This window comes from Vicugna pacos, chromosome 13 (assembly GCF_048564905.1).
Source record: "Vicugna pacos chromosome 13, VicPac4, whole genome shotgun sequence".
NCBI lineage: Eukaryota > Metazoa > Chordata > Mammalia > Artiodactyla > Camelidae > Vicugna > Vicugna pacos.
In genome coordinates, this window is record NC_132999.1 from 17,707,515 (window position 1) to 17,967,472 (window position 259,958).

Here is a 259,958-nt window from a genome sequence, read left to right on the forward strand (position 1 = left end):
AAAATCTTTTTTAATCATAATGCTTAGGAAATGGTGTTCTGGTTAAGGAGAACCCTTTATTTTTATTTTAACCCCTGGTATTGAAAATCTGAATATATACCAGCACATTTTGTTTTGTTTTAGGAATTGATAATGAACCTGACAATGTTTCTTTTATAACTGAGATTCTTGCGTTGTCTAGGATTATACTTCCTAACATGAACTCTTATTGTACAGTACTGTGGATACAAGTGTAACAGGAGATTATAAACTACAGGATTTAAAAAAAAGACACCAAAATCTAAATTCCTGATGTGAGTGTATTGTGTATTGTGTTATTATTTGACCTATTTTCTGAAAGGAGAAAGGATGTATTTGCTATTGAAGTTCTGGTTATTCAATGTTTAATAATTTTGAAATAATTGACTTTAATTCTGTTTCTTAAAGATCACTTATGGAATCACAGGATATCATCATAGTTTCAAGTTTAGTTCCTGGAAACATTTGAATAATGTTAGAGATTATTGTAATCTATGACTTAAATCACACTTTACAATATTAACAAAATTATTCTTTGAAAAGAAAAATCCTTGTGTTTAATTGCTAATTCACTCAAGAACTATATAAAATAAAATAAAATATAATGAGCAAGACATGAGAACCAGTAATATTTACACATTTTTAATATGTTCTGTGTTAGTATTCAATATTTTTTTTCAGGAACTGATTTCTTAAAAACACATTTTTATATGCATGTGCTGGATAAATCTCACCTTTCTACTATTTACTTTTCATTGGTTTCAGTGTTGAAATTTCCCCATGTTTCATGGGATTTAAAAATTGGCATTTTCTATTTTGGATTCAAAATCAAATTAATATCTTTACTTAAAATGAGTATATTAATTATTTGTCCAAAAAAACTTTAACACTAGACTGCTTAGGGAGCTAACCAAGAGTTTGTTTGGACAGTAAGAATTCTTCTAAGATAATACGGATCATTTCAAACATTCTCTTGATAGCAACCACTGAATGAGAAGTACAAACATTAGTTTAAAAAGTTCCACTATAAACAATTGCCAGTCACAACCTCATTTTAAAAGTAAGACTTACAAAATTTTAGTTTGATTCTAAAATTTAAAGGGGCTAAAAGTTTTTTGTCAAATATGAGGGAATGTGAAAATAAAATTTAGCAACTAATGATAAATGTAATGACTTAATAATTACAGTTATTTAATAGTGTAACTTAGGATAGAAATTGGTTTATGTTTAAAATACGTTCTAAGACTTAAAGGAAGATTCATGTTTTTAGATTGTAATGGAGAAAGATTTTACAACCGGGCCCCCTTAAGAAGTGCTTCTCCATTCTAAATTCCCATGTTATGAGGCCAGACTGAATAATCACAGTTTTTATTATACCTTGCAACAATGAAATCATAACATACATTTTTATCCACTCTTTTTTTGATTCCCCAAGAATGGCAAAGATTTATAGTTACAGACAATGAACCTTATCTGAAAGGAAATTTATTGCACAATACTGTGGTTAGAATTTCACTTAACAAAGCTTATTTTTTTCCTCCTTCCCCAATGATATAAATAATGCTGATTAAAATTCTCCATCTGGATTTAAATAGGGGACTAAATTTTTTGTTGTTGTTGAGATTTTGAGACTCAGTATTTTGATTCCTGTGGGTAAAGAGGCAGATGGGTGGTAGGTATCATTCTCCATGCTGGATGGGAGGGACCCTCTGTTTAGAGTTATTGTGCAAATGTTAACCAGTTCAACTCTGGAAAGTCTTGAAATTTTAAAATCACAATTTTGGTTTTAATCTGATGATTCAGTAATCTCCACATAAGCTAAACTGTGGAGAGATGGGGTACTCGAGTAGTTAAGACTTCAACATCTCTTTACTCTTGATTATAATTTCATATACTTAAACTTTAAATATGAATTGCTTTCCCTTTTTACACAAGTTATAAAAATAAGAGGCCCTGTTTACACAGTTTGCATTTTTATGAAATTTGCAGTTTGAAAAAAAAGCTTTTTAAAAAGTGGTAATTAATGCTTCTCTTTGAATATGCTGTAACCTTAGAATTTTTTTTCTGAAATAGTTTCTGAATTTAACCCACTAAATATTTGAAGATAGAATTTCTATTTAGCACTAGAGTAAAACATACTAAAGACTGAAGAAAAGGAACTTCTTTTCCTGGTTCCACTTAATTTTCTTTGTGTGTGGCACCCCCTTTATGACAGCTATCAATATTTATATTTAAATTTTATATATTGACAAAATGCAGTCTACCTCTGTAAGCATTGTGCCATTTGACAGTACTACTATTAAATTTACATACCACAGTTTAAATTACATCCATTTCAGGAATGGTAAAATGCTAAAACTCAAGTATCTAACTGCCTTACTGGAATGAGTACAATTTACAAATACAGTAATTACATTTTAAAACCATTAACAATATTACACCTAGAAGTAAATACTGTAGGACCAGTCATCATGGTATCGTGTGAGGGAAATCATTGCTGAAAGTCATTGACATTTCCAGCAGATATATCCCAAGTGCAGGTTTTGGTTTGTTTTCATCAAACCAAAATTAAATTCTGTTTCTCATACAACAGTTCTCCATTATATGAATCCTCCAGATTCTTGCATAAGATTTTGTTAATTATCTGCCAAGTATTTTCCTGCAAAATAAAACAGCATAGTAACAGGTTACCTGCTAGTTCCATAATGTGGTTATTAAGGGTAACATTTCTATTCTTCCCACCCTATTCCTAGGAGCCAAATACTGTAAACTTGAGGGGTGCAATACTAGCATAAAATATATAAAGTCTTTTAAGTTTTCTATTTTCTGGACCAGCTAGTTGCCTTTTCACATTTCCATATATGAACACTTTGCAGAAGTTTGGGTTTTGTCCAGAATAGGTTGGGAGGCTTGTTCCTGGATGTGACTCCAACTTGTTATAGAGCGATCATAGAATTACTTTCCACCTGGGTCATTTCTGAGAGTGAAAGGGGTATAATTAAAAATTACATCAGTACAGCAGACATGAAAACCAGGACGTATCCCAGCAAATCACTGGCAAGTATAATCACCTTCATACTGGGAAACCCCCACCAGCCAACTTTCATGTGTGCCACAAGCCTGTCAATGACTGTATTCAGCTCAAGGGCAACCAGTTCTGATGTCTGCCCTAGATTTTTTACGATTGCTATGATGCAGTGAAAGATGGATTCTCTCAGACCTCAGCTAAGCCTGCCAAGTCTAAACTTTATGAAGACTTGATGGAGAAAAAAAGTGTTCAGGTAAGAGATATATTCAAAGGTAAATGGCATTTATCTTGTCAATATCACAAAAGCAGGATTTGCTCCATTAATCTCACTGTACACACATGTATATAATGGAAATGATCTCGGTCAGTGCCACATGAGAAACAGCCAGAGCCACGATAAGTAGCCAGGGCCTTCCTAATTTCTGATTTGCAATCCACTGTCAGAGTTTTACTTCATCCAGCAATTGATTTGCTTTCTGACTGGGATGGGAAATGGGGGCTAGGAGTGGGGAGGAGGAGGAGGAGGAGGAGGAGGAGGAGGAGGAGGAAGAACATGAGAAAATCACAAAGTCTTTCCTCTTAAGGAGAAACAGCTAAGGCAATGTTATTTTTGCAAATGTGCTCACAAGATACCCACTCACCTGCAGCAAACCTTTTCTTGATGAGTGAAAATCTATACCCTGCTCCAACAAGTTCAATGTCACAGCCAGAAAGGGTGCTTCCTTCACTTGTGAATTGCACCACCAACGGAGAAGGTTTGCTTGGGCCTTCCGATAACTGAAATCTTGCCAGTAAAGAACCCACCCCTGTAAAAAGAGTATTATTACAAAATCACAGTCAATACAGCATTGTAGATGTGATTTTGGAAATTGTATTCAAAGTTAATATGCAAAATCAAACTTACTAAAAACTAGTATATTTTTCAGTGACAGAATGGTGATGAATAAAATTTACCATTAAATTATTCATGACTTTTTTTGCACACTGATAAAATTGTAATTCAGCCAAATAGTATTTCAAAATTTGGGAGCATGCTACTTGGAAGGCAATGCATTTTCCAGCTTATGATTAATATCAGAGGAAAGCGAAAAATATCTTAACTATCAGAGAGTGTGAGATCTGATACAGAATGGAAATATGCCTCACTAAAAGCTCTTCTCTGCTTAAAGTATGGCCTGTTTGATGTGGGGTCTTGGGTAGAAAAGAGGAAGCAGAGGATTCATTGAAGAATTATTTGCTTTTATTGGTTAAAATTTGTATGTATCAAAATAAAGTGAAATATTTTGCTTGCTTTTAATACTAAGTATATTTTGGTTAATAGTTTTCTAATATCCGAAAGTTATTTCAGCTTTATGTAGTAAATAAAATAAGCCTGTGATTACATTACCTCCATTTTCTGACTTCTGAGAAATGTCAGGAATCTTCCATAATATTCTTTGTTGTTCAGCATTCCTAAAAATAAAATAGATAAAAGATTTTTGCATATGCGAGGGTTTCTGTTTAATGGATATCATATATTTCCAGATAGTGTTCATTTGAAAAAAGGATCTTGAAATTTTTAGCAGCAATTTAAGTGTTATCTATCTATCTATCTATCTATCTATCATCATCATCTATCCATCCATCTCTTCCTCCTTCCCTCCTTCCATCTATCCATCCATCCACACATGAATCCTCTCCTTTTCCTTTCATCATTGTAACTAGTCACAACACTGTCAGAGACAAAAACATTTAAAGGACAATGGAGTTAAAAAAATTTTTTAACACATCTACTGAAAAAATAGATTGGAAGTGTTAGTTGACCAATTAATTCAGGTAATTTAAGTTGGAGCTGCATATGGTTGACAGTTTCTCTCTCTCTTTTTTTTTTTAATGTTCTACTTTTTGCTTCTGACAATCATATGGAAAAACTAGAGTATTTTTTCTAGGAGAATAAGCTCTTTTTAACAGTCACTATTGGTACACAGTTTTATTCTGTTTCTGTTCCCATAACTTCTCTAGTGTGCTTTTTTATAATCTAGAGGCTGCAAAATGAAACTTGGATTGCCCTGTAATTAGGGTCCTACATACGGATTAGGGTCCACCAATCACACACACTATCTGAGATTTGGAGAACAGAAGGGAGGCAGAGGGCATTCTCCTGCTGCTCTTTTGGCTCTTTTCTGTGGGCCAGCAGCCTAACTGATAGGTGCGGATCTTGTTAAACAGTGATCCAGTCCAGTCTCAGTTTGGTGGGTGCTGAGAAGCAGTTTAGGCTGTGCCAGTAGGAGCTTTCTTATCCTTGGATTCTCGTGGCTGTGGTGGGTTCCTGGTGGCTCCACTGACAGCTTTTTAACTTTTCTTTCTTTCTTGGTTGTGGCAGAGGTAGCAGCTCCACTGATGGGTCATTTCTGCAGTGTTCTGGGAAACATTCTTGCGGATCCAACCTAAAGCTTGTTCCTTTTCTGCCGTGTGAACATCTAAATCCCTGTTTTAAATTATTGTCTGAAATAGCTATAGCAGTTTCTGTTTCCCGTCCTGAACCCTGACAGCCAGGCCTGCTGTGATCTCTTCCTGTAGGAAACACAAATGCTAAGCAGTCTGTGATCCTTTGCCCAGAAGGAGCCCTTCGGTGGAGAGGAAGGAGACTAATGGCTCCTTACCAGACTGCCGGTGGGAGCACAGCCTGGAGCTTGGTTACCCCTCCGTCTATGGGGACCAGGAACTGCACATTGTTGAGGGCCACAGCCGTTGTCATTGCATCCGTGTTGTATTTGTAATCTATGCGCAGGTCAGTGCTTGCCAGCTCACATCGCCAGTTCACTGCCAGGTTCAGCGGCGTGGACTGAATGCCCTGGGCAGACACCTTGCCAAAGACAGGAAAGAGAAGGTTTAAGGCTTAACCATTAATCAGAAACAAAACCAGAAGCTGTGATTATCTCCCACTGGAATGTTCTTAGATATCAAAATGCCATGATGTTGTTTGTACTGCTCACAAATGCGTGCCCAGTGAAAAATCACTGTGAAGGGTGCCACACAGGGGAGAGCTGGGCGCTTCATGTAAACTGTTACAGATTAAAAACACAAAAAATCAGTTACTAAAATCTCTGTTGCACTTTAGAGTTTACAGTGCACTTAATGTCAGTTAGGGAGATGGTAGCACACTGTTTGGGAGTTGAGGTCAACAAGGCAGACAGCCCTGAGTGTGAATTTTTTTTTAAATAAGTATAGCTGATGTACAATATTTTATAAATTATAGGTGCACAATATAGTGATTCACAATTTTTAAAGGTTATGCTCCATTTATAGTTATTGTAAAGTATTGGCTATATTCCCCATCTTGTACAGTACATCCTTGTACTTTATTTTATATCTAATAGTTTGTACTTCTTAATCCCCTACCCCTATATTGCCCATTCCCTTCCCTCTCCCCACTGGTGACCACTAGTTTGCTTTCTCTATATTGAATCTGCTTCTTTTTTGTTATAGTTGTTGTTTAGATTCTACATATAAGTGATGCAATGCATATTTGTCTTTCTCCATCTGACTTATTTTGCTTGGCACAATGTGCTCCAAGTCCATCCATGTTGCTGAAAGTGGCAAAATTTCATTCTTTTTAATCGCTGAGTAATAGTCCATTGTGTGCGTGCGTGCGTGCGTGCGTGTGTGTGTATCACATCTTCTGTATCTATTCATCTGTTGATGGACACTTAGGTTGCTTCCATATCTTGGCAATTGTAAATAATGCTAACTATGAGCATTGGGTTTCATGTGTCTTTTCAAATTAGTGTTTTTGTGTTTTTTTTGGTTGGCTGGGTTGAGTTCTGATTGTAACTTACAAGCTGAGGGATCTTGGAACAGTCACTAAACTGCTCTGTGCCTCAGTTATTTCCTCATCTGCCAAATGGGAACTATAATAGTAACATTTATACCTACAGTTGTTAAGAAGACTGAAGGAGAAGTTTTATGTGATAGACTCAGGATAGTGCCTAGTATATGGTAAGGAATTAACATTTTAATATGTTATCTATTAATATTCTCATCATATTTGCTCCTCACAAACCAGTGAGTTAGAGCAAGCAAGTTATGATTATTCCTTTGGAATTTGCCAAAGTGAAGACTTGAACCCCAGTCTTCTAACAGGCAGTGCTGTATTCTACTGTCTACTGTCGATTCTAGTTAGAATCAACTGTGAATTTGACTAAAGAAAAGCCAGGTTTGAAGAATCAACATAAAGTTCGAAAGGTAATAATATCAACTTGAATCCTGGGTCTGTAGTGAAAAATTTGCAGTGTTGTCTAATTCTGGTTCCCTTTTATAAGTACACACGCACTGCAGGGGCCATGTGGGCGATGTCTGTGCCCCTGCAGTTTTATTCATAGAGTATGAGTTCTGCTGACTTTGAAGAATATAAACAGCTCTTTATTGGACCAGCAATGCCTGCGCACATAGACACCATGGGGAAGGATACTGAAGGCAGGATGAGCTTATAAAGCAAGAGTGGTTGCTACAGAAGGAAACCCAGAAATGGATTCTTTTATAAATGACAGACATAACATAATTTTATTTAGCTAACCATTATAATAAAAGCTTTAAAACTTCATAGTAAACTCTGTTATAAGCCTTATAATAAAGTTTAAAACTTTAAATATTTTTAGCAGCCCATTTCTCTGTAAATGAACTTTTACTTAGAAATCTGTTATTTAAGAAAGCTCAAAAGCCAGGCAGACTCGATCTCCCCACCCGTCTCCACACTCTGTCCTCAGCAGGAGTTCCTCTACCCCGTGAGGTGCTTTATGGCTATGTGACTGTCCCCAGTCACTGGGGGCGCTGCTGGGGGCCAGAAAGTAAACAGGCTGTGATGTGAGGATGATCCCACTGAATGCTACTTTATGCCTCCCAGCCAGTCCCTTGCATTGTTGAAAAACAGTAACAACATAACTAACCCACAAGAAAAGAGGTTCTGCAGAGCACCTTTAAAACAAAGTGGCGGGCCGAGGACTGCTGACATTTCAGGGCGTGCTTTGAAATATGTTTGGTTGTTAGCTCCTCACAACCTACAAAATACCTGGGCAGGAATCATTTGTACCCTTATTTGCAGATGAGGAAACTGAGGCGCAGGGAGATGAAGGGCCCAACCGAGGTCAGTGGACAGTAGGAAGCTGACTTCGTTCCAGAATTCAGTCTCTTGCCTATGTTTAAATACTTTACACCAAGATCTTTTTGAGATAGGTGAAATCTGTCTACTTTCTAGGTTTTGTTAGAATGTCCAAAGCTTAGACGATATTAGTCTTACTAGAAGAACATTATAGTCATTTGCATTTTTGTGAAATGTACCATCACATAGATACTTTACTTTCAATGATTTCCTTACAACAATATAAATACGTTGTTTCCAATCCATAGTGTGTATTATAACTTGGAGGACTTGTAAAATAATATCTATACCTTGGTCACATCCAGAACCAATGAAGTCAAAATTTCTGGAAGTGTCTGGGCCCAGCAAATATCTCTGTCTCTGTCTCTCTTCTCATCCCCATCCCCATCTCCATCTCTGTTCATCTATAAATAGATTTTAATGATAGGTGTCTATCCTCTATCTGTATCTATCTATAATTAACACCGATTCAGAAGCAGCATTTGTTGATAACTTCCCTGGAGATTGTAAAGTGCACTCATGTTTGAGATGCACTGATTTCTACTAAAGTACAACTTTCAAAAATAATAATTTTGTTTCCTTATCTTAGGAAAAATAGTTTGAGCATATTTAATCACAAAAATGACAATGCACTAAAAATAACCTAGGAGATCAAGTGGGAATCAGTGGGACACTCAGGCTCTAGAGAATCATGGTTTGAAATAGGCTTATTTATAAGATCAGTAGTACTTCGGGGTAAGGGCAAACCTCAGCACAAAAAGAAAGCCCTCATATCCTAGAATGTGTTGTACTAAACATTCTTTTCACATTAAATCATTTCTTAACATAAGTTTCATTAAAATTTATTTCATAGGACTATGACATTATGAAAAAACGTCAGACTACTTACACTGAATCATTTAAAATAAGAGATTTTAGCACAGCACTGCTCTTAACAAAATTACAGTGAAATTGTTTGTCAATATTTGTAATCTTAATTGATGTAATTTCTGCAAATTCATTTTTGTGGCATGTTTCTCTAAATTTTAATACAATGTTTTACTTACAAGTTTAAACTATTAAGAATATGTATGAATATTCCTGTCACTAAATAGCCTCCAAATAGTCTTTTAAGGTTTCCATTTTCTTATAAATTATAGCTTTTAAATCGTATTAAAAGAGATGTTACTTTATGGACTTTCATTTAATGTTAGATATGTTAGAACACACATTTGTAATGTGAAGGAGATGCCCTGCCCATATAAATAGGCTTACCTGATATTTGAGCATGTCCACATTATAGTATGTAGCCTGGGGTTTTTGTTCTGATACTTTCTTTAGGTGAGTCATCAAATTTGGCATGTTTACCCAGAATTCCTTGGTGTTGGCATCATTTTGGGTATTATCACTATTCAATCGGGAAGAAGGAATAATTGAGTAGCATCTTGTGACAAACATGAATCACACAGAAAAGCATCTTAGCAAATTATCATCTGATTTCTATATCCATCTTTGACAATTTGTAGAGATTCTATTATCGACAATAGTATAGTTCTAGTAAAATTGCAGCTCTGAATTGTATTATGTTAATAGATTAATACCCATGGGAGGCATTATTGTATTGCTATAAATCTTAGTGAGTACCTAGTAATATTAACCAATCGTGATGATAATTGCTTGCTTTCAAGAGTGAATTATTTATTAACCCAAATCTAATAGCTCTTTCTACATCACCACAGTTTCCCCTGAATTAGTCAATTAATGTAATCAAGGAGCTTAGTACATTGATTTTTCTTCTGAATTGTCTTGAGTATTTTCTCAGAAATTACAGAGTTAAATATTTGGCCAAATGTAAACATGGTCTTCATTTCCAACTGAGGAGAAAAAGGTGAGACTAAAATTACCTTGCTACCTTTTTAGCACCGATAGTTCATCTGAAAGCATCTAAGTCATAAAAAAAACCTCACTTACAAGATAATCCTGGAATTTAAATGATAATAATCATGGTAGTTAGACTAGAGAGTGCAGTCTTGACGAACTAAGGAGTTTTGTATTCCTATGAGAGCTGTCAGCTTTGCTCAGAGGCTTATCCACAGGCCACTCACCCAGTGAAATTATTTCTTGAAAATGACTCAATGACAAAAAAAAATCAAGCAAGATGTGGAAAGCACCCGCTCACTTCCCTCATGATAAGGAAACTGAGGGCTCAGTAACTTACTGACATTTCCCTCTCAGAATAGCCTATATAATACAATGATAGCAGCTATAATTTTTTGACCACTTGTTAGGTGCTAGGCGCTCCATTATTTCATATTTTATTAAAATCTACCCTGCAAAGGGAGAATTATCTTCCTTTCTAAAGTTGAGCAAAAGTTATAAAAAGAGAAAATTAGAGGTTAAGAAGACAGAAAGGCGTGATAAAGTAAAAGACAGGTCAAAAGTAAGTTGCTCTGATTTAGCCTCCAGAAGTCAAACAAACCAAGAGCTGAGTCAACAACGACAAAAAAAATCGGAGCCTTAAAACTGCTCCCGGTCTATTAGGAGGGAGTGGCTGTGGGGGCCTGTCTCAGCACAGCCCAGAGGGTTCTGTTGCTCCTGGTGTATGCTGTTGAGGACAAAGCAAAGCCCCATGACTGGGTGCGTAGGAAGCACAGGAAAAGACTCCTGACCCCTAGACTTTGCTCCTGGCCAGGCTAAACTAAGGATGCTGATAAGGGCTATCTAAAATGTTATCATGCAAAGCACTCAAGTTACCCAGAACTTCCAGAGCAGTAGGGACACAAAGAGGCAGGAGATAAGAGCAATGGGGTGCAGCAAAATTAAGTAATTTGTTTAAGGTTGGGTAGCTAATAAGTAACAGAGTCAGATTCCAGCCCAGGTCAGTCTTACTACAGGTCATACTCTCACGCAATACCAAAAGAGGTGCAGAATTAGTGCCCGGAAGCATGCCATTAATCTGTGCTAAGTAAATGTGAATAACAGAAAATCTCAATTATACGTTTAATCACAAAATAAGCTAAGTCCTAGGTCTATGATAATTCCTCAGAGAACTTGTTGTAATAAATACTCAAGAAAGCATTGCCAATCAAAACCTTACACAGGGATGTCATTCTTGAATGCTTTAGAGTTCTTGAGAATTCTTTAGACTCACGGTTGGTTTAACAACTGTTCCTGAACATCTTCTGTAAGCCAACCCCTTTCACAAGGGAAAAGTAGAAGTACATTTCAATTTGGTTCCTGTCACAGGGACTGCAAACCCAAGTGTCTTCAGAGGCCAAGCGGCTAACCTACATATCTTTCACTGAAGGTAACTGAGAGGAGTGTCTGGGGATAAGACGACAAATGAAAACAGGCTTGAACTGCATTTGAGAACAATGCTTGGTTCAACTGCCTTTTAAAAAGCTAGGTGTGGCGGTGGTGGCGGTGGAACAGCACTGCCTGACTAAACCCAACAGGCCCGATGACTCATGGGCCACCAGTCACAGCCCCGATGCAATCATCAAACATTTAGAGTTAATAAAGTCCAAGTTAATTAATAAGGATTTGTTTTTTGTTTAAAAAGAAATTTAAGGGTCTGTATAACATTTTGTCAAACAATAACATTCTCAGCCTGATATTTAATTCAATTCGTAAGACTGATAAATTGAAATAAGTATAAAACTCTTACACATGTCTAAGAACTTGGCAACACAATTGCTTAAAAATGCAACAGAAACTATAATTCTCCACCAGTGACATTTACAAACACACTGATAAGAGGGTGGCACATAAATCCTAATTCCAGATGGAGGAACTTAGAAAAATAAAATTAACTGGCTCAATGTGCACATCAGAAACATGGAGGGAAGCTGAAACAAGAAGTTGCCCATTTCCAATTTTGATCATTTTACATTTATTTTTCATTTAATGGGTGAGCATTTCTTTTACAATCTTAAGCTTGGAATCAAGTTTGTCGATTAAGGCACCACAAGGACCAAAGAGAAGGGGGTGATCTTGGTCATCACCTGAAAGACCTGTGACTGGTTTTTTCACCACTGGAACGAAACAGTCTCATTTAGTCAAGAAAGAAAGTGACTATATTGGTCCTCAAATTCCAGACACCAACAACCTTTAGTGAATTTTCCACAGATATCCTGCTTGACTAAGTTCTTTAAATTATAGTTGAATTGTTCATTCATATTCAACAAATACCACTCAGGTCCTTATTAGGCATAGTGGACGGTGCTGAGGCTGCGGTGGTGGACTAAGAGATGTGTCCTATTCCCTCATGGGTTTTACAGTCTAGTGGGGGAGATGGATGAATGAAGGACACAAATAGATATGTAATTACTAATTTTAGTAAGTGTGACAAACGGAAGAATAGAGAACCCTGAGAGAGAACAGCAGACAATATGATTTCATCTGGGAGTGGGGAGGAGAGTGGGATGGTCAAAGGAGGTAGAGCGGAGCTGAGATCTGACGGATGAGTAGGAGTCCAGTAAAGAAGGATGGAAGTCCTATTAGAGGCAGAGCCTTGATGTGGGAAAGCACTCAGCTTGTTCCTAAGACTGGCAGGTCTGGCTGGAGCTACAGGGATTCTGAGGAGGACAGTGGGAGATGAGGACAGAGAGTCAAGCAAGAGTGCATGACTCAGGGCTTCCAAGGCAACAGTAACAAGTTTGGATTCTGGTACAGATGCAACGTGAAGCCACCAGAGGACTAAGAGCAAGGACAGCCTGATTTATCTCAAAGAAAGGTCATTTGGCTGTTGTATGTAGTTGTGGAGCAACTGGATGCAGGGAGGGAAGGAGGAGAGCAGCTGCTGTGGTCCAGAGAAATGATAGTCAGCATTTGGATAGGAGAAGTCATGATAAAGGGAACAAGTGGCCGTTTAAGAGAGAGATTTTTTAGATGGAATATCAAGACTTGATGGTGGAAAAGGCTGTCAAGAATGATACCTGATGTCTCAGCCAGTGCCAATAATTAACTTGTATAGTGGATCATTTTTAATAGCATGTATGTGTGTATTTGTATGACTGCCATGTGCATAAATATGATAGAGACACAATCAGATTTAATAGGAAATGTGAAAAAGGATATTTATATACACAAATTCACATAAGTTTCTTTGACACAATATGTGTAAAGTTCTATCAATACAGTGGCCATTACAGTGCAATGAAATTATATGTTTCACAAAAGAGAGTTTAAGCTTATATGAAGAGTAGCTCACAGTTCAAATATCATTTGATTTTAAAAGATGCTAATACAACAAATGGATTTTATTCTTTTGATTGAGCTGACTTCTCATCATCCTCATCTATTGTTTACCAATGATAAGCAAAACAGACAATGAATAAATTGTCACTGATGCAGATTTTATTAATCTAAATGTCTCTTTAGCCACTTGAGATAGTTGGCCATTAAAATACATATATGCACGCACACACACATCACCCACCAAAAACTTTGACAGCTGGTAAAAGATCTTGGTTTGAATCTATAAACATATCCGAGTAGTGGTAATTTTTCCATGGTGCTTCTCTCTTGCTAAGGTCTACCCCTCATCTAAGCATAAAGTGCTAAGCCACACACATCTCTAAAAAAATCTGTGCAAAATATATTTACCAGCAGAGAAGTTGGGGATTTGGCAGGACGTGTTCTAACCTGCTGAAATTTATCACCCGAAAAGTCAGAGCAGCTGGCGACGGGTTGTTGGCAAAGTGTCTGGTGATGCCGGCAGGAAAGGACAACACCATTTCTCCAGTAATCTTCACGATACACCTGTCATGTCACAACATGTGAGAGGGAAGAGAGGAAACCCAGGTCAACAAGTTGTGAATCAAAGCAGCTGTGAAACGCAAGGATTTATGGAGCAATATGACACAGCAGAAGAGAGAAAAAGTTCTTAAAATTGACTCTCCACTACTGAATCATTTCTAAGACCCAAGGACTCAAAGGTTGGTTTTAACATTTATCCAAAAAAAAGTGGCTATTTTGTTGAAGATGTTTTTGGACAGTACGAAGAAAAGTGCAGCTTTCCTCTTTCTGGAGAGAAGTCTGTATGTTCACCTCACAAATAGAATCATCTGTTCTGGTGGTTCTCTCTCTTTGATTTCTGAATGGTTGGCAGCGTATTTGAAGATATGGAATTGCACGATGTTGTCACACTATTCACTGGAACTGATTCTAGTTCTCTGGGTACCGTGACTGATGCCTTGAGCATGTTCTTTTATATGCTCGTGAGGTAAACTTCTTGCTTCCCACTTTATTAGATCTTCATTCCATTAACTTGTCTATTTGGGTGAAATTGTAAAATCAGTCATGTACATAAGTTAACACAGTTCGATGATAATTTGGAAGGAATAACCCTTTCTTAAAAAAAAGGGCTTTGTCCCAATGTTCATATCAGCACTATTTACAATAGCCTAGACATGGAAGCAACCTAAATGTCCATCAACAGATGCCTGGATAAAGAAATTGTGGTGTATTTAGACAATAAAATAATACTCAGCCATAAAAAAGAATAAAATAATGCCATTTGCAGCAACATGGATGGACCTGGAGATCATCACTCTAAGTGAAGTAAGCCAGAAAGAAAGAAAAATGCCATATGATACCACTTATATGTGGAATCTAAAAAAAAAGAAGGACACTATGAACTCATCTACAAAACAGAAAACAGATTTGCAGATGTAGTAAACACCCTTATGGTTACCAGGGAGAGGGGGTGGGAAGGGATAAATTTGGGAGTTTGAAATTTACAAATGTTAGACACTATATATAAAAACAGATTTTAAAAAAGTTTCTTCTATATAGAACAGGGAACTATGTTCAATATCTTGTAATAATCTTTAATAAAAAATATATGAAAATGAATATATGTATGTATATGCATGACTGGGACATGTGCTGCACACCAGAAATTGTCTGTACAATGACTGTACTTCAATAAAATAAAAAGGAGGCTTTGTTGATGAAGAGTTGGTATATAATAACTGGCACTTACTTATAGTGTAAAAGTCCACAATTTTTGACCTGCTTTACACCTGTGAAACCATCACACAATCAAGATAATGAAGATATCCAACACCCCTAAAAGTTTCCTCCCGCATTTTTGTCATTCCTCTCACCTGCCCTTCTCCATCCTTTCTCTCTCCACTCTTCGGCAATTGCCAATATGTTTTCCGATACTCCACATTAGTTTGCACTTTCTAAAATTCCATATAAACAGAATCATAAGGTGTGTGTTTTTTTTTGGTCTAGTTTTTTCCACTCAGCATAATTATTTTGAGGTTCATCCATGTGGTGTGTGAATCAATAGTTCATGGGTAACATATGGATATGCCACTGGTTATTTTTTTAAAATTCATTCACTTGCTGAAGAATATTTGGATTCTTTCCATTTCTGCCAATTACAAACAAAGCTGTGATGGATATGTGTGCACATGCCCTTATTTGTCTTGGATAAATATATGCGTGAGATGGTTGGATCACACGGTATGTGTACCTTTCACTTTTGAAGAAACTGCCAAGCTGTTTTCTGAGGTGGAAAATCCAGCTGTGTATGAGAGTTTCAGTTCTTCCATATCCTCACCAACACTTGGTAGGATCTGTCTTTTAAACTTTAGTCATTCTAGTAGGTGAGCACTGGTCTCTGTTTCAATCTACATTTCCCTAACGGCTAATGATCTTAAGCATCTCTTCCTGTGCTTTTTTGTCAACAGTTATCTACTCTGGTGAAGTGCCTGCCCAGTTTTTCTGCCAAACATTTTTTTTAAACTGAGTTTTCTGTTCTCTTATTGAATTTTGAGTTTTTTTTTTTTTTGTACTTTCTGGATACAAATGATTTAAAGGATACATGTTTTGCAAAGATTTCCCCCCTCAATCTCTGACTTGTTTTTTTCTTTTTCCTAAGAGTAACTTTGAAGAACAGAAGTTTTAAATTCATCAATTTATTCTTTTATGGGTTGTAGCTAATCAATTTACTCTTTTGGAGTCTTATCCAAGTCTTTGTTAAATCCAAGGTCACAACAGTTTCACCTATACTTTATTCTAGACATTCTTTTTTTTTTAATTTTTAGCTTTACATTTAGCTTTGTGATCCATTTTTAGTTAATTTTTGTATATTTTCTGTGAGGTGTAGGTCCAAGTCCATTTTTTAGCGTGGATAGGCTATCTAGTTCTGTTAGTACTATGTGTTGATTTCTCCACTTGGCAATTTTGTTGAAATACAGTTATCCATTTATATGTGGGTCTATTTCTAAATTCTCCATTCTCTTGCACTGATTTGTTTTGTCTGTCTTTACACCAATACCTCACTGTCTTAATTACTGTAGCTTTAAAATAGTTCTGAAATCACATAGTGTTAGTCTACCACATTTGTCCTTTTTCAACGTTGTTTTGGCTATTGTGATTCCTCTGTATCTCCACATTAAATTTATGATCCCTGTGCCAATTTCTACAGAAAAATCAATGTAATTCAAATTCACCCTTTACTGCCTGCTCTGAGAGAATTAGTATTGGGCCCTTTAATATATTTTTTCTTTGTCAAAGGTACTATGTTACGCTTTGTCAGCAGAGGGCACTAGACAGTCATTGCAGGAAGGAGAGTTTTTTTTTTTTTTTTTTTTTCCTTCCTGGTTCCAGTGTGCTTGCTAGGCAGGCTCTTGCAGGACTCGGGGCTTGTTCAGGGCAAGGCCCTGGCAGTGCAGAGGCACGTGGCACTCCCAGTGTTTAGGTGCTGCAGTCTGTCTGCTTTGCTGGTGCCCGGTGACACTGGCAACTCCTGAGGTATGTGTGACTGAGCTGCCCCAGAGCCCAGCTCCTGCAGTGCAGACGGGGTCCCCAGCTCCAGGCTCTGGTCACATGCACACCTCCACAGCCAGGTTCTGCAGTGCACGGTGCTCAGCAGTGCCCTCCGGCCCTTCACGTCCTCTGGCACCTCCCTCTCTCCCCAGCCAGCCTCAGGGGAGAGCGCACCAGCGAGACACCTCCTGTGAGCAGCTGGGGGTCTGCCGGGCTCTCCCTGTGCCATGGCCTTGAGGCTCTCCAGGAGGTCAGCTGGGGATCCTCTGGCTCACCCCACCTCTCAGGGCTTCACTGGGTCCCGGGTCTTGCAAATCATTGTTTCATGTATTTTGTCTGTTTCTGAAGTGTTTTCAGGTAGAAGAGTAAATTGGTCCCTGTTACTCCACCTTGGCCAGAAGCAGAAATCTCAAAAGAATTATTCTTCTTTGGGAAATGGTAAATATTTAAAATGAATGAACATCTTTGTGACTTCCCTATACATTTGGACAACCAACTTGTACCATTTCTACAACTGTCTAAGTTCAGGAGTGCACTAGAAAGGGAAATTGAGTTCATAAATGAAAACTTTGCTCACACGTGAATACTGGAAATTCTGTTTGCCCCATAGTCACCTCGTAGACCGTGTAGCTGACTGCTGAGCCCAAGTGGCTCAGGTGAGCTGGTCCTTGGTCCACATTCAAAAGCCTTGTATGTATAAGACTGGTTTGGGGGAAAGGGCGGAGGGCAGGTGAACCTCCGAAATGTGCCATGTGCCCCCTCCTCCCTGCTCAGATACAGTCATCCTAACTCTGAACTGTTCTGAAGGAGAATTTTGGTTCCTGGAAGTTTTCCCCTCCATCCCTCCTGAGAGCACTGCGGATCTCCCTGTTTGGTGCCAACTCTGCTGGCTACCTTCTCTGTCTGTTAGCGCCATAAGCCCTGCTTGTTTTACTGTTGCTGAACTGATGCTAAGCCTAGACTTTGCATCAGGCTGAGTCTCCTCTTGATGTTTCATGTTTCAACATGAAACATATTATTTGACAACTCTAGAAGAAGCAATAATTAGTCAGAGCACTTGTTAAATTCGACTTCAGTACCTCCATCACTCAGTAGAGTGTTGTCAGCAGTGATGGCTCAAATGTGTTTTAATTGATGAGGAATCAGCGCGGTTTCTTTTCCAGAAAATGAGTGCTAAATGGTGTCTTGGTGGGGATAATGTTTATCTCTTTTTTTTTGGAAGGGGGGGTAATTAGGTTTATTTATTTATTCTTTTAATTAATTAATTAATTATTCTAGTGGAGGTACTGGGGATTGAACCCAGGACCTTGTGCATGCTAAGCACAGACTACCACTGAGCTACACCCTCTCCTGGTTTCTCTTTTAAAAGGAAGTCAGCAAGGGGAGGAGGTAGCATTTATTAAATCAATAAACACTTAATTGACTCCTAACTGTGTAATTTTTTTGTTTGTTCCTTTTTGAGTGCGGAGGCTGTTAAAAAATGAGCAAAACCAGTCACTGCCTCAAAGGACTTACAGAGCTCCGTGGAGGATGAGAGAAGTAGTCGATACAAACCAATGCAAGAAGCGCCCTGGTGCCTCACTTGCAATCACGTACACTTCTATGCTGCTTCTCAACTGTCAGCGTCAGACCTTAGATGATTTATTAATCCATCCAGTGTCTAAGCTGAACTGAAGTTCTCTATATAAAAATTAGTGTTTTCAACCTGTACTCACTAAAGGGAAGTCTTTTTTCAGCAGTAATGATTATTCCTATCAATATGTGGTATGGTTACATGTCATGCAAGTTTAAATTATGGGAATCTAAAATATTGCAACATGGAAATATTAACACATGTACTTTATGAAGTAAATTTGAAATCATATGAATCCTTCCCAATGAAGCATTTGCCTAGAATGGCAAAATTTCAACGTCATTTGGTCAAATGACTTATAAACTGGGTTTTCCCTGTTGCCAGAGGCAGTATCATGTTAGCTGGGTGACAGAAATGCCGGGCAATTACGGTCAGGAAACGTGTGGCTTTGATTTACGTGAAGTCATCAGAAATGCATTCCTCACACAAAGTGTGACTTCCACTGCTGTGATAACTAGGCCCACGGTCTTCTTTCCAAGGGGACGTACCTCTGTGCGTAGAATGCTTCCCTTCCTTTCCTTATCATCCCCTTTCATTGACTTGGGTAATGGGCAAAAACTCCTTTTCATATTTTAAGACTCAGTTCAAAGGCAGATCTTTCCAAAGCCTTCCATAATATCCTCTCCAGTCAGCCCTCCTTCATTTTTTTCTTTCTTTAGGTTCCTTGGACAAATGGACATACTGAAAAAAAAACTGTTTTGTAGTTTCTCGAACATACCTATTCACTACTGTGAAGGCAAGTCCTATGTCTTGGGTTACGACAAGGCAAAGGTGCAAAACACAGAACTCAGGGCAGAGCAGAAACTCAATGAGATGTTTTGAAAATAAATTCCTACATTTAACAAATTTGTATGGGCTGCCTAATCAATGTATCAGCCACCATGAAATGCGCAAGGACAGGCAGTGAGAAACAGGACAGATGTGGTCTTGCCCAAACTTCCAGTTTAAGCAAGGAGACAGACACTTGAATAAATAATTGAAATATGGTGATGAGGGAAGGATAAAATAGGAATGAGAAGCATAAGGTTCTCTTGGGAATTAGGGAGCTAATCCCTAGCACCACATTATTTAAATAGGAGCTAATTACAAGGAGATGTGTTTTCCCCAAGCAGCAAAGTCAAGTTTTCTGCCTATAAGCTACTGAGAAAGACTCAGATGTCAGAATACCTGTTACAGGTGTTCCTCAGGGAAAGAGTATAACTGTAATTGAATGGATGATATATCATAATATGTAATAAAGTAGTAGATTTCTATTTCCAGTGTATGGCCTGAAAACAAATGGGGAAGCCTTTGATGCAGGATGAGAGAGAACCACAAGCAAAAGCAGACCCACATGCCTTTTCTGCATCATTTCTCTATGTGGTGCTGTGTTTGGCTTTATCCTCCTCCCCACCTTGCACTATGATTGAACTTTCAAACTTGAGTTGTTTCCTTGAAAGTGAATAACAGAAGAACAGCAATTAAAATGATTCACTGCCTGGAGGTGAAATTAAATTTAGAAGAATATCACTTCATGATCTGTTCATAAATTTCAGACCTCATAATTTCAATGAAATATACTAAATCTCCCATCTACTAACATACAGTATATGCTACAATTACTTACAGCAATATAATTGGAAAAAGACCCAATATGTACCATCATCCACAAATCAAAGGCTCAGTTAATTTAGAAGGGCATAAGAAAAGCACTAATATTAATTTGGTTCTAGTGCCATGTCACTGGAATGCCAAGGTCATGGGTACCAGGTTCACTGGTACTGACCTCTGCAGACACTTGTCATGGTGTGCTGGGGAAACTGAAACAGAATGACAAACCCAGCCTGCATAGGGACAGGTCCACAAGGGACTGGTAGGCTGTTACACCACTGATTGGAATTTAAAAACATTATCATCAAGGGCTTCTTAAGTCCCATTGCTCCACATCTACACCTCTCTTCAGTGAACTTTACATTATATTTATGTACTTATTTTCCACATCAACTGTCTTCACCACTAATAAATATATCCCCTGTCTAGCACAATGGCAGCCACATAGTGTAAATTCTGTAAATGTTAGGTGAATAAGTAATTCAACTCAACTTGGTCAGCAAATATGCGCTGGGGACCCCATGTTTTAGGTACTGAGGATACAGCAATAAATAAAATACTCAAAGTCCCAGTTCTTAAGGAGCTTACATTCTAATGGGGAAGAGACAGACAGTGGGCACTGAAAAAATGGAACATGCTAAACATGTTAATTAATTAGAAAACATGTAGCACACTAACTATAGAAAAAGAGAAAAGTGAGGTAAGGAGAAAGGAAGTGTGGATAGTGGAGGGGGAAACAGCGTTGCTGTTTTACATAGGATGGCCAGGGAAAGTCTCTGATAAATTTGCTGAAGAATTATGAAGGAAGTGAGGGGGAATGTCACTCAGATGGCTGGGAGATTACACTAAGATGTAAGGAGCAACTAATGCAAAGACCTTAAGATGCAGCTGGGGTGGGGCTGATGAAAGAGAAACAGCCACAAAGCCAGCGTGGCTAGAAGGGTGTGAATAAGGACGAGAGGGATGGAGACAAGATCAGAGAGGTGGCAACTGGGATGGAGTAGGTGGTCGTGAAGGACAGATCACATAGTTTTATAGACCATCATAAAGCATTTGGTTTTGACTTTGAACAAGTTAGGAAGATTTTGAAATGAAGAGTGGCATATACATTGAGCATAGATTTTAGTGGGGAGCAAAAGTGGAAGTGCCCCTACTACCAATTAAAGCTCTCTGAATAAATGAATGGAATGAATGAATGAAAACCAATTAGTAAGTGGGCAAAAAAGAATTCTTTCTTGTGTGATTCCCAGTATTTTTCACTCCAGTTTAGACATCTCTCTACACTATTGAAAACCTTTTTTTTTAGGATGTGTTTCTACCTGCAATTCAGGTCAGCCTGAGCTTTCTAAGGTATAGGTCAGTCACTAATAGTCTTTAGAACTGGTTGATACAAAGCCATGCAAATTCTTTACTCAAAGAGTCTACAGAACATGTATGTATGTATGTAAAGTATACGTACAACCAACTCAAGATGCTTACTTGCCCCATCAGTTCAAACACATACTCTGTATGAGGAGCTTTTCATTTCTATGGTTGTGTTCAAATGACCTTCCTGCTTTGAAGATGAAGAAGACATGGGAGAAACCAGAGTGCTATAGACTGAATGTTTATGTTCTCCTCAATTTTTTATATTTAAACCTACTCTCTAACGTGATGGTATTTAGGGTGGGGCCGTTGGGTGGTGATTAGGTCACCAGGGTGGGGCCCTCATGAATGAGATTAGTGCTTTTATAAAAGAGACCCACAAAGCTCCTTAGTCCCATCCACCATGTAAGGTTCCTATGAACCAGGAAGCTGGCTCTCATCAGATGCCAAATCCTCCAGGGCCTTGACTTTGGACTTTCCAGCCTCCAGAACATTGAGAAATAAATTCCTGTTATTTATAAGCCACCCAGTATTTGATTTTCTGTTATAGCAGCCCAAGTGAACTTAGACGCCAGAATCCCCAGTGTTTGTTTCTCTATAAAACTCTGAACACAGAGTAAAGCCTAAATGTTATTTTAAAAGATACGACAAATGGCGTTATGTTGTCGGTTTTTATGGCTGAGTAGTATTCCACTGTATAAATATACCACATCTTCTTTATCCAATCATCCATTGATGGACATTTAGGCTGTTTCCATGTCTTGGTTATTGCAAATAGTGCTGCTCTGAACATTGGGGTGTGGGTGTCTTTTTGAAGTAGGGTTCCTTCTGTATAACTGAAAAACTGCTCTACACCGGAATTTGACACAACATTGTAAAATGACTACAACTCAATAAAAAAAGAAAAAAGAAAGAAAAAAAAAGGATATGACATTTAGGGAGGTTGATAGACCCCAGTGGCTAGGAAGAAGCAGAGTTACTAGTTGTATTAGTTTCCCAGATCAAATTGTTAGACTTAGACTTAAAAAAGCTAGTGTTTCTGAAGTGTAAAGAGGATTAACAATTAGTCACATAGGTTGTCACTTAAAATAGAAAGACCCATGTTCTAACCCCCCCGACTGTCGCTGCTTCAGAAATTTTTATTAAATAGTCTAGTGTTTTACATGCAAGTTTAATTTTTTCTCTCATTCTTATTTCCATGGATACTAAGGATTTCTAAGCCCTAGTCCTTGCAAGTAAAAAATAAAGAGCAATTCTGTCTTTATCTAGGTTTGTCCTTTGTCTATCCATCAAGTTCAGACTTGGAATTATATGTGACACGCTTGAAAACCAGTTTGACTTAGGTGTTTAGTTTTCAGTGTAGACCAAAAATCACTCAACTTGTTTTTTTTTTTTTGATATGAAGCCCTTTGTGAAATTGATGCTGCAGACCCTCTCCATGGACAAATGTGCATGTGCACACACACATTAGGCATGAAATGTAATTTCAGGGGATCCACAGACTTCCTGAACCCTATCCATGGAACTCCTTATAGAGAGGCAAAGTATTTAATCATATTACATGTGCATTCAGGTCAAATCCACTGTCAGGATGTACTGATACAAGTGAAATCAGGCTCATGTGAATAGAAAGTGGTATATTTTTATCCAAAGTTTTTGCTTTGCTGTGATTTTTCTGGCTAGTTTTCCCTTACTTAACAAGCGTAACGTATAACTTGGCCTTTTATTAATCTGTGTGTTACGGAAAGACGTTTTTACTCCAGGGTCTCATTCCACTGCATCATTATTTCAGTTTGTATGTGGGTGATTCCCATCCAGGAAAGACTAGCACAATAAACACACGATCTAGACATTTACTTTTGTGAGAGAATACATTTTCTCCTTGTTGACAGAGCTGGGTTAGTGTTTTCTGTAACTTGCAATGAAAACCGGATCAGAGATTTCTGGGTAGTAAGATATCAGACGATTGGACCTTTAGACACAATTTTTAAAAAAGCAGTGAATTAATAATATTCCTAATTAAATTAATTCTAGGTATGCCCCCTGTTATGGTTAACTGCATTTTGTTTGTTTGTTTTAGGATGAGGAATTAAATAGTAATATTAGGGTGTCTTTCACTGAACAGAATAGAATTTGGAGAACACAGTGGACCAAGCCCCAGGCTTACTTGCTTGGATCTGCTCCTTTGAAGTAGGCGTTGACCGTTTCCGTAAATGCTGCTGCAACAGGGAGGGTGTCCTGGGCTCCCATGGTGAGGGGGCTGGGTCCCCGGGAAGAACCTACATGAAATGAAAAACCTTCATTTAATGTGGGTTGGAGACATCTTAGTATACGTGGAACTAAAAGCTCATTCAAAAGTTAAAGTCTGAAACCTAATTACTGGGGGAATAAAGTAATATGCTAAGAACCATAACTCTGTATATTCAACATAGAGCTCAAGTATTTAAAAGGAAATATTTGGCTGGTTTACAGACAAACACACTTGAAAATAATCGATTACATGTTTTACTACAGAAAAAAAAATCCAAGCAGAAGTATAAAGTCATAAGGGTTTTCAGTGTTTTACCTGAAGCGTAAGGCAGTATTTGCATGACAGTTTGTACAGCAGGTAGTTAGTAAAGAAAATTATTAGCTTCCTGTTTGAACATTCACCTTATACAATTGTCTATACACTCAAAACTGCATTTCTTCATTTTAAACAGACAAACATTAACCCCCTCACGGGATACCATGTTACACATTGTCCTCTCCTGGATTGCTTCCATTTCAAAAAGTCCAATTACCCTCCGACAAAGGAGGCTCAAGTGTACATGTCCCCAAACATATACAACCCAAACGTACACCTTGACTTAGTACAAACACATAAATGCATCAATTCGCATAATTAAAAATAACTGCAGTATACCAGGGACTACACTGAATACCTTATAAGAGTTATAGCACCCCCCTCCATCAGCCCTGTGGGATAAGCATTATTATTTCTGTTTTATAGAAACAGAACTGACAATCAACGAGGTAAGTGACTTGCCCAAGATAACATAGTTAAGTGGCAAAACTAAAATTCAAACCTAGATTTGCCACCCTATAAAGCACGTGTTTTCCCCATGCTGTTTATACCACATTGTTTGTCTAAATGAAACATTTTCTTGTATGGTTTTGATATAGCAGGTTTCCAAAGGGAGCCAAGTTGAGGATGGTTGTCTTCGTTATCAATCTCTAGACATGGGACTGAAGAGTTGAGTTTCAGTAAGGACCAAGTAAGTATTCATTATGTCTCCCATTCACTGCTTCTCTTTCCCATCACACAAAACACATTTACTCCCCTGACCTTGTCACAGACTATGCCATAGACTTTTTATCTCTTACCTTCAGTAACTTCTAGCTTCTTCTCTGATTATGAAAAAAATTTACCCTTTGTATATTTCCCTCCTCAGTAAAGCTTTCCTTGATAATTCCACTTCATGCCAGGTTGTCTACTTTTTGTGTCTTCCCTTGGCTTTCAGCATCTTGGACGTGGTCATTGATCATTAACAAATATTTACTTATTATCAAACACAATGGCAGGTGCTAGGAATTCAAAGACAAATTAAACATAATCCTTGTCCTCAGAGACTTACAGTTCAATGTGCTAATATCATCATTAGCATCATCAACATTCACTACCAGACTTACTTCCTTAAGCATTATTTGTTGCATACTTACTGTGGGTTTTACCTTCACATTATCTATGAAATAGTATGAAGTAAGCATTATCTTCATTTGGTAGTGGTTGGAACCAAGGCTAAGAGTTTATACAACTTGCATAGTCTTGCACAGCTGGTATGCAGAATATTTAAAATTGGTACCCAGATACATATAAGTTCAAAGTTTAGGCTCTGAGGACTATATGAATTTGCTGCCTTTGTGGTCAGTTACAGTACCATCTGAGGGCAAGCAAACAATTACAGTAGCATCGAGTGAGTCTTAAGCTGGAGTACGCATGTCTAAGTCTTTGCCACCACAAGACTGTAAACTTTTAGAAGGAGGGAGCTGTGACATAAGCTTTTATGAACCATCCACGGTCCCTAAAACAGAGCCAGGTTTCCACTGATTATTCATTAAATCCATGTTGAATTATCCATTGTTGGACCCCAGAAAGGTAACATTTAGATACATCTATAAATAAAAAAGGCACTGAACAGGCGCCTCTATTATTCTGTAATAGAATTGCTCAGTTTGCTTTCTTATTTTTCAAATAGTTACTGAATAACTATTAGATCCTGGAGGAGAATGGCTTCTCTAACTGTTAGTTAAAACTGAGTGAGAATAGTGAGAGGGGTGGATACTCACCATTATTTCAGGGTTCCATGTGATTGGGACTTGGAATTTGGTGAGCATACGATAGATTTGCAATCAAATAATCAAAGTAATTTGATAAGTGTTCTAAGGATACTCCAAGCAAAGCTCTATGAAAGCACTTCATGTTGCTTAGATAGATCAGGGGAGGTGTCATTGAGAAAGTAACACTGGAGCTACAGTTTGGAAATGGATAAGATCTCACTATAAGGTGATGTTGTTAGGATGTGGGGCCTTTGGGAAGTCATCGGGTTACGGCAGCGGGGCTTCCATGAATAGGATTAGCGCCCTTTTAAGAGAGGCCCCAGCTAGCTTGTCACTCCCACCACATGAGGACGCAGTGAGTCTCTGGCGTCTGCAACGTGGAGGAGGGCATTCACCAGAACACGACCACGCTGGCACCCTGATCTTGGACTTACAGGCTCCAGAAATGTGAGAAATAAATTCTTGTAGTTTACGAGCCATGCAGGCTGTGATATTTGTTACAGCAGTCAGAACGGACTAAGCCATGCTGTTCAGGACAGCTCTGTCCTTCCTGACCCACTTCCTCCCTCTGCCTCCAACAACCCTGTACTCTACTGCGTTCACCTCTGGGCACTACCGTTCTTGTTGTAGGTTTGATCGATAATGCCAGAGAAGGAGAAAACGCCAAAATTTTACCAAGGACCCTTTTACCTTAAAGGATCCACAATTTACAATTCTAATTTCTTCACATCCTTACACATTGGAATAAATATGCCATTTTCTATTTTACTTTTTTCATTTATTACATAATTTTCCTTATTGCTATCTGGTCTATATAGCATTTTCAGGTTATATATTATTCTACAAATGTTCTCCAAATGTTGGGTCGTTTCTAGGCAGCAATTATTCTAAATCCATCTTGGTACAAACTGGATTTCTTTTCCTTTTTAATTATTTCCTTAAGATATAGTTTTAATAATACAAAGTGAGATGACCAAACCATAAGGTAGATAAATTTTTGATTACTAAGAATGCCAGATTATACTCAGTGAAAAATGCTATTAGGAATATATGAATGCTTTTGATCCCCTGCAGTAGCTCAGAGAGTCTTTTTAATATAATTATTGGAAAAATGGGCTAAAATCAGGAGAATGTCTAAGATGTTGAGAAATTCAAACCTCATGGCCTAAGATGCCTAAGAGGGGCCTGACAACTATTTTCAAATATCTGAAATATTTCTAGACAGTGACTCAAGGGACCAGAGTTCATGGCCATGAATCTGCAAGTTAATAGCTTTGTGATCTTGGGCAGGTCAACTAACGTTAGGTTTTCTCAACTATAAAATGAAGGCAAAAGACCACATCATCTCTATGTTTTAGGATTTTATGATTTTAAGTTGATTATAGGCATTTAAGAGTTTTCAAGCAATAGGAACAATATTCTTACACAGAAACAAGGTGCTTTGAAAACAGGATCCCCTCACTGGCAATTTGAGCGTCTCTGCCAAACATCTACTGAGCCTCCACTGTGTGTGACATAGTGGTGGGGACACAAATGTGTAAACTTTCAGGAAATAAGATATAAGCGTAGAGAAAACCTAGTACCAATCACACATGCAAACAAGAGCTGAAGGCAGAAAGTTCAAGTGACAGCTCCATGAGAGTATTTCACGGCAAGGTTAATTGCCAGACGAGCAGAACAGGAGATGCCACTCCATGACTTAACAAAAGGAAGCCTGGGCTCTGGAGTCATACAGCCTTGGATGTGAATCTCAGCTCCTCTACTTAAACGACCTGAATGACCAGGAGCAAGGTTTTTGATCAATCCGTGACTCAGTTTCCCCATCTTTAAAATAAGATAGATCATAATATCTATGGTAAAGGCTTGTGGTGGACATCACATGGGGTAACGTTTGTGAAATCCTTAACACTTTATGTACTCGGAAAACATCTTACTGTTGCTGTCATTTTGTCACAAGGAGCTTTTGAAGGTTGTTGAATTGGAGTCGGTTCTTTGAATCTGAGTATGTAGGTAGAAAATGAAGACAGATGCTAGCACAAATAGTGCTCTTCACTGAACACGGAGATAGACTAGAGTTTTCAGGTTCCTTCCATCCCTAAAATTCCCTTATCCTAAGAAAAATGAATTCTGTCACACGTTTAATTTTTTGTGTATGACATAGGTGGCTACCGTATCATTCAAGTTACCTGATATAATGGTTGGATTAATAGGAGATGAAAGTTGGTTGAATGCATCTTTGTCACTTGATTCATTTGAACGTGACTTCCTGAAATAATCAGGCATTGTGCTAGGTGCTGAGGGAGTCACAGAAATGTATGAGATGTGCCCCTCCCTTCTTGGAACATAACAGTAGGGGAGGGAGGGTATAAAATTAGATACAAATGAAAGATAAAGAACTACATGGAACTAGATAGTAGTTTAATATTATAATTTTTATATTACTGTTAATGATTGTTTTTAAACAATTCAAGGTAGAAATAGTATTTATTATGTCTATCCTATAATAAAATAAAATATCAAACACTAATGTGGCTTTGCGTTCTTCATACATTGAATGCATAAACAGATTTAGTGTAATTATCTCTGTTTCACTAGCCCAAGTTCACTCTGCTAGTAAGTGGTGAAGCTGAAATTCCATCCTAGTCCCTTAACTCTAACAAAGACACCAGTAACAATAACAAAAGCTTTGTAGCTTTTACCGCATACTAAGAACTACTCAAGGGGCTTTACTTACATTAACTCTTAATGCTGATAATACCCCCATTAGAGAACTACAATTATTAATTTTGTTTTCCAGATGAGAAAACTGAGGTTTCAAGTCACTCAGTAGCCTTACCCACAGTCACCCAGTGAGTAAGAAGGAAGAACAGAACTGGGATGCAAACCTAGGCCTTCCTGCCTCTGGATCCCACACTCTTAACCTCTCTGCTCCAGGAGCAAAAAGTCAGATCAAGGTCATGTTATGCATCTCATGGTGCATTTGTGGTACCTTCAGAAGGACAAGTTGCTTCTACTAGCTTGTCGAGTTCTGACAGAAGAGCTTTACACCATCGCCTTCGCTGACTTCATGGAATCCCATATCCTTTCTAAGACTGGCAATTTCACTTTGCAATATATGCACACTGTATTTGCATTGCATGTCCACTGCTTGTAATATCAGACATGTATGGAGAAACTGACCAAATCTGGGTATTATGTAATGAACAGGCATAGATGCTGTAGAAGCTAGTGTTAACTTGGTAAAATATTAGAATGGGGACTAAAGTTGTAAGGTTAATACCTTCATGTTGTGTTGATCTTTACCTTTTTACAAAATCCAGTAACTGCAAAGACACCAATAATGACACTTTGGTAAGAAATTTCATTAGTATATGTGAATCTGAGTTCCTGCACATAGTAAATACTGAACAAATTATAGCCATTATGATTACAGAGAAGGAAAATTTGCCTGGAAGACACAATATGTAATATAGTGTTCCAGGAGAGTTATATCTGTTACATGCTTTTCAGTTTGCAAGGCCTTCACCTTCATGAGAACGAGGAAGGCATATTTTAAAAGCCAGTTATCACAGAATAGAATTAATGATACTTAATTTCTGGATATGTAATTAGAATTAGTTATTTCCAGTCTTCCTCTTCATAAGCCCCTGCTTACCTGCCCTGGAGATACATATATATTCATGTGCATATATTTTTGCTTTTCAAATTCCACTCAGTCCAGAAACATATAATTGGCAGACATTTTTGTCATGTTTTATAGAGAATTTTCTTCAAACTGTCTTTGCTTACAGTTTCCAGGCCATCATCTAACATGGATTAATGCCCTAATTAATTAGCTTCCTAAAATAATATATTTGACTAAGAAAATGGGAAAATTGTGTTTCGTTTTTATCATCACAGCCACATCCAGCATATTCAACACAAGGACTGTTGTTAGAAATGATCATAAGGCAGGAGACAAAGCCATAATGAAATGTATTTGGTATGAAGACTCGCAGGACCAAACCCTAGCCAATTTCACACAGGCGGCATGGGCGTGTGACTAAGCACCTGAAGCTGGGCCAGCCACAGCACGGCACCGCGAAGGATGTGGGGAACCACGTGCGTGAGAGCTCATCTCTGCAGAGCACTGTATGGGCTGGCCGTTGTGCTGAATACTTTACATACATCATGTCTCCTAGTCTCCAAACATCTCCCTGGGGTACGCACCATTATTATGCACATGTTTCCATTAAGGAGATTGACGCTTAGTGAAATTAAATAATTTGCTCAAGGTAACTTGCTCAACAGTAAGTAGAAAGGTGTTGAGACTGAAAACCACACCTAACATGAACTGTGTTCTTAAATCCTGCTCTGAATTAGCAGTGGTGGGCCATTCACGTGAGTAAGCTTTGCTCCAAGATCCACAGCATGCGTTCTTAATAAGGCAGCATCACCCCAAAAGGGGTAGAAATTGGTTCTTGGGGGAAAGTGAAGGAAGCCTTTACTTTTTTGTGTATAAAGCACACAGGTATACCTACAGTACATAACCAGTACATCTGTGATATTAAAATTCTACTGGGGAGCAATTAAGAGGAAACAAAGGTCTAAAAAGACTGTGGGTAAGGGAAGGGGGATAACGAAAAAACAGTTTGAGAAACACTGGTTTACAGTTTTAAAAGGGCCTTTGGTTGTGAATGTCATTTATATCCCATCAACTCTCTTGGGAAAAACTTTATAAAGCACTGGTTTTGCTAAAGGATAATAATAGTTTATTCCTTTCTTCAAACTTACACTGAGTGAATAATAACTGTGGTGCCAGAAATTATGAGTGGGCTCCTCAAGATCCCTTGGGAAATACCCAGTAAGGACCCCACAAAGGAACAGAGCTCAGGAAAGGGAGGGCAAGAGCGTGGCTGAGCCGGGAGAGATGCTCTCCCATGAGCAGTGTGGGCAGCCCCTGAGCTGAGGCAGGAAAGAGGGGCACATCCTTCGTGGATCTGCTGCAAGCAGAGGAGCTGGGGAGAGCCTGCGTCAGGCTTCAAACCAAACAGGAGCAAGGTCAGACTACAAGGGTAGGGGACAGTGACACAGGCCCGAGAGCACCCAGAGAACGAGTGGAGCGTCTGCTAAGGAATGAGGAGAACTAGAGGACTTCCAAGCAGGTCGGGCTGGTGGAGTACGTTTTTCTGTGGAAAGTAAGTATTTCCAGAGACATGGTGGCTACTTAAAGGTATGGCCGTGGAGTTGACAACACCAGCATATTACTAGCCTGCTAGCGTCTTTCGCAAGTACAAGTGGGATACATGAATACTTTTAAAAAGGAAAGGAATATAGAAATATAATATTAATACAAGGAATTAATATAAGCAATAGTATAACAAGTAAAATATAAGGAATAAAATAGTCACTGAAGAACCATAAATGGTTGAAAGGTTTGAAAGCAAGTTCAGCCTCACTAGTAATCAAAGAAATATGACAGGAAGAGAGACGGAATGTTTCACCTTTTCAGATTAGAAAAGATCTGAAAAAAAATGCTTCATGCTTGTGAGCATATAATGAAAGAGGCACTATAATATAGTGTTGATGGAAGAACTGGTATAAACTTTCTAGAAAACTACTTGGCAATGTGAACCATGAACCTTTAAAAGTTTCCTAATTTTAACCCATAATTCCAATTTTAAGAATCTATTCTAAGAAAATGTCTGAAGGCCAAAGGATAATGTGTAAAGATGTTCATTGCACATAGGAGAACTTGAAGCAATTTAAATGCCTAATCATTGAATTGAAATAAATCACAGCTCATGACAGAATGAAATGTCACGCAGATACTAAAAAGTTTTCAGTAATTAAAAATGGAGCTAAAAACAATCACATATGACATTTTATCTATTAGACTGGAAAAGGTGAAAAATACTGACATCTTAATGTTGATAAGCAAATGCAAAAAATATTAATTACAATGTTGATATGAATTTTTGGATGGGCATTTGGTAGTTTGTAGTATTAGTTTAAATGTGCATACCGTTTAACACAGTAATTCCATTTTTAGCAATTTATCTTTTGGAGAAATTCACACAAGTACATGAGAATATAGGTTTAAGTCCACTCCTTGCACCATTTTACATAATAGCAAAAAAATACGGATATAAACCAACCTAAATATCTGTTAATAAAAGATAGGTACAGCCATATAGTATAATACTGTGGAACCATTAATATGATTATGTGTATATGTATGTATATGCACGCATATATATATATACCCACACACTCTGTATTCTGCATTTAAATGGCTACATTGACTGCAGGTTATAGAGCAGAATATATCTTCTATTTGCATAAAGCCGTACATATTTCCTTGACTGTAAGAAACATACTTTTGAAAACACAAAAATATTAAATTTCTGAAATTGAGATGCATTTTGTAATCAATGGCAAAAGAAAACGCAGCTGCTAGCAGCGAGCATCCCAGCGTTGTCTCTGCTTGCCCTGGTGGAAGCCTAAACAAAATGTAGACGTGATCAGCTCATCTCGCAGTTTCCTCAGCTGAGCTGAGTTAATTTGAATTGCTAGCTTCTCACGTATTTGAATTGCACCCTTATTTCCTCTTAAAAACTTTTTTCTTAAGGTTCCATCCGATGTACTAATGAAGTAAAAACTTATTTGTACACAGAAGATAAACTGTCACACACCAGGGTATGCAACTGCAGGCAGGAGAAACTGCCAGAATCTTTGAAATCTAAACCACGGAATTTTGAAAGATGGGACAAATAGGTTATGACTGAATTATGCATCATGAAAGGATATACAACTCAGGTGCTAAAACTGTATCTGTCAACAACTTCTGGCTGACTTTCAAGAAAGTTATTTACCTGTTGGCAGTTTATAAATAAACTCAGGAATACGAATGCAGATAAAAGCCTGGAATTTTTGATGTGCCCCCCAAAAGAAGCTATCAACATCAAAGAGAATAAAGAGGTCAAGATTATGAATGTGAGGTTTAAAAAGCATCAAGTCACTGTGATGTTAAACATTACTGCTGATGGCCAGAAGTGATTTAGATATATTTTTAATTCTGAAATTGGAATCAGTTTAGATTCAATTTCTGATGGTTATACTGAAGACAGTGGCTTGCACTTTGTTTGTTAGAAAAAAATATATATTTTTTTACATTTAAGGAAGCTTATTTTGCACCGGAAATGTTGTTGTTAAACCAATGGAACATATCCCAGTGGATGGCTTTTTGGAATCAAGTATATGCAACACACACACACAAACACATGTGATTTCCTGGCTGTATTTACTCCTTTTTTTTTTTTTTTCCAGTTCCAGGATCTTTTTTCTCCTTTAGCTTTATTGAGTTATAACTAAGAAATAAAATTGTAAGATATTTGATGTGTACATGGTGATGACTTGATATAACTACACATTGTGGGAGGATTCCTCCCATCAAGTTAATTCATATGCTGATCACACTTCCTTCCTTCCTTCCTTCCTTCCTCTCTCTTTCTTTCTTTCGTGAGGATATTTAAGTACTACTCCCTTAGCAGATTTCCATTGTGCAATACAGGACCATTAACTATAGTCACGATGTTATACACTAGATCCTCAGACCATACTCATCTTATAGCTGAAACTTTGTACCCTTTTACCAACCTCTCCCTGTGTCCCCTACCACCCAGCTGCTGGCAACCACTTTTCTACTCTGTTTCTACGAGTCTGACTTTTTTTCCCTAGATTCCACATATAAGTGATACCGTGCAGTATTTGTCTTTCTTTGTCTGGCTTACTTCACATAGCATAATGCCCTCAGGATGCATCCATGTTGTTGCAAACAGCAGGATTTCCTTCCTTCTCTGTGTTCACTCTTTTATCTATACTTTCCCATATTTTGAATTTTTAAAAGTAATGTGCTTACATCAATTTCATGATCAGAATAAAATAAATTATGAACTGCTTTCAAATATAGTTTAATGGCATGGGGGACATTATCATATGATACAATAAAAGAATGCATTATTATATAGTGCATGAAAATATAAACTACACACATACACACACACACACGGTCATGTACACATGAAAAATCTTAGAAATAAAATACACTAAAATGCTAACAATGGTTATCTATGGTTATTAGATTATAGATTATTTCATTTTCTTTATAGTTTTCTGTTTTTCTAAGTTTTCTGTAATGAGCATGTATGGTGATAGTGTGGCAAAAAATTATAAATAGAAATTGAGAGTTATACTGGGATCTTAAGTAATACTGAGGTTTCTATATTTCTCCTTTATTTGTTTCTTGAATGGTCCCTGTTCTTACAGTTAAGAAGTGGATGCTGGTAATTCTGAATGCCATTGAAAGTTATTCCCCTACGGGGCTGATATTTATGAATGGAGAGGCGTGACGAATGCTGTCGGACGTAGTCTGACTGCCTGAAAGCCTGCTGTTTGCGCTGCCAGTTTCATGGGGAGCGGGCTGTGAGCAGAGTCCAAAAAAAGGCCAAATCTAGGAAAGGCGTAATCAGCATTAAATAATTCATTCTTCCTCTTCCTGGACTCACCCTTTACAATGACAATTGCAACTCTTGAAAGTCACCAAAACATCCTTGAAAGATTAACCTCACCCTTGCTCCTTTGTGACACTTCTCCAGAATAGCCTTTTGTGTTTTCTCAAAGGCATGGCTGAGCTTCTCAATCAAATCTTAGGGGAAGCCATGTGGCAGTTACTCTGACTAGAAGGCCACGCAACACAATTGTTAGCGGCGCACACTGTCTGTGCACGCACGCCAGTGGGAAACGAGGCCCCAAGGCTACCTTTACTCACATCCTGGTGACTCAGTACAGCAGAGCCAGCAGAAGAGGAACAAGCCCATGAAAATTCCTGTCTGCTGGAAGTCCACGCTCTAGCAGCAATTGTTACCACATACATGTTGCAAAATAGCTTAAGACACAAAAGAGTTAAAATCTTAAGGGCCATGACTTCTCTTAATATCTCATCTCAAATGCTGTATCCTGATGACCCCAAATTAATCTTTGGTTTAATAAATAAGAAATGAATGTAAAATTCTTAGCACATACTAAGTATTCATTAATGTTCATTATTAAGAAATGATTACATTTGAATTGTACTTTGTAGTTTACAAAGTCCTTTCACAAGTAACTGACTAAAATCTGTTAGGGGGTATGTATGGTGCTGATGAAATATATTCATTCCACACACATAAAAGGGCTTAGAAATGGGAGATTCTCTTGAGTCTTGACATCACCTGTCTGAATCACTTTTTCGTTTACTGTGTCAGCTCTTCTCTCTGAAGGGGGTAGTCAGAGGGCCTCCTCTGTGTCTGGGGGAGTCAGGAGTACAATGCATGGGCTGCCTCCAGCTGTGGACAGCTCTTCTTAGAAGACACATAATAAAAAGTTATTATACAAACTATTATGTATAAAGTAAGCATCAAGGATATATTATACAAAACAGGGAATATAGCCAATATTTCATAATGACTATAAATGGAGTATAACTTTTAAAAATTGTGAATCATTATATCGTACACCTGTAACTTATATAAGATTGTACGTCAAATGTACATCAATGAAAAAAAATGCTAGTGTGCAATGAAGGCTCACAATCATGCCAAGGTAAACAGATCCCTCTCGTGATTCTCGGCTTCTCCATTCTTTTCTCAGAAAGCTTGAAATCACTTGTCAAATCTGCTGAAATGCCTTGATTTACAAATTCTTTAATAAAAGAGATGGTACCAGATTTTCTTCTAACATCTCCCATCAGCATTAACACGGTACATGGAGGAGTGTTATCACCAGGTAGATCATTAGTCTTAGCCAGTCAGGTTTAATGATAGGCTCTGATGGAGGCTGGTGGTGGCGGGGGAGTGTGTGTACAGCAGGGAGGAGGGCTTCTGCCTCCAAATCATTCTGCTCCATAAACAGTGGGGAAAAGATTGCTCGATGTCCCTGCTAACAAAGAGGAAGAAGACTACACTGCAGCCACCCAACCTTCTCCAAAGCAGGCAATGACTAAACAGAACAGTCCAGGGATGTGTGAAGTTGGACAATAGTGGTTAAGAGCTAACCGTTATTGAGCACTTTGCGTGCACTGATCTTGTACTCGACTATTTAATCTTGACGACAACCACTGCAACCGTGTGAAACAGGTTACTATTTCCTAGTCACACCATTGCTATTCCAATTTCCAGAGGAGGAAACTGAGGCTTACAGAGATTAGGTAGCTTACCTAAAGTCACATCATGCTGAGACTAATTTAGACCCAGAAGGCTAACTCCAGAGCCAATGCGCGAGCACACACACACTTTCTCTCTCTATATATACCTATTCCATATATTTTCTCTGCTTATATGTATATGTGTGTGCACATGCATGTGTGTACTGAGGGCAAACTAATAGAAGTTAATCAGGGGCTCTTTTTCTATTTCTAGTATCTAGGATAATAGCCAATAAACCTTTAGCTTAACATTTGCACATTACATGAGGCTTTTCATTAGAACTCTAACTTAGCAATATTTTATCTTTCTTCAAACAGACTGTGTGTAGACTTCAATGCCACCCCTCTCTCTTCCTCTGGAAGCGCTCCTGAACCTCCAGGTTTTTCTGCTGGGTGCCTCCAAAGCACCTCTCTCCTGAATTACAACGCTCTCCACATTATTGTAACAACTCGGTTAATGTTGTCTTCTGTGCTCCATGAAGGTAGAAGGACGACTTTCTTGTTCTCTACTGTGACCCCAATACCTTTCATGGTACTGTGCACATTGTAGGGACTCAAAAACGACTTGCTGATTGAATGAATACAGCCACAACAGTATCTGTCCCTATAGCAGTATTACTGTTAGGTAGTTAGATAAGTGGGGGCACCAGGCAGATAAGGTGGATGGTCTGGAAGTTGGTGTTATGCCCGCCTCCAACATAAAGGGCCTTTACTTCCTCTAAATGAGTTTCAGCAAGAAACCGGTTGGAACCCGACAGCTGCAACTGCGTGGTGGGAAGGACTGGACGTGACCCAGTGCACGTTGTAATATAATCAGCATTGCGGTTTAGGCCCCCAGGGGTTTTTCTGTGCATCATGGGTAAGGACATGTGCAAAGAGGACAAACATGACTAGGCGTTCCAGGGGCAAGAGCCATCGATCAATCGAAAGACCATCTCTAAGCACGAGTACAAGCGAGGGGGCAAAGCAAAGACTTTCCTCCTTTGAATCAGCTTGCCTCCCATTCTTGGAGGTGTACGTTCTCTTTGCTAAATAAAATTTTAAACATCTTTCAGTACACAATGTTCTTTCTCTCATCTGAGTTCTTATTTTGGGGTAAGACAAGAACTGGGGTCTTCTCCCTTCCCCTTTTGGGGTAACATTATCAAGGCCATATTCTACAAATTTGTTCATTGTTTTGTCTATCAGATACCTACCTAGTGCAGAATTAGTTAACATGGTAGATAAACCTCAGCATTTTGCTATGCATCCATTATAATAAAATTTGTGCACCCCCACAGAGACATGTGAAGACAGTCCTGACTCCTGATAAAGAACATTAACTATAAGTGTGTCTGGGCACATTGCAGCTACTACGAGGAGTATTTCAGAAACCCTGTAATATCATAATGAACAACTAATTCCTCCTTCCGGACATGACTTATATGATTATAAATTTACTAAGGGGGTAGGTAGGGAACTTTAAAATTGTTTGCAAGATCTGCTACTTCATGGAAAAAGAAAAATGAAATGCCCTATATAAACCAATTTTCTTTCTGCTCATAAGCAAACAAATACAAAATGTATTATTCAATTATTTCTAAGACTTTGAGTCATTGCATTTTTATTTGATGTGCACAACAAAAATTAAAAATCCCCTCCATCTCGTATGATGTTCAGTTTTGAGTGTTCATGTCGATGTGTCAAGAAGAAGAAAAAAGAGAAAGAGATCAAAGATTGCAAGACAGATGAGAAGGACAGACACACATGTGAGGACCAAAGGCGTGGGCAGGCGGCAGTCAGAGAAAAGAGGTCAGACGCCACCTCTGTGTTAACTTGTAACTGCAGTGGTGGTCTTCTAGAAGGCGGTATTCTCCTTCTAGGCTTGATGTCTGCAATTTTCCTGTCTGGTACGTAGGTTAACGATCATACTCAGAGTGCAACTGGGTCAGACAGTTAGGTGTTCCCCTGAGCATGAACAACAGATCAGCAAAAGATCTAGGCACCTAATATATTCCACAAAAAATATCCATGGAGTAGCGTGCATTCAGTATTCACCATTCATATTTGTGTGGCTTTTTAAAGAAAAGATACAACGGAGCAAATTCCAAGTTACAAGGCATTCCTTTTCCAATATGGCTTCTGAAGACAGACTTGCCCCCAGCCTAAACCTCCCTCCATGGATTCAGCCCTTATCTCTACGCAAATAACTCCCAAATTTCCACAGTCTCTGTACTCCTGGACTCATGCTACATGGATGGTGTGCAGGACCTCAAAGCTGAGCAGCTCATTCCTTCTGATCAAATCCAGTGCTCTTGGAATCGTCTTTCTTCTGATTTACAACAGCACCTTTCTCCCTTTGGCTCACAATGGAAGTTTTCACTCCCCACCCTCCACATTCTATTAGATGTCACATGTTTCCACCCCAATGGTGTTCTTCAAATCTCTGGATGAAAGTGGTGCAGTTCCTTACTACTTCTCCTGAACTGCTTCAGTAAATCCCCAAATTTCACTGCACCTCTAATCCTGAAAATCAAAGATGATCGTGCCACATCCTCTCTCAAAAAATTCTCAAAATTGCATCTGGTAATTCAAATTCCTTCACTCAATATTTCAAGCCTTTTAGAATATGATCTCTACTTATTTTTCAAGATCATTTCTTAAAACATCCCTCGTCACCCCCACTCCTGAATATGATGTGGATACCACTCACCCTAATGCCTTTGGTCAAGTCATTCTTCAAAGTGGAGCGGTCTTTGCTGTCTGAAATCCTCCTCGTCCCTAATGTCAGCCAGGTCAAAGCCCCTGTGCCTCTAAGAAGTTTCCCCAGATTCTTCCTAGTTAAAAATCTATCCATGATTCATACATTTCTAGCATGTTTTTATAATTCCATTATGACATTTACTGCAGGATGCTTTTTACAGGCAGTCCTAACTCTTCTATTGCTTATGAATTCCTGGAAGGCAGAAGCCATATCATTTTACCTCCATAACTCCTACACAAGGGCTGACAGCTAAGAGGAGCTCATGGAATGCTCGTTAAACACTGAAAAAAGAAATAACACGAGTGAATAGTCTTTAGCTTTTCTATTCTGTTTACTATTAACCCTAGTTCCCTTTTCCCAATCTAGGGAACTATTTAACTTATGCTTCAGGTTTTGAAATTGTCTACATATAACAATTCTTCTTTTGGGGGCTTAGGGCTTTGTGCTGTTCTGATTAGTTCTTCTCTTACTAACCCCTGTCAGATGAGAAACACTGTTACATCATCTACTTCGGCACTCAGGTGAGGGTGACTCAGACTCAGGGTTCATTTCCTTTGTTGGGGAGCAAAAGGCTTCAATCTTGAGCAAAGCAAAGGCTGTCCAATATTCATGTATTTTAAAGTAATTGAATCATGTTCATTTTCTTTTGCATGAGGGCCACATTCAGAGTAAACTGCCTATTTTGGACTCTTATGGCCATAAGAGAAGAAAACGTACCAGCAATGAGTCTGATGGAGATACAAGAAGATGCTCCAGGGCTTAGTCACGATCAGAGACCCACGAGGTCTCTTTAGAGACTAGGAAAATACCAGAAATAAGGAGCAAATGCATCATAGGTACAGAACATTCTCTGTCTCTTCGCTTAATTCTCCTCATTCAGTTTGCGTGCAAACTCAAAGCATGAATAATGAAAACATTTCAGAGCTACAGAGTCATAAAAAGACATGGAGGAATCTTAAATTCATATTATTGACTGAAAGAAGCCAATCTGAAAAAAGCTACATACTGTATGATTCCAACAATATGACATTATGGAAAAGGAAAACCCATGGAATTAGTAAAAAAGATCAGTGAGTTGCCAGGGGTTGAGGAATTGGGAAAAAATGAATAAGTAGAGCACACAGGATTTTTTGGGCAGTGAAAAGAGTGAGATAAGGACAATTAGTGAACACTTCCCACTTGAAGAATGTAGTGAAATTAGCAAAATGCTTGCTTCCAAGAAAACTGGCTATGCCTTTCAGTTTTTCTTTCTCCAGTGACTTTCAGATGAATGAATTAATATCCTTCTGATCACATGTGAAAAATCTGACCTGTCTGCTGCTTTACAGGATGCTATTACTATGTCAGGGTAAGGAAAGCTGAGTGGTCCATGACTATGATTACGTCTTACCAGTTACTAAGTAGGGATATTGAATAACCTACTGAAGGAAGTCAGAAATTAAAAATGTCTAAAGAGTTCATTTTTCCCACATAAACAACATAACTCTAAAGAGGAGAACGCAGCTCCCAACATATAGATGAAGTCCTTATAGAAAGATACTCTTCCTCCATGGTGGCGCATCTGGATAAAGAAGAAAACTTGAATGTAGGCTTGGCTAGTGGACTGAATGACAGTGGGATGGACATGACACCAGAGGTGTCAACAAGGTCAGAGACAAGGCATAGACAGGGGACTGGGGAGCTGGAAGGTTAGGAAAGTTGGGAAAACCCACCAGCACCACCTATGTCAAAGGGCTGAAGCAAAGACTGAACGAGATCACGTGTGCAGAGCGGAGCATCAGCCCAGGGCTCCAGCGAGGCAGCCTGGGTTTAAATCCCTGCTCTGCCTCTTCCTGGCTGAGTGGTCCTGCAAAAGTCACTTATGTCATCTGAATCTGAATGCCTTCATCAGTGAGTTGTGCGGGTGAAATGAGATACAGATAAAATGCACTATTTGTGTGGTAAGGGTTCAGATGCTAATTACCATTATTTATCATTTTTGTTACCTCAGGTCCTCCTGTTTATAACTGCCACCCTCAGTACGCGCCGTTCTCCTCTATTTTATTTTTTCTACGGAACTTTTACCATCTCCACACTATATATTTTACTTATTGTTATATCTTCTTATTTTTGAATCTCCACATTGAAATGTAAGCTCCATAGTGACAAGGGATTTTTTTCTGTTTTGGTCCCTACAGGGGAGTGCCTAGGACAGTGCTGGCACCCAGTAGTACTTAATAAATATATGTTGAATGAAAGAATCATTGCCTAATACAGTTCTTGGAGTACAGGAAGGGCGACAAATTATTAGTTCTGAAATAGCCAACATGGCATTTGCCAGTGGGAACCACTTCTGAGATGTGGCCAGAGGTGGGGGTTACCGAGTAGAGGAAAAGTCTGTTGAAATTGAAGAAGACAAGGAGGCCCTGCAGCCAGCGTGTTGGGTGGGTCTTCCACATCAAACCTCTGCTGCAAAATGAAGCTAGGGAGTCAGGTGGAGAATGGGATCAGAGGGGCTGCCAGCCTCTCCAAGCCTGCAGATAAATGCAGAGGAATACGCTATACATCAGTGGAATGAGCAGATGGCTGCTTTCCACAATGGGAGCAGGGGTTAGCAGGGTAACACCAGGGAGTTGGGAGAACTCAAACATTGCCTCGTAGTCCCATGACATATGGCTCCCAGAAGACTGAAGATCTTTCCGTGGAGAGTGCTGTGGGAGAAGAGATGGCCCTGGAGAGAGCTGGGATTCAGTTAAGGAAACAGATGTGCCAGTTCAGCAGAGAGCCTGCAAAGGTAGAGAAGGGTGTTGCTAAAGACGTGCCTTCCCGAAGGTGTGGCAGTAAGAGCAGCAGACAGGAGCATGGGGCAGTCTCGAGATGAGCGTGCACGTGGCTGTGTGCACAGAGGACAGGGATGCTATTTGGAACAAGGACACTCAAGAATGTGTGGTTGTAGGTTATTATTTTTTTTCATTACGAGATACAAGATGACTTTGTAATAAGCTAACCAAAGGAGAGGGACAGCACATTTCTAGAAACACCTCCAAATGCTCCAGGGAATTATTCAAATATCTAGCAGTCACATCATCTCCGTGTTATGGGAATAGCTTTCCCTTCCTTCAGTCTTCAATAGGATATACTCCTGGATGAATGAATTTTAAAAGTTACTACCTTTTGTAACCTTTACTTTTTTTAAAGTCCAACTTAAATAGGTTAAAATTTCAGTGAAATTGTATATAAAAGTAAAACATGAAGACAAGCTTTGGAACTCTTGTGAGTTGGAAGATTTTTCTCTCTCTCTTGCTATGCTAACTTTGGAGTTGGGAAGCATCTCATGGTATCTCCAAATAAATTCTTAAGGCAATGTTCACTAGTTAGTTGGTTGGTTGGTCAGTGGCTCAGATACCCATAGGGTAACCACAATGCCTAGAGGACTGTAAGAACAAAGCAGTGGATAAGACAGGCTAAGGTTTGGAACACTCTGAAAACATTATTTAGATGACAACAATTAATATTCTAAAGGCTATTTAGAACAGATGGATATTTTGATCTGGGAGTTTTTCTCCTTCTTCTGAATTCCTTGAATAAAGAATTAACAATAATCATAATATTATTAATAACAAATGTGGGTGAAGTCAGAGTGCCCTAGGAGAATATACCAGAAGTGCTGTTCAATAATACATGTTGAATGGCAGCCTCTAAGGGGTTTAGAATTTGGGTAGGAGCACTATTCCCAAGACATTTTAACGTGCACTGTTTCAGTGTCACTTTGTCATCACAGCAGAAAATTAAAAAATCATTCTGGGTTGCACCAGTGAAAAATTCCTGAAAGATTAATGTAAATAAATGATGAAAAGAAAACATTTTCTATTCTTAAAATACAGCCATTCTTGTGACATTTTTAATTTCAGGTGGTAAGGTGTTATTTTTAGTTTCTCCTAAGTCTTCCCTTGAAGTTCATTTTGATGTACTTTTATTTGCATGAGCATTTCCTGATGAAATAATAGGGACACACATTCATGACATGGCTGCGCCTATAATCCCTTGGGAAGCCTTGTCTGTACTTCCCAGACTTGAGCAAAGTCCAAGCTGAAGGTAACACAGAGACTAGAGATTCCAGTTAATTTCTAGTTAAACCTCTTTCCTGCATGACCTCTCATGGACCAAACTGAGATGCTTAATGGAATTTGGATCTTACTAAATAGAATGGCGATGTTACCAATTTTAGATATCCAGAAATCTACTAACAAACATTTTATTTTCCTAAAAAGAAAAAAGAATGTGGTTCACATCATTATTCCATACGTTTATTAATACTTATATTTGATCAATGATACATATTTTAAAAACAAACTAACAACCAACAGTTGTCTGTAGATTGGTACCTTCAAAAAGAAAAGTCTCTCTCCCTCTCTCTGTTTAAAGAAATCCAAACCAAAACACATGCAAACAAGCCAATAGACACTCTAAAGCCAAAACAAACCACAACAGCAAAAAAGTTACCAAAGATGTTTTTTGGACCCCCAGACATTACTTGAAGGCTGCTGGCAGCATATTGCTTACTTCCCTGGTTAACATGGTAGACCACAGCTGCTGCTACGGCCGGACGGAACCAGAGAAAGGGGCAGGTATTGGCTGTATGTCAAGATCACCAACCTATTCAGCCAGAACTTCTCCTCTGAGATGTGCTGATCAGTAAAAGATACCTGGCCACTTTTTAACTCCATCTGATTCAAACAGAAAGTTTAGATGTTCATAAGTTTGTAAATTTTGCACCTTGGTTATTACAAAATTTACGGCCCGAGGCAATGAAGATTTCCGACATCATGTGAAAAGTATGCATCCTCCTTTAAAAACTGCCTATCCACCCCTTCTGTGCCTGAGCCTGGACAACACATCGAGCGTTGGGGAAGTTTTAAATCAGACAATACTCTCTGCTGCTATCCACGCTACTCCATGCTAAGGACTTCTGTCTCTGGGACCACTTTGTAAGGAACGTTCACTGTTGAGAGAAAAAAAGCCATACTGCACAAACTACTTAAAAATCTGTATCGGTCATTCCTATTTTTAACATTGCGTTAAAACATACACTTAAATTACCAAAGTTCTCTTTGTTGTCATGAAATACAAGGGCAAGTTCAATATTTATATTCAGTTCTAGGTTATAGTATTTTCTGGCCAACTTTTGATCCCATTGTTTAAAATTGTAGAAAGTAGAGACTTAACTGAAACATTATGTGTAAGATAGCCCATTAATTAAGTTAAATTACTTCATTTTCCCTACACCATTAGTTTAAATGAGCCATTTCATCAAATGCCTGGCCTGTTAAAATGATTCGGAATTTAAATATGGAACAAAAGAATGCTAACACTTAATAAAGAATATAACAAATTATCCAACATCGAGGTTAGAAATCTGACATTATACTTATGCATATTTTTTTTAATCTTCTAAAATGGCAAGTCCAGTGGTGGTTGTCCAGTTTAAAGTCATTCCAGTAGCAATTTCAATTTCAGAAGATGTAAACAGAACTTACTAAAAATACTCTTTTCTCTTTTCCTTATTTTTCTGATCTCCCATGCAGCATTCCTTGTCGTAAGAATATATTTGTGTATTTATATTTCACAATAGTGGATGTTAAATCTGAAATATTAATTATCTACAGCAAAGTTACATGCCAATTCCAGCCAAAAATGTCCCTATATTTGTTGCATTGCATTTGCAAAAGAGTTAGGAAAGAGCCCTGGTTGACAGAGTTAAGTTCCTTGCCCAAAATAGTTTTTGTTTTTGTGTTTTTTTTTTTCAATTTAACACAGTTAATTAAGTAACCAATATTAACTGCATATTAGCTTTCATTTTTTTTAATATGAAAGATTGAAGATCTCATACAAACCAAATTCATGGAATATTTTCTTTAGTATTGAATATTTTCTAAGTAGCCATAGCATTTTTATATAGCAAACGAAACCAGGTCTTTTGATGAGAACTGGGATTTCGAAATGCGGATGGGGAGAAAGCAGGAGGGGAGGACAAATTAGAATCTGGTATGCTATGTACTACTTACCTTCAAAAGTCAAATAAAACTTTCCTCTGTCAAACCAAACGAGGGAAGGCTGTTCATTCTCTGTATGGCCAGGAGTTGAAGCGGGATGGGGAAGGTTAAGGAGAAGGAGAGAGAAGGACACAGTATGAGTTACAGAGCAGGTCATTAATCTCACTGTGGGGGAGGGCGGAGGCACTGCATGCCATTAGCGTGCAGGAAAAAAAAAGGGAAGGCTGGCAATCATCTTTTTTTTTTTTTTTTTTTTTTAGTTCAGGAAAAAGAAAGCAAAAGCAAAGCTATGGAAGCCTGAAGGGATGGGCACGTGTGGCTGGTAGCTTGGTACTTGGTGCTTGTGCGTATGGAGCAGAAGTCTTCCTGGCCATGCAGGGGCGTCAGCGTATTTTAACTGCACTAGTTTGGGCAAACTGTCATTCAGCAATTGCTGTATCCATTACATCTTCAATGTCATCCCCTTCTTTGTTTTCAAAAAAATAAACTCGAAGTTATGGGTTATATAAAACTTAGCTTAGGTTTTAAATGACAACAGCATTGCATATCAATTGAAAGTTCATGGAAGATGTCATATATCTTCCGTCCCCTCCCCTGAAATCACCTTAGGCATCCAGACACAAAACACCCTTTACCTACATACCAAAGAGAAAGCAAGGTTACTAATGGTGCTCTATTCTATTCTAAATTAAAAAGACATCACTGAACAGGTAATTCTGAGCAGTTAAATTATTCCTCCCTTTGTAAATTCACAAAGCAATAGCATCCCACCTTTTTCGACCCTTTTCACTGAGAAACTGTCATGCAACCTGCTGCTTTTTAATATAGTCACTTAAAAAACATTTCAGTGGCATGAGTTCCACAATGAACAGTAGATAGATAGTGCATCTGAGAGGCACTGGACACTCATGAGGTGAGTAGCATGTCCATGAAGTTTAGCGTTCAGATGGCATAATGGCTTGGATTTTTAAAGTCTAGATATCTAAAAATCACTCGGCTAGCACCATACCTGCAGGCGTTTCACAGCGCCTTTCAAACGAGGGCAGTTTGTCATAAAAAACATCATCTTCTGACACTACGAACCAAAGAAATATAAAAGAATGGAAAACAAAAACACAAATACAAATCTCAAATGAACTCAAGCAGCACACTTTACTGATCGAAACGCAGAAAAGATTTTGATGGAAAAAGGAAACAAAACCTAAGACACTGTGATTATGGACAGGGTATAAAAAGTGACGTGCTTATTTCATGATAAGTCTATGAGAAGAAACTGAAAATTTTAAAATGCCAGGTTTTAGCATCTGTGAATTCGCTGAAATCAGCTTCATGGAAGAAATCATGCTCCTGCCTTTTCAGGGAGTTGTTAAAGGCATTATCATTAATAATTGACTTGTGCAAATGTATTTCACTCAGACGCAATTCTCAAGTGGCCAGACATATGTCCATCAACAGAAACTCCTGATAGAGTGCTGACAGCTCGGTGGGATCACCCCGCATGCACCTTCCTCGCCATGGGGAAAGAGGAAGCTTTTAATGAGACCATAAAAATGCAACACTATAAATCTGAGGTCCCTGAGTGAAGTATCCCATTTCAGCTCCATCAATATCCAAATTTAGTTTGTCTTGCACCTGTCTTTGGTAGTTATGGATGGGTAATTTTGAACAGCATGATTGTAATTCCATAATTGGCTCTGGAAGCAAGCATCATCAAATGTCTTTGTAAATTGGTCACAACAGTTGCTCTGAACCCCAACCATTCCACATCTTTGCATGTGCTCTCCCTTCTCACCAACAAACAAATGCAGATAATTGAAGTTTTACTCTGTTTGATTTAGATCAATCAATGCCACAGGTCTGAAGGGTTATAACTTTAATAGAAAATTGAGTAAATTCTGTACAAAGAGCAATGAGGGAGATTCTTCCTTACAATGCAGAGAAGTAAGATAAAGAAATGGATAAGGGTAGTAAAATTACTTCATAAACAACGTTTCTTGGAAAATAGTCTACTAGCTTGCCTCCTAGACTTAGTAAGGCAGGGAAATTGCTTCTTTGCAATTCTTAGGGCTCTAGGATATCACCTGTCAATCAGTTTTTATTCATACATGTGGCTTCCTTGGTGGCTAGAACAAGTGAATGCAATTCCTTTAATATCTGTAGGAGAGGAGCAGGAGCCAGCACTAACACCGACGCTCCATATCTCCAGGAAATCGGAAGTGAAACAGGAACCTTGGCAGAAACTGAATGTAACAGTGCTTTTTCATACCTGCTGATGGGGAATGGTGGAGAATATTTCTTTCTTTTGAAAAACTAAATTTCTGTTTACAATCTCCTCAAAACGAGGAGCCTCCAATTCTGCCATTTGTCCTTTGAGCTGAAGTTACAAAAGAATAGTTCATAAGGGTTGAATAGCATGCTTAAAAAAATTTTTTTTTATCATGGTTGTGGACATTGAGGACTTAGAAGCAAATGTACTAAATCAATCAGGGAACTTAAAAAATGGGTCACTGGGTAACTCTGCTGGATTTAAACAAGGGTAGCACACAAATTAAGTACCGAACAAAATTGTCCTTAAGAAAGAACCATGGAAATTGCCTCAAATGGATCTGGGATGGGGACTGGCCAGACAGCTAGCACTGGAGACAGGCTTCCCCCATCCCAAAAAAAAAAGCAGAAAGAAGAAAAATACTAAAATTAAATGTGGGGATTTTAAATTGAGATTAAGAATACCCACCTCCAAAGGTCTTTCTTTTTGTGCAGAATAATTGATGTTAATCCAGATTTTTGTTTTTTTCAAAACAAGATTATCCAAGTCAGAATTGCCACCCAGCTTGGAAAGACAAAGGCTTGGAGGAAATATTTCAAGTTTTAGATGTTATGGTTAATATTCCAGTACTGAATACAAATCACTTTTGCTCAAAGCTCTACACCAAAGGAAGCATCAAAGTCCAGCTGATACTTCCTTTGGTGTCCATTGAATGTCCATTCATTACAGATTCCTGGGATGTTAAAGATGCAATTAAAAATGCATAATTAACAGTGAAGGAATATAATTAACAGTGAATTTAACAATAAAGAAAGATTGTTTTTATGGTGGTCTTTTTGTATTGGGGTACCAAAACAGGGTTTTGCAAACATTTTGAAAAATGACTATCACCATAGAAATAAAAAATAATAAATTGGGTGTTTACAACTAGAGATAATTCCCTGTTCATCTCTTAATGTCTAGGAGTTTGTTTCTTAGAATAACTTCAAGCATTTTCTCTATTTGCATATTAGTATTCGGATTTTTTTTTCCCAAAATCAAATAGTGAAGATCCTGTGAGCTTTTTTAGTATAAAAGGAGTTTACTGTATTTCATTGACTCTAATCTGTGCACTTTTTCACATTTTAACCTCTCTGAAATTGAGATGGGTCTTAAAATCAATATAAGAAAGTATTGCACCTTAACTCAGTTGGCAGCCCTCCCCTCCCTTTCTTAGTCACACATGAAATGATAGTGCATCTCCTATTGGAAAGTATCTTAAATTTAGTGAAGTACAGCTGCAAGGGAACACTTTATTTTTTGAATGTGACAGTGCACAGAAAGTCTTCTTTTCAGATGTGGCATCAGGTTTACTACGTTATAAATCATGGGTCTCGTGAAAGATTTCAGGCTCAAAGCCTTTCAGGGGCATATTCTTATACGACTCGTTGTGTAGGAAGAACAGGCTTGCTCTTAAAAAGTTAGTCCTCAAATTATATTAAACTCTGCAATAGGCAAGTCTAAATCATTAAGCGCAAACTTTCCACCACACTTGCCCAAATTTTGGCACAAGTGTCTTAGAAAATGCAAAAAAAAAAAAAAAAAAAAGAAAGTATTGTGATGGAAGGGACATGTTGAACCACCAATGTCAAGAATTTGCTGTTGAAATTCTCTGTCTCCCCCGAGCCATTTGACTACATTCAGTTGACATTCCAAGTCAGTCACGAACAAAGCATATCCTCTCCAAAAAGAGATCTACCAACACTGCACAAGGTCCTGCTCGGCTGTCATTGACAGTGTATGGACTTCAGAGAGAAGTGGCTGTCAGGCGACCCGCAGCAGCAGGAAATACAGAACAAGACAGTGAGGAAGATGGAAACCAAATAAAAATAACAGAACCAAACAGATTAAATCAGAATGCTCCTCAGCAATGAAGCAATGTGACTGTCCTCTCAGGTGACGTTTTTCTTTTTTCAGCCTCTCTGTGGTGAAAGAATGCAGCCTTAGCTGGGTTAAGTATCAAAGGCACTGGCCAGGATTTGAGATTTCTGCAGCAGAGAGCGTAAAAACACATTGCACAAAACACAGACACAGTTCCAATTCCCTGTGCGGTGTTCTCTTTGAATCTCAGTGAGTTGAAGGAAGATGTTAGATGGTCATCTGAGGTCACTTGAGGTCTGCGTTCTGAGTGACAGTTTATTATCCTAACTCTGAGCAACCAGCAAAATCACACGGAGTGAGTGGAACAAATGATCTTGAGGAAAAAGAGCAACAGAAAAACAACAGAGCGGGAGTGGGGGCAACGCTGTAGCCATGAGGAGTATTAAAGAGACTTCAAAACGAAGGTTGGGTGGTACAGAAACAAAACAAAACAAAACAACAACAAAAGCCAGAGAGAAATGAGCTAATAGGCACCTAAAAATAGGGAGCCCCAAATTGCCCCAACTGGTGATGCAGATAAAGAATAGACTTGGCTGTATGAATAATGTTAAATATCTATCTGTGATATTTGATGCATCATACAAAATTGGATAGCTGGCTCTATTTTCACCAAATCTGAAGAATTCTTTTGAGCTGGTCTGATTAAAAACATAGAGCACATGATATGATTGGATTTCTCTTTGGGGGCCTAAAAGGCACACCTTAACTTACTTCCCCGGGGTACTGGGGATTTCTTCCCCAGAAGGGCTTCAGGCTTTCATCAAATTACTTCTCACGTGGGCAACTCTGTAGCGTGCTCTCTTTGGCAAGTAGCAGCAGGAATCTATTTAGCTTTGGTTAATGATTCTCCCAAGCAATGCAGGATGGGCCAGCTGGTTTATAATACGGGAGACTTGGCAGAAGTTAGGACAAGAAAGGAAAACAACGGGGAAAATGAAATGGGAAAGCCCAGGTCGGAGACACCATGCAAATGTGAGAGGCAGCAGGAGCCAGGAAAGGTGGGGAAAGAGGTGTAGAGAGAGACCAGCCTTGGGAAGAGGGCAGATGCTCCAGGCAAAATGAGGCATTTAAACCTGGGAAAACCATCCAGCTGAGCAGCCAGTCTCAACTCTTCACTTTCATCACACCATAAGGAAAGAGGCACAAAAGGCATTTACTGAAAATGCCATCAGTGACTTATTTCTTGGGGAAAATTGACCACACATCACTGAAAAGCACTAGAAAAAATGTCAGAAGCTTTTCTCAAGTCCCACAATGCCCATGTTTACACCATCTGTCAACAGAAGGAGAACCGAAGTGATGAAGAAATGGAAGCTTCAAGAAAATAAAAGTTCTAAATTTTGTGATTTCTCATGTGTCACACCGTCAGAATTTAAATAAACGCTCTCCCCTCAAAGGAGACTATTTGCATTCTAAGAAATAATATCTAAATTACAGCATCTTACTTGACGATTTCTTCTTTATTTTTATGAATAGCTCTGTATGGAAACAGCCTAAGCGCATTCCTGCAAAACACAGGTGTTCGTATCCTTTTGTTTATTTGCTTAGTTAAAGCACTTTGCCTTCTTTGCTGAGAAGGTGCTTTTAAAAGAAGAGTCAGATGATAGTAGCAAAACACACAGCGAAACAATTTTGACCAGAAACATAAGATTCTAGGGTTTTCAGATCATTAAAAAAATAGCCAGTCAAAACCACAAATGGATTAAAAGAGAGAAGATAATTTTTACCAACTGTGGGAGTAGTGGCTGCACTCAAGGAATTGGTGGACGATATTGAAGAAGTGCTTTCAGCCCGGGCAAGGGGTGCTATCGGAGGAGGGCTGGAAGAATGTATGGGAGGGCTGAAAGGTCGGGGCTGCGGGGAGAAGAAGAGAAATGGAAAGTTAGAGTCACGGGTCTTCGTTCCATATTTTGAACATTTCCCAGCCCCAGATATGACAACTCGGGTTCTTAAGAGGACTGGCGGCACCATTTTTACCATGAAATTGGTTATATCTATATAGGAGCTTGTGGATGGTGCTAGAGGAAACTGAAACCACAATGCGCTACACTCAACAGGTACCTCACATTTAGAGAAGCTGAGGTCTGGGATGTGGTCAGTGATGTTTCAGGACGGCAGACTCACATGCCCTCAGGGACTAAGCAAGTAACATAATGTGAGAGTTCATACCCACTTAAAGATATCTGAGTACAAAATATTGTACTGTGCTATCTAAATCAAGTATCATGGATGTCACCAGTCTGTAAGTCCTATGTGTGGGTACCAAGGAAATTTACCTCTGCCGGAAGTCTTTTAATTGTTCACACAGAATGTTTTCCACCTCTCAGAATTAAAACACGTATAAGAATCTTCCAGAAAAAAAATCACTGGGCCACCATCCTCCTTTTTATTCAAGTAGTGTGCCTACCACCAATATCTCTGTAGTCTGGGGACAGAAATCAGGACTTTGCCTCCCTTGGAGTCTTCCAAAGTCAGATCCGTATGATGAAAAGAAACACCTCCTGTTCTTAAGGATTTAGCACAGCCAAGCATTACTATCTTAATTTGCATCAAATCCGCTATGGTGCTGTCCCACCATTTTAGACCTTGACTTGAAAGATGGCAGAGATCTGAGGATGACTGAAATGTACACTCTTACTGCAGTGACAATCTTTCAGATGCCACCCGGCAGGGCCATTTGGACAAGTACTGTAAGGCTTAGACCTGAAGTTATGATGACCCGTGTTAAGGCATTTTGGCTCCTGCTGGTAATTCCCACTGGATGTTTCTGAGCCAGCCAGGGCAGAAGGGAACATACCACATCGCCGACTCCAGGCTTCCCTGGAGGTAGCTTTGCCCGAGACGGAGGCCGAGGAGGAGGCGGAGGTGGGGTGGTGCTACTGCAAGGAACCAAGGGGGTGGCTGGCCGAGCAGGGGATGATGCACCTGAAAAACAAGCTGGCATTAAAAATGGCAAGAGACGTACGTGGCCAAAGTGCTGTCGTCATTTGGTCCCGCCCTCCCGGCTCCCACGGCACAACATCAATCACCACACTTCCTTCACTTCAGCAGTTCGTGAGGTCAACACTGGAGCACATGGGGTTTTGGGGCTTTTTTGGGGTTTTTTTTTTCAATAACGAAAAAAAATCACTCAGTTGAACTATGGTTGATGGCAGAAGCTGAAGCTCATTGCCTTTTGTTGTCATGTGACACCCAGGGAAAGGTAAATCCTTTTATTACTCTCTGTGAGGGAAAGTATATTCTTCAGACCCTTTTGGCTGGCTGGGTGGGTAGCTTTCATTTTCACCATGCACACAGCCAACTTAGGAAAAATTTTCTTGATTTTTACATATCCAGAATTTATGTCCAAGATGAAAATGGAAGTTCGAACTTGAAAAAAAAGAATGATCTTTCACATTTTATATACATATACATATATACATATATATATATATATATATATAAGTATATATAAACATGTAGAAGAGCATTATCCTTTTTACTGTACTTCGAAAACATGAGTGCTAACTTTGTAAATGTCAGCAAACACTGGATGGTAAGCAAAGGGACAAGCTGTAAGAATGGAAATCAGATGTTACGTGCATACTTTGTGTGTAGTGTCTTAACGGAAACACGTTGAATTTAGAGGATTTTATCTTTTGAAGGACGATGTGTGGGAATCTGTCTACGGAGAGGTTGCCCACGATGATTTCTGTGGTAATTTTTTAAAGAGCCTCTTGGATTTACTTTTCTGGCTGTCAATGACAAGCATGAGAAACACAGAGGACACACAGAGGCCGGCATGCACACTAATCAGCACACCAGGAGGGTCTCTGGCCTCGGGGGGCCGCCTATCTTCAGTCATAGTCTGGGATACGAGGGTCAGTTGCTCAGCAAACAATCTTAAGAAAGTCAAATCAATATTCCATATAGTTCTTATTCGTCAGAAACGTTCCAGCTACTCCTGAGGTTTTTTTCACTTTGGTTTGAAGCACAGGTATCAAATTATTCTAAGAAATTCTGCTCCAGGAAAGTGCCCGCCCCCTCCCCACCTCCCCGCCAACCCACTATAAATCTCTGCTGTTTGGAGAATCCTAGACCCACACCTCCATCTCCAGATTTTCACACTAAGGAGCTTTGAAGGTGAGCAGCGAAACCCAGCATCTCAGCATCTGCTTCCATCCTAGGAGAGTCCTTGGGGATGAACCTTGCTCCTTTGTTTAAACAATTTGAAATCTCGCGTGTGTTGTGTTTCTTTGTGCTGTTTATTTTAAGCATAATTGCATTAGTGTGAAACCCCACTAATTATTACCACCCATCCCTTCCGCTGCCTCCTCTCCATCACGACCACCCTTTCACTGTATTCTCACTTTTTATTTTATTGGGCCAACATCTCTACTAGGCCCATGAAATGCATTATCTATTTTATGTCCACAGTACGCATTGGAGGAAGGTACTTCTACTGTCTCAGTGCAAACTAAAGCTCAGAGATACTCAGTAACTTGCTCAAGGTCACAAAGCTCAAATAGTGTCTTAAACTCCAAGCCTGAGCTTTTAAATGCAGTGTCTTGTGGACTTTGGTGGTCTTCAGCCTCACATTTTGCACAAAGCCTGGTCTTATTTTGGCACGGGCAGATTGCATGAATTTCTCTCAAGATAAATATTCTTAGTTTTCAGCTAATCTTCCCTTGAATAAAGAATAGGGTACACTTTGACAGGTTCCATTACAAATAGATTTTCACCCAGAATATTTTCAGAAAACAGAAGTGATAGCAAAGAGATGGGAAATGAACCTTTACACAGTAACGTCTTTGTCAGGAAGTTCTATGGGGCTTTTTGGTGGGGGTTCTACTTCGCTGGGAACCCATGCTGCAGCTGGTTCAAAATGTCTACCCAAGGGTCTGTTTCCAAGAAACAGTCTTCTGAGTCAATTTCAGGAAAAGGTCAGCTGCTTATCCTTTTCCTACAAGTTCCAGAAGGGAAATTAAAAAAACCCAGTTTCAGTAATACTTGGGCAAGTAGTAAAGGGGTGCCATCCAAGCGTGTGGATTATTGAAAATACTGATGAGAAGTCAGAGGATCTGAGTTCTGGCTCCGCCGACTTCTTACCAGTTGTGGGACCTTCACCTTCCTGAGCCTCAGCTTCCGGTTTTAAGAAATGAGACCTGTTTCTACCTGGAAAGTAGTTGTAACAGTTGAAATGGAAAATGCTTATTAATGTATTCACTAAACTGTAAAATGCCATGATGTTGATGGTAAAGTTTGTGTTTTTTGTTGTAGATGCAACTGAAAACAAAGTAAAAAAGAGTTGGTTCACTCATTTCCTTTTCCTTTTTGGACAGCCTGCTCAATTCACTTTTTCTTCACTGAATTGATTAATTGATTTGTTGTGCAGTTCGAAGCCACCGAGGGAATGTTTAAGAAGCAAAACCTTGCTTGGCAGAGCTCACCAGTTCAGTGGAGGGTATTTCACAACTGAACTAAAGCTTCCCATGCTTCTGTGAGATTACACAATTATTGTGTATTGTACGGGTGGAGAGGGTTATTATATTTACATCTCTCTCCTCATTCTTTGATCTTCAGTTATCCTTTTATTTCCCCTTCAAGCAGTGTTTGTTCCCAAGAACGATGCTGGAAAATAACTGAACATCGTTTAACTTTAACATATACATTATTTGAGTTTTGTGAGTTCCAAAAAGTTGGCAACCTTTGACCTGCTCTCAATCCATCTGCTGCTCTCATCCTGAGGTTCCATCGTAGCTTTTTTGGTAAACCCTGAGAACCACATTTAACGACAGCTTCAACTTGCATCTGTGTGTGTGTGTGTGTGTGTGTGTGTGTGTGTGTGTGTGTGTGTGTGTGTGTGGTGGGGGTGGCGCAGGGATCGAGGGCAGCTGGGAAGTGGTAAATGGAACCCAACAGATCTGGGATCAGACAGATCCTGGCTTTGCTAGTTACTAGCTTTGTAACTGTGGCCAAGTTCTGTGTCTGAGCTTCCGTTTCCCTGCCTATAAAATGAGGCTGATACATCACAACGTTGTGAGGAGAATCAAATGAATTACAACATACACACTTCAAAATATGTAGACTCAAACACCCTTTCCCAAATTCTGTTTCTTAGAACACAGTTGCATCACTTTTTGGAGAAAGTTTTAAATATGTATGGGAATGGTTTCATACAAAGTTTCTTTTTTGGTGACCAGTTAGAAGCCCTAAAACAGTCCTGTCCAACAAAGCTTTCCACATGATGAAAATGTTCTAGATCAAGTGCTGTCCAATAAGATAGCCATTAACCACACGTGGCCACTGAGCACTGCACTGTGCTGACGGCATCTAAACAACTGATTTTAATTTTAATTTTAATTAATTACCATTAAGATTAAAATAGCCACAAGTGCCTGGTGGCTTCTACATTGGACACTGCCGTTCTAAAAAGACTTGTAGTTAGGAGATATATTTGTTTAATTCAACCCCTGGTAGCTCAAATTCATTTGTTTATGGGTATGTCTGTATGTATCTGGTGGGTTTAACAACTTTTAATATTGCTTTAGTTTCCCCAGTTGGAAACTGTTGCACTGAGCAATCTATCTTTATTAAATGCCTCTTTTTCCCTGGCCTCCAAATTTGCTGCGGGCCATTTCTCCACTCCACCCCTGGGCACACAGCCCACACAGGAGAAGTGATAGCCTTTGCCAAGAATCAGGGTCTGCATCCCAGGGAAGCAGTGTTTTGGCCAAACTATGTGTTTTTAACTTTTGCCGTAAGGAAATTAAAGTTCTTGTTGCAAACTCTTAAACTCCATCTTTTTCCACAGCAGGTAACTCTTCTGATTCCTGAGGCTGTGAGTACTGCCTGAACTCAGTCAGTGATTATCATCTCGCTGTGAACGAAACTTTAAAAGTAAGCATAATGGTATCCAGTTAAATATAGTCTGAGAAGTACAGGAAAAGTTCTTCTCATCAGGTTACGTGTTAGAAAAAGCAGGCAGTGACAAGCCTTAGTAATCGCTAACACATGAGACCACAGCCTATTGTTTTAATCCCAACTTTACATTTCTGCCCATCTGTGTGTATTTCATTAATAAAAGATTAAGGAGCAAATAAACTGGGACTTAATTAAGGAGATAATGATGCAAAGTTTTATTTATTCATGAGCTTCATTGGCCCAGTTCAGTCTTCCACTTAGAAATTCAGTCTTTTAATACCAGCAAAGTATAGTTTTTTTTTTTTCCAGCTTAATTATTAAGAATCAATAGTACTTACTGGTAACATTTTAAGGTAATTTTAAATAAAAGTCTGGAAGCTAAAACGTTAAAACAACAACAAAAATCCCAAGGATCCCAGAAAGCAACCTGTGCAGTATAGGTGGGTGTCAGTCTTAATTAAGTTTAAGATATTTTGTCACTAAACCTTACAAGCATGCCTGGGGGGCATAGCGGTTAAGAACACAGGTTTGGGATCAGACAGACCTGAGAATGAATCCCAAGTCTGTCACCTACAGCTGTATAAAGCTGGGCAAATTACTTAACACTCACCAGCCTCAGTTTTCCAATCTGCAAGATGGGGAAAATAAAAGTAATTACTATATGGGCTTGCTGTAAGGATGAAATGATGCACATAAAGCACCTGACATTGTGTCAGGACAAGAAACTGTGGCTGTTCTTACTGACAAAATGAAGGTTCCCCAAGGTCCTATGGTTAAGAAACCTGTTGATTTTTTTTAACACAATGTTTTCCAAACTTATTTGAGTACTGAATTACTTCTCCCTTTTTTTGGAGGAGGGGAACCCCTAATGATATAAAACACTGGTTTTCTGTGCAGTACAGGTGACTCCAGTCCTGTCCTTGACCAGCATGGACGCTCTCACTGCAAAGCATGGAGCAATTTGCAAACACAGAGTGAGCACCGAAGGATTCTGCATTGAAAGTGGAAGCAATGATGACTATTAGAATAGGGACAGATGCCTTTCCTTTCTGCCTCTTACTAGATCTAAATAACTTAAACTTGGCCGCCTCTTTCAAAACAAATAAAAACCAAATAGCCATTGACATCCCTGGGAACCCACAGGAACAGGAGGGAAGGCACTGGACGATCTTGGCAGACAAACACCGGCACCAGTGGAATAAACGATATGGAAGAAAATGCGTTAGAAAAACCTTGATATCTCTTTGGTATGCATGACAGTTCCCATCCTTTCATAATCAGAGAACAAAAAATAAAGCTTCAAATAAGGAAAATAAAAAAATCAGACTCAGTGTTAACATTTGCATTTAGAGTCCCAAAATGGACATTTCTGATCAACTGTCCCCTCACCTGTCACCATACTTAGAGTGGACCTCACAGGCTGATGAGCATGTTAAATGATGAAATCAGACAGCGGTTCATTTCAGTGGCAGCTCAATTAGGCTGGGGATGCAATAAAGCATCCTCTTTCTTGCTGTCCTCTAAAATCTCCTTTTCAAACCCTACTTCTTTTTCTCTGAAGTAGTTAGAGGGGTTGACACAGTTCTCCCTCAGTAAGGAAAAAGAAAAAAGAAGAAAAACAGAAGAAAACACATTGACCTACAAAAACTAGGGCTCCAAAAAAAAAATGCAAACAGATTTATGTAAGTTGAATAATGTCTGAGGATCTAATGTATAACTTGATGACTATAGGTGATAACACTGTATTGTGTGATTGAAATATCTTAAGAGAGTAGAGCTTAAATCTTCTCACCCCCCAAAAAGCACGTGAGGCGATGGACTGTATTAATTAACTTGGTGGGAGGAATCCTTTCCTAATGTATATGTACATCAAATCATCACATTGTGCATTTTAAATATCTTATAATTTTATTTGTCAATTATAACTCAACAAAGCAGAAAAAACAAAAAACAAAAAACAAACAAACAAACTAGGGTCCCCATGGAAGTATCTGACAAGGAAATCAGACATTTAACATGAAACTCCTTTGCTACGAAACTTGTCTTGCTAGAAGTTTCCTGAATTCTAAGCAATGACGTCACAGCTTTCTTTAAAAAAATATACACTTCTTAACTGCAGAGTGGAAAGCAGGGCACTCCTAGGGGCTGGGAGCGCAGGGCAGGACACATCCACAGACTTGCACTATGACTGCGAGCATTCGATGGACGGGACATGCCAAACCAAAGGAGGGATGGCTGAAGCTCTAAAGCCAACCGCCAGGCAGGAGGAGGGTGGTGCTCACACTGCAGCAGCCACGGCCATTCCCGGTCACACGAAGCACACGCAAACAGTAAGACGTACCACTGGCGGTCCCCGTACCACTGCCCGAGCCGGGTCCGGGGGACGAAACCACAGTCCTGTAGGTAGGTGGTGGGGGGGGAGGCGGAGTTGCTCTCTGTCCCAACCCAAAATCTTTAGGAGATGAGATTGTTTCTAAGTAATCATCTTTAATGAAGGTCTGCTCAGCGATTTTCTTCTGGACTTCTTCTAAATTGAGCGGCGATGGTACATTGCGAGGAGGACCTGGGGGTCCTGGGGGGCCTGGGGGCCCTGGTGCTGGGGAGTCAGCTGGGTTGTCTGATGCAGCTGGTGGAGACACCACCTTTTCCCTTGGAGTCAACTCTGGAGTGACACGTTCCGGGGATGTATCGGAAAAATGGACCCACTTTTCTTCTGTATTAACAGCAACAGACTTGGGGGACAACACTGGCCCAAAAATGCTGTCCAAGTCATTGATTGATGGTAGTTTTTCAATTTTGACCTCTGTGGCTGACTGGTCATTTCCTGTGGTTAAAGTAGTTGATTTTAAACTTTAATTGAGCTTGTTAAAATTATTGGTATGGGGAGTGGGAGGGATGAGGCAAAGCCTGGTAGCTTGCCTTGTGAGTTTTCTAGGTGGGCATATCTCACGATGAAAAAAATGTCTTGATATGGAGTTGAAGGGGAGGGGACGGTTCCCTGCCCCTACAAGGTCAGCATCTCCTTTCTTGCTACTATTTACCCTTAGTGTGGGGGTGACCGGCTTAGCTACTTCTGCCCTCCCTGAAAGTGCCGAGCATGCAGCTGCCCTCCGAGGCTGCCCACAAGCGTGCAGAGTGTGGTCATTTTGAGAAGGCAGTGTTAGGTTCACACAGAGGTACAGGCTCTGGAACCGCAAATTCCAAAAGGCAGGTCCCTTTTGAAAAATCTGACCTGCTGAAATACATAGGATCCAACAGAAAAAGAATTGATAGCTGAAAGTCACCTGCATGTTTAATAAAGATTGTCTAGCCTAGCTCACTGAATGAGAATGTTTGGTGAAACTAATTATATTATCTGTTAGTTGAAAAAAAAAAATCACATCATAATTAGCTGAATATCCTCCATCCTGAACACACCAGAAACACAGCACAAAGTTGACTTAAAGGGATCTCCCCACACATATACTTACAAACACACATGTATACCCCACACACCACACACCACACACAGAGGGATTGAGAAGACATTTACTACTCATTAGGACTGTTACATATATACCTGTTTAATAGGGAAGAAGATTATAAAAACATCTTTACAGTTTCTTTTTTCATCAAGTCTAACCTGTTAACATCACAAGCATAACTGGTATATATATCTGTAGCCATGAAACGGAAAAGTCTGTTTTGCTTAAGAATTAGCATCAGCTAAATCTTTTTAATTCTTATCAGTAATAAGAGAAAAAAATTAAAATTACCTTCTACAGTCAGCAGGAAATACTTGATAACAACTGAAATGTAAGGAAGTGTACTTTCTTTCAAATCGAGGTTATTCAAATGAGAAATTGCCACCTAAATAATTGCAAGGCATGAGCAGAAGCCACTTTACCTTTAAATAACCTTTTCGCTCTAAGAGCCAGCTTAGCATTTCCATATTCACATTTGAAGAGAGTTAACCTTCAAGGTTCCAAGGCTACGTACGGATAAATGAGATAGCCCACAAGGTTTACCGTTTTGTTGCTGGTAGATTTATTTATCTCTAACGTAATCATGGAAATACAAGGGGCCAACATGATTTGAACTTGCCAGCACCTTTACCTGTGACACTCTGGGTGACTGTGGGTTTGAGTCAATATAAGTCTCATAAACGACTCTGTCCTGTGTTTGCTCTTGTTGATAAATGCCCCACTGCAGCTCTCAGTGCCTAAATAGCTGAGGGTGACATGGCAGAGGTGATAAAGAACTATGTTCTGAGGACCCAGACACATAAAATAACTACTACCGCTTTTGATTTGCTAGTCCAGTACCACTAGGTAGATTATAAATTGTGGGAATATGTAGTATTGACTTTAATAGATGGTAGAGATGTGCCTTAGGAATTATCTGTCTGAAGGCATGCAGCAGTTCCTTGCCATAATTCATCCTCCTCACATCTCCCTTTGCCATGGGGTAATAAATACTCTAATGACTACTGGGAGAAAATCTCCCACCACCCAAGCGTACCTGTGCGTTGCACAGCCTGGGAACCATTTTATTATCATTGTGAACTATACGGTTTTAACTCTAGAAAAACATTTCTCAGTTCTGGGAAAAATGCACATTATGCCTTGAGAACTTTAAATTTGTAAATAATTCAAATGAGATCCAAGAAAAGGAGATGTCAATGAAACAATGGCTTTTGATACCGAGATTTATTTTTCTTTCATCTCACAAGTAAATGTGGCCTTCATTCAATGAAATTACCCAGAAGAAAAAAATCAGCTGAGAAAGTGAAACTTTTTGTGAAACCTGGGAGTGACACTTGAAAAGAAATCTGCGTAGTAAATTGTAATTGAAGTAAAGCTAAATGCAAACATTTTCATGCGTTGTCTAGCCCACAGCTTCTGACACAGCAAGGGCGTGTCGAGGTCCCGGGCCACTGCCGATTGCTACACCATCCCAGAACAGAAAAAAACAAAGCTTACCTGGGCCAATTGTTAAGGGGGAGCCTGTTCGGGGTGGGGTGGCTGGTACATTTTTTGGAGGCAGTGGTGGAGGTGCTGCCGAGAGATGAGAAGTTACAACCCTAAGTTACACACTATTCCTTACACGAGCAGGATTTGGGCTTTCATTCACAGCCCTGCTATTGAAAAAGGAACAGTCATTAATGGTCCAAATGTTTTTAAGCTCAAAGCTAAGGGACTGAAGCAGGACTCATTCAGATTCTTCTGCTTTATGATAAGAAATTGTCAAAAGAAAGTCATATGATAACAATAATCATATCATCCTTTCATTCATTCCTTTATTCAATAAACCTCAAGCACCGACTAAGTCACCTATCCTGTACTAGGAACTAAAGACATGGGGTTGAATACCAGGAGACTCTGCCCTCAAGGAATTTACAACTGAATGAATGAATATCGTGGTCACAGGTAATCACAGTCCAGAGTGTGAGCAGGGAAATGAAAACAGCTTGGGTAGGGGCTCCGGTGAGGGGCTTTAATGGAGTCAGAATATTCTCGCCTGGACTGTGTCTGGAAAGAGTCCTCAAAATTATATGTCTTCAATTTGGGTATATTTTTGAAAATCTGGGATCAAAATGACTTGAAGAGCGAACAGATGACTTAGGTAAAAATTACAGCTAAAAAAATCTCCCTGCGATAGAAAAAGTATCGTATTATGACCCCAACCCAGAAACTCATCCTTCTGAACTGGGCTTATTCCTTTGTGGGCAAAGTTCGGAATTACGATTTCAACAGGTACATTTATTTTTCTTATTCTTCCTTTAAATGTATGTTTTCTTGTCGCTGGCTACATTTGGCAGATTCCAAGAGTTCACTTTTCCTTTGGGACCTCTTTCCCCAGCCACCTGGAGTCGGGGTTGAGGGCACGCTGGAATAAGCAGGGTTGATGGCCTTGCTTTGAGATAAATTTGCCCTGATCTCCTGTCTCAGGGTCTGTCTCCCATATGGCATCATTTCTCTTGCTCTCCAATAATCCTTCTTTCCTCTCAATGTGTCCTTTCTATCCTCTGCAGCCTCTTTTGTTCTGTAGAACTAGAATAGACTGTATTTGAATTGGTCACCTCTGTATTGAGTGCTAGCCCATGCTTGGAGCACGGCAGATTCTCTAGCTGAGTTGCTTCTCACTCACATACAATGAATGAATAAATAAATGAATGAGCCTGTGGGCTGTCAGAAGAAGCTATGATTTAATGTTGATTATTTTACTTTGTTTATTATATTATTCCTGTCTCAACAAACTGTCCTAGGCCCCTTTAACTCTAAAACCTATTAAAATAACAACTCTTCTTAATAGTATACAGTCCAAATATGGCTTACGCAGACTTTCTAAGTGTTGCCTCAGTTCACTGTGCAGGCAGACAGTAAAATGAGTCACTTATTTTTCCAGACAGAGCAGACACGTAACTTACTTCCAGTGGGAAAAGGCCTTGTTAACTTTGGCGACTCCGTGCTTGGATTAATTGGTTGGCCTGGACCCCATATCTCAGGCTGATCTAAAAGAACTGGAAATATAAAAAGAAAATTTCCCAGGGTGAGTTCAGCAAAGAAACGCCCTGATTTTAGAACTTGAAATTTCAATTTAAAGTTGAGCTTCACAGAATTATTTCTGTCTTGCCTCGGTCCTAGCAAATTAATTCAGGGATGTGTTGGTCCTTATTCTTTTCAAGCAGAGAATAGACATAGGAGCATAATGTGTGTGTGTGTGCACGTAGAGCTAAATAAAAACTTGCAAAACAGAGCGTCTGCGTTCTCTTCCTGGTTGGTCACTTAAGGACCCTCTAAATGTCAATACAATCCATGTACTGACTCTGGCACCCACTTGAAAACCCAGGCATCACTCCTGTGGACATTTGTTTTAAGTTGGTTTCTTTAAAGTTTGCTATGAATATGCTTCAAAAATGAAAATGCCTCAATTCTGTACAGTGGTTCTCATCTTTAAAGGATTTTGCAGGGTCTTTAAACAAAATCTTTTACAGCATCATAAAGAAACACTGAATTATTCAAAAAAAAGTTTGATGAACATCTTAAGAGAACCAGAAAAATAAACAAGGGCATAGACATCTAAAGTAAATCAGGGCAATGAGGCATTAGGCTTAAGGACACTGAAGCTCATGTTTCTTCTATTTCTTTCATCTGTTCCTTCTGATTTTTTGTTGTTGCTATGGTAATAATGGAATGAACTAGCTCTTCTCAGCACCTATCATGTGCCAGGGTCTGTGTAAATACTGCTTGTCATTACGTTGTAAAACACAGGCTGGGAAGTTAGTTGGATGTGGATGTGAATCCAGCCTCCAAAATTACTGTAGGACCTGGGGCAGCTCATGTGACCTCTCGGCTTCCTTTCCATCCGTGTAGAGATAATAAGTTACTAAAAGGATTAAAAGAGGTAATATGTAGAAATATAATGTATATAAAATGCATATAAAACACTTATCACTAGGCCAATAGCTACTATGATACATTTTAGTTCTTACCACACTTCCACCTGGCTGATGTTAATACCATTTTCAGGAAAGGAAACCAAAGATCTCAGTGGTTAAACGCCTTGCCCTTCAAAATTCATGGTGGAAGTAGAGGCGCTAAGATCTGATCCCAGGCATGTATACTGAACCCCCAAAATGCATATTTCCCTCCCAGGTCTTGTAAACCAGTGATAGAAGACTCAACCAAAAAAGTAAGAGTGAGTAGGTAAGAAAGGTAGGTGTAGATACTAGAAGGTCTAGTATGCTTGGTGCAAATGTTGGTACTTTGCAGAACTTCAGGGGCTGAAACCACCTGAAGAATAATCAAGCCAGGCTCGCTGACAAGTCCAGGTGTGCATCCCCTCCTCCATCACAAACCTCCGGGATGGTCTTAGCTCCTTTTGGTTTCTAACAAGAAAGCAAACAGTCTCCAAAGATGTGAAGTGGCCTTTTGTTTTTTCATGGGTTCAGTGGGGGATATCACCTTGATTTTTAAGAACTATTTTCTATCTCGCATACCAGTTTCCATACTATTTGGAATTTTTAAAAGATCGGTAGATTCAAATGCAACATTTCAAATCCCACCTTCAGTCATTACACATATACATCATGATGGCGTTAAAAGCGAGACTGATCACAGATGAGTTAAAAAGACCACAGATAACTTCACCACAGGGTCACCTTCACTTCTGCATTTTAAGTTGTAGACATTTCAGTCACTGAAGGTATATTTGGAGATGTTCCTTATACATTTTCCTAACCGTATCATTAAAAAATATTCAGTTGTGGCTGACTGCCGGCTGTCTCCCAGGGTCCATGCTCCATTTCTTCTATAGTTCAAATTTTAGCTGGCCAAATGGCCCTAAATTCCTTCTGGCGGGCTCTGCTTGGAAGTGATGTGGTCCCTTCCAGATTTTGCTCTTGTAAGGACTGGTAGTGAGTCTTATTATCCTTAACACTGAAATTTAATTTCCTTCACAACTGGGTCCTGGAAAAATAACATTTTAGGCTGCACATGGCTGGGCACCCGGTCCAAGGCCTGAGGTGGCACTGGAGTCAGGAAGGCAGGAAGTTCAGAGCCCCCCACACCAGCCCGTTAAAAAGAAACCTTCTATTATACACCTACCATTGTGCTCTTAAATCAAATAACTTTTACACATTCCGTATTACCAAACCCAGCTGCTGTAGGTACATGCTTTAGACAAATACATTTCAGGAATAGATTAGATCCCTTTTTTAAAGAATTTCTTTTATGTCAGCAAAGTAAACATGACTTACAGCCATCCAAAAAACATTAATTTTTAAAAGTTAAATATTTAATCTAAGAACTTAAAATTCCTAGGGTAAAGCCAACAATAACAGCCGAAATGACATTTCTCCCCTAACATTTTATTTTTAAGTTGCTAAATGATTCAAGGGCATTCCTGGGTCCTGAGCCTGCAAACAGAGTCTTGTTGCGTGAGCAATCTCAGTGACACCTCCAGTGATGAGGTGGACAGGAGAGGAAGTGTGGTCAGGGAGGCCAGATCGCAGTGACAGTAACCGCGATGGGGAGTTTGAAGGTCTGGCTCCATGATGATGATCGTTTGGCTCCTGGAGCACTTACTCCCCGGCCAGTAAGCTGCATAGATTTGCTGTAATTCGTACAGACCTCTTTTGAAGAGTGAACTTGTTAGCGATTAGATACTTATGGAGGTAAAATTTCAAATCCTGAAACACTAGAGGTTTGCCAATAGCACCCCTAGATCAGAATTATTCTTTCATGTGCAGATCTGGTGACACGTTAAAAATACGCCTCAAAACACATACATTTACTCTAGGTAAGTGATGCTTCAATGAAAAGAAGATCCATAGATCTAATACAGAGTCTTTCCTACCTTCTGTCTTCTGTTCATCAAAAGCTGACTCTAATGGTGGGCCAAAGAGAGGAGCAAGCGCCGTGGTGTCATCTGGAGGTTTTTTGCTAAATCATACACATTAAAGGAAAATGTAGAGAAAAGACATATTAATGTTAAAAAGATGTACAAGCTTTCAAATGTTTTTCATGGTCAGGCAGGTGTACGTGTGTGCACTCGTGTGCATGTGTGTGTACTCAAGCTTCCAAGGGGCTAAAAAGTATATTTCAGAAGATGTCAACGTATGTGGACAAAAGGGTTGGTAACAGATAAGATGCCTGGTTCTCAAGGGGGGACCAAGGGGCTGCTCCAACAGTGACAGGATGAAGGCGAGAAACTCTTTTAAAGCATCCTGATTCTCTATACTTAGAAGAGGTAACAGTAGAGATAACAGTTTGTTGCAAAGCACCTTACTCTCTGTGATGTAGTTAATGCGGTTTATGATTAGTGAAAGTCAGGCATAGGGAGGGTGGGGAACAAGCCACCAGGCAGTTTGTGTTTGAATAAGAAACTAAGTCCACCAACTTCTAATTTTCCTCCCCGCCCCAATCCTCCAACATAGTAGCTTAGTTGTCACTTCCTAGTGCCTTAATACTGCACATCTCAGAAAGAGAAGAGTATTGAGAAATTGGGGGCAAAAGAAGGGTAATATGTTAAACTTGCATCCTTTCTACCAATTATTACTTACACTTATTAACAAAAAGCTGCATCATCTTCTCTATTTCTTACCCAGACCTGATTCCCCTCGTTGGTTCTAATGAGTTTGGGATGTGTGTGTGTGTGTAGAGTGGTAAGAGGTGAAGGGGAGAGGGAAGGGGTCAGAGAAGGAGGGACGATTAAAAGGATCCAGGCTTTAGATAGAAATAGAAGTCTTTTTTGGAAAAAAAGGTTTATTTGTGAAATACTTACTTATTCCAAGGAATACACAGTGTAAAATGTTTTGCCAAAAAAACAAAAACAAAATAGAAGAGTCCTTTGGTGTGAGGCAGACAGGATGTATCACAAAGTTGTATTCAACTAAACAGGCTACATACGATTTATAAGGCAACATAATCATATTTCAGATCAGCATTCCAGACACCAAATGACATCTTCATGTAGGCCTTTAACCTCTCATTAGTGAGGGGCTGCTCATTCTGATGGATGTTACTTTAGATGACTGCAGAGTATCTCCCTAAAGGTCTCCCTCAGGCAGCACTTAGGAGAAACGGTAGCATATTAGAACCTGCTGTGATGTACACAGAAGGGCAGGCCCTTTGTTATTAGAAGCTGAGAGTTTAGGCCAAAGGAGCTTTGTCTTATTGTTAAGCGTGCACGATGCTGGACATAAAACACAGCTAACGTTTTTCACACTCACCTTATGAGTTCTGGAGTTGGCGTGGAACGCCTGGGTCTCGCCACTTCTTCACCTGATGCACAGGACAAAGGAAGTTTTTAGGCTTCTTCTTCTTTTTTTTTTTTTTTTTTTTTTTTTACCATTTTTCTCTTTTCTGTCTTATGAGCTATGTTTGGAAACACTTAGAGATTTGAGTCCCATCAATAAGCAACTCTATGAAAACTCTGCAAAACGAATCTAGAAAACAAATTCTCTGCCCTGGCAATACAACAGCCATATATCAGGCATATGTAGTAGCATTTTCTTTGGCATTTGTATGACCTAATTAACCAAGGAATTACCATGATAAGCCATCAAATAGAAGATCTGTACCCTACAGAGCTCAGTGGAACAGCACATCTTTCTTTGAATGTCTGCTGCCTTGATCCATTCTGTTCCCAAATTACCATAAGAGAATACTAAGCCAGGCCATATGTACAGAGTACATGAATCCAGCATTCTCTGCCTGTTCTTTTCTTGAAATACCAAGAAAATGTTTTACCTCTAACTAGGAACCATTCATTTAAAATTTCCTAGAATGTGCTGGATACAGCAGAAGAAAATCATGCCACGTGTAGCTATAACCTATTTCGTATCACTTTAATTTATACTACTATAATTTTCGTATCAAATAACACAAGAATGGGTAAGCTGCTTCTGTCTTCAGTTCATGCTAGCATCCTCCTCTCCTATCCCAATCCATAAACACACGCTTGATTAAATTCATTTCTAAAATCAAATGATACATCGAGTTGACAAATATAGAAAGAAAATAGCAATGTTTATCCAAAAACATATTCACTTTCAAGATTTAAACATTAATCATTCTGAACCCACCGAGCCATTTTATCATAAGATTTCACTGCTGTAAAAGTAAGACATTTGAAAGCCTCCGAAATCAAGCCCAAGAGTGTGTAAGTCAATGCATATATGCTCCAAGATCCAAGGAACTGTTCCTTCTTTTAAATCAGACTCTATTTCTGGTAGCTAAGATATACTTACTGGATAAGTTCCTTTTAATTGCACCCTAGAATTAGAAATAGACACTATAAGGTTTAAGACCACATATATGTTATGTACAATATGTATATTTCTGTTATTGCAATTAAACTGAACTCAAAAAAATGCAGATGGGGAAAAATGATTCTTTTTCTCAGAATTGCATTCAAGTTGGAAATTGTAGACATATACATACAAATCAGTTTTTCATTTTACTCAAAGATTATAGAGGGGAAGAGAGGGTAAATAACAAATCTTCCAAACCAGAAAAAATCCCTTACCTGGGTAGATTTGATAAATTAAAACAACTATTAAATAGTCCATTAAAAAAAAAAGAGCCCTTGATATCTAGCAGACAAGAAATTAAATTCAAGTTTAACTCATGTTTGATGTTTAAAAATTATAGAATGTATTCTGGGTACTCTCTGCTCTTATCACATGGGGTCCATAAGTCGCTCATAGAAATAGTCATTAGTTTACTAATGCAAGTTTTAAAGATACGTGTGGCAAATGTCAAAGAGAAGGAAAATTTAAAGGCATTACCACTGAATGGGCTGTTATATTCAGAGAGCCAGAGAATTCCATTCTTTCCCACCCACCTCCCTACCCCAGTTTCCTTTACTTGCCTGCCCTGGGGGCCACCGATCTATCAATTGGGAGTCATTTCTTCAGCGCAAGGCATTGTGATCCTATTGGGATGCAAATTGCCTTGGCAGGAATAGTCTGAGAAGGTCATTTTCAGATTTATAATGCCCTAGTCTTTTTGATAAGAGAGGACTGATTAGACAGAAGTTTTTATTCAAAATCACCATGAAAGGTTCTTAGCATAGGCTGCTTCCAGAAAAGCAGAGCACTAGAAGGTGGCCTCACAAGGTGGGGCACGGGCTGGCAGGATCTCCTTAGGAGAATGTCAGGGACAGAACTCGGGGGTGGGGAAATGGAAGTGTAAGAAAGTTTTCCAGAAGGCATGACTCTGAGTTTGGTGGGTGATAACCAAATGTACAATTGTTTCTACTTTCTGACTTTGGTGAAGGCTCAAACTGTGGTTACTCATGTTTTCTTCTCTCAAATGATAACATTAACAAGTCAGGACAAGATCTAGCACCTCTGTAGCAGACTTATAAGAAGCCCTTTTCCCTCTTTCCTAAGAATTTATCAGAAGTTTTTCTCATTTTGAACTCATTTACGATAGAGGAGCAGTTTCAGTCTGAATAAAGATTCACTGGTTGCTTTTTAGCAGCTCTCTCAAACTATATTTTCTGGCAGTCTGCATGTGTGTGCCACATAGACACTTACTCCATTATTAGTAAAAACTTTTTAAATTCATAAATATTTATTTTAATAGATAAACATTTTAAATCAATATTTTAATTAATTTTACAAGTTTTGTTAAATTAACAAGTTTTGTTTTGTTTAATTAACAAGTTTTGTTAAATTAATTAACATTTTAAATAAATATCATTTAAATCAGCTACAGTCAGTATCAGAGCTTGGATACAGGTTGGCTTTTGGAAAATAAGAATCTATAGACAAAATAATAAGAGAACAAATTATTTAAATGGCATTAAAATGTTTTTCTAGGTTAAGGAGCCTTGGACAAAATTTTATTAATAGGGTCTGAAGGAAAAGATACAGGGGTTTTAGTTTGAAGAAGTCAATCACAAGGTTGACATTGAGGGAATAGGACTCACCTGGTATAGTGAGACCTGAAATCCAGGAGTTAGGGGACCCCAGAGGCTACATTGAAGACCTTTTGGTTTCTTTGTCTTACCCTTTTGTTTAAAATGTTACACTTGTGAAACTAAGAAAGATACAAAGCTTCTTTGGTATTCATTGCTTCCTGGTAGATCAACTCATTTGATAGATATTTATTATTGAGAAGCACTAGACAGGAAGCCCCTGTGACATTTTTATTCAATATTCCTTGTGAATGAAAAATCCCGTCAAGTGCAATCAGACATGGCAGAAATATGCAAGAAAACTCTGTTGTTTAGAAATGAGAAAGAATAATTTCAGGTCAATTTAGAAAGGAACAGATATTCACTCCATCAGCAGAAAGTCATTAGCAACAGAAAAGCAAGTCCTGTTGTCTCTGGATCTGGCATATAGACCTTCGATGGCCTTGATGTCACAACAGGACAAATCTAGAACAAGGTTAAGGTGATAACGACCACACAAACCACATTCAGGAAAACAGCCCATTGAATTCTAAAACCTTATCCTCCCCAAGTGACCACATTTCCCTCCTTGCAATGATTCTTTTTATAGGTAGATTGTGAATAGACTGCCTTCATTTTGATTTAGTCAATTCACTCTTTTTCCTTAAAAAAAAAAAAAAGAATCTAATGTGTCATAACCTGAGTGTTACCTAACCGTGGGGTTGGAATCATCCACCTAGTCTCCGAAGGTGCTATGATCATCAACTCTGTGGCTTAAATAGAGAACCACAGCTTGCCAGCTGGTGTAGAGCATTTGCCTCAAACAGTATTTGATTGATCAAATTGGCACAAGCCTAGGGATATTTCAGAAAGCACTGTTTCATTCCATTTCCTCTTGCAAGGCACTGACCAGGCAGGTGGGGATCATTTTAAACATAGCAAAGATCCTTCTTTTTGCTTCTTCAAATTCATTGCACTTTCAGCCTGAGGAAAATGATTGATATTTATTCTGAACAATGCAAACTGGTACTGATTTGCCTTCAGTGATGAAATATATATATGTGACAGCCTAGAAACACTGACTTGAAAGCAGGGCTCTTCCTCCGAAGATAGAAATTAGGATTATGTATTATTGTATCTTGGCCAATATAAGGTATGGTCCAGGGAATTATTTTAAATTCAGGCTTAAAAACAATGTGGCTTACAAATTGTTTCCTTACTTCCCTTTATAGGTAGATTGTTTTCTTATTCTTTATGATCACATTTTACAAATGTCTATGGTGCTTTCTGGACAACCTCCAGATCTCACATACACACACATACCACACACATTTTTCACATATAGCACTAGGAGTTGGGATACCTATGTATTAATTTAGTTTGTTATGGAAAGTGCTCTAATGATCTGAAAATATGCTCTTGACACACATAAGACCAGAAACTTTCAACTACTAAACCTAATTCATCTGCCTCATTCATACTGAGTTACAAATTTTACAAGAAGCCAACCTGGCCACCCTGCCTTGGCAACAATTTTCACTATACATTTTTAAGGTAAAAATGTTGAGGGTTCTTACCGGGCTGCGCCTCTGTGATCAGCAAAAAGGAAGAGAGAACAGACACCTAGTCAGAGAATGATGGATCAGTCAACAGGCTTGGGTAACAGAAGACTTCATCAACAGCTAACCAAACACACACTCTGAGTAATCGGGCCAAAGAAGGACAGGCGGTCATTGTGTTGGTGGCTTACTTAAGCCAAAAGGAGGTCTTGGAGAAACTTAAAGAGAATCCATCCACTGCACAGTATAGCTTTGCTAATGGGAATGTGCGAGTTTCAGTTCTACATACACAAAGACAAAGTAGAAACATACAAGAAAATTTCACTGGCAGCTCTTCATGCCTTGTCCTGAGATGTTTTTCCTCCATATCGTTTGGGAAGGGGCGTTTTAGGGAATAGGTAGTTCAGGGAACACTGTTTCCCCACACAACAGGGTATTAGTAAACATCACAGACATAATACATTTCCCACATAATCAGGGCTTTAATTAGAATCTCCAAAACTCGGAGGGAAGGATCAGAGAGACCTCTTCTTTGCCTGGCTTTTCCCTTTAGCACTCTGTGGAGTGAGTGCTGCTGAGGACATTTTTAAAGCACATGTTCTTGGTCTGGTGGTTTGGGCAGTCTCCAACAACGGGTAGGATGTGGTGAGGAGATGAGGAGCTCCTGGCAAGTGCAGGTGGGAATGAAGAAAACCATCTAGCAGACACGGAACACTGGTGGACCGGGTGATGCGTGGACAAACAGACATATGACTTCTTTCTTTAACTCCTCAATCCTGGCTGCTACCAGTTTACCCCAGTGCTCTCTAGTTGCTCTCCATCTTTAGGATGTTTCTGCAGTAACAAGAGTGACTATGATGTGAGTGGGGCAAGTGCTGTTGCTCGGAGCTTCCCTTTCAGGATATGAGCTTGCCCATGAATTCACCAGAGGCTGTACCGGGGACACAGTGCTGGCCAAATCCTAAAATCTGGGCAAGAAGCACAAACGCAAAAGTATCTGGAAGGTTGCATAAATGAAAAAGATGTCTCTATTCTCCAGAATACAGACAAGAAACAAAAAGCTATAGTCTTCTATACCTGGGAGGCCTCCATGGATATATAGTCCAGTTGCCTCTAAGATACAGAGAAGAAAAAGAGACTAGAAAAAGGGTAGAACCAGAGTCAGAATTGAGATCTCGGGTCTCTCATCCTCACATTCTTTCTCGGACACCAAGCCTGATGCTGTTGGAGGACTCCTAAAGCAGAGAGCCAGGAATGGTTACTTTTCAGACGAGTATCAGTCAGCAGCTAGGATTTTAGACATATTTACTCTGGTCAATTTTACTTGTAAAATTTTAGACTTTATTATTCACCATGTTTTCCCAGTTCTGTTCCATATCGATGCCACTTTCTTATGAATCTGTTTATCTTCATGGATGCAATTTAAATAAAGTCAGCTATGACTATGTATTTCTGGGCTTAAATTCTTTTACTGACAAATGTACCCTGTGTTTGGAGACAAATTCAAGCCCTCTTTTATATAAAGGTTTTGACTTTATAATTCTTTAATGACCAGGCTAAAGTTCTTCTCTAAAGAAGAAAAGATGGGGATTTATGATTTTTAGCTTCAATTTCATGGCAAACAATTCACACTTAAAAGCAGCATAAATTACAGCAAAGAGGGGATTCAAAGAGACACAGTTTTCCCCAAGATGATTAGGAGAAATAATGCAAAATAAAATGTACATTGCAACCATGTAGGCAGAACGTCAAATTCAAGAAGTTTTATTTAGGACTATAGAAAACAACACTTTTCAAAATACTTCTAATTATATTAAGTCACCCAAAATTAAGTTCAGTGAGTTAAAAACCTGTATATTTTAGTCAACAGTTCCTGTTTGTCTTCTTTCCTAGTAAAAGACAGCATGGTTAAAAAAGCATTTTGGGAACTCTACTGCCAAAACGCCTTCATCAAGGTCCAGCTGTTTAGAGTCATGCAGTCACAAGCTTGCTAACCAGAATCCAGAAGACCCAGCTAAAAGCTGTGGGAAGGTCAGAGCCAGAAAACCTCAGGTCCATCATTAAAAGCTATCTGAAACCTTAAAAAGCAAAGGATCCCAGAAGTCAGACTGAAGGGCTTTATATATGTTAATTGTCATCATCCAGGTTCAGAAAGCAGTTGTAGGCTCTGCTGAACAGGGACAGCAAGGCCATTACCAGCCAGGAGGGAAGGGTCTTTCCTGTGGGAAGTTTTATTTTACTCTTTCTCCTGTTATTTCCCAAGAACCTTGAAGCCTCGAGTGGTCTATCTTTGCTCTACCACTATATAGAACTGGCTTCGAAAAAAAAAAGAAAAAAAAAGAAAAAAAAAAAAAGAACTGGCTTCGAAGACGGAAGGAAACTCATTCAGGGTCTGGTCCTGATAGATTCTGTAAGCTGAACTCTTTCTGTGTTAAACTGCAAACTCGGTAGCGTGCAGGGCAAGGAGCAGGGGTGCCGTGTGTGAGGGCACACGTGCTTCACAAAGCTCTGGGGAGCTAACCTCCAGGTGGGCGCACCCATGTTTGCAGTGTAAAAATTTGGACCTAGGGCTGCCAGATCTTCAGAGTCATCAGAGAAGATGCGTATCTTGATTTTTTAAATTAATTTCAAAGATTCTGTTTTTCAAACGGTGCTGAGATTGTTTTTAACTACACAACCAAACAAAACATCCATTCTGTTGTTCAGAAGCTGCAGGTGGTCAATTTGTCTCTGATTGCAGACATTTGTATCACACATAATAAGCTCTCAGTACATTTGTTTGTCTACTGTTATTACTTCACTTGATTACTCAAACAGGGACTTTGCAATTGGTCTATTTGTTTTCTGCACAAACTTCCTGTGTTCCTGATTAAACATTAATTGTGCAATTCCTAGTCTTCTCTCGATCTTCTGATGCATCCTGGAGAAGGTATTGAAAAACATTTTATTTTCTCCTCTACTTCCATTTTTATGTTCAGCCTGGAGATAAGTCTTACTTTGTACTTTGACGCTATTTTCAAAGTGAGTATGCACTACTGATTTATGATTTGGTTGCTAGAATGAAGATCTTTGGTCAGAACATTTTGTATTTCTACAATATATATACTTTGCTGTATGAATATGCCCTCCTAAGAGAAGATACTTCTGGATCTGTCCTCGAAGTACCCACTGTGTCCTTACCCCACATCAGCTTTGTTTGGTTATTTTTTGCACAAAAGGATTAATTTAAATTCAGCTAACTTTAGTCCTAGCCAATGCGGGTGTTTTAAGATATATATAAAAAGAAGTAACCAAACACAATCTGGCTTGTCAAAATCACTAAATAACCAGCCTCAGGTCTTGAAGCTTTACAACATCCTCATTTGCTAAAAATTCAGTGCTGTAGGGAAACAGGAAAAGGCGTGAAAAGCCACAAAGCGCCAAACAAATATTATTTTTATACAGTCTAGTCACAGCAAACTCAGTGATTCAGTGAGAGAATTTTCTAGGAAAGAATTAGAATATATGATCATTGTGTTTATTATTATGATCCTAGCCAATATTCTTATTTGCTCTTAAATGTTTTAGGGTGAAAACAATCTATCAGGCAAGCACCTACGGGAAGACACCTCCCCCCTCCCAAAGGTATGCATTTGTCTATAGTTGAATTTGTTTCTGTGTCTGTTACAAGTCAGATGACAGTGAATGCCTATCACATCCAGCAGGGCTTGGAGAGATGATCTTCTGAAACTCCATTTGGGAAGAGAGACAAAGCGCCTGTAACTAACCAAGATACCACTAAAAGTTGAGTGGGCTGAGCATCAACAACGTGGACATTTCCAAGGAAGAATGAGGCAGGCGCATAGGAGAGGAATCATCCTTAAAGACACACAGCTAGTGAGGAAAAGAACACTTGTGGTTGACATTGCTGTCAGAGCAACACAGGAGGAGGAAAAATAATGAGGAACAAGACATTTTTAAAGCACCACTTTAGGTAACTTCAGGCCACTTAGTATTTCAATTGGCCAAATTTGGATAATTCAGAGATAAATTCAGGGTCAAGAAGAATAAATGAAATTGGCAAAATACAAAGAAAGGTTGTTGAAGGGCACCAATGATACGTATGTCACAGCATGTCACATAACATATAATTGACTCCCAATTACTCAGAAGTAGGTCATTTAGTTTAGTAATAATAATTATAATAGGTGCTGATTTTATTCTTGCAAACAAAAATCACTGGGTCCACATTTTGATAAATTGCAATGGTCTGACTCTTTTTTAGTTCTTCCTACATCTTCTTCTCTTCCTTCCTCCAATCACATGACCTGCTACCAGTGCATCTCCTGCGCGTGGTACAGGGACTGCCAGCTTTGGGTCAATGGCAGGATGGGAGGTTACAGCACTGATTGCAGCATCCACTTAGGTGAGTTAAATAGACAAGCAACCACTTTGTGGTGCGTGTTAACATGAAAACACAACATTTTCATATTTTCCAGTGGAGAGGTCACCTGTGTCAGCTGTGTGTCAGCATCCTGGGAACATCTTCCCAATAAACCAGGCAGCCGAGACAAGAACAATGCATTTTTTTTTTTATATAGATCTGTTTCATTGTTGCTTAAAAGAAGAAAAAGATGGAGGTACCTCGTATCCAATTTGTGCTACCAGTAAGAATTACCCTGGTAGTAAAATGAGCCACGTAAGAGATGATTCGCACTTTATAAAGATCTTCCTTCTCTGTCTCTGACAAATCCAGGAGGGGATAATTTTTCTGACTAACTGGGGAAAAAAAAGAAGAAAAGAGGACAACTTCCCTTTCCTAGGCCACCTTCACTAGCATTCACTCAGGAACATGCTATCATGTTGTACGTCCAAAGAAAATTAACTTAAAAAAATGTTTGCCTAACTCATGGTAAGTATATGTAGCTGGACTAAACCAAGTGGAAGCTGCAATAAATGAAACTTAATACTAAAATATTTAATTATATGCCTATGACTGAGGCAGAGGTGAATCTTTACAAAATTACCCCATGGCCCTTAATCACAGGCTTGTAAAATCACTTAGCAACCAACTTCCTTTTTTCCCCCCCATAGGGCATAATTAGCCCTTGCCCTGGTTCATAAAGGTTTGTTTTTAAAGTTCAGAATCGGTTTTAGGTGTTAAATACAGTCAGTCATCAGATATACAGAACATGCACAGAGTAAATAATGTTTGGCCAAGATATAGAAAGGACTTATTTCTTACCGGACTTTTCCTCTAAAAGTGCAGGCATGGGGAGGAAAAAATAAAGAGACAATGAAAGCGATGAAAGGTATATTCAAGAAGAGACAACTCAACGTTCAGAGCAACCTTCCTTAAAGCAGCTCTCCACGGCATTGCTCTTACAAATGCTTCCTGTGGGTGTCTGATCCGGCCATTTCCCGGCTGCTGGCTTTATACCACCCCCAAATATGCCACTTTGCCATATTGACTGTTTTGAGCTGTCGGCACATGAAAAGAGCAAACGCAAGGAGAGGCTTTCTCTGCACTCCCATAATCTGCCTACAGATACATCTTCCAAAAGGAACTCAGTATTCTGAAGAGTTTCATCAACCGAGCAGGACTGACTCATCAGAGGACAGGAGACCAGACGGTGACACCATGTTCAGAGAAACTTTATCACAGACTATCATACTTCTTATCTATGCTTCTAAGGGCCCATTCATGTTCCTTAAAAATCATTTACTCTCCCCGAAGAAGCCTCCATCTCTATGAAGATGGTGTTCAATCGTAAGTTCTGAAGCCACTTCTTTGAGTTACCCATTTTTCCAGAGTATTGGCCCGTTATACGTGAAACAGACATGTTAATAGACTTATGTTCATTTTTCTGTTATTAATCTTTTTGCTAAAAAGTCCCAGCTGGAAAGCTAAAATGCTTGAAGTAGTTTTGCATCCTCTACAAATTCAAGTTATAAAGGGCATAGGTGTGGCCTCCATTTGAGTACATTCTAAGCTTGCTTTTGAATGGTTGAATTTTATCAAGTAGATCTGTACTTTGAAAATAGAAGATTATGCTTTGTAATATTGAAAGGAATTGGAAAATTCCAGGAACGTGTTGCAGATTTTCCAAAATTTCCAATCTTATCAGGGAAAACTGGCATCTATTATCTTCTCCCAAGATACCCTGGCTCAAACTGTCAGTTCTCTCTTCTCATTTTTCACTTGCCCCCACTCCCCATGGGCAATTACAAATTATTTTCCTGGTGAGTGGCCCCTGGCCCCCTGGGAGTGCTCTTTTATTTCCTCAGCAACTGTCTGAATTTCATTTCATTTCTTGCTTACAGTAGTATGCACTCCTTCAGCCTCCTCCGTGTTTTGTATCCTAAATCCATCCTTTGTACTACCCGTAGAATTATTTTACAAAAATACTGAGGTGAATGTATTACTCTGCCCATTGAAAACCCACTATTCAGAAAACAGAATGCAAGCTTCATTCTGTCTTTTAATGCCTTCATGATAGGCTCTGGCTTCCCTCATCTTCCACTGTTGTCTGCATGAAACCTACACTCGGCTGCAGACCCTCCTTCATGTCTCCCGAAGGTGCAGTCCACTCACATGTGTCCCTGCCTTCTGCTCCGGCTGCTTCTTCAGCCTCCAGTGCTTCCCCCTCTCCCTTCACTACTATCTCACTTATTCTTCAAGGCCAGTAACATTTCCTCCATGAAGCCTTCTCCAAGCTTTCCAGTCAGAATAAATCATCCCCTGGCGTCTCTAGCCTCAGAGAAAACAAAGGCACACGTTGCTAGTATATTTTTTGCAGTTCTTATTTTGTTCTGTGTTATTTAGGTGTCTCTGTTTCATTATCCGTTCTCAGTAATGGTTATGCATGGATTCGCTGAGCCCCAGCCTAGTGCGAGGCACACAGTAGGCGCTCAGAGCATGTTTTTGAATTTTCTTTTCATGGTCATTAAAACATGATACAAATGTATGAAGCACAGTGTCTTTTAAAATATAGAAAGATGAACTGGTCTCTGAAATAAGGCTGAACTGTATACAGCCTGAGGGACGTGGCCCCAGTTGTGGTGGTTCCTTTACCAGCTCCTGTAAATGTATCACTGAGCACCTATTTGACTGTCGATCTCTCTGCCCGTTAGTGAACTCAGGCGCTAATAGATGATACAAAGGCTCCAAGGAAGTGGCACAGGTTTGCACAAACATTAGTGTAGAGCTATGTGATCAGGTCTCCAGGGTGGAATGTTCTCCTATAGCAAAAAAAATGACTACTTCAGAATAACTGAGGCTCAAGATAGGACCCACAGCCTTGGTGCTGCTTTCAGACTAGACCCTAACAAATAGCACAGAGAAATGAAAAATTTTAAGATCCAAGTCCTCAATTTACAAACAAAAGAATTTTGGGGTTAAATAGCTTCAAAGGAGTTGTCATGGAAGGAATTGCATGAGTTTTTACATATGCAAATTAGCTTAACCCCTTAATTTCTGGATGCTTTTGAGCAAGTTACACTGTTCCTCAATCCCATAGTTTGCAAAGCAGGGAAGACTGCTCCCTTGTAGAACTGTTGTGAAAATTAAAAGATGTGGATGGCAGTGACGGCTAACGTTTGCTGAGAATTTACTATTACTGTTTTACCTCGTGAGGTTGGTGTCATTATCTCCAGTTTACTAAGGAGGAAAAGGAGGCTTGGATGAGTTCCAAGGTCACCTGGTTACAAAGATTCAGAGCTGGGACTGGATCCCCGCTTGTCTAACTCCAGGGAGCCGGGTTGGGGTGGGCGCGTGGCAGAGCCCAATTCCCCTAAACAGACTGAATCCAGTTTCAAGCCCTTAGGAGCACTGGGATTTAGAAACGACAGAGCTAAAAGCTAACAGATCACAGAGCCTGAAAGATAATCTTGGATTTTTCCAAAGGAAGGAGTTTAATAGATCACGCCTGTCTATCATCGCAGGTCTCGGAATGAGCTTTTCAGCAAGTAAGCTTGTGTTTCTTGGCATGATTTCAGACCTTGTAATTAAACGCTGATTGTAAGGTAAATTTCTCAGCCTTTTTCTAGAATGAAATGCATTTGATTAAATTAGAATTAGAGGAATAAACATGAACACACAGATGATAAGGGCTCACCCCTCACTCCTACTCCAGGCTCTATGATGATTAAACCATCTTTACTCAACACGTTGTTTTAATTGTTAGCAGCTATCAACACCTAGGCGATGACCTCTTGGGAGTTTCTTCAGAATGTTGAACAAAGTGAAAAACATGACAAGACAATTCTCTTTTGGGGAAAGCAAAGATATTTCTTGATTGAAAAAGAGCTAATCGCATCAGAGTTATTTTGAATTATGGAAAAGATAATAAAAGGACAGAAAAAGAGCTTTATACCTCCAGGTACTCGTGTTCACAGAAACAATCTGGATTGAATTTACATACATGTAAAATATAACCAGTGAATTGTCTCTAAGTGCAGGGATGTTCCTGTCTGATGGTCTGAGCAACATAATTCTCTAATTTGCAAGCCTTGTTGAAAGGTAGCTCAGCCTTATGATCAACGGCTTTCCGAGGAGCCCAGAGACCCCTACCCTCCGCAAATGGAAAATCTCTCTCTGGCTGCATTATCCCAAATCGCTTTTTAATGCAAGCAGTCATTCAAGTTAGGTCTTGTCGAAGCCTTCCTTTCTGCATGAAGGGCTGGAGATCAGCAGCATTTAAGACTGAATTCTGTTTAAGACCCAGAGCTAAAGCTAACAGAAGTGAATAGAGAAAATATACACCACAGTTTCAATGATCCTTCCATGGAGATTTTGTGCTCTAAATATACCCCCGTCCTCTTAATGAGGAACTGAGTTGCCATGGGAATTTTTGGCATCAAGTTTTATAGAGTGGGATCAAGACACAAAAAGCCAGATCTAATTTACAAGCTTTTTAAGAGTCTACAATTGTTTAACCTTAAAAATAGGATGGCTATATTTTGAGTCTTTATATTTTAACAAATGAGATTTTCTTATTGATGTAACTCCTTCCTATCAGTTATGTCTGACTAGTCAGGTATTCACAAGGAGCAAAAGGATGATTTAGTCATTTATCAAACCATTAACGAGTATTCACTGGGCACCTAATTAGGACCAGACACTGTTCCCGGTACATTAGTGAGCAAAGCAATAGGAACAACAGACAAAGCTGCTCAATGAGCTTTTATGGGGAGAGGGAGGAGATAGATTATAAATAATAAATATATAAAAAAGCAAAGTATTTAGCATTTTAGAAGATGATATATGCAATTTTAAAAAGTAGAGCAAATACAGGGGGTTTGGGAATGCCAAGAAAGAGAGCTTTGTGACTTTAAATAAGATGGTTAGGGGAGAGCACATTGAGAAGGGGACTTGACGAAGCACCTGAGGTTGAGAGGGTGGTCGCAGTGCCACCCTGGGGGAAGAGGGAACACCCAGGAGCAGGAGGGAATGGAGTGAGAAGGAAGGGTGGCAGGTGTTAGTCTGGGGTTGGGGGTGTCCCCGCCACGAGGCTCTCAGAAGCTACTGTAGAGACCGGCTTCCCTCTGCTTCAGCGCGGCTCATGACTGTTACTTATCAGGAGTCCTCAGCGTGGACGTTTGGTCACTGTTGGTTGTTGAGAAGAGGCATTGATGAAACAGATGAAACAAGCCAGAAAATGCCTGGAGGGCACATATGTTGTTGTTTTTCATTACTCTTTGGAAGCTTATTTTGATTCCCCATGTACCATGTTAAAAATAAAATAATAAAATAAAATAAAGATGGGCTTCCAATGGGCTAGGAGGTAGAAAGGGAGTTTCGGCGGGGCAAAACAGAGTGAGAGCGGTCCATCTTGCCTTCCCTCTGTGCCGGCCACTTCAGGACAAGTAGCTCAGTGCGGCGTGCACAGCTCTGTACCACTGCTGTGCGGGTGGCTGATTTGAAGCAATAGTTCCTAAGGCCCATGGGCAGTTAGTGACTGTCCTTCAGACGATATAAGAGACAGAAGGAAATCTCACCTTCATTCTGTTTAGAAATGAAATCCCCCCTCCCACCACTCCACGTCTGAGGAAGCATTTTCTGACATAATTAATATGAGTGATTCACTCTCTAAGATTTTTTTCTAAAACAATTAAGAAGTACATTCATTGCTGTAGATTATTTCTAGCACTAAAAAAATTCTCCTTCAAAGAATAGGATAGATGTTTTTTCATACTGTTACAGTTATTTCTACACTATAATTTGTATATTTATAGAAACTCTTTAGTATAAAAATAAATGGTATAAAAAAGGTAATAAAGTATATATCCTTTATTCTCAAGGTCAGGGACCATGAAATGACTGAAATCTGAGACTTTAGATGAGAAAACAGGCACCTCATTAGAATGTATGGGGTTTGGGGAACAGAATTATGAGAGGAAATTAGCACCCACAGAAAATAAGAACACATTAATAAGCTTTAGAAAAGAACTTACAAATAACTCCTGTAAGAGAATAAACAAAGTTAGTGCTCATATTGTTCATCCATTCAATAATGGAGAAACACTTGGTTGAATTGAAGGAGAAAAGATAAAAAATTTGCTGTCTTTATAAAATAATGCGAGAGAGATAGGTTTCATTATATCACAGTGAAACACCAAGTTCTGTATAATTTCCCACAGTGACAAGCATCCATCTGTCCAGTCAATGAACAAGTATCTTCTAAGTACCTACTGCATGTTACTCAATGTCATAGGCTCTTGAGGAAAGGCCCCATTAAAGAAGGACTAAGAACCTATAACTTCTGGATGCAGGATTAATTGTTATAAACCCAATACATACTGAATTATTCACAAGTTCTGCTTCTGTTACAAACTTATTTTCCAAAATGATTGCTTCTTTACAGGGCCCATTCTACCCTGATTACACCATTAGCTAAGAAAAATGGTTTTAAATTCAACTCCATACCAGTAGGACTAACACAATCAAGACAGAAGAACTTGAAGATATAAAAGCTAGCTTTTTTGATTATAATTAGCATTGTAATTAAAAGCATATAATTCAAGAATTTGCTACCTCTAGTTGAGGACACCCAAACATTTTTATGCGTCAATATTGTGGGTATATTGTCTCATTCAATTAGATTTTAAGTGAATAACAGAAATTGAGGGTTTAAGATCTCTGACCCTGTTGTTCATGTTTCTGGAATGCTCAATCAGATCGGGTGGTCTGAGACAGTAGAACACAATAAAAGAATTTAGAGTCATGCAAGGAAATTCTCTTATACCTTACATAGGGAAGCAAAATACCCTGTATTCAGAGGGTACAACCAACGTTAATTGGAGAAATCATGACAAAGGTGATCCAGGTTGAACTCATTTTCTGCTCATTTTCAAGGAGATCAAAACATACCACAGCTCAGAGATTTCTTCTTACTACCATGGGTGGGGGCATAAGGGTTTGAAAAAAATGGTATTTTTATTTAAAGATCAGGAAATGGAAGCAACAGAGAATTCTCTAGGAAAAGTAATTAGTAATGAAAGAACAAACATTCAGATATGAAAGAAACTCTTCTGCAGATGGTCCATAGCTTATTATAATGTAAGAAAGAGAAGAATATATTTTGAGACAGTTAGATCCCACCCATTTCCCCATCTATTTTTCTCTCTAAGGCCTGGAGAAAAGGAGGTACATCTCACGTGCCACTCCTAGGTGGTTCTGGCCTGGCTGCTTGCAGCTGTGTCTGGAGGGGGCTTCTCAGACTGCATATGGGATGTGGGACCCAGTTGCAATGTCTACTGAAGGTCTGGATGGGGAGTGGCAGTTTCCGTGCTCCATGCTTGATATTCCTGGTCTAGACCCAACCCAAATTATGTTTGCCCTATGAAGTCTCCTTGATGGGTAGAACCCAGATTGAGCCTCTTCCTTCCAACTTGCTGCACAGGAGGTCTGAGCTGAACACTTAGCATCAGAATGCATGCCATCTTTAGCCTCCCCTTGCACCGTGCAGAGTTTCTACTGGGAGCAAATGCCAGCGTGTAGGAGACTGAAGCTCTCCTCCCCCACTGATGACTCTTTGTTTTTACTGAACTCAATGGGGTGCTGAACCTTCTGTCAAAGTGAAGACAGGAAAGGGGGTGGTGTTACCAAGCAGCAGCAAATTCAGGGATTTTGCTCTCTGGCAGGCTAATTTGGGGGTGGCAGGGTGGGTGGGCCACCTGGAATAGGCAAACAGCACCAGATCGTCCTCAGTGGAAAGCTATCTCCCCCTCCCCTTATTTTTTGATTAAATAACTCCACTATGGATAGCACATCTCCAGGAACAAGATTAAACTAATTGCCCCTTCATAACTCCATATCAAATTCTTTAACTCCTGGTATCACTGAATTTTGCAGGGGAAAGGGAGGCGGCATGAGTGCACATGCCAGGGTAGGTCAACTCCTACTCGCTCATTTCGCTCAGCCCTCTTCTCCTCGACTTTGCTCAAGTCCTCCCTCACTATTTTTATTTTCTTTCTGCCTCCCACAAGTCTCTGAACTTAGGGAAGAGGGAAGTGGAGCTCAAAAGGAACCGATGCTTGTCGAGCCCCTTCCTCAGTGACAGACACCGAAGCAGGCGTTTTGCAACATTATCTCCTGTCATCTTTACATCATTCCTGAGAAGGTAGAATCATTATCCCCATTTTACAGACTTGGGATCCGAGGCTCTGAGTTAAGGAGTTTGCACGTGGACACGCAGACAATAAGATACAGACTCAAAGGCCTGTGTTCTTCCTCCTTAACCAGAGTGCTTCAAGGAAGTGCTCTTTCTTGGTCTGCTCGCTGCACACTCAACCTGCCCCTAAAACAGAGAGCTTCCCACAGAGATTCTTGGGCCAGAATTCATAGCAGAGCATTAAAACTGAGAGGGATAGAAAGATAACTGAATCATAGACCCTGATTCAATGTAGGTGAGAAAATACACTGTGGTTTTAACTTCACAGAAAAGAGGCAGATGCTGGAGTTTGAGTCCAGGCCCCCGAACCTTCAGCTGCCTCTTGATCTTTCTGAGTTGATTCCTTCTGTAAAACAGGGCGATCACCACCTCCCTGTCTGCTTAGTGGTGTACCTGCTCATTTCATCTTTCCGGTTGTGACAGTGGTTAGAAAACATAAACCACTGTTATAATGAACTGTTGCCATAAAAAATCCTTGCTGACTGATTGATTGATTGATCAGAGGGAACTGAAATAGATGAGTCATAGAAAGACAAGTTGTCATTCCTTAACATCTAAAACAAAGGAGGCACAGCAGCAACGCAGCCTGACTGACCTGTCAGCTCAGCCTCACTCTCCCATCATGTGGAAGAAGGCATGGAGTAAGTAAGCACCACGGTGTGGTATGGAGACTGACACGGTCCTAGGCACCATCAAAGTGATGGTCTTCAAAGAGGCTGTGAGTACTCAGAAATTATTTGTAAAATGTTTGAGATGATTAGCGAGCTTTTAATGTAATTTTCTGGGAAGAGAACCAATAGCTGTTATCAAAAGTGGTATAGCATAGTGGTTCAGAGTTCTGAATTAGAAGCCAGAACTTCTGAGTTTAAATCTGAGCAACTTCACTGACTTAACTGTGACATCTTGGATTAGCTGATTAATTCTTTTATGCCTCAGTTTTCCTATCTGTAAAATGAGGGTAATAATCATACCTATTGGGTTGTTGTGAGGGTAAGTGAATTAATACATGTGAAGCATCTGACACACAGTCAGCACTCAGACTTTCACAACTGCCAACCACCAACACCATCACCATCATAAGTTCTCTAAGTGGTCCGTGACCTTGGAGGATGTTTACAAGGAGTCACCATGACACACACTCTATTGCTCTGACTAATAATTGCCATCACTCACCAAGCAACTCCTCTGGGCTTTACATACATAAATCTACTTACAAAGTACTGAGTACTTTATGTGCAGTACTTCCTTACTTCTTTCAAGGATCCTACGAGGTGGATAGTATTCTTAAAATGATCTTATATTTGATTAAGCCTGGACTGGGGCTTAAAGGTTTATGTAACTTACCCAGGGTCATATGGATAATGAGTGCAGAGCCAGAATGCAAACTTAGTTTTGACTTATTCCAGAGCAAAAATCTGTAATCAGTACAGAAATGAATGCTTATACTTAAAGACAATTGCTCAAGGTAAGTCAGCAGTGATTCTTGGTTCACCAAAGAACAAAAGGAAAGGAATCAGTGGCAGCTCACAAGAGGAAAAGATGATACTGCACTAAGAACTAAAATGTAGCATTTGTCTTCTAGATTCCATGCAAGCTGTGGGAGCCAGAGGCTTCAACGTACCTAGTAAGCAAAGCACATGGCTGAAAAGATGTGTGTCCATGTGGGTTTTGTACGAAATGAATGTCTCCCTCTCAGATCCTGTGAGGTGTGAGGAAGCAAGAGACTGAATTGGGAGCCACAGGGGAAGCTGACTGCAGAGGGTCCCTTCAGTCAGGAAACTGAATAGGAGACAGGCAGGCGTTTGGACCATGAGGGGAAGTTCAGCCTCTCTGTGCTGCTAGCGACATTAGTGCTACGTTGTTTTCTGATAAACATGTAGTTAGAATGTTAGCAAGAGGGTTGGACCAATCTGTCCTGTATTTCTGATATTAGCTCTCAGTGCCTGCTATGTAGAAGTTATTTGCCAAATATCTGGTGAATTCATTGGAAGAGGGGTGGGAAACGATGTCCTCTCTCCATGAAATAAATTTGGTGGAGATGCACAGTAGAGGATCCCACTGTGAATGTCAGCCTTCAGTGCGGTCTCTGGAAGAAGCATCTTACTCATTCAGGGGATTTTGATGTTAGAACAGTTTAGGAATGGAAAGAGTTCTGGAAAGAGCTTCAAGACCAGTCCACAGGAATCACAAAACAAGTTATTTTAAGTACACATTTTCCTAGTTTGCTACTCAAAACAGTTACTGGTCCTGGCCCTACGTGACTCTTGGCTGTTTGGGTTACCTGATTTATCGCCATTAATGAACTTCTTAAAAATGTACCCCAGGCTCTGCAGACAATTCTAACAACAACAATAAAACAATCTCTAAACGTAGTATCTATAATGAGTGCAAGCAAATAGTGGAACACGTCTCTGTTTCCATCGCCTCCTTTAAGGGAAAGAGCTTTACATTTTATTAGCAGAAAAAGGTGGACATCCCAACAACTATCATGTAAAGTAGGTGTTCATTATCCTCATTTTAGAGATGGAGAAACTGAGGCTCAGTATCTTAGGCTTAAGAAACTTGCCTAAGTGGTACCGTTAGCGAGAGGCTGAGTTCAGGACAATCGGATTCCAGTGTCCTCCCCACTATATGCCAGTTCCTTCAGGGGTAAGTATAAAGTTTCTATTTGTGTTTAAAGAAATGTCAATCACAAATGTCCATATAAAAAAAAAGTTTAAAAGTAGTTCCTCTAAAAGGTGGATCCGACTTGGTTCAAAATTAAAGTCTAAAAATAAGAAGTGGGAGGGTACAGCTCAAATGGTAGAGCGGAGGCTTAGCATGCATGGGGTCCTGGGTTCAATCCCCAGTACCTCCTCTAAATAAATAAATAAAGCCTAATTACCCACCCCACCAAAAATTTAAAAAATAAAAAATAAAGTCTATTAAAAAATACTGACTGTACTTCAATACATTTTTTAAACGATAAGCAAGAGATTACCCAAACCTCTTTAACTGAATGCAAGACTTGAAATGCAGATACATTATAAGCCACGACATGAAAAGACAGAATGCTTTTAGGGTAGGAGACTAGAAATGGAGACGCAAAGCCATGACTCTCAATAAAGGAGCAAAAGTTAGACTTAAAAATATATATATTTATATAAACATAGAAAAATACATACATACACACACACACAAGGACACACATACACACTATTGTGATGATTAGTTTAAGTGTCAACTTGAGGCTATCAGGTACCCAGATTAAACATTATTCTGGGTGGGTTGTGAGGGTGCTTCTGGATGAGATTAGCAGTTGAGTTGGTGGACTCAGTAGATTGCCTTTCCCTTACCCAGTCCACAGAGGGTCTGAATAGAAAAAAAGGCGGAGGGAGGAGGAATTCATCCCATTCTCCTGCCTCATTGTTTGAGCTGGGACATCTCATGTCATCTTCTCCTGCCCTCAGACTGGGATTTACACCATCAGCTTTTCTGATTCCAAGGCCTTGAGACTCAGATTGAATGATCTTTCCAGCTTTCCTGGGTCTCCAGTGTGCAGACAGCATATTGTGGGACTTCTCAGCCTCCATAATTATGTAAGCCAATTTCTTATAACAAATCTATTTATCGTCTGTCATCTCTCGCATCTGTTTATCTATACACATATATACCTACCTCCTGTCAGTTCTGTTTCTCTAAAGAACTCTGACTAATACAACTAGTAACAAAGAAATGAACAATCAGGAAGTACTAATATATGCACCAGGTATGTCACTAGACTCTTCATTCGCTCACTTACGGAATAACTCTCCAAGTGCCTAATGTGTGCCATGTACTGTGCTAAGCACAAGGGACAAAAGGTCCAAGAAGATTTGATCCTCCAACAATGGTCTGCATCAAAACTCCATAAAGACCATTATTATCCTCACTTTACAGAAAAGGAAAAACAGTCTTAGGACAAATCTGGGGACTTATCTAAGGTTACACAGGTAAACTGGCAGACCTGGGCCTGGTGTCCAGGCCTGTCTGAATCCAGGTGCTACACTCTTTCTATTAGTACATGGCTGCCTCCTATTGACCCAAAATTCTGGAAGAAATTATTTGAACAAATGGTCAGAAAGCACTTGGAAAAGAAGGTGGTAACTCTAGGTGCCAAAATATGCCATGTGGATTTGTCTTCAGAAGGGTTTCTTGCACCAGCTGTTAGAAGTGCTGTTGGCAGACAGCCTTCTACTGTCAACACTTGAGGATCCGACTCAGCTGCAGAGAGCCACCTTGGCCAAGGTCATGCCCTTTCTTAGCCTGCCCATACTGGGGTACAGTATAAAGGTTATCCATCTCAGCCCAACTCAGAACAACCCTGAAGGGTCATTCTAGCTCAAGAGTTCCCCATGTGGTTAGCTTAGGCTGTTGTTGGATGTGCAAAACAGCTTAACCTCTCCCTCTGCCCACCCCACCCTATGGGTGTCGAGCCCAAGATCACTCCTTAACAAACATCCTGCACACCAGATCTGGAGCTGGCATCAGTAAGCTTCATGCTTCATGGAAAACCTGCTAAGAATAGGAGGGACTTTGTCCTTTTATCATCCTTCAAAGAGCACAACTATAACATGAATGAAAGTTATAAAGAGACAGCATTTGGGTTTAATAAATTTCTTCCAACAATGAAACAGACTTTCTCCAAAAGCAGTGCACTTTGTAAGGCAGAGGGGGTCCTCTTACTGTTGGAGGGGTCTGTATCAACCAAGCAGGTTGGTATCTTACTTAAATGTGTTTCTTTTCACCTTGCTGCTGGCTAACACATAGCACAATGTCACTGGTATTTAGAAATTAGTGACTAGAAATCTTTAAAAGGAAACTTCCTAGTTTCAGTAGGTTCTGGGAATAATTTTAAGACAAATAGGGAAAAAAACCTCATTTCCCAATAATTACTCAAATTAATCTGATATTACTTAACTGGGACAGAAGTGGCACAGACTCTGCGTCAATGTCCATCAATATCCATTCACTCCTTTGTCTTTTAGTAACAGAACCCTGAATTTTAGCTGGTTATATGTGTATCCAGCCAAAGACTACATTTCCCAGATTCCCTTGCAACTAATGTGGCCATGTGACTAAGTTATGGCCATTGGGATCTGGGTGGTAGTGATGGGTACAATTTCTGACTTAAACCTTTAAAGGAAACTGCTTGCCTTTTATGTTCTCCTTCTTCCATCCCAAGGCTGGAACATGGAGGTGTTTCATGGTGATAAGGCAGCAGCACCCTCAAAAAGGTGGAGCAATAATACAGAAAGGCCCCCAGTTCTCGAATAACCCCTGGAGCAGGACCCTACTATGCATCTGGACTGTGTACTGGTTTTGACTCTTTTGCGTGATAGAAGTAAACCATCTATTTTGTTAAAGTCAAAACCATTTTGGTTTCTGTTAAAGTAGCTCTACCTATATTTTAACTCATATAGACCCCAAATCAATGACCAAAACTGGGGTGATTTTCCTTCTTTACCCTATCAGCGTGGTATCTCATTAGGAGACTACAACATGATAAGAGTAGAAGTGAACATCTTTTGCCTGTGAGTTAACTTCTGCATCTTCCCCTCTTCTTTTTCGGTGCTCTGCCTTGTCCTGGCCCATATTATACTTGATTTCTATATAAAAATCAAGGGCCAAGGTGAGGTCTGGACTGAAATTATGTTTATTTGTTTATACAGTAGGATTTTTGCCAGCAATGAAACTCTGATTTTCTATGTTGCTGAAGCTTTGTTTTGAGGAGGAGTAATTTTCAAATAGGTTTATTTATACTATACATACACATAGATATATATGATTCATTCATCCATCCATCCACCCATCCACTCATTTCATTCATTTATTGAGTCATTTGATCATGTAGCATATAGAGGAAAACTACCTAAATAAAATAAAAACCAATTCATGATAAATGGGTTACAATTCATTGATACATACTTGTAGATAAATGAAAAGAACAAGTGAAACACAACTTTTTCTTAAAATTCTTCAGAAGAAACAGAAATCAGAAATTCAACATAAAGGGAGGGTATAGCTCAGCGGTAGACTGAGTGCTTGGCATGTATGAGGTCCTGGGTTCAATTCCCAGTACCTCCATTAAGGATGAGTAAGTAAGAACCTAATTACCTCCCCCTCAAAAATAAAAAAACATTAATATTAAAATTAAAAAAAAGAAATTCGCCATAAGCCATTGTTATGAATAGCTTACCACTTGGAATTTCCTCTATTTCTGTTAGTGTAATGATTTTGTAGCATAAGAACCATAGCCTCAATGAAATATTCTGATATATCATTAACTGGTGTAGGTCCTATTTCTCTTTTTCTTTAGGAATTAAGTGTAGATGTATGAATGTCTGATTATTTGGCTGGAAACATCTAAAAAAGTTGTACAAAGCATTCCTCATTTTTATTATGGCACTAACTGGATTTTGAAAGGTTATTTCTATTTATCTGGACTTGGAGATAAGGTTTTATATCTGTCATTTGAGAAATATAGGTTCGCATGGGTTATCTAGAAGAGGGCAAGCATTCTAAAGCCAAGAATATTTTTTCAGTTACAATCTCTCTTTACCCTTATGTTTACCCAGAAATAGGCTTACCTTTCCCTAAAGTAGCAATAACTGCTCATTTTCTTACATTAAATGTCAAAATCACAAATATTTGGGAATCATAGTAATGGCAGAGCCAGGTTCTCACATTAGAGGGAGCCGGCTGGGAGTGCAGGGCAGTAGTGGTAGGGGGTCCCAGGCTCCCCTGGTTTGTGGTGCTCCTGGTCTGCAGAAACAGCCTAACTCTGTGATTACTTTCTCTGAGTGTCTCCATCTAGTTCTCACACGATTTCCCTAGAAGCTTTTTATCAGTCTTAACCACATTATATCAATCTATCACTTTAAAATAGGTGCTGGGCAGAGCTCAGAATAACAACCAGTCTTCTTGCTGCCCCCTCAGCAGCATCGTATCTGGTTGGAGAAATAACTGCCAGATGACTTGGGCACACATCTTTCTGATAGAAGGGATTTCTTTCGTAGATTCAACTAGCTTTCAGCAAATTTATACCGCATGTCTGAGATTGTTCTGGTAAGTTTTCTTTCATGTAACTTTATTCATTTAATGCCATGAACTGGCCTTCTTACACTTATCCACGTAGCTTCCAAATGCCCACTGAGTTTATTACATCCCATGAAGAAGTGGATATAAATTGGTTTCAGGCATTTAAATACATTTTCCCAATTAATAAAAAAAATTTTTAGTAAGTAAAAAAATGACTTGAAGGATATCAACTGAAAAATGAAAGTGTGTGCATTTAAAATGCCCCTACTGCTAGAAATCACCTGCATGACAGACCAATGTGTGAGTTTAAAATCTGCACTCTCCACTGCAGAAGGGAAAGAAAAGGCATGTATTTCATGTCTCCCTTCTCAACAATACATCTTAAGAAGGCAAGTGAGTATATGATTAAAAATTACCTGATATACTATTTGCTGTGGTCGATTATTATTAGCAGTCATGTTAGTTGACTCTTAACAGTAGTGGTAAAGGCCATTATAAGCACTAAGCACTAAAAAAGGCATCGTTATAGACTCGGTTCACACCAGGCAGGCAACGGTTATTCCCAAAGGACAGGTGATTCCAACTCCTTTAGAAAGGCTGGTTGAGATATTTCCAGAGCATCTCAAAAATGGTTCTGCACGTATTAACTACCTCGTCCATGGGAAATGTTGCAGGGAGATCACGTGTCTCTAAAGAAGATGCCAAGAAGCCAAGAACGCGTTAGCTGCTGGTAGGAGAGCCTTCATCTGCTCTTCACAGCTATTTTTAGAAAACAATTGCAGCATTTATCAAACTCTACAGAGAAAACACTGTAAATGTTGGAACTCAGAATTCCGCAACTGGAGGAATTTAGTAGATGAGAATTGGAGAAGGAAGTACTAATTGTAGAAAAATACCAATTTGTTTAATATAAATAAAGTATACCTGTATTTGAGGTGCCTAAATTATAAGAGTATTTAAGACAATTTGATAATAAAATATAATGAAGATTGTGAGTTTTTATAACTTTTTAGCCTATGATCCGTGATATTAGGTTAATATTTCTTTTTGAAGCATTAACAATGAGATTTTTTTCCTGAAAAACAGCAATTTCCTTTGTTTTCCTTCCATGAGTTTTCCTGTGTTCTTTCATAAAAGAGGATGATATATTGTTTTAATTTTTTGTTTTTGATTTTTTTATGTTTTAAAAAATCTCTATTAGTAAGTATGTAAACTTTATGTTGTTTCTAATTGTTTCAGAAGTACATCTGGATAATCTTTACGTTTTTTTTTTTCCTTCTTTGAAAAATGTTTGCAGGAGAATAAGTCAAAAAGAAATGTGGTCTCAGTCATTTTGACCATTTTCAAAAGTACAGGAGTTGCAATATAAAATGAGCATAGCCTTCCAGAGCTAGAATGAGCTGTTTCAGGTTTACAGAGTTCATAAAATGGTGACCACATGCAGCCTTCAGTTTAAGGAGTTTCTGATCTGCTGAACATGTATGGGCAGAACACAGCTGTCTGTCCAGCCTCACCAAAGCTTGACACAAAAAAAACCACTCACCACTGGCGATGGGGAAAGTGCAATGTTGCCTATTGATGCCTTCAGTTCATCCACCGTTGCAGCGTTCTTAAGAATGTCTTTAGATTGCAATGGCTTAATCTTGATGTTAAATTTCTTGTGTGATTCTTCTTCCTCTTCCGATTCGCTCGAAGAATAAAAGTGCTTTCCTTTGGTAGGTAGAACACAGTTAAAGATACATGACTCTTTTTTCTACTGGGAGGCAATGGTGAGTATAAGAAAGAGCGATCGTGCTGGGAGTCAGTGGAAGTATCTGTAGATAGCAGAAAATCAAAACAAAACAAACAAAAAATTGAAAGTAAAGCAGGAAAGGGTTAGAATTTATTCCCCTTTCCTTGGAACACGGCTAAGGGTGGTGAATTTCAAGGCCCACGTAAATGTCCTCTTCCCATGGAGAGAGCAGGGCCACTCTGAGGACAAACTGTGATGAGTTTTAAGTGCTTCAGGGTGTGACCTGCTCTCTGAGCAGAGAGAATCTGTGGGGAAAACATAAGTAAGGGCTGTTTTCCAGCCACCATAAGTGGCATTGCCACATCAGGTTTTAGCAGACAACCCAGTACCTACAATTTGTACAATTGTTTTTCAGCACAATTTTCTCCTCCTCCTCTCTCTTTTCTATGAATAGATCAAGGCAGAATGCCTGCTTGTTAGTGATCAGGCTGTTCTCTGTGCTGTTTATTCATCTCTAATACTAGGGCAGCTTGGGTTTCAGCACTTTTACAAAATCGATATCTGTCATAGTGCTTTCTGAGAGAAAGCCAAAATTCCAATTAAAAAAATAAAGAAAGGATATAGCCGGGTTCCTCAGGTCTGATGCTGTAGCCTTCTTCATCCAGCTCAGGTGAGTTCTATAAAATACAAGTGCACATTAAGCAATTATTATCTTGACAATGATAAAGGAATGATTCATTTTCCTTCAAGAGCCTTCTACTTAAGGATAGAGACATGCCTCCTTATTCTAGGAGGTGAGGATTTTAACTTTTGGAGGTGACTGCTGAGCAGTATGTGTTTAGATATTCACCCAGAGATATTTGGAAAGTCTTCCTACTGGGAAAAATCAACTAGGGATCAATTGTCAATGAAAGAAAACATTCAGAGAGAATTTATCACACATTTCCTGTAAACCAAGGACTAAGTTAAGCAACATGGCGTGTGTGTAGAGGGGGTACAAAGTGCAAATTATCTTTTGTCTGTATTTTGGTAGGAAAAGTTAAAAAATATGCAAACCACAAAACATCAGTGATAGAGGAGTTTGAAAGGAGAGGAAATTAGTGAGGTTTAGAAGAGTCAGGGAGTCTACATGTACCTCTTGGTCCAGATGGATCGGGCAGAGGGGAGTCAGAAGTAAGGAAGAGGTTGCACTAAGGCACCAAGGCAGGAATGGGCAGTATGGTTCGTGTGGGGAAAGGCAGAGGTAACAGTGAAGATGACATGCCTGGAAAGGAAGCTGTGTGGTGGGAGACCCTAGAAAATAAGACCGGTGGGCCAACATGCTGGGGGAAGAGCCTGGACAGGATACAGTTACTGCAGCTTCTCAACTAGGGGAGGCCATGCTGAAAGCAGAATCTGCAGGTGTTGGAAGTACACTTCAGGATGCATTGGGGACAGCAAAAGCTGTCCTTATAACAGAGCCTCCCCAGTGAGGTTGTAGCTGGAAGTTGCCTTCTATGAACCAGAAAGGGGGCACTCAACCAGACATTGAACCTGCTGGTACCATGATCTTGGACTTTCCAGACTCCAGAACTGTTAGAAATAAATGTTTGTTGTTTATAAGCCATTCAATTTTTGATATTTTGGTATGGCTGCCCAAATGGACTAAGACATTACAAAACCAAGGCCCAGACATTAATTGACTTGCTTCAATATTCAAAGCTGCTTAGAAGTATAGCCAGAACTGAAACATCTGAAGTTAACATTTAAAAAAGTGTTCTTTGAACGCATTACAGGGTAAGCAGGCTACTGAAATATTCTGCAGACAATTTGCTCATTGAATCCTTGCAACAATTCTATAAACTACTGGTTTCATTTTTGCTGGCTGACAAATAACTATCCCAAAGCCACACACAGCTGACCTGTGGAGGGGCGAGGTCTTGAACCCAGGTCTAACAGAATCTAGTGCTCTTAACCTCTATACCATGTTAATGGTGCCAGGCACTCCATAATGAGATGTTTCACTTATTCCCATGTCCTGTTTTAAATATAAGAATGCCTCAACTCATTTTCACATTCTGAAATATTTATAAAGACAAACAGTCTTCTGATACTTACGTATCTTTCCCAATCAATTTCCGCATAAAATCCATTTGGTGCCCCATTGCTTTTCTTCTGTAATAAATTTGAAAATACGTTTAGAGAAGAAACATCTGAGTGAAAAGAAAAGGAACAAAGACCACTTAACTCTTATCTGTATTTAGTGAGAGCTATCAAAATTCAGCACTGGGAGACAAATTAGACCAGCCTTCTAAGCAACCACACTGGTGTAACTGAATGGTAAACTGAGCTGCTGTGACACTGCATAAAAGAGCTTACATACTCATTTCATGAAAGATTATAGGATATCTAAGCATGGGGATATGAACAACTAGCTGTTCAACTTTTATTCAATTACTGAAGAATAGCAGCACCTACATTATAATTTAATCCTCTATAGCTTCAGAGGATGTAACCAGATGTATATACATGTTGAAATGGCAACATTTTGATTTCCATGTTGCTCTCATATACATTAGTTCCAACATAGCCAAAGAGTATTTATCCAAGTCATTAACTGATCTTTTAGTTTTTCTAACTCAACCTTTTAGTTTTTCTAACTCAACCTTTTAGTTTTTCTGACTCAACCTTTTCCTAACCATCCCCTTGATAGAATACAAAGGAAATCAGCTCTGAATTAGTTAACTCAGCATGTAGGTATTAAGAAGTGTTGGTATTCTTTCGAGTGGCTTTTCTTATCAAATTATTAAAATGGAATTTGAGGATTAATCATGAATTCCCATCATCCAGGCATCCTATGCCTTCATGAGCATACATCATCGCAAGATGGCTGCATATCAGCATCGCTCTCTCAGGATTATTTCTAAAGTTCTATTTTGGCCTCTAGTACAAACATGACTTGTGTGGCCATAAGCACTTGAGCAAGGATATGGCATCATCCAAATGGAAATTGCTGGGATTCTCTGCTTTTCATGAGCAAAGGACAAAAACGCAAATCAGGTTGGTAATGGAGAGTCCGTTCAACAACGTGCCTGTAGTTAGCACACAGAGCAATGGTATGTCACTGAGAACCGTCAGATCTCACAACAACACACATCAAATGGTGACGCACAAGGAGGCTTAAGGACAGGACACCTAATTTTGTAATCACAAATGAAGACCAGTTGAGCTACAGTGTGAACAGCTAAGACTTAATTTGACAAACAAGTAGGAGAAGAAAGCTTTTCATCTATGCACATAGGATCACCAGAAAACCAACTCAGAGGTAACCTAGGAAGCATTATCACTGATTAATACTTACTGAATGCTGCTGGGCATTCTAAGAACAAGCAGTAGTGTAGTGAGGGGGACTAGTGCGTAAGGGACAGACACTGGGCTCATTCTCGCTCTCTTCCCATACACTGCCACCGCACCAGAATTTATAGATGCATGAACTCTGCCCTGCTTCCACAGACTCGCATCCTGGAACGCAGAGGGCCTGCCCTTCTCTTCCTCTTTGTCAGAGAGTACATACTTTGTCAGATGACACCATTTTAACCTTCCCGTGGAATTGCCTTCATTGAATTAGTGCTTCAATGATACCCTTTCCTTTTTGAACAAAGGTTGTTTGAAATACCTGCCACATCAACTCTGTACCTGTATAAGTTATGAAGCTACTTTGGAGGACACAGTCCATTAAATAATGTGCCATCTCATAATAAAAAAATCTCTCCCATGGTGAATGGCATGGTTCCTATTTTTTTTCTGTCAAATTTGCTTTCTTTTTAAGTTTCTACCTTACCAATATGTTTGCATATATCGTCTTTGCAAAATTCTCCAAATCCTTCTTAGAAAGTGTACATAATAAATTCAAAATACAAATTTAATGTATAATAATGAGAAATCAAATCTCAAATTTGGTTCCAAAGAACTAAACTCATAAATTTTGTGATCAGTACATACTGCTATTAATAGAACTTCTAGTTTTTAAACAGTTCTTCAGTACAAAGAATTGTTATCTAAAACCCAAAGAGATTAAGAAAATTACTGAGTTCAAATTTTTTAAAGTTTTGCAGTGTTTGCTTCCATAATAATCTCACTTCCAAAACCAAAGCCCTTCAAAACCAAGATAGTTGATATGCTCAGCTGAACAACAAAATAGATGTATGTGTGTGTGTATATGTGTGTGTGTTTTTCCTGATAACATATATCCAACATTATGAATAAAAAAGTCCCTCAGTGTTTTCAACTTTCTAGATCTGGGCTGAGTGAAAAATTTCCCGGTTTCCATGGAAACCAATGGAAGATAAAGATAATGAGAAATCAAAGCCTATAAAAAGAAATTTTCTTTTAAAATAGAAACATTTTAAACATAAATACAAAAAACAAACAACAAATCATAACAGCACATTCTCTTGGGCTAATATTCAGACCACATGCACACACACACAGAACTTTATTAGAGGAACTGACAATTTGGCTTCATTCACATTAGTGAATTCTTACAAATATAATTGGTTTTGTAAGTAGATATTATCAAGTCAAAGATAAGCCAGAATCTGGTTGAAATTCTTCTGGTCAGACCTCAAGGAAGAAATAATTGTCCTCGTTTAACCTTTTAAGTGGTTATTACCATCATAGCGATGATGGTGGAGATAATGACTCTATTGAATTTCAATTGGAAAACATTGAAAAAGCAAGAAAGAATGTAAGTGGGGAAATACTATTTAAAAACTAGGCTTAACATATAAAGCAATGTTGGCTATTCCCTAACATATAAGCAGTGGTTTTTCTCTTGGAGCAGAAGTTATATATTCTTTTATTTCTTTCTTTTCTCTATTTTCTAAAATTCCACAATTAGTGTGAATAGCTTCTATAACTTAAATATATGATTGTTCTTTAAAGATAATTGAGGGTCACAGCAATGTTGATCATGTTTTAATAGCTATTGTACTTTGGTCAGCCATATCTGCTCTCAGATAACATGATGGATTAAGTCCACAAACACAGCAACAATTATGTTCAATTGTACATTCATCAAAGTTCTTAAGTTTCGCTGTGAATGCTCCTCTTTTCCAAGGTCAGCTCATGGTCTCATAGTGTTCTTTGGCAAGAAGTGCAAATGACACACAATATACTGCCTAAACATTATCTTTTTGCCATTGAGCTACACTTACTCACTTTGTAAATAATCCTATAGCATAGGACTGCCCAATAGAACTGTATGTGGAGACATAAACATTCTATATGTGTGCTGTCCAACATGGTAGCCACTAGTCCCAAGTAGCTAATGGAGAACTTGAAATATGGCAAATGCGACTGAGGAACTGAATTTTAAATAGCCTTATCTCGCTACCATATTGGATAACACAAGTAGAATTGTTGCATATTCTGCACCAGGATCAGCATCCCTGATTTGACATCCTTTGGTTAAGTGCATTGGTTCCCACAGGCCGAGGTCCTGCCAAATTCCTGATCTTACTGAAATCATGCTTATTCTAACAAATGACTACTCAATTTGTATTGAATTGTCTATGTTAAATAGTCAAAGCTTTCTTATAGATAACAGATTCTTTTTAAAGTTTGAATCCCTGTCCTTTGTCTAAGCCGAAGAAATCACATGTCTTTCCTGCCTGATCACTCTTTCAAAGTATATTCAGATGTCAATATATAGAGTCTCTATGATTGATTTAAGAATTGGCCCCGGGTAGTCAAGAAGTCATTGGGAAATACTACCCAAGAGAGAGTCTTCTTAAACGCTTTTTTTTTTTTTAATTTCAAATTGGAATTTTACTCACTGTTTCTAAAACCCCTTGGAAATTTTAAACTAAAATCTGTTTCCTTACCGAAACTTTTTTTCCTCCTTCACGCGCGCACTCTGCTTTGTTATTGTAGGGTGGTTCATGTGGGCTGGGCTGCTGGAATTGATTGTTTTCATGTAGAAAAAAGTTGTTAAAGGATCTGTTTGTTCTTCAAGACACATATAAAGAATCACATGGAGTCAGCAAACATACCAGAGAAGAAACAATTTCTAGGCCAAATTGTAGGGCCTACCAATCTTGGCAGGGTTCCTGAAGCAAAGAGCGGACTTTGGGGCCCATAATGAGGCTCTATTCAGCAGGCCGGTGTGGCTGGGTCAGGAGAAGAAGGGAGGAGGAGGAGGACACATCCCAGGCACCAGGGATGATGTGGACCTAGTCCTCATTCAGCCCGCACTTAATTTACAAGGTCGAGAACAGACACCAGGACACACCAAAGAGACTGAATAAAAACGGCTGTATTTTTATGTATTTTTAATACAAATCCAAGAAGTCTGGCACCACCATATATTCCCCTAGATTAAAGCCTTTCTGGGAGTCATCAATACACAGAGTACGCACAGCTGACAGTTCCAAATCTGGACCATTTCCTGCACACATGTTCAAGATGGGCAGAGATCTCGCGGTGACGGATGTAACCTCCATTGCCCCCAGTCTAGGGGCGGATGGAAACCTGAACCGCTTCGGAAAACGCTGAGTGTATGCTGCACAGATCGGAGTTTGTCTCTGGGTTAGAATGATATCATCACACACAGCTGCCTGAAGCCTCAGACACCGCGACAGACAGCTCGATGGGGCTGGGGTGGGGGCTTATTCAGCCCGTGGCGGGCAAGGCAAGCCCGCCTTCACACACGCAGCCCTGCCACAACACCTCTGCACACAGAACCTCAGAAGCGTTGTCACTGGAGATGGGGTTCGTTGGGTTTTGAGAAACAGAAGTTAAACAAGCATCAGTACGTTAAGCCTGCTGTGTAGCCCCTGCGCTGGCCAGGTGGTTTGTAAGCGTTAAGCGGGTGCACCAGCGCTTGCAGTTGGTAGAACCGCAGTAGTGAAGCCTTAAATTTAAACTTCAGATATTCAAAAGGCAATCATTTGAAAGCTAAATCAGCCACGTAAAAGTGGACTAGGTCCACAGACACAAGGTCTTCAAATTAGTCTGAGTTTGAAAGAAAATCAGGTTGAGATGTCTAGGGACTGAATGCAAACAGCAACTTGGACTCCCATGGCATTGGTTTGATACGGAGTTCGTAAAGTTTGGTGGCCATAGTACATGGAGAAGACTTGAGGAACATTTCCAAATGGTCAAATTAGCAGTTGGCTAATAATTTCCAATTACCTATGAAGCTGTACACCCTGTTTCTGAGAATATGCATTTATTTCGAATTTTTTCCAAACAGGTCTGCATTATTTCCTAAGAAATCGAAATTAAATAATTCCTTTTTCCTAAAATCATGACCAGTGACCCATTCACGGCATTTCCAATTGAGGAATGAAGAGAGCACATCTGCTGATAAATATCTTGATGTGACAGGGAATGGTGGCAGTGAAGGAGGACTCGGAGGACTCAGGTACAAAGCCTTGACTTAGGGTGGGTGAGTCCACAGAATCCCAGCTGGGCTCATTCATGCAGCACATACTCAGTCGCCTGCTGCATGCCAGTGCTGTGTTGGGCACTGGGACGCATGGTCTACTTGAGATTTAAACTGGTGGTCCCTAGAAACGCAGAGAAGCCTAAGGCAGCAGTGGGGCCTCGAGACAATAAACAGCGGGGTGGGAAGAGCTTTAGAGAAAGAAAAAAGGACAAGACTGAGGGTGCCAGAGGGAGAGAAGCAAGAAATAGCAAACCAGCCTGGGAGCAGCAGCGAGAGAAAGCGGAGACTAGCTATAACAGAGCCTTGCAAGGGGCAGAATGAAGGGGGCAAGAGAACTCAGGAAGGGGACTGAGACAGAAGCCAAGAGAAGACACAGAAGCGGAGAGTACCTGAGACAGAGTTAACGAGAGGGCTCTGAGCCAGAAGCAAGAGGTGAGGAGAAGCTGGGTCTTCTGGGTCTTTTTTTTCCCCTGCTGAATAGAGCCTTGATTATAGTGTTACCCAATGTCTGATAAATTTCAGTCTATTTTCTTAACATTTCATGATGAGAACTACATGAATGCAAAAGGCACCCCAAAGCTAAGAACCTTGAGTCAAATGTGGGAGAAAAGCTCCTACCATAGGTGCAGTTAACACCCCAATTTCGCTATAATATTATAAAGTGTGATATTTCCAAAAAAATATTTTTAGCCATCAGGTTTATTTTGGTTCCCACTCCAGCTCAGTGAGCCTAATGTGAGTCCTTTTTTTTTTTCCCCCTCCAGTAACAGCTGTTCTTTTGAACCTTCTGAATAGGCATCTGATTTAGATTTGAAGGAAGTCATTTTAGAAGCTGGTGCAGACTCCCAGAAGCACAACTCGGATAAATTCAAGCCATGCACCACAGGCTTCTTTAAAAAGCAAGAAATCTGGCAACCAGCAAGGAATCAGAGTTACTGTTAAATCTGAACCCAGTGGACACATTTTCCTCCTTCAGGCTGTAAATTCAGGCGTAAGTGGTTTCAAGACCATTCCCTACTTACGAATTTAATATAGAAAATGTATCTGCAGCTCAACTATGAAAAGGGAAAAGTTTCTTTCAATTTTATTGGATCTCAGCTCCATTATGACTTTGTGGACTCTGCTGGAGAAAAACATTCTCCCATAATGAGCTTTTATATCATTAAATTGGAAATGAAATAAGACTTGATGGTAGCAGCCTCTGCAGGAACTGTCTGGCTTTTGACCCACCATATTGATGACTGGTTTGCTTGCCCACTCTGGGGCAGGGTTTTAGGTGAATGCAATAAATAAGTTTAACTTGACCAAGACTGCATTTTTGTTTCATGCAATTACTACAGAAAATTACAACAGTGAGAGATCTGAAAAGTTATTTAAGCTATTTTCTTCCCTGCTGAAAAAAAAAAAAAGGAAACGGGGCTTAAGAAATTCAAACTAGCATAGATTGAAGTGTAAACCTACTGAAAATGGTCATTTAAATACTTACAATTCCATCTCTATCTGGTGAACCTCTGTAACAAAAAGAAATTGGTAGCTATTAGGAAAATGAATCATTCTTGCTACATAGACTCAAGAACAAGAAGAATCATTAACCACCTCTCTCCCCATCTTGCGAGCTCCCACTCTAGCAAACCTGGCTAATGAAAACTACATTCAAATAAATCGACTGAGTGATATTTGAGTGGGGGGGGGGTGTATGTGCATGTGGGAGGGAGATTCTCATTAAAAACTGAGATCCAAAAGGTACCAAGTTGACGGTGCAGTGTCTTGCCCACCTTTTTTTAATAAACATTTTAAAAATTGACGTATAGTTAGTTTACAACGTGGTGTTAGTTTCAGGTGTACAGCAAAGTGATTCCGTCACACATATATGTGTATATCTTTGCCCACTTTTGAGAGGAGAATTCATGAACCGTCTGTCCCACTCAGCTGGCTTCCATTTACAACTACCACAGGGAAAGCAGACCAATTTGTTCTCTCTCGTCTTCTCCCCTATCAGTGGTCTTGAATTTCCCCTTATAAGAAGGAACTTCTATGGTATTTTTCAACCTACTTTGAGAATCTATACTTTCTTCCATATTTCCATATTTACTACTCCTTTGATTACGGAGGAGCAGGAAATGGAGGGCAATTTTGCTAAGTGGCTCATGTTGATGACTAACGTCCAGGGTATTGGATCCATGGTGGCACAAGGCTGCCGTGCTGAAGAGTCTGGGCTTTAGAGCAGGATGAATCTACATGTCCAGACTCCACCTCTTATTAGTTCTCTGACCCTGAACACATGACTCAACCTCTCTAAGCCTTTTTAAATATAAGGAGTATACATAATTTATAATAGTTCCTGGCACATACTGAGTATTCAAACATGTTTGTTCGTTATGTTTTTTTCCCCTCTTCCATGACGTCTCTCCATTAGGAACACAAAACTGCCCACTTGCAACCCTGTTAGACTTTATAGCAATAGAGGAAAGTATTATTATTGTTGCTTTAGAAAACTGAATTGGAGGAACCAGAGAAAGGGAGAAGGAAGAGAGAAGTCACTGTAACTTTGTAATGTCTTATTTTAATTCATTTTGTAAGGAAGCTTGAAAAATGTTATTCTATTAACATGAAGAGCAGAATTCTGCTTAGATGGGGACTTGCATTGTTTGGAGGAAAACCTTAATAAGTACTTGGGGTAGACTATGAAATCTTGAAGTTTGGTGTGTTTGGAATTGTTCTTTAAGAGGTGGGACAGAGTCACAAAATTCTTTATTGCTCCATAGGATGGGGCAAAGGAGAGAGAAGAGGAGAGAAACAGAGAGAGAAAGAGAAATGCAGAGTTGGTGTGACATACTCTTGGCTCCAAGATGTGATTCTCAGCCAAAATTAGCAGAATATTCTACTTGGATTACAGAGGAGTGCATTATTTTTCATAATCAGTTCTGTGTTCATGTGGATGCAAGGCTGAATCAGTGATACAGGGACTAGAAGCAGGGAGGACCCCGATAGTGAAAGACCATGAGAGTTGACAGAAATGTTTGGATATTTGCCAACTATGGGAATTAGTTGGTTCAAAGGAATTCCATCTAAGAAAGTTAGGAAAAGTCTTAGCCAATAAGAGTTATAATTCACTGATCAAATACTGAGTGCTTACATTGGGTCAGGCACTAGGCTAGGATCAGGGGTTAAAAATAATGAAGGAGACATGGTCATCAGAGAGAGAAGGCGATGGGCAGGTAAAGCCAGTGGGTTCTTGTGGCCACCATAAGCCCAGGTTGGCTGGAAAGCACAGAAGACAGGTACCAACCCACACTCATCGAAACCAATTTTCCTTATCAGATTTATACATTGCAAGAAATAAGCATTTCTTACTAGGATTTCAGCCTTGGCTAAAGAAATTGAGAGAGAGGTGATTGTATCACCTTCGGGGTAGATAATCCAGAGGCGCTGATCCTAGCGGGGTTGTCTTTGGGGCAGGTAACGGATGTGGAGAAGGCAAGGCTCTGGAGATAGGCCTGGCTGTGATGTTGCCAACTATTGGCCCAGGTAGAAGGGCATATTTATAGGGGGTCTTAAATGGGAGGCCACTCGATCTCATGCATATTGCAGCTATAGGGATGGTGTTTAAAAACATTTAATCAGGAGAACTGTGATTGTACATAGCAGCATTGGTGATCCTTTGTCTTATCCATTGGGAATGGGGCTGCTGCATCCCAGTGTGGTGGCAGTAAGCATGGTCTTTAAGAGCACCAGCTGCAGTGCCAGACTCCCTCGGTTCAATCAACTTAGATTTCCCAGCTGCATGACCCTGGACAAGTACTTCATCCCTTTGTGTCTTAGTTACTTCATCTATATAATAGCTGTGATAACAGCATATACCCCATAGGCCTACTAAAGGATTCAATGAGTTAATATAAATGAAAAGCCTAGAATAGTGCCTAGGACATAGTAAATACTCATTCGATGGTATCTAGAATAAAGATACTGTATACGCTGGCCTAGGATGGGGAGTAGAGACAGATTTTAGCAGCCTCAGACACTTGGGCAAATGTTCTCAATTTATTTCCTAAACCCTCCTGTTAAGCTTTATATGCTTTTTTTTTCTTTTTAACAGCAAATCCATTATATTTACTGACTTCTATTTTCTAACTAATCACCTACCAGGGACCCTTGGCGTCTATTTTTAAAAGTGACAGTCACCTCTTGCAACTACTGCCTTTTCTCTTTTACTCTCCTAGTGGTCTTGATTATAATTTTTCCCATCTATTTCTTTTTTTTTTTTCCCTGAGTGATAAAGGAATAAGCACTGGATTTTAAACTAGAATGGCTCCATGCCTCATTTTCTGGAGAGCCTTCAGCAAGTTACTTAATTCTTTTTGGCACTGATTCCTCATCTCTAAAATTGAGACATTACTTCTAACCTTATTGAATTACTGTGAGGATTAAAAAGGATATCACTGTATACAAAATACCCTTCACAGAGCCTGCCACTTAGCACCAGCTCTCTGCTTTCCTCTTTCTACCAGCCATTGTAATGATGATGATCAAATCAGGAAGCTCTGGTTCAACTTCACTCTATCTAAGGAGGTTCAATCAGCGGACCTTAGAGCTGGCAGCTACCATAGCAGGTTGCTTGGCAACCGTCACGGAGTTGCAACAGCCCTGAAAACAGTTTGCACCAACAAGGTTTCAGTGATTGCAGACCAGCATAAGCATTACCTAAAGCAAAAGGGCTAGCAAATTGCCAGAACATTTCCCCAGCTTCTGCAAGAATGGTATGTGACCTAGTTAGAGAGCAGGGGTTTCTGAAAAGCAAAGGCTTACACCAAATGACTTATCCTTTGATCATTGCTGCAGGTGGGAACTGATAGCTAATTTGCTAAGTAAATTGGGGTGCTCGAATGATAAGAAGTGAAGAAGAGATGCCTGGGATTTTACTGGCAAATATCTCCTCAGAGTACTTCACAGAGATATTGGGCATCTACCCGAAGCCGTGAGGAGCAGCTTTCACATTTTCATGATTTTAGAATTGTTGATGGAAAAGCGTGGCTTTGGTCACATACAAATGAGCTCAGCCTGCCCTGGGGAGGTTATCTGACCTCTTTTCCCATTTGAGGGAGCTTCGTTTCCTTTTTAATTTTCTTCACACACCAGAGATTATATGCAGTCAGTTACAGACACTGTCTTCCAAGAAAAACGGATTTGGTCTCTGCTAATGATGTTCTCCCGAGACGTGTCTAACAGTATCCCACACAACACGTGGCATGTTGTAGGTGACAAGAGATGCTGCTGACAGACAGACTCGTGCAGTGTCTAGCCTTTTAGGAAAATTAGATTCCGTTTAGAGTAAACTGAGGCCCATTAGAGGAAAGTATATTCCAAGGCTGTTGGCAATGCTGGACTCAAAGCCCAGATCTTCTGACTCTGCTGAACGAACCATCACCTCTTCTGATTATGTTTTGAAAACAGCAATTCCTCAAAAATTAATGGAAATCATATAATATTTAGAAAAATTTTTTCTAATTTAATCATTTAGAAAACTTTGCAAGGCCAGAGGAAATATAGTTTCCATGAAATAATTAATTACCAAAAGAAAAAGCACAAAGAAAAAGTAAGAACAGAAGACTTCACGTTTGATAACTGGATGAAAAATAGCTTTTTTGCTCCCCAATCCTTTATAGTCTTTGGTTGAAAAGCCTTTGAGATTTCAAGGTTGCTCCCTGCCTAAGGAAGGAAGCCCAGACACCTCAGTCTGGCACGTACAGCCCTTTCTATCTGGCCCTGATCTCCTTTCCAGCCTTGCCTCCCATCAACACACGTATGCAGCGGACAGGCAGACAGACTGCCCTCTTTAGCTTGTCCTGAATACCTACTTGGCTGTCCCACATCTCTGCTTTGGCTGGCATTCCCTTTGCAGGAAATACATGTCCTCACTTCTCGAAGGCCAAACTCAAGGTTCCTCCTTCTCCAAAGCTTCACTGATCATCTGTTCAAATATGAGCTTTCCCGCCCTCAAATTCCCACGAAATTCCATTTTTAATTGCTCATAAGGAACTTGCCACGTATTAATTTGTCTAAGTAGTAATAAGCGTAGTGGCCTCTGCCATTCACTGAGCACTTACTAAGTACTAGGTACCATGCTAGTCATGTCAAATGTTAGCTCTTCTAGTTACATGAAAGATACTTCAATTTGTGTGACAGGTATTTTGTCCATGAATTATAAATTCTTGGAAGGCAAGAATGCAGGGCAATACTCGGCACCCTGTGATGAAATTTATGCATGATAAAAATGTGCAGAATGAAAAGCTACAGATGAGAAACAAACGTAGCTCTCTTCCTTTTCACCTATGCCTAAACAGCTATTGATTTTCCCATTTTCTAACCTCCTTTCAGGACTTCTAGCCAAATCAGGGGTTTAATGGGCTCATTATTCTGCCATACAGAGACCACAGCAGATCTGCATTTCTACACAGTCACAGCTGACACTGAGCGCTGATGCTCTCCTCAAGTACATACGTAGAATCAGTGTCCTTTTCTTTCTTCCGTATTCCAAAGGCCTTCCTTGTACGTTTTTTCAATCCTGTGGGAAAACAACAAAAGGTCAAAGAAGTTTATTTTCTATTTGAGTGTTCCTAGCAACATTCAAGTGAACATTATTTTTAACGCTGACACACATTCGTTAACTGTGAATGTTCGAGAAGCAACGGCAGTTTCTTCATTTGTATCCGTGTGTGTGTGTGTGTGTGCAGGCACGTATGATTCATTACGATATTTTTTAACAGATGTTTATCAAGGACGTGGCACCATAATCTCTTAGCACAATCAGCAGCATAAGAATATGAAAGAATGGGAAGGAGATCAGAGCCAGGTACAGACAAGACGACAAGCTTTTCTTAGACTATTGTTACTCATCACTCAAACTGGCAATCTGTCAAGAAACCAAATCACAGATTTGAAGGACAGCAATTTCCAGGTTAGACATATTCTTGAGACTGGAATAGTTCCAAGGCACAGATTATGTAAATCATACAAGAGGGCCACATTGACCTGACACATCTCTGTATTCCATATTCCCAATTCATCTTTTTCTACTTCCTCAATTTGGTGGCTATACCAGATTTTCTGAACATACCCCAACATCTGTAATTCAGTATTTCTTTTTTCGTTATTTGGTCCTTAGCTCTGGTTGAAATGTTTTTCCTATTTTGTTTATATTTAGAACTTCAATATGGGCCTTTAAAGCCCAGTCAAATGCCACCTCCTCTGTGAGGGCCTCTCAATTCTAGTGCTGTAAGAAACTGATTATTCTGTGCTCCCCACAAATGGTGCTCTCGTGTGTATTACAATATATCAAACTATTCCACTTACTAGTTCTTTTCTCAGTTTCTCTCACAGATGGTAAGACTTTCTAGGACAGAGGCCAAGGACATCCTCTGCATGTCCCCTTTACCAAGTACAGGTACCAGATAATATTTGTTGATTTAAGATGTCTTCCAAGAAACATCATTCACGCGTTTTGGGGAAAGAAGGTGTGTCTGATTCTGGACAAACCAAGCCAGTCTTACAACTTCCATTCTTATCCTGTCAAGGGTCTGTCTGGGAACCATCTCCTACATGTCCTGCAGTTACATATGTGGCTTGTGTTTCTTGTGTTAATGAGTGTTATTCAAATATACCAAATGCCTATATATTTGAAACCTTAGACCGGTGGTTGTTACCGGTGGTTTGGAATGTCTTCTTGACAAATTAGTGCGGGAAAAGTCACTGACTTTCAGGATTTGCTTGGCACTACCAGGTGGAACAAAGGGAAAAACACTGACAAAATCAGAGATTCCATGCATGACACCTTCTCCTAAAACATGTGAGTCAGTCCAAGCCGCTCAGATGATCTGAGTCATTCATTATCTGACTCAGGATACTACTTAAATATAATCTCCAAAATGCCTTTGTTAGTCTAATTTTGCATTTGAATAGTCATTCCATTTAAGATGTTTAGGTCTTTAAAATGTCAATGTTTGTTTTAAAAAAATCTCCTCCCACATTAAGCTATTCTCCTTTACCTTCCAAATGAGGAGTTTATAGAAACTTTATTGACATTTAAACATACCCACCCATAACATTTAGGAATACCTTCCCCCTGTTCATTTTTAATTTTGATGATGAAAAACTTCTTTCTTTTCACCTTAAACTGCCTTATCCCCTTATAGGGGCAAGATACCATAGTTAAAAATCATCATTTTCTTCCTATAATTTTCTTTCAGCTTCAAATCTCTTAATTGGCTTTTCCATGTTTCTAATTCAGCTTTGGGGAACAATAAATGCGATATTCCCCAATCACTACTCATTTTTATAGGATTATAAAACAAAAGCTATTATTATCTTATGTTTTCAAATGACTATTTTCTGTAACTTGACCGTGAGATGACAGACTGTGTGCCCTACCAAATAGATCCGAAAATACAGACAGATTCCAGTCATTCTTATATTAAATTAGTAACAGAGCGGGCGATAGTAGTTTTCCATGGACTCTGTCCTGTTTTTGACCACTAAATTTGGACAATAGCCAGTAGGAACTAGGTCATGAATGTCACATGTTGTCCATTTTCCAGTGAAAAGTGCTCTGGATCAGGCTTCAGGAAAGAGTCTGTTCCCAGCATTATTTGTGTAGATGAATACAAGTCACTTTCTTTTTGTATTTCATCCCCTCAGTCTACAACAAATCAGTCAGGAATAAGGGCTGAAAGAATTTGCACATGTTCACACAATGCAACGCTGCTCTGTAGTTTTAGAAGTCCACCAGAAGTCATATTTCCCATCCACAGAATACAGCCCCATACATGGAATGCATACAGGAATACACCAAAGATGTGACATCCCAGAAAACAAACCTAATCAAACTATTGAATAAGAAAAAACACTGAAAACTTTTCCCCCTTGAAAAGTGGAAAGATGTGAGAAGTTTAGAAAAGTATGAAGAAAACTCAGAAAGACTAAAACAAAGTTATGAAATGTAAAAGTTATTCATATCTTACTAGCTCTTTGAGAAGACCCAGGAAGAGACAGTCAGACCAACTGTGTGAAAAATGAGTGGAGAGGGGTGGCCAGTGCTTTTGAGAGTTAATTTTAAAATACTCAAAAAAATTCTTCAGAAGAGAGCAATGATACTCAAAGATCTTCTAGGAATAACAAGTTTAAGACACTATAATTGATCATCTGATCAGCTTAAAACACTCTCTCCAATGATTTTTCACTTCTGACTCCAGAACTTCATGAAAAACTTAAAGTCAGTTTCTACAGTGTAATTGTTTTTAGGCTGGGTTATGAATTTTTGTCAGCTATTCTTGACCAAAAATGGGAGGGAAAAAAAACAAGTGTTTTTGAGACGTGAAGTAACTAACTTTCCCCTTGCCAATATCACAACAAAGAAAGCTGAAGAGAAAGAATTTTAACATCTTGATGATCTGGGGCCAGAATGGCTCTCTTCTCAGCTGTGGAATCGGGAACACCTTCCCATGTGTAGGCAGAACGAGATCAGTCACCTGGAAGTCTGTGCTGTGCCTCCAGCATCTCTCCACCTAATTAAGACTCCTTTAGCTTCCTTTCGTATTATGGAAGAAGCTAGTCAGAGAAGGACAACAACAACAAAACTAAAGACAGACTGATTTTTTAAGAGGGTAGGAAAGCTTGTTTCAAAATCGGTAGTCCTGATATGATGTTACAAGTTAGTGAAATAAAGCAACAGATGCAGAAACTGACAATAGTGATAGCACAAATATATATAGCAACAATGACAGCCACCATTAGTGAGGTCCTACCTATAAGCCAGGTACCAGTGGCTTTGCATATGTTGACTCATTTAATTTTCTTACAAACTTTTTGAAAAGTAGGATGTGTTTTCTTTTCAAATGATGAGCCTGAGGGTTTACCTGAGTTGAGTTTTATTATCATCATCTCCACTGATCCCCAAAGTTCTGTCCTGGGCTCCTTTACACCTACTACCTGCGGCAATTTCATTCACTCCCATGCTTTCATGTTCCATCTGCATATAGATGAATCCTGAATCTATAGGTCAGACCCAGTGCTGTCTCATAAGCTTCTGGATTTATAATGCTTCTCATACTCAGGCTTCTACAAATAGACATCAGATTTCTTTGAAAGCCTTTAGGCACCACATTGTGTGTGTGTGTTTGTTTGTGTGTGTGTGTGTGTGTGTGTGTGTAGGTAATCAAACCTGCAAATGTATATCCAATCGTTTAGTTGACAATTACTTTCTGAATAAAATCTTCTTTACAATGAAATAGTTCTCTGTGAACTAATGAGTAGATAAACAAAAGGCAGTATACCCATACAGTGGAATATTATTCAGTCATGAAAAGGAATGGACTGACACAGGTTACAATAAAAATGAACCTTGAAAACATTATGCTAAATGAAAGAGGCAGATACAAAGAACCACTGATTATATGATTCCATTTATGTAAAATATACAGGGTAGGCAAATTCATTGGTACAGATAGCAGACTAGAGGTTGCCAGGGGCTGGATGCAGGCAGAATGAGGAGTGACTGTTTAATTGGTACAGAGTTTCCTCTTGGGATTATACAAAAGTCCTGGAACTAGATGGTAGTGATGGTTACACAATACTGAGAATGTAGTAAACACACTTTAACATTACAGGTTTTATGTCATGTGTATTTCACCGCAATAAAAAAAATGGAATAGTTCAAGTCAGATTATTCTGTGATCATGGGGGTAAAAGATGGGAGGGAGTGAAGAAGAAAGAGACAAGGCAGATTGGCTTAAAGTTTGGGTTGGTTTTGTTTTGTTTTGTTTGTTTTGTTTTGTTTTGTTTTGCTTAAGTTGTGAAACAGTTAGTAAAGAAATGAGGAGCTGTTTAGTCACAAATCTGTGTTCATGATGACCTCCCTGATCAAGAAAGTGATATTTCCATGAGAATTTACAACAACAACAAAACCTTCAGGTTTTTGCTTGCTTTGTTTCATATCTTCCATTGTTGTTGTTGTTGTTGTTGTTGTTGTTGTTTTACTTACAACTGAAATATTTTTTGCTAAAAATGAAGACTGGTTCTATAGATGGACAGGTTGAGGTAACAGTCCTGGAGCTGAGTCCAGAACAGGAGAAATCAAGGTGAGAGCATCCTATAGGTAGAGGCTGAGGACCTACCCCACAGAAGATGCTGCTGGCTTTCACCAGAGATGCTGTCCTGCCACATAAGACTGTAAGCTGGGGAGTCCTGCCAATACCTCTTCCTTTCTCTCCTTGTCCTAAATTCATACCATTCCACTGCTAGCTGGTAAGACGGCAAGAGGCCAAAGGTAGAATAGTCACCATCCTATCTGCATGCTGGCAACAAACTGGTATATCTCTCAGCTAACTTTAAGGGGCTGGGATGGGGAGAGATGTGGGGCAGGTACAAGAGAAGGGGAGAAGAGCCAAAGACAAAGCCAGGTTTTAACGCTGGGGGCGGTGGGGCTGGGGGGTGAGCCTGTGGCGGGGAGGCGGACATTCTGTGTATTTGACTGTTGGAGAAGACAGCTCCTTTGTAAGGACTAGTTTTTGATGACCTTCCTCACTCATCTCAGTCTTGCTTACACTTCGCTTTCACTAACAGCTCTTTGTCATGATGTTAAGACCCCCATATAAGCATGCTGCCTTTAAAACTGCTGAAAATGTACTACTTTTAGGGATCATGTTCCTGGGGCGTACTTAGTCCTTCTGCTTCCCATCCCTACATAAAAAGTGCTCTTGAGCAGAGCTTGGGCAAAATTAGGCCTGGGCACAAAGTCAGCTGTAAGAGTGACCAAGCGCTTTGGAAGAGGAGCCCCAGGAGGAGGAAAGGGGACAGTGACAGAGGTTTAGGGTCAGTATGCAAAACACAGTTCATGGAGGAGTAGAAACCATCTTCTCATGTATCCCCCCCAGAAGCATGAAGACGCCCCTCCCAGGAGCAGAGCAGGAGACATGGTGGCAGGGAGCAGAATGCGTGGCCTTCTTTAGACTCCAAAGATCTGGGATCAGATTGCAACTTGACCTTTTACTCGTTGTCACTTGCAACAAAATGTACAGAGAATCTGAGAGGCACTGTGTTACATGTTAGGATTCATGTTTTCACAGGAAGAGGGGTTTAGAGGAACAACCTCAGGTTTCCCATCTGTAATCACCAGGAGTAAGGGGAAGGCAGGGCTGGTTCACTGGGTCCCTCGGATGTGCCAGGCACCATGCTACACACTTTCACAAGCCATCTCTTTCAGCAAGCCCAGAAGGTACTACTAACCTCTATTTTAAGGATTAAAAAACAGTCTCAAAGTGATTAAGCTACTTTTCAAGATCACCAAACAAACAAGCTAGGTAAGACCAAGATGCTGAGCCAGGTCTACTTGTCTCCAAGCCAAGTAGCTTCTTCCACGTGGTCTGATGAGTCTCACGAGACCCAGGGCCCTCCCTGGTACACATCATACACAGCATCCATATATGTTTAACAGTTAAAAAAAAAAAGCTGCTCGATGTTTGTATAATTAAAACGAAAAACAAATGACTTTTCCTAATGTTTGCAATCTACATCCCACTGACGTTCAAGTTTGGGGATATTTATTTGTGTACATAGAGGTCTTCGGAAAGGAGGAGGAGCCCTAAACTGCAGGGTGGGGTGGGTCTATCTGAATTCGGCCAGGGAACAGAAACTCAGGGGAGGGCTGTGGTGCGACTTCACAATTTCAGGTGAAGAATGTGTACTACAATGGCACATTGGAAAGTTGAATTTAGCCCCAAACGCATATCATAAACAAAAACCAATAGATGTAATTTGTTTAAGTACTTACAATGTTTCAGAAATTGGTCAGGAACTTCCTTATTTTGATTCAACACGACCTTATGAGGTGGGAGTTATTACTGCATTGATTACACACCACAGGGCAAGAGGAATGTCCCCTCTGCCTGCCGCCAGAGTCCACCCCTTCATGTCTTTGGAATATCTTCCCGTTAGTCATCACAAGTCATTTTGCGCTCTTATCGAAAAACAAAAACAAAAAACAAAACCTTGACTTTTTTTTTTTTCAATGGGAAGACATTTTTAGAGAAGTTAGGCTGCACATTTCCTAGACACAAAGACTGGATTTTGCACTTTTAAATCTTTGTATGCTGCCCAGTGAACATAAGGAGATTCCATAAATGTTTGCTAAATGGATTATTTCTGTAATAAACGTAAATTTTCAGCTTGAGTCTTTGTCAGCTTGGAGGGTTACTCAAAGGTGAATCACATGTAATGGAATTACATATTTTCTGTAGGAACTCAGGCCAAACATTTAGTCTCAGTAATAAAAAAACCAGGCAAATATAATTGCCCTGGGCAGAATGCTGCATAGTGACGGCAACTCTCACTGGCAATATCTATTCATTACGGTGGCCACTGTTATTTCTGTCAAATGCCTTGAGTATTAGCTTTTCCTCTAAGTTTTAAATATAGGTACTATAATTCAATTCAGATTCTTTGTCCTAACAAGGTTTTACCAAAAAATGTAAGACCAGTTGAGATGGAGGCCAGTCCCATGGTTTTTTATGATATTTACAATTTTCAGTGCCTGGACTACTGCCTAAGATATGGGAAATGCTTAATGGAGGTGAGTACCAGGAAATATGAAAAGTCAAATTCAGTGTCGAGCAGTACCTGGCACATGGTAGTCACTTAACAAATAATTGTTGATTGTTCTACGTATTTGCAAATTTAATCCAAACTGCTCATAATTGGTTCGCTGGGTCCCTCGGATGGCCCTGCCGTCCCCTTACTCCTGGTGATTATAGATGGGAATGATGGCCATGTGCTCTTCGGTCTGAATGCTTTCCCTTCATTTTTATGTGACTCAGAGGAAATCCAGGTGCTCTTTGTACTTAGTCAGCACAGAGCCTGTTTACAATGTGGTGCCCCATCATTCTGAGCTGAGCCTATCGGGGGAAATACGCATCTTAATGACACACTCCATTAGTACTGGATGGACTGCAAAGGAGCCAGATATGCACAGCACCTTGAAGTTCAGATGTGAGATATGGGAGTTCATCTTAGTGCACTGAAATGGAGGTGGCCATCAGGCAACAAAGACATCAAGGGCTAAAATACTAAAAATAGTCATGACTTTTTAAAAAAAGAAATGCTTGACTTTTGGTGACATGAAGAAAATGTTGAAGAGAAAACGGTCATGGAACAGGTATGCCACAGAAGGACTTAGTGCTTGCTCCACCAAGGTCAATGTAATGAAGGAGCTGAGTGGAATTGGGAAGAATTTTAAGCAAGTGAACAATTTCTATTAAGCTTTAAATACAGTAGCAAGATCATGGGAAGAATATGTAGTTGTTTAAAAAAAAATGTAAGAGCTTATTTGAGCTCCAAATAACTTGGGTTCAAATTCCATTTTCAGTACCTCCCAGGGCAAGTTACATCACTTGTACTGTAGTCTCAGCTTTCTCAGCAATCTATCATAAAAGGTTTCTGTAAAGTTTACATGGGTGTAAAAGCTTTATATCAGACCTAAAATATATTGTGCAGATATATTGTATGCAGATCCCGCTTGCTATTCTTGCAGTTTTGATAGTTACAAAGCAACTAGAAATCAACTCTTTTAACTAATTATGTAAAAGTAACCAAACGCCTGATTTCAGCACTTCTAGCCCCTCCATAGCTCTAGCCCTTTAGAAATAAAAATACAACATCAAAACTTGAAAATAATCCAACTTTTCCAAATCTCCAGCTTTTCCAGGGCACATTAATCACCAAAACCAAGATTAAGAACTGTAATTTACTAACATCTATCGTAAAAGATCAGAGGGAGATAAAAAATCCACAGGAAGAAATACAACTATCTCCTGAAGCAGGAAAATCCATCACTGATGAAGCCTTCACTATGTGTAAGTCTATTGCGGACTTTCATCAGCATGATTTGAAAGTAGGCCAGTGTTCCTTTTACTTGGATTAGGGCATGCAGAATTTGCAGTTTCCTCCCCCCACCCAATGGGGAGACACATAGGCCCTGCTTAGAGACTAACACTTCAGACACTAGTGAAATTAATTTGACCTGTTCCCTGAGAACCTTGTTCTGTCAAGTGGTTTTCCTCTTCTTGCCTCTTTCTCTCCCGCATTCCGTCTCCCCACATTCATCGATTCTCTCCCCTCTGTCTCCAGTCCCTCCCCGGCCCGACATGACACCTCGACAGAACTGAAGTTAATGACCCAGCGCAGAAGGACTGGTTTTCAGGAATAAACAGAAAAATTCAATTGAATTGCAATTCACCAAATCTCATTTTCAAAATGCTCCGCTCTTAACAAGAAAATAAATGAAAGCAAACTGCACAGTAATGGAAATGCTTTTCGTGGGCTCCTGTCTTTTTACATTTCATCCAGAGAGGAAGGAGCAAGTCCTTTGGTAAAAATCTCTAAACTGTTACTTCATGTACCACTGAGTGAGGTGAATTAAAAGTCTTTAAAGGTGAATTTAAAAAAGAAAGCTGGAACATGTCTTACATAAAATCGTTTTGGTTTAATTCTAACCTATTATGTGGAGGCAGAGAGGTGAACAGGAAGGGAGATTTACATGGCACGGCCGACTCAATACACCACAGGCCACTAGCCAATTTTATTTAGTAAGAATCCATGAAGTCTACTTCTTCAAAGATCAGTTACTCAAACCTGAAAACACCCCCTTTTGATTACGTAGTTGTCACCCATTTTAGCTCCTCCTTACCTACACATTGATGGGACATATGCATAAATGAGTGGTATTTAAGATGAAGATTGACATGAGATAAGGCTGTCAGGAGCCAGATCATGTGAAGGTCAAGTTAAGGACTTTATTTTAAAAAAAACTGGGGGGGGATAGTTAGGTTAATTTATTTATTTTTCTTGATGGAGGGACCAGGGATTGAACCCAGGACCTCATGCATGCTAGGCACACACTTTACCACTGAGCTATACTCTCCCCCCAGGTTAAGGACTTTAGATTGTAAGTGCAACGGGTAGCCATTGAAAGCAAAAGGAAAGTGACATCATCTAAATAATCTTTTTTTTCCCACCAACAATGTCTATTATTAGTACCAGAAAGCCCCGATAGTAATTAATTGTATCATGGTCACTGTGACGTGCTAAACACATAACTTGTCTTTCCTAGACCATCAAAAGACAAAATCACATTGAGTATTGTTTTAATGTCAAAAGTATTATTCTGTACCAATTATTTGAAAACCAGCATATGAGTGGGCTCTAAAGTGAAATAATTTCCAGAATAACTGAATACCCAAATATTTCTTCCCACTTAAGAGTTTACTCTTTGTGACAGTATGTAATTATACCAATTTTGTCAATCCTAATTGAGATTCAAACTAATTAAGAACCATCAAACTAATTAAACTCCCATAACTCCTGAACTCAAACTCCTCACAGAGTTTTGTTGCATTTGCAGTCAGCCCCCAAATTGGATTCTAGCTTTACCACTAACCAGCTGTGTGATGCTGAAAAAAATCAGCTAATCTCTCAAGAACTCAGCTTCCTGAACTAGAAAATACCTGCATTACATGACGCTTGTTAGTGTTAAACGAGAAAATGGATTTGAATATGTAAATGAAATGCTACCCAGGGAAGAAGTAATATCATTATTTATTCGTATAACTATTAGTATCATTTTAATTGAAGGTTGAAAATAGTCAACTGTAAAAATAAAGTATCTAATTCAACATAAATACTAAGATCTCTCTCTTGTTAGTATGAAAAGGGGAGGAAAATCCATTTTCCCTAGAAGAGTGTATTTTCCAATGTCTTCCTCTGGATGGCATTAACTTTAAGATTCTTATAAAATCTTGCTTAGTTGCTTTTCAGCAATCTATCAAGATAAGACAAGTATTCACACGAAGCATGGATAATCTACACGGAACTTCCTCCTTAGCCAGTTCCTTTGCCAGGGGTTCCCTCACCAAGTAAAATAGTGCCATCGTCCCCCAGGACGCTCCATCTGGAAATCTAAGAAGAACCTTTGACTCCTTTCCCTCCCGCTCCACAACAGGTCCGTCAGTGAGTGCTGATAGCTCTCTTTCTTGTGTACATCCAATCTGTTTACCCAGGCTCCTTCCACCTCCTGAAGCTACCACCTTCAAGACATGCCCTCTAAAATTGCTGTGGAAGGGAGAGAAATCATGAGGGAGTCACTGTGGATGCTTTAGCATCGCAGCCAGGGAGAGACACAGTTCTGCTTCTATACCATTGACCAGAAGGGTTTTGGCTTATGTACCATATGACTTCACCTCGATGTCAGAGATGCTGGAAAACAAAGTCCCTGGCTGGGAAGCCACTCCCCTGCAACAGTTCTGCATGGTGGAAAGGGAGCTTGGCTCTCTAGAAGTCAGCTAGCTGTCTCCTCCAGTCCCTACATGGATAAGCCACCCCTCCCATTACCACTTCTCTGCAGCCCAGAGCTCTAGTCCCACATAATGAACTGGCTCTGACACTTGCTACTTGTGTTCCCATGGATAAATGTATGCTTCTCTTAACCTCAATATTCTCACCCATAAAATGGACCCTATCTCATAGGATTATTATGAAAACTAAGTAAATCACACGTGTAAGCTGCTCAGCAAAATCAATGGCTTGTCACAATCACTATTTTCTAGAAATCGAGTCTGAGTATAAAACTGACCCCAGAATAAATTCTTAAAATTGTTTGATTAAAAAAAAACCTATACTACGGTTCACTAAATTACCTTTCTCCTCTAAAAGTAATGGTTAAAGAAGATTTGGAGATGTTGGTTTCCTTTTCTCCCCCTAAAATCCCAATTTAAGCAAAAAACTGTTCTTGGGAGGGAGTTTTAAAAAGCTTCTATTAAAAGATGAAAAAGGGGAAACAACATGGCACAATTGATAGGCTGTTAAATCACAGAAGAGCAGGCTGGAGAGCAGCATCTGGTTTGGGAACAGAGTAGAACTGAAGCAGGGGGGTCAGAGCCACAGGTCCCCAGCCGTACAGAAAAGCAGAGCGAAGGCTGGAGTCAAACCTTCACCCCTTTACTTAGTTCAGTTCAGTTTACCATATTGCTTCATTATACTTGAGTGGGCATATGCATGTGTGAATACAAATAAATATATAATAATATGAAAAATAGAAATACAAATATGTGTACACACACAAACACACACACACACATACAGAAAGAGAGAGAGAGAACACATCAACTATCTATCTATCTCCTGTACTGCTCTAGAATACCATGCAGCTTTAGGTTTGAGTATGCGTTTTGTTTCGACTTCTAAATAGATCTCATTACTTTCTAAATGTCTAGAACAGTGTCATGAACCCCTCTTCGGCTGAATAGCATTACCCTGACAATCTGAATCACATGTCCAGTGACACAAATACCATTTTAAGCTGAAATTTGGCTTAGCATTTTGAGTAAATGTTCTGGTAAGTACTCTAAAAAGACAAGAAAGTGAAAGGTGACTTTAATGTGATACAAAAAATCAAAATAGAAAAAAAAGTCATTAGAAACAGGGTCTGTAGATATGACAAGATCCAAGTGCTGGGTCTGAATTTAGCTAATCGTGCGGTACTTTGCACAAATGCGTGTTGTTCGTCCTGAAACAGTCATGTTGACAAGAGAAGCTGTATGCAAAATTCAAAAGCTTGCTAGCATCCTAGTCAGGCTGCCCCAGATATTTCTCCCCTGAAATGCCTTTGAAAACTGCGAGTGGCCCTGGCTCCTTCTTTTTGAAAGCCACCTAAACATATGTACACACCTTGCTCCCCTCTGCCACGTGGTGTAAGCAGAGCCCCTCTCAGTGATTTCAGCAGAATTTTCAGTCTGTTCTGAAGTTACCAGAAGACAGAGCTCCTTGCTATGGTTGGCACTTAGGAGCTGGACTATCATTATTTCTCTAGTTTTACCTCTCACTGTTACTCTTCAAAATTCTGTTCTGCAACCAAATGAAAATTCTCCTCAGTCCCTTAGTAAGTGTGCCCATCTGTGGCCTGTGTGTTAGCCTCTGCTTTGAGGACTCTCTCTTTGGATCGCTTTCTCTTTAACTGATAACCATGGAAACCTACCATCCTCCTGCCGGTTCAGAAACACCCCGCCACACCTGCGGGAGGTTTTCCCTTCAGAACTGATTTTTTTCTCTTGGGTTCTTCCAAACTTAAGACTTCCCAATTGAAATGATCAAAGTTTGCCTCCTATGACAGTTTACATGGTCTTTGTTCTTCTGGATTTTAAGCACCTTGAAGACAGGACGCACTTCTCGCTCATCTTGTGCCCCATCAGTGAAGTGAATTCAGTGCCCTGCACTCGGCAGATAGTAAGTTAACGCTCACTGAGCTGAGAAAAGGGTTCCAGGCCAGGCCAAGGTGCAAGTGGTCAAAAATGACCTTCTCCATCCCTGCTGGGCACAAGCAACCAAATCAGGAGATTTCAGGTTAAGTCTTCTTCCATCATTGAGAAAAGAACCTCCACTAGATACTTGCTAATCTTCCCATGTACGAGCACATGTATCATAAATACAGCCAACATCCTATAAAGACAGCAAAGTAAATGAGAGGTAGAAGGGAAGGTAAAAGAACGTATCCAAGTGTGTCTACACAAGCAAGACGTACTAATATTTGTGTACACAACACAGAAGAGCTCCTTGGATTCCCTAAGTGCGTGTTCCCTCCTGTGTTAAGGACAGAGATAGCAACCTTATGAATCTCCTTTTACAGACTGGAAGGGCAGCAGCCAAAGAGAACGGGTCAAAATGGGAGACTAAACATAGGTGGTAACGGCAGCTGTCGGAGAGGAGACGACACATCGCATTCTTCAGAAAATGAGGGGGCTTTTATCTTCCGGCTACCAGCCCAGCAGTGCCTGACATTATTGCTGAATTATAGCATAGAGCATAAATGGTATTCTAAACGATTGTCAATACTCATAAAATTGTTTCAAATAGTTACCAAAATGTTACTTTTCACCACCAGAAATGTGTTAAATTATGTGTGATGATCTTTGCTTAAAACAAGCAATATCAGAATATTGATATATCAGAATATATATTACACACATTAAATATATAAATATATAATAAATATAACATATGTTAAAACTCCACTTTTGATAGTTCTAAAATGTAATATGTTACATTTTACATATATTATATGTAAAAAATATATATTATATGTAAAAATGTAATAATTTTCCCTCAAAAAATTAAAATCGGTGGCATAAGACTAGCTAGCCATAAGTAGCATTGATTAAACACCAGCCACTTGCATTATCTCATTAAAACTCCCAGCACTGCACTGTGATGTGGGCATAATCACCTCTGCTCTGCAGATAAGGAACAACTCTCTGAGAAGTTCCACAGCTTGCCAGTACAGCATGAACAGGAAGTGATGGGCCAGGGTCGCATCCAGACTTGTGGAACCCAAGGCCCTTGCTCCTGACCCACATGCACATGTCTGCTGGGTGGCTGAGGCGAGGGTTGGGGGGGGCGTGGTGCACACAGCGCCCAACATGCTCCCGAGGTCCGCTGGGGTTCTCTTCCTGCTTCCCCAGTCTCCTCCCAGCACTCCTGCTCCATTCTCTTGCTATCACTTTTGTAAAAACAGAAGTTGAAATTCAAGAAAATGAAGAGCAATGGTGAGAACTAAGTTGGCAATGTAGGAACGAAATATTTCCTTTGCCTCCAAGTCCTCATGTTTTGAGTAGGTTTTACCTCTGAAGAAATCAAAGAGGTTGATCAGGCGTCTCCGTGACAGAGTGTCCCCTGGTGGGGTCCGTCACTCCCCTGTCACAGAATAGATTCAGCCACACAGTCAGAAGGCAAGGGGGAAAGAACGTGCCGGTTCTATCTCTGAAGGGCCAGCTTTTATTTTAGAGATAGACACAGCAACTTCAGCTTCTTCACTTCAAACACTCTCAGCCGCCAGCTGCCAGCAACACTTATCCCACCACTGTGGTCACCCTCTGTCGCTCAGTTGTACCCAATGGTGGGCTGTGCTTGACACGGTCAGCTTGCTGTTTCACATCTGCTTAAGGATGCTCTCCGGTGTTCAGCAGGTCTTATCTCTAAGTAATACACAGTCAAAGATGCTAGGCTACCCGGCCACTGTGTGGAATGAAACTACAAGCCTTGGTCCCCCATCCTGAAGGAAATTGTCATTTGAGATAACCAAACAGTAAATATTTTGTTTTAGAAATATGAGAGAGTGATGAGGAAAGTTCATAGTTAAAGGAAGAGTATTAAAAACTCAGGCATGTTTCTTCAGCAATTAAAGCAGACTTTGGAATATCTATTTGAATTCCACTGAGAAACAAATGTAATAAAAACCCCATTACAAGACAGCACAGTTCACAGAAACGAAGGATGGCTCCAATCCTGTCTTCATCAGGGAGAATATTTTAGAGTTTCAGGAAAAACATACTCGTTAAAAATGGTCTCTCTAGCTATAAAAATTCTGGTCTTTTACTATGTAGCAGTGGGTTTTAACTTCCTTTTGGTCACAGACTCCACTGAGAATCTAATAAAAGCTTTGGATCCTCTTCCCATAAAATACTGGCCCACACACATGTCTATTAACCTGCATATTATTCCTACATTTGGGGACCAGCTAAATGTATCACGGATCTCAAGTTCAGACCCTTCCTCTTCAGGAACTAATTTTTTTCTTGCATTAATGTGTAATAATAGCACATAAGGGATCTTGGCCGAGACTACCCAGCCAAGCCGAGCAGTATGGTGAATCTTCGTCAGAAACTAAATGTTACCTAACATTTCAAAAGGAATCAGGGCCTGAGTCAGGCTCATAATCCACAGTTCCTGTCCCTGCACCCAGGATGATGAATGCTCTAAATTACAGTCAGTCAGCTGACTCCTTTGTCATGTCTCGCTCATAGAACCTCCCTATTTTTTTTCCTGGCTGGTCCAGTCATCCATCTGTTTCTATTATAAACAGCCACAGTGCTTTTGCTGGACCTGCAGATTTCAAAACTGAGTAGAAAGAGGAAAGAAAATCCCAGTTAGAACTAGAAACTAAAGACCTTGGTCATTAGCAATGATACTGGAAGGAAAAAATCAACATAGTTCCTGCCATGTGGCCCTCTCCCATATTTGATCTCATTTAAGCCGTAAGTCAGTGCTGCTAGGTAGGTCTCATCCATCTGCTTTCTACCTGTGGGTGGCCGGAGGTTCTCAGAGATTATGTGCCTTGTGTAAGGCCCCACAGTTAATAAACTGCACTAGTATTTAAATATATTTGTGTCTGACTCCAAGTCTAATATTTTTTTCTACTATATAATGCTTTTAAAAGCATTTATTTAAAAACATCTGAGATCTAACCCCATGCCTTCCAGGATCTTGAAATTATCTATGTCTGAGAGACTGCAACTCTTCCTCAGCTGAAAAGCTATGTATGGAGGGAAAAAGGTGACATACATCTCCTAGGATACTCAGGTGAATCCCAACACTGTAGTCCCACGGTCTTGGCTGAGACAAAGCAATCAAAAGCTTACTGGAGGGCTGGGCTTCCATCCAGGAGCATTCAGACGCATATTGTCTTTTCCCTCAAGACATGGCTAACTGAACCTCTGAGACAATCAGTGGTATCAGGCAGTCATGATGAAACTTCATATCCTCTTTCCACTCATCCCCAGACCCCAAATTAGCCTTCCCCCGTAATTCCTTGTAGATCAAAAGTCAAAGCCTTTATGGACTGTTGTGGCAAGAATATCAGCTTGTTTGGGGCCATAAAGGGGTCATGAGTCATTGTTTTGCTCTATCTGGGACACACCAGCTAACAGAGTCGTTTTGTGATATCTGGACTGACTGCCTCCCCCCACGTCCCATCAAAAGACAGTCTGGTACAATGACGGTGGCCCTACTCCTTAAAGTCATTCCAAGTATCTAGGTAGCAAATAAAACCACATTACAATTCTTGAGGGAGCTGTCTTATAGAGGTGCACCATCTCTTCACTTTCTTTGACAGCTTCCCATCTCTACATCTCCTTTCATTTCTCTACCTCTTGGACAAGGTAACTGAGATGAGGGAAGCAGACAGTTTGGGGGCCAATGTGTCTAGAAAACCCTGCTCCTGGAGTTCTACCTGGGAAACCACTACCAGAGAGCAACTGAATGGTCAGATAAGAAAGCCTCCAAGTCTTCCCTGATGATGTCTTTCAAAGTCACACTTAGAACTGACACCAGTTTCTCCTTTGACTCCTGTAACTCACCCGAAAACATTTAGCAAATGCTTATGAGCACTTCCTATATGCAGGAAGCTTTTAAAACACTTACATTCTCAGTTCTAGCTCCAGTGCTCAGAACTCTGGGGTTGAGACCCAGGAATTGATGCATGTTTCCCAGGTGATTCTGAGGCAGTGTGTCCATGGCTCAGTGTTTGGGAAGCTCAGGTCACATGAGCAAAGTCTAGGAGCTCTCAAACCCTACAGCAAGTTCCTACATCCTCAGCCTGCATCCCAGCTTCTTCACTGATAAGGAAAGATGAGAGCACTGAATTACCAAAACTGTCAACAGTAAGAGTCTCAGTGAATAAGCCTTCACATGCCTATAGTGTTTGCCATGCACTGTCGCAGGATGCTAGGTCCTGTGGAAGAGCTCTAGAAAGTCATCTGTCTTATATAATTCCTGCATCCAAAAAGGTGAAAAACATCAAGGAATTATCAGTGGCATCAAGAATTAATATGACAGTTCAGTTCAGGAAGCATGGAGTGAGGATCAGTCCCGGGTGCCTGGGCTAAGGAAAGCAAAGAGAGACAGAAGGAGATCTCGACACCTGCACATTGTACTGTACTTAGAGGTGTTAGAGACGTCCCTTCAGCATCTCCCCCAGTATCCAGCTGGGCTAGAGTGGTGGTGGTGGAAGCAATAAATTTAGTAGAAGTTAGTGAGGGAAAGAAGAACTGGGGAGGTGGCATGCCAGGCAGGGGACAGCACAACAAAGTCACGGAGGTGAGAAGTGCCATATGTGTGTAGAAGCCCAAAGGCAATTCAGAGCAACTGGAATGTCAAGAAAACCAGGAAAAACAAAGCTGCAAGAAATGGCCAAGGTCATGACAATTTTTGTATTATCTATTAAGTAGTTTGGACTTTATCCTGGAGGTGATGGAAAGCCACTTAAGGGTTTTAATCAGGGACTAAAATCATCAGTGCGTTGTTTGATAGAAAACGCTGGTGTACAACTACAGGAAGAAATTGAGAGAGGAGAAACTAGAGGCTTGAAGACCAAAGGAAGGGACTTTACAGAGATCCAGGTGAGAGCTGATGATGCCGAACCGGGGTGAAATGGGGACGTGGAAATTGGCAAGACCTTATGATTGAACGCAGGCAGAGCATGGACTTCCAGATTTCCATTTTAGCAACTAGAATGAAGAATGGTGCCATGTATTGTCCTGGTGAATAGTTAAGAAAAAACAAGAGAATAAGTTTAAGGGGGAGTTGAGTTCATAAATCTGTTAACTTTCAGATGCCAGAGGGGTATGCAGTTGGACCTGGGCATAGCACTCCAAAGCTCAGGGATAAGGATGTCAGAACATGCTTGGACCATCATGGTAGCTGAGAGCCAATCCTGTGATGGTTACCTGCTAGTCTTTACAACAACCATGTGAGATTGGCCATGTAACCCTTATTTAAAAAATGAAAAGTCTGAGGCCCAGAGAAGTTAAACAGCTTGCCCCAAAGTCCTACAGTAAGCAGCAGAGTAGAACTCCAATCCGAGTCTGACTTCCAATCCTAAACTCTTTCCACTCTGCTCTGGTGTCTCTTGAGGAGAAAGTTAGGGAAAGATCTGAACCCTGGGGGATATTGATACTTGAAAGGTTGATGTAAGAAGAGCGGTTTGCTCTATCACATTGAAAGACTGATCATGTTTCTGAAGCCCTACAGACGAGAATGCTGCAAAAAGAAAGTTGCAGATGTGACAATGGCTGCCTGGATTTCTTAATACAATATCTGAAACATCTTTTGCAGTAAAATATAAGACTGGAACTAACTCTTTTTGAGAAATGACTATACCTTAGACATTGTTCTCTATATAAGATTAAATAATCTCAGTTAATTCTTACCATTCTAAAATAGGATTAGTTTTTAACACCTTTTATAGATGAGAAAATCAAAGCTTAGGGAAGTTAAAAATCTCACCAAAAAAAAAAGGACGCAGATGGATGATATTCTCGCTCATGACTGCATAACCCTAAGCCCAGTCACTTTCCACCATACCTGGGGCCTGTCTTGGGGAGGCGTTAGTGAGAACACTAGACCAGTCGTGCGGAGACAGGGTGCTGATTCTAAACCAGACAAAGCCTTAAGCCAGTTCAGGTTGGGGGAGTTGGTCCATATTTTTAAAAATTACTTTTAATAACATTCCAATTCTTCTCGCTGATTTATTCTAAAACACAATTTCCAGTTAGGTCCTGGCAGAAATCCAGCCCGGTTGTCACTGTCTTGTTCAGTGACCATTGGTGTTCATCGACATCCCCCTAAAGGGCAGCAAGAGCCTGGAGGAGGTCTCCCTGTTTGGGGCTTCTGACCTATTCCGAGCTATTCTCGGCAGAGTGGTTTGTCAAATCTGCTTATCGGATCATGTCTTCCCCCAGCCTACAATCCGCCAGTTCTTTTCATCACAGATCCACACCCTTGCATGGTGTATAAGACCATTTGCAGTGACCATCACATCTCCTCACTGGCTTTCTCTCCTCCTGCCCTCCCTGGGCCACTCCACAGCCCAGCAATACTTCACTACTTCTGTCTTCCCTAGCAATGAGCCATGCATCCCCCAGCTTCTGATCACACTCTCCTTTCTGCTTTGAATCCCCTTTCTCAACATGTTCACGCAGCAAAACTCCTCCTCGAGCTTCAGGTTAAAACTTAATCATCGCCTCCTCTGTAAAGGTTGCCTTGGTGGCATCATCAAGCTGGAACCAGCTTTTCTTTCCCTGCGGCAACCATCAGAACTTGTGAGTGCCTTATTATTATTATTATTATTGCCTTATGATTAATGCCTTATTATTGCAACTACATTGTATGACTTTTCATTCTCATGACTTCCATTTACAGGAGGGGCCTCTGTGCTTGCTCTGCCTTTGCATCTCCAGTTTCTAGCAGAATGATTGGCAAATAATATATATTTGATAAGTATCCGAACAAATGAAAGCTATTCAAATCAAAGAAAGATTAAACTTGGATACAAATTTTTGTCTAGATGTGAGTCATAATCACACAGCTTTGTAATGAACCTTTTTTAGAAAATTAAATTTCTATAAGTTTACTGAAATGAGCCCAAAGGCACAAAGACTGACTGTTTAACATGCTGTTCATAAGGCTGCCAGTGAAATGCCATCAAACAAAAAAGCAAAGCAAAAGCTCACCGAAGCTCGGGGAAGCTGTGTTTCAAAACACCCATTACAGTAAGAGCCAATGTGTCAAATCTTGTAAAAGTTCTAGCATTTATTGGACCTGGGGTTTTAATATCGCCTGCCCCTCTGGGTTAAAAAGATGGTATCAGGGGTCGTTTCTGGGAGGGCTGATGGGAAAATCCAGACTCTCTTCAGTGTTAAATTGGAGCTCACCAGGTTGAAAACAGATCCCAAGTGTCCAATTCCCTGAAAGACAGGATCAGCCATTTAGCTACAGGAAACCCGAGGAGAGGACAGTGTCCTCTGTAAGACATCAGGGTCTCTTTGGTTACAGGAGCCAAAAGTTGTTTTAATATTGTTTTAGCGTTTATTCAGACCAAACCCAAATCCTCATGCCATAGTACCTTGCACATTTCCAAGTAGATTCAAAATCGAGAGAGGCAGCAATTGAACCAGTACAAATATTCCTGTAGTTAAATAAGATACAAAGAATGGAAGTCCACCTCTTTCTATTGTAAATTCAAACTTAGGAAGAAAAAGGCAAATGAGGATGTGGAGAGAAAGCATGGCTTTGTGAAAGGCGTCCTGGGAGGGGAATCAGGACAGAAGGATTTTGTTTCAGTTCTGTCTCTGATTCACTATGACTTTTCAGGAAAGTCACTTAGCCCCTGCTGCCTCCGTCACCTACCAGCCGTCTAGACGGGCAAGCCCCCAAACCTCTGTTAAGTCTCAATTTCTTTGGATGTAAAATTAGGCTGACCATACCTACCTTGTGGGATTTTATGAGAGACAAATGCAAGAATATGGATGAAATATGTTTCCTAATGTCCTAGAGTGGAGGCTCCCAAGCACATTTGATGCCTAAGCAGTATTTTCACAAAATAGAAATACTTAACAGCTCTATTTATTAAGTAGTTAGATACAAATAACATGATGAGTACTTTTTTGTCCTTAACAACTTAGTGATTGTATGGAAAAAAAAGATACACAAAAATTGAAAGAAAAAAAAATAACGATTTTACTGTACTGGTAAAGAACCACAGTGCTACCTGAAGTTGCATGGCCTAAGTTTGAAATTGTGAATTACCTTAAGCTCATTCAGCATCGGACAGATATTATTGTTTCCCTTGAAAACTTAAAAGTTCTCACGGCACCATGGTACCCTAGGGCACCTTGGCACAAGTTTTGGGAACTATGGCCCTAGCATATAATAGGTACTCAGGAGAAATGTGAACTGGACGAATTATCTCTTTGGTAAATAATTCTATGATTTCTTAGTTTTTTTAAACTGCGCTTCATATACTAGTTTGGATAGACTTCCATGCAAAGAAAATAAATTTATATCACCCATTTGCTCCTTTCTCCTGGATGGAAATGTACCTTTATCATCAAAATAAGTCACTGGTGTCAGTATATAAAAACTGATTATCTTTGACACTGAAGGTTGACAGTATGTATTAATTATTGCAAAAAGGGGCAAATATCTTTAAAAATATGCACATGCCCAAGAGAACTTACTTTCCACTACACTGGCCAGTTGTGAACTTTTTCTGCTTGAACTATAAAGGAATTAAATAAAATTTGTTCACAATTTACCAGCTGCATATGGCATTGCTTTTTAAGGAACGTTATATTTAAGTGCAAAAACACTCTTTTTGGGAAATATTTATTTATGAATGATAAAGGCATTTCAGGAAGTATGTGAATCATGCTTAAATGAGGTGAAACTGGGGGAGGAAACAAAATATTAAAACATCAAATCCTTTTTATTTGGCATGGACAGGAGATAAGAGTAGGCTACAAAAAAAATCTCATACTCTGGGAAGGAGAAATAGCCCATAAAATGCTGGCTCTGGGGCTCCATCTTGTGTTAATGGCAATTTACTGTTAATGTCTCTGAAATGTTATGTTAAGAAGGATTCTGAGGAAGAATTCAGGCTCCTCAAAAAATTAAGTGCCACAACCCACTAGTGATGTTTGTCAGAGACTCAGGAGCAGAGACTGGCAGCAAACATGCTGCATGTTTGCTGTTTCTGGCTGAAATATACAGAACTCCAGAACACTCTCCCTCTCACATTTTTAAGGGAAAAAAAGCTAGATCTCATTTTTTGCTTACTTATTTTATTTGTTTTATATTAAAAATAGAAAATAAAACAAATAACTATAAACCAACACCCTCTCACATTTTAAATAGAGTTCTCAGGTTGACAGATTGTTAGATCAATAGCTTTCTGCTTTCTGTCCATAACCCAGGTCAGATGAGGGGACAAATGTACCTTCGAGAAGAGTCCTCAAAGTCACAATATTATAATACTATAGAAATAATGGGAAATATTAAGAACACAACCACCTTAGGGTTGAAAACACCCGAGCATCATTCTCTGTTACTATTCTGAAGGAATTAATTCTCTTTGTTTGATACGTAATTGCTATTAAATACAGTTGCAATTCCTAAGATGCTGATCTCAGATCTTTTAAAAATCTTTTAAAAATCTTTTGAGATAACGGCAGACTCACATGCAATTGCCAGAAATGATAAAGAGAGAACCATGCACCCTTCACTCAGTTTCCCATTCCAGTGGTAAGTCTTGTATGACTATAGGACAATAGCCCAACCAGGAAATTGACATTAATATGATGTACTCAATTATTCAGATTTCACCAGACTTAAAACAAGCATTCATATGTATTGTGTGTGTGTTTGTGTATGGGTATTTTGCAATGAGATGTATTATTTTTATAGCAGGGAATCACAATAAATATTATTGAAAGTGGAGTTGAAAGTCCTGGGTTCACGTCCTGGATAGTCCGTTACTGTCTTCTGGCACTTTGTGTGTGTGTGTGTGTGTGTGTGTGTGGGTGAGTGTGTGTGTGTGTATGCATGCAGTTTTCTAACATATGTAGATTCTTACAACTGCCATTACAGTCAAGCTACAGAACAGTTCGATTAGAGGGACCCCCTTGAACTATTCTTTTGATTTATCTTCTCACAATTTTGAGGGCTAGAAGTCCAAGACTAAGGCTTAGGCAGGTTTGGTTTCTCCTGAAACTTTTCCCTTGTGCTGCTCTAACAGCCACAGCCCCCTCCTCTCTCCTCTCTCCCCTCTCCCTGGTAACTACTCATCTTTCCCCCCTCTCTATAAATTTGTCATTTCAAGAATATTATATAAATGGAATCCTACAATATGTAACCTTTTGAGATTAGCTTTTTCAACCCAGTTGGTTCCTCTGAGACCCTCCGGTCTGCTGTACGTGTCAGCGGTTCATGCTTCTTGTCACTGGGCACTGTTCTATAATGTGGATTCCACAGAACAGTTTCGCCATTCGCCCTTATCATAAAATTTATGAATAGGTTAAGAAAGCCAGTGAATGGAAATGCCAAAAGCCCAAACTCTTTTGCATGCATAATATCTGACAGAGAAACTCAGGAGTTCACCAGTAGAACTTTTATCTTTGCCCTCTCATAGTCTGAGGCTGTGGACGATACCTGCAGAGTCCCCCAAGACCCCTTAGCCAGGTGAAGAGCTGATGAATGGAAACAGCACCCTGTGATGAGAAACTGTGTGTTTTTAAGCTAAAAGCAGGGAGTGGTGACTCCATTGTGACCTGTCCCCAGGATGGCAAATACATCTCAATTCCAGTAAAAATTATGAGCTATTGGTAGCAGCTGCCTGGAGGGCAGTGATGAGAACTCAGAGGGCGAGTCCAGGCTCAGCAGGAACAGAGCCTGGATGGCTCCTGCTGTCTGCCCCAGGTGGAGATAGTGCCACATCCGTGCCAGTTGGTGGTCATGAGTTGGAATGAAAGAAAGTGCATCAACCGAAAGGTCAATGCCCAGCATGAAGAATATGAAACAATGTCTAAAACATCAAACCCGATACCCAGTGTGTCTCTAGGAGCCGTTCGGGAAAGGAGCTCCAGCAAGCAGGGTGTCACTGGAAAGTCGATCTCCGTAGTGGGAAAGGACGGCTCAAGCCAGGAGCTCCTTCATGACAATCTCCTGATTCCTTTTGATTCCCTCTCTGCGCACATCAATGAAATAGCTCATTCTGAGAGGGAAAGCACAGACCAAAACAGCCTGAAGTTTCCTCTTCCTCTAACACTTGAGTGTTTGGCGAGTGACAAGCAGGGTGCTGATGCATTTTATATACCTTATCATTAGCTCTCATAGCATCTTGTCAAGTTGGGTCCTATTATTACCGCCACTCACAGGGAAGGACTGAGGCGTAGAGAAGTTCGGTAACCCACCCAAGCCAGGAAAAGGAAGCCCTTGGTGTCTGTCTCCACTGTCTTTCCTGCCTCTTATTCTTTTCTTTTTCATTGTAAATTAATAAACTAGAGGTGTGTTTAATATACAAATCTTTGGTGAGTCTGGGCCACATGCCTGTTCCCATAATCCCAGAGCTTGCTCACCTCTGAGCACTGGCAAAATCAAGTGCCTGGATCCCCAGGATTAAGGACCAGACCTTGCAACTGGAGACTCAAGTGAGTTTCTTTTTTAATTCTTCAAAATAGCTTTATTGTGGCATAATTTTTGTACAGTAAGCTACATCTATTTCAGATGTACAATTTGATGAATTTTGACAGATGTGTATACCTATGAAACCAGCATCACAATCAAGATACCTAATACTAGCATCGCTCCCCAAGAGATGCAATTTTCGAATTCCCAATTTATCCCTTCCCACCCCCTTTACTCCCTGGTAACCATAAGTTTGTTCTCTGTCTGTGAGTCTGTTTCTGTTTTGTGGGTAAGTTCATTTGCGTCCTTTTTTAAGATTCCACATCTAAAGTGATATCATATGGCATTTTTTTTTTCTCTTTCTGGCTTACTTCACTTAGAATGACGATCTCCAGGTCCATCCAAGTCGCAGCAACTGGCATTATTTAATTCTTTTTTTTTTTTTAAAGCCACTTTGCTTAGTCCAGAGCCAGCCTTCCTAAGACACACCCTTCATTACTCTAGCAAACCACAACATAGGTCTTGTCACAAACGATAGAATTACTAGGGAAAAAATGCTGTGCTTTTTTTCTTTTTAGCAGCTACAGGGTGAGAAATTATGTTTATGTTAATAATAACAGGTCTAATAGATTGGGACAGTTTCCCAACAAGACTGACAACGGAGTAATAATTTTGAGGACTAAATAAGTGTTGGGAGCTTAATGGATACAAGCCTTGACATTCAAGACCCCCAAAAAATTGTTTCAATTTTTTTCTTTCATATATGTTGTTTATTCCCATTAGATCATCCCATGAATCCTACTCATTCTCACTTCTCGATTTGATAGACACAGAAGTATTTTTAAATTTCTAAATTTATACTCACATTGCTCTTTATTACTTTAAGTTGTGAAGAAGAAAAACACATTCTTGTTATTAGGTAACCATGCATAAGATTCTTTTATTCCACCTCTTACAACGTCATTCATTAAGAAACTGTAAAGTTTATCAGAATATTTGTTCTGTTCTTTAATAAGAATATTGTTAGATAAATATTCTTTAAAACATGTTGGCAGGTCTTAACCTTATTTAGAAGAATAGAAAACCAAAGTATATGAGAGACTAAAAAAATAACTTGGCAAGTTGCATAGCAAATGAGGAACAGAATTGGGTCTCACCTAAGTCTGTTTTTGACCTCAGATGAAATCCATTGTGCCTTGAGCTCCATTTTCTTAAGTGACTAGAAGATAGTCTTTTAAGGGAACCATGTGCTCAGTTAGCCACTCACAGTAGTAAGTGCTATGAGCCAAGTGATTCCACCAACCCCTGTGAGCAGAGCTGTGGGGCAGGAGAAACCCTCCTTCACTGCTGGTGGCCACGCAAATGGAACAGCCACTGAGAAGAGAGTTTAGCAGTTTCCTATAAAATCAAACCTGCTCTTACATACAATCTGGCAATTGAGCTCCTTGGTATTTTACTCAAAGGAGTTGAAAACTTATGTCCACTTGAGTTTTTTTTTTTTTAAAGCCACTTTGCTTAGTCCAGAGCCAGCCTGTACATGAATGTTGATAGTAATTTTATTCATAACTGCCCAAGCTTGAAAACAATCAAGATGTCCTTCAGTAGTTGAATGGATAAATAAACTGTGGTACCTCCAGATAAGGGAATATTATTCAGAGCTCAAATCAGATGAGCTATGAAGCTGTGAAGACATGAAGGAAACGTAAATGCATATTACTAAGTGGAAGAAGCCAATCCGATAATGCTACATACTGTATGATTCCAACTATATGACATTCTGGAAAAGGCAAAACTATGGAGACAGTAAAAAAGATTAGTGGTTGCCAGAGCTCATGGGGGAGAGAGGGGTGAACACAGAGGACTCTTAGGGCAGTGGAGTTTTCTGTATGATCCTACATCATTGAATCCATGTCATTATACATTTGTCCCAATTCATAGACTGCAAAACAATGCTAAGAGTGATCCGAAATGTACACTATGGACTTTGGGTGACAATGTGTGGGTTCTTCAATTATAACAAACGGACCGCTCTGTTGGGGGTTGTTGTCAGTGGGAGAGGATATACATGTGTGGGGGTAGGGAGGATATGGAAATTCTCTGTGCTTTCCACTCAATTTTGCTGTGAACCTAAAATGTCTCTAAAAAATAAAGTCTACTAAAGGGGAAAAAAGAAATGAACAAAACTGGCAAAGGAAGGGACTTTGTCAAAACGGAGATCAAGGAGAATGTGTCCATCACCTGGACATGATCATTCTCACAGGCTTATCTTGAGCCTAACCATCATATTCTTGGCCTAAATGAGGTAATATTGTCTGAGAAAATTTTATTTTTTAGCAATTGGGTCAAGATTCCTTGTAAGGAGGAATCTAGCATGGTCTAGGAAATGGCTTGAGAAGATACTTCAGACTTTGGTAGTAAATCCAGAGTGTGGAGTGAGGGCATAGGATAGAGAGAAGGGTCAGAGACCTCTCCCCCTTCCCTGAAGCAGGGTCATCAATGCTCCACTTTAGAGAAAACCAATGAACACAAAAGATTTCAAGTTTGCTGTAGGTGCATAATATTAAAATGTCTTCATCACCCCTAAAAATATTTAGCAAAATTTTTATTGCTCACTAATGCAGAAGCATTGCTGAGAGTAGACTTTCCTGTTGGGGCAGTTTGAGAAGGAGGACATCTAAGCTACAGAAATAGAATGTTTCCCTTATTTAAAAAAAAAAATCAGATATACAGAACACACACTTAAAGCCAATCATTCAGAAGAAAATGATTTTCTAATGTGTCCTCTAATTTTATAGAGATTTACTACAAGACTCTGTCAGTCAAACTAGCAAATGTTGACAGAATCCAATTATTCTTAGGAACACACAAGGTGGATAATATTTATTTCTAATCTTCAAACAGGTTAGATTGCCCGTTTGCTTAGGGCACCAAAAACAGGAAAAGAATTTTAAAGAATAACATTTTCCAAACAAATACAGAAAATTTTGCAGTTTGCTAAACTTTCTTATTCTTGTTTGACTATATAACATCATTTCTTATTTTGAATTAGATGTGTTAGTGGAGGGGATGCCAACATTTATTTCAGTACGTAGGGTTTCTCTTGAGATCTTAATCTAATCTCTGTCCCCAGGTAATTAAAAAACTCGATGGGGAGGTAAAATACACAGGAAGCAAAAGGAGAATACACAGCATTATACCATCACGTGGCAAACTATGTGCTTCTGTCTATAAACACAATAGAAATTTTAAGAGGCATCGGACAAGAGTTTTATAGACGAGCTAAGACTTAGACAAGGCCAGAAGGACTGGGTAGGACAGTCCTTGATATTCAGAAGGAGATCTGGGATTTTTATATCCAGAGAAAGTTTAAACAGCCCACCATTCCCAAGACTTCTAAAGATTATTCCATTAAAGAGGTCTTTACCTACCGACAATGTTTTAGGAATATGTTGTCAAACACCCTTGCTTGTTGAGTCTCCAGGCCTTAGGGCTACTAGACATAAGAAAAGCAGCATCAGGAGAGTGATTTTCGTGGGTGTTTGAATTGTCCCCACAGGGATCCCTCAGAAGCTTAATAGCGGGGAGGCGTAAGTTCCCATCACAAGCTCAAGAGCTCCTGCAAATACCCATCTTTGTAAAATTCATGGGATAAAAAGGCCAACAGTTTGAATTTGCTTTAAGGACTCATAGTCCAATGTTTAGGGAATTTGTTATGTTTTGCTTTGGAAAAAAAAAAAAAGAAGAGAAACTAGGGTTAACGACACAGGACATTTTTGTGCCCAAATGATTTAAGAAAACAAAGTCTAAAATAGTCATGTCTTTGCTTCTTCAGCAAGCACTAAATGAATTCATTCTGTTTCCTTCCAGTCATGGGAAACCCCTGAACCCTTCACCTTCTCTTTATCCTCAAGGTACCATGTAGGTACTAGGATTCTAATTGAAGAAAACTAATGAGGATATATTTAGATGCTAAATAATGCTAAATAGAACATGAGACAATTTCATATTAATTAAAGCAGGCCTGTGTTTTATTGCTGGGAAAAAAATTAAGAAGATAAGAGTTCTGCTTCTGTTTCTTGTGTTTAGTAGAATCATTTTTTCTTTTTTTTAAAATCATATTTCTACCAATTTTACTCTTTTAAGTGCCAGAACCTAGAAGGCAGTATAATTCCTTTATTTTACAAACTGAAAGAACATTTAATAGTAACAGTATCTTGGTTACTTCTGAGAAAATGTTCAGCTGCGAATCTATTGCTAATCGTCCTCAAAAAGTAAGACACAAATTAAACATAAAATCAAAAGGGAGGTAAGAATGAAGAATGAGGATGGGACATTGTGAAAGTTAACTGCACTTAGAACTTGCTAGATCACAGACCTAGACTGAAATGGAAAATACAGGAAGGAAGATCCATTGGAAACAGTGAAAAATTAACTCTCTTCAATTAATTCTTACTTCTTCTCTTTTATGGTAAAAATAAAATTATTACATTTTATCAGGCTGAATATATCTCTGCTCTGGATCACTCGGTCTCCTGCATATGAATAAATCTGTCCTGCATAGAACATGGAAACACCAATGCTCCACTTTCTCTTGAACAATGTAATGAAGTAGAGGAGGTTGTAACATTTTCATAGTTTGCAGGTGAAGACACTGAAGGAGAGAGAGGGCGAATGCCTTCAAAGTGAGTCAAGGGGAGCCCGGGGTATGAGCAACAGGACTTGAATATTATTTTACTATCCTACTAGAATGCTTCGAGGGACACACACGCACGCACGCACGCACGCACGCAGTGTTTCCATTTATCTTTAGTTGGTGATAATAAAAGATGATCTCCTAGCAATGATTTTCCTTCTCTCACGGGGATCACAGTGGTGCAGACAGGAGATAGCCATGTAAATAAACATTTGTAGGATCATGTGACAAAGGAATATGCAGAAGGAACACACCACTAATCTCTGCTTGGTGGGAAACAGGAGGCCTTAAGAAAGGATGTAAAACAAAACACAGCTGAGTTAGCATAAACTTTCCTCTTTAGTTCACCTAAAGAAAGGGTATTTGGGCTCAAAAAATGACGCTTATATGTATTTCATCACAAACTGAGAAACTTGGATTTTCATTTGTTAACATAAAAATTAGGATCATCAATTTCTGCAAAGGTGAAACATAGCCTGTAAACAAATAGTCCGAATGGCTGGCAAACTTGAAGGCGCGTCAGAACAAACGAAGGAGCTCATTCAGTGCAGTTACTGGGGCCCCACTCCCTGATACTCGGTCGAATGGGGTTAATCGGAATTTACAACAAGCACTTTAGGGACTTCAGTGCAAGCAGTCTGTGGACCACACGCGGAGAATACTTCCAGCTGTTCGACTGCTTTCTAGAGCTGACAGCTCATGTCCCGCACAGATCTACCGTCAGGTTTCATCCGAACCACCTAGACCTTTCTGGCATACACTATCGCTGGGTACTCTACTTGAGAAACCACATGTAATTTGAAATACTTACAGGCGTATCTGTCTCACCCTCTCCTTGATAAACATTTTTTAGGCAGGGTGGAAAACACCATGTGTAATTCAGATATGTATGAATCAGTTGATATCAAACACACCAGAGACTTGATACATTAAAGAATTTTATAAATATGTGTAAAATAAAATCACTCCCTCATCTATCTTTTTTCATAAATCTGAATTTAAGTAAGGTGCACCTATAGGTTAATAGTTTTTTTTTTTTCCTAGCACAGTACAAGTGGTGGTCACTCTGTTAAGGTAAACGAAGACCTGAGGGTTTAAGAAAGAGATGTGGGCACTAACTTATTTTTACACACTCTTCGATTCTTCAAGGGGGATCATCTCTTTAGCTTATTTTATGCAACAATAACTCTAATTCTTCCTGTGTCTTTGACTGGAAAGAGTTAACTGCTTTTCTACTGACATAAATTGGCAAAGCCCTTTATTTAAAAAAAAAAAACAAACTCATGTTCAGTCTCTGAAGTGTGTTTTCCCCTCATTTAATCAAAAACTTAGCAGTAAATGCCGTTCCCCAGACCTCCCGGAGAACAATGACCCTCCATTCATATTTGTAGGCCTGGGACCTGACCCGTTTTCATACAAAGTATCCCTGTAAGGGACGCTGGACAGTGAAGTCCTTCTGTCCTCACTTGCCAGCTCATCTGGCCACTTCCCCTGAGAAAAAATACCTCAGAGCAAAGCCATTCGTTTTCAAAGGCAACATTACACAAATGGTGTTTTATATTATCTGTCCTGTTTCTTCTAGTCCACTTACTCTCATTCAGAATTTATGAGCCCTTTTCAAGTCAAGATGACCTTTTCCCAGACTTCTAGATAATTCACAGCCTTCTTTACCTGTCCTAAGAGCACGGTGGAGAGGAAGGAATCTGGACTTGGGGAGACCTAGATTCCAGTCCGGCATCACCACTAACTAGGCGGTCCTTTCTCCCTTCTGGGAGGTGAGATTCAGAATCCATCATCTTCCTCTCTGAGCTATACTTCAGTGTTTCTCTCTTCCTTTTTGTATAATTCTTCTTATGGCAAAGTCGCTGGTGACCTGATCTCATTTCTAACTGATGCTGATTCATGAGGATGCTGCAGCCTTTCCAGATACACACTGGTTACCAGGTCACACGTCACCGGTGCAAAGCACTCCACGCACAGAATGAGAGGTGTCTCTCATCAGCTCACATGGTCCCTTAGGTGGTGTGTGGGTAGCGGATGCTTTGTGAGGCAAGTTGGATTACAGTTCAAAAGGATTAGCCAAATTATAATCCACTTGCTTGTCTCTAAATTAACGTCCTGTGTCTTTCTTCATCTGCTGAAGTAAAATTTGGTAAAAGTCTCTGGTCTTCCTTTTTTAATGCTAAGTGTTACCTATGTCAGGGCCAAACTTACACCTGATGCCGTGTTTTTACAAACAAGAGGATCAACCCTCAGACTTCAGGAGGGAACACAAAATGAAACACCACTAACTTGGAGTTTTCCAATAAAGAATGTGGAATAACTTGACTTGGGCTGAGCTGAGGATGTACCTGGGAAGGCATTTTAAACTTAAGAAAATGTCTGGACCCTAATATATGAACTACTTTTATAGAAATAAATGTTAATCATAAATAGTTTTTATGTATTCTTTGAGTCAAGACTGGCCGGACCTGCTAGGAAAGACCTTGTTGACATTTATTACGTGCCATTAAAAGTAATAAAAGCTATATTCTAGAATAATAACAATAACAATAGCTAAGAGTAAGACTTTCCTATTTACAAGGCATTATTTTAAGAGTTTTCTGGATTATAGGTCATTAAATCCTCTCATTAATGTGATGAAGTAACATATTATTATCTCCATTTGTATACAAAGAACAGAGATGATAAGTACATTTCCAAGATAAACAAATAGTTAAGTGTTCAAGCTAGAATTTTAAAATATGCAGCATGAATGAGGTCCTGGATTCAATACCCAAGACTTCCATTAAAAAATAAATAAATGAATGAATAAACTTAATTACCTGCTCCCTCCAAATAAATGTTTCAAAAAATTTAAAAAAATAAAGCTAAAAAATAAAATAAACAAACAATAAAAATACACAGCCTGACTCCAGAGTCTTGATCCTTAAACCACTATACTATCCAGCCTTAAATGAACTGATTGGCAGTTGAAACAGATTGGATTTTGTTAGCTGAAAGTAGTAAAGTTTTGTCATTTACTCGCATGTCTGAGAGTATTTAGTACAGTGAGAAGGTCTTGAGTTTTGGCCCATTAATAAAACAAGTAATTGCGTCAAGAAGAAAGTTACAAAAAATGTCTCCATTTTTTTCCCATACATTTTTTATTTTAAGCCCACGGTATGTGTGATGGCTTTTCTCCAGGTCATGGCTGGCAGATCAAAAGACATGTACCAAGCACCATACTGAGTGTTGAAGACATAGTAACAAAAGAAATTCTTGCTGTATATGGAAAAATAGATGATGAACAAATAAATAATATATCTTGTATCAGGTGGAGAGAAGTCCCTGTAAAAGAAAAAGCAGATGCAGGCGATGGGGAGTCTTGAGGTAGTGGCTGCTAGTTTATATGGTATGCCCAAGAGTGGCCTCTCTGGCTTGGTGCTATCTGAGCAAAGACCTCTAGGAAGTAAGCGAATATACCATGTGGTTATCAGGGATGAGGGTTCCAGGCAAAAGGAGAGCAAGTGCAAAGATCCTGAGGCAGGCACATGCTTGAAGATACAGGGAAGGACAAGGACCTAACGTGGTGGAGAAGAGGAAGTTGGAGAGACGGTGGGTGGGGCTCTAGGTTACATAGGGCCTTGTAGGCACTCTTGGAAGTCTGGCTCTTTTTCTGAGTGATGTGGAAGGACATTCAAGGGTATTAAAGAGTTGTGACATGATCCATTTTAAAATGATCACTCTCACTGTCATGTAGAGATTAGATAGAAATGGGGCTAGGATAAAAACTGAGAAGACAATTAGGAGGCTATTAAAATAAACCACCTGAAGGCACACTGTGGCTTAGACCAGGGTGAAAGCTTTGGAGATGGTGAGGAGTGACTGTATTTGGGAAATATTTTGACGGTAGAGATAATAGGATATTTGGTTGATTGGATGTGGTGTGTGTGAGAAACGAAGGATTCAGGGATCACTCACATTTTTTGGTGATAGCAACTATGAGAATAGGGTCAGAACCGACTAAGATGGGGAAGAGGAAGAATGCCCAGTTGTACTGGGATGAGAGAGTTGTCCAAAAAGGGCTTTGTAGGAAGAAATAACACTTGAACCGAGTTTTGAACAGGTATTTTAACGTTAGGGGAGGATTTCCTAGGAGCGTGAACAGATGATTTTTATCTTCATCAGAATGGGCTCTGTGAGCCAAGACAAAGGCAGATAAGAAAGTGAGAATGTGTGAGAACCACAAGGAGTCTGGTAGGACTGGACAAGAAGGTGTGAGAAGGGGGAGGTCAGCAGGGCCCAGTTAATGAAGAGCCTCTCATATGTGCACTTTATTCTACAGGTGCCTTGTGCCATGTACGAAATTTGAGAACCATGGTCTAGCAGCATCGCTTGAAAGTTCTCATAGGAAGTCTGCCTTCTTCCTTAATCCTATTTGAATCTGTTTCTAATCCTATATATCTGCTCTGATCACCATATAGATCTTTTTCTGTTCTGTGAACTGGCTGTCTATACCTATCGGTTCACAAAACCTTACAAAAGCCTCTGACATTGGGCAGCCCCATGTCCACTGTCTGATGCCTACTATCTTCTACCTTAAAGGGCGTCCCCAGGGACACTGACATAAAGGGCTGGGCTAGTGAAAATGGGTGAAGCTAAGCGCCAGCAGCCTTGAGAAAGAGCATCTTGGGTACTGACGTGGTGGGAAGACAGGGTAGTCATGGCCCCTCTTTAGTTTCTTAAACATGGAATGAAAATAAACAACGGTAACAATAAACTTGGTTAACTCTATCATTAAACATGTACATGATTTTAGGAACCCCAAAATAAACAAAAGGGAAACCACACACACTGACATACTTAAAGAGGAGGAGGAAAAAAGTTCTACTTTTTTTTCACTAGATTTTTATTTGAAAAACCCACATTGACTGATGTGTCTCTGGATCATCCGTGTTATTTCACCTGCAGACACACCCCACATTCTCTCTGCTTTCTGTGCTAGATTTTCCTTCACCATGAACACACTCCTTGGACCCGTGAGTCTGTTGAGTGAAGGTCATGGGATATGCAATGTTTAAACGTGCATGTGATCCAGATTTTGGGTTTCTTGGTAAGTCAGTTGATGTCTTGGTCTCAATAGCCATTAAAAAAATAGAATAAAAACAACTGCTTTACCAACCTTACGGAAAGACGGGGAGCACTTTACGAGATGCTTCACAAATGGTAAACTGCTTTAAACATGTAAATTCTCTATTTCGTAACATAAATAAAGTTTCTGAGTATTTTTCCTTATGTCCAGTCTTCCTGGGAAGCCCTATAAACTCTTAGTGGGCAGGACCCAATCTTTTTACCCCTGCGGTTATCATGTCCGTCGTTCATCAGCCCAATTTGGGAAGCTTTTTAAAGATACTTCTTCCCAGCACCTAACCATCCCAGATATCCTGACTCAGAATCTTCAGGGATGGGCTCAGGTCTAGAAGTTCTGTGTGACTCGGGCAACCAGCTGGATGGGGGAATCACTGTTACAGGACATTGGATATTCTCACCCTCACCCTCCCCAGAAATGCCCAACATTGGTACATAGCAGAAGCTTAAACCTGATCGTGGAGAAAGATTAAAATAAAATTATCTCTGCAAGACATAAGATCTTGAAAAATCATGCTCATTTAAAAACGACAGTGTGATATTTCGGTTAAAGTACTTCTGAATAGGAGAAGAATTCCTAGAAATCAATCTTGAAGCTAACATTGATCATCTGGTCTTGAATCCTGACTTCATATAGGAAAAGTAAGTGCAAAACAAAGAAAAGAAATTTCACAATGTCATCCAGGTTTGACCCTGCTGCCACTGTGTCTTCCTAGTCCTCCTTTCTGTCTTTTTCTCTCTCAGCATTCAACATACATTCACACACACACACACACACACACGGGAGAGAGAGAATTGGATTTGTATCATTTTTTCTAGACTGCTAAGGAAATTAGCTTATCAGATTCAAATTATTAATCACTTGAGCACCTGCTATGTCCAAAGGCTGATTTTATGTAGAAAAACAAGTTCCTGGAATCTCGCTTAGAGGAGAGAAATAAGATATGTACAACTGTCACTACAGCACAAATGAGTGAGGTTAACGCCCACCAGTCAGAATAACCTCACGACCTCTCTCCTTTATATACATCACTTGCGGCCAGCCTCCCACGAGCTCAGAAGCAGAGGCCAGGGGCCATAAAGTTAACAAGTTAAGCGTCAGGATTAGAGCAAATTCAAAGTAGAGAACAGTTATCAAACTAAGACACACGTAGATTGAAATAAATTGTTCAGGATCAGTCTATGAATGACAAGCATTCTTTAAGGGGCTCCTTTACATGAGGAAGCCCTGGGCTACTTCATCGGATCAGCCACGGTTACACACACATGCAAGCTTCTGCTATAAGCATGTGCTCTGAGCTGAGAAAGAAAGGGGGTCCAGAGGAGAGACCAGGAAAGGCCTCTGTGGAGGAATTGATATTCGAAATGGACTTTAAAGGATGAAAAAAAAAAAAAACCTTTAGTGAGCAGAGATGGGAGGGAGGTAGTCCCAGTGGCAGGTTGAGAGCTTTATCTGAGAGAAAACCTACCCTGCTAGTGGATAGCAGTTCAGGAGTTATTCAGGACACTCGAGTGTGTCCCAACACACTGGCAGTTGCCCTTCTCAAAAAATAAGACACAGCTTTTTCAACTCTAACTGCTGCAGCTGCACACCAAGCACCAGGCACGACCCTGCTGACGCTGCATCCCCGAGCCGGCAGCTGGTCTGCCTGGGGAGGAGGTGGGAGGGGAAACAAGACAGTCACTCCCCTTGTCTGTTTTGTAATCCCTAGAGGAGAATTCCCAGACCCCAAACCTCAGATGCCACATGGTTACTGTGAAGGCACACTTTCAAGAACAGTCTGGCACACGGCCACTACCCATTCCCACCAACTCTGAGAAGAAGGACGAGAAAAAAGGAGGAGAGGAGAGGAAGGGGAGAAGAAACGAAACAAAACCACTAATAGTTGCAGAAAATTTAGACAGATTTTTAGAGCAAAGCTTGTGAAGACAGAAGTTAGTCTCAGAGATCTTGGGATGTGTATTAAAAGTTGGTGTAGTACCCCAGTGTTCATGGCAGGACTACATACAATAGTCAAGACATGGAAACAACCTAAATGTCCATCGACAGATGACTGGATAAAGAAGCTGTGGTATGTTTACTCAATGGACTACTACTCAGCCATAAAAAAGAATGACATAATGCTATTTACAGCAACATGGGTTGACCTAGAGATCATCATCCTAAGTAAGCCAGAAAAAGAAAGAAAAATACCATGTGATATCACTCATATGTAGAATCTAAAAACAGAAAAAAAGAGGACAGTAATGAACTCATCCACAGAACAGAAACAGACTCTCAGACATAGTAAACAATCTTACAGTTACCAAGAGAAAGCAGGTGGGAAGGGATAAATTTGGGAGTTTGAGATTTGCAAATGTTAGCCACTATACATAAAAATAGATTTAAAGAAAAACAAGTTTCTTCTGTATACACAGGGAACTCTATTCAATATCTTGTAGTAACCTTTAATGAAAAAGAATATGAAAATGAATATATATATATATGTATATGACTGGGACATGGTGCTGCACACCAGAAATTGACACACTGTAACTGACTATATACTTCAATAAAAAATAAATAAAATAAAACAAAATAAAATAAAATCAATAAATACTCCAGGCAAAAAAACTGTAAAATAAATTAAAATATAATGAAAGAAATAAAATTTTCTGACATACTACTAAGAAATAACTATTTAAAAAGTTGGTGTAGAATAAAAATAGCTATCAATTCCTTGAGCGTTTACCATGTCCATTGAGTTAACTCTCTTTACATCCTTACCACAACCCTATACACTTATACTCCACTTTATAGATGAGAACACGCAAGATTGCAAAAGTAAGTATTTGCATCGACTCATAAAGCTTTTAAAAGTGGCTGAATTTCTTGGGGCAGAGTATAGCTCCGACATAGAGCGCGTGCTTAGCATGCATGAGGTTCTGGGTTTAAATAAATAAATTAAAATAAATTAAAAAAATAAAAATAAACCCAATTGCCTCCCCCTCAAAATAAAAATATAGTGGCTGGATTTCAAAGATGACCGAACCTAGTCTACTGACCCCAGAAACCCAGGCTCCTCACCTACATTATAATGGAAGTAACCATGTAGGTTCAACAGTGGGAAGCTACAATGGCTACAGTGATTTCAGTTTACCTAACAGAGAAACGTTTTCTCCTTCTTCCTCATCTCCAGTGATGCTGAATTGATACACACATACTCCACGAGCACCTCCTTTACAAAAAGAAAAATGCTAGTGCTACTACAGTATCTCCTCCCCTGTTAACAGCTTTAAGTCAATAATTACTTTTATGACTCCAGGAGGACCCGGTCCCAGGTCCCATCTCCATACTGTTTCTGTCAGTTTTCATTTTTTTATCTTTTGCTACAATCTATAAATCAACATTGGCCCTTTCTCATGTCTGCACCTTTACTTCCAGCTTCAGTGCTCACATAGTCTTAGGAAGAAAAAGTCCTGGAAATAAAATAAGTTGCACATTGCTCCTGGAATAAGGATAAAACTGCCACTGTCAGGGGAAGCCGGCTTCCATTCGGAGCATGCATAACAAACTCTGCCTCCAGTTGTCTTTCCAAGACCCCCAGATGACAGACAGGTAGTTTCCACTTCAGCTTTAAACACAACACATATTTTATTTACTTTGAAGTTTGTCAGAATCCAACCAAAGATAGAAAATAAAGCCTTTGATATGAGTTTTACCACAGAGTCCATAGGCACCAGAATAGTTCCATTTATACAGTGTTAGCAATGAAGAGACATTAGAAATCAGACTGGCCCACTTTTCCATTTTCTGTTAGTGAAAACTGAGGCCCAGAGGCCTGGTGCGACCTGCATGAGGACCCACACTATGCCACGTGCAGAATGTCAACACACATGGGTTTGAGATAAGAGGCGTTTACTTATGTGGCTACTTGGGTCCAATTTGGAGGGTTGGGACTGTCATTTTTAAGTGGCCCATCTCTACAACAACAGCAAGTAGAGAAAATCTGGGAGTGTGTCAGCAAGTAAATGTAAGGCCAACCTGACTTTGAGAATGAGAAAGTTGATCAAATGAAACAGGGTGTTTAAATGCATATTATGGACTTGAAGGGGTTCAGAATGTGCCACCCAAAATATGTGGCTTTGGCATTATTGAGTTTCTTGAGCTGAAGGCACTTGAGAAGTCTCTGATCTCTCCCTTTCTACCTAAAAGCAGGTCATAAAATTTTTCATGAGAAAGGTGCAGGGAAGAGAAAAACATTCTTAGCACCAGACACTGGGAGTTAACACCGAACTGGACCTGTACAAGCAAACCTACTAAAATAACCCTCATCTTACATTCGTTTCCCCCATCTGTTTCCTAGTCACTGTCCCACAATGTCCTGCCCTTAGCCCAAGTCCCTTTGTCACATCCCCACAATTTACTGTTATTTACGTAAAAAGGCTTATAAGCTTTGGGGCCTAACAGCTTTTTCGGGTCTTCATTTTCCTTCTGAAGACTCTTGTGTCCACGCAAAAATATTAAGTAAATGTATATACTTTTCTCCTGTTTATCTGCCTAATATCACATTAATGGTTAGGCCAGCCCCAGAACCTGAAGGAGTAGAAGGAAGTGTTCTGTCCTCTGCTGACTGTAGTTCAGTCCACAGCCTGTCCTTCCATCTCTGTCATTCTCATGGGAAATCCACACATGGCCAAGTAAAAGCCCTTTCACCGTCCTCACAACACTACCCAAATCCTGGAAGACCCTTCACTCCTCACCCCATGAACCATGTATAGACACAAGCCTTCCAAGTAGAAGGTCAAACGTACGTGTCACATGATCAGAACCAAGGAGAGGATGTAACGTCCACGTGTTCTGTGAGTGGCAACTCTATAAACTTTTCTCTCAAAAGACATCTTTTGAAAAAAGCCCTATGGGGCTCTTAAAGGACATGTTTGTCCACATTTTGACAAACTATAAGGTTAAATCTATTTTAAAATGGAAAGACATTTAAAAAGAAACAACTAGCACCAGTGGCTTCATACAAGAAAAAATTTTAATACCCCTAAGATTGGAAGGATGTAATCTCCAAAGAAATTTCTTGAACAAGGGCCTTTTGCAAACTTAAACACACACACACACACACACACACACACACACAAAACATTGTTTTATTTTTGATCGCTTCACTGAAGATTAGAAGCAGTCTATAGCCTGGTATTTGAAAACTATATCTGTAAGCAATGGGGAGCCACTGAATGTTCTAAGCAGGGGGTACCAAGAACAGATTTGTTAAAGAAAGATGTTGATGACAAAGACTATGAATTAAGGAAGGAAAGGACAGAGTGATAATTCCATGTGCTGCATATGAAGCAAACTGTACTCTCCTTCCACTTAAAGAATTAAAAACAATCTAATTGTTTTCATAGATGTATAGTATATGTGCTTATTTAAAGACCCAGAATGTATATAATACAGAATTGTATTAGGTGATGAGTAAAATATGGCAATAAGCACAAATAAATTGGGAAGGTGGGAAAAGGGACAGAGGGTGGAGAGAACTGGGAAGGGTGGGAACATGACAGCAGAGACAGCTAAGCCAGTTTCCTCTTGTTCTGGACTCAAGCTCAGGGAAATTTCCAAGAACCCCTTGCAGTTCGATGTACTATGTGACACAATGAAACCCGAGGAGAAGTGATACTGGGTCATCCCAAGCTGAGAGGGCAGAGAAATGCAAGTGCCTCTTTCCACTCCCTTTCCTCACCTGCCAGCTGCATACAGAGGACTCGGAGGACCTAGACACACAAGATGGAAAGAACCCAGGTCTCTGAATGGATGCATGGGAAACTCCTTGTCTAGCAGGAATAGGCTTTATGTGAATAAGGAGACAAATTTTTAGTGTAAAGCCACTGTAATATTTTAAGTTTGTCCCATCAGCTAGCATTACCCTAAAAATAATGTATCCAATTCCCATGTTCTAAAGAAAAAGCAACCACTTTGTTGAGGTATAATTTATATACAATAAGTTCACAATTCATTGATTTTTGGTATATTCCCAGGGTTGTGCAGTCATCACTGTCATCAAATTCCAGAGGATTTTAATCACTTCACAAAGAAACCCTATACCCATCAGCAGTCTTCCCCCATCTCCCCCTCCCTTCCAGCCCTAGACAACCACTCATCTTTTTCCTGTCTCTATAGATTTGCCTGCTCTAGACACTTCCTATACATGCAATCATACAATACATGGTCTTTACAACTCCAGCACAATGTTTTCATCCATGTAACGTGTATCAGTACTTCACTCCTTTTTATCACTGAATAACATTCCATTGTATGGCTTTACCATATTGTACTCTTCCATTCATTGGTTGATGATTCATAACCAAGCTTTTCTTATCTTTGCTTTAGGATCTTTAGAATAGTCTACCACCCAACTGAGGAGGGGATTCATTTATCTAGAGGATGCACACACACATTCAAATCTTGTAGGCTACAACTATCAATATTTTACCAAAAAATGACTTATCTGACTTAAAATCATTCAGAAAACTTGAAACTCCTGTTAGAGTGATAACATACAAAGTCCCCCAAAGTGAAAAAAACAAGAGGAAAGCACATGGTTTCATACCTTGTAAGCCAAGAACTGTAAGGAGAAAATAATGCATTGCAACCAAACCATCTGGCAGCAGTCTCCGTGAGGATACATCTTGGGGAGGAACCCAAAGAACAAAACCAAATGTCAACACAAAGCAATTAAGTAGAAATTAGGTATTGCTGGGTCAGGGAAAAAAAGTTCATTAAAGGAATCAAGTCTCCGTGTTTTTCTAAAGATAAATCCCAACTAGTCTAAAAATCATTAAATCTTAATGACAGAGTCCATTTGTTGGGGTGTTTACCAATGAAATATTAACATATTTCTGTAGCCTGGAAGTTTAGAATTGTGATTGCCTTTCCACGGTAGAGAAGTTAAATTTCTGGGAAGACTTACAAGACAGGAGAAAGATACTGCAATACAGAAAAATGCTGCTTCTGTATTCGCTCTCTTTAGGTCATCAGGAGGACATTCACAAAGAAAGAATTGACTCTGCAAGCATCGCATTCATTTGATAGACACTTATCAAGCACTCCTTGTTCCTGGGCACTATGGTGATGCTGGGAATACAGAGATATAGAGACAATGCCTTAGTAATTACAGCAGAATGTAGTAAGATCTGTAAGAGAGTCATGGATGGGAAACTTGGAGAGAATGACTAATTCTGACTGAAGTCCTTGTCTCAAAGGAAAACATTGTGGATGGGCTTAGGGATGAGTACATTTGCCATGTGAGAAGGAAAGCAAGGAGATTCTGGACAGTGGGAATGGGATCCCCAAAGATTCGGAGTCAAGAAAGGCCATGGTAGGTTTAGGAGAAAGGGGGTTATGCAAGGCAGAATTACAGGGAATGCAGAAGTAGGCTGAAAACTAGTTTGGGTTCAGTCTATAAAGGGACCTGCATGACAAGCTCATGAACTTAGATTTTGTTCTTTAGCCAGCAGAGAATTAGCAGGGTTTTGTTGTTGTTGTTGTTTAGTTTTGTTTTTGTTTTTTTTGTCTTACATGGTTGGATTATTTTTGGAATTTTACTGTGAAAACATAGACACACACAAAAGAATAATGTAAAAATTACCATATGCGTCTCAACTACTCAACAACTGTCAAGAGTTTTCCTCTTCTACTTTATTTTATTTAAACAAAGGATTTTAAAGCAAACTACCCACCTGGTTTCATTTCGTCCCTACATCTCTACGTATGGACATGCTCTTATTAAATCCCAATCCATTTTCACATCTAAATTAATAATATTGTTTTGGCATAATTTAATCATTTGTGGACTGAAATGTCTTTAATTATCTCATAAATATCTTTTTTACAGTAGGTTCGCTCAAATGAGGATCCCAATTAACTTCTCATGTTGCCCTAAGTTGCAATGGTTCTTAAAAATCTTGATTTCGAGCACTTCCTCTTCACCCCACCCTCTTTTACCCCCATACTATTGACTTACTGAAGAACCTGGTATAACGTTCTGGAGTATGTCCCATTTACCTGTTTGCTTTCTTGGTGTGTAATTTAATCTTTTCTGACACTTTTCCTGTTACCTATAACATAGTTTACTCCAAAAGGCTTAATTAGATTCAACCTCAATTTTTTTCCAAAGGCAAGAATACTTCGTAGGAGGTACTGTGTAATTTATATTGCATCCCACTCAGAGGCACTTAATACCTGGTTGTCCTGCTCACAGTGATTCTAACTAACAATGATGATCAGATTTGCTTCCAAGATAACTTTACTAGTACTACGTGGAAGACAGACACTGATGAAGCCACTTTGGTAGCAGGGAGAACACGCATTACAACATTATAGGAGCAATGGAGTGGATGTGAGGCAGAACAGTAGATAAAAAGAGAGAATGCCATATTCCAGAAATAACTCTGGAATAGAATCATTGGAAGACTGGAAATGTACTACAAATTTGCATGGGGGATTGAAATCAGGGCAGATGAGCAAGTGGTGAGGACAAAATTTGCTCCATGACAGCAAAGAACTGTGTGTATGCTCCCGCATGCTAAACCTTTAAGGCTTGGCGCTGTGCCTGGAACACAGCAGATATTTGATAAATATGTATTAAATCCATATATGAATGGACTGTTGGATGGATGGGTGGGTGAATAGCTGGATGGATGGAGCTCAGCTACTAAAATAAAAAACGAGTTGGTTGGTCACACTATTATTAGTAGCTGGGGAGACAATATGAAATGGCCTTCAAAATTAACTTGTGTTCAGAATTCTGTCTATTGATCACTAGTACCTGAAAGAATGCTTAACATAGTAAGGCATATTTCAAATTGTACAGCCTGGAGATGTAAAAAAAAGATCCAGATGAATCTAAATGCATTCCTTAGAATGCATACCTGGATTATAAAAATGTTGGAATGAAGCTTGTGACTTTTTTTGGCCCTACAGAAGTTTCAGGAAGTTTCAGGATATTCCTAGGATGATGATAATGTGAGAAATAGATATGCCCACCAGTTGGCATTTCACATGGTAAAGTCAAGAACATTACAAATAATAATAGATCAACAAAGCCATAATCTAGTTCCTTGAACAGATCAATAAAATCAATATGCCTCTAGCCAGACTAACCAAGAAAAAAAGAGATGACACAATTGCTAATGTTAAAAATAAAAGTGGGGACATTACTATAGATCCCACAGACATTAAAAGAATAATGAAGAAATATTATGCCTACAGATCTGATAACCTACATGCAATGTGCCAATTCCTTGAAAGGCACAATCTATCAAAACTCACACAAAATAAACAGAAAATCTCACAGACCTATATCTATTAAGGAATTTGAATCAATAAATTAATAGCCTTCCAAAAAACTGCAGGCTCAGATGGGTTCACTGGTGAATTCCACCAAATATTTAAGAAATAAATTGTATTAATCCTCTACAATTTCTTCCAGAAGAAAGAGACAGAGGGACTACTTCCTAACTCTCTCTCTGAGACCAGAATTACCCTAATAACAAAACCAGACAAAAACATTACATAAAAAGAAAGCTACAGACCAATATGTCTCATGGACATAGACGCAAAAATTATTAACAAAATATTAGCAGATTGAATCCCACAATATATATTAAGAATTTTATACCATGACCAAGTGAAATTTAGCCCAGGTATACAAGCCTGGTTCAACATTCAAAAATCAATTAATGGAATCACATCAACAGGCTAAAGAAGAAAAATCACATTATCCTATCAATAGACGCAGAAAAAAAATTTGACAAAAGCCAGCACCCATTCATGATAAAACCCTCAGCAAACTAAGAATATAGAGGAAATTCCTCAACTTGATAAAGAGCATCTACAAAATGCAGCAGCTGATATCAGACTTACTGGTAAGAAACTGGAAACTTTCTCACTAAGATCAGAACCAAGACAAGGATGTCCTCTGTCAACCCTGCTTTTCAATATTGTCCTGGAAATCTTAGCTAATACAATAAGGAGAGAAAAAGAAATAAAAGGTCACAGATTGTGAAGAAAGAAATAAAACTGCCTTTGTTCACAGATGATATGATCATCTTTGTAGAAAGTCTGAAAGAATCAACAAAAATGTCCTGGAACTAATAAGTGATTACAGCAAGTTTGCAGAACGTGAGATTAATATACAAATATCAATCAGTTTCTTATATGCTAGAAGTGAAAACCTGGAAATAAAACAGAGTATCATTTCCAAATGAAATACTTAGGTATAAATCTAACAAACTAAGTATAAGAACTATCTGAGGGGAATTATGAACTCTTGTAAAGATATCAAAGAATAACTAAATAGAAAGATATTCCATGTACATGAACAGGAAGACACAATATTGTCAAGATGTCAATTCTTCCCACCTTGATCTGTAGATTAAATGCAATCTCCCAATCAAATCCCAGCAGGTTATTTTGGGGATATCTACAAACTGATTCTAAAGTTTATATGGAGAGGCAAAAGACTTGGAATAGACAGAATATTCAAGGGCAAGAACAAAATTGGAGGACCGACACTACCATTCTTCAAGATTACTATAAAGTTACAATATTCAAGATAATATTGTATTGAAAAGAGATGGATAAGTAGAACAATGGAAGAGGATAGAGAGCCTGGAAATAAAACCATGTAAATGTAGTCAATTTTATAGCAGCAAAGGCAATACGATGGAGCAACAACTGTTTTTTCAACAAATGGTGTTGGAACTACTGGACATCCACATACCAAAAAATAAATCCAGACTTAGACCTTACACTCTTCAGTGAAAATGAATCATAGACTTAAATGTAAAACACAAAACAATAAAACTCCTAGAAGATAACATAGGAAAAAATCTAGGTGACTTTGGGTGTGGCAATGACTTTTTAAATGTAACACCACAGGCATGATCCATGAAAGAAATAGTTGATAAGCTGGAATTCATTAAAATTAAAAACCTCTGCCCTGCAAAAGACAATGTCAAAAGACTGAAAAGACAAGCCATAAATTATGATAAAACACTTGCAAAAGATACATCTGATAAAGGACTGCTATCCAAAATACACAAAAAAAACCCCTCATAAAACTCAACAATATGAAAATGAACAAGATGACTAAAAAATGGACCCAACATTTGAACAAACACCTCACCAAAGAAGATATATAGACAACAAACAGGCATATAAAAATATTTTTGATATCATATGTCATTAGGAAATTGCAAAGTAAAACAATAATGAGATACCACTATGCATGCATTAGAATAGCCAAAATCCAGAACGCTGACAATGCTAAATGCTGACAAGGATGAGGAGCAACAGGAACTCTCATTCACTGCTGGTGGGAATGCAAAATAGTGTAGTCACTTTGAAAGATAATTTGGCAGTTTCCTACAAAACTAAATATATTCACGGAATACTACTCAGCCATAAAAACCAACAACATAACGCCATTTGCAGCAACATGGATGCTCCTGGAGAATGTCATTGTAAGTGAAGTAAGCCAGAAAGAGAAAGAAAAATACCATATGAGATCGCTCATATGTGGAATCTAAAACAAACAAAGAAAGAATCAAACAAACAAAGCATAAATACAAAACAGAAACAGACTCATAGACATAGAATACAAACTTGTGGTTGCCAAGGGGGTGGAGGGTGGGAAGGGATAGACTGAGATTTCAAAATTGTAGAATAGATAAACAAGATCATACTATATAGCACAGGGAAATATACACAAAATCTTATGGTAGCTCACCGAGAAAAAAATGTGACAATGAATATATATATGTTCATGTATAACTGAAAAATTGTGCTCTACACTGGAATTTGACACAACATTGTAAAATGATTATAAATCAACAAAAAATGTTTTAAAAAAAACCTAAATATATTCTTACCACACTATCCAGCAAGCATACACGTTGATATTTAACCAAATGAAATGAAAGCTTATGTCCATACAAAAACCTGAACATGAATGCTGATAGCAGCTTTATTCATAATTGCCAAAACTTAGAAGCAATCAAGATGTCCTTCAGTAGACGAATGGATAAATAAATTGTGGTACATTCAGACACTGTAATATTACTCATTGCTAAAATGAAATGAACTGTCAAGCCATGAAAAGACATGGAGGAATTTAAATGTGTGTTACTAAATGGAAGAAGCCAATCTGAAAATAAAGTTTACTAAACTTCCAGTTATTAGACAAATAAATTTGGCAACCTAAAGTACAGCATGATGATTATAGTTAACAAAACTATATTTTATACATGAAAATTGCTAAGAGCATAGATCTTAAATGTTCTCATCACAAGAAGGAAGCTGTAATTATGTGATATTACAGAGGTGTTAACCAACCCTGCTGTTGTAGTCATTTCACAATATATTAGTATACCAAATCATCACGTTGTACACTTTCAACTTACTCAGTGTTGTGAGTCAACTATATGTCAAAAACACTGGAAAAAAATAAAATTAATTAATTAAAAATTAATAATATACAATGAAAACGACAAAAATAAAACTTGAGAGACTTAAAATAAGTCACCAAGGCAAAGCCTGGTCTTTAATGATGGTGGTAATTTCTCCTTTTCTTTCTTCAAACAACATCTTTTTCAGTCCCGTAGCTTACTGTTGGCTTTCCCTACCCTCAGGTTCCACGTTCCTGGATTAAGCAAACTGCAGAATCATGTAGGGCTGTATTTACATCCAGGATGGGGGGCCCATGGACATGGGAGGCCAACTATGAGACTTGAGTATCCACGGATTTTGGGATCTACAGGTCCTGGAATTAATTCCCCATAAACACCAAAGAACGACTGTATTATCTCTTCTGTTCTGAATGGTTAAAAATATCTGGTCGTATTCTTCTTAGTAAGATAAGAAAGTCTATATTATCATAATCCTTCCTTACTACTGAATTGATAGCATTCATTGCCATTAACAGCTACCCTTCAATGGTTTAATAAGCAAAAGGCTCATATACGTTTCACTAATGCTTATTTTTAAAATCTTCCCTCTTCTTTTTTTTGTTAATTATGAAATCTGATTCAAACTGCTTTAGTGCAAATTGGGGATGTATCAGCTCACCTAAGTGAAACTTCAAGAATGACATTGCCTTCAAACATAGCCTGTCCCAGGGGCTTAACCACACTATCAGGGCACCATGACCTTCAACAATCACTTCTCTTTCCTCTGAGGGGACTTCCTTCTCAAGCTCCACCTTTTAGAAACTGTAGCTACACAGGCTCGTATCCTCTCAGATTTAATTTCAAGAGGACAGAGCGAGAACCGCATTCCAGTAGCTCCCACATAATTCCCAGAATTCATTTCTGATTCAATCAATTTGGCTAGTTCGCCCATGCCTGAGCCAAATCACTGTGGTTATTTCATTTTTATAAGCATCCTCATTTTGTGTTCTGACTGGCTAAATTTGTGTGCCATATAGAGGAACTGTTAATTCCCAAAGGAAATTTTGGGTACCAGGAAAAGAGCAAATGTATTCTAGCAAGGCAAAAACCATAAAACATTGTCAACTTTGTGCTACGATCTCATAGTTTTCCTGTTGTCGATGATATCATCCCCACCTCAGAAACGAGAAACAGACCCACTGGGTGGGGTGGGTGGGACCACAACGCAGGTCTCCCCTCTCTTGGCCTGGTGTCCGTCCACTGGACTAGACTGTGCTGCGTACTAGGATAACTCTTCATTACTCCAAAAATGAATTTAAAAACTCTTCCCCCCAGAAAAAGTGCACGTTTTTCTTGCTGGATAGAATAAAAGATTTTGGAGGCGAATGTAAAAATTCCTTTTTCCAAATTATCAATTGTTACCCCAAATGTCTCTGAAATCAAAATGGTGGCTGGACTAAGAATTAGCTCCTGAGAAAGTTGCTGGCCCTAAGAGACAACAGTTGCTCATTATTCACATTGATCTTAAAAAGACCCCAGGATTCAAGCAGCAAAGTTGCAGGCAGGGAGTGCTGAGTGGGTTGCCTTATCACCACAGCAGTCATCCTGCTGCCTACCTAATGATACGATTTACATAGTGTCTCGTTTACGTTCCAGCCAACTTTAACTGAGCGATGGATTTTCCGCAATAAAAGGAAGACGTTGAAACGAATCCATCTTTCACTCAGTGTACTGACTGGTCTGAGTTGAACCTCACTGAGGCCATAACAACTTAGAATAATAATAATAATATAATAACAATAACAATAATAATACTAAAATATTTAATAAAATGGACTAGCAAATGGATGAAGACTTAGATTTCAGACTAGACTATTCTCCTGCTTCTTGCTTTCTCTCATAAGTACAACACAGTAGAACTAGAAACGTTTTTCCTGACAACCTAGACTGTAAATTCTACAAGGGCAAAGACCATGACTGTTGTACTCACCACCTGGCTCTGACACAGAGCCTAGCACAAGAGAGAGAAATACAGTGTGTTGAATAAATGAGTAAGCAAAAGATTTATTTAACTTTCTTAAAGGAGCAAGAGGACCTTTCCTGCTTTGGGGTTCCACTGCAACACACTTGTTTCTAGAACTTTAAACCCAAATTTTGGAAAACCCTTCTCATGGTCACCCCCTAATTTAGAAATCTCTCCCCTTCTTCAGAGCTCTCTTGTATTTTCCATCCATATCTCTCTGACTTGGGATTTATTTACTGTCTTGTCTTTTTTATATATCTATACATGTATGATATGTATGTTATTGTCCTCAATTTAACTATAAGTTTCTAGATTCCAGACGCCTAGGTTTATCCTTTTTATATCCCCTACAACCTAAAACTGCCTTCAAATACTCAAGTTTGAATTTCTACTTGTTTCTGATAACCTGACAGTTTTCAAAAAGACATAACCAAGAGAAATACAGTATGATGTTTAAAACAAAAAATAAATAAAAACCAAGCCACAGAAAATAAGAGTCCATGTAAATGGAAGGAATAAATTCTTACAGAGTTAATTAGATAATTACACTTGGCCAATAAATTTGGTTTCAAGTTTTCCAGCACAAAAACAGGAAGAGAGTCATCCAAATTATACATCAGATTACTATTCATTGGCGGAAACATTTCCCCCATGAAATTAAACCTAAGTAACAATTTATCAGGGATCTTTGCAGTAGAAAGTGAATGGGCAGTGGAGTGAGTGATCCTGGTTTTACATCCCATTTTCTGCCTCTTTCTTAACTGTGTGACCTTGGGCAAAGCATTTTTTTTCCATTTTTAAAGTTGAGATACAGTCAGTTTACAATATTGTGTCAAATTTCTGCTGTACAGCACAATTCTTCAGTCATACATGAATATACATACATTCATTTTCATATTGTTTTTCACTTCAAGCTACTACAAGATACTGAATATATTTTCCTGTGCTATACAGTGTAAACTTGTTTATCTGGGCAAAGCATTCAAACTCTCCAGAACTCAGTTTCTTCATTTGGAAAATGAGAACTTTGATAACAGTAAGTCCCACAGGGTTATTGCAAGGAGCGTTATTATTAAGCTAGTTACACAGCAGTAATAACAGTTAATACAACTGCACGCTTACTATACCAGGCACTATGCCGAGGACTCTAACCGTAGTATCTCATTTCCCTCTCATTCCCTCCTTGTGAAGGAAGCAACTGAAGTAGTGGAATGAAATAACTGACTGAAGGTCCCACAGGGAGCTGACTGTGTTACTCTTCGCATTCACACAGTTAATTTCCTTTTCCTTTCATGGTCTGGTAAATATCTCCCACCATCACCATTTTTACAAAAAGAGTGACTGGTGCAGCATGATTTCCTATGTGTTATCATTTCCGCAGGACTACGAGGCATCCTGGGGCCATATTTGGACAAATGTAAAGAGAATGTGGCAGATGACACAGAAATCTCAAGTCTCTTGAGAATTATACTAAATAAATTTCTGTGTGCCTTCTTTACATGTTTATGTGCATTAAGTTTAGATCAGTCAGGTCCAACCATAGCTTCCTCTGCCCCTACCTCACTGAATTTTCCCTGCTTATAGGACATAGTAACATATTGCCTATCCAGCCTCATTCCATCACTCTCTGCCTCCAAGGAGATCCTAGTTCCAGGTGAGGCAGAAGTCAAAAGAGCATTTACCACTTAAGTGAGTTCCAAGAGAGTCAATGGGCTGAGTTCAATTCCAGGCATGAAACTCATTAGCCATAGGACCTTGGGAAGATTACTCTGAAACTGAGTGTCTCTGTGGACAGAGTAAATAAGTTGGACACGCTTAGTACATTGTTACAGAATTGCTTCCTTAGGGACCTGTCTCAGGGACTGCTACTCCAGGGCCAGGAGGAGATTAAATTGTTCTCAACCCTTAACTTAAACCTGGGAAGCTCCAGTTTCTTGGTTTTTCTGTACTGGGCGTTGACTTAAGTTTGGTTTTTAGACAAGATCGAGCACGTTCAAGGTGATATGGCTATAGACTAGTTTGGTTTTTAAAAGGGCTTATGATCCATTGAACTAGATAACTGCTAACAGTCATAGTTTAACCATCTGGTTTAACAATCTCTGAACACACATCCATTCCTGGCTGTACCAACTGTTCTGGGTGGCACGTCTGTTTTACAATTTGCCACTAGTAGTAGGCACGGCAGGTTTCCTAAGAGAAGAGTTAGGAAGAGACCTTTTTCCTTTTTTTTTTTTTTTTTGCTAACTTCTAAAAAGAAGTAAACTATTTCAGATGATACTCCTTCTCTGAAACTAGCAAATAGATGGCCACAGGAAGATATCAGTTGCAAGTGAGACAAGATGAACTGGGAAGTTACTTACTGCCTTCAGCAAATTAGCTAGAGGGGAAAAAAAAAAAGGAACGCTGTCTCCCCCGTAGCACTGCGGAGAGGAAGTAAACAAAACATTCCACCCAATGTGATTCAGAATTTCCCAGATGCTAAGCCAGTCGGCCCACTGGAGAGTTCTAAATCGCTAGGACCTTCCCAAAGCATCCTCAAAGCACAGAAGCAGCACAAAGTCTCTTATGAAAGGGGCAGGCATGCAGGGGACTGCCACGGGCTCCCACTCAGGAGATCTGGTCCTCATTGTCTTTCCTCTGCCTCTCCTTGTCTGGAATTGGGCAAGTCACTTTCTTCTCTGGTCTCGGTTTCCAAGTCTGTTAAAGGAAGATTCTGGACTACATCTGTGTTACTGAAGTCCCTTCTTGCTACAACATAGTGTGTTCTTCCAAATAACCCAGGAGTCAGCCAAATGGACAGCCCTGCATCGCCTGGCCTATGTAACACTTCTCAACATTGAAGCAGAAATGCTTCAAGTCCCAACCCTGCAGATGAGGAGACACCCACTGACCTCTCCTCGGTGACTTCAAGGTTTCCTGGGTGGGTTATAGCCCTCTTAGGCATATCTTGTTCAGATGAGCTATTTACACTGAATTTTTGGTGTTGAGTTTTTCCTTTTAGAACTGATTTTTATCTTATTTGTACTTCATGCTGATATTTCAGGACAATGCCTCCCATCCCCCTCCAATTTCCTCTAAATATCACATATTTAAGAGTAGTGGGTAATAAACTTTAACAACAACAACAACAACAACAACAAATAGGGAACAACAAAGGAAGGTTACATTATAGTAAAGTAGGTTACTTCGAACTAAACTTTAAGTATTTCTGTTCTTAAAACTGCAGGTCATTGTTATCACACAGACCCTTCCTTCTGCCAAATTTCTCCATCACCCCTCAGCCCCTCGCTGTGTTGCAGATCATCCCGCACGCCTAGCTTTTCCAAGTCCTCTCCTGCCTAATTCCTGGATGTTTGACATTTTTTCCCACTTCATTTTTGTTTAATTTTTCACTGTATAGTGGATTTACAATGTTAGTTTCACATGTACAGCAGAGTGATTCAGTTAAATATATACATATATACATATATTTTATTTTCAGATTCTTTTCCATTATATGTTGTTTCAAAAAATTGAATATAGATCCCTGTGCTATATAGTAGGTCCTTGTTGTTTATCTGTTTATGTATAGTAATATGTGTCTGTTAATCCCCAACCCCTGATTTATTCCTCCCCACCCTTTCCCTCTTGGTAACCATAGTTTGTTTTCTATGTCCGTGAGTCTGGTTGTGGTTTGTAAATAGAACGTGTATCATGTTTTTTAGATTCCACATATAAGTGATATCATATGATGTTTGTCTTTCTGCGTCTGACTTACTTCACTTAATATGATAATCTCTGGGTCCAACTACATTTTATAAAACAGTTCAAGTCTCTCTTTTTCTAGCCATGCTCCTTGGCCATGCCCTGGGGCTAATGTTCCACATCTAAAAAGCACCAAAGTATTTTTTCTAATTGATTTCTCTGTGCAGTTTCCTATCTCAGTTTTCTCATCTGTAAAATGGGCGAAAATCATATTTCTTTCTGTGAGTTATTGTGAGGCTTCCGAGAGATGATACCTGCTTGGTGCCCCAAACAGCGCTTGGTACCCATGCAGAGTAGGTGTGCAATTAATGTTAGCTATTGTTAGCTGTTGCTATTTGCAATACTACATAATCTTCCAAGACTGTTTTGAGGCTTAGTGATAAAGTGTAACATCCAGCCTGCCTCATGGAAGGCATAGAAAAACATGTGAATGTGTGGATATTGACAGAGGGCTCAATCAAGGCCAAGACCTCTTCTATTTCTGCATATTTAATATTCACAATAACCAAGAGAGATGGGTTGCTATTCTTATCCTCACTTCACGGATAAGGAAATTGAAGCAGAACGAGGCTAAGTAACTTGCCTAAGGTCACACAGCTGGTTAGCGGCATAACTAAGATTTAAATTCAGGTACCTGGACTTCAGAGTTTGTGTTTACCCACCATGTTGCCCTAACTTTTCATTTTTTTTTCACATAGCATTCATAAATAAATGAGGACAGAAGGGTCATTTAATGTTTTCTCTAACTATAGTAATCTGTATCAAGGAACGAAGTCTTTTAAATTACTTTTACAAGTCGCTTTGGGCAGTTCACGAGACCTTCCAGGAATGTTGTCAAGTAGTCTGGTTGTTTTTTTTCATTGTTTACTGTAAAATGCATCTAGTGTCTCAACAGAAGAACCCTACAGCCCAGTGCTGGCAAAAGTCATGAGATTTCACCCACTGAACCGGAAAAGTGTTAGATTAAAGAGTGTCCTCTGTTTGTTTCGGTATATGAGCTGCAAAGATGACCTTATTCTTGAAACTCATGAGCCTGAAAAACATTTAATATTTCAATCAAATAAAGCCAACAACAATATCAATCTGGTACTTCTTTCACAGTCACCCAATTGTTTTTGTCCTGCATTGTAATTAAGCATCAATGATCAGCGGCCAGTTAAAATTATTTCCTAAAAATCAAACCAATGATTTTAGAGCTTAGCTTCAGGGATGGCTAATCCAGTGAAAGAAAAGACAGGGTTTGGGCTTCCAGGCCTCCTTGCTGCAGACCTGTGATGAGATGGTCTATTGCCCCTCTTGAAATGAAGGCCTTTTGTTGTGAAGCATGTGTGAGTAAAGACTTGATTGGTGGCCCAAGCCAGTACCCATCCTCTCTCTCCCCAGTCAAAACACATTTCCTCTTTCCAACATTACCTGGACTTTTTTCAGACATTCACTCCTCCACGTATCCATGTGTTTCAAGGGACTCTCACCGCCCCTTCTCTGGCTCCAGCAAGTGGACCCTGATCAGCCTGATTAAGCTAAGCTGATCACAGTCATCTCATTCCCCTGGCTAAATCATTGGGTTAGGAACAGACTCAGGGCATGAAACATGAGACGTTTGCTTGGGGCTTCTGAGAAATGTATCTGGGTTCTCAACAGAGAAAACCCCAGAGACGGCTCCCTCCTGCCTCTGGACATGTCTTTATCTGAGGGTAATGCCTGGGACAGTCAGAGCCGTTGCGCAGTGCTGAGTATGGCGGCACGGAGAGCAGAAAGTCTGGGCCTTTGATGGCACTGTGGAGTCATGGACTCTACTGCTCCGGGAGCCTGTTTTTCACTCTCTCCGCTCTTTCAGTTGTGTGAGATAATAAATCTCCTTGTGGAAGGCAGTCTGAGTCAGACTGTCCCCTTACTGACGCTCTAAGGATTCTAAGTCCCAGCATGCACGCATGCACTTGCGCAGGCTCTCGTCAGTGTAAGGATTAGGAAGGCAGGGGACACCAGACTGCTTTTAGGGGAAGATGGTGCCTCCACCATAAGCCAGGATGAAACAGAAATTCAGGATCAGCCCGAAACCAAAACACAGCAAGCCTGTCAGCTTGCTGCCCACCGTGTGGTCCACCGACTGGCAGCATCAGCCTCCCCTACGAGCTTTCTAGAAATGCAGAATGTCAGGCTTTGCCTACTCGGACCTGCTGCATCAGTAGGTGCATTTTAACAAGAGTGGTAGCTGTTTCTCGTACACAGTAAAGTTGGAGAAGCATTATCCTAGGACACGTAAGTCCTAGGCGAGAAGCAAAAGAAACGAGCCCCGCAGTACGCTTCCCTGGGGACCTCTTGAGGAACTTTCAGGCTCAGCTCCCTTCACCTTTCCCTTGTCTCCAGCTGGAGGGAAGGGAATAGAAATCATGCGCCCATTACCCCCTCCAGGTCCCCTTCCTCTAAAGATAGGTAGGTTTCTAGCTCTATTCCCCTGCAGCCAGGTAACAAGGACTGCCTCTCCCTGATGATGGCGGCTGTCAAGGCTCTCCTTACACAAAGGGAACCACACATTCACAAACCCAGCCATTACCGGCACATTCAACTTGGGGCGAGAAAAACCACTTTGGCAAGATAGGCTCTCCCACAGCTGCCCATCCAGCACACCGTGTACATCAGGCCCTCAGGCAGGATCTGGTGCATAGTTTGTGGGCTTGGTGCAACATGCAAGATTCCTTGCTCAAAAATCATTAAGAATTTTAAGAAAGCAACATCCGGGCACTAAGCCAAGTGCAGGGCCCTTCAAAGCCTTATGCAAAGGTACTGGTTGCACAGCCATGAAAGCAGCCCTGCTCTCAGGATGAAATGAGCAAGGGAGAAATGAATGCAGCGGTCTCCATTTTCAGAAAACTTTTTGCAATGAAGAGAAATTGTCATCGGAAGAGGTCTATGACTAGTTCATGGTGCAGAAGACTCCATGATAAAACCATTCCTACTAAATATCGTCTATTTATTTCTTCATTCAAACTCACCGCCTGCAAGGCACATTGCTATTTCTTGGATACAACTTTTTTTTAAGACGTCTTCCATTTCATGGGGCTCACACTCCAGTAGGCAAGCTAACATGAAAATAGGTCTCTACTCTGAGGCAGCAGGTTGTTATCATGAAAGAATCTAAAAATTATTAAGTATATGAAGTTGAATCACCAATCCATCAAATCTACGTGTATTCCATAAACTAGTAAAGTTCTCCTTCTAACGAAAGCTATCTTTATGTGGGGCAAACTTTTCAAATGAAGCCAAGAAGCAGGCTGTTTTAGGGGCCACGAGCTGAGTTTCTGTTTGAGGGTAGAGGCACATCATTTTGCTTACATGGAAATTTCCTCTAGCCTGTCCCTACTTACTTCTCACCTGCATGAATGAGCTCTGGCCCCTACACCTCCTTTCTTGGCCACCTCCTCCCAAGGCATCTATCCCAGTCCCATTGCCAGAGACAGACAGACCAAGTAAAGCGATCCGTTTTCCTAATGTTTTTGCAGAATGCTTGGCAAGGTCTAAGAGACACAAACTTGTGTGTAGGAGAAAATAGAAAAATCTGCATTTAAAGTCAGGTTTAAATTATAAGAGGTAAAGAAGAAGCAGCTGAGTTAGACCTTCCAAATCCCAGCAACAGTGAGCGATTTCCACATCTTCAAGCACCAAAGCCAGTTAACCTCTCGCGGAGGATTCTGACGCAAGGCTGCACCGGCCCCGGGCAGTGAAGAGACAAGCAGTGGCGGCCACGAATGTGGATTGGGAAAAACTCTTGGAAGTGTCATGTGGCAACCATTTGTACAAAAACCTAGTTATTTCATGGATTCAGATGAAGTGTTTACCCTTAACATCTGAAGGAAAATTCCCTCAATTATAGTTACTATACGACTCCGGGGACTAGCAGAGCATGTTGAGATGTGGGTGCTGGACACACAGCTAGGTATATTCTTAACTGACCCTCATCTAAGCCCCTGCATTCACTCCTTGGGTGATTCATATTTACATAGGACCTACAAATTACTCCTTGCTGTGAACCTAAAATGCATGATATAAATACTGGAAACCTGAATGCTGAACTTGTAAATACCAAGATACCACTACAGTTGTGGGGGAGGGTATAGCTCAGTGGTAGAGTGCATGCTTGGCATGCACGAGGCTCTGGGTTCAACCCCCCAGTACCTCCATTTTAAAAAAATTTAAAAAATAAATAGATCTAAGTACCCCCTCCCTACCAAAAAAAAAAGTACCAAACCGAACCAAACAATTGTTTATCAACATGGACTCGGAAACACACAGTTTAACCAGGCTGACATTGTCAAATAACTGAAATTCACATGATCAAGACTAGGCTTCTCTGAGGAAGAAGCCTTCAAGAAGAGCAAAAATATTAAGCTTGAAAATTCCAGGGGGATAGTTTGAGACATCTAGTGTTACAGATCATTCTAATCACGGTGGAGGCACTCACCCTTTAAAAAACACTTTCTGATCTGCACACTCGTTTGAACAGGGTCCAGTTGGCATCAGAAGTAGGGCATCTTGCACAAACCATCCCGTGACTTGTGGGTGGGGGAGGGGAAGTTCTGGAGCCTTGGTTTTAAAGGGTACCAGTGACACATATCCAATGCCACGCTTTGCAAGGAAGCTGGGCACACAGCCTGCCTTCCTCCATCTCCATTGCAAGCCTGGAAGCAAGCCTGTCTGTGCTTTTGTGAATGTGAACCTACATCAGGTTGAGCCAGCTCAATCAGTGGGGAAATACAAATGCCCACTTCATTTTTATTCAGCTGGTCAGAGGCTCGTGGTGCTGAGCTTCCTAGGACAGCACGCCAGAGAAACTCTAGGAAGTAGAGCTTCCTTAAAGAAGGCACATCCTGCCATTAGCCATGCGGCATTTTCAGAGGGCCAGAGAAGACCCTTAAAGGGGAAAAGAGGAACTCGAGCTGGGGCAAGGCTGTCATCATTTAACACCAAAACACAAGAACACATCCATTTATAAATAGCTAGGAGAGCATCTTTCTGGGGATTATGAATAAACAAGAGCTGAATCTAAAGGGCTGTCCATTCCTAATAAGATCATATTGTGCTTCGCTGATTGTAGAGCCTGCCTTAAGAGTATGTTTGTTTTTATTCCTGGGGTTAGTCTGATGGTATGTTCAATATTTTCCTATGTTTTGCGTTCGTGTGAGACACAGCACAGTCTAATGGCAACAGTTGCACACTCTGTAATCCCTGGGTTGGAATTCTGGCTTAACCATGTTCAAGGTTTCTTTTCTTAAGCAAGTTACTTAATTTCTCTGGACCTCAGTTTTCACACCAAAAAAGTGGGAATAACATAGCGCCAGCCTCACAATGTTGATGTAACAGTTCAGTGTAACGTGTTGCTGGGGCGCTCAGAACAGGGCCTGACACACAGGAAGAGCCTCCTCCTTCTCCGGCCTGACAGAGAAATGACTAGGGCGAGATTTTGGCCAATTTAAAAATCCTTCTTTGATTTCATTGATTTTATTCTTCCTTAAATGTATTTTTAAAAAAGCAAATCTAACACTGAGACCCTAGAGCTGTTAAATTGGCACCATAGGAGTATCCTGACATGAATGTAGGATAAAGTAGTCAAGGATACCTTGTGGAAGGGAGTCATGCATTAATTCAACAAGTACTCACTAAGTTCCCCTTATGTGCCTGGCATTGTGCCTGTGCTCGGGACACACCCTTCCTGATGAACAAGAGGGACAGGGCTCTTTTCTGTATTTTTCTGGACTCTTTTCTGTGGGCTAGGCCTTGAAGCACATGGAAGAATTCGATGAAGAAAGTTACAGAAAACAGCCATAGCAAAGATACAGAGATGAGATAAAGATGGTGGACATGGGAGAACAGAAAGCTTATTCTGGGCAGTTTCTGCTTATGGAAGCCTGGTGAATTCAATAATGCAAGTGATAGAGAAGGAACAACTGAGGTTTCCGACAAGAGTAGGAAGTAAGCAAGTATATGTGTGTAAGGAGGACACACGGAAGGACTGGAGCCAAACTGGGGAGAGCCTGGGCATAAGGGCAGCTTGCAATGTCATTTCAGGATTCCAGGAGTGACATAAGGTCCAGAATTTCAGTGGTGGGTGACCGAAATGGGAAAGAAGAATACAGAGAGAGAATTTTGAGGAGAGAACTGACAGTACTTGATGATTGAATCTATGAGATACAGGAGAAAAGAGTAAAAGGCGAGTCCATGTCCACCTCTTAACCAGTTGAGGTGATTAAAGCATTAACATGGCTCAAGATATAGAATCTCTTCAGATTACTTAGTTTAAAGATAATCAGTTTTATAGATTGATTTGATCGATGAAGAGTGTCTTAATCAAAGCAGCACATTAAAATTAGTAGCAGAGCTGGAATGAAATCTCCAATCTAGTCCCTCTTTCTACTACTACACCAAAAGAAAGGTACTGTAGAAAGACATCATATGAAAAATATAAGAAGACTCAAATTTGAATTCTCTGCACAAGCTCTGGGGCTTTATTCTGTCTCAGTCTTGGAGAAAGTACCCAATCTTGCAAGATTGTGAAAAACAAAGCAAAAAAGACTGAACTCAGTAGAAGTCAGTGGTTGTTGGGTTCTCTGTCTTCTATATCTTACTCCAACCTTGATTGGACTCTTTTCTTCTGAGCATCTTTTCTTCTGAAATTGTATAAACTTGTGGATCGAGGCAACACACATTCAGCAGCTACCAGAAGAGAATTCTTGAAGTTCTGTTGGATTCCTGAGAGGATTGGCTCAATGGTAATGGAACAGTGTGTGTGGTTGGTACAGGAAATACAGTAATGGGAGCTGTCATGTGATTCAGAGACAGAGTCACAGACACTTGCAGCGTCATCCAAGCAGCAATGAGCAAATGGGGCCTGTCCACATGCATCCAAATAGATGCCCAAGGGGGGACCACTGGCAGCAGTGCTGCTAAACTCAGATGCTGACTCAGAGTACCAAATATCAAAGCTGGAGGGAACCCCAAATCACTTTACAGATGAGGACACTGAAGCTAGGAGAGGGTAGTGTAGGAAGGAGCGTGTGCAGCAAAGTAAAGGGAGCAAGTCTGGGATGTGGTTAAGAGCCCAGATATTGGAATCATGTAGATCTTAGCCAAATTACTTATCATCTCTTGGCCTCGTTGTTGACAATCTTATTTTTTAAATGGAAAAAAAGCAATACCATCTGCAAGAGGTGGCTTCAAATAAAATGCTTTATGAAAAGTACCAGGCAGAGCTGGCTCTGAGGACCATTTTGAATTCTTTATACTGGCCCTTCCCCACCTGCACATGAGGTTATCATATGTGCTCTGATGCGTGACTGTTGTGGACAAGTGAACAGAAAGCTATTGTTTCCTAAGGTTTCTGCTCAACTTCCTAAGACCACAAGACCCAGATCAACCATGACCCAAATGTGGAGCTATTGCCAAGACCCCGCTGCACTGTGAATATGGGAGGCATATGATAAGACAGGAATTGCAAGAGTTAAGAGAAAAACAAAACTTGGCTGATGTATTGGTCTCCATGGCAGTCAGCCAACTCGCTTTGTGGCCAAGGGGAACTTGAAAATGAAGGAACGGGTAACACCTTAAAGGGAGAGCTTGTCTTGTTTTACCCCTGGAGAAAGGGTTTTCCTTGTAGTGGTTAAAGTCATTTCTCTCTCAATGAAATGATGAGATTTCCTGATGTGAATTACTCACCATTGCAAAAATGTATACAAAAATGTTTTATTAGGTGAGCAATTACTATGTGTCAGGCACTAAACTAAGCACTTTGTGTATATGTTAGCTCACTTATTCCTCATCATAACTCTATGAGAGAGGCATTATTTTGCTAATACTGATTTTAAAGCTGAGAAAACAGAAAACAGAGGCACAGAAGATTAGCTGAGATTGAACAGCTTCTAAGTGATGGGGTCAGGATTTGAAGTCCAACAGCTGAGATCAAAAGGCTGCTGTCTTATAAATGCTGTTCTACTGCTGCCCAGACCCAGCTGCATGAGGGGAGCAGGATGGGCAGAGACCGCAGACGGGACACAGCAGCAGCACACACAAGCCAGGTAGGAGAACACAGGAAGAAACGAGGGAAGACGAGAGAAGGGGGAGCTGTGGAACAGTACGAAATAGCACAAAACACAGAAAAGAAGGGCCAAGGGGAGAGCCGAGCATGGCACACCTCTGGAGCTTGCACTGCTGAATGAATTTGACCAAGTCAGTAAAGACTCATTAAAATACATAGCCAGAAAAACAGGCACTCTCCAGAGCTCAGATGGCGTGATGAGTGGTGGGAAGAGGTCCCAGGTGAAGTCTTTGACCTCTTTGACAATGCACTGGAGACTCACCCCAACCCAGCTCCCTCCGACCCGCCCACAACAAAGGCAGTCACTACACAGTGGCTCAGAGATTGCAGAACCTGGACTCGGCGGTCCCATCCTGCTTGGCAGTTTCCTACCTGTGCATGTGACCTCGGGCCTCATTTTCCTCATTTAGCAAATGTGATTAAGAGTAACCCTCAGTGAATTTAAATGGGTGCAGTCACCATGGAAAACAGTACAGAGGTTCCTTAAAAAATTAACAACAGACTTACCATGTGATCCAGCAATCCCAGTCCTGGGTATATATCCAAAAAAGATGAAAATTCTAAATCAAAAGGGTACATGCACCCCAGTGTGCATGGCAGCACTATTTACAATAGCCAAGGCATGGAAGCAACCCAAATGCCCATCAACAGATAAATGGAGAAAGAAGAAATAATATATATATAAATGGAATATTACTCAGCCATAACAAAGAAATATTGCCATTTGCAGCCAAATGGATGGACCTAGAGATTATCACACTATGCAAAGTAAATCAGACAAATACAAATATTATATGATATCACTTATATGTGGAATCTAAAAAATAATACAAATGAATTTATTTACAAAACAGAAGCAGACTCACAGACATAGAAAACAAATTTATGGTTACTGAAAGGGAGGAGAGGAGGGATAAATTAGGACTATGGGATTAACAGATACACGCTACTATGCATAAAATAGATAAGCAACTGTATTTACTGTATAGCATATGGAACTATATTCAATATCTTGTAATAACCTATAAAGCAACAATCTGAAACATATATATATAACTGAATCACTTTGCTGTATACCTGAAACTAACATAATACTGTAAATCAACTATACCTCAAAAAAAATTACTCTCATAGAGTTAAGGTGAGAAATAGGTGATCTGCCATTTATACAGCCACTCACTCAGAGCCCTGCACAGTGATAAATTATGCATAGTAATAATAATGGCTATCGTTACTACCAGCATCAGGTGACTGTGGCCAGTTTTTCCCTCGGAGAATCCACAGAGTCTTGGAGTTTTGCATGCTTTAGAGGTATGTGCCTGTTGTTTTTCCTGTTCTGACTAAAGAACTTGTGATGAGAACAAGCAACACAGAGCACAGGTCAAAAAAGGCAATACCTAAGGGCTGTATTTATATTTACTGCAGAATAAATAGCGTAAACGTTCCATTTCGGGGTTATAAATAAACTTGGAGAGGATCTGCGTATTTTTACACATTTCTAAAATACGCATTTTATTATAGTTATTGAAGACTGTGCATGTGTTACGAATATTAAAAACTAAATCAGTCTTAAGTCCTAACTACAGTGAAGCTATTAACATGGAATTGGGACCTATAACCTTTTCCAAACCTCACAGTCAGAATGACTTTATTTCTCATATTACACAGAAGTGAACTAGTGATTGAATTGCCTCTGAAATGCTATAAAATAAAAATTCTATTATGTGCCCAATAGATTGTTAAGCAAAAGAGGGAAATGTTATTTCTCATTCTAGCAAAGGAGAAGTGCTTTAAGTACTGAAGAAGGCACTGCAAATTTCTCTGGAACATCCAATGTAGTTTATTAAAGTTTGCTTTACCTATATTGTAAAATGTGAGAAACTACAAACCAATTTGATTAAAAATAACCAGAACAAAGGCAAAATGGATAATAATTTTGTTACCTCTATAAACATCTACTCATTTTTTATTAGCCAGAAAATTGTCTATAAGGTATTATAGATGTTTTATAATATGCACAGAAACTGGACAGGAACCTAAGATTCACCACTTATCTGGTGAGGAGAAATAGGTGAGCAGGCTGTAATTGTCACTATTCTCAGTTGTTGTGGTGATGGCATTGCTGTTTTTGTCTCATGTGGGAATATATTAAATATGGTTTCTCAAAGATGAAAAATTTGAGAGACAATATTCCTTAGAGGTGCCAATATAAGTTTGAGAGTCAGGTCAGTGTTCAAGTCCTAAATATTTAGGCAAGTCATAAACTCTCTCATCCTCAGTTTTCTCATCCATATAATGAGAATAATTATAGTATCAACCTCATAGAATTGTTGTGAAGATTAAATGAGATGAATGCTTATAAAGAATTTAAGAACAATTTATGGCCTATAGCAGGTGGTCAAGAAGTGGTAGCTATTTTTAGATGAATAAATCCAAGCTCTACCTGAACATTCCCTTCGTTTGGGGAGAGCAGTGGTTATAGCTGTACCCACTTGTTAAGAACAATTGCGGAACATTTCAGAGATAATGTTATTCTTGGTCTTTCTTATTATACAACATCTGGAGGTCTAGGGTTGTTCTGGGGCAGCTATCTTTTGATAAGGTCTAATTAGAGAATAGAACAAAAGGAAGGAATAACTGAAGTCAGTTATGAGCATCTTCAGTAGAAGAGGTGATTCCGAACTAATGGCTGTGAAAAGCTCTTCCTCTCACCCATCAGCTGGGAAAGTCAAGAGTTTACCCTGCATAGCTGTATGTATCACAGATGCACTGACAATATAAAAACTTAAGGACAGAGTTTCACAGGCTTTGGTATGAAGAAATGGAAAAGTCTGAGGATTCAGCGTATGGCCTAGGCTCTAGGACAATGATGAATAAGAGAGACTTGCTGGAAATCAGTGGGAAGAAAAATCCCTCAGGCTCATGATTCAGCCAGAACAGGTGCTCATGGTGCTGAGTGGGTGCAGCGATGGGCTCTCAAAGGGGCTTAAACAGAGAGGGAGGCACTCTTTCCCTTTTAGGAAAACCTCCTAAAAGATTCCTCTTTCCTTCTGGAACAGCATAGCACCAAGGCAGTCATCATGTTAGGGTGTGGTTGACGTTCATTTAGAGATAAATTGTTAAGATCAGGAGGCTTCTGAGGAATCTGGGAAAGTCAAGGCATGGACGGGACTCAAAGTCTGAGTGGCTAGTCCCAGAAACCAGTCAGAAAGCAGGTCAGAAAGTAGGTAAGCTGGTGGGAGGCAGGGAGTACAGACACAGAACAGCTGTAGGCAATTGACCAAGAGCACAGTCGACAGACATTTTTGGAGCATCCTGGAGCAAGTTCTGGGAAAGCTCACTGAATCCAGGATATACATATACAGGCATGGAATGCACGTAATAGTAACAATATGACAGCAGTGACAGTAGGACAATGACAGCTATGATCCACTGAGTGCAAAGGTCACAGGAAATACGTTGTAAGCACAATGCCATTTCATGCTTGCAACAACTTTGACTCCCTCTCACCTGACCAGGTTAGTTCCCATATTTAAAAAGCTCTGTGAGAATTCCACGCAATGCTCCCTTCACAGTGCTTTGCTCATGTAGAATTATTTCGTTATCTGTATTAATTTAGTTTCTCTGTCACTAATACTGTCCACTCCAGAGGGGCTGATGTTCGCTCACCGTATACACATAGTACCTAACACAATGTTTAGAATCATAATATGTACTTGCTGACAGTCTTCTAAATGCATGATTGATTAAAAATCTAAGAAAGAAACAAAAGCAAAAGCAAAAAAACTCTGAAGCTCAGGCTTGCCCAAAGGCATATTGTAAGTTACAGAGGCAACATTGAAACCCAGATCTGTTTTGACTTTCAAGCCCATGCAACTCCCTGCTGTAAGTGATTAGAAAAGAAAACCAGCGTCCTCAGTATAAGGAAGACTGGAACAGGGACACATGGCACCTTCAGGAAGGGGACAAGTGCATTTCAGAGCGTATCTCCGCTCCTGCAGGCAGGAAGGGAGGAGCTGTGCAGTCGGAGACGTGCCTGGTTGACTCTAGTTAAGGGAGGCAGTGGGGGTCTCAGTCAATGAAACTCAGAGAGGACACAATAAGTCTCAATGGAAACATTTGTGGAGAAAAATGAAACACAGAGAGGCCAACCTCTGTCAACAGCAAGGTCTCCGAAGTACTTCTGTCTTTCTGATCTGGCCAATAGAGAAGGAGCCTCAGTAATGAAAGTCAGCCTAACAAATGGACTGACTCAGTGTCAAAACGACTGTCAAAGAACTGAAGTACTTCAACGCCATTTGAAATCAAGCACATAAACACACACACACACTGATATACTTGGGTCTTTGATATCTTCATTTTATTCACCGGTCACCATGCCTCAAAAAAATCTAATGCTAGAAGCAATTGAGTTAGAAAAAGAGTTTATTGCGTAAAGGCGAATGAAACATTCACTTGGAGCCCTCAGACCTCGGCAGGGGTGGAGTCAAGTGGCCGGGGGAAGGGCCCCACGATTCCTTCCATTCTCTTTTAGCTTTCCCCAAGATGAACATAAAATTTAAATAAAATCAGAGCATTTATTGCTCAAACACAGATTCAAGACAATCTACTTGTTCTCTTAAAAAAAAAACCCAAAGCCTCCCCCAAACCAGAATGCCATCTGTAGCCACTCAAGTTCATCCAACATGCAAGTAATTGTTGAAAGACGAATGGAAGCATGACCTTCTCCTTAAACGCCTCCAGTGGCTTTCCATTGCCTCAGAGTAAATTCTAGATCCATCTCCGCTGCTTGTAAAGGCGTCCCTGACCTAGTCGTGCCTTCCTTCCCTCTTGCCTCCTTCCCCCTCCCTTACTGGTCTCCAGTCACCCTGGCTTTCCTTTTGTTCCTTGAGCTTGCACCTCACAGTCCTCACTCCTGAAATGCTCTGTTCCCAGATCTTTAGTGATGCCACAGTGTAAAGAGGTCTCAGCTCAAATGCTTTCCCGAAACCCCTAAAGTAGCTTTCACCAGCACTCCCCACTCTCTTCCACGTGATTCTGTTTTTCAGTTGATTTTACCACCATCTGAAATTACCTTGTTTATTCATTTGGTCTGTTCGTCTTGTCTTCTCATAGTAGAATAAGAACCTGAAGCAAACAAGGACTCTATGTCCAGTCCACCTGTGCCCCATACCTAGAACCATGGCTAGCTCACAGCAGTCCACTGCCACTAAAAGCCTTCCTCTGCATCTTAGTCTAAATTTATTGAGACAGCAAAGAATACTTTTCTTTAACATGTCAACTTGAAGTGGATTGCCATAAAAAATCGAAGATGGCGGGAAACCCTAAAAAAGTAATCCAGATTAAATAATTTGATCTGGTAATTAGATTGAGCAGATTAGACTTTGCTCAAATGATGTACAGAACTATTTCTGGTTTTGTAACTAGGCCAAGATAGGTTTTACTTAGGCACTCTTTTAAACGTATCTGAAATGGTCCCACTACAAATTCATTGCTAGAAATAATAACTTTACCCAATTAAAAGTATATACCATAGCATTCCCTGTTCAAGCAACTAATTCAACAAATGATGAAAGGTGTTTCTCTCCTGGTACCCAGAAATGATGAAAATCATTGGTATGCATGAAAGGTGAAAGGGATGGGAAGGGGGGGGTAACTGTTGCAGGGAGATACACCCTAAAATTCTAGTACTAGATCACAAAAATCTTAAAACTTGTTAGAACTTTCAAAATTATCTAACCTAACCCTTCACTTGAAAACAGTTTCCAAGATACTAAATGTAATAATAGCCCTAATAGTACATTTTATTTATATAAAAATACAAAGCTTTCAAAATACTTTCACATATTTTTTGTGCTTTGACATTTATAACCATGTGAGAAAGGCTGGAAAGTTCCTATCATTTACCATTCTACAGATGGGAAAATAAAAAGATGGTGACTTGCCCAAGATACACAGCCAGCACCTTCCAATGGGACTTCAAAAATCGATACCTACCCATCTGGCAAATTCTTGGCCTCATCTTCATAGCTCATAAAGAATGGTGCCAGGAGATGTTAGAATCTTTGAATTAAAATCAATTTCTCTTTCTACTACTTTGTCTTCTCTTCCCAATGTTAAATGGCTTGTCCAAAGTCCCTCAGCTGGCTGGGGCAGTGCCCAGACTAGAATCCGATACAGAACTCACACCACCTCGCCAAGCTAGTTTATTCAGTGAGAACCAAAAATCCACACCATTCCATGAGACTCATTAATATGGGCCATTCTAACTCTAAACAGAAATCATGCTCCAGCTAACAGTCTAAATGTCTAACAACATGAAAATAGTAAAATAGTAAAGTAATATTCCATATGACGTGATGGAATATTATACAACCAGTAAAAACAAGGCTTTGGGGGATTATTTCATGAGGCTAATAATATAGCTAACATTTCTTGATCAAACAATTACTCTGTACCAAATACCATTTTAAGAATATTATATATCACATATAATAAAATATTTTACACTCATACACTTACACATGAGTTTATATAAAAGTATTAAACTCATTTAATCTTTATAATAACCTTTTCAGATAGGGATTACCTCATGCAGAAGAAGAAATTGAAGAGCAGAGGGGTTAAATAACTTGCCTAAGCTTGCAGTGGGGAGGTGTAGAGAAGTCAGGATTTGAATCTGAGAAATTTGTCTCCACTTCCCACGTTCTTAAGAAATAAACATGCTACCTAAGACAGTGGTCACAATCAAGTGTAAAGTGAAAAAATCATGTGTGTATGTATACATACAAATACATATAAATACATGTAATGATAAAATTGGGTTTTTTGATGTAAATATATATTTTGACTTAATATGCTAGGTAAGCGCTAAGTGCAGGCTATACACCTGCTTATTTAACTTTCACACAAACTTACGTGGTAGGTGTTATGTCACTCACTTTTACTGATACTGAAGCTTAAACAGCATCAGATCGTTTGTCCCCAGAGCCCATGTTCTACACTCAACAAAATGTAGCAGTGGTTGGTTATTTATAACAATGAGGTTACTGGTGATTTCCATTTCTTCTTTGTCTCTTTCTATTTTCCAAGTTTTCTACGACAAAACCTGGTCTCCCTTAAGATGAAAGGGAAACAAAAGTTGTCAGGCGGAATGTGTGAGATACTAGATTAACTGCGTGCTCCTGGAGCCAGAGCGCAGCTCTTAGCCAGAGCAATCCCACGCAGCAGATGGGCGCTCTGGGGAGAGCAGAGACAGCACAGTCCTGGCTACTGCCTGGCCTCCAGGAACCATGCAGGAGCCTTCCGTGTACCCAACAGAGTGACACGAAATACGCCTTTATTCTGGACCAAACACTTCTCGAAATATTTTACATATAGTGACTCATTGAATTCTCGTGATAGCTATAGGCTGGGTGGCTTGAATATCCTCCAAAAGTCTGTGATCCTTTGACAGGATTCATTCATTCAGTGGCTATTTACTGAGCACTTACACATGCCATACATGGGTAATGCAAATATGGCAGAGTCCTTAGTCCCTGGGGAAGGCACAAACAAAGTAGGTATAAGAACAAAAAATAGCAGCTAAGATTTGTGCTTAACACTTTGCCTCAAGACGGCAGCATCCACTCCATCTAAGTTTCCAGCCTGTCGGTCTGTTCTCTGGACTTTGGACTTGCCATGCCAATCCTCATAATCAAGTGAACCAATTCCTTTAACACCTCCGCCCCTTCTCTCTTTCTCTGCTTATTGGTTCCATATCTCTGGAAAACTCAATGCGAGAAGTGCACTTTCTGATTTAAGCCTTAAGCCTCACGTGATCAAATTACCCATGAGAAAAATACTGTTATTCTCACTCTCGTTTTCCAGATGAGGAAGCAGATTCACTAGCTTCCCAAGGCACACACATGAGGTTTAACCTAAGTCAGTCTGACTCCAAAGCCAGGGCTCTTAAACTTTCTGCTCCGTGGCTTTGGAGGGTGGGAACTTAGAATCATATCAGCACAGGGAAGGGACCACCTCACCCTCAACCTAGGGGAATGTGGAAAGTTTCTTTGAAGGGGTTGCTTTTGTTTGACCTCGAATGATCAGAACAGACTGTAACCATACAGGGAAGAAAAGGGACAGCATATGCAAGGGAAAGAGAAGGGCGAGGGACTCCTGTCTGGTCAGAGCAGTGAGACATAAGGGCATAAGGCAGCCCATGGGTGAGCGTGTTGCCCAGCACACGAAGGCATTTGGCACTCATCTTAGAAGCACGAGGAACAATCAAAGGCAGGTGAGGAAAGTGATGTTTTTGACGGCTGTAAGGAGGATGGACTGGAAGGTGGCAGCAGCAAGGTCTGGTCAGGTGTGGCAGCAGGGGGTGAAAGAGAAAGAACAGAGTCAGGAAGGATAACCCACAGATCTTGAGGACCTACTGACATGACGCAGGCAGGAAGAGAGAATCAGGAATGAATCCCAACAGTGAGTCTGGTTTGGCTACTTGGTAGACACAGTTCTTTGAATTAGGGGAACAAGGAAGCTAAGAGAAACTGGATGGTTAAGGTCAATAGTATAGGGGTGAAGTCCTACCTGCTTCAGGGCTTACAGACCACTTCCTATCTTTGCTCCCATAACCAGTGCAGTGAGCAATTTTTCACATGTCGTTTTTCAGTGATTCACATATCATTTTCAGGGCATTTGTAAAGGCTGGGTATACAGCTCGACCACCTGTGCTCCAGTTTTATGCACTGCATTTTGACTTTGGGAAACTGCCTGCAGTAGGGAAAGCAAAGCAATGTCATCACATGTGCCAGCTCCCAACAACTGGCAGAGGTGGCCTGGAATGTGATGTTGAGATAGGTGCTGAGGGCGGAGAGAAAGATGACTGCGATTGATTAGTGATGTCTTCCATGGTCAAGAAAGGGGGAGTGTGGCACACGGACATTGAGAATGGAGGACGATGTAACATATTGGTAATTAACAGGATGGTGAAGATGGAAATCTGTAAGGCTTCTCTGCAGAAGAGATGCAGCAATTATCTACTTAAAAAGCAAAACAGCAAGCAGTAATGCCCAGCCACTGAACGCTCACAGACCCACACGTAACCACCAAGCTGAGAGAGAGGCATCTGAGAAAATTACTGGTGTTGCCACCACACGCTTTCAGATGCTTTCATACTGATGATCTTATTTGATTTTCACAATGTTATTAAATAAAAAGGGAGCCAGCATTATTTCTCCCTTCCAAGTGGGGGGCTGAGACCAAAGCAGTTCCAGAACTCCCTCAAGGTCACAGAGCTTCTCAGGGGTACAGCCTCAAGTCCTGGTCCTTCCCTCCTCAGGGCACTGACTCACGGAAAGGAGAGAGCTATAAATGGCCTCATTGTATGTGCGCCCCATAGAGCGATGGCCCTGGGGACACGTTCGTTTGTGTGCCTTTGGGCAGTCATCCAACCAGCCTCAGCACCTTTGAACGAGGAAGACACGGCAGTTCCCAAGTCTTTGTCTATTCACATTTTTGGAATCACTGAAATAAACTTTGACTTGTCCTCTTACAGAGAGAATAAAAATCCTTGGGTAAGGTGGCTTTGGTTTCCTCAGCTGCAAAAAGAGGTTGGACTAGATCGGTTCATCTTCCACAGTAGCACACAGCATCACGCTTTCATGATAATGGCCAAGGCTTTCATGGAATGTCAGCGAATACCAAGCTGTCCTTCTCAGGGAGAAAGGGCTTTTGTTCATAGTGGGAGCTAGACTTTTTGATAAAATGTTCTATAATGTGTAAGCTGTGAAAGTTTAGGGTCCACTGGCCTAATGATATCACATGTCCGTTCCCATCAGAAAATTCTAGGAAACCATCAGTGTCATTGAAAGGCAGCCACTGGGATAAAACACTTCTGCCTACCTCAGGATGGTGGTTGGTCTGAAGGCTTGTGACCTGGTAATAAAATTAACTTGCTCAGTTCTGAAGAAGGCTTTTGAAATACCATGTCAAATGTAGACTATCTGCTGTTTGCTTGGCAGCCTGAGACCCAGGCCAAACGATTTCAGATACAAGCCGGATGTTCTAATTATACCATCATACAAATAAAGAGCACCTGACTGGAAGTCAAGTTTGGCTAATAAATGCTGGTTCTGCCACTTGGTAAGGTGGTCGCCTTGAACAAGTCACTTAACATCATTGGGCCCTAGCTGCCTCTTGTTTGAAATGAGGATGGTAATAACTTTCTACCACACAGAGATGTGGAGAATAAAATATGTCCATGAGTATGTGGTAACATGTACTAGACTCTAAGCTTCTGAGGATGGAGAGTCTAGTTGCCCCTTTCTTGCTGTCACATTCACAGTGCCCAGCACTGAGACTAAGGGAAAAGCCCCAGACGTCCCTGCCAAATGAATGAAGCATTTTGGAAACTCAGGTATATGCGGATGTCATCATCTTATGACACTGTCCTAAGTGAGCATATTTTCCTTCCACTGTTTATTAAAGATTTGTGACATGGGTCACTCTGCATGGGCTTTCAAAAAATCCTAAAATACTAGTCTTGATGCATAATGAAGTTTATATGAACCAAATAAAAAATGAAAGTCTTTGAGACAGAGTCAAAACATTTGTGAATTGATAGGTCATTCTGATTCTGAAGTCACTTTATCACGGAGCTCTATTTTTGGTGTGGAAATGTCCAAGCCTAGAGTTGGAGCTGAGCTCTCAGCTCTAACTTTGGGCTTGGAACCAGAAGGTAAGGCAGAAGCATGATATTTATCCACTTACTTAAATATGGGGGAAGAATGAGTCTGAGCAGCACCATCACAAGACAGTCACAGAACCAGCAACAGAACACTAGGCTTCGCAAAGCCCGTCTGTGCTTGACACACGGATAACGCGGGCCCATGCACACTGACTTCTGCAAAAGGAAACGGGCTTTCTTACCACTGAAAGGGATCCAGTGGCTCCACTCCTGGGTGTTTATCAAAAGAAAACAAAAATGCTAATTCCAAAAGATACATGCACCTCAATGTTCATAGCAGCACTATTTACACTTGCAAGATACGGAAGAAACCTGTGTCCATCATTAGATGAATGGATAAAGATGTGGTGTATATATACAATGGAACATGACTCAGCCATAAAAAAGAATGGATATCTTGCCATTTGCAACAACATGGATGGACCTGGAGGGTATTCTGCTAAGGGAAGTAAGTCAGACACAGAAAGACAAATACTGCTTGTTTTCAGTTATATGTGGAATCTAAAAAAACAAAATAAATAAATAAACATAAAAAATAGAAACAGACTCACACATACAGAGAAAAAGTACAGGTTCCCAGAGTGGGGAGGTTAGGGAACAGGCAAAATAGTTAAAGGGAAATAAAAGGTGCAAACTACCAATTATAAAATAAATGCCAGGGGTGTAATGGGCAGCACGGGAAATACAGTCAATAATATTATAATAATTGTGTATGGTGCATAGCCTATAAAACTATCAAATCACTATGTTGTACACCTTCAATTAATACAATACTGTAAGTCAACTACACTTCAACAACAATTGTTTTAAAAAGGGACTCATAGGTGTCCGTTATTACCTCTGACTTCTTCTCTGGGACATTCCCCTGTCCTTTGCTCCAGACACACTGATCCCCTTGCTGTTCCACCCACATTCTGAGCCTTTCACTCACTCTCTCCCCTGACTCTTTGGACTGTTCCTCCAAATAATGACTTGGTTGCTTACTCCCTCCCCTCCTGCAAACCTTTGCTCAAGTGTCTTTTCAGCGAGGCCTTCCATCATCATGCTATTTACAGCTGCAACCCCATCTGCCCCACTCCTTCCACTACCTCCTCTATTCCTTTTCTCCACTTGGCTCTCCAAGTCCTTATCCCCATCCAATGTACTGTGCATTTCATTTTATTTGATCATTTCTCTCCTGCACCAAACAGGAAGCTCTGGATAGGCAGGAATCTGTTTCATTCACTATCAAACCTCTAGCACCTAGAACTGTGCTTAACCATAGTATGCATTCAATATATAATTTTTGATGAAATTATAACCCTATGATAACCCTATACAGGAGGGTTGCATAAATGCATTTTTGTCTTCCAGTACAGCAACGGTGCAAAACTAACTTGTGGCACATGTGCAAAAAAGAAACCAGAGAGGAAGAATAACCCAAGAAAAGCAGACAGGAATATGTTTGAGTCATTTTTGTGTGTGTGTCAGGAACAAGCATCTTTTGAGGTGGGAGGAAGAGGCGTCAATCATTAGAATTCAAACCTTGGAGGGAGTGAACATGTGGAATCCAAATCATTTGGCAAATGCCAGAGATTTTCGGAACTCGAAGTTTTAAAAATATGGTGGATCAATGATCTTATTTTGTTTGCAAGGAAACAGAAGTCCAGGAAGGTAACGTAACCCTCTCAAGACATACAGTCAAGCAGTCACAACACTTAGACTCAAACTGAAGTCTGACTCCTGCGTCCATGCTCTTTCAACCAAAACATCCAAACTGCACAAGTTCAGTGAACATTTTAAATTTCTAAGATTCATAAATTCTCCAATCAAGACGAATTCGGCATCTGAAAAACCTCACATACCATCACACTGTCACTGAATGTACAAATATAGTGTACAATATTATACTCATTTACATAAATTTATTTAAAAATACTTTCCCAAATTCCAAGCCTAACTTTCCAGCTCTCTAAGCCACTATTTTCAGATCTGGTCGTAATCCGCAGAAAGGGAAAGAGCCCATAAAGGGAAAGATGGAATGGAAGAAAGAGGAAAAATGGAGAGAAGGACGGCAGAGACACAAGGAAAGCAGAAGGGAGAGAGGAAAACGTGCAGGATGTTGGCAGTCCTGCCTCTGGGAATGGCTTTGAATACCTGTGCTATAACTCGTTTCTTCCCATTATGAAATCATTTCTTTGGAGCTAATCACCAAAATAATTCAAGCCCAAGTATATATTTTCAAGTTTCTTTTCTTTTGCTTCTCAAAAGGTATTATCTGTATCTCACAATTAGCACTCCATAATATGTATCTTTTCCCCAGTTATTTCATGTTTATAGATACTGTTTCTCCAACAAGAGTGTAAATTTGAGCATTTATTTTTCTTATGTCCGCCATAATGCTCAATATAATACCTTACAATGTATAGTATGAAGTCATTGGAGTCATTCACATCTGATTTTATTCACTTTGCCAATACATAAATATGGTAAGCACGCACTGTTTATCAAATGCTAAGAATACAGAGAGGAATATAATAGATCAGATTCCTGCCTTGATGGAGTTTACCTCTGAGCAAGAGATTCAGCCCAAATACCATCAAAAGACCACGAATCATAAACACAGCTCTCAGGCGAGAGAGGGAACCAAGATGGCCTCAGTGGCTCAGGGTGTCGGCTTGGGAGCTTGGGACGACACAGATGGTAGAGAAGGCCTCCTGAGGAGGTGGCAGTCCTGCTTGAATCACAAGTTACTCCATGAGCTGGCAAAAGAGTGTTCTAGGTGGGGCAGAAGCCCTGAGGCAGGAAAGTATTTGTTCTAGATACTCTAAGACAGGCTATCAGTGTAAGCGATGCATGAGACGAGCTTGAAGAAGCAGAGCAGGCCAGGGCGTGCAGGCTCGTGTATGCTATGGATTTTAAGAGAAATGAGAAGGTATCGAAGTTCTGTTTAAGCAAGGAAACGGCATGATATAAGATATTAAATGCTAGATGCTAAATATCTTTCTAACACTCTGTAGATGCTAAATATCTTTCTAACACTCTGTAGACGCAGTTAAATGGCATGTGCTCCAAGAATGGAGACTTATTCCCCCGCAAGTCTACACCTCCTTTCCCAAAGCCCTCCCACTGTCGAGCATATGGAAATATTAGGTAGTCGGTGCACAAGCCAGCTAGATCCAATACCTCTGCCCCACACCCTACTTTTTCCTCAAGGGGATCCCGCACTCACCAAGCTCCCCAGTTCCCTTCTGTCTATGACTTCTTCCGTCTCCAGTCAATGTCTCCTCAGGGACTTCTTCAGAAACATGAGTTCATATCCATCATAATCCCTTCACCTTTTTCCCTCTTCCAACTCCTTTACCCTTTTCTTCATTCCATTCATGAGTTTACAGAATGAAAATCATCACAATTAAATAGTAGTAGATATGATAAAACTGAGTCACAAATAGGTAAACCACAAGTATGGAAGTTAACACTGAACACAAGCGAAAAATCGCGTGTCACGAGTCTCTAAAACTTCTAAATATATCCCCAAAACCCCCACAAAAAAACGAAAACCAAAAAACAACAACCACTCTTCAAAATTTCTCTCCATTTCCTCGCTGACCTCTAAGGAACCCTTTTTTCCTTCAAATAGCAATATTGGAAATTGAAAACACATTTAGTGCCATTATTGTCTTTTAACGGACTACTACAGTAACCGTATTTTTTTACACATTTCATGGGAAACGTTTAGTGTTTTAGCTAGGTAATGGGTTAACCATCTTTAATGGACTAGTGTGAGAATCCAGTCATCACTGATACAATTTTTCCTACAAGAAAACTTGTTTCCAGTGACCAAATCACAAACAAACTCAAGAACAAAAATATTGTGAGTTGTACTTCCTACAACTTGTTTACTGGAAACATGGATAGTGTCTGTGCCAAATCCAACAGGCAGAATTATCCACAGTCTTCCAGCATGGTTCATCTAAGTTAATTTTTTTTTTGAAGACTACACGTTCTTTTTAGAGATTTGAAGCTGGCCTTTGGAAATTGAATGGGAATTTATACATAAAAGGAGGCTTTTTCTGACCCAGAGCCCTTTAGGAAAGAGAGAAATTACATAAGTGATGGAATATATATTATAATCTCATATCCATGCTTAAGATTTTCCAAAATAACTTCACCATTTCTGGAAAGGGAATTGGTAGGAGAGTGAAAAGGATTCCCTTTAAAACTTCTTCGCTAACTAGAAAAATGAACAGTTCCAGCTTCAAAATGCTTCGTTCCTTTCTTATTACAGCACAGAATTTTCCAAATAAATAAGCCCCATTTCTAGATGGGGGGGGAAGCTTTTATTGTTATAAGGTTCACTTCAACAACACAGGATCAATTAATCTAGAATTTGTTCAAATTTTTCTAAATATTGATTTCGGAGATAAAAGGTATTAACACGAAACTAAGAGGTATGGCTCTGTGAGTACTCGTATTTAAAAGACAGAATATACAACCAAAGAAATTAGTTTTCCACCAGGTTAACATCCCCACCTTGACATGAATTAGAAGGAAGAGTTCACGTTTAAGATGTTATGGGAGACCAAAAGTATGAGCTTTGTTGTTGAATGAACTTAGGTCCAAACTCCATCCCACCATTTTTCTGCCTCAGTGTATTATTTTTCATTTTTGCTCTTTAGAAAAAGCACTGGAGAAGTACTCAGTGCAGAACACGCTTATTTGCAGGTTATTGTGAATAGTAAACATAATAAAATTTATTAAATCACCCTGCACATTGCAATTAAACCCAGTAAACTCTTAAACATATGCTTGTTAACTTTAAGAATTATATATAGGATGAAATCATTGACCCCCCTAAAAAACTTTTCCTTCCAGTAAAACCCCTAAAAGCCTGAATATGGAACTGAAAACGTGCACTTTCTGTCCAGTTCTACCAGACAAGGGACCATGTCCCAGACTGCCTTACAAAAGAACAGATGTCTCTAGAAACCATGACTTAGTTTTACTTGTCTCAGAAAAGTTTCCTAAAATGTCACTTGCAAACTTAACTAATAATATACGAAAAACAATAGAATCCCTGAACAGTTGCCCTAATCACATGGGCTGCGTTGTAAGCTCAGCCAATATGTATACCCTTTAGCAAATAATTCCATTTCTCATCCTCTTTCCCTGCACGGACTATATAAGGCTCCACATCACGTGGCATTCTTTAGGAAAGACACAATATTAATTACTGCCCCAAAATCAAGACTGCAGATATCAACAAATCAAGCTCCTTAAGACATCCTTTTTTAAATATAAGTATTTGAAATGGATCACGGAGCCACAGACTGCCAGTACCATGCTTGAGGTCCCTGCAGAATTATTTCACTGCCTTCTATGATATTAGAATCACTGGGGAGGTAGTAACATTTCTCTCCTATGGCCAGAATTTCCAATAGGCATTGAATGAACGGAGCCTAAATCCTGTTCCACCAAAATGAGAACACAAAATTAAACCATGAGCCGTTCTGATGAATATTTGTTTACTCTTGTTTCACACAAAGGAGAGAAGTAGCTTTGAAAAGTTGCCAAGGCCGTGCTTTTCCTGAGCAGTAGATTAAAACACTTGAGTGAATATGGAAATATATACACAAAAATGCAAATGTGGGTTCTCTCCCTTTCTAGAATAGTGTATACGTGTGAATGACATATGTGTGCAACTATGTGTGTGTGTGTGTGGCACACGTACTAGTGGAGAAGAGACAGCCTTTTATCTGGATGTTTGGGGATACATTCTCAGAGCCCCCTGATGTTTCAGCAGACGGCTGCCATGACAAGATTTTAGGGTGCCTTTCAAGGGGTTTCTTGTCTTTCCAAGGCTATTGTGATAGATGGAAGCTGTGCTTCCTCTACGGGTGAGCTAAATGTAAATGATAACTGCTACAACACACTTTCAGAGTGAGAGCAATTCAGAGGTGAACTTCTGAGATGCAATATCAGAAATGTGTATATATTGCCAAAAAGACTGGCAACTAACTTAGAGAAAGACATTGGTAGACAAATTGGTTTCTGGTTAAGGTTCCCACCAGCCTTTCTAAGGTCACTGAATCATTAAGATAATAAGCCTTGAAAAGCATTTAAGTAGGAACTACAGATAGATAAAAAATTATAAGTAGCATTTCAATTTTTAAGGCACTAGAACACCTGTCCAATTTCTTTTGCAAGGATCTGATGGCCGGCAACCGCATCCCTGGTGTCACCTTTAATTCCTAAGTCCTAAGATAACATCCTTCATTAGATAAATTTGGCAAACGCAAAGCAATAGTGTTAATTCGGCTCCAACACAAGTCTTTGTTACAGTTCTCACGTTTAGGCAGCTCAGATAAGCTTATCACAGGGCTTTGAACTGACACTCTGGGATGGCACAATAGACAATATTACCAGGAGAATCACTAATGAGCATCAATAAATATTGCTTCCTTCAAAGATTCTTTAACTACATAGTTTGCAAGGTAAGAAGTCAAATGAAAGCTCTTCCACTTCCCTATGTAAGATTAAAATCCAATCAGAATGTGTGCAGATTTATTTTGAAGAAATGTTATGTGAAATTCAGCTGGGGAAAGCTAGCACTTCTATAGACACAATCTTTATTTTTTTTTTTTCCTGAAGAGGGTAAGCCACGTGAGCTTTTAATTGAAAAGTACATCAGTAACCCTCTTTCTGTTTGCCTTGCTTTATTGTTCAAAGATTAAACCCATTTTGAATTCATGAAAATGATTTAATCTTAGAGAGTCAGTAGTCACAGTTTATTTAGGCCTGCATTTAAAAAACTACTCAGGCCAGGCTCCCTGACAAGACGTACCCAATCTCTCTTTTAAGGCAATTTTCTAAAATCTGTGGGCCACGACTGTAGAATTCTTCACTCCCCCAAATCACATTAACAATGTTTGACATGATGACAGAGAGAGCAAAAAGAATTTATTTCTGCCACATAAGTACAAGCAACGCTGTTGGGGTTTTTTGTTTGTTTGTTTTTGTTTTTTTCAACCTTTCTCCTCTTATTCCATTTTGGTAAATTTCTAAGAAATGTTTAAAATCTGTAAAACAGACCGTAGCTTAAGAGGTGGCCTCTCTGCCATTTTCATGGCTGATTTGAGACCCATTATGCACTGGATTCTGCAGTGTGAAATCCAGGCTGGGGACAAATTTCTGCCTGTCATCTTAGGAAAGGCCAGGAGTTTTGCACCATCCTGTAGTGTGAAAACAGAAAATCAAAGCCAGGATAGGGCTGCCTGCTTCTTTCTTAATCAGCTTGCTGCTTTTTCGAGGCAATCTTGGCTATCACCATCTCAAGCCTGGAAGGGTAATTTAGGAGAATAAAATACAGTTTAAACATCTCCCCAGGGAAACTTCCTCCTTGCACTTAATATTGAATACAAAAAGGTAATCGTAAGTAATCATCTGATGCTTGGCTAAGAACCGTTGCATAAGGAATGCATTTAGGAAGCACAAAATTCTCTTTTTAACCTGATAAGACCCTGAATCAGGAGCCAAGAGGCCCAGATATTTTCCTCATATTGCTCCTTCTATTGCAATGACAGCCCCTTAAAACTATAGCTTATGGACCAAATTCGCTGCACCTCTCACCTCAATAGTATGATGTAAATGGCAGAGATAAAAATACCTTACAAGAATTTTTTAAAAATTTTTTATACAGTTCACTGAAAATGACAGTGTGGATAACTCTGTCAATGACCTCTCCTGTCTAATGTCAATTTCAGACGACAAGTTTCCATTGTAAATGTTTTATCAGTGTAGTCCCAGGAACCCAGAACAGAAAACCTCATCTTATCTCCCAACTTCTTTGCTTTGCAAGCTCTATCTCAGCTCCCTGCAGGCACTTTAGGTTTTTTTTTTTTTCTCTCTCTCTCTCAAAAGAACTGGGAGCTCTGTAGGTTCTGAGCTAAACAGAAGCCCTATGGTTTGATTCCATCAGTCTGAGCCCTGGTCCACTGCAAGCAAACTGCAGCATTCTGCTTGCAAATGCTGGCAACCAGGTTCTAGACCAGCCACAAATACAGGCTGCACACGTATTTCAACGCTGTTTTTGCCCGAATCTTGCCTGAAGCCAGTCAACCACAGCAGAAAGCATCCTACCTTCCATCATGGTGGCAGAATTGCATTCCTTAATTTCCAAAGAGTCTGAAAAAATACAGGAGGATACGATTCCAGGTCCCAGCTAAGTCCTCACAACGCTGCCGCTGCCGAGAGATCTGCTCTGTCCGCTGCTGAAGCCAAAGGAGACAAGTGTTAACCCCAAAGATAGGCCATGGATGCTGCTGGTGCTGCTTCACCTACAGGCTCCCAGGAAGATGCTGCGAGAGAAAGGGAGAGGAACAGCAAGCCGGCCGAGCTGCACCGCCTGCGCTGCCTCGGCCAATCCCTTCAGCTCTGGACCGCGTCACATGGTAGGCAGCCTGCATCTCCTGACACAATACCCCCGGAGAGCACACAGAACCTCTTCCCCGTCCCCACTCCTCTCCATCCCTCCACCCCCAACCCCTCCGGCTTGTCACCAAATGCACAGCCCCTTCCCCACCTGGTGACGCACTTCCCCCGCCCCTCCTCTTCGTCTTCTGAAGCCGTTCGCAGCGGCTGGGTACCCGAGATTAATTATCAGGCGCTGCCACCTTAACAGGGGACTCTGGCATGAAAGGAGCACCTAAGTGGCTCGCTGCGGAGGGGCTTTCTTTCTTTCTCTCTCTCTCTCTCTCTTCTTTTTTTTTTTTTAAAGAAAAATTTCATAATAATTCCGGGCAGCCTGAAGTCTTGGCTGCACACTCAAGCTCCCATTCCCAGCTCCTTTTGCCCTGAAGGAATTCCAAATGTCAGTATCCGTGGCCTCCGCACACATCTGTGACTCTCTCTCTCATTCAGGGAGAAAAATCAATCCGGCTGACGTCACATCATAAACAATTATCCCCAAAAGGATGATGCAGAAGAAATTTCACCCCAGCTGCTTTCGAGAGAGCCAGGGAATTAATCGCGCATGACATGCCGAAGGGCTAGGAACTGTCATTAAAACAAAGAAACAAAAGAACCCACCCGACTGGGGCTCTGGAATCGCACTGGCAACGCTTGAGATAATTTCTGGGGCGGGAGACGGGAGAGAGGGGAGTCGGCCGGGAGGGAGGCCTCAGCCCGACGGAAGACAGCTGTGCGCGCCTTCCTCCCACTCGGACCTGGGCGGCCAGATGCAGACGGGACCGCGGGGCGCCGCGCCGCTCGGGGTTCGAGTCCCGCCGCCAGCGCATCCTCCCGGCCCAGCGCACACGTTAGCCGCCGCGCTGCCCCAGGTGGAGCGTGGCTGCTGCCGCCTACTGAAGTCCCTGGAGAAAACCAACTCTCTCCTAAGTGACACCTTTTTCGCCACGCGCCTTTAGCACTTGTAGTCGCCTCCAAGCTAAAAATCCAGAATGGGGCGACTGTGCTGGGTTCTGGCCCGAGGGGTGGGTGGAGCCCAGGCTTCCTGGGGTGGGATCTGGGAGCAGAGCTGCTGCCTCAGTGGGAAAGGTTATGACACCCGGGCTGCTTGAGTTGAGAATCCGTCACGTGACTAGTCCCCAGGGATCCGGGAGCGTTTCAGAGGGCCCCTGGCTCCAGGGTCTGAAGATCCTCGGTTCCCTTCAAGCAGGCTCAGAAGGCTAAGAAAGGGGAAGGCAGGCAGAGTGTGGGAGGAGAAGGAAGGGAGAAGGGAAGGTAAGGAAAAGCCTCTTTAGAACGGCGGAAGTGGGCATTTCTCCCTCTACAATCTAGCAACATGACCATGAGGAAAACCATTACATCACGGAACAATTGTGAGCATCAACTGAAATAACGTTAAGAAGTGAGATACATTACACCATCAGGGCTGAGTCTCTAATACTATTATTAATCATTTATATTCTAAATATACCTATGGACTTTTGATATTGCTCAGCCCTTGACATAGTCCTGTTCTTTCTACGAGAGCAAATATAAGGTATTAGTGGCTGAGAACTGCTAAAGGAAATGTAACTAAAGAAGTTGACTGAAGTATAGCATAGTAAAGGTTAAAAAAAACAGTTCCTCAGCAACTTAGTTTTTAAAAACTCACCAGTCTCCCTCAGGGAACATATCTCAATGGCCTTGGAATTTTCAAAATGAAACTCTTCAGGAAGATAAGCTTACTTGTGCCTTTTCCCTTATATCTATGAGGCAGCTGAATTTTTTAAAGAGGAAAGAATTCCAAAGTAACACCTATCTTGAGTACACCTTCCACTGCTCTGAAAAGTGCAAGAGTATAATTGTGAAAATGAGACCAATTAACTTGTGTGTATGTAGCCAATTTGGGGGGTAATGGTTAAGAACATGGATATTGGTGCCAAACAGTTCTGTCTCTGCCACTTCATGAGCTCTGTGACCCTGTACGAGTTATTTAACTCTCGATGCCTCACAGTTTCCTTATCTGTGAAATGGAGATAATGGTACCAAGCTCAGTGGGCTATACATAGTGCTAATAACAAACCTTTACTCTGTGCTAAGCAGTGTGCTAAGTACTTTGCCAGTAAATTGCTTAGCATTGTGTCTGGAGCATAATAAACCCTCCATGCTAGCTTTTTAATATTAGTATTATCACCACCAAAGGGCTGCCAGAGGCATCAAAATAGTTTGCAGCCAACCGAGAGTTACAGCATGTACACAGAGAGCAACTTAGGGGAAGGCTAGATGGTGCATCCAGCAGTGTGCCACGTCGGAGAGTGCTAACGGACAGCAGAAGAGTGACTAGAACCCGAAGAGGCTAGTTAGGGAAGTTCCTTTTACAGAGATGGCATTTCAGAGTTCAGGAAAGCATGGAATGGACTGGGAGTGGCAGTTCTAAATAAGACAGGGAGTTCTAAATTGGAAAAGAAAATGTCTCAATATAAAATCTGGAGGTGAGTGCAAGCACTGAGGTGCAGGGGCAGGCAGCATTGTCAGAGATGTAAGGGGGCAGGAGAGCCAGGAAAACCCAAGCTGCCTGCCTTTTCTCACCCAATGCAAGTCTCACAGTGTGTTAGAGCTACCCTCTCGGGTAGATGCCGTGCAGGCACACCTCAGTTTTGTTTTAGACTTGTGGCAAAGCAGCTAGCCAGAGACAGAAAGACAGCTCAAAGAGTCTTTTGGTGAGTGGGGTGTTCATAGAAAAAAAGAAAAGTGTCTCGATACTGTCATAAGAGGAGGAACAAGAAAAGGATGTGTAAGGCCAGTATCAAGGTTGTAAGGCCAGTATCAAGACTGGTTAAACTTTATGAAACCTTATCAAAAAATGCTATCAACAGTCATAAAAGCATCCCATGAACAAAGTTCTGCTTCAAATTAAAAAAAAAACTGCTCAAGTATGTTATCAGCAGATATTGAGCATTCCAATTTCTCATAGTTTTTTGGAGAAAAAAAGGTTTTTTTCCTCAAGAACAAAGACAGCACTTTTTTTAACATTTTTTGTTGATCTATAATCATTTTACAATGTTGTGTCAAATTCCAGTGTTCAGCACAATTTTTCAGTCATTCATGGACATATACACACTCATTGTCACATTTTTTCTCTGTGATTTATCATAACATTTTGTGTATATTTCCCTGTGCTATACAGTGTAATCTTGTTTATCTGTTCTACAATTTTGAAATCCCAGTCTATCCCTTCCCACCCTCCACCCCCCTGGCAACCACAAGTCTGTATTCTCTGTCCATGAGTCTATTTCTGCAAAGACAGTACTTTAGATTGTAGCCCCAACTTCTTCCTTTCTGTACTAGTTTTTGTTTAGCAACCAAGTATAAAGGAGAATTTCTAGCTGCTGTAATAATGGAATACTTTTTTCAAGTCTCAAACGGAAGTCAAAGGATCTGTGGAAAACATCGGGCAAATTACTGAGTTGCACCAAAGTGCAGGAACTGCTCCGGAGTCTAGCCCAGGATGGTGAGTGTGTGCCCCAGCTCACACCAGGCTCTCAGAAATTGCCTGTGCCTAGTCCAAGACAGAAAACTTAAGTAGCTGAAATTGCTAGATACTTAAAATTTTTTTCTGAAATAATATTTGTATGGTAGTGATGCCCTATTACACATTTATTTTACAAATCCTATTACATCTTACTATAAACATTGATTTTCTTCACGATTTCCCAGTTGTAGTGTTTAGGGGGGAACTGGCTCATATTTCAGAAAGAGAAAGAAAATAATGACAACGGATTCAGAAAGGAAGGAGGAAAGAAAATTAGCACAGAAGGAAAGTTTCAAAATCAGATGCAGAGAGATATCTCCAAGATAGTGACCTCAGCACGACGCTGACTCTGTCCCTCTCGCTGTCCCTGCTGAGGCAGTTCAATGAATGTAGAAAGGAAAATCTTGTCCAAGCCCTAGAAATCAGCAAGGGCCCCACCTGAAGAATTAGATTTCCACTGGATGGAATAGATGAAGAGCAAAAAAGTATGGATCCCCATACTCACTATATTTATACCCCTTGTTAAAAGGAAGAACTCCAGCTGGCACTGACACAGGCAGAGAAGGGAGCTATTTGGGAGCTCCGGGCACTTGAAGACCGAACAGCTGAGGGAAAGCAGGAACCTGGTCCTCTAGGAAACGTGGTGACCACAACCAAGCACTCACAGCACATCAGCTTCTTTGGCTTCCCAGTTTTTCTCCCTGTGACTAGGGAGCTGGCCATTTAAATCTTTTAAGCTCACATCTTCACAGCTTGACTATCTGAGAGCTACTTTACAGAAACTTCCAGGGAAAGACTCTGATAAACTCTGGCTTGGATCACCATTCAACCTTTGGACCCATTTATGGGCAGGTTGATAAGGTCTCATGATGGACTTCTTTAAACAACACTTACATTAGAATTAGTCACGTGCCCTCTACTGTGGCTCAACATGGGAGGGAGATAGGTAAGTTTCTTTGACAAACAACCTTTAATAATATGAACTCCTAATATGATTGGAGGGGTAGAAGAGACATTGTCAGAGGAAGGGAGGGAGCTATTACCAGAGCCAATGAGGGGAGAGCAACTATGAAACAAAAGCTGTCCATCAGGTAGACATTGCTCAGTTCACCTTAAATAAACTTACAGGAGTCCTGGTGGCAGAGGGACTTAGAACGCCATACCCACCCCATTCATCATATTTGAGAGGTTATTCGTGTATTCACCGTCTCACTCACTACATCCAGAGAGAAACTTGCAGACCCAATAGTCATCCTCTTCCTTGTTGTGGGGAAGGAGGGCGTAAAAGGAGAGAGAGCCAACTCTACTGCTTGGCCCACTGACACCAAAGATGTGCCATGGTATGTTTGCCACTCACTGGTCCATCCCTGCCCAGAAAGCCACGTAGCCAGACCTACACCAGTACTGAAGGAACTTACATCAGCTCGGAGTACTGCTTTAGCTACACCTGCATTGACAAAGACAGGCAGTAAAGACTGAATACACTAGCAGGATCAGCAGTTTCAAAAGAGGGAGAGGGTAAACAGTCACAGCTCCCTGAAGCAGGGGCACCACCCTCACTGAGAGCAGAGGCAATGTAGAAAACTAGAGAGGCATTTTTAAAAAATCAATGTTTTACTTCAGATATAGTTTCAGGAATATAGCAGTAATAAATAAGAGCAGACTGCTATGATAAAAGAGCATACTGAGGGCCAGAAAAAGAGCATGGGCATTCTTATTAAAATTTGTAAATGTTGTAGCTGTAATCAAAGATATGTTGGAGACTGACAATGGGGAACATTGATAGGCCTGGCTGACAGTGTGCTTGAAACATAGACCCACAACAACATTAACTGGTCCAGGCGCGATGGAATTCTTTCTCTCTTTGAAGAATCCGTTAACTCAGATATAACTTTAACAGTTCCAGAAACTAGAGAAAGCAAGCTCCGAAATTCACTGCATGAGTTGCAAAACCTGACAAAAATAATGAAAAAGAAACTGCAGTTCAATTTTGCTTCTGAATTTCGATGCAAAGCTTTTAAATAAAATAACAGCAAGCAGAATCCAGCTTTTCAAAAACATTATATGTATAATTACATATATGTTATAGATATCATAATAAATTAAACTTTATGCAAGGAACAAGAAAAGTCATTCAACATTATGAAATCTAATAAATAGTATCCCCAATATTAAGCAACTGAAAAGGAAATTATCTCCATAATTGCTGAGATGATATCTGACCTATTTCAACATATAAGATTAATTAAATAAGTAAAAACCTGTTAACAAAGAAAGAGATAAAACAGTTCCTTAGTATGATAAAATATACAAATCTCTTCCCCAAATCTGTCATCTTGTTTAATGGAAACATGGTGAGAACAGTCTTCATTAAAATCAGAAATAAGACTTAAATGTCCTTTATCATCATTGTTATTTAATATTTTATACTGTTCTATGGATGCTGGCCAAAAAATTAGGAATAAAAGAATGTGAAATTGTGTCAGAGATAGTGATATGCATTCATCACACCATTTTCTCTATCTGGATACACAGGAAGACTGCATTTGTTGGATTTCCTTGAATCTGGGTGGAGTTATCTGAGTGAATTAAGGCAATGGAATCGTCAAGGTCAGTCCTTTACAGACATCCCACATATCTTCCATGCCTCTTCTTCCCTTCCAAATAACTGATCTTCATAAGACTTTGAATGTGCAAGAAATAAACTTTCATTGTGTTAATCTCTATACTATGTATACACATTATGTGTATATAAATATTTACATATGTTAGCACATTATATGGATGTATAATCTTTTTTGAATGATATATCCAAAAGTATATATATATTTTAAAAGAGCTAGAGGAGGACTAATCCAAACAGAGGACAATCCAGATGCAGAGGCCATCAAAAGGGAAAGAACACAGAGCAGCATAGTGGTGGTCGGCAAGAACAAGTGCCTTATGAAAGGCGCCAGAAAGGAGCCAAGAAGAAAGTGATTGACCCATTTTCTAAGAAAGATTGATGTGATGTGAAAGCACCAGCTATGTTCAATATAAGAAATATTGGGAAAACACACTAGTCATGAGAACTCAAGGAACCGAAATCTCATCTGATGGCCTCAAGGGTCGTGTTTTTGAAGTGAGCCTTGCTGATCCGCAGAATGAAGACGTTGCTTTTAGAATACTCAAGGTAATTGAGGATGTTCTGGGCAAAAGACTACCTGATTTTCATGGCATAGATCCTTCCCATCATGGCACAAAATGTGCTCCATCGTCAAAAAAATGGCAGACCATGATTAAAGCTCACATGGTTATCAATGCTACCGATGGTTATTTGCTTTGTCTATTCTATGTGAGTTTTTCTAAAAAATGCAACGATCAGATTTGGAAGATGGAAATCATGACCAGAGAGGTGAAGACAAACGCCTTGAAAGAAGCAGTCAATATATTGATTCCAGACAGCACTGGGAAAGACCAGAAAAGGTTTGCCGATCTATTTACCTACTCCACGATGTCTTTGTTAATTAAGTAAAAATGCTGAAGCCCAAATTTGAATTGTGAAAATTTATGGAGCTTCATGGTGAAGGTAACAGTTCCGGAAAAGCTACTGGGAAGAGACAGTTGCTAAAGTCAAACAAGACCCTGTTTAAAAGTCAGACTTTTAAGGGTGACAAATAAAAGATCTTATCAGTGATGTATTTTTAAAACAGAGAAATGACTAGGCATGTTCTAGAAGTTAAAGATGCTCTGTCTAATGCAGTAGTCACCACTACCTATGGCTATTTAGCAACTGAAATGTGCCTAGTCTGAACTATATTCAATAGCTTATAATAATCTTTAATGGAAAAGAATATATATATGTATAACTGAATCGCTATGCTGTACACCAGAAACTAACACAACATTGTAAATCAACCATACTCCAATTAAATAAAAAAGAAATGTGCCTAGTCTGAATTGAGATGTGATGTACATGTAAAATGCACACCAGATTTCAGAGAGTATTAAAATATCTCATTAATAATGTTTATATTGATTTTATGTATTTGGATAAAATATATTAATAAATTAATTGCACTTGTTTCTTTTCAATGTATGTGCCTGAAAATTTAAATTACACATGTGGCTCATTTTATGTGACCCACATTATATTTCTATTGGACAGGGCTATTCTAGAGACTGAGAGAAAGCCATCCTAATAAACACTGTGTGCAAGTGAAGGTTGGGTTTATTTAAGAGGTTATGTGTTAATCTTATATATTACTACCACATTCACATTTATTCATTTCTCCATCCAACAAAGAAATGTTCAGAATTATCTATGCCCAGGCACTGTGTCAGGTTCGGGGACACAAAGATGAAAAAGGCATAAATCTTTCAAGTAGCCTATAATTCAGGGGAGGAGGCAGATGAGCAAACCAAGAATTACAGTACAGATTCAGAGCCAAGGCACCACAAAGGAGAGACACCTGGGGTAGAGGGGAGGCAAAGAAGGCTTCTGAGCAGAGGTACCGCTTGTGCTATCTTTCAAGGGCAAATAAGATGCTCTTAAGACCCATCCTTATCCAGCCTTACCCCATCCTCATCTCTTTCCAACTTTGTTTTCTCTTCTGATAGCCCTTTCAGTGTTGTCTGGATCTCCTGTTCAATGGTTAACAAAAATGCCCATAGTCCACAACATTGTAAAACGATTATAAATCAATAAAAAATGTTAAAAAAAAAGTGCCCATATTCAAACTTCAGCATCAGCTTGCTTAAACTCAATCCTGGTTTTCCTTTAATGACATATGTTCTTTTTATACCTGCTCTGCTGGAGACCAGCTCCCTCTCCCATGCCCTACCCTTCATCCCCAACTCACTAGGTGAGAGGGGGTTGACATTTTCCCCATTTCGACTTCTGTGTCAGTCGTTTGCTACCATTGCCAACAATATCTTCTAGGTCCATCCTGCCTGCTTTTCCCCATGTTAGCTGTTTCTCTTTTTATCAACCTCAGACCAAGTCCAGGTCAAACCTTCCTCTATGACTTCAGCAACTGTATCACAGTCCTCCCCTTTATCTCACCACCTGTCCTCATTGTTCATGACTTCAGCATCCCTTCCATGATCCAGCATCCCTACCTCACAGTTCCTTGACTTTCTCAATTCCAGGGGCCTTCATTTCCTTAATTTCCATTGTGTCTTAGTCACTAAAAGTATAGCTATATTTTGGACCTCATCTTTGTTTATTTTTAATATTTCACATTGTGTATTTTCCTAACCTCTAAATTATTTATCCATCTTTCCCCACCCTCTACATTTCATACATCTGCCTTAACACCTCCTTATCTCCTTTTGCTACTTATTGTGATCCCTTGGGCTGCTGATCTTCCTTATTCTCATAGACTTGAGAGTAAAATCTGTGGTGAAGTGAGAGAAAGGATTTGGGGAAGCAATCCTTCCTTCAAAATCCAATAATACCTACTCTAGTTATTTTCTCCTGGAACTCACCTGGAATGTCTACTTTTATCTTGAAAAATTCAACCTTTTCTTCAAGGTCAAACTCAGATTCTCTCCAGGAAATCAAGCACGTGGATCTTTCTTTCTCTTAACTCCTACTACATGAACCAAATCAGCTTTTGATTATACAACTTACATTACCTCCTAATTATTTCTTATCTGTCAATCATCGCCCCAACAGAAATCTGTAAGAAGCGGATGATACCTTCTATTTCTCTGACATTTCCTACACAAATAGCACAAGTCTGGATGCATCTTTGGTACTTGAAATAATTATTTGATAAGCAAATATATCATTTTTATTTTGTTATGTAAATCCAGTAGCAGAAATATTATTTCTTGGTCAGCAAAAAAAAAATTATGGAGAAAATAAAAGTTTCTTGTTTGATCTCGCCCAGAGAGATCTGGGAAAATCTAAGTAGGAATGTAAGCCCAGAAATTACTTCTCACGTTGGATTCAGAATCTAGACCTGGTTAGGTGGGGCTGTTAATAGAGCAACCAGAAACAGGAAGCACAGAGCACCACAATAACAGCCAGAATTTATGAAGCATCGCATAGCATTCCATGTTTTATTAAGCATTCTATCAGCAGTCTGCTAGGTCCTTTGTGATTATTATGTCATGGCATTCCCCCAAACCTATAAGTTAGGTACTCTATTCCCATTTTACAGATGAGGAAATAGAGGCTCAGAATTATTAACGACTTGTCCAAGAGAACAGTAAGTATCAGAGCTGGAGTTTGGGCTCACATATTTCTGAGTCTAAAGCCCATGACTTACCATTAAAATTCGATGAGTATAAGTTTGTCTTGTGAATACTAATTGGTTCGGAGATCTAATATTCCTCTTTTGTTCCTAGTAATACAACTCCCTTCATTGGTGAGAAATTCCCTTCTTCCCAGTACAATATCACGAAGAAGAAAAGGTTGCTGTCACCTCTCAATGTGACAATACCTCCTTCCCCATAATATTTGGTCAAGAGAGAATATCTGCCCACGCTGAGCCAAGAATACCTGATTTCCCAGGTCACAACCCAAGCTGGCCCTATTAGAATGCTTCCCCAAGAGTCAAGACACTAAACCTGTGAGTGAGGAGACTTTTCCTGTTGAGTACTCAAATATTAGAATGTAAACCCGAAGCCATGGAGTGTCCTTCAGCCCCTGCAAGGAGACTGTGTGCAGGAGAGAACGGGACTGACAAGGAGGTTGGAGGGGGAGAGACAGCCCTATTGCTGGTGAGCTTTTCTTTATTCCCCCTTGCTGCATCTGGCTTTCCCATGGTCACAGGAACCAATAACTTCCCCATTTTGCTCAGACAAATTCAGGTCAGCTCTCTGTCACTTGCAAAGGAGTCATAAATGATTCAGCCCAACCCAGGAAGTGCTGAAGGTCAAAAATCAGTAAAATTAAGGCCTGTTAGCACAACGAAGAAGGAAATGAAATGTTGGAAGCAAGAGACAAACCCAAAGGGTTGTAAGTCAGTCAGTATCAAGAGTAGATTCAGGGGTGTGAGACAATGGAATTAAAGCCATCTAAGACCATTTATCCTGAAGAGCTCTGTGAGACCCAAAACTCTTTTCTTTTTGAAGATCATTATCCAAAATAAGAGTCAGTAGTTCAGCTTAATTCAAAGACATGGATGGAGTGAGAGCAATAATCAGAATTTCATAAGATAAAATCATCCCTTTTAAGAATTAAGCCCAAATAAAGCCACTTCCACCTTACAAGAGTGTTTTTCACTGGTGTTCACTGCTTTTTTTTAAATGACCATTATAAACAAAATAAATCATAGACTAGACCCAAGGAAGGAATCAAGAGGAAATCAAATGTATTTGAATATGTAATATGTCATATTGGCCAAGAAACTAGAATTATATAGAATTTACTCACAGAAGAAAAAGAGCCTTGGCTCTTGGTCACCAGGATGATGTGTTAAGGTTTAGATTAAGTGGGAATCAGTCTTTGACAATGGACCAGAGAGGCACATCCACCACTAATTATATGGCTCTTATAAAGATTCACTCTGCATTTTCATTTTGAAAATATAATTGCATGAGCTTAATTTCCTAACTGGGTTTAACTGGGGATCAGTGTCAAGTAGCAAGCTCTAAAATGTAAATAACTCACTGGTTCACCTTGCGATTTTCAAAGCGACCAAGGACTTTAGTGCCCTGGCCTCTGGGGGACAGGGGTGGAGGCTTGGATTGAAGCTTTATTTAGCAAATCCTTTCCATTCAAAACCCATAAGCTTCTTGTCCCTGTCAGCAAGTGTCCAGAAGGTGCCTTGTCAACAGATCTCATTCAAGCGGAGCCCTGCTGGGAGCTGACAGAAGTGGGAGAAGCCTTAGGAGCTTCCTCTCCAAACTGGCCTGTCACGTGAATAGAAAACCGGCTTCGGTTTTTCAGCCGGAGGTAAATCCATTCCTTTGACTCTCTTTCTGTTTTGTGATATGCCTGTGTTTATGTGTATGCGGTATGCGTGGTTTGTATGTGTGCATACACACATGCAAGTGTGTTTACCAATTAAAACTGGGCCATATTTTCACCTAGTGTGCAGTCCAATAAAAATCGTTGGATCTCCAATTGTTTCTTGTGGGTTTTGTGATCATTGTCCAGAACAAGAGCAGTATCCAAATCCAGCTCGTTGCAGGCTCTGCCACTCGTACAGTCCAGTAATAGGACCCAAAATGTTTGAGTGCTGCTAATTTAAGTGGATTAACGTGTGCCCAAGCTGTCATATTAATCATTCGACTTTTTTTGCTGAAGACTTTAAAATTAGGGAGTGGCTTAGAATTTACACACAAAGAAGAGATGCTTATGCAATTACATTTTTTTTCCTCTTCAAGGAAATAATTGTGCCTCTGTTTAGTCACTTCACCGGAAATAGGCAATATTGAAGTGTTTCTACCATAAAAAGGACAAATTACTAAATCCTATAAATCTACCACTTTTTCCGTTGACAATTGAACCAAATTATTATACCCACAAAATGGAATAAGAGAAGGTCCTTGCTGAATAGATTATTTCCATTTCAGAGTTGTTTGGTAAAGAGTGATAGGAGTATACATTTTATTAAGTGAGAAACTCTACACTGTAAATTGGATACACGCAGTGGACTTGGGAAATGGATTTGAGATGAGAAATATATTCACTTTTTGAACCCAAGTAATATAGTTGTTGCTAATTTCATTAAGGCATTAGCTGATTATAATTTGGTGTGCTAATTTAATGTTACAGTTGATAAGCTTTGCCCCAGTTCTAGTTCTGACCTATAATAACCCTGAGTGTATTTGTATCCCCATTTTTAGACCATGCTTTTTTTAGTCGCTTTGAACCAGCATTGTTTATACCTTTTATCTGTAGCTTCAGCTGCACTTCTTATGAACCTCCTCTAACAAAAGCTGGAAAGAACGTTGGTAGATGCCTTCATTCCTGCCACCAGGTGAAGCCTAGAATCATTTGTGTTTGCCGTGTGGCACCAGCGCCAAGGGTGAACTCTGGATGCTGGAGTGCCCTCCAGAATTGTATCCTGATCCATGCCCCTGGTCTTCCTTTAGTTTTCCTTCCAGCTTCTTCACAGAACTTGCTTATAAGGGGCTCTGGCACCTTTTGTGGTTTTACCAAACAAGTTCCCGGGTATCCATCTTCTACTTACAGTTTTATATCACTGGACATAACTGCCACAGAGGCCCTGAGTCCTGAATATAAAACATCAGTAGAGGATAATTCATTGTACCAGTCTGAGTTTATTCAAGAAAACTGAGACACTGCAAATATTGATGGGTATAACTGATGTTTAATAATGCTGCAGGAGTATCAATCTGGATGGTTGAAGCTATAGAATCTAGAAGCAGTCACATATTTCAGGTTGAAGCAAAGGAAAAGGAAAGGAGGGTACCATTTATGGGGAAATTTTCAAACCACTATGACTGCTAGGCAAGAGCTCATGAAGTCTGGAAGCCTACCACATGGGATCATAGTAACTTCCCCAAAATTCATTCGCTTCACTTTACCTTCCAAATCTCAAGAAAGTTTTTCTCATTGGGAAACTCCAACCTAAAACCACGTAGGGAAGGAGATTTTAGGAAACATACTTTCCTAAAGGAAAGGGGCACGAAAGGGGATTGTGAAGACATTACTAAATTGCAGAGTAGATCCCTTTGGAAGTTTGATATCCACACCCCATTCCTTTTAACCGTATTTAACTCCTCAATAAATAACATAAAGACATCATGCTTTTAATTAACACAATGCAACCACCCTTTAGCAACAAATCCTTTTTCCAAAAGTAGACTCAAGTCACGTATATCACTTTGACTATCTCTAAATGATACGTAACCCCCTTTAGCTAAATTACACTTTTCCCTTTAAAGTCCTATAAAGTAGAGACTAAAATAGACAGGTAATCATTATTAAAAAATATCTAATGTAGATAATACAACAATGAAGAAGGAGGATAGAAGAGAGTAATTCAGTATAACTGAAAAATTGTGCTCTACACTGGAAGTTGACACAACATGGTAAACTGACTATAACTTAATAAAAAAGAAAGAAAAGAGTAATTCATTAATGTATGTAAATATAAACAAATCAAAGCAATAAGGAAAATGATCATAATAGCTACAGTTATTGTTTCTACAAGTAATGACTTGGCCACAATTGGTGTTTATGTCTTTCTTTTTTTTTAACATTTTTTATTGATTTATAATCATTTTACAATGTTGTGTCAAATTCCAGTGTAGAGCACAATTTTTCAGTTATACATGAACATATATATATTCATTGTCACATTTTTTTCTCTGTGAACTACCATAAGATCTTGTGTATATTTCCCTGTGCTACACAGTACAATCTTGTTTATCTATTCTACAATTTTGAAATCTCAGTCTATCCCTTCCCACCCCTCACCCCCTTGGCAACCACAAGTTTGTATTCTATGTCTATGAGTCTATTGCTGTTTTGTATTTATGCTTTGGTGTTTTTTTTTTTTTTTTTTGGATTCCACATATAAGCAATCTCATATGGTATTTTTCTTTCTCTTTCTGGCTTACTTCACTTAGAATGACATTCTCCAGGAGCATCCATGTTGCTGCAAATGGCGTTATGTTGTCAGTTTTTATGGCTGAGTAATATTCCAAACAATTTGGTGTTTATGTCTTTCTTATTCCAATAAACTTTCCTTGATCTTTTTGCCTTCAGTAAGTGGTTCAATTGGTTGTGGTTCTTTGCTCAGTGTAGTTACCCAAATTCTCCTGAAGGGTCTCTGTCAGCAGACTCCTCTATATTGGATTTCTACCATTTCTCATTACTTTCTGCCATAGGATAGCAGATGAAACAGCCCTATAGAATATTCTGGGTTATTGTCATGTCCTCTTTACCTCTGTTTTGTAGTAGCAACCTAATTCTCTCTTTATAATCAGAATGAAGTACCCCGACCATTATAGTAACACCCTAATTTGCTATTGGTTCAGTGGCATGAGGTACCCATAATGATCAGATGGCAGTGGCAGTTCCTATTTCATTATAACTATTGTGTGGCCCCTGATTCTAGGAATTAAGATCTTAAAAGCAGCAAGCCCAAGTTGCAATGATGAGAACAGAAAATTTTGCTAGTAGATTGTTAGAGGTAATAATGAGAGAATTCAGTTCCACTTCTACCCTGTAGTTCCCAAATCCATGCATCCTGGCTATGGGTGAATTAACATCCTGATTGCTGATTCGGAGCATAAGCAGTATCCTGAGGACATTTCCTGAGACTTGTATAGTTTGTCAAGCACCTAAAACCCTGTATCTATAACCTACAGGGGGTTACATCGTCCCTCTGATTATTTAAAGTCTCCTCTGCTGTGGCAGCCCTTTCATGAGCATTTACATGGGACACAAATATCCTCATATTCTGTGCCAATCTGGAGAATGACATCCACTTCTCTCTTTTCCAGATCTCCTTGTACACAATTTTCCAATTTGTGCCTTCTAACTCCATGACCCTCTGGCAAAACTGTGAGCCACTGCCCATAAACCAGTATAGATCCATACCTACCTAGGTTCTCTATTGTATTTGGAAGCAACCTATCCATCCGACAGTTCTTATGCACGTTATTTCCATTACTGTGTCCTATTGCAGCAGCTCACAGCCTTGACTCCTATAGGTACCTGACTCCAGGTGACTGCAGTGCTAAATGAAGTGACTGTTTTGCTACTGCCTGCCAGAAACTTCTAATGACTCACTACCACTGAAAATGAAGGTTATCAACACCTTTAAATCAAATCAGGTCAGAGAACCGATACAAGACACCCACCCAGAAGTTTATGTGCCCTTGAGACTAATTTTAATAATCCAAAATTTGCATTAGTTTGGGTTTAGTTGGGGATACAGAGCTATAACAAGTATTATGAAAATAAGTACTTTAATATAGGAATTAGAGCTTACAAAATGGAAAGATCTGAGGGATCTGGGATACCTGGCATGCTGAAGCTGAAGAATTGGAGAAACTTTCACTGATATCAAAGCCCTGGGACAGAGGAAGAAAGCTGCCACTTTGAGAAGTCTGCAAACCACTGCCAACTTAAAAGTACAAACTTCAAAAGAGGTTTGAAAGTCTGCTACATAAGACTGCCACATTACTCCAAATATAATAGCTTCGGCTTCACTTGTGCTTTCCCGATCTCATGCAAGTGTCTTCATTGGCAAATTCTAACCCAGAAACTTACAGGTAAGGGAATTCTGGGTAACACAGTTCTTAGCCTTAGAAAGGACTGATGGTGGCAATACCAAGTTGACAACGATAAACACAGCACATTCACCAATTTTACAATTAGTCATTAATCTCTGTTGTCAAACTTTACCACTTGTAACAACCCTGCTGTTTCAATTCTTGCTTGTTTGAACACAGTCTGCTTTGGAAAATCCTTCCTGGTTTTAATGAATCAGATTCCAAAAGTGACTATTCAGCATTTGATCCAAGGTATGTTTTAACTTTGCCCTTCGGAACATTACACTGGCTTGGAGGACCATGTTTCTGGACTGAAGCAGGTGGTTTATGTGTTTGAACTTAATTTTGCTTTGTTAATCCTCTGGGCTTTTGAAAACCCAAGTCTTTGTGGTAGCTGCAAGTGGAAGCCACTCTGCGTTTCCTTGGCTCTGACCCCACCACTCCTATTTTAGTTCAGACATCACAATCTTGGAGACTTTTTGCCTGATTTCCCATAGATCTACTTTACCCCATCAGATCAGATTGACTACATTCTCGCAGCAGCACTTTATACTCCTTTATAGCACTTATCAAAGTGTGTGCTTTATATCTGTGCTGTTCTTTGCTAAATAGCTCTAACTCCCACCGAACTTCAAGTCCAAGGAGGACAGGGACTATGTCTGTTTTGCTTACCATTACATTCACAGTGCCCGATACATAACAGGTGCTCAGTAAATATTTGATGACTGTGTCATCCGATAGCCCCATGCCATCCCTTGCAAAAGTGACAGCATGATATAAAGAGAAGAGTGCTAACACACCATCAGGAAAGCTCTGTTCTAGTTCTGTCTTGTTAGATGACCTTGAGCAGGTGACTTAAACTTCCTGAGTTTCAGTTGACTCACCTGAGAAATGAAGCAGTTGAACTGGAGGGAGGTCCATTTCCATTCTGAGCCTATAACTTCTTTGTATGACTGAATCTTGTACATAGAATTTTCTTAAAGTAGGGTGTCCTATCAAATACTTACATTGTGTATGGGAGATGGAGGCATACTGAGATGACCCCCAAATTTTTAGCTTAGATGAGTGATGTTTCTTTTATATAAATAAAAGCAATCAAAGTTTGTAGCACGAGTCAAGGATCTTTCTTTGGATTCAGGATTTAAAATATCTTCCTTATTTTTACTCATTTTGGTTAATTTTGGTCAGTTTTACCGGACTGCAGTCACACTACCATTTTTCCTGGAAGATACCAGCCTGTTTTAGTGGCAAATGCATGGGCTTGGGACCCGCATAGATACAGTTTTTAATCCTGATTCTTCACTTGCTAGTCATCTGATCATGATGAAGTAACTTCACTCCTGTGAGCCTCAGATTTCTCTTCTTTAAAATGAGGATAAGAATGACTACCCTATAGAATTCTTATAAAGATGAAATAAGATCATCTTTGTGAATATCCAAGCCCAGTTCCTGGAACATAAGAAGCACTCAAAATTTAAATGAGTTTACAAATGAGGAAATTGAGGCAACAGAGACACACATTTTTAAATGTCTGCATATAAGCTTAAATTATTTATAGATAACTAAAGAGTTTTATTATGCATAATACCTCTTATATTATGCTTTAAAAATGCATGCCTTTAAAGTACTGACATATGTGAATTTGCTGATTTCTGTATCAAATGGCCTCATTTGACCATGATTTAATAGTAATGTTACATGAAGAAATTAAAGAAATTTCGGGTATTGGATTAAAAAAAATAAGACATATGAAGATATGAAATCATTCTTTAAACACTGAAGGGTTATCCTGTGGAGGAGAGATTAAAATTATTTTATGTTTTCCTAGGGGCAAAATCAGAATCAGTCCATGCGAAATTTTGGCTCAGCCTGAGAATGAACTTTCTGACCAATAAAACTGTGGCCTCAACTGCCTGGGCATGTCCTCATCCTGGATACACAGTTAGACATTTCCCAGCCTCCCTTGCAGTTGGGTGTGTCCAAGAGATGCAGTTCTGACCAATGGAATGTGATGTTTACTGACTCAGGCCTGGCCCGTAAATACCTTCCTCATACAACCTTCCATGTGCTTTCTCCTTCCACTGGTTTGATGCTGATGATTCTGGAAGCCTTGGGGGCTACATGTCAAAGATGGAAGAAGCCTGTGCCCTGAATCAGAATCGGAGGAGGGCCTGCTACCTATCAGGTAAGCTACTTTGAGCTTCACTTGACTAAATTTATTTGACCAGATTATTTGTTACAGGTACTAGCGTTGCCATAACTAATATGAGAACTGCCTGGAAATGGAATGGGCACCATTGGGAAGTATTGTATTTTTTGTGACTAAGTACCCCTTCAAGCAAGGATGACTTAGAAGGAATTAAACATTTGCACAATGGTTGAATTACATGTTCTCTGAGTTCCCCTCTAATCCTGACATTTTTATTATTTTATTCACTCAAATATTTTCTTGAACTTACTGTACTCAGACCTTCATTTTACAGTTAGAGAATATTTCCCTTTAATGGTCCTCAAATTTCTCTTTGAAACTTCTATGAATATTTTAGACAACCAAACTTGCTAACTCTGGCCTAGAAATAATGATCAGTGTGAAAAAGGTAGGATATGAAATTTTTTTATGGAGAGAAAGATTCCCATTTTACGGTATATTTATATCCATAGGCACACAAAGGAAAAAGATTAGAATGAAATACACAAAATAGAAGAAGTGGGCATTTCTCTGAGATTACTGTTAATGTTGAATTCTTCCTTAGACTTTCCTGTATTCTATATTATTTAAATTAAAGGAAAAACAGATTTTTTTCATAATCTAGAAAAATCAAATAACTATTAAGATTATCTTAAAAATCAAAAATAAACAGAGTTTAAGTGAAAGCTGTGAGGTTCATGTATGGAATAATAATTCAGCTTCAGTTGTGGATTTTGCCATAAACATTATCTCCAGAAAGTGAGACTCCATCGTCAGCAGTTCAGGTGACCTACCACATGGCCTCCAGGTAAGGGGTGCTGCTTTACCGTTCACACACCTCATTTTATTTATATCCATCCCCTGGTCTCCATTTCTCAGTGCCCTATCAAAAGGAAAAGCCAAGGAGAAGCTGCATTTATAGTTAAGGCCGGAACTATTTACCTCATTCTTTACGACTCATTTCGTTAACTGATTGTTTGCATACCACCTGTTGTGACCTCATGTAAATCTTTGGAAAATTATTCTCAATTGCAGGCCTTAAATGAATGCCTTTTGTGATAAAGAACTTGATGGGGTTTTATTTTTTATTCCCCACTGAATGGTAATTGGGTAACTCTCATGATAACCCTCCTGTGTTTTATTACTCCCCGAGTCCCAGCTTACCTTTCAATTACTTTTCGGTTTACCTGTTTTTCCCCTAAAATCTGCAGCTATCATTTTACATGGTTGTAAGAGAAGCATGCTTCTCTGTTCTATTTTATTGCTCTCCTTAAAATGACTCAGAAACTAGCCATGGAATAGAAGTCAGATTTGCGGTAAAATTGGACAACTGAAAATCTGATGGGTGGTCTCCTGCCTCTAACTCACAGGGAAAGTCTACGTGTCAACACACCTAGTTTGGAGATGCCAAGTTAGTTACCAGGAGAGCCAGCCTGGAGGTTGCCCAAACTGTACTCAGTGTCCTATCTCTGCTACTGGTGACGGGCCCCTGTCCTTTCCAAGTTCATATGCTTCTGTAGACTAGATTTTAATGGTTTTGGCCAAGCGTGCTATAGGGCTTTGGTGTGTCTATGATGAGCAGAGAATTTTTAGCAAGGAAATGACTCAAGCAGCTCTGAATCATTCTGAATACAGAGAACAAACATGAGGGGAGCCTTGAACCCATTGTGTCCATGCTCTCCCTACGAATGGTTGACAGTTACATCCAGGCAGCTCAAAGGAGCCTTCTGGATCATGACTGGGTCCAAACAGCTAAATTATGCCTACACTTAGAAATGTTTTCCAAACCAAAAATCAGCGACTGAGTCAGACAGCAGAAGGAAGATAAAGGTATTCAACATAGAAGATGATGATGACAGCTAACACGTTGTTCTTATATGCATCACTTACTTCATTCTCACAGCAATCCTGGGCGGTAAGTAGAGAAACAACCAGTGAAATAAGTCATGAGAAATAAAACAAATATTTTTTTGCATCAGGATTAAACAGTTTCTTCCTTGCATTCTCTTTTAACAGAGGAGAATTGGGCCCAAGTGAGGAATGTCAGTATTCCTACATCACAGATGAGAAAGCTGAAGCACAGAGAAATCAAGTTGCTTGTCCAAAGTTATACTGAGTATCGGGGTTTAAATTCGGGGACATGTTTGATATTGGAGACATGATGTGGATATAATAATAATGGTTATTATTTACGTACATTATATCTAGTCTTTATAATAACCCTGCCAGGTAGGTATACTATCCCCATTTTACAGTGAGGAAACTGAGGCTCTGTTTTAGCATGTTATTCATGGTGGCATGGCAAGAAATTCGCAACAAGATTACACTGTATAGCACAGGGAAATATACACAAAATATTATGATAAATCACAGAGAAAAAAATGTGACAATGAGTGTGTATATGTCCATGAATGACTGAAGGATTGTGCTGAACACTGGAATTTGACACAACATTGTAAAATGATTATAAATCAATAAAAAATGTTAAAAAAAAAAAAGAAATTCACAGAGCTAGCAGAGATGCTCAGCTTTCCCTGATGAAAAAGCCTACACTGTTTTACTAGATCACACAGTCAGGCACATACCTCCTGAGGTTGGTCCCAGACCTTCTTTCTTTTTATTCCTTTCTTTCTTTTCATAACTAGCCCAAACATTAGTCGAGGATATAGTTCAAGAATATGAGAAAATACAATCAGAATTTTCAAGCAGAATTTCAATACACTAGAAAACAGGGAAACTGTCTTGTTTTCTTCTCTTCTGGATCTGGGGTTTGGAGAAGAATCCTCTAGCTGTTTAAAGGAGAATAAATAATAAAGCTGCTAGTCAAATGGCACTATAAGCACCCAGTAGAAAACAAAAGATTAAAAGAATGGGAGAAATGAAATGTAGCTTAATACAATTGAGGATAAGCACACAATGTGAGGAAATGAAAGTACTGAAAGAATGGAATTCTGAGACGATTTAATAGAACAATTAATTAAAAATTAGACTCTAAGAACATTGTGTAATATATATATATGTATATATAATCAGTTACACGATACATAGTTTACTCCAGGGATCAGAGCCTTTCCTTTATAAACAGACACATACACACACACATACACCCATACACACAAAGCCTTCTCTAATGAGCTAAATCTCTCAAGGAATGAAGTCTTTTTCTGAATGTGTAGTCTCTTTCAGGAGAGAGAAATGAATGATAATAATATAAGTTGACATCAAATATTAATTCAAAACACTACCCATCATTTCATTTCAGACTTGCAGTATTTCAGATTCAATATTACAATGCAGGATAGTATTTCAGCATATTTACAAGCAATTTCAATACAATTAATTAAAAACAATTAGAAAAGTCTTTTGGTTTGTTTTCCAATTGCATCTTTCAGGTGGAAATTTTTGCAAATCAGAAAAAATAACATGAAAATAAAAATAATTTTTTTCAATAATCCTTTCTGGAAATAAATGTTGCTAAATCTCTGGTATAAATATATACATATTTATTTAGCAGATAAAAGAACTGCTATTAAAAATTAAAACCTGACTGCAGCTCCTCCTGCCTTCTGAATTAATGGCAGAATTCTCCTCTAGATGATTGATGATTATTCTGAGCTTATTTGCAGAGAAGGATGAGGAAAAGCAGTTGATGGGCCTTTTGGGTGACAATAGGTAATGTTGTTACCATATACCAGCAACACACTTACACAGAGCACAGTTAAGAGGGGAAAGTGCAGGACCAAGAATGAGATGTATATTCTTGCAGAAAAAGTGGCAGGAAATTCAGTAGCTCAAGATTTCAGAGAGGTCTGGCGACATGGTGGGAAGCTAGGGGGACACAGAGCAACACAGCCAGTGAGAAACAAAAGAAAATGCAAGATTGATGGTGGCCAGACTTCTAGGTCTGGTAGTATCTGCCTTTGAACTGGAGATTGCTTCTTGTCCTATATTTTATCTATTGATTCTTCACCAACCCATTTTCAACTAAAATTTCTATAAAAATCCATTATACATAAAAGCTTTGTGTATGATACTTTGGATGAAATACATGTACAGTGCATTTAAAAATCAAAATCATATTGTATACAGAAAAATTTTTCTTAAGGAAATGCTAACTTTTAAACAACAAATCCCTTAGTTTTGGTATATGTTGATAGAGAAATGAATATTTGTATGCCTGTGTCTTTGTATACAATTCCATTTTCTTAATGACAAAAGCACAGCCTCAAAATATTCTTAACATTTTTAACTTTTGATATTGGTTGCCAAATTTTAATCAAAACATTGAAACACAACTCTACCTTTAATTTAGAAGGTGCTCATTTCGCTATACCTCCATCAACATTAAAAATCTTGACAAATTGATATTCAAAGAATGGCATTTTCCTTTTTTGAATTGCATTAATTATTAATGTTAAATTTTATGCCTATTGAATGGGTAGTAATTACTTTGACATTTTTTCCTTTTAACATCTTTTATTGACTTGTAAGGGTTTTTTCTATTAAGAATATTAACACTTTTCTATTATGCATGTTGGCTATATTTTTTTTCCAACTTGTTGTTCTACTCTTCATTTTGACTATAGAATTACTTGTCATTTTTAGGAGTTTAAATTTTTGAATGGTCAAGTCTACCAAAGCTTGCATTTGGTGTTATCTAAATTTTCTCCTATGTGTCGGAGAAGACAAATAACTTGATCATGGTCTCATGGTTACTGGGTCACAGAGCAGGGCTGGTGCAAGGTCTGCATGACCCGGAACCTGCTTTCTACCCTACCATCCTGCTCTCATTGAAAGGCAGATCCCAGAGCAGAGTGGGTTCAGGGATAAACATTCATGCAAGGGAAAACCTTTTTCCCAATTTTTCTAAAAATGTTCTGAACTGTCAAACTTGTGGTGGAAAGACACAAGGAGGCGGAATGTAATGATGACTCAGCCCGCGCTCCCGTCTTTGAGGGCCCACTCACCGTCTCTATGTGTGAGGAGTAAACAATGTCCCGCTTAGCCTGGTATTTTGTGTCTGCTTCTAACCTAGCTTTTCGGCTTTTACTAAACACTTTCTGAGCTCTGTACAGCCTGTGCACTTTTAGGTCGCCACGTCTTTCCAGACAGTGTCCCTTCCTCCTTGAAGTCTCTTCCATCTTCCTCCAGTTCCCACAGGCTGTTTGCTTCAAGACTCACTCCGTGATCTGACACTGAAGATGCTTTCCCCAGTCTCTGCTTCTCCCACTCCAGGGCATTTTTTTTTCTTCTTTTACATCTTTTTCTATCATAGTAGGAGATATCTTTCATTTTGTCTGTTCAGGATCCCTATCCTGAGACCTGGCTGTACCCACTTCTTTGATTTCTTCAACATCTGCAATGATTTTTCTGCAGAAGTTACTTTGTTTTTCTGGCTTCTTCTGGCCACACTTGGCTGGTTTGGATGGGGCTCCTATCTCCAGTTAGAAGTTTAGTTTATTAGACTCTTAATATTTTTTTAAACTAGTATTTGTTTAAGGTGGTTTAAACTGAGGTTCCGTCACCTGCTATCAGATCTCTCCTGACCAACACAAGCACGCTTTGTGATGACTGTTTAGAGTAACAGCCACCATATCCTGCATGTTTACTATATGCAAGGCACTGTGTAACCACTGCATATGCATACTTTTACTTAATACTCTCATCACTATGAGATAAGCAAATGATCAAAGAGGCCTCTTTCAGCATTTATCTGTTATCTTTGCCTGGCTCCATACACACACGAACAGGCTCACACACTGTGTTCCCACAGACACCCACAGGCACTTAAGCCCTTTCCCTTTATCAGCAGCCAGGTGGGCAGACTTCATACCTGTTATCAAGGAACTTGTTTATTCCTAATACCAAAGAAACAGTGGTCTCTGCATGCCTAAGTGAAGTGCGTCTGATCTGTGAGTGATGTTGTCAAAATTGCAGGACCAACCACACGAGTAACTCTCTACGGACCTCCCACCAGCCTGGAAACCAGGGAAGGCAGACCTGGGACCAGGGGCAGTGGGCTTTGAGTAGACTATCTTTGCTCTCCAGAAACTAATTTTAAAAATCAAGCCTTGCAAAGGAACTTCTGAATTTCTAAGACCAGAGACAGAGAGCCTTGATCTCATCTAACATGTTAAATGCCTAAGTCTTCTATCTGGATACCTTCTCAGAGACAGGAGGTAACCAGGGTCCAGGAAGGACAGCAGAATGGGTCAAATATAAGATCATCCCCTGGGTGCCAGAACATTCTGTCTTGATTCCTGATTCTAATGCAGCATCCTCACTGTGTTATATTCTTATTCTTATTGTTCAATCCAGCAAAGCTTTCTTAGAGGAGGGGCGTGATTTATTCATAATGTTTGGAGATAATTGCCTAGCAGGACCAGTAATAACTTAAGGAAGGACCAAGTCAATAGGTTTTTTTTTCCCCCACATCTGAGAAAGCTGAGGCATAGTAAAGTTGATTAACTTACCAAAGACCGCACAGCTAAAAAGTGAGAGATCAAGCTCTGAAACTATATGGCTCAAACCTCATGCTTTTAATCATTTTATCTCACTGTCTTCTCGCTTTAAAATGTGATCAATACATGATTTCTTTTATCCCTTCTCCACTCTTCACTCTTACCCTCAGTTTAGAGAGCAGTGCCTTGCGTGGACCAGAAACTCAAAAAATAAATGTTGAATATCTTTTTTAAAATACAAACAAACAAACAAAAAAAAACCCAACCTCTGTGAACTTAATCTTTCTCTTTGTTCCGAGGAGACCTTGCTCCAAGGGCTTTGAGGAAGGCCCGAGCATTTGCCAGCAGTCACGTCTCTGAGGCTTGCCCCACCTCATCCAGAGCAGCTCTTTATTCTGTGTTGTGTAGTGTATCATCTGTCTTACATCCGACCTTGTCTGAGAAAAGGACTTCTGCTACCAAAACAACTTTGAAAATTTTCTGATGTACAAGACTCTTCAAACTACCTAAACTCGTTCCTGCATATTTTATTTTATATATTTTAAAATTTCTTTCCCCTGACTCACAGTAGAAAGAGGTGAAAATTGGGTGGTGACCACGGTGGCAGAGTAGAAGGTCAGTAGGAGTGTTTCTCTTGCTGCACATCTTTGGAGAAAACATGAGTCATGCACCTGCACCTCAAAATGGCATTGCTGGTGAGGAAGAAGTCTCTGCGACTGACGGGACAGAGATGGATGGAATCTCTTAGACGACCTGCCCCTCCTGGCTTCTGTTAGATTCACTTCCTCATTTTATTCTGATCTCTGTTCACCCTTCACCTCCGTAGAGAGCCTGCCCCTGACATGTTATCTATAAAAAGTAGTCTTCCATTAGTCTTCCAACCTTATTCTGCTGCATTTTTCTTAACTCCTTTTATCTCCACCTGAATTATATCATATATTTGGGTTCTTCATTTGTTTATTGTCGGTCTCCCAGCACTAGAATGTAAGCTCCATGAGAGCAGGCACTTTGTCTCTTTGTGTTCATTTGTTTCCCCAGTGCTGTAGACACTCAATTCAAAGTTTTGTTGAATGGATGGATAAATGAATTCTGTGTCTTGGACTTGCCCTTGGCAGAGCTAAAGCTCTAAAACTCTATGCGTTTCAGAAAGGGTTTGGAACAGACCCCTGGACTATGGATTTTTTTCCTTTTTTGTCAAATTGAGCTAAAAATGACTTTTCCTTTCACAATTATTAAGTTTACACCGTGTATCCATGTTCACAACTAATCGGGAGATAGAAATACTTAGTAACTGAGAAGTTAACATTGACTTAAATCTAAATATTTTTTTAAACCCCCAGTATGATATTCTCAGCCACGTAAAGTCTCATTTATTCAACTCCCATAAATTTGTAGTGGTATAGACATGACAAATTAGTCTAAAGTAATTTTCCCCATTATTTGAAGTAATGGTTTGCTGTGTCAATCAATAGTCTGAACAAGATTGCAGGGGAACTGCTTAACTACTTAACAAACTTAATTCTCATCCAATTTTTTTTCAGAGTATTCAGCAATGTCAGTATACCCATGTTCTAATGGTTTAAATGGCTCATCTCTACAGAGTAAAGCAGATCCAACAGAACCTTGAGTTGAAATGCTAAACTTGGACCTTGTTTGAACCTTAAAGCAATAAAACTTTGTGGAGACTGGAACATGAAGTTTCTGTATTCCATTTTTGGCAGCAAACTCTAAGAAGAAATTAACAAAATAGGTGCATACAAAGATAGTCCCTTGGTGTTTGAGACACAGATTTTACCTCTAAATTCCTCAATTTTCTTGGCTTGCTTATCTAGAACTCATGCCACCATTGTCAGGCAAATCTATCTTGTTCCTAAGTCAGTCCTGACTAGGACCAGAGGCATGTTAGCAATCTTTGCTCCCATCTGTAAAAAATAATTAAAATAATTGTAGTGATCACTTTCTGAACACTTACTACATGCCACACTCTGAACTAAAATAGTATTTACATTAATCTAATTGATAAAGCCCACGAGTTAGGCATTATCTCATTTTACAAATGGGGAAACTGAGGCTCAAAGATGTCAATTTATGCACGAAAGTCCCCCAGTTGGTAAGCAGCAAAGCCAGGATTTAGAAACAATGCTTTTAACTCCCAAGTCATTGCTCTTATCCAGTGCACCAAAAGTAGATGGACTTTGGTGCCAAAGACTCAGCTTCAGTGTGCTGAATAAACCCTGTGTGCCCTGTATCTTCGCAGCTTTTCCCTCCAACACTCATGGCTGTCCCAGTCCGTGGGACTGCAGCTCTGCCTTGGTTTCTCTGCCTATCCCTCTAGGCTTTTCCAGAAACAGCCCACTGGCCAGGTCCAATATGTAACCTAGATTTGGCACGTTCCCCTTTCCTATCCAGCTCCCAGAGACATACTCCACGCTGCTGATGAGAACCTTTTGATTTTTACGCCAGTCAGAGTCAAAGGCTGCTTTGGCAGAGGCTTTCTGCCCACGTCATTCCTTTCATTTCTCGCTTCCAGGGTTGTAATTGAACTTGTTCATTAGCAATTGTTTATCCAAGAACTTAGCAAAACATCTATTGCTGATTGTGGTGCATCTGGAGATACAGCCTTGCCAGGTGGTGCTTTATCTAATTCCAGGTGGAGAAACTCATAGAGGACAGTTGTCCACTTGAAAGAATTGAAGAGCTTCTAGGCTGACATTCTGGGTAAACTAACATCCTCATTTTCCCTACCTCCATCTTTCTGCCCATTCTACTTGCTTCTCTCAGGCAAATTTACTCAACATGATTTTTGTGTCATCATCTTAATCCTGCCTTGAAGACTTCTTCCATCAAACTCTTGGCCCGGAATAATTCAGTTCATCCATTTATTATGAGACCATCTCCTGAAAGTACGATTATCCACACAACTCCATCTGACAAATTGGAAGAGAGTTTGCAGTTCTCTCTCAACTCTACCTTTCTGTAAACAAGCAACTATTCTTTCTCCTCCTGTCTTACTACTTTACAAACACATTGTCAGTTAACAACAACTATCAAGATTTCTCTAAGGCATTGGTTATGTCTCCAGTTACAAAATAATGCAAAGTTTCAAAAGATAAAATATGTTTTAATAATATGCCACAAGTAGCATTAATATGATTCATAATCTATTTTAGATTTCTGTAACTAAGTTCTATGGGGACCTTGAGAGCCAGGCAGCTGGCAGTAAGCATTAAGCTGGGTGACCAACAAACAGGACTGGGTATCAAGAGGACTAAATTTCAGCTCTGTCTTTTTCACTAGACCTCTGTTGTGTTGGACAATTATTTCCATAACTTTGGATTCCCTGGAAGTATAAGAAATTGGAACACTTGATATTCTAGTTTCTGGACCATCCCATGGTTATAGCATATTACAAACCTGTTCTAATATTTTATTAAGAAGCAGATGTTAACTTATTTAAGTTTTTGTTTAATCTCATTGTAATCCACCAGATAATTTACTTCTACACCATTCAGAACTTCAAAATTTAAATGAGACCATTGAGGCTCCTGGCACTCTATTTCCCCTTTATTCTCCCTGAGTCTATAATAAAATTTCATTTGAGTGTTCTAGTCTCTGTCATCTGGAATAAGAGGTATGAAAAGAGATGTCCAGTGTCCCTGCTTGGACAAGAGTGTGAAGGGGGTGTAGGTGAGCATGGAGACATCAGGGACTATCCATGACAGACTCCAAGGGCAAAGGTGAATTTCTGGGACCAACTTGGGTTGATTCATCAGCCACCCCTCACCACTGAAAGATTCTTCTTTTGGTTCCAAGCTAGAAAGCTATGAGTTTTATATTTACTAAAAAAGGAAGCTTTTTCATTTATGTATCTAACCTTTAATCATGTAAGTAGAGTAACTACTACATGCCAGGCAACAGGCTGTGAACCAGAAACGCAGAGGGAGGAGAGCCGAGAGGCCCCGTGTGGAGAGACAAGCATCAGCCAAACAATGGACTAATAAATGCAATCACACAACGTGGTAAGTGCTGTCATAGGTCTGGTGTAACAGGCTGCCCTGCCGCCCCGTTTGTTCCTCTGTGATGCTCCTGACCCTACCACGTGGTAGCAAGGGAGGGCGTGCGTGCGTGCGTGTGTGTGTGTGTGTGTGTGTGTGCGCGCGTGGATCCGCACATGAGAACGAGGTCCCAGTCCTTTACTTTAGCTAACATCTTTACCTGGATACAAAAGGATTTCCTTAGCCCGGGATTTGCTATATCACAAATGGAAAGGTATGAGTTTCTCATTCTCTGAGTGAGGAAGATTATGGATTCTCTGCTTTCAGATTATTCTCTGTATCAACAAGCTCTGATTACATCACAAATCACCTAAGAGCAAGCACCCTTCACCTAAGTAAATACTGTTTTCTTCTAAGATAACTTACATCTCTTATGAGTTATGAGGTTAACATGTTTGTCATATTTACATAACTTTTGACCTCGCTTCTTACAAAATAATAATCCTGGCAGGATACTGTTAAGAAACATCCTAAACCTACTTATAAGACCCATTATATTAGCTTGGGAATCTGGGTCTGGACCAGGTGGTCCTGACCTAAAATCCTCTTTTTGATCATATCTCTCCCAAGGTAGAAGAATAAAATTGTGTGTGTGGAGGGGCTCAGTTCATCCAATTCATCCAACTAAATTATGAAGGAACATAAACTGAGGAATCTTTGTCCAGGACATTGGCTACGGGCACTGGTAATAAGTAATGGCAGCAAAAAATCTAAATACCATCTCTCTGAAAGAGGATCTAAGGACTCCACCAGGAAACACTCAAACCTCATGATTGAAGCCAATGTCAACCATTTGTAGGTTTGATCCCATTGTTTCAGTTAGTTATGCATGAAAATGTATACAGCATTATCTACCACGCATGCAATATGATGGGAAAGACGGAAATGTTCTGTTGTTGTTTACAATCCAGCTGATTCTTTTATCTATCACAAACATATAAAGAGTCAGTGTTGTTAGCTGTGACGTCCAAAAGATGTGTTTTTCTTCTCACAATCCATTGCTTCTGCACTAAGGGTGTAAGAGATCTGTGGTATTCAGTGCTGGTTGAAAATTTCCCAACTTCTCTTCTTCTTTCTTGACTATGGAGAATGTAGAGAAACATGGTTTTCTGCAGGGTTGCTGACTCTCCCTTGTGTGGGAGTGGAGGGTCCAACAGGTGCTCTGGGAACCCATTAAAACAAGAGCTCATTTGTGAAAAGCACAGTTAGAAAAACAAACTGAATTTCTTAGCGCAAGACCCAGCCTGGAATTTGCGGTTCTGTCACTCTCATGGCCTGGGTTCGCTAACCGGAGTCTTCCTGGGAATGGCCTTGGATGAAGGCCTGTGCACATCTCAGCACAGACACTGGCAAATGTCTTACCGAATAGGACTCGGTGCTATAACTAATTCAGCTGGAGTAACCCAGGGCTGAGCATTGTGTGGACTTCCTGAAAAGTCTTTAATGTTGGGACTCAAGATCCAATTTAGCTGCATTTAACTGCCTGTTAATAGCGTTCCCTTTTAATAGGATGAATCTTAAGGGTTGTTGGCTTCGTTTCTGAGAGTTTCTTGAGTGTTCTTAAGCCTTGTAGAAGGGTGCTCAGAAAATCTGTCTTTAGTGTGCTGCAATCCTGATGCAAAAGCTAATGAACTTGGACTGCGTTTGCTGGAATTTAATACCCAGTTGAAATGGACTGCGGATGGAGTGTTGTGTCCCGTGCCGGGTGCTGGACTTTCACAGTGACACTGACAGTTACAAAACGTAAGGAGCAAGACGCGCCGCTCAGGAAGGAGCCTAGGAACAAAGTTCTATGAATAACAGTTGAGAGCATATAGGATGTCTTCTCTGAAGAAATGCAGAGGGTTGGTGAAGGTGGCCGGAACTGGGGGAAAATGGAGTTACCAAAAAAAGCTACATAAAGACTCAGAGGAAGTTTCCGATAGGCAAATGTGGGAGTCTAAAATTAGGGAGAAAACCCCAGAGCTAGTCAAATATAGGAAGAGCTGCCTCTCAAAGCACAATCAATCCCAGGCTGTGATACTACAGATGAAGCTGGGGGCTCCAGTCCCTGGAATCCTGGTTGGAGGACACAAATCTGATTCCGATGCAAATGGTTAAGGCCTTAGTGTTGGAGTGTGTGTGTCACCTGGAGTGCGTGTCTCATCTCCATAATTTCCTGGCTGTAAGTACAAGTAAGGAATTCATCTGAACTTGAGCGCTGTCGTTTTAAAAACAGAGGTAACACTTCCCTCAACATGTTTGTTTCATAATAAATAAAGAAGACTTTGTATGCCAATGGTCTATGGAGATGCTTGACACATAGAAAACACTCCTGAGTAACTTGCAGGGTCCCTTCCAGGCTTAAGAATCCCAAATTCTGACAATGGTGCAGGGAGTAGAGAATATTTTTTGCTAGATACATTTTTCTGTGTTCTTCTATTTTTTCTTATATATGTTATGGTCCTGCCTAAACTTACTGGCTTGGGGTACCCTACGTTCAAATCTGTGACTGGAGATTCTGAAATCAATGTGAGATTACTCAGGAGATGTTTAGTGCATTTAGTATTTCCATCATGGAATCGTAAGTGAGCTCCATTTAGGATGGTCTGTTTGACTTTGCCTTCAGTACTGGGAAAACAAAAACCCACAATATTTTATTGACTCTTGGGGTATCAGGATTTGTGTCTTGGATTTCCTATAAAGTAGCTCTATTGGAGGAGTCATTTTACCTCTGATGACCTCAGATGCCTTGTCTTTGAAACAAGGTTGTTGATTAGATAATCTTTAAAAAAAATCTTACGATAAAAATAACAGAATTTTACTACACGGCTTACTCTATCAGTATTTTTCTAGGATGGAGAGAGTGGATAGCATCTTGGAGAATGCAATTTGAATTCCAAATAACTTTATTATGGCAGAGAACTAGGAAGAAAAAGTGGGAAAGTGTTCACTGGAAACTAATAAGAGAAAAATAAATGGTACTAAGTCAAGGCTTAAAAAAATATCAAATTTGGTTACATAAGAACTTCAAGTCTACATGAGTCGGGTTGTAAATAAAGAATACTGAAAAGTGATGCACAGGGTGTCTTGGAAGACCCACATCATATATGAGATGGTCAAGAAAGACTTCAAGACCCCTTCTTGATAGGGAACGGGTTTGCCAGACAGACCAGAAGAGACGGCATTTGGGGCTCAGGCCCAAGGATGTGAGAGAGGACACACTGTACTTCGGGAGCAAGTGGGCCCAGTGTGCCAAGGGTTCCGGGCATGTATGAAAAAGCAGCAAGGCATGAAATGGGGGAAGTAGGAATGGGGTCAGAGCCTGCAAATGAGTGTGTCTCTGAGTACAGCATAGTGAAGAGGAATAGGAACTTCCGTATTATATTTATCATTCTCATCTCAAAATCATTGACGGAGTGTAATTATGCAGGAGACTGCTGGTACAGCGCGCGCACACACACACACACACACACCCATCCATACAACTAACCAACTCTCTTTTATCTTTCCTACCTTCCCTCCAAAAGCATTGACTGTGCACCGGTACTAGGGCAGACCTTGGATGAGGTGCAGGAGGTGTTCGAATCCTCACTCAAGGCTGAAGTGCAGATAAGTTCAGCTATTCCTAAGACACATATGGCCTAAGACAAAAGGAGTGGCGAGGGGAGGTTTGTCTAAACAAAATTAGGAAGGAGGGAATGGATACTGTGTAAGCAACAAACAATATTAACTAAAGGAACCCAGGGACCCCCTTTATTCCAGTTCTACATTTATTGAAGGAAGAAAGATAAAGGACTCTGGAACAATCTAGTACTTAAAAGACTCCCATATTCAAAACAGTGTGTGATCCTTTCTATGAGTAACAATGCTGAGACAGTCCCAACAGAAAATAGCTAACGCAAGAGCAACCATTTTATTCTGCAGCCAAGACAATGCTATCTGCTATGACATCACGGGTGGATACAGCAGCACATCTTATCTTGTGTGGTTGCCAAGGCAACACAGTCTGACCATGACAGTGGAGTAAGGTGGCAGCACAGTAACCGACTCTCTTTTTTTCAACATTTTTTTCACTGTGAAAAACAATTCAGACTAAAGGACAACTTATGGTTGGAGGATAGTTTAGATTCCCAGAGATAGGTTAACCAGAGAAAAGGAGATTGATTACTTAGATCAATATTTTTTGGATGTTCTTTGATAGGTTAAATGATCAATAAATCATTCCAGGTTGGAGCCTTCCATGATGAGTATCAGTTGCTTTGTTTAACTTCTTTGTCTAATTCTTTTTGACTTTTTGAATTTCTTATCAGTAAGACACAGGTCTGTGCAAACCTGGATTTTTTTTTCCTCTTGAATTATTTTCTCTATCAACTTCTGCCTAACTGTATTGTAGCTATCTGATGAGACTCATTCAATACTTTTTTGTACTTGTGTTCCACAGTGCCTCTCATAGAACTAGACAAATAGAAAGTATTTAATTATACTTGTTGATAAATTGCTCTTTCCTCTTGCTTCCTTATTTTATTTTATATCCCACCACCAATTTTCTAAATTAATTTTTCTTTCCTTCTTCTTTGGTAAAGATTTGTCCAAAACTAAAAATGGGTTAAAAATGTAGTTTACAAAACAACATGAGTCTCATTTTAAAAGCATAACTTACACTATCTGTTTACCAGCCTAAGATTAACTTGGCATATACCTCTTCCATCTTGTCAATGAATGACTGAAATTTTCACATACCCTTATAAGCAGCAGAGAGTTCAGTATCTCCTTCTTGAGGCTCCAGCAGTAATTATGCAAGAAACATGAGGGTTTCTCATTCATTCATTTATTCACAGAAATAATTATTATGGGGTAACCATTGTGTGGTAGGCACTGTTCTGGGTGCTGGAGAAACAACAGTGGAAGAGTTCTGCCATCAGATATGTTTAGACAGAGACAACTAGGAAATCTATGTCCACTAGCACTGATGCTCATATCATTTCTGTATGGTTCACTGCTGAACACTTATTCTGTACCATTAGGTTAAAACCTGTCCACCATGGGATGATACATTTCCACATCCAGATTCTTAACAGTGTTGTATTAGCACCTCACCCTGAGGTCCAGAGTTATTATAGTTCCAATTTCTAGCCATTTTCTCCAAAGCTTTATAATTGAACTGGGAAAAATAAATCTTGAAGGAGTTGTACTTGTGTGAAGTGATTTCCAGTTAACTTTTTTTTTTAAGTACCTTCTACCACAGTCTAAACTTTTTATAATGATCATTTATAAACAAATGAACAAACAAAAGAACAATTGAAAATAATACATCTGGAGACTCTAGTCTCCATCTAGGGTATAGAAAGCTGAGAAGAATGTTGCTCCTAACTTGAGCGGAGTCCAGAAAATCCAACAAATTCTAACTTCTCTTAGGAAAGCCTGGACAGGGAGAAGCCACTGCTATGGGAAAAGCACGAAATCCTGCCCAGACCCTTCTCCCCAAGTACTTAAGCTGTCGGTGGAAGGGCAGCAAACCCCCTTGCCCCCAGGGCAGAGGTGAAGACTCATTTAAGGCAAGGGAAGGGAAAAAGAAAAAAACACTCTGTGACTAGAAGGTGCGCAGGGACTGAACTGGTCCCAGACCATATGAGGTCTCATATCCTGAAGGAAGGGCAAGGTCACCAAGTCCAAAATCTGAGATCCTTAGACAGAGAGCCTGCCTAAGAATGAGGCAGAAGCAGAGCAACGGAGAACATCTCCCACACCCCACGACTGTGACCATGCCAGCAGCCACCGAGCACCAAGCAACAGCAGTCTACTGCTGGGTGAAAGGCAGGAGTGCTGGACAGACAGCTCCTCTGATATGCAGGCACACAGGGAAGGCACAAAGCTGAGGGCAGAGATGTCATTCCTGTTTATAGGCATGAATACTCCTTATTGCACTCTCTACCATGCTATGTACTATATTCACACGCAACCCAAAGATGAAATAACCACAGGCAAGAGACAATGCTGTCAGCAGAATCATGCCCAGTGATCACCCAGGTACTGGGACTATCAGCCAGGAATTTAAATCAACAGTGATGAATATATTAAAAACTCTGGGAGAAAAGATGAACAACATGCATGGACAGATGGAGAATATCAACCCAAAGAATTAAAAACTAAAAGTGGATGCCGAATAGAAATGCTTGAAATAAATGACATGGGTAACAGAGATGAAGAACAACTTAATGATCCCATTGGGAAAATCAATATAGCTGAGGAAAAAAAATCAATAAACTTGAAGAAATTACACAAACTAAAACATAAAATGAAAAAAGTGAAAAAAGAAAACAGAACAGAGAATTCAGGAACTATGGAATAAGATCAATCATCTAATATACATATAACTGGAACTCCAGAAGGAGAAGAAAAAGAGAATGACACCAACAAAGTATTTGAAGAGATGACAGTCAATAATTTCCCCCAAGTAATGAAATGATATCAAACCCCAAATCCAAGAATCTCGGAAAACCCTAAGCAAAAACATATCAAACACACATACCCCTCCACCCACCAAGAGACATCATACTGAAACTGCTGGAAATGAAATTTAAATTGTAAGAAAATTGTATATATAGTCAGGGAAAATAAGACATATACAGAGAAATAAAATGAAAAACAAAACAAAACAAAACACCTAGAAAAATCCACATCATAAACTAAGCAACCTGGGAATAATTGAGAGCTATCATTGGAGTATTAAAATGAAAACTGTAAACCCAGAGTCTTATACTCAGTGAAAAGTACATTTAAAAACTGAAGGAGAAATAAAAACTTTTTCAGGAAAACAAAAGGCAAGAGAATTCTTAGCAGAACTGCCTCCAAGAAATGTCAAAGACAGTTCTTTAGACAAAGGAATATGCCACTGTTAGAGCAGGCAGATAGCTAGATGTGAGCAGAGAAAGTCGGGGCACTGGCCAAATGGCAGGAAACCGTACATCCGGTGAACAACGGGTGTCCTTGGGCAGACAGAGAACAGCAGGAACCTCTGGACTGATAAGAAACCACAAATTTTGGAGTGAAAGTGTCCTAGAAGCAGACAAAGAAAGGAGGGAAAAGGCAGGAATCTCCAGTGTCCGAACGTAACCTTTTGCTCATTATGTCCTCATTACAATAAAATTAGCCTAGCAGATAAGAAGTACCCAACGTGTGCCAACCCCATGACATTTCCAATCCAGGCTAAATAAGAACGCAGATTCCTCCTCCCCTTGGGAAGGTGGAGCTGGGATAAAAATCAGGGAATACAACCCCAAACCCCTCCCTCCCCAGTAAATATTCTGCACATTCATTTTTACACCCTATGTAATTAGCTTGCCAAAGAAACTCAGGGAAGCACTCACTTGAGTCTGCCCACTCTCCTCTTGACAGCATCCTATCTCTTAATAAATTCTCACTTTACTTTTGTGACCTGTGTATCTCATCTCTGAACTCTTTCTGCAATGAGACAAGAACCTGCTCTCTGGAAACACTACCAGAGAGAAACTTTGATGTACACAAAGAATGAAGATCTCTGAGAATAGTGAAATAAAAATAAATATAAATGTTTCATTTTTAATCACTCTAAAAGATAATTGGCTGTTTAAAGTAAAATTAATAATGAGATATATTATGCATGTAAAAGTTAAATATATAACAGTGATAGAACAGAACCAAATATGAGAGGGAGGAATTGGGAGCATATGCTACGCAGTTATCGCATAACACTTGAAGTAGTGCTTCATTAATATTGTAAACCTTGGAACAACCACTTAAAATAAAATATTTTTAAAAGATGTATGTATGAATAATAGACCAAAAGTGAAGGTAAGATTGAAAGTAAATATGCTCATTCCATAACAAGTGAATTTAAAATAAGGAGCTAAGAGTAAGTGAAACAAATAGAAAACAACTAATAAAATGGTAAGTTTTAATAAAAATATATCACTTTACATTAAACATATATTGTTTACACAGCAACTAAAAGAGAGTATCAGATTGGATAAAAAAGCAACTCAACTATACGCTATCTACAAGAAACTCATTTTTAAATATAGATTAAAGTGAAAGTACAAAAAAACAGATTTACTATGAAAATACTGCTCAAAAGAAAGCTAGAGAGGGTAAATATCAGATAAAGTAGACTTTAGAACAGGAACGATTGCCAGAAATAATGAGGGACTTTGCACAATGAAAAAGGGTTCAATTTATCAAGAAGACACAACAATCCTAAATTTGTATGAACCCAACAATGGAACTTCAAAACACCTGAAGCAAAAACTAATAGAATAAAGAAGAAATTGACAAATCCACAATTATAATTGGAAGCTTCAGTGCTTCTCTCTCAGTAATTGATAAAACAGATTTTAAGTATCAGTAATTATAGAGAAGATATGAACAACACTAGGAACCAACCAGAACTAGTCGACATGAACAGAACACTCCTTCCAACAACAGCAGGGTACACGTTATTTTCAACTGTAGGTTGTCATACACGATGGATTATCTTTTTTATAAAATACTGTTCTCATAAAATAAACTTTAATGAGTTTAAAATAATTGAAATTACACAAAACATGTTATCATACAGAAATCAAACTAATTTTCAACAGAAAAATAACCTAGAAGATTATGAAAAACTTGTTAATGAAACAACACAATTCTAAGAACCCCATGGTTCAAAGAATGAAACACAATGGAAATTAGAAAGTATTTTTGAATGAATCAAAATAAAATCGCAACATATTAAAATTCGTGTAATGTAACTAAATCACTATTTGAAAGGAAATTTCTAGCCTAAGATGTTTATATGAGACAAGAAGAAAGTTCTCTAATCAATAAACTAAGCTTCCAGCTTAAGAAATTAGAAAGAGAAGAACATTTTAAGTCCAAAACAAACAGAAAAAAAGAAATTCTAAAGATCTGAGCAAAAATGAGCAAAATGTAAAACAGAATAATTTGAAAAAAACTTATGAAATCAAAGCTGGTTCTGTGAAATCAGTAAAACTGATGAATCTCTAGCCAGTCTGATCAGAAAGGGACAAGTCACACATTACCAATATGCGAATGAGAACAGTAACATCATTACATGTTCTAGAGATGTTAAAAGATAATAAGGGAATATATGAGCAACTTTATGCCAAGAAGGTAGTTGCCATGGGCTGCATGTTTATGGGGAGAGTTCAGCTGGGTGTTTTAAGGGACTGATTGACTACAAAGTAGCAGAATAAAGGAATTTTTGTGGATGATGAAACTGTTCTATATTTTAATTGTGGTGGTTCCTTAACTGTGTGTGTTTGTCAAAATTCACAGGACTGTGCATTACAGAAGTTAAATTTTATCTAATGTAAATTCTTCAGTTTCTTCAGTGTAAGGTCTGCAATCATGGTTGTTTCTCAATCATCCTTGATATATGTAATAGCTATACTTAGCTTTTGGGCTTTTTAACCTCTTGTTTTTAATTTATGTTGACTAAAATCTTGTTAGATATCAAAAATTTTTAATCATTAAAAACTCTTGTCATGAAGATTGGAAGAAACTACACAGATGTGACAACTGCATGCAATGTGTGATTGACTCTTAAACTGGATCCTGGAACAGAAAAAGACATTATTGGGAAAATGAGGGAACACAAGATAGAAAAATAAAGACTGAAACATATGATTTTTAATTTAAATATATTTCTTAAATTAACAATATATGTAATTCAAATGAGAACAAGATTTAAAATTAAAAAAAAAAAGGAAACACGATTTCTTTGTGCTGATGCAACTGAAGGAATTCCCAGCACCACTAACCACTGGCCATCTCCCAAGTTGATTTTTTTCCTGAAGCAAAGGACATAAGGCAGGAAAGATGTGCTGTTCCTGAATGTTCACGGCTGCCCTGGTCTCCCCTGGCTCTCTATTCCGGGATATGTGATGTCATTATTCAGTAGGAGGGAAAGCTCAGAACTCCTCCAGGCAAGGAGAGGTGAGAAGCCCAAGTATGACCTAACCCTTGTCACAGACGTCTTAATGAAGCCTTGTGTGTGCCAATGGCAAAGAATCTGAAATTAAGAAATCCACAATTTGTAACATTCCACATTTAAGTTTTGCTTATGACAACTCTTTATTGTTGAATGAAACATTGTCTCGTTGACATGGCCATCCATCCCTCCTTCCTGGGGAGGTCTAGAGTTGCTCATGAATTTCAAGTTTTACTCCCACACACTTCTTTAGCAACTGTCATGTGTTCACCGTACAAGGTGGCATTCACCTCTTCCTTCACATAACAGCATTTGAGCCGTTTCTTTTTGGAGATGATCCAACAAGACTTTCTCAAATCTACTTACGTATGTGTTCTTGGGGCCCCTCAGTCTTCTGCTGAGATTTCTATATAGTTGAAAGGAGTTCATACATTTTTTTTTAAGGGAAACAAGCTCCCCTGATTTTTCCTTCAGTATGTTAATGCATCCATGGCAGAAAGAATGGGCTGGTTGGTATCCTCCCATCCCCCAATGAACACAATAAAAAAAATGGGTGCATCACTGAATTGAAAGAATTTACTGTTAGAATCTCTTTGGAAGCAAAGAGAACATCCAAAAGGAAACCAATATTGTTCTTTTATGATAAGCCTTTTGTTTATATTCCTCTAAGAAAATGACCACAAGATCAGGGCAACTCCGTATAGTTGAAGAAAGTTCCTTCTCATTATAGATGTTTGACTACACTGCTCCCTGCCTGTAATTCCTTCAAATGGATGTGTTTTCTAAGGTAAAAAATGTTCAAGCCATATGCTTAGATATGTATAGAAAATAAAACTTTTTTCCCTTGGAACTAAACGTGGTTTCTTCCTTAAGCCCCCTCCTCCATCAGTAATAGGACACATGTTGCCAGTTCAGATTAAACTTTTACATGTTAGATCTTAGATGATTTAGAGAAATGTTTTCCCTTTATACTTTTTCCTCACTTTTTCCCCCCACTGATATGGCATCTAGGTTTCTGGGGGTCCTCAGAGCCTCCTGACAGTGGCATAGTGGAAGAATTATCCTGTCCCCAGGCCTCCTCCTACCCGTACCCAGTTCCTCTAACTTTCAGTGTCACACCCACAGTCCACTTGGTGACACCAGAACATTTCACTGCTCTCAGAGGGTAAAGGAGCTCGGTGTCCACCTCTGACCCACTGGCCTGGGATCCTCACTCTTCATCTTCGTTCTACTCCCATAACCATCATGGTGTGCAAAACCACAGGTGCTCCCTGCCTCCCAGGACAGCAGGGAAGCGAAGCCTGGTCTGAAATCCTCAGAGTGTATTACCTGAGTGTATTATTATCCCCTCCATCTGCCTCTTTGGAGTTGAAGGAAGGACAGGGATCAGTGCCACTTGTCAAAGCTGCTCCCCAGTTTCTCTTCTGAAGTCCTTAGAACTCTCTCCTCTCAACTCGGAGGTATTTTAATATCTCCTCAGTGTCCGCGCTTACTTTTTTTCTGCATGTGTGTTGGGGGATGGATAAGACAACAGGGTGAATAAAAATGACTAGAAACATATTCTTAGAAATCTATAGTTTATTTCTGGACCTCAGCTTTTTTTTTTTTAAATAAATTTTATTTTTTAGAACAGTTTTAGTTTCACAGCAAAATCAAGCTAAAGGTACAGACATTACCTGTGTACAACATGCATTTGCCTTCCCTGTGATCAGCGTCCCCCACCAGAGGGTTCCTTTATTACAATTGATGAGCCTACATTGTCTTGAAGTATTCAACTACATTGAACCAAAGTTCATACTTTACATTAGGATTCACTCTTTTTCGTGCTGATCTGTTTATTTTTTTTCCATTTCTTTTAATTGAGGTTTAGTCAGTTTACAATGTTGTGTCAATTGCTGGTGTACAGCATAATGCTTCAGTCATACATACACATACATATATTCCTTTTCATATTCTTTTTCACTATAAGTTATTACAAGATTATTACAGGGTTATTACCCTGTGCTGTACAGTAGAAACTTGTTATTTATGTATCCTACAAATAGTAGTTTGCATCTGCAAATTTCCAACTCCCAATTTATCCCTTCCCACCCCCTTCCCCAACTGGTAGCTGTAAGTTTGTTTTTTATGTCTGTGAGTCTGTTTCTGTTTTGTAAATAAGTTTATTTGTGTCTTTTTTTCTTTTTAGATTCTATGTATAAGTGATATCTTATGGTATTTTTCTTTCTCTTTCTGGCTTACTTCACTTAACATGACGATCTCCAGGTCCATCCATGTTGCTGCAAATGGCATTATTTTATTCTTTTTTATAGCAGAGTAGTATTCACTAGGGCTCACTCTTGTACTTTCTATGGGTTGGGTCAAATATATAATGACATATATTCAATGTTACAGTGCCATCCAGAGTAATCTCACTGCTCCAAATGTCCTCTGTGCTTCACCTGTTTATCCCTCCTTCCCCGTGAAGTCCCAGCAACCACTGATCTTTTTACTCTCTCCATAATTTTGCCTCTTTCAGAATATCATCTTGTTGAAATCATGCAGTATATAGCTTTTTAAGACTGACTTTTTTATTTGGAAATAGACACTAGTCTTAAAAATTCACTGATACTTCACCGATGCTAAGATGAATCGTTTGTAAGATACATTAGTATTTTATGAGCCAGTAAGAAAAAATATGCTGCTAACTAAATATGAACGATGCTTTCTTGCATTCTAAATTTTTATTTTATACTTATCAAAAATGGCAATTATCTTAACATACTTTTAAAATCAGAGTTCACTAATTGCTCACACGTAAAAAGGGAAATACAAGTGAAATAAATTTTTAACGTATTTCTAAAATTCATTTATATTTGGAGACTGCCTATTCTCAGTGAATTTTGAGAGTGTCCTACTTCAGAATTCCAATTCCAAGATTTTCTTCCAAGCCACTGACACCCATTCTTCAGCATTGACACTGGATCTTACTGTAAGGTGTCACACAGAACATTTTCCAACAGTCAGGATTCATGTTGCTTCTAAAACGGTCCTGGGATGGCTTGTGGCCTGAACATGGCGCGATCGCAGGTGTCCTGCCATACCACCTGGAGGCAGCGATCTTAGCCCGTGGGCAGTCACCAACAACCTCATCAGGGCCACTGGGTGGACACCAGCACGTGGAAGCCCCATTCACTGTAAGAACGTCTTGATTTTAAAACATTAAAACATGAAAAAAATGTGATCTTAGAATTGATGACACACAGGTAAACCTGTATATCCTCCCAACGCTCCACTGTATCTCCATTTTACAGATAAGGAACCTATCTCAGTCTGCTTGAGCTGCTATAACAAATTACCACAGACTGGGGAGCTTATAAACAACAGAAATTTACTTCACACAGTTCTGGAGGCTGGAAGTCCGAGGTCACGGGACCAGTGTGCTCTGGTTCTGGGGAGAGCCCTCTTCCAAGCTATTCGAGAGTTTTTATACAATTTCATCTCCACCTCTTGTCAGTGGGCAGTGGGTGATGCTAAAAGTTCCAAATCTTTAATCACTTGTTTTATTAGGTGACCAGCCCCAACCAGAGGCTGCCTAGGGGCCTACCCTAAGTTATTTCACTAGCATAAACTCAGGAGTGCTCAAAAGGGCTTCTTATGAATAACAAAAGACATTCCTGTCACTCAGGAAATTCCAAGGGCTCTCAGAGTTCTGTGTCAGGAACAAAGACCAAGTGTATTTCTTTTACCACAAGCCCAAATGTCTACTGATGGATAGACGGATACATAAAATTTAGTATAGACATGCAATGGAATATTATTCAGCCTTATGAAGGATATATACTTCAACATGCATGAACCTTAAAATCTTTACATTAAGTTAAATAAGTTAGGCACAAAAGGAAAAAATATGATAGAATTCCAATTATAAGAGGTAACTAGAATTTGACTTAATTTACAGAGACAGAAAGTAGAACAGTGGTTATCGGGGCTGGGGGTGGGGAGAGAGGAATGGAGAACTATTGTAAATGAGAATAAAGATTAATTTGGGGATGATAACAAATTTCTGGAGACAGATGGTGGTGATGATGATGAAGGAAAACAGATGTGAGGCGTGAGGAGGGCCATGTCCCAGGCTTTGGCTGAGCCCCTGGGAAGCGCCCCGCCAAGTGTGGGTCCTTGGCTTTGCGCAGGAAAGAATTCAAGAGCGAGCCACAGTTGAGTAAAGGTAGATTTATTCATCGAGATACACTGAAAGGCAAGAGAAAGGCCACGAGGTGTGGGGGTTGGGTGCTCAGATTAAAAGTAGGTACATACTCCATAGACAAAGTGTGGACTGACTCTAAAGGGAGAGAGAGAGAGAGAGGCCGCAGCAAGGCACTGTGTTGCTAGTTTTTATGGGCTTAGTGGCTTCATATGCTAAAAAGTGGAAGGATCAGTCCAAGCAGCCTGGGGAAGGGGCTAGGATTCCCAGGAAGTTGGCCATTTCCCACTCTTTGACCTTTTGTGTCTAGCCTCGGGACTGCCATTGTGCCTATGGGCGTGTTATTCACCGTGCTAATATATTACAGTGGGTGTATAATGAAGCTCAAGGTCTACTAGAAGTTAAATCTCCCATCATCTTGAGCCTCAAGGCCTACTGGGAGTTGAATCTTTTACCATTTTGATGTTAATTGCGGTAGCATTCCTTGAATGGCTTTGCCCTGCCGCCTTCTATCCTGTCTCAATGGTGTGCAACCATGTTTATGCACTTAATGCCACTTAAAACGGTCAAAATGGTAAATTTTATGTTATGTTTATTCTGCCCTAATGAGAAAAAGAGAGAACACACACACACACACACACACACAAATGCACTGTATGAGGCTTTGTTAAAGAATTGGGTGTTAAGATATCAACTGAAGCACCTCCATCTGTTGACTTTCTCTCCACAAGAATCCCGTGACAAGAAGCTGTAGGGCGGCATGTTTCATGGTGCTTCCAGGCCCCTGGAACTGTATCCATTGAAAATTTAAGCCCTGACTTTGGGTCAAGGAATCCAGGAGATTCCAAGAGACAAGGTAAAGAATTTGTGAGCAAATTCTCCCCCGTGGCTGATCATCTCCTTAAACCTAAGGACCTGCCATTCTTTTCTGAGTAGCACACTGTGTCCAGCCTCCAGAAGAGAACAAGGTGAGTGTTCCAATAAGCTTCATCTTTTAGTCAGACCCGACCAGTCTTGCCCGGCCAAGTTATTTATTTTAGATGTCTGGCACCATCTGGCACCATCTGGTACAGGCAATTGTGTCCAACCGAAATTCACATGTTGAAGTTCTAACTTCCAGTAGCTCAATGTGACTGTATTTGGAGACAGAGTCTTTGAGGAGCTAATGAAGTAAAATGAGCTCGTTAGGGGAGGCCCTAATCCGCACAGAGGATCAGCCGTGTGAAGACACAGAGAACACCGCCGCTCGTAGGCCGTCCGAGGCCGTGGGGAATTCTGAAGCCTCGGAAGAAACCATCCCCACTGACAATGTGTTCTCATAACTCCAGCTTCCAGAATTGTGAGAAAATAAAATTTTGTTATTCAAGCCACTTGGCCTGTGGTATTGGTTACAACAGCCCTAGAAACTTAATATACAATCTTTGAGGGAAGCCTATGTTTGCTAGCAGATTGAAGCAAAAAAACTTCTTGGATAAAAATGGTGGAATTTGACTTAACATTTGTCCCCAAAGGTTAAGCTTGTTTCTACCTTTATAATTTGCCTTCCAGATAAAAACACAAGACTTTGTATGTCTTAATTTTAATTTTTTTTTTCTTTTGATGCCAGTAAAAGACATTGTGAGTTCCTGCTCACGGGAACACACCTTGTTTCTGTCAGTCGTTCTGTCAGTCTTTATAACAGCCATCACCACTTTGTGATGCACTGCTGGAGTGCTACAGCTTCCATTACTCAACACTGGTTTGTTCTGTTTAAAATTTTGTGTTTTCTTTTATTTGTTATAGGTTCAGCTAGAAATGAATTAGCTTGACCTAGGTCACCAGTCCAAAGGGGGACCCTCAGGTGGTTATAACCAAGGGCTACACAGCAAAACTTTAATGAGATTCAGAAGAACAAGTCGAGTTACAACATCCTCATGTCTTTGGCTGAAAAAGTAAATAAATAAATAAATACTGAATTACTGGGCAAGGTTTTTTTGAAAACATTTTTGTGTAAAGCGATACACTAAGTGTTTCACATGTAACCATTTTTAATGCTTACAACCCCATAGAGGCTCTTATTACCCCCAGTAACAATCACAATGACTTATGTTACTTGCATTCACAAAGCTGAGAAATGGGAGAGTAGGCTTGTGAGTTCTGGCCATGTGGCTCGAAGGCCCACCCTCTCAGTCGCTTCTCTTCAAAGCCTCCACCCACTTGCAAACCGATTTTTTACTTTTCTGACTCTAGTCAGTTGTGCTAGAATTTGCTTTGCACGATCAGTGCCCCTTGGTCTTCTAGTCACATCTACCACCTCTTTATCTCTCTGGGCTGCTTCATAGATAAATCTTCCAGTTGTATTTTCCAACTCATTGTCTCTTTAGGTCTGTTAAATTTTCTCTTTTGCTTAGCCATTGAGGTCTGTATGTGAAATTAAAATCTATGAGTTTTATTTAGTTCCAAACCCTGCATTATCATTTTTAATACTTTTTCCCTCCTTATTTTTTTTTTATTTTCTCTTTTACTTGTGTGAACATTTTACCACATGGTTATTTCACACTTTTATCAGATCATTCCAATATGTGAAGTCTTTGGGAGGTCTAAGTCTTTCATTTATTGTTTCTGCTGTCTCTCAATTTTTCCTTGTGTGTTTTGTGGGTTCTTAAAAAACTTTAGATTTTATTCTATTGAATAAAATCTATGAGAATCCCAAGAGCTTATGTTGGGCATGTTGATTGCAACCATGTGAACATGTACTTCCACACAATGTCATCTTTTATCTTCCTCCTCTGCTCACTCGCTTCCTGCTCACTGTTACTATTACTGTTTATTTCATTCTTAGACCCTCAGAAATTTCCCTCCACTCTAGTAAGTGCAGCAATGCATTTAAATTATGTTTTACTGTGTTTGTGTATTTCATCATCTAATTATATTTTATCGAGAAGTCTCTTTAAAGTAACTAGTTGACCATATTGCCAGAAAATGAAAACCAAATTTTATTTTGATAAGTTAGAATTGTGTAGGCAGTCTGAAGTTTGGGTTGTCCAAAATGCTAAAAAATTTTGCATACATTCCCCAGGAGGATAACACACCTTCTGATTAGCTATGAAAAACCATTCCAGACTCTCTGTTTTCCTAATGGGAGAAATGAAGGTCAGAGGGATGAATTGACTTGTCCACATTATTTCTGCAACTGAAAACCAAAAAAAAAGGCTTAGAACTGGTCACTAGGAACCAAGGAACTTTTTAGGTTTATCCAGAGGTTGGTGAATTTGACTCAGAAAAAAATCCAACAAAGTAAATGCTCTCCCAGCAGTAGACTGCCTGGCCTGTCTAAGTAACCCAGGATGTCCAGCAAATATGCCTACCACCCAAAGAGAATGGCTACAAACCACAGCTCAGCTCTTTCCAGCTTGAGTCTGATCAGCACTCACAAGGTGGAGTCATGATAAATTGGAAAGAAGGAAAATTTACCAATTGATCTGGTACTTTTTGCATCCTGGACACATTATAGGTTACCTCTTTTCAAGATGCTTTACTCTCAAACACTCAGAAAAGCATATATATTTGCATTCTTTGATTAACAACTGGCTGGTAATATTCCAAGGGAGATTTTGCAAAAAATCTCGCTTCTCCACAAACACCCTCATCAGGAGCTTGGGGCTTAAAAGATCTCTATTTGTGGGGTCTGAGCAAGCTGAGGTCACTTTGGATCATAGATTAAGGATTGAGGGAGATCTCTTTTAGCAACCTGTCTTAGAGGCCTTTTTGTAGTGAAGACAGCAGATTAAGGATGCCTATAAAACTAACATGGACAGATCTTTCTGACATCAGTGCATAGGTTTTTGTTAATAACACTTGCTACACTCCTGGTGTTTAGTGTAAAGCCTGACATATGAGAGGCTCTCAAATAAATACTTGTTGATTGAATTTTTTATAAAGTGAAAATTATTGAGCTTTAATGACAGTAATGCTTTGTGCCACTGGATGGTGCTATAAAACCACTCACATATACACACAATACAGATTTTGATGCTTTCTGGCTTTCCAAGCATAAGAGAGATTTCTCTGTCTCAGTTTTGCAAACCACCTCATGCAGAATTAAGAAGATACAGAGGTTCTTATATATCCCCTATCTGACACATGTATAGCCCCCCATTATCAACATCCCCTACCACCGGGGCACATTTGTTACAATTGATGAACCTACACATTATAATCATGCAAAGTCTTGAGTTTGCATTAGGATTCATTCTCAGTAGTGTTCATTCTCTGGGTTTAGTCAAGGTAGACTGACGTGTGTCCATCAGCATAGTATCACACGGAGTATTTTCACTGTCCTAAAGACCTTCATGTTCTACCTATCCACCCTGCTATCTGACTCCATTCTTGAAAGCAATGATTCTTCCAGCAACACTTCTGCTAAAATTGGATCAACACTGGGAAGATTTCTACACCTCTGACACCAGAAGACAGAGAACTGTAGAAATCAAAGAAGACAAAGAACCAGAAGACAAAAAGTGGAGCATTTTGTTGTTTTGGTCAGGAGCGGTAGGGGAGATTAACTAATAGAAAGAAAGGAAACTGGAAGTTCAAGGCTTTGGGGTCCCCTTATGACTTTCCTCAAAGTGAGTATGTTCAATTTGATCAATGATTTTCAAATTGTGCTCATGTTCCTTAATGACATAAGGATCCTTCAGAGATGCTTCCAGCTGCCAAGGTGTGTGTGTGTGCATGTGTGTGTGTGTATGTGTGCGTATTTGGTGGTTGGATGATGTACAAAGGGGGAATGAGAGCCGGACAGTTTCTTCCAACTCTTTCAACCGGAATAGCTCCATGGTGGGGATGGGGGTAGGAAATTAAAGCTTTTGTTTTGTTTTTAAGAATGCTGTTCTCTTTTAGAAGAAACTTTGAGCAAACTACAAGGTTCAATATTCTCAATGGCTCTTCCAGTCCTAACAGTCTGTGAACCTAAGTTCTTTTGTTTCTTGGTTGAATATTTCACCTTGGTTGCCCTACGTGCCAGCTAAGAGGATGTGGGGCTCTGGATTAGCCTGAGAGCAGCACCAGGCCAGTCTGTGCTCACCCTCAGTGCCCTCCCCTTGGCACTGTCCCCTTCCTGTCACCCTGAAGTCTGCTGCGCGGCTCAAACAAGCCACCACTCAGAAGGAGATCTTTGGAGAGGGATAGGAGAGACACAGAGCTTTTATGGTAATACAATAAATTGAAGATGAAAAGATAACCACTTCTTACAGTGAGCTTGAGGAAATACGTAGGCAGAAACTGAATGCCAAGGCCCTGAAACAGGAAAGCATCCACCCAGGGCAGACTGTGCAGAGGCAGGAACCAAGTGTGCACAGAGAACAGGGTCACAGAGATGGGCAGGTGAGAAAACGATGTAAACCAGTTTAACAAGCATGTTTTGAGTGTCCGCTGAATGCTGGGCTCTGAGGACACAGAGCTGAATGTAAGGAGGTATCAAGAGATGGGAGGCAGACACATAAATGGGGAGCCGTTAGGCCATATTTAAGTGCTTTGGGAGTGAATGGAGCAGGGTGCCAGGGCAATTCAGAGAGAAGGCACCGAACCAAGCTGGTGGGTTTGGGTGACTTCCTAGAGGAGCGCATGCTCGAGCTTAATCTCCATTGTCCCAGAGACCACTGCCGTAATCACGCTTATTGAAACGCTTTTATCAGTGTTTTATGGGAGTTTTAAAAATCAGACTTCTTCTGTGTATCTTTGATGGTTGCTTTCATACTGTTATGTAATATTAATAGCTACTCTTCATTACATTCTAAGCACAGTGTTAGGCACTTTACATATAAGTCCACATTTAATCCTCACAGCAATTCCATGAAATAGGCATGTATTAAGACCCTTACCCTGAAAACATTTTATGGAAAATTTCAAACCTATAGAAAACATTTTTTTAAGCATAATTAGTTCCATTATACCCATCACCCAGTATGAACAGTTACCAATTCAGGGCCAGTGGTGTTTCCCCTATACTTCACACATTTTCTGATGTCAGGAGTATGTTGGAGCAAAATTCAGATGTCATGTCTTTTCTGTGCATAGCTTAGTGTGTTTGCCTAAAAGACAACAAAAAAATGTAACCACAACTCTGCTTCTGGGTAAGATCTCCATCTTACATCCTTTACAGGGACTGGGTTTACCCTTGTGTCTGGTAACCAAAACCAAAAAAAGACAAAATATGTGAAATGATGTTTTCAAGACACTGGGCATCAGACAGTGAAGGACAGTGGTACCTGAGAAATGAGAAACAGATGAGCCGCACCCTACCCGTCCCCCAGCTTATGGCCCTGAGTCTGCCAGGGCACAGGGACGAGGAGCAGAGGAACAGGATGGGCTCCCTGAGCAGGCTTTTTGCAGAAGTGATTATCTGACTATAAAGTTCAAATAGAAATACAAATAACTCAGAAGAGCGAAAATCACTTTGAAAAAGAAAAGCCACGTTGGAGAAGTAGCACTATCTGATTTCAAAACTTATTACAAAGTTACAGTAATGAAAATCATATCATATTGCCTCAAGATAGGCAAATAGATATTGGTTCAGAATGGAGGGTCCAGAAATAGACCACAGACCACATGTATGTAACAACTGGTTTTTGATGAGGGACAAAGGAAATAAGTGGAGAAAGGATAATCTTCAACAAATAGTGCTGGAACAATTAAATATCCACATGCAAAAAAAATGAAGTTTGATACATACCACATACAATATAGAAAAAAAACCTCTTAAAATGGATCATAGATCTAAATTTAAAATTAGAAACTACACAACCTCTAAACCTTGAGAAGATAGGAAACTTTTGTGACCTTGAGTTAGGCAAAATCTTCTTAGATATGACATGAAAAATACAATGCACAAAAATAAAAAAAAAGATAGTTTGGATTGAATCAAATTTTAAAACATATGCTTTGAATAACCCTGTTAAGAGAATGGAAAAACCGGCTACAGCCCAAAAGAAGATGGAAAATAAGAACTTGAAAAGATGTTCAACATCATTAACCACTAGGGAGACATAAATTAAAACTAGAGTGTGATACTATTACAAACCTATTATAGGGGCTAAAAATGGAAAAGATGGACAATACCAAATGTTGGCAAGGATACAGAGCTTTAACTAGGATGGAACCCAGAGGCAGTCCTCCGACACATTTCCAGTGGCCTTGCTTTGCCAACACTACCAGAGTATATCTAATTAGGGAACCAAAAATCTGAGCTAAATGCAGTAAAATGAGACCTGAGAATACAGTCATCTGCCTTCCAAGTCAGGAGCATTGAACAATTGGGGACCTTAACAGATCTGAGGTTTTGAGGGGTTTACTGCACACTGAGGTTTAGTGGGCACTGAACATGGACTAGGATTCAGGGGGTTACTGGCTGAACCACACCTGAGGCTTCCCTATGAAAGAAGACACAAAAGAAGGCCTCTAAACTGGGATCCACATCAGCAGGACACATCTTCTTACCTGGACTGATCAGTCTCCACACTTCAAATACCCATCATGGACTGAAGTTTGATATTGCAACTCATCTGCTAAGAATGGGAGAGAAACTAAAGGAGAGAAATACTGGATGTTGAACTTCTGGTGAGGATGACCTAGAAGCACAGGAAAACTCCAGTCATATTTTCCAAAAAGCAGAACAATAAATCAAGTATTTAAAAAGTAACATAAGTTTTTATTTCTGATCAATAACTTAACACTAAAAATTAACAAGTCAGTAAATAATGAGTACTCGACTTCAACAGTTGCATTTTTAGCCAGAGAATCACTCATTCAGGATTCAAATCATGGAACTGAGAACGGCAAACTTTTGATTGTTCTGGACACAGCACTTCGTGCCCTGCTGCCCTTCCCCTTCCTCCTCGCTCAAAACCACGGAGTTGCCTCCAATAGTCCCTTTGACCATCTGGTGCCTTAATGTTCTCATCTGCAACACAGAGACAAATACCATTGTTTTCAAAGAGCATAATAGGGCCATAATATATATTCCTTACGTGAATTAATAGATTGGTGTCTCCATCTCTGTAGTGCTATCACCGGTCACATCAGTGACCATAATGTTCCAGGGACTCTAAACCCTACAGAGGTTGTAAACTATTTCCTGACTCCAACTGTGAAAACCAACTTCCTCATTTCAGTAGAAATGACACCATTTAGCAACAAGGCAATACCATAAAACATGCATTTCCTAATACTGATAAATTTTTCAAAATTTCTTCTTTCTTTCTTTCTTTCTTTCTTTCTTTCTTTCTTTCTTTCTTTCTTTCTTTCTTTCTTTCTTTCTTTCCTTCTTTCTTTCTTTCTCTCTCTTCCTTCCTTCCTTCCTTCCTTCCTTCCTTCCTTTCTTCCTTCCTTCCTCTTTTTTCAGTTGGAATGAATTTCAACAGCCTTCTCACTATTGCTGCTCTTTCGCACAGGGGCAAAGTGAAGCCCTGAAAGACTTGCTTATATCTGCATAGCAGGGACTCTGGGCCTATTGATCTTTCTTCTACTCAAAAGCAATTATTAGTAGAATTGCCCATCTTCAACTAAACATAAGGATCTAACGCTCCATTAAACCTGCTCTTGGTACCAGGTGGCAGATGTGAATCTGTGGTAAAAACTGACTGAAGGGGTGGTAGGAGCCATGATGATACAGGAGTCTGACTGCCCAGGGTGGTTTAATCCTCCATCCCTTGAATAATCTTGAAGTGCTAACAAAATCAACAGGGAGGAGATGTCAGAGGGAGGATGTGAAAGGTTTTTTTAGTCCTGAAGGTAGGGCATTAATGCCAAAACACAGGATGGCTTCAACTTCCAAAGAAATTGTAAGTGAGGAGCAGTGGGGATGGGGAGTTGGGGGTGGGAGAATGAGCTGAAAAACTTTTCTGCAAATCTCTGCCCATTGGGAGAAACATCCCAGCCAAGCCCACCCTAGTGAGCCCTGGACTGAGGAACAGGCAAGTTGCTGAAAAGTTAAGATGGGTCATAATTCAATGAAACAAAGAAGCTATTTTGAGAATATGGAACTTTAAAGCAAATAGAAAAAGAAAAAGAGGTTTACTTGGAGGGGCTTTCTAGGTTATATTCATGGAAGTTACACATCTGCTGCTTTGAAATGTACACCATCTCAGCCAGTAACCCACAGCCGGATTTCCAGTGAATATACAGGAAGCCCTGCCACACGTTTTATTTGTCTGCTGCTTCTGCAATAATAAATGTAGTTAGGAGATGAGAGCTGGCCATTCCTAGCCACACCCACTATTGCCAATCACAATCTCCACTGAACAATAAGAACAGTTATAGGTCAGTATCAGAACTTCAGAGTGGGAGGGACCCCTGAACAGGGCTCCTGTCCTTGACACTACTGACATTTGGGATGCAGTAATTCTTTTCATGGGGGACTGTCCCAAGCATTGAAGGATGGTTAGCAGCATCCCTGAGCTCTACCCACTAGATGCCAGCAAACAGCTCCCCAGGGGTGACAACCAAAAATTGTCAAATGTCCCCTAGGGGTTGAAATTACCTCTGGTTAAAAACCACTGCCCTAGAACACTGTACCCAACCTCTCTCCCACCTTGTACACTTAAAAAATAAAAATATGTCTGTAAGACAGTGAGTAAACTGAAGGGGATTTGGGAATAGCTATGGAAAGCTCAGTGAAAAAAAAATCATTATAATTTATATACTTATAGAAGAATTAAAATACAAAATATTAAATACTTAAATTTATACAAAAATTCCAAATAAAATCATTTCAAAATTTTAAATGAAAAATTTGAACTTATCTCCTCTGACGTATCTTTCTACCGATAGATATGATGCTTGAAATGGCTTTACCCACTGCTGCTGATCAAGGTATTTTAATGATGATAGTTTCAAATTCTTAGTGGTGTCTATCAACAAGAAACCTCATTCACACAGACAGATGATAAAAAAAAGATTTAAATCAACAGACTCCCTACGGGTCCTCAGACTTGATCTAGGGCGATTAGTGGTGTGCTCTGAAGCCAGCTGCTGAGATGCCCTCAGGCCCCTTGGGAACCTCTTTGGCTGCACTTAGGGCATCACGGTGAAACAACGTGTGGTAAATATGGTGCATTGAGCTAGCTGTCTTCTCTGGGGGCAATGAGGGTGCCCTTGGGTCCCTGCACTGCTACGACCACTCCCCAAGGAGTGGTGATAAGACTCCTGTTGGTCAAGGCACCTGACCCGAGAGCCTCAGCTGCTCCAAGTCGCCCGGGGCCCTGTGAGTGTCGGGAGACGCAGTCATCCGTAGCACACCTGGAACCCATTTGCGCTACAACGCTGCAATGCGGCGCATGGCTTGGGAAGCCCTGTCGTGGGAATTCTCCCTGGCTCTAGGAGAGCACACTATGGCCCAGAGAAGGGTGTGACTCATCCCTGGTCACATGCTAAGTTAATGACAGAGCTGGGACCGGAAGCTAACTCCTCTGACTCCTGGTACCACAACCGTGTAGATCCTTCATTTCTTCCCCCTCTCCCTGTCTTCCTTCCTCCCATTGACTCATTCACCACACCTCCCACGCCTTGTTTCCTAGTCAAAGCCACTGGCTTGCACAGCATCCACCACAAGGGAGAACAGTGTTTCTTAAGCTTTGGTGTGCAGCAGAAAAGAACTTCAAAAATGGCTGTATTTTCCTGCTGTTGTCTTGGTAGAAAGTTGAAGCAGGAAGAGAGAAGAGTGAAGATTTCCAATAGAGAACATAAGGCAGTATTTCCATTTTATTACATCTAATTTCTTTGGCGGAATCTTAATCTGAACACTAGATTTTGGTGACCTGTGAGGAGACATACTGACCCGAAGGCTACAGATATGCAAGAGTTCAGAATAACAGATCATTTTATCTGAGGAAAAAAATGGAAATAATTTCAGGTACTTGAAGGGGCATGCAGTGGTTTCCCAATTCCAGTGTGATGAGAATCTCATTGGAAGTTTCTTCACCTTATCTATGCAAGTAATTCTAAATCAGCTGGTTTGAACTGAAGCCTGGAGATCTGCATTTTAGCAAGAGCTCTGGGGTTATCTGATTGAGAAATGCTGAAAGAGGAATATCTTGGAGCTTGATTGCATTATACAATGGTGAATTGCAAAAGGTGAGAGGAAAACGATTTTTTAATTAAAAAAATTTCTAGTTATTCTAACTCATTTTAGAATTATAAATTATTTCTTAGGGATAAAAAAAATCCCTTTCTCGTCTCTCTCTGCTTTCCTCTTCTAGTTTTATTTACTTTGAAGCTGGGAAAAGGGATTTAGGGTGTTTGTCTTTAAATGAATGCAAACCATTCATATAAGAACCCAATCCCAAGTGGAATAGCCAAGCCCCGAGCTTCCCTGGTCTTCTGAGTCTTTGATCCCTTGTTCTGCACCCCAAGATCAAATACCTAAGACTTTCCTTATTCGGGCAACCTGATTAGACACACTTGTGCTAAGCCCCCACTCTCCGGCCCCAGAGAAGGTGAGGTGTGTAGTGCAAGACTGGGCTAGAGATGGAGTGTTAGTGACAGCCTTGCTGCCTGTAGGGAGTGGGCAGTCTGGGAGCACCGCTCACCAGTTATGGTTGCGGTGTTGCCCCGGGAAACCACACGGTAGAGTCCACACTGTAGGCCCAGAAATGGGCTCATAAACACATTTTACCCTGAACTAATCATTTTCTTCTCAAAGTCCTTTTAAATAAATTTTACATGCGCGTGTGCCACCATATTGTTATCCGTGTGTTGTATGTGTGTGTGAGAGAGAATGATTGTAACCAACGGTACTGATGTGAAAAGAGATCAAGAGCCCCTGACTTACATGTCAGATACTGTGATGTATTTTCATATATATTGTCTTATTTGAGCCTTATAGAGGCTTTGTGGGGAAGGTAGAGTTGATACCATTTTTCTTATTTTGAGGAAGTGGAGATTTAGAGAGTTAACGTGCTGTGCAACTTTGAAGAAGTTATTCTACTCTTCTGAGCTTCTGTTGCTGTTCTTGTTTTTTATTGAAGTATGATTGCTTTACGATGTTGTGTTAGTTTCAGGTGTATAGCCAGCTGATTCAGTTATACATATGTATGTGTATATATATGTATTCTTCTTTCCTTTTTTTTCATTACAGTTTATTATAAGATATTGAATATAGTTCCCTGAGCTATACAGTGAATCCTTGTTGTTTACCTATTTTATCTATGGTAGTGTGCGTCTGTTAATTCCAAACTCTCAACTTATCCCTCCCTCAGTCTTTCTCCTTTGGTAACCATACGTTTGTTTTCTATGTCTGTGGCTTTGCTTCTGTTTTATAAATAAGTTCATCTATATTACTTTTTTAGATTCCACATGTAAGTGATATCATATAATATTTGTCTTTCTCTGACTTCACTTAGTATGATAATCTCTAGATCCACCCATGTCGCTACAAATGGCATTACTTCATTTTTTATGGCTGAGTAATATACTAATATATATATATACCAATCTACTTTATCCACTCATCTGTTGATGAGCATTTAGGTTGCTTCCATGTCTTTGCTATTGTAAATAGTGCTGCTTTGAATATTGGAAAGCATGCATCTTTTTGAATTACAGCTTTCATCATTTCCAGATATATGCTCAGGAGTGGGATTGGTGGATCATATGGTAACTCTAGTTTTAGTTTTTTAAGGGACCTCCATACTAATTTCCATTGTGGCTGCACCAATTTTACATTCCCACCAACAGTGTAGGTGGGTTCCCTTTTCTCGACACCTCTTCCAGCATTTATTATTTATAGAATTTTTGATGATGGCCATTCTAACTGGCGTGAGGTGATACCTCATTGTGGTTTTGATTTGCATTTCCCTAATAATTAGCGATGTTGGGTATCTTTTCATGTGCCTGTTGGCCAACTGCATGTCTTTTTTGGAGAAATGTCTATTTAGGTGTTCTGCCCATTTTTTTGATTTCATATTTTTCTAAATGACATGGCTTATCAAAGAGGGTGACACTCAGATCAGTTAACTAGAATGCTGCAAATCTCGCTCTATTTAGGGTAATGAAGTCAAGAAATGTCCCTGCACCGCTGTATATCTGAAAGCTAGGATCGTTGGTGTGGACCAGCCTCCTCTGTGTGGTCATGTGTTAGAGCTACCCTGATGAGCTGATCTGGTCCTACTCACAGATGTTTGCATGAGCCACATGCTCAGAGTCCAAGAGTCAGGCTGTGTTGAGAGAACCAGGACAGCAGCAGCAGCCTCCCCAGGATGGTCCTCTCAGCCAAGCAGGGAGACACTAGCTTGCTGGAATTTGAAGGCAGTTGCATCTGCACCCATCTGCACCCAGTAGGCTTTAGTTCCAGGCTTTCTGCCTCCCCACTTTGAAGGTGAGGAAAGAGTGCCTCCCATGCAACACCCAGCCGTCAGATATCAATCTTGCATGGCATGGCAGAACAAGGCAAGCCCGTGAGTTAGAAGCCATCATCCTAGTTTCAGATAGTCGAGTGACCTTGGGAAAGTCACTTGCCCTCTCTGAACTCTGGTTTCCACGTCTATGAAACAAATTCTGTTGGCCAAATAATCTCTAAAACAAGTATCCTCAACCTTTTAACAGGCATTAAGGATCACTTGGGGTTAAAATGCATACTTGTTGGGGGTCCTGATCCCTCTGATTCTGATTCAGGAGGTTGGAAGAGGGCACAGGAATCTGATTTTTAAACAAGCATCCAATTACTTCTGCTAGAAACAATTCTGCTAGAATTCGGAAGTACTGCGAGGCTGAGGGCCATCCAGCTCATGCTGCGTGGAATGCTCACCTCCCTCTGCAGTTAACCAGTCACTCAACGCCCCTGATTGTTCAGGCAGATTAGCTGCCTCATTCACCCCTTCCTTTAACTCCCAGAGCAACACCAATTTTATGTCAGGACGACAGCAATGACTTCTGATCTGAATTCCCGCTTCTGCTGATTTGTCCTATATGTCCTCCTCTTACAGTCTGCTTGTATCCCTAACATCTTCTCATCAAAAGCATGCGACGGCTGTGGGTGGTTTGTAGGATGGAATCCAAACCCCTTCATCTAGCAATTGTCTCCAAATCTTTATTGTCCATGCATCCTCCATAAGAATGCTCTGCACAAAGAGAATCTGACTGCTTGAGGTCTCCTGAGTAAGCATGTGTGTCTTCACCACCAAGCCCTTTGCTTGTGTCTCCTCTTCCTCTTGAAATTATCCCCGTGACCCCTCTGTACCCACTGTCTGAATTCCATTCATTGAAGCACAGCTTTAAAATCTACCTCCTTCATGATATCTTTTCTGACCACCGCTCGCTCTTGACCACGAGCCCTCGCCCAGCACCGTGAAACCATCATTTGAACTTTTCTGCCTCCGTTGTGCGCTTATCTCAGTCTCCTCACGCCCCCTGAGCACAGTCGTGTCTCCAGGGAGTGATGCGTTTCTGTGCCCTTCACAAGGCTTTGCACAGAGCAGGTATTCAGTACAGACTTACTGCGTGGTCTTTTCTCACAGAAGATCTTTTTTGGTTAAACAACAAAACTAGTATGTACTTGAGTGAGCTAATTAACTTCTGGCATTTTTCTCTGTTTGCAAAATAGAAGATCCAAAACAGGATATTTCTCATCCCAGGATGTTACAAGAAACCTTTTTTTCCTTTAATGAATAATTGTTGACCAAGAAACAAAATGAACAGGTGTACCTGCCTGCTGAGATTAGGAAAATGCTTCCTTTAAATAACAACAAGCTTTCTTCCCCCTCTCTGAAGGATTTCCTGACATCCTCAGACATCCTTGTTGCTGTTAATGATAATAACATTACTGAACGTTACGAAGAATCAGTCACTGTTGAGTAATTCATGTGTATTATTTTGTGTAGTTTTCACAACCACCCTATGTATTAATCATTGTTATCTTTATTTTATAGATAAGGAAATGGAGACTTAAGAGACTAAATAATTTAACAAAAATCACCGGCCGATGTCAGAGCCAGACTTCACACGGAGGTCAGTCTGAAGCATTTAGTCATTACATCATCTTGCTGATCTAACACCACAGGGCCTTTCAGTTGTTGTTTGCAGGCTAGTCATTGGGGGAAACTACATTTTTTGGACGTGAGCTGTGTCTTTAATGCTTGGCACATAATAGACGCTCAGTGAAAGCCGAATGAATGCAGACTGGAAGGGAGGATAAGAGTGAGACATAGGTTATAATATGTTCCAGGCCAGGTGATTGTGACAAGGATTAACAGAGGCATCAACACGCTAGAGGCAGAGGAGAGAGGGAGCTCCTTCAGCTGCCATCAGGAACAGCTGCCTGGAGGAGGTTGCCTTTGAGAGAGCAATGCTCCTTTACCTTAGGGTCCCTTCCTCCAAACCCTTAAACTGCACAAGCCCCTGACCAGTACCCAGCATGGGATGTACAGCATAGGGTCCTCAACCACTTAATAATTCAGATCATCCGTGCGTCACTTGGGTTCTTAGCTGTAACCACAGAACCCACCCTAACTAACCTAAGCAGAAAAGAAATTTCCTAAGGACCTCAGGGAGCTTGCAAACTCTCCAGGAGGGCCAGAGAATCAGGGTGAGGGGATATGCAACCAGAATGCGTGCCACGACTGGAGATAAAGACCTCAGCCTCCAACGATGATGCTACATCGAGGATGCCCGAATTTCAGCCAGTGCTGTGCCCCAAAGCTGGACACTGCAGCTGTCCTTTTTTGTTAAAAGTTGAAGTTGATGGGGTGTCTGCATCATCACATTGCTCTCTTCCTAATCAAAGAGCATGAGGTTGCTGGGGGAAGCCCAGCTTCATGTACTGATACCCAAGCTTCAAGAAAGGCTGGGAAAGAAACTCTGCCTTCTAAGTTGGCAGAGCAGAATTCAGAATGTAAACCGTTCTCCCAAAGATAGGAAGGTAGCAAAAGATGCCGAGGGGGTTCCGTTACATCTGAGGTGTACCAGATGTTAATATAATAACAGTAGTAACCGAAACTTACTGAGCAGGTACTATGTGCTCGGCATTTACATGTATTTCCCTCTCTTCCTTGCAAAAGCCACACAACTGATAATATTAGTATCTGCACTTCACACAGGTGGCTGCGAAGGCTGGGAGAAGTTCGTTGGTCAAGGCCATGCACCTAAGGGGTTAAATTCTATACCAGATTAGATTAGAGACCCCTGCTACTTCCCTGAATGTCCTCTACCGTAACCCTCTTCTTACTTTATGGTTATTACGTACTGAATGGCTACCTTTTCTGCTAAGTGCCGTGTGCACACAGGAGGCCTTTTTCCTGTTATATCCCCAGCACCTGTGGTGTTTACTCGTTCAGTTAACAGACACTCAGCTTCCACTGTGAGTCTGGCACATTCAAATGGTCACTCAGCCATGATGTACTGAATTCATCTAATGTGCCGGGTGTGGGCACCCGTCACTAGGTGCTGCAGGTGCTGGAGGAATGAGACAGGGAAGGCCTCTGCCCCACGGAATTTATATTCTGCCTGAGGGAGACAGACAGTCCACAAATACATAAGGGTATAAAATAAATTGAAGCAATAAGTGCTATGAGGAAAAATAAAGCAAAGGAGGGGACAGAAAGTAATGGGATGGGTGATGAGGAGGGCCTCTTTGCAGACATGGTGTTTGATACACCAGAATGAAGGAGAGTATGACTGCTAGGAAGCCCTGGGGAACCTGGCTGTAAGTGGTGGGAAGCACAAGTGCAAAGGCTCTGAGATGAGAATGAACTTGGCCTGTTCTGGGAGTAAGACCATAATGACTGGAGCATAATAAATAAAGGGGAAAGTGATTAGAGATGAATTCAGAGAGATAATCAAGCCAGGTCATATACAGCCTTGAAGCAATGCCCTATAAGGAATTTAAGTTTTATTCAATAGAAGGGCAACATTGGACGGTTTTGAGCAAGGGAGTGCTGTGATTTGCTTTAGTTTTAACTAGATTTTGGCTGAGGCTGAGTGGGAATTACCCTGGGAGTGGGGCAAGATTTGAAACAGGGAAGTTGTGTAGACTATTTTAGCAGGAGAACAGGAGAGTGAGAACTTGGGCTAGGGCATTGGGGATGAAAAGAAATGGCTGGATTTGGGGGTTTATTTTGAAGATGAAGCTGATAGGTTTCCAAATGATTTCAATTGGGGCTGGGAAAGAAAACTGAGTTGAGTAACTGGGTAAATGGAGACAGCATTTCATGAGGGGCTGAAGACATGGGCAGGAGAAGCTTTGGAGGAAAAACTCAGATCTCATGGTACTTGGATATGGACAATTTGAGGGGCTTCCTGGACATCTGAGTGGAGATGTTCAAAGGCATTGGATGGATGGATGGATGAGTTGAGATTTCAGGGGACAGGTCAGGATCAGGTAGGTGTGCAAACATGAGAGATGAGTACACAGCCGACGTTTCAAGTCTTGGGACTAGATGAGCTCACCTGAGCTAGAACTCTGAGAACTTGCTAATTGTTGAACAGATATTTAGGGATAAAGATTGGGCCGAAATAGGTCGGACTCAAAGCCTTCAGGCACAGAACTTGCAACATCCTTTCTGAACTTCAGGACAGGAAAAGGAAACAATTTTACTGAAGGAGAGAGAGAGAGATTGGGAGAAGGCTAGAGCCACCGAGAAAAAAAGAGGTAGCAAGAGGAGTGATGGATAGAGGAGGGAAAACATAAAAGGGAGAGGCCAGCAGGGGATGGAGAAGAAATGGGCAGACGCCTACGGTTTCTGTCCGGGACTCCTTTGATCTTCCATTCTCCTGCTCTGTGATTTGTGTACTTAAAATCACCCTCTGCCTGTTGAGTGCTTTTTTCAGTTTTGTTGACTACATTTTCTAGAATTACTGATAGAGCCCACTTTCTAAGGCCCTTTGGGAGCAATTTATTTCTATTTGGTATCAGGAATAGCTATCTTTTCTTGAGGAATGTAAAACAAATCCTGAGAAATCTAGGGGTCCCATAACTAACCAGGTTTTCTTTTTATGTATCAATGCTGGGAAGCTTAAATCCTCTTGAGTGACATTTTTGCATGAGCCTCATTTCAACTCCATTTTGTGTCCCAATCATGCTTGTCTTTTTCATTCATATGTGCTTCTTGTTTCAATTTCTCTGCTCTTTTGAAATATCCCTGACAGCTACACCCACTGCTCTCTGGAGCAAGGCAGGGAATAACAAACACATGCGGCATCTGAAAGAAACTTCATTTCAAATCATCTGTTCCATTACCCTTATAAACTCACTTGTCAAACATGCATCTCAATTTCCGGTAGAGAAATTATGTCACTCAGGTCCACCAAAGGATTATGCCCCACGTTTCCGCTCTGTCTTCCTTCCCCGGGTGAGAGAGTAAGTGAGCTCAGTTCTCCTTCCTCCAGTCACTCTATGAATGAGAAGTAGGATAAGTTTAACTCCTTATACCAGAAATAAAAGAGACCCAAATGTTGACAGCATACTTAGCATCACCTCTTTGGTCAAATCCAGACTAGTTCAGCTCCAACTGGAAAAAAAAAAGCCAATGTAGTTACTTGCTTGTTTTGGCTTATAGCAGGAGTTCCAACTTGACAGTCTAAGTTGCAGTTGACCTAGGATGTAGTTCTAAACACATATGGAAGACAGGTGGTCAGGACTGCCAAGGGTGTGTCCACGTAAGGACTACCGTCTGAGCCAAAGTCAGCTCACACCTGGACTAGAGGGCACAACACTCTGGAAATAAGATCATAGCACGGAGTGTTTGGCATTAGTCATGACTGAAGACATCATTGCTACAAGCCCAAACAGGAAAGTAGTAGCCAAGAGCACCATATGAGACGGGCAACTTCTGGGGGACTCCCAGAATGAACAGAAAGACGTTTGTGGAAGCTGGAATTATTGCAACAGCAGGTGGGGGAAGAGCCAGAGAAATACGGTTTTGATATGGAGTTATGGAGATCCAAGCTGGTTTGGCCTAGAGACATGCTGGGTAGAGACTAGTTTTAGAAAGAGTTGGACAACAGCAGCATAGACAGTGTTGATTTAAATCTGCTTCTGTTGGCTTCCATGAACACTGCAGTAAATTTCCTTCTAATGGCCCTTGTAAACCCACTCACTGTTGGGAATGAGTAAGCTGTGTACTGGAGAAGGGAGATGTATCTCCAGGCATTGATCAGGCTTTTGTGAACATTTATCAAGAACTGATTACAAGTGTCTACTGTGCTTGGGGCAGATACTTATAGAACAGAAGGTGGTTGTCATAGAAACGGCGGATAGCTACCGTCCTCTCTGGACCTGAAGGTAGGAGCTAAAAGCCCTCTGATCAAGTTATTGTCTCTAACCAAGAAGCCCAAGAGCTTCAAGCCTCTTCTAACACTGGATTCCTGGTTTTGTGCAAGACTCTCCCGTTTTTGTTCTGAAATGCACTGTGAAATCAGGGCTCTTCTGATGAAGAGGAAGACAGAGACTCAAGCAAGTGACACACCCCTCATGGTTTGTGTTGCCTTCTTTGAGCATGCAAATCTTCCCTTGTCTCCCCTTAAGCCTGGCTTACACTGCAGAGAGCCCAAGGGGCTGAGGACAGAGGGCATCTGATACATGAGATGGACTAGGGTGAGTGGATCATGTAATATGTCCTTCTCTGTTTGGTTCGCACTAAAGAGTTTAAAAAGCCCAGAATCCCAAAGACAAATGGCAGAGACTAAGGACAGATGAGTGGTTTGTCACTTAATGTACCTGCCCTACAAATTCCATCTCTACTACTTGATGATCTTTTGACACTAGGCAAATCCCTCAAGATGTCTCCTGTGTTCAATGTGGAAATCAGGTATAAGATCAGAGTTGTTTGGAGAGCAATTGAGAAACTGCATGTAAAAGTTTTAGTTTTTGGTTTTTTCTTTCAAATATCAGGAATGAATGGCGTTTCTATCCAATTTCATGGAAAGAGGTTAGCATCCTCTCTTTGGCTGGGTTTACGTTCATTCAGCTTTGTGCGCTCAGATCCTGGCACGGTGCCTGGTTTACTGTAGGAGTCTAGTAAATGTTTGCGAAAGGGTTGTAATCACTTCGCTAGTAATCTCTTTGGTATCTGATTCCAAGAATTGAAAGGAAAGGTCATCTCAAGGTCATTTGGTCTAGACCTCTGCCTCTGGTCATACAGAAGGGGTCATTTGGTGTAAAATGGAAGCTGCTCCAAGGATGTACATGTCCATGGATCTCACAGCTGATCAACAGGGGCTTTGGACAGAAGCTCCAATAGGACATAAGACAGAGGGGAACTGGCTTACTTTTAGATGAAGGACACCATTAGATCCATCTTCTTTAAAATAATACCCTCATCCTTATCTTCCTGGTGGTTTATGGGATAATGTCTCTAGAAGATTCCTACTGAAAATACAGATCCGTTCTCAAAATGGTAGCTTACAAAGCCATTAATAAGTTCCTGAACCAGCAGAGAGTAGGACTTCTAAGGTGGGGAGGAGGGATTGAGGGTAGCGTAGATCTGGGGTTATTTCTCAAGGACCATGAGTAAGCTGGCATGACTAGGTGGGTCCCAGACAAACTGGGGACAAGCCAAAAGCACTGGGGAGAAAAGAACTCAGAAAGTGTGAGATGGACATCTAAGGCAGATACGGCAAACTCTGCCATTTTGACCAAACTTTAAGGCAACGAACAATTTCAATGCATGGTTGACTTAATTTTCTCACGTAACTTTCCTGACTGCCATATGATGTAGTCAGAGAGGGTCATGATCATCACCCCACAGTTTCAAGTGAGGAAACTGAGGCCCAGATCAGTCAAACGGTCTGTTTAACATCAGTCAGATATGATGTAGCAGAAGTGGTACTAGAGTTTCGAGTTTATTTCTTTTGACTCCTGATTGAGCTTTCATTAAATTCTGCTGCCTCTCTGACTTGGACAAGCGACCAACAATACAGTGACAATGAAATAAAGATAATATTAGCAGCCCTCCTTGAGGATACTATTACTTTGTAGCAGGCATTGTGCTAAATACCTGAGGAACATTTTGTCATTTATTAATTATCCTCTGCATCTTACAGATGTAGGAAGTGAGTCACGGAGGGGAGAAATGACACACCCACACTCCCGCCGCTAGTGAGAGATGGAGCATGGACTCCAGTCCTGGTCTGTCTGCTGTCAAAGGCTGGGAGTGCTCAGAACTCCTACACTGAAGGATCTCTGGTTTGGAAAGATCTTAAAGGTAGTTTGGCATAATCATCCATCTAAATCCTTCTCTAATGTCTCCCCAAATGGTTCTCTATGTGTTTGGTTTAGAGACATCAATCTCCCTATTTCCTGGGCCAGCCTGTTCCGTTTTAGGACAGTTCCTGTGATTATATCCCCAAAGGGGGAGATTTTCATTCTTTCAGCAGCTGCAGTGTTCCACAAGAACATTGTCACAGGCAAACACTTTGATAGCTTCCCTCGAGGCCAATCTAAGCCTCTTGAGATCTAAGGGCTGGCTGGTGCCGCTTTAGAGAAAGGGACCCAGGATTGTGTAACAGAGGATGAGAGAGGATGAGTCACAGAGGGTTTGGAGGATGAGGGTATTAAAAGGGAGGAGAGGGGGGAGGGTGAGTGAAATGGTGGCGTGCTGGGGCTTCCTCAGGTATCTCCTCTTTATCTACCAGCCCCCGAAGCACACAAAAACCTTCTGGGAAGTCTACAAAACCCTAAAACATGTGTTTGGGGTTTCACAGAAACCCTTGAAAGGGCTGGCCTGGGGATATTCCCAAATGAATAGAGACAAGGCTTGTATTCAGGAGAGCTGACCCCATAAGCACACTGCCCAGAGGAGCAGCAGACAGCTCTGGGAGGCAGTGGTCCTCGAGGGTAGAATGGGCGGCTGTGGTCCTCTAATTAGGTTTTATAGGCTAAGAGGCCTCAGTTGCTGCTTGAGTTACAGTTGTAAGACTTTCTCCAAATTACTGCACTCATGTTTTTTCTTTTAGCTGGACTGTTTCAAGTAGAGAAGAGGAAAATGAGTCTAGTAGACGCTTGACATGCAAATGAGAAACTTTCTGAGGCTTTCTCAAATCCTCATCTTCGTGTATCATGCCATAGCCCGTGATCTCCTGCACACTGAAGTGCGGGTAATAGTATCTGCCCACCAGGGCTCTTTGTGAGGGAAAAGTGAAATCATGTACCAAGTGGAGATACAGCTCCACAGAGAATCTGATGCCAGGCAGTCAGCTAAGCTCACTCATTAGCTAAATAACTTGCTTTTCAGAATATGATCCAAATTGGTGCTTCAGCAAACTTTTTTAAAAGATAGCATAACACGGCCTTTGGAGGGTAGTGTGAAAATAACTTAAAACCCCAAATGTGAAAATTCCATGTGTCAAGCGTGACCTGTGTCAAGCGATGTATTCAGAGTATCTTCCTTATTCTCTGGGTTTGAAACCCTCAGGTCTTTACCTGTTGGCCGTCAGTTTCACACTGAAAAGAGATGCACCATCCAGAATAATAGTGCCCTCTTCTGCCAGCTGTTTCTTCCAGCTAGTAATGATCTCATCTCTGAGGCTTAATGCTCCCTTCCACTGATTAATATCCAGGAGCAGGCAGTAACTATTGATTTGATCTCCACTCCTTGCCTCTTGTGTCATCAGCAGAGCTAGAAAGAGACGTCTAACTGTGGCGGGAGTCATGTTGAGGACTGAGGGAAGGGCTGGGACCAAAGATCAAAGCTTGGCTGGATGTCAGGTTTATGAGCTAAGATCATCTTGTTTCTGTCTTCCCGGGGGGGAGGTGTGAGAGACAAGAACTCTACTCGTTTGATTAAAGAAGGTGAATCTTAACATAGAAAGAATGAGAGAGACTGGTATTGTAAATAATTTGGGTCATAAACACATTGTAAGCATCCGTGGGCGAGCCGGAACTCCGAGATTGCACGTTTATACCATCTACGTGAGCTCCTGTGCTCCCGGCATGGGATGATTGACTCTCCTTGGAAAGTGACCAGCTCAGGTCCCCCGGGCCTCTGAAGATAAGACAGTGGAAGCGATGACAAGAGGGGAGAGGCTGAGAAACTGCATTCCCAGGACGATCAGAGGGGATCAGCAGAATGGCTCAGGAATGTTGCTTCTTGCAGGAAAGACGTGGCATTATCTCAGAACCATCTGGTGGCAGCAGGAACGAGAAGGGGGAAGGAGGCTGTGAGCAGTGGTCACGTAGCCTTGTCTTACTGTTTCCAGACGCCCACGATCAAGCTATTTCCTGACAGCAGTGGGTCAGCTGATGGCCCAGGCTCAGGAAAATGGAGCTTCAAGGAATCAGAGAGATGATCTGCAGAGGCTGGAGGATTCCTTCAGCAAGAAACCTTAGAGATGCTAGCTGAAGCTTCCTGGAACATGGACAATGTCCCCAGACTTGCGGAGAGTATAGGGTGCTTTTGATCTTTCAGTGTGAGACCAATGACTCGGACAGGCCGACTCGTCGGAACCTCAGTTTCAGATGGTGTTCTTGGACTCCAGGGCTCGACCAGGCCTGTATGTATGGCTTTTAGCCCACATTAGTGATTACAGAACTGTTGGATTAGTTCCCAACTATAAAGTTTCAAGGTATTTCACACACAATGCAGGTTTCTGGCTCCTCTGATACCTGGGAAAATCTGGCAACTCTGGGCCCACATTCTCACTGAGCAACATTTGGCTGGGAAGCCAGGGATGAACCTCCACTCCCCCACCTTCCCCATCGAACCACTTCACTTGAAGGCCCCGCAGGCATTTCTTTCATGACTCCTGCCCTAGAATGCAATGTCCACTGACAGGGAACTCAAGCATGGGTCCCGAGTGGACCTCTGTCCCCAGCACGAATCCACATAAGGCTGAGTAGTGCAGACGTTTAATAAATATTTCTTTAATAACAGACAGGGAAGGAAGACAGTTCTGTCGAAGCAAAGCAGATCTGCATTTAAATCCAGGCTGTGTGATCTTGGGAAAACGATGAAACTTTCTGAGCCTGTTTTCCTCCTTTATGAATGAAAGATAAACATACTGACCTCATGGCACAGTCAGAGAGAAGGAATGCAAAACGCTTCGTATAATATTGCACCGAGCGAGCACCCAGGAAACATTTGTTGAATGGCTGAAACCATGTCCAGTCACAGGGTTGTGATCCATGGGCCTCCTTTGTTGGATAAAGTAGAAATTCGTTTCATTATTCAAGCATGGGATTTGCAATGAGCCAGAAAGGAATCACCAATGGTAACCAAAACAGCGGTTCTCACAGGGGTGAGGGATTGCTGGGCAGCGAAGGATGACTTGTGCCTCCATTTCATTGTTGACCATCAGGGCAACAGGCGGGGAGCTGCTGAATGAGTTACAAGGGTAGAGGTGGGGGTGATGAGGACAGGCCTTGGAGATGTGTAGTCCGCGCCAGACACTTTGCGGGGCTACTAAATACATTTGAGACCTCAGTTTCCTTCACTGGGAAATGAAGATCATGATGCTCACTGTTTGGGTTTTGATCTGATTAGTGCATATGCAAATCCGTGTCATGTGCTTAACAGGTCAGCGAGCACCTGAGAGATGCCCGGCAAATGAGGTCCTGACTGACGTGGGACGGAAAGCGTTGCTTCGAAGTCCACAGCCTGAGTGCTGTTCTTTATTCCCTCACTTCACCGTGTGACCCCGGGCCATCCACCTTCCTGCCCTAGGACTCTGTTTGCGGCCACATGTGAGAGCAAGTTTGCGCTGTGGACACTGTTCAGTGCCACCCAAACCACCTTCAGAACAAAGGCATTCAATGCCCCCAGCGGCTGGGAGTGTTGGTTGCTCACGGCCCCATGGCTGAGTTCCCCTCGGAGGATTGCTCTCAGCCAAGTGTAACTGCCTCCTCCAGGATTACACACACCCTCCTCTTCCCGTGGGTCATGCAGAGGTTCAAAGTACACAGAAGCTAATTTAGGACATCTCTGAAGGGCCAGAGTCAGCTCAGTTCTCTGTTTCATAGTAATTCAGCTTCTCCCCCTGGTACCCTCAACCCCTTATAGATGTTGCCGAGAATATCTCAGAATGTGTTTCCGCGGAATCTGACTAATGGTGCTTTGGGTGATTTCAGCTCAGTCTCTCTTAGCTCACAATTGTTTGGCTTGTGGTATTGAGGGCTTAGATGACCAGAAGTTGGCCTGTATGATGAAGGAAGATCAAAGATATCTTCCTACGAAATCCTTAATATAGACTCTAGACAGTTCTCTATGAGAATCTTAAAATAATGTGTGATCAAGGCAAATATTTCCTGGAAGGCCCTGAGGATTCACGGAAGTGGCAGACCTCCTCATGTGCGGCTGGCGCAGGACTTGCAAGTTTGAGACACATACAGTTCAGCTCAGTCAGATGCACTTTTCAAAAGCTTACACAGAAACCTGGAGAGGAAATCCTGCCTCAAACCCGGGGAAATTGATCAAGGTTTCTTCCCCCCAAATGCAAAGGTATGTTCTGCTGAGACTGTACCTTCTTGGCTGCCAACAGGAGGAACAGATTTTGGTATCTGTTGCCTCCCTTCTAGAGAGAAGAGATGAGGCAAATCAGCTGGGCTGGGAGAGTCAGTGCCGTCCACAGCACCACCTCTTGGTAGCAGCTTTCTACCTAACATCAGGCCTGTCTGCTCCAGGACTTGTGAGGGGGGACTGCCCTTTCCTGCAGAGAAGTCGGCATCCTGACCAATGCAGGACGACCCCCAGATACCACCCACAAGGGGACAGTGTGCTCCGCCCTGCAGAGCACAGGTCTGGGTCCCTCCAAGGACAGAGCATGCAGAAGGAGCCACAGCGGCAGCTGGTGTTTGCACACACCCTCCCTGGGGACCCAATGCTCAGAGTCACGAGTCCTCCGTCTGGTTCAGAAGGGAAGATGTGGAGCTGAGAAGCTAAATTCGTCATTCATGGACTCCCACGAGAGGGAAGACACGCTGTCTAGAGCCGCAGGAGGCCAGGATGCGGGGATGGTTTTAGGGTCTGAGCACATCAGGGGCAGAGGAGGAGGCCCTCCTCCAGAGAGTCCCGAGATGTCTTGGACATGTCTTGGAATCAGAAAACTGACTTCCTTGGGCAGGTTCTTTAACTCCATTTTATTTCCCCTTCTGTCCAGCCGGGGTGCTAGGAAGGCTCCTGGCTTCACAGGCTGCTGTGAGGACTAAGAGAGGGCCCACGTCCAGGGCACCTAGCTCAGACCCGGGCCCTCAGCATGTACCTTCTAAGCATCACTGTCTTTAACCTCATTCTCCAAAGTGGCTGAGCTGAGACGTGCAAGTTGGAGGAATCTGGCTTCTAGGTGCCTTCAGGTCAAGTGTTTACCGGGAGTCGGTTTAGAAAGCCCTGTAACACAGAGTGACTCCTACCTGTAATTGTTATTGTGTCCTGACTGGGTTGCCCTTCTGCATTTAAAGTCTGAATCACCATCATCAATAGAAAACAACTGTCTCTCCCTTTGATTTGTTGAGAGTGCACTGTGTGTCATCTCATTAAATCCCCATGCTCACTAGTGAGTGGGGCAACTCCATCACATGGAATGAAAGTCTCATGGAAAGGGAACGCTAGAAGAGAAGAAGAAAAATGGAGTAGAAGCAACATAGTATTAAAAAAAAATTTATTCAAGAGTACATATGGGACCCCCACCCCCACCCCCACCCCTTGCCCCCATGACCCCTAACCACCGGGGTGCACTCTCTGGGGCCTAAAGGTAACAAGTAGTGAGAGCTGGCCACTGCTCACGCTCACGTTAGGCAGTCCTGAACTAGCTCCTGGTCAAAGCTCTTGTGTTTTGTTATAAGACACCTGCAATATCCTTCTCCATATCTCTGGGCCAGGAATGTGCTTTGCCAATGAACACAAACTTCAGCTCTTACCCCTTGACTCTCCTAGACATGGGAGTTCACCTTTTTAATTAAACTGTTCAGCTCAGAAAAATCCGGTTTGTCTGTGGGAACACAGAAGGGTCGCTTTGTGAGCATTTCTCAGAAGCTTGCTTGGGGTTTTCCCTAATCAGAGCCAGAGCTCTCTGTGATACATTCCATTTCTGCGGGATAAGCCAGAACCCTCCCAGATTTCTTTTGCTTTGGAGAGGTCCCTAAACACAGGAACTGCCTGTCTGCTGCCTGCCTTTCCTTTTTCCCTCTCTTTCTCTTTTTTTCCCCTCCCATCAATTTGTGTGTGTGTGTGTGTGTGTGTGTGCGTGCACGTATTTTAATTCAAACTTACTTCCCAGTCTTGGCTTTATCCCTGTATGTGCCCTTGGGCAAGTTAACTTCTCTGAGTCTCAGTTTCCCTCTCTAAAATGTATAAAGTGATGTCCAGCACTCCTTTCAGCCCTAAAATCAATTTTAACTCTAAAACTCAGGATCGTAAATAAGAGCTTGGGCATTGGAGTCAGTGGGACTGAGTTTGACTCCCACTTACTCTGCCACTTACTCCATGACCTTGGGTGCACGCTCTTTGGGCCTCAGTTTTTCCAGCGTGGAGCTAGAACGGACCTTCTACGGTAAGAGGATGGGCTGTGGCAGTGGCACTGGGTACCCTTACCACGTGCCTGATTCCTCTCTAAGCTCTTTGCATGTGTTGACTCATTTAATTCGCACGGTATCTCTGTTACAAGACATTTCACTTTGTTAGTGTCTCTGCTCATTTTTCTAGCTCGATGAGAGTTTTTCTTTGCTTATTTTAAACTTAATTCCATCACTCCCTATTTTTGATCTACTTACAACTAAAACACCAGTGGCTTCTCTGCCTTCATTCAATATGTTCTTTAAAAATATATTGTCAAGTCTGCGGCTAGGAACACGACATGAAGGAAATAGTGCTAAGCGTTTGTACGTTATAATGGGAGACTGTTTCTGAAACACACAAATGGCTGAAGGCAACACCGGACAAATGAAATCTGAGTCTTCGAGGGTAGGGCCAGATATTGACTTTTTTTTTTTTTTTAAGTTTCCCTGTATATTCTAACAGTCGACCAGGACTGAAAACCACAGACCTGTGTCACAAGTCTAGGGACACCTTTATAGACTAAAAAGCCAGGAAGGGATGTGGGTAAGGTGGTTATCACCGATGACTCCGTCTTATCAACGCACCCACATTTCTGCAATTAACCTAATTGTCAATCTCCCTGTAAAATCAGAATACATTATTTTTAGCACGTTCCTAATCAGGCTGCTCCAGTAACCCTCTCAGGCAAGTGCTGGCTCCCAGTGATGACCATTTTCATGCCAAGATGTTTAGAAATCCACTCTAGGGTTTTGTCCAAATCAATGGCACAGGCTTATCATTTCTGAAGTCCAGCTTTTTGAAAATGAGATATTTTGCTTATTTCCAGTCTTCTGGAGCCTTACTCTATACTTGTCAAAGATCATTTAAAAAATGTTTCCGTCAACAGACTTGCAACTTCCTCAGCCCTATGGGCTATAGCACTACCTATGTATTCAAAGGCTAATGGTTAATTAAAGAAACTCTGTGACTTTTCTGTTCCTTGCCTGTTTCAGGTTATGCATGCATGGAAACCCTGGGGGTAGCTGGCACCGAGAGCTAGCTCTCTCTGAGGGAATCCCCTTCACAAATCCTCTCTTAATCTGCAGCACCCCAGCTATTCACCCCTCAGTGTGTTCGAGTCATCCAGAGGGCTCCTGACTGCTGCTGTTTGCAGGGCTTCTTGGTGGACGGACAGACTCCAAGTTTGCTTCAGTGTCTAAGATCTAGTCTATCCTAATGCTTCAGTTTGCATTCTCTTACATTACTGAGGTGATTGGGTTAATAGCCCAATCAAACCCGGTAAATGAATGCAAAGCCCCAAACTGCCCACTTGGTTGTTTCCGTAAAGGTCTAGTGCATAGCCAACTGGTATTCTCCAAAATATCCCACTGTGTCCTGGAGGCCTGATTAAACAGAGCCTCTGTGTTGGCTGTCAGTTCCCTGTGCTGAGAGTTTTCACAGTACACAGAAAACAGGTCACAGATCTGTTGTGGAAAGATGAAATCAACTGGTCTTTCCTTCCTTCTCACTTTCAGGTAATTTTTTTCCATCCTTCTCACTTTAAGGTAATTTCACTTTTATTATCCCATCATTATATTCCCAAATTTCCTTTACATACGAAGGCAGTTTATAATTACAGAGTCTCTCATGTGCTGGATTGTTTAACTTTAGTTCCTGCAATCCTCGCAAAATCTCTGGAAGGTGAGTGCCGTTTTGTCCATTCTAAGGCTTGGGAAGCAAGCTGAGATTCTGAGTTATTAAGTAAACTGCCTACCTTCTGACAGACAGCAAGTGGCAGATCTGAGACTCAATCTTGGATCAATCTGAGCCACTTTGCTTTCTGTAGCCTCAGTTAGAACGGCCACCTCTGGCCTGTCCCAGGCCCACATCATTAATGGACAACAATACTTATTTCTACTGGATCCAGATCCACCCACAGAGCCCCCAGCACATTATTACCATCCAGAATTGGCAGGCAAGGGGCAGACTGTCATCTCTTCACAGCATGATGGGTACTGGTGTATAAACTGTATCCTAAACAGATCACTTAAATTTTTAGTCTATCAAAAATTCTTAATTCCTTTTAACCAGATCTCTCTCCACTCTCTTAGCTCAAAAACTAATCTTATGTGTGCACATAATGCTCTGCACACTCTGGCCCCTTCCTAGCTTTCCGACTTTATCTTGAATCTCTTTTCCCCTCTATTTCTGTCCTCTAGACACAGTGTGACTCTTTCAGTTCCTCAAATAGTTTATGCTCCTTTGCCCCTCAGGGCCTTTGCGCATGCTGCCCTTTCTCTCTGTAACATTTATTCTCTCCTTCTTTACCTGGTAACTTCTCTTCTTCCTTTAGACCTCCTCCTACTGTCTCTCAAGCCCCAGCTAGACCAGATCAGAGCCCCATCTATCACTTTGAGCACTGTAGAACTTTTTTTTGTGCAGCTGATCATGGTTTGTGAATTTGCATTCATTGTGTCATTATTTAATCAGTTCTATCACTTCTCCCTCTACTTCTGTAGCCCCAATGTCTGGCACATAATAGGGAGACAATAAACAAATACAGGCCAATGTCTTCAATTTTAAATCATTATAGGAGTCTTCTGAATTACCAGCTTCCTTTGTGCTTGGAGCATTTCAAGTATTAACCATAATAAACATACAGAGGACATGTCAGGAAGTAATGCTTTTGTGAAATGAGGCAACACCAATCAGAGCTACATCCCTTTCCCTGGCAGGCCCCTCGTCACGTGCTCTTTTCCTGGGCTGCTCCGTGTCTACCTGGAGGGAGTGGACAGAGTGATAAAGGAGAAAGTGAAAGTGCTGGGGCGAGGCTGCGGTTGGAGTCCCAGCTCTAAGACTCTGTAGCTGTGCAACATTTGTCATGTGGCTTAACTTCTCTGGTCCTCAAATTCCTCATCTGTAAAATCCCTCCCTCACAGAATTGCTGGGGAGACATGAAGGCTAATGAATCTGAAGCACCGACCCAGCACAGAAACTGGCCTGTTGTACCAGAATTCTTCCTTTCCCTGGGGGAACACGGCATACTTGGGAAAACAATAGTGAGTTTCTTCAATCAATTTATATGATTAAAATAGCTGGCATTATGTCATGTCCCATGGTTCTAAATACTACCCCCATATTAACCCATTTTAAACTCACAAGAGCCCTATGAAGCAAGCTCTAATATCAACAGCCTCATTTTACTTATGAGGAAACTGAAGTTCAGAGAGATTAAATAACTTGCCCACAGTCACACAGCTGATCATGATTGGGCCAGGATTTAAACGCAGTCAGCTTATACTCTTAGACCACTGCACGATACTAACTCTTGGCTGGAAAATTAGCAACGAATCATAGGCAGTGGAAAGATCATTAGCTTTGAAAGGAGAAAAATCTCACGGTTTTACTATTTGCTGATCATGCCCCCGGCCTCCAGGGTGAAAGGCGAGTGAGAGGACGGGTGTGAAAGCCCTGTATGCCCTGGGCATCTGACAGACAAAGGCTGGCCCTTTCCTTTCATGCCAATCAGTCTAGCGCAATTTCTCTTTCTTCTATAAATATGTAAACTTTGAGTTTTCTTGGCGATAACCAGGACTGGGTAAAGAGAACGTTGGCCATTGTCCCGCTCTCAGATAAAAACTGTTGACGCTGAGCCCACACGCAGCTGGAAATTCCCAGCAGGATAACGGCATAGGCTTTCACCCAGCACAGATTTCCCCTGAATTCTACAGGGTTTCAACACATCGGAGGCTCTTAGAGAGCAAAGCCTGAGTTTCCAGAAATGCGGAGCCCAGCACGGGGGAGGGGAGCACTGCTCCTCTGAATAGGAGGGAGTCTTGGTGATTGAGTTTAGCAAACAGGGCTCCAGCCAAGCTGCCCCTGCCCTTTAGAGCTGTCATGAATGTCTCTCTAGGAACCTCCTTCACATAGCAACATCCAGAGTGGTGGTTTAAGAGGAAAAAAAAATTTCTGACATCTGCTCAGTGAACCCTCCGGGTCCTTGGTACCTGGCCAGGCTTCCTTCAGCTCCAGGAACTCCCTGGGGGTGAGAAGCACACAAGGATTTCTCTGATCAGGGCTTCCCTCTGAAGTCCCATGTTTTGCTAGG

At 40.1% G+C, this 259,958-nt stretch overlaps 1 protein-coding gene and 1 pseudogene across 13 annotated transcripts; one reads left to right on the top strand and one right to left on the bottom strand.

Annotated features, from left to right (window-relative positions):
- Window positions 1–645: 645 nt before the first annotated feature.
- On the bottom strand, window positions 646–194,544 carry SGIP1 (SH3GL interacting endocytic adaptor 1). Of its 13 annotated transcripts, none has more exons than XM_072974259.1 (24): window positions 194,492–194,544; window positions 193,949–194,014; window positions 185,554–185,684; window positions 106,263–106,326; window positions 101,251–101,275; window positions 98,200–98,271; window positions 94,433–94,489; window positions 92,958–93,012; window positions 92,147–92,322; window positions 67,678–67,702; window positions 66,658–66,709; window positions 65,283–65,368; window positions 62,353–62,445; window positions 60,905–60,979; window positions 51,838–51,965; window positions 50,768–50,894; window positions 44,867–44,926; window positions 23,705–23,816; window positions 13,770–13,925; window positions 9,438–9,570; window positions 5,689–5,891; window positions 4,434–4,498; window positions 3,688–3,852; window positions 646–2,677 (listed from the first exon to the last, which is right to left on the bottom strand). In XM_072974259.1, exons 3-24 carry the CDS (start codon window positions 185,561–185,563, stop codon window positions 2,655–2,657), a joined length of 1,962 nt encoding a protein of 653 aa, XP_072830360.1. In that variant the 5' UTR covers window positions 185,564–185,684; window positions 193,949–194,014; window positions 194,492–194,544; the 3' UTR covers window positions 646–2,654. The 13 variants fall into 13 exon arrangements, with proteins under 13 accessions (XP_072830360.1, XP_072830357.1, XP_072830358.1 ...); XM_072974256.1 differs by lacking the exon at window positions 194,492–194,544 and adding an exon at window positions 194,233–194,337 and having other exon boundaries at window positions 185,554–185,681; XM_072974257.1 differs by lacking the exon at window positions 194,492–194,544 and adding an exon at window positions 194,233–194,337.
- Window positions 192,194–193,051, top strand: LOC116282798 (small ribosomal subunit protein eS1-like; annotated as a pseudogene).
- Window positions 194,545–259,958: the final 65,414 nt, after the last annotated feature.

Coding starts and splice junctions, on each gene's coding strand:
- SGIP1 (XM_072974266.1), bottom strand. Junction 60,980..62,352: donor AAGGCCTTTTCCCACTGGAA/GTAAGTTACGTG, acceptor ATCTCTCGGCAG/CACCTCCACCACTGCCTCCA. Junction 51,966..58,284: donor TGGTACGGGGACCGCCAGTG/GTACGTCTTACT, acceptor CTTGTTTTTCAG/GTGCATCATCCCCTGCTCGG.